The sequence below is a fragment of the Schistocerca nitens genome, chromosome 7, assembly GCF_023898315.1.
Source record: "Schistocerca nitens isolate TAMUIC-IGC-003100 chromosome 7, iqSchNite1.1, whole genome shotgun sequence".
NCBI classification, from domain to species: domain Eukaryota; kingdom Metazoa; phylum Arthropoda; class Insecta; order Orthoptera; family Acrididae; genus Schistocerca; species Schistocerca nitens.
In genome coordinates, this window is record NC_064620.1 from 290,636,972 (window position 1) to 290,925,329 (window position 288,358).

Here is a 288,358-nt window from a genome sequence, read left to right on the forward strand (position 1 = left end):
AATGTCAATATCAACGCAATAAACAATGAACAAGTGTAACTTCCTGGCAGATTAAAACTATGTGCCAGACCGAGACTGGAACTCGGGACCTTTGCCTTTCATAGGCAAGTGCTCTACTGTCTGAACTACCCAAGCACGACTCACGACCTGTCCACACACAGCTTTAATCTGCCAGGAAGTTTCATATCAGCGCACATTCCACAGCAGAGTGGAAATTTTATTCTGGAATAAATAACTGAGTCTGCTTGGAAATGGCTGTTTGTTGTGCTGTTCCGCCCTTGTTCTCGCGTCTGATGCTAAGGTGTAAAGTGTGCTCTAATTGCGTTGCGTGTACAAAGAGTCGTAACGACATGTAGCAATATTTACAAAATAATTTTTAATGTGAATATAAGACTATTTGTTCCATGTCATTACGATTTATCCTGCAAAATGATCCGTGGAACATAAAAGTAATTAACAAGCAGCGCCGATCGAACTCCCACTGACGCCTCTCCCGAAGGTCGTCTCCTGTACCGATTTAGAGAATCGAATTGTCTCTCGACTATTAAGTGAATGTCGATCCATCGATATCTGTCATCCGATCCGAAGCAGACGTTACCGCGTGTGCGAGTGTGATAATGTGATGTGGGATGTAGGAGGTGTTTTTGTGGTTGTGTCCAGCATTGTTTGTATTTGATATCACTTCATCGTGATAATAAAATTGCCGAGCGGATGATAGCTACTGAGAAAGTAAACAAGACTTCCTATTGTGTGATATGGAACAAAGACTAGACGCTAAACATGGGGTAAACAAATGTATCCTGCAATGAAAAACGTCAACCAGAAGAGGAACAATACTCGAAATGATTTTAAAGGTATGTTGTACAAAAATCACATGCAAATTATTCTTGATGCAATACATCTCCGCTGCCGCGGGTTAAATGTAAGAACCACGAAAGCTTTCTTCACAGTTCAGGCTACCGCATGATACCTACACTCCTTCCCAGATTACTGTATTTTTACAAAGACTGTCAGCTGCTGCCACCGAGTTTCCAGCTGGTTTCTTTGTACCAAATTGAACCTAAGAATTTACGTATCAGGTAACAGCCGCAATTTGCTCAAAGCTAGTGATTAACATTTATTATATATATATATATATATATATATATATATATATATATATATATATATATATATATATATATATATATCAGTATATGCATAGACAGAACAAAATTTTTAGTAAGCCCTAATGCCGAAGCACAACATTGCAAATGGAGACATTTGTTTTATTGCTGCGCACGGATTTCGCATAAGTCAGGTATATATACGATTAATTCCACTTAAATTGTGGCGCAGTGGTTAGCACACTGGACTCGCATTCGGGAGGACGACGGTTCAATCCCGTCTCCAGCCATCCTGATTTAGGTTTTCCGTGATTTCCCTAAACCGTTTCAGGCAAATGCCGGGATGGTTCCTTTGAAAGGGCACGGCCGATTTCCTTCCCAATCCTTCCCTAACCCGAGCTTGCGCTCCGTCTCTAATGACCTCGTCGCCGACGGGACGTTAAACACTAACCACCACCACCACCACTTAAATTGTAACTTTATCTACTATAAATAGTCAGGTGCTGAATTGTGCACATTACATTGTAAGCAATGTTTACGACATTTTTATAGTTACATGTGTTTAACATAACAGACACATAAATTTTCTCACACATTATGGACGAGTGAACAGCATTTTTAACCTTTGTAGTCTTGAATGTCATGAGTTTGCTTATAAATTTTTCACTCCCTATGTTATGTGAATAGTTTCAGAAATTTGTAATCATTGAGTTTCTTATGTGAACGTTAAAGTAGCTTAGACAAAATCACGCTGGTGTTGGAAACATGTACCTTCCTTTGACCTAAGAACTAGCTCATCTAGCCAGTGACAGGAAGGTTTTTAGTCCAAGATTAAACCTGCAATTTGACCATTTCATTTAAACATACAGGTAGCGTTCATAGTAGGAAATTAAAAACACACCATCAGGCAGTAACTGTAATTTATTTATTACTTCTTATGTCAATTAATAGTTAAAGCTATGCCATTTACTAATGTGTAAGTCATTGTCCATTGCGTGGATTTCTTTTTGAATATGACTTGTGTCAAATGATGCCCCCTCTGCACAACAACAATGGAAGCTTTCCATTACTCGGTGTAACGTATTCCCTGGGACGTTGCTGACGGCAGTTCTGATGGGATCCTTCAACTCAGGAATGGTGGCACAACATGTTTGGAACACTTCTTGCTTCAGGTAGCTCCAATGGAAAAAGTCTGCACATGAAAGGTCAGGGGAGCGAGGCGGCCACGAAATGTCACAAAAATGGGAAATTACTCCATCTTGTTGAAACCATAATTTTTCCACACCCACATCGACCATACCTAATTGGGGAAGTCTTGCAGCATCTTTAGGTAGCGTTCACTGGTGACAGTTACAGCCACACCACTGTCTTCTTCAAAGAAGTAAGAGCCAATAGTGCCAAAGGAAGCAACTCCACACCACACTGTGACACGAGAACCGTGCAAGGGCTTGATGTGCAGTTCACACGGGCTTACATCACTCCAATAATGCCTATTCTGTTTATTCACTGAACCACATAAGTCGAAATGAGCTCCATCTGACATCAGGATGGTGTGCAACATTTGTGGATTTTGGCAAAGATCACGCGTGATTAAGCAGAATGTTTCGCGTGAAACCCAATCGCAAGGCTTAATTTCCTGAACAATCTGCAGCTTATATGGGTGAAAATGGAGATCTTCGTGCAACATTCGTAAATACAGAAGTGTCCAGTTCCCCCTGTCTGCTTTGACCCATGACATCACAAATATGGCGGAAACGACCATACGCTACGACTCCAATATGGCGCCTATGACGTCAGTATGTAAACATGACCACAAACATGAAAATATATTGAAAAACCAACACACACACATTCCACAAAAAACCTAATGAGACTAACGGGACAAGCGTGGAAAATTGGGGGTTTTTGGGTGGGGACAAAGTAAATATAAGCAAATTTAGACACACGTCACCATACCAAACCACACAAAATGATGAAAAAACCCGACTACACAAAACTACCCACATTCCATTAAACACAATATCCTCTGGAATCGGACACTTCCCTTGATCTATATAGCTCAACAGCAGCTCTCGAACCCACAAATTGGAATCGAACATTTCCCTTGACCTATATAGCTCAACAGCAACTCCCGATACTGGAACACCCACAGCCACAAGTACACATTGGAATCGAACACTTCCCTTGACCTATATAGGTCAACAGAAACTCCCAATACCAAATCATAAAACCCAAAACTGCGCCCACGTCCGCAATCATCATTGCCTCAAAAAACACAATAAACCAACAGAATTGGAATCAAACACTTCATTGACCTGTTAGCCTTACAACATCTCCACATATAGCCATCCCTGGTCGAAGATGCTGGAAATTCAGTAAGCCGCATCTCTTCACGACACACTGAACACTTCACAACTTCATCCAAAAATCCAAATAGTTGAAGAAATTTTATTAGAGACAACGCACTGTCCCCCATCATTGCCGACAACCGAAAACTGTTGACCTTGTCAGTCATATCCATACCTACCAAAGACAAAAAAAAAAAAAGCAATTTACCAACATTCACACACGACGAACAGAAAAAAACTACAGTAATATTGACATAACAAAACCAAAATCGTTAACTCCCTGAAAAATATTCCGCTGAAAGCACAGTCACTGCTGATACCACACACGTGCAATGCTAACACACAGCACACAGACACACCACCAGAGAGCACCACCGATCACATCAAAACGACAGCTACAAACATGCAACTCTCAGAAACGAAATTCCACTCCATTGTGACGTCACACACCACAACAGCCTTACGTCATGGGTCAAAGCTGACGGGTGGGATCGGTTGCTTTGGTCAACCACAATATTCTCCTGAATGAGCGACTGGGCATATGCACAGTTTGCACATGACAACGAGCAGATCTTTTTGGGTTACGCAAGAGTGCAGCACGAGCATTTTCCACGGCTTCTGGTGTTCGCACAGTTCTTTCATTACTTCCCCGTTTGCTATTGCAGACAGAACCTGTTGTTCGCAATGCACGTACCCACTTCACAACGGTCTGTCCATTTGGAACTTTCCCATGACTTCCCAAGTTGAAATGTTGCCGAAATAGACGCTGGGTAGCAATAACAGAGTGGTTATTCCTGAAATAACTTTCAACAGGAAAGGCATGATGCTGTGCACTCCACCACTCCATATCACTGTCACACTTGAAATGGCAGCTCATTAGTACACGAATGCGGCACGAGCTGGCGCGCATTCCTGCAGTACGTCATTGTACTACACAAGTCAAATCACGCTTTGATCACTGCCGCACTGTGTACTAGTGTTGAAAGTCATTTTAGATATTGTATACATTCTGAGTTCAAATGCAGATAGAAGGGATAATAAAACAATGGAAAATCCAGGTTGGAATGTCAACAACATTGTGAGTAGGACAGGCAAGTAGCAATCTATCCTGATCATAATATTGTTGACAGTTCTTTATAAGATATTTTCAGTACTCCAAAGAGCACACCATGTGGCTTTTTTACCACTTAATACCTCACCCAAACTCTTCAACTTCAATGCCCACCTGCATTCAAAATCATATTACAAATAAAATGGATATCATGGGCAGCACCAACTTGAACGTCTGTCTTGTAAAGCACTAACAATCCACAGAAACACTTCTAGCTCCAAACTGTCACTGACATTTGGCCACTGTCAGATGACTAGCAGATATAGTTGAAGTTGGAATGGAAAACTTCTGGCTGACTACTTGTTCTGCACCATCATTCAGTACGAAAAGTACTGAATCAGCAAAAAATATCATATTCCTTCCATCAGAATTGTGACAGTGCTTGACAGATGTTAATTGGAAGAATTGGTCTTCCATCATAGAGCGTCTTGACAGCTACATGTTTGCTTTGTAGTCATATCATCCTGAAGTCAGCACCAAACTGTATCCACTGACTTGGGAAACACAGTAATATATTTCAGTTGCTCTGAATTTAGGAGAGGGTTTTGTCATAATGTGTTGACAACTCATTATTTTTGGCCTATATTATTACATGTCAAAGTCCAGTTTGCACACAGTTGTTGGGTTCTTGTAGTATTTTCATGACACATCTTTGTTCTGTTATTAAAATCAAACAGAGTTCTGCATGGAACTACCATGAAGAATTTTCAGGCCACCAATATTTATTCTTTTTATGTTTTCCAGAAGGCAGAAATGCTACTTCAGAGTCTACTCACTTGATGGAGTAATGGCAGATGTTACAACAGAATTTGTAGGTTGCTACCAGTTCGTATAAATTTTAGCATATGATTCCACTCATTATTTTCGAACAGTGATATCATAATGGAACCAAATATGCAACACACACAAGATTTCAAAATAACATCCCATACTTATAAACATTTCCATTGCACCAAAATGTAATCACAAATTGTAGGATTGTGTGAAATTCTTAATAATAAATATAGAAACTAATGGGAAACTGGGGTTCAGAGTGGGGAGAAAATAACATTTAAGGTAAAAATCTCGGAATCGCAGTAACAGTAAAACTTAGGAAATGCAACAGACAGGAACAAGATGCAGCTAAAAATCGTGAAAAATAATGGAACATGGAATTTACAATTAGATGTGAGCCATATAGCTGAGGTATGCAGAGTGATTCCAACAAAATTAAATCCTAAAAGAAATTGCACTATACATCTAATGGAAAAATTGCAAAAATAATTAAACATGGAATTGACAACTTGAATTGAGCTGTGTAGCTAGAGGAGACAGAACAAGTCCAACAAAATAAATCTTAAAAGAAATCATACCATATTCAACAGAAAAATACAGCCAATACTTGTGAGAACCAAGATTATAAATATGATTGCTACTTGTTCCACTTACACCACTGTAAGCTGTGCTTCTAGGTTGCTGCCTAACCACACCCTCAGAAATTGTAACATTCGGAATAAACAGAATAGTTTACTCCAGTTACTGAGACATCCGAAGATAACATTTAACAACAAGCTGTTTACATCCTTTGCGTCATGTCACACATGACGTTGTGGCTCAGTGCCAAGAATAGGTATTGCACACCATAACTGACTTGCCATTTTTGTCACCATGCCAATTGAAGTGACTCTCTTATATCCAATACAGTCTAGAATCCGCCCTGGAGAACTATCAGTACAGTTTTTTCCGCAGTTACTAATCTGAACAAATCCCACGTAATATGATATTAAACACAGTGCCTGCAGAATTTCAAATCTGCGCCAGCTACCACTGCCACATGTCCAGTTTCTGTCAACTGTTTTTTTTAAATAGGAAACCCCATTTTTTATTACATATTCATGTAGTACATAAAGAAATATGAATGTTTTAGTTGGACCACTTTTTTCACTTTGTAATAGAAGGCACTGTAATAGTCACAAACATATAAGTATCTGGTATCACCTAACATTCTGCCAGTGCGGACGATAGGTATTTGCTTCGTGATACATTACCAGTGTTAAAATGGACCGTTTACCTATTGCGGAAAAGGTCGATATCGTGTTGATGTATGGCTATTGTGATCAAAATGCAGAACGGGCGTGTGCTATGTATGCTGCTCGGTATCCTGGACGACATCATCCAAGTGTCCGGACCGTTCGCCGGATAGTTACGTTATTTAAGGAAACAGGAAGTGTTCAGCCACATGTGAAACGTCAACCTGCAAAGAATGATGATGCCCAAGCAGGTGTTCCAGCTGCTGTCGCGGCTAATCCGCACATCAGTAGCAGACAAATTGTGTGAGAATCGGGAATCTCAAAAACGTCGGTGTTGGGAATGCTACATCAACATCGATTGCACCCATACCATATTTCTATGCACCAGTAATTGCATGGCGACGACTTTGAATGTTGTGTACAGTGCTGCCACTGGGCACAAGAGAAATTACGGGACGATGACAGATTTTTTGCACACATTCTATTAACCGAAGAAGCGTCATTCACCAACAGCGGTAATGTAAACCGGCTTAATATGCACTATTGGGTAACGGAAAATCCACAATGGCTGCGACAAGTGGAACATCAGCGACCTTGGTGGGTTAATGTATGGTGTGGCATTATGGGAGGAAGGATAATTGGCCCCCATTTTATCGATGGCAATCTAAATGGTGCAATGTATGCTGATTTCCTACATAATGTTCTACCAATGTTACTACAAGATGTTTCACTGCATGACAGAATGGCAATGTACTTCCAACATGATGAATGTCTGGCACAAAGCTCACGTGCGGTTGAAGCGGTATTGAATAGCGTATTTCATGACAGGTGGATTGGTCATCGAATGGCCCACACGTTCACCGGATCTGACGGCCCCGGATTTCTTTCTGTGGGGAAAGTTGAACGATATTTGCTATCGTGATCGACCGACAACGCCTGACAACATGCGTCAGCACATTGTCAATGTATGTGCGAACATTATGGAAGGTGAACTACTCGCTGTTGAGAGGAATGTCGTTACACGTATTGCCAAATGCATTGAGGCTGATGGACATGATTTTGAGCATTTATTGCATTAATGTGGTATTTAGAGGTAATCACATTGTAACAGCATGCGTTCTCAGAAATGATAAGTTCACAAATGTACATGTATCACATTGGAACAACCGAAATAAAATGTTCAAACATACCTAAGTTCTGTATTTTAATTTAAAAAACCTACCTGTTACCAACTGTTCGTCTAAAATTGTGAGCCATATGTTTGTGACTATTACAGCGCCATCTATCACAAAACTAAAAAGTGGTCTAACTAAAACATTCACATTTCTACGTACTACACGAATCTGTAATAAAAAATCGGGGTCCCCATTAAAAAAAACCCACTCTCAGTTGATATCCGTTTGACCTATGGCAGCGCCACCTAGCAGGTCAACCATAGCACCATCTGGTTTCCCCCTTCAAGCTAGACAAGTTTTGTTCTTTCTAGTTTTTTGTTTGACGTTTATTTCGTGAGATATTTGGCCCGGTCACGATCAATGGACCACCCTGTGTGTGTGTGTGTGTGTGTGTGTGTGTGTGTGTGTGTAAGAAAGCAATCAAATTATAAGAAGTTCCTTTATTTTCTGACACATCAAAAATAGTAGTTCTGTCAAAAAATATTTTTGGGGCAGAGTTCTTGGTGGATGTCAATTGACGCTCACATGTTTCAGAGATCACCAAGGACCCCCCTTCCAGGAACTGGGTGCTAATCATATGCCGGGTGATTTTGCATTGCAGAGACTAGCTATTGGTCTCTGCCCCACATCGCTACAGTGAATATAAAGTGCTATAGTGTTGTGTGATTTTTCGTTGGAAAACATCAATGACAAACTGAGTTGTACTGTGTCGTGCAGAATTGATGTAAACTTAGGCAGACTTTTGAGATCTATTAATGAATTTGTGAAGAACTTAAATCAGTTGAAAGTGGTACTGTAGATATTTAACATGATTTTATCCAGAATGGCTTATTTTTAAAACTGACTAGTGCAGAAAGATGTGTGAACTAGTTTGCTGCTAACATTGTTGTCAGAAAATTTTGCCACAGACATGACAATTTTAGTGATATAATAATGAGGGTGAACTCGTGCAAGATACGAAGTAATGGATGTCACAGTATACAGTACACTATCATGATTAAAGATTGTTATCAATATTAACTTATAACAAATACTTATTTTGCCACAAGAAAAGCAAGTGCTTCTCTAGCTTGCCTGAAATGGCACAGAGTGGTAAGATGTTTTATATATATATATATATATATATATATATATATATATATATATATATATATATATATAAGCAAAGATGATGTGACTTACCATACGAGAGCGCTGACAGGTCGATAGACACACAAACAAACACAATCATACACACAAAATTCTAGCGGTTGCTTCATCAGGAAAGAGGGAAGGAAAGGGAAAGACGAAAGGATGTGGGTTTTAAGGGAGAGGGTAAGGAGTCATTCCAATCCCGGGAGCGGAAAGACGTACCTTAGGAGGAAAAAAGGACAGGTATACACTCGCACACACACCCATATCCAACCACACATACACAGACACAAGCAGACATTTGTAAAGGCAAAGAGATTCGGCAGAGATGCAAGTCGAGGCAGAAGTACAGAGGCAAAGATGGTGTTGAAAGACAGGTGAGGTATGAGCGGCGGCAACTTGAAATTAGCGGAGGTTGAGGCCTCCGGAGTTCTGACAGGTTGGTGTTTAGATAACCCGGACGGTGTAACACTGTGCCAAGATGTGCTGGCCGTGCACCAAGGCACGTTTAGCCACAGGGTGATCCTCATTACCAACAAACACTGTCTGCCTGTGTCCATTCATGCGAATGGACAGTTTGTTGCTGGTCATTCCCACATAGAAAGCTTCACAGTGTAGGCAGGTCAGTTGGTAAATCACGTGGGTGCTTTCACACGTGGCTCTGCCTTTGAACGTGTACACCTTCCGGGTTACAGGACTGGAGTAGGTGGTGGTGGGAGGGTGCATGGGACAGGTTTTACACCGGGGGCGGTTACAAGGGTAGGAGCCAGAGAGTAGGGAAGGTGGTTTGGGGATTTCGTAGGGATGAACTAAGAGGTTACGAAGGTTAGGTGGACGGTGGAAAGACACTCTTGGCGGAGTGGGGAGGATTTCATGAAGGATGGATATCATTTCAGGGCAGGATTTGAGGAAGTCGTATCCCTGCTGGAGAGCCACATTCAGAGTCTGATTCAGTCCCAATCCGAAACCTCTGTCCTATCCAAAGGCCTCACCTTCAGCCCCACTCCCAGATTCAACCAAACAGCCCTCGTCAAAGATTTACCGTCCTACACTCGTACTCTCTGCTGGAAATATCACTTTGCCACGAAGAAAAATGATCCTAATCCTACTCCTAATGATCCAACTCCCCAAGACACTATCCAAATTGAACCCTGCCTGGAACAGTTCCGTCCTCCGTCACAGCGGGACCCACCTTCTCTTCCTCAAAATCACCCTCTCCCAACCTTCCAGGAATTTCTGACTTCCAGCCTTGCTTCTCAATCCTTCTTAAAAAACCTTAATCCTACTCCCAACATCACCACTGCTGAAGCCCAAGCTATCTGTGATCTGAAGGCTGACCGATCCATCGTCATTCTTCCGGCGGACAAGGGTTCTACGACCTTGGTACTTGATCGTCGGGAGTATGTGGCTGAGGGACTGTGTCAGCTTTCAGACACCACCACATACAAAGTTTGCCAAGGTAATCCCATTCCTGATGTCCAGGCGGAGCTTCAAGGAATCCTCAGAACCTTAGGCCCCCTACAAAACCTTTCACCTGACTCCATCAACCTCCTGACCCCACGGACACCCCGCACCCCTACCTTCTACCTTCTTCCTAAAATTCACAAACCCAAGTATCCCGGCCGCACCATTGTAGCTGGTTACCAAGCCCCCACAGAACGTATCTCTGCATACGTAGATCAACACCTTCAACCCATTACATGCAGTCTCCCATCCTTCATCAAAGACACCAACCACTTTCTCGAACGCCTGGAATCCTTACCCAGTCTGTTACCCCCGGAAACCATCCTGGTAACAATTGATGCCACTTTCTTATACACAAATATTCCGCACGTCCAGGGCCTCACTGCGATGGAGCACTTCCTTTCACGCCGATCACCTGCCACCCTACTTAATACCTCTTTCCTCATTATCTTAGCCAGCCTTATCATGACCCACAACTTCTTCACTTTTGAATGCCAGACATACCAACAATTAAAGGGAACAGCCATGGGTACCAGGATGACCCCTTCGTACGCCAACCTATTCATGGGTCACTTAGAGGAAGCCTTCTTGGTTACCCAGGCCTGCCAACCCAAAGTTTGGTACAGATTTATTGATGACATCTTCATGATCTGGACTCACAGTGAAGAAGAACTCCAGAACTTCCTCTCCAACCTCAACTCCTTTGGTTCCATCAGATTCACCTGGTCCTACTCCAAATCCCATGCCACTTTCCTTGATGTTGACCTCCATCTGTCCAATGGCCAGCTTCACACGTCTGTCCACATCAAACCCACCAACAAGCAACAGTACCTCCATTATGACAGCTGCCACCCATTCCACATCAAACGGTCCCTTCCCTACAGCCTAGGTCTTCGTGGCAAACGAATCTGCTACAGTCCGGACTCCCTGAACCATTGCACCAACAACCTGAAAACAGCTTTCGCATCCCGCAACTACCCTCCCAACGTGGTACAGAAGCAAATAACCAGAGCCACTTCCTCATCCCCCCAAACCCAGAACCTCCCACAGAAGAACCACAAAAGTGCCCCACTTGTGACAGGATACTTTCCGGGACTGGACCAGACTGTGAATGCGGCTCTCCAGCAGGGATACGACTTCCTCAAATCCTGCCCTGAAATGAGATCCATCCTTCATGAAATCCTTCCCACTCCACCAAGAGTGTCTTTCCGCCGTCCACCTAACCTTCGTAACCTGTTAGTTCATCCCTATGAAATCCCCAAACCACCTTCCCTACCCTCTGGCTCCTACCCTTGTAACCGCCCCCGGTGTAAAACCTGTCCCATGCACCCTCCCACCACCACCTACTCCAGTCCTGTAACCCGGAAGGTGTACACGATCAAAGGCAGAGCCACATGTGAAAGCACCCACGTGATTTACCAACTGACCTGCCTACATTGTGATGCATTCTATGTGGGAATGACCAGCAACAAACTGTCCATTCGCATGAATGGACACAGGCAGACAGTGTTTGTTGGTAATGAGGATCACCCTGTGGCTAAACATGCCTTGGTGCACGGCCAGCACGTCTTGGCACAGTGTTACATCGTCCGGGTTATCTGGATACTTCCCACCAACACCAACCTATCCGAACTCCGGAGATGGGAACTTGCCCTTCAATATATCCTCTCTTCCCGTTACCCACCAGGCCTCAATCTCCGCTATTTTCAAGTTGCCGCCACTCATACCTCACCTGTCATTCAACATCATCTTTGCCTCTTCATTTCTTCCTCGACTGACATCTCTGCCCAAACCCTTTGTCTTTAAATATGTCTGCTTATGTCTGTATATGTGTGGATGGATATGTGCGTGTGTGCGAAGTATACCTGTCCTTTTTTCCCCCTAAGGTAAGTCTTTCCGGTCCCGGGATTGGAATGACTCCTTACCCTCTCCCTTAAAACCCACATCCTTTCGCCTTTCCCTCTCCTTCCCCTCTTTCCTGATGAGGCAACAGTTTGTTGCGAAAGCTTGAATTTTGTGTGTATGTTTGTGTTTGTTTGTGTGTCTGTCGACCTGCCAGCACTTTCATTTGGTAAGTCACATCATCTTTGTTTTTAGATATATTTTTCCTATATATATACACTCCTGGAAATTGAAATAAGAACACCGTTAATTCATTGTTCCAGGAAGGGGAAACTTTATTGAAACATTCCTGGGGTCAGATACATCACATGATCACACTGACAGAACCACAGGCACATAGACACAGGCAACAGAGCATGCACAATGTCGGCACTAGTACAGTGTGTATCCACCTTTCGCAGCAATGCAGGCTGCTATTCTCCCATGGAGACGATCGTAGAGATGCTGGATGTAGTCCTGTGGAACGGCTTGCCATGCCATTTCCACCTGGCGCCTCAGTTGGACCAGCGTTCGTGCTGGACGTGCAGACCGCGTGAGACGACGCTTCATCCAGTCTCAAACATGCTCAATGGGGGACAGATCCGGAGATCTTGCTGGCCAGGGTAGTTGACTTACACCTTCTAGAGCACGTTGGGTGGCACGGGATACATGCGGACGTGCATTGTCCTGTTGGAACAGCAAGTTCCCTTGCCGGTCTAGGAATGGTAGAACGATGGGTTCGATGACGGTTTGGATGTACCGTGCACTATTCAGTGTCCCCTCGACGATCACCAGTGGTGTACGGCCAGTGTAGGAGATCGCTCCCCACACCATGATGCCGGGTGTTGGCCCTGTGTGCCTCGGTCGTATGCAGTCCTGATTGTGGCGCTCACCTGCACGGCGCCAAACACGCATACGACCATCATTGGCACCAAGGCAGAAGCGACTCTCATCGCTGAAGACGACACGTCTCCATTCGTCCCTCCATTCACGCCTGTCGCGACACCACTGGAGGCGGGCTGCACGATGTTGGGGCGTGAGCGGAAGACGGCCTAACGGTGTGCGGGACCGTAGCCCAGCTTCATGGAGACGGTTGCGAATGGTCCTCGCCGATACCCCAGGAGTAACAGTGTCCCTAATTTGCTGGGAAGTGGCGGTGCGGTCCCCTACAGCACTGCGTAGGATCCTACGGTCTTGGCGTGCATCCGTGCGTCGCTGCGGTCCGGTCCCAGGTCGACGGGCACGTGCACCTTCCGCCGACCACTGGCGACAACATCGATGTACTGTGGAGACCTCACGCCCCACGTGTTGAGCAATTCGGCGGTACGTCCACCCGGCCTCCCGCATGCCCACTATACGCCCTCGCTCAAAGTCCGTCAACTGCACATACGGTTCACGTCCACGCTGTCGCGGCATGCTACCAGTGTTAAAGACTGCGATGGAGCTCCGTATGCCACGGCAAACTGGCTGACACTGACGGCGGCGGTGCACAAATGCTGCGCAGCTAGCGCCATTCGACGGCCAACACCGCGGTTCCTGGTGTGTCCGCTGTGCCGTGCGTGTGATCATTGCTTGTACAGCCCTCTCGCAGTGTCCGGAGCAAGTATGGTGGGTCTGACACACCGGTGTCAATGTGTTCTTTTTTCCATTTCCAGGAGTGTGTGTCTATATATATATATATATATATATATATATATATATATATATATATACACACACCCCTTACATGAGCCAGTCATGAGTTTCTAGCAGAATCATGGTTATAGATGAAATATAGATACAGTTCTATGTCTGAGCTGAAACAGACATCACCTGAGATTTGTTGTGATGATGTACTATACAGCTATAGATTGCCCCACATTCATTGCATGTGAATTTCTCACTTCAGTGTTTCATCTAGGCATGTGCTATTTGATGACAAGTTTGTACCCTTCTTTTGGAACTGTGAAGAGTATGTGTTTGAAATCTTTCATGTAATTTACATTGCTCGCTCTTGCATGTATCAGCCAGTGTTGATTATTTCTCTTCAGCTCTCCTGGGCAGTTCTTCATTGGAAAACCAATGTGTCCACTTTGTGCTTCACTATCAGTACATCTCGAACTGGAGAAGACCAAAGTGATGGGAATCAGAAAGTGCAGAAGTTCTGTCAAAATATAGTTGGAAGTAAATACATTGAAACAAATAAAAATAGAAAGGTGCTTGGGATGTTTGGTGATAGAAAATGGAAGCTGTTTGGAGGAAATAAGAAGTAAAATAACAATGGATAAAAGGTGTATTGAAAAGGTGAATGGTTTATTGAGAGCAGAAAGGATTTTGATAGAGCTGAGAAAGGAATTCGCTGAGTGTCTTATTATACAGCAAGAAAAGAAGAAATAGTTGTATTGTTTTGGTATATGCTAGTAGAGTGAAATGCTTAAAGTGAAATGTATTGACTAGAATGAGGAGCAAATAAGCACCCCAAAGGCTGCAAGAGGGAAGAATACAAATGGATTTGATAAGAATGAGGATATATATTTTGAGGAAATTGCCTTCTATAAAGAAGCAAAGATTTGCAGGAAAGAGAGGAAGAGGAAGGACACGTGGAATGGCAGATGACATTAAAAATGGACAAAGTTACTAGCAGATTAAGGAAGAGAGAAAGGACTTCGGAAATTGGCTAGTGTCCAGTCAACAACCTGGTTCAAGACTGTTATACCAAAGAAGAAACCTCTCAAATCTTTCCATGTATTTCTTTTTATTTGTATTCACAAAGTTGGTATTTATGAGTCAAAAGGATGTGTTGCTATCATAATACTTAATAATTTACTTCCATAAATCCATACTTTGCCTGCTGGTCAGCAATTGCATCGCCTTCATTGGCACACTATCTGCATTCTTTCTTTTTTTCAGGATTGTTTTTACAAATCATATTACTTAAATGGTTGTTGGGATCTTCATTCTAAGTGCCTATATGATGCAAATACTTGCGGTAGTCTTCCTTACACATTGTTGTGACTTCTGAGTAGTGGAAATTTGTCCTTTTTGTCATAACTATTTGCTATGTCCATAAGGGTGCAACCATTATTTGCAAATTGTTTCCTACCTCATAAGCAACACTAGGTCATTGCCTACACTTATTAGTCTTCACAAATCTCTAGCTCTCCTTTCTAAGGCTTCCTTTGCCGGCCATTCCCCCTGTGGATTAAATGAGATGGGTCAGGTTATTCTTATGTGAAAACTTCTAATCTCTCTGTAATCAAGATACATCTACATTTTCTTTCCCAAATGCAAATTAAAATGAGCCTGTCATTCTTCCAGTATTGCAGTTTTCTCGGACAATTCTCTATAGGTTCTTCATTTTAACACTACTGAATGATTCTTGTACTCAGAAGAGCTAATACCGTTTTTCTCTGAATGTTATAACAGTTCCAGAGGTGATTTTGATCATTCTTGTTACATATGTATTGTCCCACTTGATTGGCTGAAATCAAATTGATGTTTCCCTTGATGCTAATGTAATCGCTAATTCTAATTGCCTTTAGTATGTGAGAAATTGTACAAATTAGATTGATCATTCTGTTGTTAGTACATTTCCTAATATTCTAATTTTTACTGTTGTTCATTCAAAGAACACTTTTGAAGCTTTTCATTATAATTGTGAATTCTTTGGATTACTCTAGGTTGGCTGCAACTTTTAGTTTTTTATTTATTTTTGTATTGTTGTAAAGTTTTGTCCGTAATCCTTTTGTCCTTAACACCATTTTCAAGTGTCATGTTAAGTGTTTTTCATAGAACAATGTTAGATCTTCAAAACATCATTTTTAGATGAAGTTAAAATCAGTGACCTAAGCGAACATAAATTATGCTAGATATAATAACTTACTAGATACAGGAATACAAAGGTGAGGAAACTATCATCCTAGATGAAAGAATACTGCCAAACTGTGGGTATAGGTCAACCAAGCAAATCAGTTGCCAAACGTTATCCGTGTTATAATGTGGTTGATTTAAATAGATTCTTCGTAGCATGTACAAAATGAATTTTCCCTCAAGTCATGCTCTTCTGAACTCTGCATGTGTGAACTCTGCATGCAACATATCCTTTGTTCCCGCAACCTCCCTGACCTCACTCTTTGATGGTTCTTACGTTCATCCAGTCTTCCTCCACCCCATCCTGTTCCCACCCTGTTCTGTCGTCCTCTCAGTCTCCTATTGCTTTTCCACTTTTGTAACATTTTGTTATCTAATTACCTCCATTTTCCTTCTATGGAAACTCCCATCACCCTCCTGCACTTCACTTGCTGTAACCTAGAGCAAATATATACTTTTACTGCTACAGTATGTACTCACCATCAAACATTAATACAATTTAAATTGTTGGATCCTTGTATCTGGGAAAACTTTTTTTCCAGAAAATAAGTGAAGTAAAAGGGACTGTCACTTGAAGCATGAAAAGTTCAGTGTTTGCACTAGAATACTATCAGTGAGATTTGATGATTCCATGAGCAAGTTCAGAGATTTTACGCAATAGACCATGGTACCACAGATATCCTGATGAAATATTTTGCAGTTTGTCTCATGTAGCCAAGCACTGCTAACAGAGTCAGGGACCCATGGCAATACAGCAGCTGAGACAATGAATTTGGCAGAGTATAGTGGAGTCTAGCGATATTTTAAAAAGTCTGGTGGCAGTGGCAGTTAAGAGACTGACATAGTGATGATCTGTTGCCAAAAGAGAGATTGACTTCCACCTGCTCTGTGACCAGTTATATTGCTGTCTTCATAGTTTTAGGCAGTCAACTTGAGTAACCAGCATTCACATGTCACAGTTACTGCCACTTGTGAAAGAGCCACTATACCAACAATATCCGTAGGCTCTGCCATTGGTACATCTTCATCTGTCAATGGCAAAGATATGAAATTCCTGTTGTTTCATTGCTGCTCCTAGCAGTTTTTTCAACTTGCTCCTCCTGGCACCTTATGACACTACCACTGGGAATTAATGTTAATAATGGAGAATAAGTTATGGTTAACCTCTTGATTAGCTACCTTACCTGCTGTATGAGACAATCTGTGGGCAATGTCGCTCACTGTTCATGTAGAGGTAGCCACACATAGTTGTTTTAAATCCTTGGTGTCCATGCTGCAACTTTTTGTGGATTCATGAAACTCCAAACTCTACAGTAGTGCAAGTTCTTGAAAAATTAATTCATGCAACACACTTGGATTTCAATGTAATTGTTTGTTTATTGGGAGTTACCGAATATATCACAAACATGGTCTTATTGTTAATTGAGTGGATGTAATGCATCTTTATTTCTTTCCAAACCAACAAAGCTCCACAATTTTTCATGCAAATAATCATGCTCCCTGATTTGCTCACTTGGTGCAACTTACAGTGGGCTGGCTTGTTACACTATTTTGGGATAGGTCCATAAGTAACCACCAGGTGAAATAAAATGCCTGAAAGCTTGCTGCTCTCCATGAAGGTGACAAGTTGAGTTGGAGACACATGCAATGAAAAGGCAGTTAAAAATTAAGCTTTCTGCCAAAGCTTTCATCAGATCCCCCCTCCCCAATGCCCCTGATGAAGGCTTTATCCGAAAGCTTAATGTTAACATTCTTTTCATAATGCCTATCTTCTGCAGTTCAGTGTGTCATCTTTATGGTGAGTAGCAATCTATGCTCTCCACAACTGTTGATATTCCAACTGGACTTCTGTAATGATTACTCTTTATTCAGTAATAACAGTTACAATTGCATATATTGATGAAGCTTCCATGCTAGTAATTTCAGTATTAAATTCTCTGCCTGAGGATGTGTGTGGATTTTGTATGTCCCTATAATTCCTACCAGTTTCCTTACACTCTATCATGTATTTTAAGTGTTATTTTATTATCTTTGGCATCTTTGGCCATTCAAGCAAGACAGCCTTTGCAAAGCAAATGTGCATTATGGCATTTAAATGGAGTTTTCCAGCACTGAGCATACCACTCGCTTATCCTCTCATGAAACCTACTACTATCATGAATTTGGTTCTTACATTGTACTCTTGTTTGGAAAGAACAGGTGCACAGCAGAGAAATTATCTGTGTGTGGAGAGAAGACCCTTCTTTATCATGGAGAAAAGAGTATGATATTCGGCAGCAGTATTTTAGACTTCTGCAAGAATGTAAGGTAGTTGGGGCGAGTACGTAGACAGTTTGTCAACCTCACTGACAGCTCAGGTGTTTGGTACCTTTGGGACTCACACCTCCAGCCTTGCCCAGAATAAATATAATATCACAATCCTCCCTCTCCCCTCCATTTTGTCCCCACCTCACTCTACGTCACAGCTGTTCGTGTTCCCTACCATCCAGCCTATTCAGATTGATGTGTGTGTGTGTGTGTGTGTGTGTGTGTGTGTGTGTGTGAGAGAGAGAGAGAGAGAGAGAGAGAGAGAGAAGGATTTAATCCGAAAGTAAAGCAATTTTCCATTTCTACACATGTTACTCTTTAACAAATTTATATTTTTCTTTCAGCTCGTGTTCTGAATGACTGTGTGAAATATGTTGAAGAAAGAACTTTTGTCTGTCATCCAGGAAGGACAGACAAAGCACATTTTTATTCTTCTAGGCCTAAACATCATATGCTATTGTGTTCTCCTGTCATGGTGCTCAAGTACTCAGAGCATGGGTATGTACATGTTATGGTACAGCATTCTCATGTGTTCTGTAGATGATTGGTAAATGGGATGAATGAGTCACCTGTAATTCTGCAACTTGGCTGAATAGCTGGGCATATTCATGCACTGTTATAAAGTAGATAAGTAGAGCTGTGAAACTGGCTAAGATGTATTGCATAGTATTAATTGCAGTAAGAAATAATACTGATATTAAAAACTGTAAGTATTAGACATAGACTGTGTTACATCAGTATTATAGAAGAAAAAATGAAAGTCTATGATGATATTGTAGTGTACTCTGTGTGTTGTAGAAAGCATAGAGTGGATTCATGCTGTCGCATCAAAAAATGTGAACTGAAATCTGATTGTGATGTTCCATGGGATTTCATACTTGGACTACTACTTTTCGTAGTATGTATCAATTACTTACATCTGTCTGCGTATATCAATAGCTCCAAAACAGATTGGTTGCATTTCAGACCAAGAATGAAGGGAAAGCTTTTGTGAATGTCACATACCAACCTATGAGCTACTGCAGAATATTTTTAGTACCAAAATGTCGGCCACTATAAGAATCTCTGATACATTTAGCCTGGTTTACTTCGTGTACTTTCATTCTTTGATATGTGCCAGTAATATTTCAGGGCAGCTCACTTCATGCACCTAGAATGGTTTTTAGTCCAAAACTGTTTAACGAATTAAGGATTCTTATAATGTTACAACAATTGTAGCACACCTCATGTCATGAATTTGATGCTGATTGTGTACATTGTGTCCTTATTGGGAAGAAACAGCTGCACAATAAAGAAATTATCTGTTAATAGGGTATAGATTCTTCTGTATTACTGAGATAAGGATATGTTAATCTGCAGTATGTACTTTTAATAGGCTTGTGCAAAAATTTAAGACAGTTAGTGCCAAACTGGAAGGCATTTCTCGTGACAAACTCCACATATTCTCTGCATGGCATGTAAAATGGATTTACTACAATTGTTCAAAATCTGATGTATCATACAAGTGATTAAACTGATAAGCACCCTCTGTGTAATTGGAAGCATTGACTGCTGAATAAGCACACCTCCAGCCTTGCTCATGTTTCCTTCTTAGTGCATTCCTCAATTAAAAAGATGATACAGCAGCTATTCAGTCTGAAAGTAGTTCCTGTCTTATTGTCCTACTATTGCTAAAGGATCCTCTGCAGTGATATTCTAGCAGAAGCTCTCTAATAACTCTATTGAGATCTACAGTGATTCCGTTCCAGAAGTCCACTATTGCTTCCAATACCTATTCAGATCTTGGACACATAATAGAACCTCTTACCAAAATCCAATTCCTTCTTCACTTCTGACATCAACTGTATTGGAAATAACGCAGAATATTGCACAACACATGACAGCACTTGGCAGCATCAACTTAATTTCCAATCCTTCTAACAAGCTACAAACACAAAGGTTCGTCATTTTGTAATCAAAGACTACAGAGATGCTCCTCCACATTCTCTCCACCCTGATAAGTTGCCAAAGATATGACCAGCTGGATGGACTTTGTAACAGTTCTCCTATCTGTGCCCCCCTGCGGGTTCGGGGGTAAGAATAGGCCCGCGGTATTCCTACCTGTCATAAGAGGCGACTAAAAGTAGTCTCATGTGTTTCGGCCCTTATGTGATGGTCCGCTCTTGGGTTTGACCTCCATATTTCAAAATTAATCCGAAGAACGAGCCAATTGGGGAAGGGCGCCTTACTTGGTGCATTGTGTCCATCGGCATTGTGATCTTTAGCTCCCCTTTCTCATCATCACATTGCAGTCCCACCCATTCTGCATGTCTTGGGTGAGAATAAGCTGTGCACTATGCAGTGTCGCTTCCTGCCCTGGTTGTAGCCCCCTAACAACACAGGGATCACTCTGCTGATGCCTACGCCGTTAACTCCCCACATATACCAAGGATTAGATGCCTGTCTCCCTGGGGCATCGGGACTCCCGGCAGTGGCCATCCTGCCAGGTGGCCCTAGCTGTGGCTGGGTGGCACCTGTGGAGAGGGCCCTTGGTCAAAGTGGGTGGCATCAGGGCGGATGACACGCAATGAAGCGTGGCACATCTTCTCTTGCTAGTGGCCAGTCGCCAGCAGTCTCTAAGTGTTTGAGGGCTCACTTAAATGTGCAGAAGTATGACCCCAAATCATTCCCCTCCCTGGCCACACCTTGGGAGGAATATAGGGCTTCAGAGCGACAGGATCCGTATTCTCCACATTATTTAGTTTGCAGCAGAACCGATGGGTACTCCTTTCTGGAAACCAAGCCTCTGTTTTTTGTTGAGCAGCTGGAAGATAAGTTTGGGGAAGTGACAGCACTGTCCAAGATGCGCAATGGGTTGGTTTTGATTCAGGTGGCATCCCCAACCCAGTCTCGAGCTTTATTCACGTGTGACAAGATTAGATTAGATTAGATTAATACTAGTTCCATGCATCATGAATACGATATTTCGTAATGATGTGGAACGAGTCGAATTTTCCAATACATGACATAATTAGGTTAATTTAACAACATACTTAAGTTAATATAACAACTTTATTTTATTGTGTTTTTTTGTTTTTCTTTATTTTTTATTTTTATTTTTATTTTTTTTATTTTTTATTTTTTTTAATATTTTTTGTTTTTTTTCTTAATTTATATCTAAAAATTCCTCTATGGAGTAGAAGAAGTTGTCATTCAGAAATTCTTTTAATTTCTTCTTAAATACTTGTTGGTTATCTGTCAGACTTTTGATACTATTTGGTAAGTGACCAAAGACTTAAGTGCCAGTATAATTCACCCCTTTCTGTGCCAAAGTTAGATTTAATCTTGAATAGTGAAGATCATCCTTTCTCCTAGTATTGTAGTTACGCACACTGCTATTACTTTTGAATTGGGTTTGGTTGTTAATAACAAATTTCATAAGAGAGTATATATACTGAGAAGCTACTGTGAATATCCCTAGATCCTTAAATAAATGTCTGCAGGATGATCTTGGGTGGACTCCAGCTATTATTCTGATTACACGCTTTTGTGCAATAAATACTTTATTCCTCAGTGATGAATTACCCCAAAATATGATGCCATATGAAAGCAATGAGTGAAAATAGGCGTAGTAAGCTAATTTACTAAGATGTTTATCACCAAAATTTGCAATGACCCTTATTGCATAAGTAGCTGAACTCAAACGTTTCAGCAGATCATCAATGTGTTTCTTCCAATTTAATCTCTCATCAATGGACACACCTAAAAATTTGCAATATTCTACCTTAGCTATATGCTTCTGATTAAGGTCTATATTTATTAATGGCGTCATACCATTCACTGTACGGAACTGTACGTACTGTGTCTTATCAAAATTCAGTGAGAGTCCGTTTACAAGGAACCACTTAGTAATTTTCTGAAAGACAGTATTGACAATTTCATCAGTTAATTCTTGTTTGTCAGGTGTGATTACTATACTTGTATCATCAGCAAAGAGAACTAACTTTGCCTCTTCATGAATATAGAATGGCAAGTCATTAATATATAATAAGAACAACAAAGGACCCAAGACTGACCCTTGTGGAACCCCATTCTTGATAGTTCCCCAATTTGAGGAATGTGCTGATCTTTGCATGTTACGAGAACTACTTATTTCAACTTTCTGCACTCTTCCAGTTAGGTACGAATTAAACCATTTGTGCCCTGTCCCACTCATGCCACAATACTTGAGCTTGTTTAGCAGAATTTCATGATTTACACAATCAAAAGCCTTTGAGAGATCACAAAAAATCCCAATGGGTGGTGTTCGGTTATTCAGATCATTCAAAATTTGACTGGTGAAAGCATATATGGCATTTTCTGTTGAAAAACCTTTCTGCAAACCAAACTGACATTTTGTTAGTACTTCATTTTTACAGATATGTGGAGCTACTCTTGAATACATTACTTTTTCAAAGATTTTGGATAAAGCTGTTAGAAGGGAGATTGGACGGTAATTGTTGACATCAGATCTATCCCCCTTTTTATGCAAAGGTATAACAATAGCATATTTCAGTCTATCAGGGAAAATGCCCTGTTCCAGAGAGCTATTACACAGGTGGCTGAGAATCTTACTTATCTGTTGAGAACAAGCTTTTAGTATTTTGCTGGAAATGCCATCAATTCCATGTGAGTTTTTGCTTTTAAGCAAGTTTATTATTTTCCTAATTTCAGAGGGAGAAGTGGGTGAGATTTCAATTGTATCAAATTGCATAGGTATGGCCTCTTCCATTAACAGCCTAGCATCTTCTAATGAACACCTGGATCCTACTATATCCACAACATTTAGAAAATGATTATTAAAAATATTTTCAACTTCTGACTTTTTGTTCGTAAAGTTTTCATTCAATTTGATAGTAATACTGTCTTCCTCTGCTCTTGGTTGACCTGTTTCTCTTTTAATAATATTCCACATTGTTTTAATTTTATTATCAGAGTTGCTGATTTCAGACATGATACACATACTCCTGGATTTTTTAATAACTTTTCTTAATATAACACAGTAGTTTTTATAATTTTTGATAGTTTCTGGGTCACTACTCTTTCTTGCTGTCAGATACATTTCCCTTTTCCGGTTACAAGATATTTTTATACCCTTAGTAAGCCATGGTTTGTTACAAGGTTTCTTACGAGTACATTTAACTATTTTCTTGGGGAAGCAGTTTTCAAATGCATTTACAAAAATGTCATGAAATAAATTATATTTTAAATTGGCATCAGGTTAACGGTACACCTCATCCCAGTCTAACTGCTGTAGGCTTTCCCTGAAATTTGCAATTGTTAAATTGTTGACTGAACGTACTACTTTGGAGGACTGTTTAGTATTGCTGAATGGAGCTATGTCATATATTGTAACTAGCTGTGCACCATGATCAGAAAGACCATTCTCAACAGGCTGAGCATTTATCTGGTTAAACTTATCTTGGTCTATAAAGAAGTTATCTATCAGTGAGCTGCTATCCTTTACCACCCGAGTAGGAAAATCAAGCTGGGTGATATCCCTGTTTCGGTCACTCCCCACAAAAGCCTCAATATTGTCCAGGGCATTATTTTTCATCGTGACCTCCTGTTACAGTCCAATGACGAGTTACATGCTAATTTAGAATGGTGGGGTGTTCATTTCGTCTGGCGCGTTTACAGGGCGCCAAAAGACAATAGGGTTGCTACCGGTGCCTTCATCTTGGCCTTTGAAGGTGATTCATTACCTGAAAAGCTCAAGGTGTTAGTGTACTGCTGTGACATCAAACCCGACGACCCTCCCCCCATGCGGTGCTTTAAATGTTGAAACCCAGATCACGTAAGAAACAGATTGACCGTCCTTACAGCGGAACAGGCAACCGTAAAAATAGTTTTCCCGTCGGTCAACAGATGTTGCAGGTGACGCTAAAGTGCTAACTGACCTGTCCATGTCGCGGAATTGGCAACGCTGTATCTTCGGTGACGTGAATGACGCTGATTTGTGTTCGGCTAGAGCGCTGCGCGCGAATTGCATTCGTCACACAGCTGACTGTAGACCACGATAGGCTATGGTTTTTCCCGTGTTTTCAATTGAAGAATGTAGATTAGCTCCTGTAATTCTACAAACCAAGTTTATTTCTACTGTAGGGATACTTCTCACAATCATATGCGCAATGAAATAAATGGAAAGTAACAGACAAACATTTCTCTGTTTAAATGCAGACTGTATTGCAGTCGCATAGGTTTTACACTCGCCTTCCATGCTGTCTATTTCCTCTTTGTTATACAGCTCTTCTGATACGGATTATGGTGGTAAAAAGGATCTCCACGTGCAGGTTAACACTAGAAAATTTTCAAACTCTTCTCAACGTCTTTGAAATATAATCCGTTAATTTACTGACAAATATTGCACTGAGCAGTGGGTTTCGCGTCCTGACATTACCGACATACATTATTTTCCTACTCCATTTGTTTGCTTTGTCAAAGCCAGCGGGCAAAATAATCTTATCTCAATATCAAAGATTTACATTGTAGCTGTAACTAGAAGTCTGTGCGGACAGGGAAAATGCCGCCGTCCGTATGTGCACCGCATCCACAAGATCATTATCCACATCTGCCAAGTTGCTTATCCGCATTCTGAGATATTAACATTTTGTAAAGCAGTTTAACCCACCACTGCTCTGAAAAGAGATTTGTGCCTGGCCTGAATTTTTGTCTGCTGATGTCCGCAATCAGCTGTGATGCGAATTAAGGTTTGACATATTTCAGTGACAGTCATTTCAAATTTAAATTCTTTTACTTTGCATGTAACTTATCGTAAATGGTATAAGAGTGGCACAAAATGATGAATTTTGGATTGTTGTTGAAAGGGGGCTGCAAACGCGGTAATATACAAATGAAAGCGTGTTTTTCGAGCTTATTTTGGCGGTGTCAACTTTGAAGAGCCACAGACGGCAAAGCATAATTATGTTAAAAATTTACTTTGTACAGTTTAAAGATAACCCGCAAATATTCGCAACAGACGTACGCTTTTATCTGCAACGCAGTTACTACTAGGGATATCCGCACTCGAGCAGACCTGTTACTGTAAGTAGTGTTGTTTTCGAGTGAAGGCTGTGTGAGGATTATTAGCGCACAGATAAAAAAAATTAAAATAGGCAGCGTCTATAGTTTGCATGCTATGCTCGTTCACTTCTATTCTCTTCCCTTCATTCGAGTATAAACGCTTGTTCACACATATAAACGAATGGCAGTGAACATTGGAGAATTATCTATGAATACTTATTTGCAGCAGTGTAAACGAGGTTTTACACTCGTTCACTTCAGTATATACCAGAATTTAGAGGGACCGATGGCCTAGCAGTTAGATGATGGCTATTATTCATTTATTCCACTGTTGCGATTTCAGCTCTAGAGCCATTTTAAAGTACCGAGGGAAAGGTCTTCTAAGGTAATGCTTCTTAAATTGTTTACCAAATGTTACCACACTATGCTTTGCATTTTGTTATCCATATCTTATATTCGTTTCAGTTTTCACATTGCACACAAAAATGCCTCTACAGCCAAAATTACGATAGTGAAGTGAATAAACAGTTTAAAAAAGTCCAATCCGCAGCAAAGATTTCATTTAAAAATTATATGATATGATTCTTGTACAGGAAGGGCTGCCACGTTATATCAGAATACAAGATCGACAAAATTTAGATAGGATCGAATGCTTAGGGCTCTTTATCAATTCTTACTCGTAACTAATTTATTGATTTACCTGAATTTAAAATCCACTCACGTAACCTTTCTTTATCTTTGATGGGAAATCTGAACATTTTTAGTTTCGGATTTGTTCGTCTTCTCCTTCCATAGTTGATATACTCGCAGGCCCTCGGCATGACGATTCGATCCACTACCACCGGTATGTCAGAAACAGCTGTACTTCACAGACGCCAAATAGTGGAAAGCTGCACGCGTTCGGCCGATGTTGCCACATATTTCACAGAACGGAGTACCATCTAGTGGTTGATTCCACAAATTCCACAAGTAAGGGTGTGACGCTGTTGCCGCCTGGTGGCCGTTCCCTGCCAATGGTTGCCTGCTAGACCATGCGATCGGGCAATCTGTTTCTTACGTGATCTGGGGTTGAAAGTTTGGGCACATGTCCTCCCGGTGCCTTTCCAGAGCCAGATGTAGAGATTGCGGACGTTCGCTTCACCCGAATACTTGATGTGCGCCTCCTTCCACCTGTGTGAACTGTGCACAGCATCACTCCCCATGCTCGCCGGACTGCCCGGTACTCCAAAAGGAGCGTAAAATTATGGAGTAAAAGCCCCTGGGCAGGCTATCTTACTGTGAGGCTAAACTAAAATATGAAAAGCTACAGCCTGTTCCCATGGTATCTTCTTATGCCACTGCCATGACAGCGTCGTCATCGATGATGCTGTTACGCCCACCACCTAACGCTGCTCCTGTGGGTCCTCAGGGCCACCCATATTCCTCCCCCCTCCAGATGTCTGGGGGAAAGACAACTCCTGCTCCTCCCAGAGATTCTACTTTGGGAGCGTCGCCCCCCAAAAAGCCAGGGACACTGGTCCCCTCCCTCCCGCCGGAGAAGCAACAGTCTCCTCTGGCTCCTCTCATGCAGAAGGGGTCCCTTGGGACTCTACCTTCCACGATCCCCACCAGTGGCCCAGGGGACACCAGCCAGTGGCTGAAAGAGCCACTGGCTGCTGGTAGAAGGGCTTCAAGGTCTTTGTCTGTCCCTGAAGCTACTTCTAAGAAGCCCTCCCAGCAAGCCCCTAAGGAGCAGCGAGAGGGCAAAACTTCAAAGAAAAAGTCCACTAAGAAACAGGAGCCTCCAGTGTCCTCTGTACCAGCACTCCCCCATGGCTCTGCGTCTGATGACGAGATGGAGATTCTGGCGTCCGCTGAGGACCTAGATCTCGCTGACGTCTCGGATGCAATGGTACTGGATGCCAATACTCAGCAAGTGGCAACGGGTGCTGCTGAGGCCTAATTTGCCTCCTCGGTCACTCCATGCCGCCCCAGACGACAGAAAGCATCATTCTCCAGTGGAACTGCTGCAGTTTTTTCTCCTACCTGGCTGATTACCTCAACTCTTAAGCAGTACCCCTGCCTTTTGCATTGTCCTTTGACAGACCTGGTTTCGTGCCATGCAGACCCCCACCCTTCGTGGCTACCGAGGGTACTACAAAAACCGTCCTGCCTGTGACAGACTGTCGGGTGGCGTATATATTTTCGCCCTTACCTCTGTCTGTAGTGAACCTGTGCCCCTTCAAATACCTTTAGAAGCTGTGGCTGTCAGGGTAAGGACACCACAGGAAATTACCATCTGTAACATCTACCTTCCTCCAGATGGTGAAGCACCACCCCATGTTTTAGCTGCACTCATTTCGCAACTGCCCCCACCATTTCTCCTTCTGGGTTATTTTAATGCCCATAATCCTTTATTGGGTGGAGCCAAGGTTAATGGCCATGGCAAAGTTGTCTCAACCTTTGCCTTCTAAACGCAGGTGCCCCCACACATTTCAGTGTGGCACATGGCACATATTCGGCCATTGATCGGTTTGCAGTCGTGGTCTCCTCCCATCTATCCACTGGAGAGCACATGATGACTTGTGTGGTAGTGACCACTTTCTACTTTTCCTGCCCCTACTGCAGCATCCCTCATCTCGACGCCTGACCAGGTGGGTTCTTCCCAAGGCTGACTGGAACACCTTCACATCCGCTACCAACATAGTATATCCGTCGCATGCCACCATCGATGAAGTGATCCATATCATCACTAATACCATTGTCACTGCACCTGAATCAGCAAGCCCTCAATCCTCCAGTTGCCCCCGGAGGAAATCATTGCCTTGGTAGTCACCTGAAATCGCTGCAGCCATTAGAGACCATAGGCGGGCCCTCCAACGACGTAAGTGTCATCCTTCCCAGGAGAACCTTATCGCCTTCAAACGGCTCCAAGTACAGGCTCGCCTCCTCATCAAACAAAAGAAGTAGGAGTGTTGGGAACATTACGTCTCCACCATTTGAACAGGAATCTCCTGCTCTCAGGTTTGGACCAAGCTCTGCCTACTTTATGGCTACCAGAACCTAGCAGGAGTACCTGGCATTTCCAAAAATGGAGCTGTATCTGCCAATCCCAACGTAATAGCAGAACATCTTGCTGAGCATTATGCTTGCATCTCTGCGTCGGTGAATTACCATCCCACCTTTCGTCTCCTCAAACAGAGGGTGGAGCGACACTGCCTCTCTTTTGCTCCGCGCTGCCCTGAGCCTTACAATGCTCCTTTTAGTGAATGGGAATTCCTTAGTGCTCTTGCTGACTGTCCTGACACATCCCCTGGCCCAGATCACATCCATTCGCAAATGCTGAAACATCTGTCATCGGATTCCCAACACTGCCTCCTGGCTGTCTTCAATCGCATTTGGAGCGATGGCGAATTCCCATCACAGTGGCAGGAGAGTGTCATCATTCCAGTGCTAAAGCCCGGGAAGAACACACTAGATGTTGACAGCTATCGCCCCGTCAGCCTCACCAATGACCTGTGCAAGCTGCTGGAACATACGGTGAGCCAGTGGTTGTGTTGGCTCCTTGAGTCTCCGGACCTCCTGGCTCCGTCCCAGGGCAGTTTTTTGCCAAGGACGCTCCACCATCAACAACGTGGTGTGCCTGGAGTCTGCAGATGACAACACCTCATTGCCGTCTTTTTCGATCTCATGAAGGCCTATGATACTACTTGGCGACACCACATTCTCGCTACTCTGCATGAGTGGGGTCTTCGGGGTCCACTCCCAATTTTTATACAGAACTTTTTATCGTACCGCAATTTCAGAGTTCGCGTTGGTGCTTCCCATAGCACACCCCATACACAAGAGAATGGGGTCCTGCAGGGCTCTGTCCTGAGCGTCCCACTCTTTTTAATTGCCGTCAGTGGTCTTGCACTAGCAGTAGGAATGTCAGTCTCTCCCTTCCTATAAGCTGACGATTTTTGTACTTCTTTCTGCTCCTCTTCTACTGTTGCATCTGAACGCCATCTGCAGGGAGCTATACAGAAGTCACAGTTGTGGGCTCTCTGTCACGGCTTCTGGTTTTCGGCCGCCAAAACTTGTGTGACGCCTGTTGTCGTTGTACCATCCACCCCCATTCAGAACTTAACCTCGATGACCAACTACTAGATGTAGTGGAGACTTACCACTTTCTGGGACTGATCTTCGATGCCCGCTTAAGTTGGCTTCCCCATATTCATCAGCTTAAAGACAAGTGCTGGCGGCATCTTAATCTACTTCGATGCCTGAGCCGCACCGACTGGTGTGCTGATTATCGTACACTACTGCAGCTGTACCAAGTTGTTGTACAGTCCCGTGTGATTAAGTAAGCGTGGTGTATGGTTCAGCCGCCCCTTCTGTACTGAGTCTACTAGACCCTGTCCACCACTGTGGAGTTTGCCTTGCTACGGGAGCATTTTGATCTAGCCCCCTGAACAGCCTCCTTGTAGAAGCTGGCATTCCTCCATTGCGGCTCTGGCGGCAAATATTACTCGAAAACTATACTGCCCACATCCATAGTTCACCTCGCCACCCAAATTACCGTTTTGTTTTTCCCAACACAGTGGTCCATCTCCCGTAACAGCGGCCCAGAACTGGGAATCCCTTCGCTGTCCATGTCTGGTCACTTCTTCATGACCTTGACACTTATCCCCTACCACCTTTCCTGCAGACTCGCTTCCATACACCTCCATGGTCCATACCTCGGCCACAGCTTCGGTTGAACCTTTTGCTTGGCCCCAAAGGCTCAGTCCCACCTGAGGTCCTTTGCCGGAATTTTCTGTCTCTGTTCTTGGCAAATTTGGGGCCTCAGAAATCATCTACACAGATGGACCACTGGTCAACGGTCTTGTTGGCTTTGCTTATGCTCATGTTGACCATACAGAACAACACTCCTTGCTGGTTGGCTGCAGCGTATTCACTGCAGAGCTGGTTGCCATCTATTGTGCTCTTGAACATATCCGCTCCTGCTCTAGTGAGTCCTTCGTCATTTGTATTGACTCCTTAAGCAGCCTACAAGCCCTCCCTGGTGCATCAGGACTCCCAGCGATGGCCATCCTGGCAGGTGGCCCTAGCTGCGGCTGGGTGGCGCCCATTGGGAGGGCTCTTGGTCGGAGTGGGTGGCATCAGGGCGGATGACACACAATTAAGCATGGTACATAATCTCATGCTGGTGGCCAGCCACCAGCAGTCTCTAAGTGTTTGAGGGCTCAATTTAATGCAAAAACGTATGACCCCAAATCTTTACTCTCCCTGGCCACACCATGGGAGGAACGAAAGGCTAAGGTTGGCAGTGAAGCTTATTCGCTCTGGTACCTAGTATGTACGAGAGCTGACATGGAATCTTTCATGACTATGAAGCCTCAGTTCTTTGTCGAGCATTTAGAGGACGAGTTTGGGGAGGTAGAGGGCTTGTCCAAAATGCGCTCTTGGTCAGTCTTAATAAAAACAGCATCCTCTGCCCAGTCATGGGCATTACTCACCTGTGTCTAGTTGGGGATATTTCTGTTACCATCTCGCCATAAGAGTTTAAGTATGGTCCAGGGTATTATATTCCACAGGGACCTTCTTTTGCAGTCTGATGATGAGCTGCGCGCGAATTTGGAGCGGCGAGGTGTTCATTTCGTCCGGTGCATTCATCGGGGTTCGAGGGATAATCAGGTTGCCACCTGTGCCTTCATCTTGGCCTTTGAGGGTGATACATTGCCTGAGAAGGGCAAGATGAAGGTCTACCACTGTGACGTCAAGCCCTATGTCCCTCCCCTGATGTGGTGCTTTAAGTGCTGTAAATCTGGCCATATGTCTTCCCGCTGTACTTCCAGTCCACATGTCGAGATTGCGGACGCCCATCACTTCCCAATACTTCATGTGCCCCACCTCCCATCTGTGTCAACTGCGGAGAACATCATTCACCTTGCTCGCCAGACTGCAGGATTTTACAGAAAGAGTGGAAAATAATGGAATATAAGACCCTGGACCGACTGACCTACACTGAGGCTATGCGGAAGTTTGAATGCCTCCATCCTGTTCATATGATCTTCTCTTCCGTCACTGCTACCACTGTTCTAGCCCCATCAACTCCACCTACAACAGTCACCTCTCAGAGCCAGAAGACTACACCTACCCCCTTGCTTGTGGGGGGCACTACGCTCCCTGTTGCTCCTGTGCCACTTACTTTGGGAGCAACATCCCCCGACCCATAGGGGCCATCCGTCCCCACTTCTAAGCCGGAGAAGCTTCTAACTTCTTTGGCTCCTCTCACTCGCAAGGGGTCCCTTGGGTCCCTCCTTTCCCAGGTTTCCACCAGTGAGAAAGATGACGCCCACCAGTGGTTGAAGTGCCCACAAGCAGCTGGTCCTCGGGCTTCATGATCCTCCTCCATCCTGGAGACTGAATCAGTGAAGCCCTCCCAGCCAGTGAAACCCAAGCAGCGAGGAAAGTCCATGAAGGAGACGTCTAAGACCAAAGAACTTGTGGTGGTACCCACACCACCACTCCCTACAGGCTCTGTGTCTGAGGATGAAGTGGAGATTCTGCCATCTGCTGAGGACCCAGATCTCGCCGGACCCTCAGACACAATGGATGTCAATTGCACACATCCTCAGTTGGTGGCAGCAGGTGACCCAGTGGCGTAATCTGCCTCCTCGGTTCCTTCATGCCTTTTTCGGCCACAGAACATGTCATTCTCCAGTGGATTTGCAGCGGTATTTTCCAACACCTTGCTGAGCTCCGACAACTTCTCAGCCTTCATCCTTTCTTCTGCATTGCTCTCCAGGAAACTTGTTTCCGGCGGTGCGAACCACCGCCCTCCGTGGCTATTGGGGTTATTATAAGAATTGGGCAGCTTATGAGAGGGTGTCTGGTGGCATCTGCATCTATGTCCTTAACTCTCTTTACAGCGAGTATGTACCCCTTCAAAAACCTTTAGAGGCTGTCACTGTTCGGGTGTGGACGCCTCAGGCTGTTACTGTTTGCAGTATCTATCTTCCACTGGATGGTGATGTCCCACAGCATGTATTGGCTGTGCTGATAGACCAACTGCCACTACCTTTTCTGTTACTGGGCAATTTTAATGCCCACAACCCTTTGGTGGCAACAGGCCAAGTCACTGTCATTGAGCAAGTGTTGGCACAGCTCGACCTTTCCCTCTTAAATAATGGTGCCTCCACAAATTTCAGTGTGGTGCATGCCATGTATTCAGCCATCAACCTTTCAGTCTGCAGCCCTAGCTTTCTACCATCTGTCTAATGGAGTGTGCATGGCGACTTGTGCAGTAGTGATCACTTTTCGATCTCTCTGTCACTGCCACAGCGTAACTCTTCTGGGCGCCCCTCCAGATGGACTATGAATAAGGCTGCCTGGAACTTGTTTGCCTCCATTGCCACTATTGAGCCTCTTTCTAATAACGCCATTGATGTGGTGGTTCATACAATCACCAGCGGCATCATTTCTGCCGCAGAATCTGCAATTCCCTGTTCTTCCGGATCTCCCGAGCGGAGGACTGTCCCTTGGTGGACACTCGAGATCACTGGGGCGATTAGAGATCGCAGGCGGGCCCTCCTACATCATAAGTGGCACCCATCAATTGAACACCTCATTGCCTTTAAACGGCCCTGTGCCCGAGCCCGATGCCTTATTCACCGACGCAAGCAGGAGTGCTAGGAAAGGTATGTCTCCACCAGTGGCATCCGTACCTCTCCATCGCAGGTTTGGGCCAAGATCAGGTGGCTCTATGGCTATCGGACCCCCGTCAGCGTACCTGGGCTTTCCCTGACTGTAGCAGTCTGTACTGTCTCCGACACAATTGCAAAACTCTTAGTGGAGCATTATGCTCAGAGTTCCGCTTCTCCGAAATACCCGCTGGCCTTCCGCTCCCTGAAAGTGCAGTTGGAACATTGGAGCCTTTCACTCCACACGCGCCACCCTGAATTGTACAATGTTCCATTCATTGAGTGCGAAATACAAAGTGCCCTAGCCGCTTGTCCTAATATGCCTCCCGGGCCGGATCGCATCCACTATCAGATGCTCAAACACATCTCGGTGAACTGCCAGCGACGCCTCCTAGACATTTTCAACCGTATCTGGGTTGAGAGTGAGTTCCTGTCTCAGTGGCTGGAAACCATTGTCATACCAGTGTTGAAGCCTTACAGGAACCCATTGGAGGTGGACAGCTACTGCCCCATTAGCCTCACCAACGTTCTGTGCAAGTTGCTTGAATGTGTGGAAGCCGGAGGTTGAGTAGGCTACTTGAGTCTTGGGGCCTTCTGGCTCTGTCTCAGGGTGGATTCCGTAAGGGCTGCTCTGCCACCAATATTTTGGTCTGCCTGTAGTCTGCCATCCGTACAGCATTTACCTGTTGTCAACATCTGGTTGCCATCTTTTTTGACATGCGAAAGGCATACAATACCATATGGTGACATCACATCCTCACCACGCTTCGTGGGTGGGGTCTTAGGGACTTGCTCCCGATTTTTATTCAAAATTTTCTGTCGCTTCATTCCTTCCGCGTGCTAGTTGGTTCGTCCCATAGTTCCTCCTGAGTCCAGGAGAATGGGGTCCCGCAAAGCTCTGTCTTGAGTGTGTGCCTCTTTTTACTTGCTATCAATGGGCTAGCTGCAGCTGTGAGAACATCCATATCAGCTTCTTTCTATGCTGATGGCTTTCGCCGGTACTATAGCTCCACTGGAATTGCGGTTGCTGAATGGCAGCTACAGGCCGCTATCTGCAGGGTGCAGTCGTGGGTCATCATGTACGGCTTCCAGTTCCCGGCCGCCAAGACCTGCATCATAAATTTCTGCTGGTGTCACACTATCCATCGAAGCCACGGCTTTATCTTTACAGCGAACCTCTTGCTGTGGTGGAGACACACCTTGTTTTTTTTTGGCTTGCTTTTTGATACCCAGTTGACTTTGCTCCCTCATATTCTTGAACTTAAACAAATGTGCTGGCGGCATCTTAACGCTCTTCATTGCTTGAGTCACACCAGCTGGGGTACCGACCAGTCTACCCTTCTACGACTGTTATCAGGTGTTGATTCAGCCCCGTCTCGATTACGGGAGCCTAGCTTATGGTTCGGCATCACCTTCCGTGTTGAGGTTGCTTGACCTCATACTTCACTGCAGGATCCGACTTGCAACTGGAGCTTTCCGCATAAGCCCTGTAAACAGCATACTTATGGAGGCTGGTGGCCCTCAGTTGTGGAACCGGCACCTATGTCTACTGGCTGCTTATGCTGCATGTGTTTGTAGCTTGCCTGGGTATCCAAATTACCGTCTCCTGTTCGCCAACTCGGTTGTCCATCTTCCAGATCGGCGGCCCAGGTCAGGGTGTACCATCGTGGTTCACGTCCGGGCTCTTTTCTCTGGGCTTGAGTTTTTCCCTCTCCCACCTCTTTTCCGGGCCCATATATGTATACCCCCGTGATGTGTGCCCTGCCCATGCCTTCGGCTGGATTTGGCACAGGCCCGAAGGACTCAGTCCCTCCTGAGGCCCTCTGCCACCGCTTTCATTCCATCCTAGACGCATTTCACAGCTCTGATATGGCCTATACCGACGGTTTGATGGTTACTGGTCGAGTTGGTTATGCTTTTAATCTTGGGGATCATTCTGAACAACGCACATTGCAGACTGGCTGCAGCGGTTTCACTGCAGAGCTTGTTACCATCTCTCACACCCTAGAGTATACCCGCTCCTGCTCAGGTGAGTCCTTCATTATCTGTAGTGACTCCCTGAGTGGTTTACGAGCTATTGATCAGTGTTTCCCTCACTCTCATCTGGTGATGGTTACCCAGAAGTCCCTCTATACTCTTTCCCATTGTGGCTGCTCCGTGGTCTTTGTGTGGAGCCTGGGTCATGTTGGCATCCCAGGTAATGAACTTGTTGACATGCTGGCCAAACAGGCTGTCAGTGCACTGGCCTTGGAGATTGGCCTTTCGAAATGTGATCTCCAATCAGTTTTGCGGCAGAAGGTCCTCGACACGTAGGGTGATAAATGGCGCACTCTGCCTTCACCCAACAAACTTCGGGTCATCAAGGAGACTACAGGTGTGTGGCGCTCCTCCTTGCGAACCTTCCACAAGGACTCAGTTGTTCTCTGCCAGCTACGCATTGGCCACACCTGGCTGATTCATGGTCATCTCTTGCACCGTGAGGACCCACCCCTCTGTCGCTGTGGATCATTGTTGACAGTGGTCCACATCTTGTTGGCCTGTCCACTTTAAACTGTGCTCAGGCAGACGTTTCCGCAGCCTGATATGCTCCCTGCACTTTTAACGGATGATGCTGCAATGGCAGACTTAGTTTTGAGTTTTATTCGTTCAGGGGACTTTTACCGCTCGATCTAAGCGTTTGTCTTTTTTTTTTTTTTTTTTTTTTTTTTTTTTTGAGTCTGATCTTTGGCCTACGGTTTTAGATTGGGTTTTATAGTGTGTTTCTTGGTGGTTGGCTTTTCCTTTTTTGTTTCCATGGTCGGCCAACCACTGTCACACTCTCTGTGCTTTTAATTCCTTTTGTCTGGTCTTTGTCTGTGTCTTTCTTGTTCTGTGTCGTCCCTTGTCATCTCCGTTGCTTTTTTTTTAATCCCTTATGGGTGCTTCATGGTCGTGGAAAAAGGGACCAATGACCTTTGCAGTCTGGTCCCTTCAACCCCCACAAACCAACCAACCAACCAGTTACTCCGCTTGGTGTTGCATTGTGTCCTCCTTAGGGATATCGTGCCAAATTCTGACGAATTGGCATGTTAGATTATCAAAACCCTGAGCTGGTTGGAGGGCCCTGCCCATAATGCTCCAGACATTCTCAGCTGAGGAGATGTCTGACAACCTTGCTGGCCTAGGTAGGATTTGGCTAGCATGCAGACAGCCACCTTGTGTGGGTGGACAGACATTATTGTGCTGAAATGTAAGCCCAAGATGGCTTCCCATGAAGGGTAACAAAACGTGGTGTAGAATATTGTCGATGTGCTGCTGGGCTGGTAAGGGTGCCTTAGATGATTACCAGAGTGTCCTGATATGTCAGGCCGCATGGTAGGGGCAGTCAGGTTGGTATCCCACCATTGTGTGGAGTGTCTCCACACATGTCTTCTATGGTTATTGGGCTCAGTTTGAAGTGGGACTCATCAGTGAAGACAGTTCTACTCCAGTCAACAAGATTACAGGCTGAATGTGCTCGACACCACTGCAAACAGATTTGTTGGTCCACAGAGGTCAATGATAGTTGACTCAAGGGGCACCATAAGCTCAGCACCCTTTCTGTAAACCACCTGTTAATGGTCCTTGTGGTCAGTGAAGCACCAGTTTCACATTGGATCGATGATGATGATGATGAATCTGGGACTCTGAGTGCCTCTCTAATGATTGCTCGATCCTCTGGGCCTGTCGTCTCTCTCTAGATGTAGGATAGTGGCATTGCTCCTATTCAAATGTTGAGCAATTTACCGATTACTCCAACCGGCATCTTTGAGCTTGACAACATGTCCTCTCTCTTATGCTGACATCTGCGTTTAATGTTCATGTGCCTGTCTGCAAGGCATAGTTATTGTCCATCTGAGTATATGAATGAAGTTCACAAACACTTTATGTCCTGGCATCAACATGTCCCCTGTTTACTATCCTTGCCAGCTGTGCAGTGAAATTACATTACAGTGTCACACGTTCATCTATCGGCTGCCAAAGTTTGCAGTTTTTTATTTTCTGTCAGTACCTGTATGTATATCAATTTGTGGCGAGTTTGCATAACTCCTTTGTGGTGCTTCATTTTTTTGTATTACAGTGTATTTACTAACTATGTGTAATTTTTGTTTTAGTTTAAAGGAAACCATTCATCCATAGTGGACCACTGTGTGGAGCAAGAGACATGTAAAATGAAATGGCATTCACACTAGCTTTTGAGCTCGTTCTCTTTTTTTTTTTTTTTTTTTAGCAAAAGTGCACACACAGATACACAAGTGCTGTGTCCACACGAGTATGCATTTGGTTCTCTGTGTGATTGTGTTGGTGAATGTGTGTGTACTTTTGCTAGAAAAAGAGCAAGCGCTCAAAAACGAGTGTGAATCCTGTTTCCTGTTGCATGTCTCTGTACTGTGTCAATCGATCTGCTATTGGCGGTTGGTTGCCTTTCCCATATTTTGGATGTTGCTCCGTCCAGGAATTTCCATTATTGTTTTACCTTTTAATTAACTTATTCTTGTTCCATTTTAATATCTAATACATTTGTCTTTAAATATTCTAATTGGCCTCCTTGCTGTTGCTATCGAACAGCAGGCTCACTGAAACATCTCCTTACTTGATTATCCTACAGATGGCACAGCACTACTTGGCTCATGCTCCATAATATTGTGGACCATTTTGACAATGAAAATAAATTTAAAAAAAATTATCATTTGCTGAATGAAACATAATCATTACAGGTTGTTTTCTTTTCTTCTGCTGAAGCCTAAATTCCTTCATCGTGTCTGTTGCTCTGGAGGGTCTGGGTTTTGCTAGTAGTGTTGTAAGTCTTCATTTGACAAGAAAGTTTGTTGGGGAGAGCAATTGGTTGTCACTGGTATTGAGGGTTGCTTTATTATTGATGGGTGTTGTTTGCATGCTTTTAGCATCCCTACTACAGCATCTGAGTGTTTTTAGTTGTATCATTTCCTGAATCCCACCATCCTCATGCATTAAGCTGAGAGCGATATTGGCAAAGCAGAGAGAACTATTTTTCAGTATCACTCTGGTTGCCATAAGCAGCTTTTTGGGAAGACCTTTATGTTCTTTGGTGGTATCTGTTAACTAAAGTTTTGTGCCATGCTCAGTTCTTTTGATGTATTTGCAAAGAGTTTGAATTTGTGAATTTAATGTGATCTCCAAACACAATGACAGTGATATAAGCATTATTCCATCCACTTCATTGCTTCACATGTGTTAGTCTGCATAACTTTGATGAAGATTCAAGTGTATTGACTCACTGACTGAGGAGTGTCAAAACAGCTGTAATTTTAGGCCATCAATTAAAGCTCCGCTATAAAAGTAAACTGGCTGTCAGCATCTAGTATACAGTGTGTACCTTTGCATTTGCTTCTGATTCCTGTTGCATATATACATGCCATTTGGATTTAAGTGGGACTTGGACTGCCCATGTTGACCATTATGAGATTCATGGAAACACTAAAAGAAGCAAATAATTTCAGGTCGCTGTAAAATAATAAATGATGATTCCTTTTACGGAGGGAGCAGATGGGTCTTTCTTCCCCCATGCAGTGTCTGACAGTGTGGTATTGACTGGGTCTAAGGATATCCTGATTGCATGGTCTCAGGATATCAAGCTGATCAAATGTGTGTGCTATTTTCTTACAGTCCTGTACCTGATGGCTACATTGTTGGCAAAACACACACTATGCCTATGTAGTACAGTGGTGGGGCAAGTGGTGTTGGTATGCAGCCAGTGATCCTTGAGAACATTCTGTATACACCTACAAAACATGAATCACATTGAGCATGTAGCACCCGAGAAGAACTACAATTGGTTGGCAGTTGATCCCTGCCACTGAACTTACTGAAATGCCAAAATTTATTTTAATTGAAAGAGGTATAATGGGCAACTACACTCATGCTCATAAATTAGGGATAATTGCAGAATGTGGTGCCACACAATGTGGTGGCACTAATAGCATAGGCTTACAGGGAACACATACGACACAGATCTGTAAGTCCATGGTATTGGTGATAAGTTGAGAAAACTGTCCCGAAACACATGTGCTACAAAACGCCACTGTTTCCTGCACATGTTCCCCCGACATCAATATGGGATATGATCACCATGCACACATACACAGGCCGCACAACGGGTTGGGATACTCTGGATCAGGTGGTCGAGTGATTCTAAGTGAATCTTGTGTACTATAAGCACTCTGTCTACTACATCTTCCAAGAAGAGCTGCAGAATGTGAATAACTTAATGCCTACAGATATTACAGAAAGCACAAAGTGGTTTTGTTCAAGGACAATGCCAAAGACAAAGATAATCTTGTCCCAAGGATTTCTTGAATCTGTCAGTCGGCTACTATGAGTGTTGTTTTGACCTTCATTAGATACTATCTGTTTCAGGGTTAGCACTTCCAAATCATTTAGAGCAGCTTGAATAATCCAGTTGTGATCTCTGTATCATCCATGTATTCTCTTTGTATCCTCATAAGTTAAGCAGTCACACCAGTGTTATCCATCAGCAACTTAGGTTCTCCTTCAGAATACCTGGAAAGAGGTACTGGTAACATACAATGGAAGGTAATAGTAATTTCAATGTGTTCTGAATGCATAGCAGCTGAAATTGGTGACAAATAAACAATAGCCATGTTACTAATTATTAGTTCAAATAAAACCATTGTAAAGTCAATTTAGGTTATTTCCCAAATAACCATAGAAAATGTGATGAGTATGACCTACAGAATGTACACTCATGCTCATAAATTAAGGATAATGCTGATACATGGTGAAACAATGCTCTGGTGGGCAGTTTGTGGGTTTAAATCACCTCGGGCTATGACCATGGGGTGCCGCTGGTAGCAGTCCACATACACAGAGGTGTGTTGGTGCATGTCAGAGTATGGTGCAGCGAGTAAGTGTGCAGACATTTTCAGATGTGCTAATGGTGACTGTGTGTTGAATATGGCTCAAAGAACACATATTGATGGCATTATGAGGGGTAGAGTACGAGGGTGACTGGAGGCTGGTCAAACAGAGCAGGTCGTAACACAGGCCCACCGTGTGCCACAAAGTGTGATCTCAAGATTATGGCAATGATTCCAGCAGACAGGAAATGTGTCCAGGCACTACAGCACGAGACGTCCACAGTGTACAACACCACAAGAAGACCGATATCTCACCATCAGTGCCTGCAGGCGGCCATGGAGTACTGCAGGTAGCCTTGCTCGGGACCTTACTGCAGCCACTGGAACAGTTGTCTCCAGACACACAGTCAACAGACAACTGAACAGACGTGGTTTATTCGCCCGGAGACCTACAAAGTGCATTCCACTGACCCCTGGTCACAGGAGAGCCCGTAAAGCCTGGTGTCAACAACACAATACATGGTCATTGGAACAATGGTCCCAGGTTATGTTCACGAATGAGTCCAGGTATAGTCTGAAAAGTGATTCTCGTCGGGTTTTCATCTGGCGTGAACCAGGAACCAGATACCAACCCCTTAATGTCCTTGAAAGGGACCTGTATTGAGGTCATGGTTTGATGGTGTGGGGTGGGATTATGATTGGTGCACGTACACCCCTGCATGTCTTTGACAGAGGAACTGTAACAGGTCAGGTGTATCGGGACATCACTTTGCATCAGTATGTCCGCCTTTTCAGGGGTGCAGTGGGTCCCACCTTCCTCCTAATGGATGATAACGTACGGCCCCACTGAGCTGCCATCGTGGAGGAGTACCTTGAAACAGAAGATATCAGGTGAATGGAGTGGCCTGCCTGTTCTCCAGACCTAAACCCCATCAAGCACATTTGTGATACTCTCGGTCGATGTATTGCTGCACGTCTTCAAACCCCTACAACAATACGGGAGCTCCGACAGGCATTTGTGCAAAAATGGGAGGGTATACCCCAGCAGCCACTCGACCACCTGATCCAGAGTATGCCAACCCGATGTGCAGCCTGTGTGCGTGTGCATGGTGATCATATCCCATATTGATGTCGGGGCAACATTCAGGAAACAGTAGCATTTTGTAGCACATGTGTTTCGGGACAGTTTTCTCAACTTATCACCAATACCGTGGACTTTCTAATAATACCACCACTTGCAAAGTAGGTTAGAAATCAGATTAATAATGTTGCTCACGCAGCATATGTTCGCTTTATCGGGCAACAACAAAGTTAGTGACTGTGGATGGTATCGTCAGAATGGAAATAATGAAGTCACTGTAAAAAAAGTCATTAATTTTGGCACTTATCTTGAATGGATTCCCACGTAGATTTCATCGAAGTTGTTATGGCTCATCTTGTTGATTCTAGGGTGATTCCACTTTGACTGCTAGAAGGTCCAGATCTGTATTTTAGCAATATTTGAAGACGTAACAAATGCGTTTTTCAGGAAATTCTTAATGATCAAACAATCCCAGATCAGAACAATGGTATGGTAGAAATAATTTTTGACTTGGTGTTCACGATCCACATTTTTATTAAACTTCTTGTAAATTCACATATACTTCTTAATTGTCACATCATCAAGAAAACAGTTTTGTATCAATCTTCATATATTTAATTTCCACTTTAACCAAACACAAGACTTGACTGTTCTCTTACAAAGCGAAATAGCAACTTAACTTCTGCAAAGTGAAACAAAGACTGCTCTGTTCGCATTCGCGCCAAAACGGTTACAAGTAAGTCAAAGATTGTGACAGTCTTACAGAAATGAATACACACTAGAACCATATCACTGTAATATGTTGATACATCGGAGTACCTATACATTAATAAAACCAAATGTGAATATTGTCACAAAAATATGTCTGTTACTTCGCAGAAAAGTAGTACGATATTACTGGTATCGAGAACTGTAGTTGGAATGCCGTAATGGTCATGTAAATAAAGAACCATTACAACTTACAGATCTGTGTCGTATGTGTTCCCTGTAAACCTATGCTATTAGTGCCAGTTTTGTGTAGTGCCATGTTGTGTGGCACCACGTTCTGCAATTATCCTTAATTTATGAGCATGAGTTTAGTTGCCCATTATACCTCTTAATTTGATATTAAGCTGCTCTGCCTCTTTCTTAACAGGTAAGAAAAAAGTGCATCATATGTAATCTCCAATCATCAATCTCCAAAGTGTAGATAAGTTATTTATTATAGGTTTCATCACAAAATGTTTGAAATAATATAGAATATTGTACAACAAACACATCAGCTGATTCCACATTATCTTTATTTCCATATTTGCCAAACTTGATAGTAGCACCAAGATATTTCACTGAAGCTTTTCTAGATCCTGCACACCAACCTTCCTAATGTGGGCTAAATAAACTGTCCCAAGAACTTTATTGTGCCTTGTTAATGTGCTTCCACTGCAAGAACATACATCTTACATTCTGATAAAAACCATTCGTTTTTTTACATTTGTCACATGGTATTACGGCAGTGCTACATCGGGCACCGTGTGTGCTTCAGTTAAGGCTTGGATTACAGGGAGCAGACTTCCATCACTGGCAAAACACATTTTAGTTCTCTTTGACTGATGACAGTTAAATGGGCCACTGATACTACCCAGTAATGGGTTACACGTGTACACCACAGTACCTGAACTCCGCAAGAGCACTGATGCTTTGTAATGATGCACTAACAGCAACTGACAGTTTGCATACGATGTTGAGAGCTATGGTTTGAGGAGCTAAGTTCCAGGATGAAGTGCCAACTGACAAATAATTTTAATTAGACTGTAGTCCAGCCATTTGCCCACAGTCCAACCTTATGTTCCCCTCTTCTGCAACCTTGTTGTCTCTCCCAGCATCATACAAACCCCAAACTTACTACCTTATTCCATGTAGAGATGACAAACTATGTCCTTTTGAAGGGAACATATTTTTAAAAAGTCTGTCACACAGCCAATGGCACTCTCTCTGTGTATGAGTATACCAACCTGTTTATGGGCCACCTACAGGACTCCTTTACACCTGCACAGAATCAGAAATCCCTCATCTGGTTATCTTTGTGGCCATCATGTGGGGACAAGGGCATGCTGTCCTCGTTCCTCCACAACCTTGGCATCATTTCTTCACCCGGTTCAGTTCACTGGGAAACATTCATGAACAAAACCTTCACCTCTCTGATGGAACCATAAAAAACCTTCATCTGGTTCAAATTCATCAACTGTAACCAGTAACTTTACTTTTATGGGCTGTCACTGCTCCATGCTGAAATTCCCCTCCTGTACAGACTTGCCTTCTGCAGACAATGTCTGTGCTGTGATACACAGTCACATTTAATATAAACCTTCCTAAGACTTTCACAGACACCATCCTCTTCCAAATCTGGTCAATAAGCAGATCTCCCATCCCTGATATTCATAATACTCAACCACAGTAACTAAATCAGTTCCAAAAAGCACATCCTTCACTTGAACTTAAACTACATTTTATTACACCTCGAAATGAGGAATGTCTTCCTCCAAAATCATTTCCATTGTTGTCATGGTCATTGCCCACTGCCAACGTATGAAAATATTCTGGGTCATTTTCATGACACTCCTGCTTCCAACTCCTTGCACACAGGCCATGACCATGTGGTGAACCTATATGGAACTGTCTATTGCATGCATCCAGCACATCCTTTTCCACAAAGGCAGTACAATCTGTGAAAGCAACCATGTCATATACCGACACTTCTGCAGCTACTGCATGGTTTTTATATTGGCAGAGCCATTAACTAAATGTCTACTCGTATAAAACACCGTAGCCAAACTGTAACAAAGAACAGGATTGAACTTCCCGTGCTGGAGCATGCTACAGAGCACAACATGGAAAACATCAGTGACCTGTTTCACAACCCATATCGTCTTAATCTTCCCTTCCAACACAAACTCCTGTGAATTATATGGTTAGTGGGAGGACTGCTTTCCAAACACACCTTTTGGTCCTACAATCCATTGCAAGAATCCTACGTCTACCCATGCCACTGTTACTACCCAAATTTTCTGCCCCCACCCCCCTGTCCCTTGCAGTCAGCACTTACTTGTTACTCGACTCTGGCCCCCTCCCTTCAGTTCAATTATTTATGTTTGTGTACCTTCATCCAACTCTTTCTCTTACTTTTCTCATGATTTCATGTGCAGTGTGAGGAGTAATCTGTCTTGCTGCCTCTGTTGCCCTGATATTTCGTATTCCTGTTAATAAGAATGAAGCCAGCCAGCATTGGATTTAATTTTCCACTGAGTTATTTTTTATTGATGCTACTGTTATACAATAGATGTCTTCATTGACTGTTTAAAAATGAAAATTCTATGTTTAAAAACTTTTTTGAGACAAGATGCAAAATGTTAAGTTATGCTGATAGACACATGTAAAAGTGCAAACACTATTCTCGCTTTTGGAACTAATAGTTCACTCTTTGAGGAAGAGAGAGATATGGATGTTAGAAGGTCAAAAAGGAAGGGCAGATCACTCAGAGAAAGTAGTAAAACATCGCTTGCTAAGTCACTATGTGGGTTAAAACGTGTTGAGTGATTGTGACGAAAAATAAGATTTTGACAGTGGCGTAATTCACTGCAGAACTCAATGCTACATAATTCGCTGCAGAACTCAATGCTGCACACGTAAACTCAGTCAGCAACAGAATGACACGAAGGGAGTTCCATAAGTTGGGAATCGCAGGGCAAGCTGGAATTCCAAAACCACACATCAATGATGCAAATGCCTGTAATAGGGATATGTTGTACTGAATCATTAAATCTGGGTTATGGAGCAATGGAAGAGTGTCATTTGATCGGATGATTTTGTTTACATTGTATCCAACTTCTGCCCGAGTTTACATCCCAAAAGTGAAACATGGTGGTGGTTTGTTGATGATTTGCTCAGCCGTATTGTGATGTTCCATGGTCCCCATGGTTACTCTGCAATGGTGCATTACTACCAAGGATTATGTCCCCATTTTGGCTCATCAGGTCCATCCCATGGTACAGTGTTTTCCCCCATGATGACTCTGTGTTCCAAGATGACAGGCCCCCTGTTCACACACCTCACATCATCCAGGACAGTTTTGTAGCAGAAGGATGTATTGTCACATCTCCCCTGTCCACCACAGTCACCAGATCTCTGTATTATTGAGCTTTTGTGGTCTATTTTGGAGAGAAGGGTGTATGGTCACATCCACCTCTGCCATCATTGCCTGAACGTGCCACTATTTTTCAGGAAGAATGCTATAAGGTTCCCTTGAAAACCACACAGAACCTGTATTTATCCACTTGGAAATGATTAGAAGCTTTTTTGGATGACAGCAGTTTTCCTACAGTGTGTTAGGCATGGTAATGTGTTGTTTTTGTGATGCGTCCATATTTTTGTCCATTCCCTGTATGCCTCTCTCCTCCTAAAAGAAGAAACTATTCGTTCCAGAAGCTGGAATAATATTTATACTTTCATATGTGTATATTGGTAGTATTTAATATTTTTCTCCTAGAGATAAATACTGGCCAGAATTTTGTCTTAAAAATACTTTTCTCAAGTGAATTTTTCTTTTGACAAAGTATTATATTTGCCACATTTGCTGAATTTGGTTGTGAATTAAAATTAGACAATTGTAAAATCTTATTTCTGCTTGTTTTATTTTTCTAGCTTTGTTGGCCTACACTTACACAATGGGATTTAATATATTAAGGTAAGTTTCTTTCCTTCTGTTTCCATTAAATGTTATAGTTAGTGCTTAATTAATGGTCAGTATACATCTTTCTTTGTTAACACAATTTTCTTTTACCATTGGCTTACTATTAAATTAAAGAAACCTTTTGAATAAAGTCTCTCTCTCTCTCTCTCTCTCTCTCACACACACACACTTAGGACTTAATGGCTCTCTATGTATTTCTGTGGTAAATAAGAGTCATGCCTTGTTTGCAACTAGTTCTTTTCTGATGGAGGTATATACATTCAATAATTTCTGGAATGTTCTTTACTGTTCCTTCAACTGACAGTCGTGCATCCACTTATAAATGAAGAAATCCCAAAGAGATTCTAAAGATAAAATATATTGCTTTTTAGGCTTAGGATTGGTTGTGATTACACTGTCTACCATAAGGGAATTGGGTTGATCACAGAGGCTTTTAGGATGAGCTCCATTCCTTGCCTTTGCACTGATGCTGGTGAGCCACCACTTTCCATCTGACGGCAACTACTCTTGGTGCAACAAGTATACAAAATATACTCCATACCCCAAGCATGAGCGTATATCGACGTTACTTATCCTCCTATGTAGCAGTTTTGCACTAATTGTCCTAGTGAATGTTATTTGCCAAGATTAGAGTAAATTCTCACCTTGTCTTCTTAAGAGGGTCAGAATTGTTTGAAATTTGACTAATTTTAGAAAAAAAATTCCAAATGCTATTTTTAGGGATTAGTCTGATAATATGTTGAGTGAGCACCAGATTTTTAAGACTGTGGTTACAGACACATCAAAACAGGAAATTCCTTGGACGCTCAATAGTAATCTGTCATTGTATCTTCAGGATCTGCCTATGAGAGATGTGTTCTGTATACTATGCTGAGTTGTAGGTGCTTCTCAATACACCAAAGCTGATGAGAAGGGGACCAGGGGAAAATGTTTCTCATCTATTCAGTTTCCCTTAGTGCCCTGTAGGCCCCTCAACAAATGTGCTCAACAGGAAAGAAAATATACAGAACATTCATGATTCTCGTCTTTTGCAGCGGCAGCATGGAAAAGTGGTGGCATTCTGCTGGGTACATGTATACACATGAATAAAGGGAAACAACCAAACTGACATAGCAGCCAAGGTGTCCTATGAATGTGCCAAAATTGAAGAATGAATCATTCCCTTACTGGTTTTGAACACACTATTGAACCAGGTGATGCATCATGGGAGTCATGCATCATGAGGGTCATGTATCATGGGTGTCGTGCGTCATTGCATCATGGGAGGACAGGGGGCTGGAATGGCAAACAATGTATTATGGGCTGTAAAACCAACTGTCCATTCATATCATTCCTCCTCTTGATCATGCATGCAGGATGAAGTCCTACTCACCTGTCTCGACATGAGACATAGCTCCCTTTACACACAAATTTTTGCTCCAGTGTGAGGACCCACCCACTTGTATTACCTGTGACACAAACATTTTGGGATGAATTCATGTTGAAATGTTTATGGGTTTCTTTTAACCATGTTTATCTCATAATGATTTTCATAAGGGCAATAAAGACCCCTTTTACCACATGTATCATCAACATCATCATCAATGGACACAGAACATGTATAAACGCTGCACTGTGTAAGGGGTTACTCCTTTTGTACTGCTCCACTCCCGGCAGCAGCTGATATGTTGAAAAGGGCTTGCTTCCTCCACTCACCTCATAAATTAACTAACAAAAAATGGTGTTGAAAAAGATAGAGGGAATTATTGAGCAACAGTTCACTGCAGACAGCACAAGTAATCACTTAACTGCATGTAGAACAGTTCTATTTATTAAGTGGTCCATATTTAGTAATAGAGATTTAATAGGTGAAACTTAATGGCCTAACAAACAGTGAACAATAAGTAGGATTCTTTGCAATATTTTAATAAACTGCATCGTGAGTGGCAACTATTTCACATATAAATGTATGCTTATTCAGTACTTTGTGGCTTCACAACTAAATAGTTATTTTTTGAAGTTAGAACTTTTAATGTTCAAAGGAAAGTTCACTTAAGAAATATAATACAACAGATTCACTGACCATAACTTGCCTTCAGGAGGCAAAATGTGTAATACTACCGATAGACATGTGTAAAAGAGACACAATACCTAGCTTTCAGAATGAATAATTCCTTCCTTGTGGCGGCAAGATGGATAGGTTGTGCAGAGTTAAAAAAATTAAATGGAGGTCACTCAGGATGTGAAAGACCCATCTATAGGGAGAAATACAGGTGTTTCTCTCTCATCCTGGAGCCTAAATGATCTGACCTTCCTTTTTAACATTTCCTGACCTACTGCTCTTGCTTCCCCAATGGAGGTATTTCTAGTACCAAAAACTAGGTAGTGTGTCAGCTATACTTTTTGTGTATGTCTGTCAACAGTATTAGACAATTTGCCTCCTGAAAGATAGGACCGATCAGCGAATCTCATAATTTATTAATTATTGTTGTTGTTGTTTTTGTTGTTATGGTCTTCAGTCCAGAGACTGGTTTGATGCAGCTCTTCATGCTACTCTATCCTCTCCAAGCGTCTTCATCTCCCAGTACCTACTGCAACCTACATCCTTCTGATTCTGCGCTGTGTGTTCATCTCTTGGTCTCCCTCTACGATTTTTACCCTCCACGCTGCCCTCCAATACTAAATTAGTGATCCCTTGATGCCTCAGAACATGTCCTACCAACCAATCCCTTCTTCTAGTCAAGTTGCGCCACAAACTTCTCTTCTCCCCAATCCTATTCAATACCTCCTCATTAGTTATATGATCTACCCAACTAATCTTCAGCATTCTTCTGTAGCACCACATTTCGAAAGCTTCTATTCTCTTCTAGTCCAAAATAATAATCGTCCATGTTTCACTTCCATACATGGCTACACTCCATACAAAAATTTTCAAAAACGACTTCCTGACACCTAAATCTATACTCGATGTTAACAAATTTCTCTTCTTCAGAAACGCTTTCTTTGCCATTGCCAGTCTACATTTCATATCCTCTCTACTTTGACCATCATCAGTTATTTTTCTCCCCAAATATGAAAACTCATCTACTACTTTGAGTGTCTCATTTCCTAATGTAATTCCCTCAGCATCACTATCCTCGTTTTGCTTTTGTTGATGTTCAACTTCTTTCAAGACACTGTCCATTCCATTCAACTGCTCTTCCAGGTATTTGCTGTCTCTGACAGAATAATAATGCCATCGGCAAACCTCAAAGTTCTTCTCCATGGATTTTAATTCCTACTCCGAGTTTTTCTTTTGTTTCCTTTACGGCTTGTTCAATATACAGATTGAATAACATCGGGGATAGCCTACAACCCTATCTTACTCCCTTCCCTACCACTGCTTCCCTTTCATGCCTCTCAACTCTTATAACTGCCATTTGGTTTCTGTACAGATTGTAAATAGCCTTTCGCTCCCTGTGATAGACCCCTGCCACCTCCAGAATTTAAAAGAGAGTATTCCAGTCAACATTGTCAAATGCTTTCTCTAAGTCTGCAAATGCTAGAAAGGTAGGTTTCCTTTTCCTTAATTTGTCTTTTACGATAAGACATAGGGTCAGTATTACCTCACGTGTTCAGACATTTCTACAGAATCCAAACTGATCTTCCCCGAGGTCGGCTTCTACCAGTTTTTCCATTCATCTGTAAAGAATTCATGTTAGTATTTTGCAGCTATGATAGTTTGGTAATTTTCACATCTGTCAACGCCTGCTTTCTTTGGTATTTCTTGAAGTGTGAGGGTATTTCATCTGTCTCATACATCTTGGACACCGGATGGTAGTTTTGTCAGGGCTGGCTCTCCCAAGGCTATCAGTAGTTCTGATGGAATGTTGTCTACTCCCAGGGTCTTGTTTTAACTTCGGTCTTTCAGTGCTCTGTCAAACTCTTCATGCAGTATAATATTTCCCATTTCATCTTCATCTACGTCCTCTTTCATTTCCATAATATTGTCCTCAAGTACATCGCCCTTGTATAGACCTTCTATATACTCCTTCCACCTTTGTGCTTTCCCTTCTTTGATTAGAACTGAGTTTCCATCTGAGTTCTTGATATTCATAAAAGTGGTTCTCTTTTCTCCAAAGGTCTCTTTAATTTTCCTGTAGGCAGTATCTATCTTACCCCAAGTGAGACAAGCCTCTACATCCTTACATTTGTCCTCTAGCAACCCTGCTTAGCCATTTTGCACTTCCCATCAATCTCATTTTTGAGACTTTGTATTCCTTTTTACCTGCTTCATTTATTGCATTTTTATATTTTCTCCTTTCATCAATTAAATTCAATATTTCTTCTGTTACCCAAGGATTTCTACCAGCCCTCGTCATTTTACCGACTTGATCCTCTGCTGCCTTCACTATTTCATCTCTCAAAGCTACTCATTCTTCTTCTACTATATTTCTTTCCCCAGTTCTTGTCAATTGTTCCCTAATGCTCTTTCTGAAACTTTCTACAACCTCTGGTTTAGTCACTTTATCCAGGTCCCATCTCCTTAAATTCCCATCTTTTTGCAGTTTCTTCAGTTTTAATCTACAGTTCGTAACCAATAGATTGTGGTCAGAGTCCACATCTGCCCCTGGAAATGTCTTACAATTTAAAACCTGGTTCCTAAATCTCTGTCTTGCTATTATATAATCTCAGAAACGTTCCAGTGACTCCAGGCCTCTTCCACGTACACAACCTTCTTTCATGATTCTTGAACCAAGTGTTAGCTGTGATTAAGTTATGCTCTGTGCAAAATTCTATATTTTATCAGGTGGCTTCCTCTTTCATTCCTTACCCACATTCCATATTCACCTGCTATGTTTCCTTCTCTTCCTATTCATGCTGTCGAATTCCAGTCAGCAATAACTATTAAATTTTCATCTCCCTTCACTATCTGAATAATTTCTTTTATCTCATCATACATTTCATTAAGCTCTTCGTCATCTGTGGAGCAAGTTGCATATAAACTTGCACTACTGTGGTAGGTGTGGGCTTTGTGTCTATCTTGGCTACAATAATGCTTTCACTCTGCTGATCATAGTAGCTTACTCACAATCCTATTTTTTTTATTCATTATTAAACCTACTCCTGCGTTACCCCTATTTGATTTTGTATTTATAACCCTGTGTTCACCTGACCAGAAGTCTTGTTCCTCCTGCCCCTGAACTTCACTAATTCCCACTATAGCTAACTTTAACCTATCCACTTCCCTTTTTTAATTTTTGGACCTACCTACCTGATTAAGGGATCTGATCTTCCACACTCCAATACATAGAATGACAGTTTTCTTTCTCCTGATAATGATGTCCTCCTGAGTAGTTCCCGCATGGAGATCCAAATGGGGGACTATTTTACCTCCAGAATATTTTACTCAAGAGGATGCCATCATCATTTAACCATACAGTAAAGCTGCATGCCCTTGGGAAAAATTACGGCTGTAGTTTCTGCTTGCTTTCAGCCATTCACAGTACCAGCACAGTAAGGCCATTTTGCTCAATGTTACAAGGCCAGATCAGTCAGTCATCCAGACTGTTGTCCCAGCAACTACTGAAAAGGCTACTTCCCCTCTTCAGGAACCACACGTTTGTCTGGCCTCTGGCCTCTCAACAGATACCCCTCTGTTGTGGTTGCAACTACGGTATGGCTATCTGTATCATTGAGGCACACAAGCCTCCCCATCAATGGCAAGGTCCATGGTTCAGGGTTCATGGGTTATTAATGTTCTGTATTTTTTAACGTCTGTTTTTATATACATTAAAAAAATCTTTGAAACATTCTATGAATTCACTCTGCAGTTACATATTTTCCCTTGCAAGCCACTGTATAGTGTTGTCATGAAAGTTATTTAATCTAAGGTAATGAGAGAAACTGTACGGACAATACAGTTTTCAATCCAATAAACTATCTTTTAGGGTTTCTTTTGGCATTGATTCCAGTAACTTTAAGAAATTATTTGCAATATTAATGTAATTATTCCTGGTAATGTGATAAGTTATCTGTTACATGGAAGGAGGTGGGGATTATTTAGCATTTCTTTCTGCCTCTGTTAGAAAACTTAGTTGGGAACACATCTTTTATGAGAAGAGTGTTCACTGGACAATGAAGCATCCATATTACTTTTTTATTTTCAAACAAATAAATCTACTTCAGTTAATAATGTGTTGGTTTGGTAAATGGCCCAGCACATTTAATGGAACTCAATGGCTGTTGTACATGACTAACAGATTTTCGTCTTGGGCCCTGCTGCTTCCCCTCTGTTACTTTTATATCTGAGATGAAGGGCAGTAACTGCAGTTCATTAGAAACAACAGTATCATTAAAAAAGATTTAGTATTTTCTATACACCAGAACAGTTAAACAGCATACTGAGTGAAAAATGTGAAGTATACATAGTTTGCAAGCAAGATTTCCCACAATTATAGGAAGGTAGCAACTTGCGTACAGGTTTTGTTATGAAAGAAAAAGAACACTCATATATTTGTTTGAGTACTGTTAATTAGTAGAAAGATGCATGATTTTCAAAAAGCACTTTTCATGAGTATGGAAAGGGTTGTAAAACCTCATAATATTTCCACCCAGTATTGGGGGATATTAGTTTGCAGTATATGAAAAAACAAGTTTGACAAAGCTTCACCTATAATTAGTTACCATTGCATTTGTGTAGAGAGGCCAATTGTACAGTTGAAAAACATTTTTCCATTGCAGGGGAAGAAAGATTAATGTGGAAGAAATACAGTAATGTGTCTGGTGAGGGGGACAATGAATCTACATGGGGAAATGCAAAGGCAAGAAAACTAATGAAATTGGCTTTTCTGCTTGGAAAATGCTGCTACTCCATTAATAGTTGGAATAGTAGAGAAGGAATGAATCAGAAAGTCTTTGTAGTGGAGGAACAGGTTGGGAATACAGTTTTTTTATTCAAATGTCTTTGACATCAGAAGAATTGTGAGAAATGACATTGGAAATGACTAGACTCAATAAGTTCAAATTGTCTACATTCTCAGTTAGAGATACTTAAGGTAGGTTCACTTATTCTCAGAAGGTGGTAGTTCGAAAGGGATGTTTCCAGTATGTGGTATTTTGTGCTGTGAATACCACCGAAGGTCCCATAGCACTGTGCATGCATGTTTGTAGAAAGATGCATGATTTCCAAAAAGCACTTGTCTTGAGTATGGAAAGAGTTGTAAAACCTCTTAATATTTCCACAAAATGTTGGAGGATCTTAGTTTGCAGCAGATGAGAAAATGTTTGACAATGTTTCACCTGTTGCTGATGATGAATAATCAATTAATTATTTAATTGAAACATTTCAGGACAAATATGTTTTGTTCCCTAGAAAGGTGAATGTTTCATTGAAGATGTTCATGCGATAGTCTGTATTTCCTGCAGTTTACCCAGCCTCTTATAATTACAGTTAGTTGTTACATACTTCAAAATCCCTTGCTGTCACCCTGTTTTGTGTGAAATTGCATGAAAATAATGTCCATTAGTTGTGGCGTTAGAATAAAATGCTGTAGCTATACGTACATGAATTGTGATAAAGTTTGACAGGTACCCTAATTTTTTGTGTTTGACTAATAACTCATGGTTGATACTGTTGATAAGTCATATTCAGTGCAGCAGCAGATTTGTGAAATGTGCAATTTCGCTCATTTAGGATCGAAGAAACGAAACTCCAAAAACAGTGTTATGAGATAATTCGATTTAAAGGTTTTGTCCAAAAAACTTGAGTACTTTCTAATAGTTTTTCACAAACCTTTCTGTGGTAAATAAAGAGTATACTTCATTGACTGTTGTTTTCTACTAGGTGTTACATATTCTAGTCACTTGGTGGACACTAATGAAATAATTTATGAAATTATGTCTGTCCGAACCTTAAGTTAATGGCTACTGCTGTATAACGTACGAACATCAAAGAAATAATATGCAGCTTTAAGCAATATTATCATATTAAAGATTACTGCAGTTGTGTTAATAATGTCTTTATAAATACAGATTACACGGAATAAGCTATGGGAATGTGTCAAGTTTTATTCAATGAATACTACAAGCAAGAGAATAAAAGTCATTATTATTTGTTTGCAGTAACATTGAACTTAAAAAAATAATTTACAGGTAACAGAAATAATATTCTTGTTTTTTAATCTTCACATAACAAATAATAGGAAAATCATTTTAACGAAACCCAGTGCTCTCTCACACCTGTTTTTCTGTTTGTGGATTATTGTTTCAAAAATAATACAACACAGACATTTAAATGGGCCAAAATCAGTGGTTTGCATGAAATAGCTAAGGTGATGAACTAGCAACAATAATAAAGGAGACAAAAAAAAAAAAACAGAAAATAAGCATGAAGTCTATTCCTGTGATTCTTCCATGTTTTCCTCATTTTCTAAATCGTTAGCAGCATTGAGTCCTTGATATAATGTGTGATACCTGGGAGGTATAATACCCTTATTACATAAATCTATAAGATATTTTTTCTTTTCTTTACTTATGCGGACAGGACTGTCACATGGTGGGCACAGAGTATTGTCTTCAGGTCCTGAATTTGAAGAATTTCGCAGGCCAGGTCTTTTCATAATGTGCAAAACTTGGAAGTCACGATCATCGTAGGAATACTTGAAAAACGACATGTCAGGCTGATCTTTCCTATATTGCACCCAAACAATCTCAAGCCATTTCACAGTTTCTTCATTCTCAACAGTTTTCCTATTCCAAATTACTTTCTTCTGAAACTGGTTGAAATCTAAAATTTGAGTGTTATCCATTTCTTTCACTCTGTATATGCTGGAGGTCATTCTTACAATTGTATAACAGCCAATGGGATAAAAAAAACCTCCATATGTTTACCTTTTCTTTTGATGCTTGCATGCACTGAGTCTACTTCCAATTGTGAATGTTGAGATTCAAAGAAGTCAATTGGTCAATAGTTGGAATGTCCAGTGTATTCACTGCATGCGAACACATAATGCTCATGTTGGCATTCCTGTTCTGGTTCCCATATGCATCAGAAAAGTGCTCATGTTGGCATTCCTGTTCTGGCCCTCATGTACCAGAAAATAAGGTTATCGGTTTTCCTATTGCATGATTTTTCAAAAAATCCCACAGACATGAAGCCACCTGCATGGATCGTCTTTTTGCTGTTGTCTCGTCCCATGTGTGGCAGTTGGTTTTGTTTTCTCTTACATTAAGAACTGTGAAATTGTATATGGAGAGCCTTCTTTTATGGAATACTGCCTTTGCAGTAAAGCACTGCCTGTAAGTCAAATTCAGCTATAGTTCAATTCTTTTATCTTGGCAGCTCGCGCATGCCCACACAGACGTGGGAGATTGCTGCGTTGCCAGTTGCAAACGACGCACGCGCCAAGAGAAGCAGCGCAATAGTGTAGTATAGTTCACAAACTTACGTTTAGGGAGGAGCGCGCAGTTTATGAAGTAAAGCGACCATGGCTGCATTAACCCTTTCACTGCTACAGAGACATGCTCCCTGCATTCCGCACTGTGCACGATTTTGTCATCACTGCACTGCTCACCTGTGCAGACACATGGTGTTCCGACTGCTTTGACACACTTATAATTCAATTTCACAAAAACTATTTGGCCAAAAAATTTCATTTTTACACATCTTCTTGACTGATACCTTCCCCCCATAAATGGCTTAATTTTGTCTCGATGTTCTACGCAGTTATTGTGCAGCATTAAATGTAGTAAACCATGGCAAGAAATTTTGTAGAGTTTGCAGAGGTAAAAGTCCATAGCGTATACTTTCCGTATGGTGGATTTTAGGTGCCACAATGTTGAGAATGAAATGTGGACAAGATACCTAAATTTCGTATAAAATTTACTGTATAACAGTATCTCATTTAATTTAAGTACCAGATAGGTATCGTATGTAATATTGAGAAATATTCCGTCTTTCGCGACTGTAATAAAAGTTTTATTGACACCGGGCGCATTTGGCTTTATTTTAAAGCACTTCAGTAAATCAAAAGGAAGTAGACAAAATACATTAAACAGAACTGTGGATTTACAAAAACATTAGGACTTGAATATACTGTGTATCAGTGAAGTGCTCTGAGCTATGTCAAAAATAATTTTTGTGTGTGGCACACACAAACAGCATTTATTTGCTAAAACACTGATTAGCCGACACAAACGTTGAATATTGCGTTACCGCAGCACAAAACTAAGAAAGGTTACTTGGCAATGGAGGAGACAAAATACTGTCAACTGAAGATGCTTCAAAAGAGAAAAACGTGTCTGGTCTAAATAAGACGCTTATTACAGTTACAGAAGAGGAATATAATTCAAATTCTGCTCTAAATAATACTTTTAATACTGTTGCAAAAGAATATATCTCAATATGAACATTAAAACAGCGACTGCGGAAGAGAGGATATACAAACAAAACAGATAACATGAATATTGTATGTGTGCCTTTTCATTGTTTTTAATTGCTGTGAAAAGAAATATTGGAGGACAAAATTAGAAAAACCGAAAACCTATTATGGTTATAATGAAGAGACAAAGTGCTAGAAATTTCAAAAAATTACATTCAAACGAATAAAATTCATGAAGTAAGACACTTCGATATTGTTTTTAAATAAAGAAAATATTAAACACCAAACAAGGTTTGAACTCAGAACATTTTGCTTAGCAGTCAAACACCTTCACCATCATGCTAGCGCAGCTCGTCATTCAGCAGCACTCCTGGAGGACTCTAAGATATCACGCAATATACATTCCATTGGAACTACTGACGGCCTTGGGAGAGCCAGTCCTGACAAAACTCTACCATCTGGTGAGCAAGACGTATGAAACAGGCGAAATACCCTCAGACTTCAAGAAGAATATAATAATTCCAATCCCAAAGAAAGCAGGTGTTGACAGATGTGAGAATTACCGAACAATCAGTTTAATAAGCCACAGCTGCAAAATACTAACACGAATTCTTTATAGACGAATGGAAAAACTAGTAGAAGCTGACCTCGGGGAAGATCAGTTTGGATTCCGTAGAAATACTGGAACACGTGAGGCAATACTGACCTTACGACTTATCTTAGAAGAAAGACTAAGGAAAGGCAAACCTACGTTTCTAGCATTTGTAGACTTAGAGAAAGCTTTTGACAATGTTGACTGGAATACTCTCTTTCAAATTCTAAAGGTGGCAGGGGTAAAATACAGGGAGCGAAAGGCTATTTACAATTTGTACAGAAACCAGATGGCAGTTATAAGAGTCGAGGGACATGAAAGGGAAGCAGTGGTTGGGAAGGGAGTAAGACAGGGTTGTAGCCTCTCCCCGATGTTATTCAATCTGTATATTGAGCAAGCAGTAAAGGAAACAAAAGAAAAATTTGGAGTAGGTATTAAAATCCATGGAGAAGATATAAAAACTTTGAGGTTCGCCGATGACATTGTAATTCTGTCAGAGACAGCAAAGGACTTGGAAGAGCAGTTGAACGGAATGGATGGTGTCTTGAAGGGAGGATATAAGATGAACATCAACAAAAGCAAAACGAGGATAATGGAATGTAGTCTAATTAAGTCGGGTGATGTTGAGGGTATTAGATTAGGAAATGAGACACTTAAAGTATTAAAGGAGTTTTGCTATTTGGGGAGCAAAATAACTGATGATGGTCGAAGTAGAGAGGATATAAAATGTAGACTGGCAATGGCAAGGAAAGTGTTTCTGAAGAAGAGAAATTTGTTAACATCGAGTATAGATTTAAGTGTCAGGAAGTCATTTCTGAAAGTATTTGTATGGAGTATAGCCATGTATGGAAGTGAAACATGGACGATAAATAGTTTGGACAAGAAGAGAATAGAAGCTTTTGAAATGTGGTGCTACAGAAGAATGCTGAAGATTAGATGGGTAGATCACATAACTAATGAGGAAGTATTGAATAGGATTGGGGAGAAGAGAAGTTTGTGGCACAACTTGACCAGAAGAAGGGATCGGTTGGTAGGACATGTTCTGAGGCATCAAGGGATCACCAATTTAGTATTGGAGGGTAGTGTGGAGGGTAAAAATCGTAGAGGGAGACCAAGAGATGAATACACTAAGCAGATTCAGAAGGATGTAGGTTGCAGTAGTTACAGGGAGATGAAAAAGCTTGCGCAGGATAGAGTAGCATGGAGAGCTGCATCAAACCAGTCTCAGGACTGAAGACCACAACAACAACAACAACTGACAAACACTGTTGGTATGACTATGAATTACTCTCGTTTCATCGAAGTACAATTGGATATAAACAATTACCGCTGTTCTTTATTGTGAAAAAGCGGTTCATGAGAATGATACAAACACCTTCTCTTGCTATCGCCTGAATTAGGAGGCTTATTGCTTGTTTGGTTTACTTAATTAATAGAATATGAAGCAGTTGGCATAAATAATGCTTTTTCCAAACTTTCTATAAAAGAAAGTGTGCTATCAAGACATTGCTTTTGTTCTATTACTTTATTTATGACTGAACATTTCTAAAACTGCAGACACTTGTCCGTGCTCTGCACTGCAGTCGAACTCTGGCAACGCCATTCTCGATTCATTGGCTGACTGTGTTTTGTGACGTCAGATGCGCAGAACGAACCTAAACTCAGCCGCCGTCGTAAATGACTCGCACTTTAGTAAAGATTCACCTTTTCTTGCACTTTCCTTCTTAATGTTCTTAAATTCCCTTGTCATTTCTTTCCTTTACAAATGCTCTTCCTGTTCCCTTTTAAAATATCTGTCTTTCTTTTTCTTGGCCGAAATGTGTGAAAACTTTAAACATTTATCACACGTATCTTTTCGTGGCCTGTGGAATTTCAGATTAAGTATCTTTGTGAATATCACTATACAGTCATAATTTCTGGACTGTCTTTCCATCTTCATAGCATTGTTCCCGATATAACTTATACGTTATCCTAATACTCATATTGGCAGGTAAATAATCTGCAGTACATTTCTTTCCTTTTGTAATGAGAAACAAGGGCAGGAAAACCCTTAATGTGTTTGCTTATAGCCTCTTTACTTTCTTGTGGTCTCTTTATACCTGGTTCACGACATCCTCTTCACTCTTTCTTAATTACATGATGTGGCTCTCTTTTTTTTTAACAGTATTCCTTACAAAGGTTTCAAAAATGTCAAATGTCTTGAAAAAAAATTGCATACACACTTTTAATCTTATCGGATCCCTATATTAGATAGAATTTCTTCGTCCTCTTCCTTCGTGAGTTATGCGATTTTGTCCTCACACTCTGTTTCTCTTTTTCTTCCACTAGCTTACTTAGGTACTGCCTTCGTAGCTCAACTGATCCAAGATCCAAGGAGACTCTATGTCTTGTTCATTAAACTTACTGCTGCACTGTCATTGACATTTAGAGCAATCTTGTGGCTTAATGTTTTGTTGCAGGAACTTTGTAATTCTTTGCAGAAATATATGCCCTTCCATACTGTCTATTGAATTTTCTTTGATTTCTTTTCCATTCCCCTTTAACCACTGCCCTTTTTCGTTTTCTTGTTTTGTTACTATTCTCAATACGAACATTGTCATCTTCAGTTTCCCTGTCCTGATTGTGATGATTTACTTGTGCAGTAGTTGCATCCCCAGCAGTTTTTGTGACACTCTTTACAAGGGACGTTCCATGTCCATACTGCTGTCTGTAACAATAACATGACAGGTATTCAGAGGAAGGGAATAGAAAATTAACTGGAACTGCTATAGAGTCTGGTAATTGCTTGGCTAGTCACCGGAATCTGTAGTGTTGTCCGGTTCATAGGAAAAAGGATCATCATCTGTATCTGAACCAATGTAAGTGCTGAGCATCTCCACACCACGTTCTTCCTCAGCTGTGAATATAAATAATAATAATAATAATAACAACAGCAATAATTATAAATATAATAATAATGACAACAGCAGTAATAGCAATAATAATATTTACTTACTACCGAAATATATACACTAAGAAACAGTTTCTAACACTTACAAGATTCCATTATATTATGTTCCTTCTCCAGGCACATTTCCACCATCCTTGTTCCTCTGGACTCCATATTTTCATTTTTGACGTGGAGCAATGGCGTCAATGCATCTAAAGAGAAGTAGCGGGAAAAGCAACTTCTAACAGTTCTGTTAGGATCAGAGAAACGTAAGAGCTGTTCTGTTTCACAAATTAACGCTGCGTCCTGTGGTCTAAAAACAGATCAGCTCTTCCGTCTATCTGATCCTTACTATTTTTTGTAAAATGTAGATACATTGACTACTAAAATGTAAATCATATAAGATAGAGCTACGCTTGTTTGGTCGTAACATAGGTCTTGATTCTGTGTACCTTATGGTACCAAAAACTCAAAAGTGGCAAAAATGTAGTTCCGTCTGTCTGATCCTAAATGGGCAATTTCAGATAGACTGTTGTGTGGTAGTACGTGGAATAATAAGGCTGTGGTATTATCAGGTGTCGTGTGTAATAAGGTGGTTCCTAGTAATATGCAAATAAGTTACATGTTGAAGCCATTATTTGGGAACAATAATCTGACACACTAGCCAGGCTGAGTGTAATTTACTGTTTTCTGCAGATGTCTCCATAAGTCCTTGCTTGATTCCTAAACAGCCAGATAAAAGTACCACTACAGGGGTGACAGGGTCATAGTATGTATCTAAGGCTGTTTGCAGACTTATCACAATGTCTGTCATGCTGATTACATACATTATCTATGCCATGGGATGTCATTTCAATGATGTTGTTTTGATATCTCAAGAATGTTGCAGGTTTCAAACACAGACACAGCATTATTTCCTCAGTGTCTTCTATAAACAAATTAGCTACCAAGGGCAACAAAAAGAACCATGACAACACCATTAGCCCATTCATAAAATTTGTCATGAAGTGAAATGGAAGTGAAGATAAGGGCATGGTTAAACATAGCCATTTTAAAATATAGGCTCAACACACTTATAAAGCAGAATTACTGAAATTGATATCCTGTAGGTATGAATTTAAAAAAATGCCTTCAGTCACAACTTTTTATGTTTTATTAAGTACATGATGCATTTCGTGACAGGAATATGCATTTCACCTCATTCAAGAGAAAAAAAATAAAGCATGTATTAAGACAAATTACACCTGATGATGGACCCACAGGGTGCAAAATGCATTGTGTACTTAAGAAAACAAAAAAAAGTTGTGACTGAAGGCGTTTTTTTAATTCCTACCTCCACTGTACTGAACGTTTGTGAAATATGGGTAAAATTAAAATGAAATTGATATGTTTTAAAGAAGCAAGCTTTCATCATCAGAACTATGATTTTAACAAGAAGAAGTTGTACCCATCATGGATAAATGTAAAAGCTATAACCATAGAATGTAGGCTGTCACGGCTGGCATTTACATTATTGGTGGTATATGGTCTATGGGCATAAGGCCCGTGGTCCAAGGCATAATTCATTGCCTGACATTTAGTCTTCCAATGCTGGAGACGTCATTGGAGGTTTTAATGACTCAGAAAGGCGTTACATACTCAAAGAAGCCCAGCAAGCCAAACTGTTCATATCCATCCATGCAATGATTGTTTCGTGATGTTATCAGACTGCTGCCTAAGATCACAGAGTCACACTGCCATATGCCGTGGAAAGAGAAGAGTTCATGCTGTCTGTTTTATTTAGTACTATAGCCCACAGCTTATTTTCTGTTGAAATTGTTTTTGTGCTTTTGAATTCTATGGCCTCTTTGTACATCCTACTTGCTTTAGGATTAAAGTAACCCACTCACCAAAAAGCAGAAGCATTGAGTTGCTGATAGGCACATACCGGGTGATCAAAAAGTCAGTATAAATTTGAAAATTTAATAAACCACGGAATAATGTAGATAGAGAGGTAAAAATTTACACACATGCTTGGAATGACATGGGGTTTTATTAGAACCAAAATGCAGGATGGCGCTCCACCCCATATTGCTAGACGCGTGAAAGATCTCTTGCGTGCATCGTTAGGTGATGATCGTGTGCTCAGCCGCCACTTTCGTCATGCTTGGCCTCCCAGGTCCCCAGACCTCAGTCCGTGCGATTATTGGCTTTGGGGTTACCTGACGTCGCAAGTGTGTCTTGATCGACCGACATCTCTAGGTATGCTGAAAGACAACATCCGACGCCAATGCCTCACCATAATTCCGGACATGCTTTACAGTGCTGTTCACAACATTATTCCTTGACTACAGCTATTGTTGAGGAATGATGATGGACTTATTGAGCATTTCCTGTAAAGAACATCATCTTTGCTTTGTCTTACTTTGTTATGCTAATTATTGCTGTTCTGATCAGATAAAGCGCCATCTGTCGGACATTTTTTGAACTTTTGTATTTTTTTTTTTGTTCTAATAAAACCCCATATCATTCCAGGCATGTGTGTCAATTTGTACCTTTCTATATACATTATTCCGTGATTTATTCAGTTTTCAGATTTATACTACTTCTTGATCACCCGGTATAAAACTAAGAAAACATGCTAGCTTTCCGATTTTATCCTTTGACGAGCTAGAGCAAAATAAAGACATATACACTCCCACACATGCCTATGCCCTTACATGATGCCAGCAAGACGACACTGTCAGTGCTCTTTTGTGGCAGGAGGATGGGTAGTTGTGGTGCTAGTGTCAGGTGGTGGGTGGAGGGAGAGGGAGGCAGGGAAAGGGCTGTGGGGTGGGTGGCGGCACCCACTGAAGGTGATGTGACAACTTCAAATGGATGGGAAGGAACTTGAGCCATATGGATCCTTCCTTCCACCACCACCTTCTCTGAACTACACAGATGGGAGTTACCCTGACATTGCACTTTCCGCTCGCATAATCGTCCTGGCCTCAATCTCAGGTAATGGCTTCAATCTGAAGTAACCTTATGTCCTTGCACCCTTCATACAACAGTTTTGTCCAATCCTATCTCCCCCTTCCTGCCTTCAAAATTTCGCGCAATGTTTTGTTTTATTTAACGCAGCATAGTAACTATGGCACATAATGAAAAGAAATTCAGTCAACAAAGATATCAGACTGCAAGATGTGCAAATTTTTTTTTCCGCCTTACAGTTTTCTTAAAGACAGTTGGTAAGTATTTCATAGCAGGCAGTGAGTCTTCACGGATGGAACTGGGAATGTCGCACCTGTCTGTCCTTTTGGATATAAAACCCAATAACTCAAGTACAAAATATCATTCTGCTATCAATTTTAAATAAAATTTTGTTATCTTACCAGTGTTTCATATACTGCAATGTACAAACTAAAATCAACCCTATTCAAAATTTATGCTACCTATTCCTACCTCTGTGAACTCCTTAAAATTTCATGCACTATTTTATTTAATTTGATGCAACATAGTAAGTATGATGAATAATAAAAAGAAATTCGTTTTTTATGGAGCAAAGACATCAGACGGTGCAAAAATCAAATTTTTTTCACCTACTAATTTTTGTATAATAGTATGATAGGTATTTCATATCGGCCGGAATGCTATCCATCAGCACAGGCACCACATTTAGTGAGAAGTACACGCACAATGAAAGCAGCCTCAGCACAGAATCCTAAGAGCTAGTCTGTAGCAGTGAAAGGGTTTGTGTATAGTGTGCTTGATTTTTTTAAAAGAGAGGTTCCCGTACTGTGACCTTCCAGGAGCTGCTTTTGAAATTTAGACTTCTTAAAATGCTATTTTAACATTTTTCTGAGCATTTGAAAAGTGTGAATACAACATTTGTAGTGACAGTAAGTGAAGTTCTGTTGTACCAGATGTCAAAATCTATAATTCCGACTTTTTTTTTTTAATCAGAGGTACAGGTACTGGGAACTGGGGGTATACTGTCACAAATCAAACACTTTGTGTGTGTGTGTGTGTGTGTGTGTGTGTGTGTGTGTGTGTGCGTGCGCACACACTTTACATATTTGGTGACTTAGTTTTCATGTAGTGTGCTATATTAAATAATGTATTACAGGTAGATTGCACAACACCACAATACCATGAACCAAAAAGTTAGCATAATGTAATGTTGAGGAGTCTCTCGTACAATAAATCAACAATTTAACTTGTATAATGTACAAGTTAATTTACTTACAATTATGATCATCACAAACATGAATTTAATTTATTTAGATAGTATGAAACATTTAGACAACTGGTACCTGCCAATATTAATATGTAGCAATGATGTTATCTCTTCAATTGCAGTAGCAAAAATAATAATAATTGCTATTTTTATAAAACTGATTTCTGTTTCTTTCTTCCATTGCAGCTTGATAATATGCATTCTATCAGTTTGGGTAAAGAAACAAAAACCGTCTCCATTGTACAGTTTTGGATATGAGAGATTTGAGGTACTTGCTGTTTTTGGAAGCACTGTTTTGGCACAATTGGCTTCAGTGTTCATCATCAAAGAAAGCATTGAGCGGCTTATCCTTGAACAAACACAGATACATACGTAAGTTTTCAGTTTGGCGTAGCATGTTATTTCACTAAGTTTAATTAATGACATAGGTTTTCTTTTTTAAGATCTTCATTTCATCACATGTGGTGGTAAGAATAAATTTATGAAGATAAGATAATTATGGTATTGCAAAATTCTGGCCTACCAAGAAACAGTGATATTAGCAAAGATAAAACATAACTTTTATTGATTGGTCTTTTGCAAGTTTACAGTGTAACTACCAGCAAAGCATTTTCTAATTTAATCATTGAAACAAAACTGAAGTGTATATATTGACAAATTAATGTGTTAGTGTCCAAGCATATACACAAACACTCTCTAAATGCCTAAGCCTCTCTTCTTCTTTCTTATACATAAGTTTTAGAAGTTGCAAACAAAATTAATAACGAAACTGTATGCTGTATCTTAACTAAACATACTACAGTAAGCTAAATTGTAGAAATAGGTATTTTTAGTATACATCTATGTGACTACTCCGCAGTTCATACTTATGTGCCTCGCAGATGGTTCGTTGAACAACTTTCATATTATTTATCTACAGTTCGACTTTGGAACGGCACATGGGAAAAAGAAACTCTTAAATCTTTCCGTGCATGCTCTGATACACTGTTTGATCAAAAGTATCTTGACACATGGCTGAAAATGACTTACAAGTTCGTGGCAACTTCCATCGGTAATGCTGGAATTCAGTGTGGCGTTGGCTGACCCTTAGCCTTGATGACAGCTTCCACTCTTGCAGGCATATGTTCAATAAGGTGCTGGAAGGTTTCTTGGGGAATGGCAGTCCATTCTTCACGGAGTATTGCACTGAGGAGAGGTATCGATGTCGCTTGGTGAGGCTTGGCACAAAGTTGACATTCCAAAACATCCCAAATATGTTCTATAGGATTCAGGTCAGGACTCTGTGCAGGCCAGTCTATTAGAGGGATGATGTTGTTGTGCAACCACTCCACCACAGGCCGTGCATTATGAACAGATACTCCATTGTGTTGAAAGAAGCAATCGCCATCCCTGAATTGCTCTTCAACAGTGGGAAGCAAGAAGGTGCTTAAAACATCAATATAGTCCCGTGCTGTGATAGGCCAAGGAAAACAACAAAAGGGGTGCAAGCCCCCTCCATGAAAAACACACACACACAATAACACCATCGCCTCCGAATTTTACTGTTGGCACTACACACTCTGGCAGATGATGTTCACCAGTGCCGCCATACCCACACCCTGCCATCGGGTGGCCACATTGTGTACCATGATTCATCACTCCACACAAAGTTTTTCCACTGTTCAATAGTCCAATGTTTACACTCCTTAAACCAAGTGAGGCGTCGTTTGTCATTTACCAGCGTGATGTGTGGCTTATGAGCAGCCGCTCGACAATGAAATCCAAATTTTCTCACCTCCCGCGTAACTGTCATAGTATTTGCAGTGGATCCTGATGCAGTTTGGAATTCCTGTGTGATGGTCTGGATAGATGTCTGCCTATTACACATTACGACCCTCTTCAACTGTTGGCGGTGTCTGTCGCTCAACAGACGAGGTCGGCCTGTATGCTTTTGTGCTGTACTTGTCCCTTTACGTTTCCACTTCACTATCACATTGGAAACAGTGGACCTAGGGATGTTTAGGAGTGTGGAAATCTTGCATACACACATATGACACAAGTGACACCCAATCACCTGACCACGTTTGAGGTTCGTGAGTTCCGCAAAGTGCCCCATCTGCTCTCTCACGATGTCTAATGCTACTGAGGTCACTGATATGGAGTACCTGGCAGTAGGTGGCAGCACAATGCACCTAATATGAAAAACGTATGTTTTTGGGGTTGTCCAGATACTTCTGAGCACATATTGTATATTTTATTATTATGCTCCTTTCTTCCTTCGTAAGTGGGCATCAACATGATATTTTCACATTCGGAGGAGAAAGTTCGAGGTTGAAATTTCATGAAAAGATCTTGCCAGAACAGGAAAAGAACTTATTTTAATTATTACCACTCCAAATCATGTCCCATGCCTGTGACACTCTTGTCCCTATTTTGTGATAGTAGGAAACAAGCTGCCCTTCTTTAAACTTTTCCGATGTCCTCCATCAGTCCTATCTGGTAAGGATCCCATACTGTACAATACTCTAGCGGAGGACAAACAAGAGTAGTGTAGGCAGTCTCATTAGTGGATTTCATATCTCTTCTGTGTGTTCTGGTAGTAAAACACAGTCTTTGGTTCACCTTACTCACAACATTATCTATGTGATAATTCAAATGTGTGTTGTTTATAATTGTAATCTCTTGATATTTAGTTGAATTGATAGCATTTAGATTTGTCTGAGTTAATCATGTAACTAAAATTGAAAAGAGTCCTTTTAGTACCCATGTGGTTGATGTCACACTTTTCATTATTTAGAGTCAATTGCTGTTTTTTGCATCATACTCATGTCTTGTCTAAATCATTTTACAGTTGGTTTTGGTCTTCTGATGTCATTATGAGATGGTAAATGTCAGAATCATCTGCAAGCAATCTAAGAGGTTTGCGCAGATTATCTCCTGAATTATTTATATATGAGATTAATTTGATAAATCTGGTAAATTTCCATGAAAGAATGGAACATTTTTGTTGTGCCTTCATGATTGGTAAGCTTAATTGTTCCAAGGATTGTATAAATAACTTCAAAAAATTGCAGCCTACAGTTTGTTGTTGACAGCCATTTGAATTGGATTGTATGTTGACTGCAATTGAAAATGGAGAAAACTGGGTTTTGTGCTGTTGTTATACCCATGTCAATTTCATGAATTGTACTGCCACACAAATCCAAATAGAGTCAGGTGAAGTTCACATAGAGACTGCATCATCATTGAAGATCATTTACTTTTGAATTAATGAATTTAAACATGATCGAACAAGCACCAAAGACTAAGTACACTCTTGCCATCCAGTTGAGGACACTACAAAGGAAATCGTTGACAAAATCCATGATATGGTAATGCAAGACCGCTGAATAAAAATTCGTGAGATTGACAAGACTGGAGGCATCTTAACTGAGTGAGTGCATAATGTTCTGCTCAGAGAGCTGGCTATGAAAAAGCTACACTATGTGATCAAAAATATCCAGACACCCCCAAAAACATATGTTTTTCATATTAGGTGCATTTTCCTGCCACCTACTGCCAGCTACTCCATATCAGCGACCTCAGTAGTCATTGGAAATCGTGAGAGAGCAGAATGGGGCACTCCATGGAACTCACAGACTTTGAACATGGTCAGGTGATTGGGTGTCACTTGTGTCATATGTCTGAATGTTAGATTTCCACACTCCTAAACATCCCTAGGTCCACTGTTTCTGATGTGATAGTGAAGTGGAAACGTGGAGAGACATGTACAGTACATAAGCGTACAGGCCGACCTCGTCTGTTGACTGACAGAGACCGCTGACAGTTGTAATGTGTAGTAGGCAGACATCTATCCAGACCATCACAATGAATTCGAAACTGCATCAGGATCCACTGCAAGTACTATGACAGTTAGGCGGGAGATGAGAAAACTTGGATTTCATTGTCGAGCGGCTGCTCTTAGCCACACATCATGCCGGTAAATGCCAAACGATGCCTCACTTGGTGTAAGGAGCGTAGACATTGGACGATTGAACAATGGAAAAGCATTGTGTAGAGTGATGAATCACAGCACACAATGTGGTGATCTGATGGCAGGGTGTGGGTATGGCGAGTGCCTGGTGAACGTCATTTGCCAGATGTGTAATGCCAACAGTAAAATTTGGAGGTAGTGGTTTTATGGTGTGGTCACGTTTATCTTGGAGGGGGCTTGCACCCTTTGTTATTTTGCATGGCACTACCACAGCACAGGCCTACATTGATGTTTTAAGCACCTTCTTGCTTCCCACTGTTGAAGAGCAACTCGGGGATTGCATCTTTCAACACGTTCGAGCACCTGTTCGTAATGCACGGCATGTGGCGGAGTGGTTACACAACAATAACATCCCTGTAAGGAATTGGCTTGCACAGAGTCCTGACCTGAATCCTATAGAAAACCTTTGGGATGTTTTGGAACACCGACTTCATGGCAGGCCTCACCAACCAACATCGCTACCTCTCCACAGTGCAGCACTTCGTGAACAATGGGATGCCATTCCCCAAGAAACCTTCCAGCACCTGATCGAAAATATGCCTGCGAGACTGGAAGCTGTCATCAAGGCTAAGGGTGGGCCAAAACCATATTGAATTCCAGCATTACTGATGTAGGGCACCACGAACTTGTAGGTCATTTTGAGCCAGGTGTCCAGATACTTTTGATCACATAGTGTATGTGTGAGGTGGGCGCTGTGATTACTCACAGTCGACCAAACGCGCATCTGGTACAACATTTCAGCACAATGTCTGGTGGTGATTAATCGCAATCTGTAAGACTTTTTGCGCAAATTTGTGACTGTTGATAAAACCTGGATCCATCATTACACGCCAGAGTCAAAACGTCAATGAAAACAGAGAACAGAGCCTGGTGGAAGTGCACTGAAAAAGGCAAAGACCATTTTGTCAGCTGATAAGATGATGACCACTGTTTTTTTGGGCATTCCAAGAAATAATCCTCATAGTAACTGGATCCTATTATGTTTCATTGTTGGAATGTTTGAAACTTATTTGGCTGAAAGAAGGCCAAAGTTGGCACTCAAAAAGAGCTCTTTTGCCAGGATAATGCACCATTCCACATATCAGTGATAACAAAGATGAAAGTATATGAATTGAGCTTTGGACTGTTTCCTCAACCAAACTATTCAGCAGCTTAGCCCCAAGTGACTTCTTCCCGTTCCTTTCCCTAACTTGAAACTTTGGCTTGCTGGGAAGAAATTTTCATCCACTAAGGAAATGATAGTTTCAGTCAATGAGTATTTTACAGAGTCTGACAAAAATTATTTTTCTGATTGAGTGAAAAAGCAGCAGGATCCTTGGACCAAGTGTATATCAAAGGAGACCGTGTCAAAAAATAAGGTGAGTTGTTTACAGAACAAACATTTTTTCTTGCCTTTTTACCAAACTTATCAAATCATCCTCATAGATTAGGAACAGCACAGGCCCTATAACACTCTCTTGGTGAACACTTCTGTTTTACTCGATGAATTTCCATCAGTTATTACTAAATGTGAATTTTCTGAGAGGAAATCACAAATCCAGTTGCACAACTGAAACAATATTCCATAGACACACAATTTGATTAGAAGCTGCTTGTGAGCAATGGTATCAAAAGCCTTCAGAAAATCTAGAAATATGGAATCAGTTTGATATTCCGTTTCAATAGCACTCATTGTTTGTGAGAATGAAGAGCTAGTTATGTTACACAGAAGCTATATTTTCTGAATCAGTGCTGACTGTGTGTCAATAGATTTTTTTGTGTCATAATATTCGAACACAGTAAGTGTTCAAAAATCCTACTGCAAATCAACATCAGTTGTATGGGTCTGGAATTCAGTGGATTACTCCTATTTCCTTTGTTGTTTGTTGTTGTGCAACTTTTCATTGAGCGCAAACAGTTTTATATGATTGTTAAGTATGGAGCTATTGTATTAGCATACTCTGAAGAGGAACTACTGGGTGTAGAGTCTGGACCAGAAGACTTGCCTCTGTTAAGTAATTTGAGTTGCTTCACTACTACTTCCAAGTTACTTGTGTTGGCAGCTATTCTTGATTCAAGTTCTTAAATATTTACTTTATCTTCTGTGGTGAATGAATTTTGGAAAACCATATTTAGTAACATTGCTATTGCTATCGTACAGTGAAGTTATTTATTTTATTGATTGTGTCTTGATGTTGGTGTACTTTATACAGGGTGTTACAAAAAGTTACGGCCAAACTTTCAGGAAACATTCCTCACACACAAAGAAAGAAAATATGTTATGCGGACATGTGTCCGGAAACGCTTACTTTCCATGTTAGAGCTCATATTATTACTTCTCTTCAAATCACATTAATCATAGAATGGAAGCACACAGCAGCAGAACGTACCAGGGTGACTTCAAACACTTTGTTACAGGAAATGTTCAAAATGTCCTCCATTGGTGAGGATACATGCATCCACCCTCCGTCGCATGGAATCCCTGATGCGCTGATGCAGCCCTGGGGAATGGCGTATCATATCACAGGCGTCCACAATACGAGCACGAAGAGTCTCTACATTTGGTACCGGGGCTGCATAGACAAGAGCTTTCAAATGCCCCCATAAATGAAAGTCAAGAGGGTTGAGGTCAGGAGAGCGTGGAGGCCATGGAATTGGTCCACCTCTACCAATCCATCTGTCACCGAATCTGTTGTTGAGAAGCGTATGAACACTTCGACTGAAATGTGCAGGAGCTCCATCGTGCATGAACCACATGTTGTGTCGTACTTGTAAAGGCACATGTTCTAGCAGCACAGGTAGAGTATCCCGTATGAAATCATGATAACATGCTCCATTGAGCGTAGGTGGAAGAACATGGGGCCCAATCAAGACATCACCAACAATGCCTGCCCAAACATTCACAGAAAATCTATGTTGATGACGTGATTGCACAAATGCGTGCGGATTCTCGTCAGCCCACACATGTTGATTGTGAAAATTTACAATTTGATCACGTTGGAATGAAGCCTCATCCGTAAAGGGAACATTTGCACTGAAATGAGGATTGACACATTGTTGGATGAACTATTCGCAGAAGTGTACCCATGGAGGCCAATCAGCTGCTGATAGTGCCTGCACACGCTGTACATGGTACGGAAACAACTGGTTCTCCCGTAGCACTCTCCTTACAGTGACGTGGTCAACGTTACCTTGTACAGCAGCAACTTCTCTGACGCTGACATTAGGGTTATCGTCAACTGCACGAAGAATTGCCTCGTCCATTGCAGGTGTCCTCGTCGTTCTAGGTCTTCCCCAGTCGCGAGTCATAGGCTGGAATGTTCCGTGCTCCCTAAGATGCCGATCAACTGCTTCGAACGTCTTCCTGTCAGGACACCTTCGTTCTGGAAATCTGTCTCGATACAAACATGCCGCGCCACGGCTATTGCCCCGTGCTAATCCATAAATCAAATGGGCATCTGCCAACTCCGCATATGTAAACATTGCACTGACTGCAAAACCACGTTCGTGATGAACACTAACCTGTTGATGCTACGTACTGATGTGCTTGATGCTAGTACAGTAGAGCAATGAGTCGCATGTCAACAGAAGCACCGAAGTCAACATTACCTTCCTTCAATTGGGCCAACTGGCGGTGAATCGAGGAAGTACAGTACATACTGACGAAACTAAAATGAGCTCTAACATGGAAATTAAGCGTTTCTGGACACATGTCCTCATAACATCTTTTCTTTATTTGTGTGTGAGGAATGTTTCCTGGAAGTCTGGCCGTACCTTTTTGTAACACCCTGTATATGGCCAGAATCTCTTTGGAATTTCTGCCCTGTTTTCCTTTCTTCTTCTTCTTCTTCTTCTTCTTCTTCTTCTTCTTCAGTGTACTGACCTGTTTTGTGTGCTGTGGATATCAGTTGCATCTCTTATTAATTTATTTGGTAAAAATCTCTCAGTTGCATTCGATACTTTTTCCTGAAATTCAAGCCACATATGGTCAATGCTTACACAGTTAGTTCAGGAGGAAGAATGGAGACTGTTTCTTAGAAAGACATCAAGTGAATTTTTATCTGATTTTTAAAATAGATAAATTTTACTCCCGCCCCCCTCCTGCCTTTTTTTTGTGGATGTTACGGTGTTCAGTGTTGCTAGAACGTTGTCACTATTGTTGTGTCCATCATGATGCTACCTGTTTGCCAGGATTACTTGTTGCTGACAGGATAAGTATGGTTTCACAACCAATTCCATTTCAAGTCAGCACCTGAACTAATTGCTCAAAGTAATTTTTGGAGAAATCATTTAGTACAATTTTGAACAAAGGTTTAAGCCAACCATCAGCTTTGAACATTTATTTTTGCCAACATATTGAGGGTAAATTGAAGTCACCTCAAGCTATAACTGTATGAGTGGCATCCCTATTTGAGATGATACTCCAGTTTTCTTTAAATCTATCAGCAGCTGAGTTGCAGTCAGTAAAAGAAACCAATTGTTAATTTATTCCAGCTGTCGATACAACCTTGGACAAAACTAACTCACAGGATTTTAATTTCATTTCAAAATAACCTGTTTCTAACAGCAACAAAAATGCCACCAGCAACTATATTTAATCTTTTCTTTCTGAATACCATTAGGTCCTCTGTAAAAATTTCAGCTGAACTTGTCTCCTGCTGTAGCCAGCTTTTAGTACCTGTAATGATTTGAACTTAAGTACTTTCTGTTAGTATTTGGAACTCTGCTTCTTTTCCAACGCAGCTACAACAGTTTGCAGCTATAATACTTGCAGTTACTAGGTCTAGCCTTGTCCTTTGTTTGACCTGAAACCTTCAAGACTGAAAGGCTTTGTGTTCTTTCCCCAAGACTGTCTATCCTAAAAAACTACCCAGTCCACTCCAGAAAGCTGCCCTTATAGCAATCATCTGGGTGTAACGGACCTCTGATGTATTAAGTGGAACTCAATACACTACCACACAATGGCAAAATCCAAAGAATCTGCTGCCAAAATTGTCACATACCTACCTGAGCCTCTCATTCATATCCTCCACACAGCTCCATACCAAAGGTCCACAATAATGCTACAGATGGTGAGCATGTCTTTATCTTGCAAGCTAAACTGGCAGTCTTTACTGATACAGATAGCCGCCACAAACGATTTCGTCTGACCAAAGCGACACACGCCATTAAGACCAACGTGAAGCACCACCTGCAGTTGGCTGCACCCTGTGCTCTTCGTGTCGGTGGAAAGACCTTTTCCACATCTGGAATGACTCCCACCCCCAGCATGCGCACAGAGCCCCATTATGGGCGTAACATAGGAGTTCTCAGCTACTAGTAATCCTGCCCGGATATTGCAGGCCAAGCAGCTTCCTCTGAACCAGGACAAACAATTGCATCTGGCTCCGGATCTGTGTCAGTTACAGACAGTGCCTGGAATCTGTTTGTCAGATGAACCAGCAAGTCTTTCAATTGGCCCATCAGAAAGTCTTTCACTGCATGTCACCTTTGGAAGAACCTCCTACCCGATCATGGGTGCCAGTAGTAACCAGAGCAGCCACAGTAGTGGACCAGTTGAGGAACACTCGGGATGCGCTGGACATTGTTTGGATCCCCATGTCTGGTCCCCCTTAGTGATAGGCATCAGCTCAAACTGCGTGATCAAAGTCAGTATGATCTGCAGCTGTGAGGGGAAGGGTTGCAATCTAGTACAGAACATTTACAAATTTCTTAGAAAATTTTTGTTTTGAATGTCATATGCAGTTGCGTTTTACGTAAATATGACTGTTGTGCAATGCAATACTGGTTCATTTCTGTGTAGCAAGTTTGCCCAGCTGGTTATTTATCATGGAGATGTCAAAACAGAAGACGATGAAATTAAAGTTAAAATACTAATTTTTTCCAAAAATTACTTCATTAAAGATTACAACATAGTTCAAACTTCCATTCATCTTGTGGATGCCAAAATCACAGCTGTAGAAATAAGTCTTTTTATTCCTTGTGGGTGTTGAACACAGTGACTGTGATGAATAAAGGGTTTCGGAAATAAGTGATTGCGAAGATGAAATCAACTGATGTTGCTTAATGGATGGAAGGCCTCTGGACTCAGAGGTATATTTATTAGATTCTGTGTCAAATCTGCTGAAGAACTTATCCTTTTCTAGCAAATATTTATCCTAGATCATTAGAACAACATTGTTTTCGATGTGATTGCAAATTGTTTTCCATGTGATAGCAAAATCATAGTCAATCTAATTTGTAATAATATTCACAAGACAGATGTGCAAAACAACTGATCTATCTCACTGGCTCCAATTGGTTGTAAAATTAATAAACATATTTTTTACTCACATTTGATGACTCTTTTTTAATTGAAAATTCCCTCTGTAGGGATCAAAACAGATTCTCCAATCACCAGTTCTGTGGTACCTAGCTTGCTCTGTTCTTTAATGAAATGCAGAATACTGTAGGTTGTGATACTGTGGTGTTATTTTTTCTCCAGCTTTTCTACAGTACGGCATTGTCACCTAATAAGTGTCTGGCAGAATGTGACTGTTCACAGATGATACTACCATGCCCAGGGAGATAACATTGGTAGAAAATCGATACAATATTATGAAAGACTTATAGATGATGAGTGTATGGCACACATACTGGCAGGTGACCCTCAAGATAAATAAATGTAACATACTGCACGTAAATAGGTGTGTGAAGATGGATTCATAGGAGAGATGAAGTAGATTTAAAGAATAATTGCACAGTTTATCACAACTTTGTTTCTTCAGAGCAAGCATGTCACATAAATTTTCATTGAATTCTTATGGGATATGCTACAAGACAGACACTGTGTATCACAGAAAGTTGTGCTCTCAAAATTTGCATTGTGTCCAGTTTGCAGAGATTAAAGAAATTTGGGTTTATGCATTTGCCATCTGCAAATAGAATATGAAAGGGAGATGAAATTCAGGTATACTATGTACTCTCCTCCACACACAGTGTAGTGACTGTGGTGTGCAAATGTAGATTAGATTAGGTGAACTCTGTTTCCATGGATCCATATTTAGGAGATTCTCGTGAATGTGGAACATGTCTTTTTTTTTTTTTTTTTACTTTGTGTGATATTAATCAAAAATATGTGGCAATAGCCTTGCCGCAGTGGATACACTGGTTCCTGTCAGATCACCGAAGTTAAGTGCTGTCGGGCGTGGCTGGCACTTGGATGAGTGACCATCTGGGCCGCCATGCACTGTTGCCATTTTTTGGGATGCACTCGGCCTCATGATGCCAATTGAGGAGCTATTCGACCTAATAGTAGTGGCTCCAGTCAAAGAAAACCATCATAATGACCAGGAGAGCGGTGTGCTGACCACACGCCCCACCTATCTGCATCCTCAGCTGAGGATGACATGGTGGTCAGATGGTCCCAATGGGCCACTTGTGGCCTGAAGGCAGATTGCTTAATCAAAAATACAGCAATAGTAATAACAGTAATAATGCATGTCAGAGGAGTAGGAGAAGCTAGCTACAAGTAAGTCTTTGAGTTTCCTCCTAAAATAAACTTTATTTATAGCTTAACAATTTATATTTCTGGCAAGTTGTTGAAAATGTATATTTCTGAATAGTGGGCCAATTTTGGACTAAAGTGAGTTTCTTTAAATTTTTATCTAAATTGTTGTTGTTCCCAGTATTGATTTTGTGAACTGAACTGTGTGTTGCCAAAATGGATATACAGTTTACAACAAATGTCATTAAGGAATAAATATACTGAGAAGCAGTAAGTAGTACACCCAGTTCCTTGAACAGGGTTTTGCATTATGTTCATGAATTCACTCCACAAATAGTGCTTATTGCATGCATTTGGTGTCTGAAATCTTTTGTTTGAATTACCCCAAATTATGATACCATATGACATTGTGGATTTATGTAGCTGTAGATTACATTTGTGAACTTAACTCTATTAACAGAATCCATTGTGATCATGTCATTTTCTCATTCAGTTATTCTTCATAGCATTACAGGAAAAGGCATTACACTATTTTTCTAAACTTGGTTCCATGATCAAAACTATCCACACCACGATATTCTCTGCTACACAAAGCATATGGATAATCTTCATTGTATCAGCCTAAATAAGAGTGGAAAAGATATTGTTCTGCGGAGCTTGTCAGATTCACACCTAGTTTGGTCCTAATTAGTTAGTGCAAGAAATGTCAAGACCTTTTATACATAAGCAAGGAATTATTTTCTGTGTAGTATTCAAACAGAAATGTGAACAAGACAGTGTTAAGCAACTGTACTGTTGTCACACTTTGTCCTGTTTAGGCTGCTGAACATTGTCACTTCTTCTACCATCGTAAAGGAAATTAACAGTGTTCCAGGACCAGTTTGCAATGATTGACTCAAGAAAACAGTGAAACACTGGAGAAACATGTTTATGATTGAAACACCATTTATTGTGTTATATTGTGATGAAAAAGTGCAGATTTGGAGAATGTGTGATGTGTGTCATTTGTTCTTCTCATAGCACTCAGAGAGATGTTTAGGATGTGAAGAACTGAAGATGACCCCATCTGTTACAAACAACTAATGTTGCTCTTCACAGATACGTAATTGTAGAGGTGTCAGGGTTGCTGTTAAAACTTACTAGACCAATTTTTACTTTAGAATTGTGTGTATCAGTGTGAAATAAATCTCTTATCCCGGGGTCTGTATGAAGATTTTAACAAGAACTGTGTTCAAGTAAAACTGTACTCTGCTGGTAGCACTAGTTTGTACCTGTTATACATTTATGAGATGTTTTGGGACAATGACTTAAAACAAAGAGCTGCAGTAGACTTCTCCTTCACTGCAGTTCTTGAAAACAATTGAGCTACTATTGCCACCAAAAACTGTTTCCAGGCTGGTTGCGATATCCCTTTGAGAGTGCAAGCTGGCTTTTCTTTTTTATTTGTCTTTTTTATCTATCTTTTCAATTACATGTCCCTTTTTATTTAGCTACATTATTCCCTGCATTACAATGTACAAGGCCTTAATTCATAGAGTTTATCATTAATCCTCTTTTCTGGAGTTAATTCCAACTTTCTGTGAGGGCAATTTGTTTCTATTTTCAACCTCTCATTGATTATAAGCTTCTTTAATGTCACCATATCACATTTCATCATTTAAATTAAAGGTTACAAAGTTCTTCAGAGCTCCACTGTACGTAAGGTTGATTGTGAACTGAGAAACGACAGTGAAAAGATATGCAGGATCTTTATCTTCCAGGAGCTGAATTTTCAAGTGATAATTAGAAATAGAAAGTACAACTTACCTTTCTAGCCTGCTGGAATTTGAATAGTCAAGTAACATTATCTTAGCTAAACAAATATAATGTGTGAGAGGCTATTTCAGAAAAATTTTGAATCCAAATGTTAATGGCATGTTCCATTTTCCAGAGGACGGCTCCTTGTAGGAATGGGACTTGCTTTCCTAATTCATCTTCTGGTGATCTATGGTGTAAGCAATGCTGCTTTAGAACATGTAATCGCTGCCTCATCCTCAAGCTGGTTGCAGGAGCATGTTTCTGACATAAGTCAGAGGTGAGATTATATGAATAAAGTTATGGTTAATATTATCCTTGTTTTAAGTGTTGTGTTTTCATTGTGTGGGTAGGAGGGGGAGAGTGGGTAGGGGTACTTGTTTGTGTTTATTTGATCCCTAACATATGCTACTTATTTGCAAGCACTGCTGTTTGACGGATGTCTCAATAAACAAAATGTAGCCACAATTTTGTTCAAATAGTAAAAGCCAGTTTTAAGGTGATAAATTGTCATAGATAAATGAAATGAGAATGAGACTGCATATCTGCCAATGTGACCAATATTTTTGTGGATTTAATATAAAATTGGAACATTTTGGGTGGAATACAGTTAATGGAATGCTAAAGGCAACAACTCATTCTATTGTTGAGGTACTTAGCAGTTAAGGGGACATTGTATGTCCTATGCCTCCAATGTTAAATTTTCGAATTTTGTGACCCATATCTTGGAAACTTTTTAAGACACCAACTTACAATTTTCCTTAATTATTGAACGCACCTTTCTAGATACACTGAACTAGAATTATTACTAAAATCGTATTGTGGGGCATGTTATCTTTTTTTTTTATTTTCAAACACTCAATTTTTTGACAGAATTTTGTAAGTAAATGAACATAAAAACAAAACAACTCAGGATATTTTAATTATTCTAGTTCCATATGTGTTGAATCTCACACTTGGCATGCTGTGAAAATGTCATGTCTCTACCGTCAGTACTTTTTTAGAAAACGGGTCATTTATTGCAAAAAATGTAGTTCAGAGATATTTAGGTTTAAAACTTTTTTTATCACAAATTCTTATACAGATGTACATTTCTGCATCTTTTATGTACTAGAATTGCCCTAGACCATAGTCTGTGTCTTCTTCAGTGTCACAACAGCCCAGTGCTTGCCTCCTCCTTTTCTTTCTTGCTTCTTTTGTCATTTGCTAGGCAGCTAACTCTGCTTCACATACACAAAACTCATCCAGTTCCCGCAGTCCTTTAGCTGTGTTCTGTCCAAATCTTACCCCTAACTTCTCCAGATCTGTAAGTCTTTCATAGTTCCCACCATTAAAAGTTATTACAGCATCATACACTGCTAACTTTAGAGTCATAAGGCCAACAGATACATTTTTAATCACATGGCGCCACACAACATTATTGAAGGACTCATTCACATTCTGGGTCTTCCCATGTAAACACTTTTTTAGTAGCTCAGGATTTGCCAAATCTCTGTAATAGGTTTGATTGCCTCCATTACTGCCAAAGGAAGAGAATGTTTATGTGTAAATTCATGCAGGGTGCCAGAAAATTCAGCTTGGCTATATTTACACAACTGTTTGGTGGAAGTCGACACAAAGCATGACATGGCTTTTCATTGGTTGATATTTGATGAAAGAAAGTGCTCCACACAGCTCTTTTCATCTTCTCTAAATTGTCACAGTTCTTTTATGCTTAGTCATTTTATTTACGTATAAGAAGAAATAGAAGTTAGCTTACCACAATAAAAGCTGATAATCACACTACTTTCAACAAAAACTAGTATCGGAAACAAATGACTGATTTGTTTATTCGTAATGCCAACTTCTGAGACGTAGCTGTAGGTGCAAAACAAAGCAGTCCACAGCCTTCTAGACTGTGTAGTTCCCAAGATATGACTGCTCAACTGTGGCCGAATATATGTGTAGCTGCGAAATTTGACAGTCACACGTCAACATTCAAAATATTATTTGAAGGTCTCACTATTGTCTGATTGTAATGTATTATATACCAAAATGTTCAGGAAAGTCCAAAGTACATTATGGAGCAGAAAACAGAAAATGTCAAATTTTAACGAATTTCAGGTAGTGTCCCTTTAACAGGCCGTAAATGATACTGAAATTGTCACCAAGCCTCAGATAATATCTGAAAGCTTAGTTAGTATTTCTGTCTTATTTGCATATCTGTCAACTGCTCAGTGCCTCCAACAGTATTGTGATTGGTTACCAGTAATCCCTCCATTATTAATTTTGTGCATTTGTGTGGTAACTTTCGAATTAGCAGTGTCCCTTGTGGTGAGCACAATAACAGGTGTGGTAGACTTTGCTCAGAAACAAACCATGTCTCCTATACCAATGTTCATATACTCACCGGAAGAACCTACTAAAAAGTGTGCTGATGAGACTGAGGTTAAGAAAACCAGCATATGTCATATTTTGGAAACAGAAAGTTTTAAAGTGTACATCCCAAGATTTTTTTTTTCCAATCCTGTAAAACCTATCAGGGAATGCAATGTTTTGAGTGGCTTCAGCGCATGATGCTTTCAGAAATATAATATAATTAAATATATCAAAAATTTACTAACCAAGTGATGGCAGGAGAAAACACATATAAAGGTATTGAAATTTGCAAGCTTATGGAGCCAGTGGCTTCTGCTTATGGCAGAAGGGTTGAAGGGGAAGGAAGAAAGGTGTCCGTTCATCCTAACTGGTGATGTGTGGAAGTTATGCCAATATAAAAGGCCGAAAATGTTTGTCAGACAGACCTATCTAAAATCATGCCCTGAAAAGAGAATCAAGAATTTTGCTTTCAACACAGTGGTGCACTACAAAATTACTACTGAGGCGTGAGAGAGAATTTTTGATGACACTCTGCTAGGATACTGCCTCAGACAAATTTGTATGACTGAATTTCCCCCATTTTTTCAAAATTTGCTGGAATTTCACTTGCAGGCTTATTCTAAGTAATGTATTCTAAGTAAATGAAATATTAAAAACGAAACTATTCAACTACATTGTTAGAAGCACAGAAAATTAATAAAATGTGTCATTGTCACTATAGAGTGAAGCAGTGATTCATAAATGTTAAAGGCTACTTTATTTTGGACTGCAGTACTGCAAGTTAGCCTAATACTGGAATACATAATATATTATATTCATATGTGTGTAACACTAGTTGTGATCATTTTGAGCAACTGTATTAACTGTGAAATATCTTAACCTTTTTTATCATATCAGACAGAACAAGACTCCTACTTTCCGGTTGTAAGAATTGGGAGAACTACACTTGGAACCACATAAATTGAGAAAAATGGCTATTCATGTTTCCATAGCTCCCAGTCTCTTAATTCATGAGAACAGAGACTGATGAGGAACAAAAAACTCTAAAATATGTGAAGGTGATGCATTGAAGGAAATGTTATATAGTGCCTTCATCTTGAGAGACATGCACATCGACTAAAAGCATGGGAAGACATAGAAGTGAGAATACATGCTACGTTTGAAATCCAAACAGGAGAAATAAAGTGAATAGAAGTATGTGTGTTGAGAGGTGGTGGGGGGTTGAGAAATGCAAATGACAAGAGAAAGCAGAAAACAGAATAATTTGAAACAATGGTTAATAACACAAGAAAAGGTTATGTTGAAGTAGCAGTCTTCTTGTTTGATGTTCATAAATTACTAGTTTTGGGAGAAGGAAGTAAAACAAGTCTTCAGGTCTTTGATATTACGTTTGAACCAAAGTACATGAGGGATTGGTAACAAAATCAGCTTTCCTGTTGTCATTCCAATATAAAATTCTGGAAAAAAAATGCTTAGGTTGGATAAGAGATTATAAGTCCACTCATATCATCGCCATTAATTAAAGTCGTGATGACTTACAGGAATGATGGATGAAATCAACTGACCACAAAATATGGATTGGGAGTAAACCAAGAAAGGTTAAAGTACTGCGGTGTAGCAGAAATGAGATAAGCTATAAACTTAATGTCAAAACTGGTAAAATGTCACATAATAAATGAAGCAAGAAAAACATAAGAAATAGACTAGCACAGACCTCGAATTAAGGCCTGAATTTGAGGAAGAAATTTCTGCGAATGTGTGTCTGGATCACAGTATGTAGGGAGGTGAATTATGGATTGGGGGGAAAATAAGAAATTTCAAGGGTCTGAGATGTAGTGTGGATACTGAAAATTAAGATAAGAAATGGAGAGGTCCTCCACAGACTTATTGATGAAAGGATATGTGTAAAACAATGGCTAGAAGAAGGGACAGGATGATAGGGCATGCGTTAAGACTTCATGGATAGCTACCATGGTACCAGAGGGAGCCTTAGAGAGCAAAAACTGTAGGGGGAGATAGAGATTGTAATATGTCCATGAACATTGGGTGTAAGTGCTACTCTGAGCCGATGTTGACACATAAAAGGAAATTGTGGCAGGCTGCATCAAACCAGTCAGAAGGCTGATGACTAAAAAAACCAACTCGTAAGTGTCAAGCCCATTGGTTATGTTTGTTTTGCCTTTGTTGAGACTCAAATAAGAACATACATATGACAAACATCACAGTGCCATCATTATGTGTACAAGGTTCAAGTATAGAAGCAGTCCCCTGATGAATATATTGTGAATCTAGGTTAGACAGAAGGTTAGGTTTTGTGGAAGCTCACAATCTAGTTATCTCAATCAATTTTTTCAAGAAGCGACCCTTGCATCTTTGAACTTCTTCCTTGTGCAAACATTTGATTAAAGGCCTGTTATAGATATGCAAAGGCCATTCCGTATTAAATAATGGTTCCTCAACAACACACACTCGTAGCCCAAATGCGCATCAAAATGACAACTCAAAAGAAAGAAAAACAAAATGGAACTACATGGATAAAATGATGGTTGATCAGAGAAAGAGATAATGTCAAACATCAATTTTCCACCTATTACTGAAATTAAAACAACATGGAATTTACTAAAAGAAATTGAGTTGTTCCAGCAGCTACCCATGAGCAAATAGGCAAATGTAAACCTGGTTGCCCGAAAACAGGTCATCAGATACGGTTGCAGATAGGAGATGTTAAAAACAAAATGAGAGTGAAGAAAGAATAGTATCACGTGTTTCTTACTTCAAAAACATCTGCAAACATGAACACCAATTTTGATGCTAGGCATGATGCAGAGTAGGCAGGTGCAGTAGCAAATCAGCACATTACAGCAAGATCTGTGAAAGACTTGATGTGCCAGATGACGAGTGTGTTATCTATAACCTAACAAAGGAGCGGCTTAGGCATACTGCAGACAGAGAGAAATTCTGGACATCATTGAAAGAGGAGGCAAACTTATCACTGACTGAATGAAGGCAGGAGAGAGCTGGCAGCAGTACTTCAAAGCAGTCCCCAATGAAGAGTTCTCACATTTCTCAGTAAAACAATTGACACCTATTCCAGGTATATCATATCGATCACCAAGTCAGAAGTTCTAGAAGCCACAGGGAAAATGAAACTTGGGAAGGTGATTCGGCCAGATGATTTTCCAGCAGAGCTGTGGAAATCAAGCACTGGGAGGCAGCTGAATGGCCGACAGATTTCCCCAACGATGTCATCGAAGAGAAGAAGGTACAAATTGGGTGGAGTTTGACCAGTTCAGTCCCAGTTTGGGAACAGAAGGGTAGTCTGGCTAAATGTTCCAACTACTGACCTGTACACTTCCTATCGCATACAATCAAGATCTTGGAGTCCATCATAGACAGCAAGATATGCAAGGTTGTCAGTGGTTTTGTTGAAGGCTGTGGGACACTGATGCTATATGTGTAACTTGCTTGCTTATTGAGAAACATTGTGAGAATCTAAACATCTTTACTTACCTGGACATTTTAAAGTCTTTTGACCAAATACCAGGGGATGTCATATGATTTGTCCTCTGAGAACAAGAAGTACCGGAAGAACTAAACTGAATGGGTTCAGCTGCTGTACCATAACCCTAAAGGTTGACAACTTTCTGCTGCTGGGTAACAAATGACTCTCCTGTTTCTGTGGGTGTCTTATCAGGGAGCTGCTCTTGCCCCCACTATTGTTCATCATAATAGTGGACATGGTCAACAGAGATCTTCAGAAATTAGCACATTGGACCCTTCTGTATGTTGATGATGTTTTGCTGGCTACTGAAGAAAAAAATTACCTTCAACGACAAGTTCAAGCATGTAAGAACCACCTTGGACACTCTGGACTATGCCCCAATATACAGAATTACTGGAATTCACCCACTGGAAATTGGTACTGACAAGCCATTCAGTCTCTTTATAATTTTGTTCTTGCGTAATTTATTATTTTTGTGAAGTAGCTAACTTTTTCTGCATCTTCATGAGACATTGTGACACAGTCTTTGGTACTCGCAGATAACTGAAACAGCTCTTCAGCAATTTATTTCTTCAAAAATTTCAAATTTCTATCAGTGCAGCTTAAATACACAAGTAAAGCATTAATAGTCCCTATTTTGATATTAAAGGTGCTGTTCATTTGGTTGTGGTAGTTTTCATTTGCAGTAAAAAATCAATGAAAGTTGTACAAAATTGTTAAACTTTCATGGCCACTTGTTTACATATTGCATTTTGACTTCTGTCTCAGTTTCTTCTGCAAACATTTGTTTGATGATTGTCCTGTTGCCACATTAGCACAAGTGGCTGGCATTGTCAAAGTTTCATGCTTCATTGCAGTTCACCACCAGCAATGGAGGGTGAAGCTTTGACTGACAGCCATTTGTGCTGGTGAGGTGTCAGAAAAATGATGGAATAAATGTCAGCCAAAGAAACTGAAACAGAAGCCAATAAACAATATTTCAATGAAAATTATGTTTGAGTCATTTATCAGATTGCAAATAATGTTTATTTTATGATACAAGTGCTAGCAGCATTGAAACTATTTGTCATGTGTTCATGTCAGATCAAAGTTATAGTAGCATTATCTAGGATTGAAGAAGTGTATTGATAGAATACCCTTGTTTGTTTGTTTTTTAGATCCAATCAATTAGGTCTCCATTATTTTATTGACTCCATTGAACTGATCATACTCTTTTGTTCCCAACAGTGTGTGCTCGTTTATACCAGCTCTAAGCAGTCTGTTGCTGCCTCGAATTAACCCCATGGTACTAATAGCATCTACAGGAGCATTGCTCATATTTTTCACTGACCTGTTAATAGAAATGAGGTAAGATTCAACTGTATTCATTTTTTAAAATCCTTATATTTTTTGTATTTCTGATGTTCTATTTAGACCGTTTGAGACAAGATTATCGACTCTGACTTAGAGTACAAAATAACCTTAATATTCTGCAGTATCACTGTTGGTTTAATCTGGTGTGTATACCCAGACTGGATCAAAGCAAATTCTGCACTATTATAGGTTCCATTGTGTTTTTCTTGCTGATACAGTGTAAACTGCTCAAAAAATATTTTGCACCATTTGTTTATCTGTGAATAAGTGTGGGCTTAGGTTGAAGGTGGAATAATACCTAAGCCTACTGAAAGCAAACACCTTCCAACAGCTATGAGCCCATTTCCCACACCAGTAAAGTTGCAAGGTGATAGAACAAATGGTCACTGGACAGCTGATGTGATAGCTTGAGTCACAGTAACTACTAACAAATATCCCAAGTTGCTTTCATATGCATCACTCCCTGGTTGACATTCTCATTACCATGTTGATCCATATCGTGCATAAGTGTGGGACTCCGGCTGTAGTCTTCTATTTGTAAAAGGCCTATTACACTGGTGGGGGATTGGAATCTTCTTTATAGTGCACAGATGGGGCTTCTGAGGTCACCTGCACCACTTTATTAGGGAACTTTTAAAAGGCTGGATTTGTAATTTAGGTTTCATGCAATATTTCTTGGCTGCTAGCTGCACAGAAGGCATGGTAGGGATGGAACAACGGTAGTGATGGGGGGCCTCTCTTGAGGACAGGTCAATGCGGTAGGGAAGATGTAGTTCTACAGCCTAAGCCTTTGCTTAAATGCCTTCCTTGTAGAACTTGTAAGTTACTGCTAGCAAGTCTGCAAAAGATCATATTAACATATTATGCCCGTATGACAAATAATTCGACAAGTCAACCATTTATTATTAAAAACCCAATGGGTACAGGATTACCCTGAAATTGGATCAGAGAGAGCATTTTATTTTCGCCTGTCTTGTACACCTTTTTTTCTTTATCTTGTTGCCATGTTAAAATTAGCTTCTTTTCTCTAAATACAGCGGTGTTTACACAATTTCACCTCACTAACATGCTAATGCAGCAGCAATTGCAACAGAATCGTGAAAGAGTCTTCTATTAATCAAACAACTGAGGACAAGTGCAGCTTCGCTATGTGGTAAAATACACTCTGCATTACACACTATCATTTGCCAAAAACCGATTTTGGTTACTCAAACAATTTATGAGATTTGAAAGATAATATGAATATTTCACTTCTACTCTCATTTGTGCAGATGATCAGAAGTGAGTCCACTACATATAATCCATTTTCTCAAGGTTGGCAATAGATATGAATCTTGTCTCAAGTTTAAAGAGAAACTCAGTATTTTAGGTCCATTTCATACACAAAAACGTGTGGACTAGCATGTACCAGACACAAGTTCAAACTCAGAGGGACCCCAATTTTTCATTGCAAAGTATTGGAATTGAGCACAGTACATTACTAATTATAGAAATATCACAATAACTATGGCAGGTAGTGATATGATAAGCAGTTCATCATGAAGCTGACAAATGAGGCCATATGATGTGTGAGATTCAGGTTTTTAAGTGAATAGTTTGAGAAAGGTTGCAGTCAACTGGTGTGCACATGCCGCATTGTAGGCGAGATGGGCAGAGAATGTTTTGTTCATTAACAAACAAAGCTCACATCTGTGTAGGCAATAGGCAAGTGTGGTGGCTGCCCCTTTGGAACAGAGACGTGGATTCGCCCAGCGCTGAGAATGAGAATGCTTTCTGTGCACTGGTCAAGGAATCCTGCACGAGCTTTTCACATAGATTTGTCTATTGCAGCTCTTGGTGGACCTGTGAAGTCAAACGGCAACGTCAGCACTGTATCGACGATCTCTGTTCATGGAATATGGACAAAGACTTTTCCTATTCTACTGAAAAAATTGTGTTTATGAATTTATGTCGGCAGAAGGAATTTCTGCCACCATCCTTATATCTTCATCGTGCTTCTCTACGTTCCTCAAAACCAAGAAATTCTTGAAGTTAATGCTCAGTAGATAACTATGCTGGTCTCCCATATATCCTCCTTGGCAGGTCATTGTGTCAGTTCTCTGAAAGCTCTACTTGTTCTAAGAGGCACCTGATGGGGAGAAAACCAGACAGTCCGTCTTTGTTTGCATCAATCCTTGATGCAATTGAAACTGAACTATGAACATATCTTGTGTTCATCTGCATGACCATCTACCTTACATTATCTTAACATGATTTATCACTGCAGAATCTTTTTGGCCAAACAAGATCTCTGTGGCCAATTAGCAGACAGTTTTTTTTTTACTCTGCACTGTATTTACAAGATGTTTCCTTAAACTTTCTTGCTTGTGATTGGTAAATTAACACATTGTTACATGCATGGGGAAAAGCTCTGTTCCAAACGAAACAGTGAAAATGCCACAAACTTCGTTGGTGACATTAGTAAGTTAAATTCCAATGATGGTCTACAATTCCAATTATGGCTTTGTAAGCCAAAAACTGGATAACCTGAATAAATTAAGCCTGTTGAACAGAAACAGTATTGTGCTTTTCATTTAGGTGATTATCTTGTGGCAGCACTGTTCTCATGTTGTATGTAGTTTATGATCACTATTTCATAGTAGAAATTCATCTTTGTTCAGACAAGAACATAAATAACATAAATAAAGACCATTTTAAGTAACTTGGAGAAACTGCCAGAGAATATTTGCCTGCTCTCTCCGGTCATAAAAACTGGATTCACAATCTCTTGGAAGAGAGAATAATGTTTCAATCCACATTAAATATAAATTTAAAGAAGTAGCTTGTGGAAATTTCCAGTGACTTTGTGCTACAGAAACGTTAGTCGTTGTCACCAATAAGTTTCTGGTCAATCTTAAAGGCGAAGTTCCCACTGCTACCAAATAAAGCCATAAAAACTTTGTTACCTGTCTCCATCAACATATTTGTACAAAAAGGCCTTTTCTTCCTACACTTATATAAAAAATAAATGCAGAAACAAACTTCGTGCTGAAAGTATTAGAAGAGTTCGTCAACTTCGGTGGTTCCTGACTTTAAAGTTGTATGTCTTGCAAAGCAGTTGCATCCTTCTCACTGAATTCCAAGAAAGGTTTCAACAAGTTAATTCCAAAACAAAAACTTATAGGTTAACAGAAAAGTGTAAAATACTTGAATGTTGCAAAGTAGGTCTATCCATTGAGGAAAAGTCTTTATCTGTTCTTTTGATGTAATACAACTGAAATGTAAACCCTTAGGGCTATTAAACCATTTACTTATAATTGAGCTGTTCCCATCTTACAGCAAGCATGACTTTTTTATAAGTTGGGAGTTTGCAAATAACAGGTTCCTGTGAAAAGAGGTCAGAAGGCATTGCTCGTACATACGAGGGGAGACCCAAAAGTAACCGGAATCATAATGCTGCACGTCGTGTACTTTTAGTAGCAGGTTGCGCCACCAGAGGGTTGTAGTAGCAGCTTTGCTGAGTCATTCTGCCACATGGCGTCACCCAACAGTGAGAAGTGTGGTTTCTTTGGCAGTTCTTTGAGTGCGCGTACAGTGCAGACATGACACGAGGAAATGGCTAGTTCTTACGAACAACGAGCGGAAGTGAAGTTTTGTTTCTTGCTCGGCAAGAACGCAGCAGAAACTGTTGTGATGATTCAGACAACCGACAAAGACCATGCTCTTAGTAAAACACAAGTGTACAAATGGTTTTCTCGGTTTAAAAAGGGAGAAATGGTGGTTGAAGATCAGCCCCGTTCCAGTCAACCTTCAACTGCTCGAAGCGAAGACAACATCGACAAAATCCGTGATCTCATCAGTGAAGATCAACGCAGGACAATCGACCAAATCGAGAACATGTCCGGGTTGTCCTGGAGCTCAATTCAGCGCATCTTGACCATCGATTTTGGGATGTGAAGAGTGGCAGCAGCAAAATTCGTGCCAAAGCTTCTTACCGGAGATCAAAGGGATCGTCGCGTTCAAACCTGTCTTGAAATGAAGGACGCAACGATGTTGATCTGTTTTTTTGAAATCTAAAGGGATCGTACACTCTCAATTTGTCCCTGAAAACCAGACAGTAAACCAACAATTCTATTTGGAGGTTATGAAATGGCTTCGCAGAAGTTTGTCACGAAAACGTCTGGCTTTGTGGGATTCTGGCGTGTGGTTCCTGCATCACGACAACACTCCCGTGCACACGGCTCACAGCGTTCGCCAGTTTTTGGCCTCAACGAAGATGACTACCTTGACCCACGCGCCATATTCGCTGGATTTAGCACCCTCAGACTTCTTCCTATTCCAGAGGATGGAAAGAGACTTGAGAGGGAAGCGTTTTACAAATGCGGAAGACGTAAAACGCATGAAAGTGCTAGCAGGTATCAAAGAGGATGAATTTAAAAGGTGCTTCGAAAACTGGAATGAACATTTGGACAAGTGTATTAATGCTAATGGGGAATACTTCGAAGGAGATTAAGGTTGTATTTGAAAACAATAAAGTATATGCTTTCTAGAAAGAAATTCCGGCTATTTTAGGGTCTCCCCTCATATGTGCAACACTATCAATGTGACATCACAGTTGTATGATACAGCCACAAAATTGTCTGTTGGATGCAAATATATTTGTTAAAAGTAAAAACTAAGGCGGTGAAAGCACTGAAAGACCTGAGTCAAAACAAGGCCCCGGGAGTAGACAACATTCCATTAGAACTACTGATGGCCTTGGGAGAGCCATTCCTGACAAAACTCTACCATCTGGTGAGCAAAATGTATGAGACAGGCGAAATACCCTCAGACATCAAGAAGAATATAATAATTCCAATCCCAAAGAAAGCAGGTGTTGACAGATGTGAAAATTACCGAACTATCAGTTTAATAAGTCACAGCTGCAAAATACTAATGCGAATTGTATACAGACGAATGGAAAAATTGGTAGAAGCCGACCTCGGGGAAGATCAGTTTGGATTCTGTAGAAATATTGGAACACGTGAGGCAATACTGACCTTACGACTTATCTTAGAAGAAAGATTAGGAAAAGGCAAGCCTACGTTTCTAGCATTTGTAGACTTAGAGAAAGCTTTTGACAATGTTGACTGGAATACTCTCTTTCAAATTCTGAAGGTGGCAGGGGTAAAATACAGGGAGCGAAAGGCTATTTACAATTTCTACAGAAAGCAGATGGCAGTTATAAGGGTCGAGGGACATGAAAGGGAAGCAGTGGTTGGGAAGGGAGTGAGGCAGGGTTGTAGCCTCTCCCCGATGTTATTCAATCTGTATATTGAGCAAGCAGTAAAGGAAACAAAAGAAAAATTCGGAGTAGGTATTAAAATCCATGGAGAAGAAATAAAAACTTGGAGGTTCGCCGATGACATTGTAATTCTATCAGAGACAGCAAAGGACTTGGAAGAGCAGTTGAATGGAATGGACAGTGTCTTGAAAGGAGCATATAAGATGAACATCAACAAAAGCAAAACGAGGATAATGGAATGTAGTTGAATTAAATCGGGTGATGCTGGGGGAATTAGATTAGGAAATGAGGCACTTAAAGTAGTAAAGGAGTTCTGCTATTTGGGGAGCAAAATAACTGATGATGGTCGAAGTAGAGAGGATATAAAATGTAGACTGGCAATGGCAATGAAAGCGTTTCTGAAGAAGAGAAATTTGTTAACATCAAGTACAGATTTAAGTGTCAGGAAGTCATTTCTGAAAGTACATGTATGGAATGTAGCCATGTATGGAAGTGAAACATGGACGATAACTAGTTTGGACAAGAAGAGAATAGAAGCTTTCGAAATGTGGTGCTACAGAAGAATGCTGAAGATTAGATGGGTAGATCACATAGCTGATGATGAAGTATTGAATAGAATTGGGGAGAAGAGGAGGATGTGGCACAACTTGACAAAAAGAAGGGATCGGTTGGTAGGACATGTTCTGAGGCATCAAGGGATCACAAATTTAGCATTGGAGGGTAAAAATCGTAGAGGGAGACCAAGAGATGAATACACTAAGGAGATTCAGAAGGATGTGGGTTGCAGTAAGTACTGGGAGATGAAGAAGCTTGCACAGGATAGGGTAGCATGGAGAGCTGCATCAAACCAGTCTCAGGACTGAAGACCACAACAACAACAACAACAACAACAAGGCAGTGAAGGAACACAAACAGCAAACTAGAAATTAATATGAAGTTTATTGAAAACTTTCTTGCTTCAAGTAAATAAAGAAATATTTCTCTGCTCATATCACTACAATGGCCTTGTGGATGAATTTATTCCTGAAATGAGCTATTAATGAGTTTAGAGATTTATGATAGTGAAAACTGGATGTGGCGGAAATATATGTGAAACTTAGAATGGTATTGTAATGTACCATAATCAGGTCATTCAGATTTTCTGTAGACATTCCATTATGTTTGTCGGCAATGAGAAGCCCAGCTCTACTAAATACCCTCTTGCTAGAGGCAGGTATACATAGATCTTATGAAACTATATGGTTCGACAGACCTTTTTGAGTCTCAAAGATCTATATATACAATGTTGGAGCGGGGAGTGGGGGGGGGGGGGAGTACATCTGGAAAGAAGACATCAGTTTTGATCCAGTGACGGCGTATGTCACTTCATGATAGTAGATATGCTAATAATGGTTGCAGTGTCATCGGCCAAAAGATAGTCTAGTGGCATAGCTACCAGATAGCTATCTGTGTCTACCCTTTAACAGGGGATGCTGACTGGAAGAAGGGTCAGCATGCTGCAGATGTGTGAAGTAAGCAAGCAATCAAGCCATGGGGACACACTCGTGCTTCCTACGGCCAACTGAGTGAGTTTGAAAAATATTCGATTGTGGCCTTCCGAGTGGTGGGATGATCCTTTTGGAGCATTGCCACACAAGTTGCTGCGTAAGCTGTGCAATGATGCTGGTATTAGTGGCCATTTGAACATTCTCACACCTGTAGATGTGGCTCTGGATGTCCGCAAACTAGAGACTCCTGGTAGGATTGTCATATTGTAATGGCAGCAGTTGCAGATCATACAGCTACCACAACACAGATAAAAGAGCTTGTGAGCCCAGACATATCAACATGAGCCCCGTCTTCCATTCACACCTCAGCATCGACATGTACACCTTGACTGACACTGACAGAGCATCACTTGGAAGATTTAATAATGCACCATGGTTTATAGCAATGAAGACAGAGTCTTCGTGCATGCAAGTGTTGGTTGTTTGCATGTATGACATAGATCTGGTGAGTGCTGCCTTGTAGACTGCGTTCATTCTAGACATGGCTAGCACACTGGACTTGCATTCGGGAGGACGACGGTTCAATCCCGCGTCCAGCCATCTTGATTTAGGTTTTCCGTGATGTCCCAAAATTGCTCCAGGCAAATGCCAGGATGGTTCCTTTGAAAGGGCACGGCTGACTTTCTTCCCCATCCTTCCCTAATCCGTGAGACCAATGACCTTGCTGTATGGTCTCTTCCCCCAAACAACCCAACCCATTCTAGACACGCTAACTGCTTCCCAGGCCTTATGGTCTGGGGCGTGATTAGCTGTAAATTTCGTTCACCAATTTTGTTTCTGGAGGGTACTGGTGGGTGCTGTCTTGTATACTGCTTTCATTCTAGACACACTGACTGCATCACAGGCCTTATGGTCTGGGGTGCGATTAGTGTAACTTTCGTTCACCGTTTTTGTTTCTGGAGGGTACACTAACCAGCACTTGGTATATACAGAATGTTGTTAGACCCGTTCTTTTGCCATTCCTGCAACAGGATGGTGATGTGTTGTTCCAGTAGGATAATGCTCACCCACATACTGCCCATGAAACTCAATGTGCATTGCAAGAAGTGCTGCAGCAACTTCCCTGGCCAGTATGATCCCAAGACTTGTCTCTAGTCAAGCAAGAGTGGGATATGATGGTACGAGAAGTGACTCATGCGACTCATCAACCAGCAACTCAACAGAACTATTTGAAAAGGTTGATCAGGCGTTGTGTAATGTATCCCAGTACAATATTCACCATCTGTACGACTGACTGGATACCAGAGCCAGCACATGCATTTCTGCCTGTGGAGGCTACACCACGTACTGATGTGAGTGTTTCAGTATTGGTCAATACGTGGTACCTCAGAACTGCTTGTGCTATTGATCTGTAAGTGTAACCATTTCATATGCAATGTTGCAGCAATTTGTTACTCATTCATTTCAGTAGCAGCAATGTGAATTATAATCATCATTCACAAAATGTCTTAAATTGTTACTGTAAATTCCAATGCTATACAGACTTACCATGAACAAAACTTTTAATGTTTTGAATATAGAAGGAAGTGTGGTCACCATACTACTCTCTCAGTCAGTTTTCATGACTGCAGCCACTACTTCTCAGTCAAGTAGCTCCTCAGTTGTCTTCACAAGGGGTGTATGCACCCCACTGGCCAAAACTGCTTGCCAGACCCAGGCAGTGACCCATCCAAGTGCTAACCAAGCCCGAAAGAGCTTACCTTCAGTGACTTGACAGGAAATGGTATTACCACTGTGGCAGGACTGGTGGCTAGATCTTTAAAAGTTTTTTTTTTTTTTTTTTTCCAGTGTATATAAGGTCTGTTCATAAAATTCTGGAACTTTGTACACAAATTTGTTCTGCACTTACTTTTTAATTATTGTGTGTAGTCTCCTTTGCAATACTCTCCTCCACAGTTGGTACACCACTCCCAATGCTGTTTCCACTTCCAGAAGGCAGTCTGGTATGCCTCTTGATGGATAGCATGAAGTGCTGTCTGTGAATTTTCTTTGTTGTTGTTGTGGTCTTCAGTCCTGAGACTGGTTTGATGCAGCTCTCCATGCTACTCTATCCTGTGCAAGCTTCTTCATCTCCCAGTACCTACTGCAGCCTACATCCTTCTGAATCTGTTTAGTGTATTCATCTCTTGGTCTCCCTCTACAATTTTTACCCTCCACGCTGCCCCCAAAACTAAATCAGTGATCCCTCGATGTCTCAGAACATGTCCTACCAACCGATCCCTTCTTCTAGTCAAGTTGTGCCACAAGCTCCTCTCTCCCCAATTCTATTCAATACCTCCTCATTAGGTATGTGATCTACCCATCTAATCTTCAGCATTCTTCTGTAGCACCACATTTCGAAAGCTTCTATTCTCTTCTTGTCTAAACTATTTATCATCCATGTTTCACTTCCATACATGGCTCCACTCCATACAAATACTTTCAGATATGACTTCCTGACACTTAAATCAGTACTCGATGTTAACAAATTTCTCTTCTTCAGAAACGCTTTCATTGCCATTGCCAGTCTACATTTTATATCCTCTCTACTTCGACCATCATCAGTTATTTTGCTCCCCAAATAGCAGAACTCCTTTACCACTTTAAGCCTCTCATTTCCTAATCTAATTCCCCCAGCATCACCCGACTTAATTCGACTACATTCCATTATCCTCATTTTGCTTTTGTTGATGTTCATCTTATACCCTCTTTTCAAGACACTGTCCATTGCATTCAACTGCTCTTCCAAGTCCTTTGCTGTCTCTGACAGAATTACAATGTCATCAGCGAACTTCAAAGTTTTTATTTCTTCTCCATGAATTTTAATACCTACTCCGAACTTTTCTTTTGTTTCCTTTACTGTTTGCTCAATATACAGATTGAATAGCATCGGGGAGAGGCTACAATCCTGTCTCACTCCCTTCCCAACCACTGCTTCCCTTTCATGTCCCTCGACTGTTATAACTGCCATCTGCTTTCTGTAAAAATTGTAAATAGCCTTTTGCTCCCTGTATTTTACCCCTGCCAGTTTATCCAAATCCCATCTCCTTAAATTCCCACCTTTTTTTCAGTTTTTTCAGTTTTAATCTACAGTTCATAACCAATAGATTGTGATCAGAGTCCACATCTGCCCCTGGAAATGTCTTACAATTTAAAATCTGATTCCTAAATCTCTGTCTTACCATTATATAATCTATCTGAAACTGTCTAGTATCTCCAGGCTTCTTCCATGTATACAACCTTCTTTTATGATTCTTGAACCAAGTGTTAGCTATGATTAAGTTATACTCTGTGCAAAATTCTACCAGGCGGATTCCTCTTTCGTTTCTTAGCCCCAACCCATATTCACCTACTACGTTTCCTTCTCTTCCTTTTCCTACTGTCGAATTCCAGTCACCCATGACTATTAAATTTTCGTCTCCCTTCACTACCTGAATAATTTCTTTTATCTCATCATACATTTCATCAATTTCTTCATCATCTGGAGAGCTAGTTGGCTTATAAACGTGTACTGCTGTAGTAGGCGTGTGCTTCGTGTCTATCTTGGCCACAATAATACGTTCACTATGCTGTTCGTAGTAGCTTACCTGCACTCCTATTTTTTTATTCATTATTAAACCTACTCCTGCATTACCCCTATTTGATTTTGTATTTATAACCCTGTGTTCCTCCTGCCACCGAACTTCACTAATTCCCACTATATCTAACTTCAACCTATCCATTTCCCTTTTCAAATTTTTTAACCTACCTGCCCGATTAAGGGATCTGACATTCCACGCTCCAATCTGTAGAACGCCAGTTTTCTTTCTCCTGATAACGATGTCCTCTTGAGTAGTCCCCACCCAGAGACCCGAATGGGGGACTATTTTACCTCTGAAATATTTTACCCAAGAGGACGCCATCATCATTTAATCATACAGTAAAGCTGCATGCCCTCGGGGAAAAATTACGGCTGTAGTTTCCCCTTGCTTTTAGCCGTTTCTCAGTACCACAACACCAAGGCCGTTTTGGTTAGTGTTATAGGGCCAGATCAGTCAATCATCCAGACTGTTGCCCCTGCAACTACTGAAAAGGCTACTGCCCCTCTTCAGGAACCACAAGTTTGTCTGGCCTCTCAACAGATACCCCTCCGTTGTGGTTGCACCTACAGTACGGCTATCTGTATCGTTGAGGCATGCAAGCCTCCCCACCAACGGCAAGGTCCTTGGCTCATCTCATCTAAAAGGCTACATGGGCCAAGTCTGTAGAGTGCGGAGGATGAAGCAGCACAATGATTTCACAGATGGTCTTTCTGGTCTTGACTCATGAGCCTTGGGATGAACTTGACAGCAACACAATGCATTCCAAGATACTGTGTAAGGATTTCATGACATGATCCAATTGAAATATTATATTCTTCTGCAATCTCTCGGACAGTCACTCTTCGATTGCAGTGCACAATTTCATTGACATTCCTGACATGAGTGTCATCAATAGATGTCTAAGGGCATCCTGAACAAGGGTCATCTTTAACTTCCTTCGAGCCATTTTTAAACCATGTGAACCATTTTTAATACTGAGTACGGCTTAAGCACTGATCACTGTAGGCTTCCTGCATCATTTGGTGTGTGTCTGGGAAGGATTTCTTGAGTTTCACGCAAATCTTGATGCAGACACATTGTTCTTCTAACTGTGCTGTCCCAGAATTCACAAAATGTGCAACACAACATTCTAATCAGTACAGCACTGAACAATCACTAACAGGCATACAACATGAAACTTCCAGCAGTTACTCATTAAATACATTGATGATCAATTGCAACCTGCTCTTCAATGGCAGCCCTCTTGAGATCATGCAGTTTGTTAAGAGTATTCCAACAATGATACACCCCAAGTTTCAGTGGGTCCCATGTATGCTCAACCAGGTTCATTTCAGAATATACTGGTGGCCATGCCATTTGGTTAATACCTGCTACTCAGAGGAGGCATTCATGAGATAGGTGCAGTGTGCGCATGCATTGTGGTCTTTAAAGAGAAACCCACCACTGAAATGTTGATCGCAGAACAGGAGAATAAACTTGAGGACCCTTAACTGATAGTCTACAATCCACAAATTACCCTTTATATCAATGAGAAGCATTCAAAACCTGTATGTGGTACTGGCTCCAAACACAACTGACTCACCTGCATACTGAATCCTGTGAGCCTGTTTGCTTGAAACATGCATGATACTCCCGATCTCCTTGCTGTTCTGCAACAATCAGACATCAGAAAATCTTGCATCCCATGGTGAAAAGAACCTAACACTATTGATCCAGATTCCATCACAAGTGTTCCCTTGCCTACCTTCTCTGTAAACCGTGGTATAAGGGGCTTATACCATTGTTTGTGATGGATGCCTTGATCCCAAAGTGATTGTATAGAGATGGTTGTATACTGTCAGGGTCAACAAAGCATTTCCAGTTTCCTCCAAAAAAGGCAGTGCACAGCTATGTTGCATTCACTTACAGTTCCTATGAGTCATAATTTGTAGTTAGTGTTTGAATGACGTTAGTGTGGTATACATGCTGTGGTGCCCCATCTTGGGTCCCATGTTATCTGTCTGCTACCAGTAGGTAGCACCACTAGTAAGTTCTGCTAGAGTATTGGTTATTCTTCAAATTTTACTATCTGTTATGATTTAGGTTTTCCGTGATTTCCCTAAATCGTTTCAGGCAAATGCTGGGATGGTTCCTTTGAAAGGGCACGGCCGATTTCCTTCCCCATCCTTCCCTAACCCGAGCTTGCGCTCCGTCTCTAATGACCTCGTTGTCGACGGGACGTTAAACACTAACAACCACCACCACCACCACCACCACCACCACCACCACTACCCCCTCTCCTGCTTGCGGGAGGGTTGTTATTTCAGAATTAGTTAACTCTGAGGATAGACTTTGTCCAAATGCATATCAATGATTTAAATCATGCTTCAAATCAGCCATTCAGTATCTCAATTATATGGTGACAGATATGGCACTTGTACTCCTTATATTATTTGTATTCCACACAAGACTTTTCATTATTGTATTTACATATTTTTAAGAACATTCGTGTCAGTATTGCCTAAGGTGTTTCTACATTTCTCTGGAACTCAAATTTATCTTCCTGAAAATCAGCTTCTGTTACTCTTCCACTCTTCTGCAGATAATCTTTGTTTTACAACCACAACACATTAAACTGATGATGGCTCAATAATACTCTCACCTTTCACCTTTCAGCTTTGGTATTCGGATTAATACTTTCTTTTTGAGGGAAGTCTGGGGGTAGTGTGCCAGTCTCCCACATCCTATGTATCAGATGAAACAGTTTTGTTATGGCTGATTCTCCAAAGAACTTTAATAATTCTGAGGGAATTTTATGTACTCCAAGTGTATATTTTTATTTTAACTTACTAGGTCTTTCGTTACTCTGTCAATTTCTTCTGACAGTGTCACATCACACATCTCGTTTCGATCCATTGCCTCTTCCCTTTCCATAATATCGTCTTTTAAGTTTGTTTTCTTAATGTAGTACACCTTCTATATATTCCTTCCACCTTTCAGCCTTCCCTTCTTTGCTTAGTACTGTGTTGCTATCTAAGCTACTGATGGTCATACAGCTGCTTCTCTTTTTCCAAAAAAATTCCTGTAAGTGCTATCTCGCTTTTCTGTAGACACCCATACCTCTACAGCTTCTCATATAATCGTTCTTGTTTTCTCACTTTGCATTTTCTGTTAATCTCTTTGTTTTGGGTGTCCACATTCTGTTCTATCCACTTAATTTGTAAATTTTCTCCTTTCATCAATTAAATTTAAGGTCTTATGTAATATCCAAGGTTTTCTAGTGGGTCTTGTCATTCTGCATAGTTTTTTGTTTGCTTCCTTCACTGTTTCATGTCTCAAAGCTAACTATCATTACCATCAAATGCATTAATCCCATAAAAAGGCAACTACACACTTGCATCTGATTGGGTGCATGGCCCATAGATGTGTGCCACAGCACAGCTATGTGACTAGCATTCAAGCTGCAGGTTTCTCCCCCATTTTAAGCACATGTTCTACCCACTCCCACAACACACACACACACACACACACACACACACACACACACACACACACACACACACACACACGCTTTCATTCCATAGACTCAGACGGAGAGCAGTCTCAGATCACCAGTGCTGTATTAAAAGTATAATGCAGAATTTATTACTGACATATATTTTCTTACTTCATTTATTTTTGAGGGTGATTTTAATATAAAATACATTTGGCAGCATGATTGTGCTTAAATCTGCTTTCTGTGTAACACATTTTCTGCTTTTCGTAGGAACTATCATATGGCAGACACATTTGCTGCCATACTAATAGCAGTCATGATGTGTGCAACTATGTTGCCTATGAGTGTCTATACTGGGAAAGTGCTTTTGCAGGTAATTTTTATCATATTACATATTTTGGTTTCTGTTTGAAGTATCAGTAGCTAGAACTCAACAGTAAATCTGAAGTATATGCTGCGTGACAGAACAATATTTGGAGATTATTAAAATGGTTATAGACTTAATTCTTCTATGTATTATTAGTGCCAATAAGTTTATGCAGAAATGTTAGATCTGTGTGCAAATGTGAAGGTATTATATTATTTAATGAGCGTTTGGTACAAGATGAATCAAATGTGATCGTACCTCAGACTGTGCTATGTAACTGGATAGTACCTCACTGAAATGTTTGCAAAGAATCTGTGATATTCTTATGTCCTTCCCCCTCCCTGCCCCATGCATCCACCTTATCCCACCACTCATGCAGATTGCAGCTCCTGTTGGACATGGTAACAGCCTGCAGTCCGGCCACAGCAGCCAGTGACAGTGGTCATGCGTGTGGGAGTTGTGCTTGTATGAATATGTGTGTGTGTTTTCTATTATGGCCATTTGGCTGAAAGCTCAAATGTATAGTAGTCTTTTCATTGTTGCCTCTCTGTGACTCAGCATCTTCTCTGTTTGGTGAGTAGCAGTCTATTCATTTTGTAATAATGTTGTTAATCCATCCTGGACATTCCATTGTTTAATTAATCACTTGTTTTGGGTGATTTTAGGGTCCTTCAGTTTTTTTACTTAATTCATTCTTCCAAAGTCAGATTTTAGTATTTGAATGTATCCAACATGTTTAGATGAGGAGATGTATAGGTTTATTTTCTTTTTGAATTTTTTCCACGAGATATATTTGAGTCATATTCCATTCATATATATAGAAAAAATGTTAATTTTCTGCTAACACATGTTATTTAGTTTCTTTTTTCCATGTTGATTGTGTCATTAATTTCAATTTATTGACTCTTTTCTTTTTCTTAAAAATTATCCCCCAATATGCATCTAAAGAGTGTAGGTGAAAGTGTGTCTCCTTACTTTGAATTACTCTGTATTCTGAATGATTTAAGAATTTTCCTGAGAAATTTGACTTTAGATTTGTTATTTGTGAGCAATTGTTTTTGAAGTTTATCAGTTTGTTATTTACCATGAATTTGTAGCATGAAGAGCAGGTTTTAGTACACACACTGGGGTGACAAAAGTCATGAAATAATGATATGCACATATACAGATGGCGGTAGTGTCGTATACACAAACTATAAAAGGGCAGTTCATTAGTGGAGTTGTCATTTTATTCAGATGATTCATATGGAAAGGTTTCCACTGCTTATTGTCAAAAGTATGATCATAAGGGGTATCAAGGGAAATTTGTGACTGGATTGAGGACTTTTTGGTAAGAAGGACACAGCCTGTTATCTTGGCTGGAGAGTCGTCAACAGATGCAGAAGCAACTTCGGGTGTGCCCCGGGGAAGTGTGTTGGGTTGGGACCCTTGCTGTTTATATTGTATGTTAATAACATCGCAGACAATATTAATAGTAAAATCTGGCTTTTTGCAGATGATGCAGTTGTCTATAATGAAGTACTGTCTTGAAAAAAGCTGCATAAATATTCAGTCATATCTTGATAAGATTTCAATGTGGTGCAGAGAATAGAAACTTGCTATAAATGTTCAGAAATATAAAATTTGCACTTGACAAAATGAAAAAAATGTATTATCTTATGACCATAATATCAATGACTCACTGTAGGAATCAGTCAACTCGTACAAATACCTGAGTATAAAACTTTGTAGGTATATGAGATCGAATGATCAAATCGTTTCAGTCATGGGTAAAGCAGGTGGTAGAATTTGGTTTATTGGTAGAATACTGGGGAAGTGCAATCAGTCTACAAAGGAGGTGGATTACAAATCATTGCATGACTGGTTCTAGAATATTGCTCATATGTGTGGGATCCATACCAAATAGGACTAACAGGGGATACTGAATGTATACAGAGAAGGGCAACATGAATGGTCACAAGTTAGTTTAATCTATGGGAGAGTGTCACAGCAATACTGAAGGAAGTGAAATGGCAGACTCTTAGAGACAGATGTAAACTGTCCCGAGAAAGTCTATTAACAAAGTTTCAAGAACCAGCTTTATATGATTGCTCTAGGAATATACTAAAACCTCCTACTTATTGCTCACATAGGGATCATGAGGATAAGATTTGAATAATTATTGCATGCACAGAGGCATTCAGACAATTATTCTTCGCACACTCCATACGTGAATGGAACAGGAAGAAACCCTAATAACAGGTACGATGGGACGTATCCTCTGCTAAGCACCACACTACGGTTTGTAGGGTATAGATACCAATGTAGATGGAATTATGGCTGCACAACAGGAATAAATAAATTTTGAATTGGGAATGGTAGCTGGAGCTAGACACATGAGACATTCCACTTCGGGAATCGTTAGGGATTTCAATATTCTGAGTTCCACAGTGTCAGTAGTGTGCGTAGAATACCAAATTTCAGCCATTACCTCTCACCACTGACAATGCAGTCACTGTTGGCCTTTTCTTAATGACCAAGAGTACCTGTGTTTGCATAGAGTTTTTGATACTAAAAGACAAGCCACACTGTGTGAAATAACTGCAAAAACCAATGTGGAATGTATGACGATAATATCTGTTAGGACAGTGCAGTGAAGTTTGGTGTTAATGGACTGTGGCAGAGACAACCAACACGAGTGGCTTTGTTAACAGCACATCATCTTCCTGCAGTGCCCCTTCTGGGCTTGTGACCACAACAGTTGCACTCTATAGATGACTGGAAAACTGTGGTCTGGTCCAATGACTGCCGATTTTAGGTGATAAGAGCTGATGATAGGGTTCCAGTGTGTGCAGACCCCACGAAGCCATAGGCCCAAGTTGTCAACAAGGCACTGTGCAAGCTGGTGGTGGCTCCATAACAGTGTGGGCTGTGTTTACAAAAATGGACTGGACCCTCTGGTTTATGTTCATCTACTTGGAGACAATTTGCAGTCATTTATGGACTTCGTTTCCAAACAATGATATCGTGTCACTGGGCTATAGTTATTCATAAATGGTTTAAAGACTGTTCTGGTAGTTCAAGTGGATGATTTAGCCACCCGGATAACCTGTCATGTATCGCATCAAATATTTGTGGGACATAATCGAGAGGTCATTGATGCACAATGTTCTGCACCAGCAGCACTTTCACAATTGTGGCTGGCAATAGAGGCAGGGTACACGGGACTTCCAATGACTTGTTGAGTCCATGCCACTTCTAGTTGCTGTGCTATGCCTGTCAGAAAGAGGTCTGGCATGATATATTAGGAGGTATCCCATGACTTTTTTTTTTTTTTTTTAAGTATATTAGGTTCTTTAAAAATGTTATAAATGCGGTTTCTGCATAACCTTTCTTTGTAGATTTTATCCTGATATTCCTGTTTTTATCAATATGATTTTCCACTCTGCTTCATATTGCACTAACATGGGATTTTGTGAGTTTTGGAATCAGGGTGACTCCCCTACAATTGTTTGTACTTGTTTTATCTGCCTCTTTAGAAACTGATAAATTTTGATCACCTGAAAAACTGTTAAGTTAGAATTTTAAGGATGATGGGAGACAGGAAAGGGTGGCTACATGAACAGTGTATGTCCTATATTGATATATGATGATGATGGATTATCAAACATATCCAGTCGTCAGTTTTCTATCTCCCTAGTTTGTATGGTTTGCTTCTGAAAGTTTGTTATGTGCCATTTTCTGTAGCTTCTTTGTTTCCTTTTTTAATTTTTAAGTTGCTGGTTCTTCTAAATTAGTTGGGCAGAGTTCACATCTTGTTTGTCAACTGTTTGGAAGATTGGTCTTCTTTTGAATGCTACAAAGTTGAGAAGTTAGCTTGGTAATAAACGTGTAGTGAAAAATTATTTGCATTGTCAAATTCAGGTCCCAAGTTTCTTTTCTCTAAAGATTCTTCAAGAGTGAAAAGAGAAAAGAAATTCTTCAAGAGTGAGGTTTATTTAATATTTTGTAAGACATATTGTGTTATTCCTTTGAAATGCCTCTTCAACTTTCTATGTCTTATTGAATGTTCTGTTGTGGCATTTTAAAAATGTTTTTGCATTTGGTTTTTAACATTTTGTGTTTTTCTTTTTCTTTTATTCTTGTAAAATTTCTGTTATCTAGGAGTTCGTTACACCCTTTATTTCACTAAATGTTATTCATACATATTCTCTGAATTTTTTTCTCCTAACATGTACTGACAATGTTTTTTCACCTATCCCCCTGCCCCTCCTTTAGATTTATTTGCAACTTCCATTGTTGATTTCTTCTAATTATTTTGGATGACTAATTGAAGCTGTATGCTATCAATCTTTATTTTTAATTTTTGGCTACAGTGACAAATGTTTTGAGATGAAAATAATAAATAAAAATTGGCCACATGCAAGTAGGACTCGCGCTCTGAGGATTCTTTAGAAACTTAATTATCTCTATGGACAGTCCATCCATCCCGGGAATCAAGAATCTTGATGATTGTTGCCTGTTGATACTAGTAAGATAACGGCCCCAGGAATTCCGAGACTTGCGAGAGTGTTTTAATTTTAATTTTGATGTTGGATAACAAATGACAAAAAATATTTTTGTATTATATAACCTCAGATTAACCCTTCTCAGATTTTGTTTCTTTACTTGTACTGTTAAATGCTGCTTCTTACCAAATTTCATGATTCTAGGTTAAAGGTAAGTATCCTACAGGTTTTAATGAGAGGGTTTGCGACAACACATGACATAAATGGCTGTGTCTTTTGATTGCTTTGACTTTGAAACTTACATTTATTACATTGTCAAGTTACTTTAGTATGTAACATAAATTTGAGCATAATACGTATACCTGTCCCTGAGAAAAAGGGTTCTTGACATACAGACAGACGGACAGACGGGCAGTCAGAAACAAATGACAACTTTTTTCATGTGAGATAATTACAAATCAACAATTTTCAGATTTTTTTCCCTTTAGTCATCCTGGAAACCTTGCTTCTTGTCCAGTTTCATCATTAGAGATCAATGGGAAGCACCCTACAGGTTTTCAAGATTGAGTTTGTGAGCATCAAATAATGTGACATAAATGGTTGTCCTTTTGGTTGCATCAATTTGTTTCACTGCCAGCTGGCCTTACACGTTAGTATGAGGCATAAATTTCAACTTGATATGTGTACCCGTTCCTGAGGAAAAGGGATTTTAACAGTCTGTTGGGTGGACAGATGGACAACAAAATGATGCTATAAAGATTTCATTTTTACCAAATGAGGTACAGAACCCTGAAAATGAGAAAAGGGGACCACTCACCTCCAACTGAATGATGTGTGGTAGTTAGACACATGTAATAGCATAGAAGAAAGTGGACATTAATTTTAGACTGAAGGATTTACAAAGTTGTATTGGTTGTCAACAGTTTATTTTTCTCATTTTGTAAGTGGCAGACACTCTACCATTATCTGTAATGACACTTTTTTTAAACCAGTTGTCATGATTGTATTACTCCTTTGGATTCTTCCCTTTTTTGTTTGTTGCCACTATTGATTGAGACATGACTGTTGATTCAATGTTTATGTATTCAGATGTCAAAAATGATAGTTATCCAAAAGAGGACAGAGATATCAATCTCACCAGTTCTGAGATTACATGTGTTTCCCATGATCCTTGCGCCAGGTTTCTTTTTGAAGCACTTACAAGTTATCCACATATCTTGTATATCTCCCATAATATTTGTTTCTGGTATTACAAGGATTAGAATGTTTTATTTTTAGAATGTTTTGTTTTTCCAACATGTGGTTTAATTTACTGATCTTTACATGGAATTAATGTTGAGTTTTCCAAAAGTGTTCTATTTCGTTTTTATTTTAGACTTTGATGGTGATCCTGTCTGTTTGTAGTGCTTGTGGTATTAAAAAAATCCTTGAGGACAATTGTGTTCCTTTTTGCAAAGTTTTATTTTCCTTTGTTATTACCACCTGCAGTACTTTTCTTTTTGAAAATTTCCCTCATTCTTTTTTTATTAGTTTCAGTTTAGAAAATCAAAAGAAATGCTCTACTTCAGTAGCACCATTAGAACTGTAAGTCCCAGAGCATATTTAAACAGCTGTTGCTAATGTGGAGAGGTGATGCTGATCAGAGTACCACATAATATTTAAGACACACACATCTCCACACATCTCTTCTCAAGTCCACCATGAAGACTGACACATTTGGCTTGGGCACAAAATGGCCAAATTTTTTAATATCAATATGGCACTGGGAAGTCTCTGGTGGAGTAGAAAAAAATTGGAGGGAGTGAAGGTAACAACTCACTAAATAGTCGAGATATTGAGTTGTTGATAGGCACAAAAACAAGTGTTCAGAGAACATGTGCAAGCACGCACGCACATAAGCGCTACTGGGGTCCAGCTGCGCCGCAGCACGGAGCGTCATTCGCTCTGTGAACGTCGAGGAGAGCGGACGCATAGCTCTGTGTGTCTCGCAGGGCGTTGGCTTGCTACGTTCACTTGTGTTAACGTGCCACAGCAATGCCTCTGCGACGTGCATGGCGATGTCACTGGCGGCGCAGCGTACCTGTGTATCGCAGTTTGAAGGCGATTGATATTGACTTGGCTGGGCAGTTTAATAAACAGCAATTGATTGGAGGTCCAAATGTTTTTCGTGGACTGCATCTGAACTTCACTTGTGATGTTCAGGCTGTGTTTGGAGGTAGTACATGGCTCACACTGGCAGTTGTATGGGGCAACCAAGCAGATTATGGTGGCCTTGAAGCTTTCCCAGATGCTAACATTTTGGCTTGGAAGACGTGGAGTATTGCTGAGACTACAGGACTGTTGGCTAAACAGTCTTATGGTACGCTTGGCTAAACAGCCTTATGGTACTCTTGTTCCAAGCATGCCATTTGTTTTGACTACGAGAAGGAAGAAGAAATTAAATGCTGATGAGTACCTGTTTATATGGGCTAAAGTCGGCAATGGCAATTGTAAAATAAAGATCAACCAACGGTGACTGTATGATTTATTATAGACAATAAAGTGTGTTCTGTCCTTTCCTTATCTCCTTTCCTTATCTCCCGTGTGTGTGTGTGTGTGTGTGTGTGTGTGTGTGTGTGTGTGTGTGTGTGTGTGCGCGCGCGCGCACACGCGTTTCCACATGAGCAGGATTCATCTGAAAGCCGAGCGCAATTCTCAGTCTCGTTAATGTGTCTTTTGGGACTCAATGCCTCAACTATATGATGACTTGTGGGAATCTTTACACCTTGCTAACAAAGCCATACAATATAATGTATTCTAAACACATAAACAAAAAATTGAAGTAGCAAACTTGGTGGATCACTGTTTAAGACACTGGATTCTCATTCAGAAGGAGCAGGGTTCAGTTCCCAATTGAGATGTTTATATTTTCCCACCTCCGCGTTGCAAATGTTTTGAGTGAAATGCCCAGTCGATGCGCTGTTGTTTTCACGTCAATTCTACCAACATTGAGAGTTGTTTAGTTCTCGGGGTTTTGTATAATTCCTGGATTCATGTCTCATCGCTGTGCAGCCTATGAAAAGGATTGCGGAAAACTCCCAAATAAATTCCAGAGTACAGTGCAGTTTTAATACCAATATATTTCCAGGACTCTGGTGTCCGAGCCTGGTGAACTGTACCGGTTACATCACATGTACCTAATGTTGACATCAAACGACACATTGTTCACAACAATCAACAAACGAGTGAGCCTACAATACATTTGCTCGCAACCCTAGCCAAGAAAACGAGTGCCCCAAGGCGTCTGCGTGACCTCTATTTATACTTTTGTTAACAATTACTTACAATGAAATTTACAATTTTATGTAAAATCACAATTAAAAGTTAAACCGAATATGAGATACACATTGCTAAAAATTTACAATCTCAGTGCTGAACAAGGTGAACCTATTTTCAACTTAGTTACGAGTTAATATAACATTTTCTGACCAATTATGTTACAGGTAACAATTACATTTCTAAATTTGTTTATAACAGATCAACTAGTGCCCGAATTTTAGTGCTAATATATATTGGAGATTCAATTAACATGCTTTATTTATATGTTCTATTTAATTTGCTGTATTAATTTTATACTGATAGGTTTACTGGTACATCCTGACCATGTGCTACATTTCTTTCGATTAGTTACAGTATTAATTTCACATTTATATTATGTTTCTCACATAAGAACAATGTTAATCAGCAAAGCATCGTTTTCAAATTATATGTATACTGAAATAGTGGTTATTTTTGTATGTAATTTGGAAACAGGTCACTTTACAATTGGACAATTAGGACTGGTGTTTATCTTTAATGCTCTCCGAGGGGTTCTGATAGGTTGCAATGCGATACAGTAATATTTCACAATCCAGCCCTCCGGAGTTGAGTTTTCTGAAGTTTCCCTCTATAGCTCGAGGCAAATGCAAAGATTGTTCCTGTGAAGACGAACCAATTTCCTTCCCTATCAGGACTCACAACCTTACTAGTTTAGTCCCTTTAAACAACAAACCAACCAACCTTCCTTATCCTGGCCCAGTTCAAACATCTATCCATTTCTAATTACCCGGTCTCTTAATAAACTGGACTCTTCCTTCCCTTAATATGCAGCAATTTTCTGATGGTTCTCAGCAATGTGAAAGGAACTGGGAAGGAGAATAGGTTTATATGTCACTAGCTACCTTGCTTCTTTATGAAGAAGGATGTCGAAAAAAATCTTTTTATCTACCAGAAAAATTTAGTTCCTGAAATTATGAAAAATAATGGTTTAATGGTATCAGTTTGATTAGCACAGCAATGGAAATAGTATATTTTAGAGTGACTGATAGTTTGAACACATTTAATCTCAGTTAACAAAAATAATTTAGAGTGCTAGACTTTGGTTGTCATTGTGTAGAAACTGTTGTATCATTTTAATTTAGTAATCATTGAATATATATCTGTACCTGAGAGGTATAGGAGAAGAAGTCCAGTATCCACTGTTTTAACCTTCTTTCTAATATCCACTCATTGCTTCATTTGTGATCCAGCATTTGCCCAATTTAGGCAGTGCTAAAAGGCTGTATGTCAATTTAACATTTCTTAAATCAGTAATTGGTTGGACCAAAACTCAACAATTGGTTGGACCATAACTCAATCATTGGTTGGAGCATAACTTCGCAGTGTGTGGGAATTAAAAATATGGTGTAAGTTGAAACTGTGGGAATTGGACTTATACCTCTTCACCTCTCAGGCATGGATGTAAGGTTATTATACATAAACACTGAAGTACAACTGCCAAAATTCAGTTTTCTTACACAATTTTATAAGAATTTTTTGATAAACATATTTTGTTGTAACATTTATTTTGTTTGCTTTTAGACAACACCTTCACATGTGATTGGGCAGCTTGACAAATGCCTTAGAGAGTCCTTAACCATCGATGGTGTGCTTGAATTTCGAAATGAACATTTCTGGACACTTTCATTTGGAAAAATGGTAAAATTATTGATATAATTTATGCTGCTTATTATTTCAAAGAACACTATTGTTGAGGTAAATATCTATGCTATGAAAATGTTCCTATGCAGTGATAGTAATTTCATTGGTATGACATTTTATGTGAAGGTGGTTTTTGTGAACCAGTGGCATTGTATTCCCTTTCAGCTCAAAAAATATAATTAATCTGTTCCAGTTAGTGTACTGTATTTGTGCATAAAGTCAGTTGTTCCTGCGCAGGAGTGTAGCATTTGTCCCATTAGGCAGCTTCATACTGTTTAATCTTTTTTGTACAACCAATCAAAAAAAAAAAAAATCTCCATCTTACAGCTTATGTATCAATACGTTTTGCTCAATTCTTTGTACCTGCCATACATGTACGTTGATAAGCGATTCATGATTAATATTCAAGAGACTGATGTCCATGGGATCTTGTCCATTAAAGCAACAATCAATGTCCCATATATAACAAAGTCACACTCAGATTTGAGGCAATAACCAATAAATGTAACAAAGCTGCTGTCTTGCATAGATTTAAAGCTGTAGTGATTTTTCTCTGTCTGAGGGAAAAAAATTGTCTACATACCAGTTACTAGGGACCTGAAAAATAGGAATTTTGTCGTAAATGTGAATATAGATGTGAATTCTCCATCAGAATGCAAAAACATAAAATTACCCAATAAAGGCTGTTTCATAACAGATTTTATCCCAATGAACTATTCAATCGCAGACAGTTTGAAATAGCTTTATTTACTGTGTGTAAACATAAAAAATTTAACACATTTCATTGTACAAGTCATTAGGTTTTGTTCCCGTTCCATTGGTGTATGGAATACGAGAAGAAGATTGTTTAAATGCCTCTGTATGTGCTAGACTTAATCTAATCTTGTCCTCATGATCCCTATGTCAGCAATATGTAGGGTGGTGTGTATACCTAGAGTCATTATTTCAAGCTGGTTCTTGAAAGTTTGTAAGTAAGCTTTCTCAGGGCTCTTCAAGAGTCTGCCAGTTAAGTTTCTTCATCATCTCTGCGACACCCTCCCATGGGTCCAAGAAACCTATGATCATTTGTGTTGCCCTTCTCAGTATATGTTCAGTATCCCCTGTTAGGGGAAGGAGGAAATATAAAAATGCAGTAAATGAAGCAGGCAAAAAGGAATACAAACGTCTCAAAAATGAGATCGACAGGAAGTGCAAAATGGCTAAGCAGGGATGGCTAGAGGTCAAATGTAAGGATGTAGAGGCTTATCTCACTAGGAGTAAGATAGATACTGCCTACAGGAAAATTAGAGAGACCTTTGGAGAAAAGAGAGCCGCTTGTATGAATATCAAGAGCTCAGATGGAAACCCAGTTCTAAGCAAAGAAGGGAAAGCAGAAAGATGGAAGGAGTATATAGAGGGTCTATACAAGGGCAATGTTCTTAAGGACAATATTATGGAAATGGGAGAGGATGTAGATGAATATGAAATGGGAGATATGATACTGCGTGAAGAGTTTGACAGAGCACTGAAAGACGTAAGTCGCAACAAAGCTCTGGGAGTACACAACATTCCATTGGAACTACTGACGGCCTTGGGAGAGCCAGTCCTGACAAAACTCTACCATCTGGTGAGCAAGATGTATGAGACAGGCGAAATACCCTCAGACTTCAAGAAAAATATAATAATTCCAATCCCAAAGAAAGCAGGTGTTGACAGATGTGAAAATTACCAAACTATCAGTTTAATAAGTCACGGCTGCAAAATACTAACACGAATTCTTTACAGACGAATGGAAAAACTAGTAGAAGCCGACCTCGGGGAAGATCAGTTTGGATTCCGTAGAAATATTGGAACACGTGAGGCAATACTGACCCTAAGACTTATCTTAGAAGCTAGATTAAGGAAAGGCAAACCTACGTTCCTAGCATTTGTAGACTTAGAGAAAACTTTTGACAATGTTGACTGGAATACTCTCTTTCAAATTCTGAAGGTGGTAGGGGTAAAATACAGGGAGCGAAAAGCTATTTACAATTTGTACAGAAACCAGACGGAAGTTATAAGAGTCGAGGGACATGAAAGGGAAGCAGTGGTTGGGAAGGGAGTGAGACAGGGTTGTAGCCTATCCCCGATGTTGTTCAATCTTTATATTGAGCAAGCAGTAAAGGAAACAAAAGAAAAATTCGGAGTAGGTATTAAAATCCATGGAGAAGAAATAAAAACTTTAAGGTTCGCCGATGACATTGTAATTCTGTCAGAGACAGCAAAGGGCTTGGAAGAGCAGTTGAACGGAATGGACAGTGTCTTGAAAGGAGGATATAAGATGAACATCAACAAAAGCAAAACAAGGATCATGGAATGTAGTCGAATTGAGTCGGGTGATGCTGAGGGAATTACATTAGGAAATGAGACACTTAAAGTAGTATAGGAGTTTTGCTATTTGGGGAGCAAAATAACTGCCGATGGTCGAAGTAGAGAGGATATAAAATGTAGACTGGCAATGGCAAGAAAAGTGTTTCTGAAGAAGAGAAATTTGTTAACATCGAGTATAGATTTAAGTGTCAGGAAGTCGTTTCTGAAAGTATTTGTATGGAGTGTAGCCATGTATGGAAGTGAAACATGGACGATAAATAGTTTGGACAAGAAGAGAATAGAAGCATTCGAAATGTGGTGCTACAGAAGAATGCTGAAGATTAGATGGGTAGATCACATAACTAATGAGGAAGTATTGAATAGGATTGGGGAGAAGAGAAGTTTGTGGCACAACTTGACAAAAAGAAGGGATCAGTTGGTAGGACATGTTCTGAGGCATCAAGGGATCACCAGTTTACTATTGGAAGGCAGCGTGGAGGGTAAAAATCATAGAGGGAGACCAAGAGATGAATACACTAAGCAGATTCAGAAGGATGTAGGTTGCAGTACGTACTGGGAGATGAAGAAGCTTGCACAGGATAGAGTAGCATGGAGAGCTGCATCAAACCAGTCTCAGGACTAAAGACCACAACAACCCCTGTTAGTGCGAGTTCCATACACTTGAATAATATTCTAGAATGGATTGCGTGACTGATTTGTAAGTGGTCTCTTTTGTAGACTGATTGTACTTCCCCATATTCTATTGTCTGCTTTACCCACAACAGAGTCTATGTGATCTTTCCATTTCATATTCTAAAAAGTGTTATACTCATGTATTTGTTTAAGATGGCCGATTCCAGCTATGACTCATTGATGTTATAGTAATAGGATACTATGTTTTTTCGTTTTGTGAAATGCACAGTTTTACATTTCTAAACTGTTACTGCAAGTTGCCAATCTTTGCATTGCTTTGGAATTTTATCAAGATCTGACTGAACATTTAAGCAGCTTCTTTCAGACAGTACTTAATTGTAGATAAATCCATGATCTGCAAAAAATCTGAGGTTACTGTTAATATTATCCACAAGGTCATAAATATACACCATGAACAGAAAGGGTCCCATCACACTTCCATGGGGCACAACCGAATTTACTTCTACATTTGTCATCAAAACCCCATCCTTGATAACTTGACAGGGAGGATCCCTACCAGAAACTCTCAATCCAATTACAAATTGCACCTGATACTGCATACGATCAAATAGGTGTGTATATGACACTGATTCCAAATGCTTTCTGAAATTGAGAACTACTCCAAAGTGAGAAAAGTGAGGGTTGGGTTTCGCATGATCAGTGTGTTCGAATCCATGCTGGTTAGCATGGAGTAAGTCATTCTGTTCAAGATATATCATCAATTTTGAGCTCAGAATGTGTTCCAAGATTCAGCAACAGATCGAAGTCAAGGGCAGTAGTTTTGTTTGATCACTTCTACCACCCTTCTTGTAAATGGATGTCACCTGTGCTTTCTTCCAACTACTGGGCATGGCTTTTTGTTTCAGATATCTATGATAGATTATACACTGGTCAAAACAATTAGGGGATCAGTTGAGATATCTAGGTTTTGACATATTGTCACTGTCAGAATGAACTAAAATGTTTCAATGTCCTCCTGTCGGTTCTATGGAGTGGAGACAACATTACAGTCACCGAGATAGTGGTAATAACAGAAAGTTGCTGCAGAGAGGGTTGGTGGTGACTTGTATTTACACTACCAAACGAATTACACAAGCATTTGGGTTCAGATACTGTAGTGAGCAGGTAGTGCAATGCAGCAACAATGTGACTTGCCCAAAGATATGGCATGGTGAGCCATAGGACGGTTGGAAGTGGGACAGACACAGAGGGAAGTAGCTGCAGCTATTGGAGTGTCCTAAAGTGTAATTACCAGGACCATGATGCGATTTCAGACACCAGGAACTGTTAAAAGAAGGCAAGGCCAAGTTCATCCATGGATAATATCAGCAAGAGATGACCGTTATCTCTTGTTAACAGCCCATCGAGACAGGAGGTGGAATGCAACTCAGCTGCAACGCGCCCTCCAGGCAGCAACAGGATGCGCAATATCAACACAAACAGTCCGAAATCGCCTTCGGGAATGTGGCCTCTACGCACGGAGGCCTGTGGTGTGTGCCCCTTTAAAATCACGACACTGTTTAGCCCACAGAAACTGCACGGAGGAGCATCAGGACTGGAGTAGTAAGAAAAGGTGCTGGGTGCTGTTCACAGATGAGTCAAGATTTTGTGTTCAGCCAGACAATCATCGTTCCCTCATCTGGAGACAATGTGGAACTCGGAACAATCCTGCTTATGTGCAGGAAACATCACCATATCATGGTGGTGGATGAATGGTGTTGGCAGGAGTTAGTATTGGTGGACGTACGGACATCTGTGCCATTCAGAATAGCGCTTTCACTGCTCAGAGGTATAGAGATCAGATCGTTCGACCTTTTGTTGTGCCCTACGCTAGTGCCATAGAAGATGGGTTCCTTCTGGTGGACAATAACACTTGTCCCCACAGAGCTGCACTGGTGGACAACATGCTTGGAGCTGACTGAATTGAATGAATGGAGTGGCCAGCTTGTTCACTGGATTTAAACCCAATTTAGCATGTTTGGGATGCACTTGGCAGATGCACTGCAGCCAGACCAACACCTCCCGCAGGTCAGCGGTTCCAGAGCCGGATATTGCACTCGTGGAAGAAACTGTACTGGCTGGTGATCACACACCGTATTAGAGGGGAACGAGTATAACTGTTTCACTATTATGGTGCCTCGTTCTACATAAATACCATGTAAATCTCAAGTAAAGATTTCAGATAGCAAAATATTGTACTGTATCTCACACAAATTACAATTGTAATTAATATCTGAATAAAATGGTTTATCATATGTCAATTGTGTATGATATCTCACCTGACCCCCAATTCTTTTGAACACAGTAGCTAGAAGAAGGGCTAACTCACCTGCAAAGACAGTATGGAATCTGACAAGAATTCCATCCAGCCGTGGAGCTATGTTAGTTCTAACAATTGCAGCTGTTTCTCAATTCCAGTGGCCCTAATATCTATTTCACTCTTCTTTCAATAGCTAAAAAAATTAAACTGGGGCAGTTATCCTATGTTTTTGTTTGTAAAGGAGCATTTGAAAATGGAATTAAGCATTTCTGCTTTTGCTTTGTTACTCTCAATTTCAGTCCACGTCTCAGCTGGGAGTGTCTAGGCACTGATGTTGGTGCCACGAACAGCTTTTAATATGACCACAATTTCTTTGGGTTTTGTTAAACATGATTTGATGGTAGTCACTGAAGGCTTCACACATTGCTGTCTTGACAGCTAAATGCGTTTTGTTCAGCACTCTGTAGCCCTATGCTTTGTTTACACCTATTATGCTGTATTGCATATCATCTCAAAGCCCAGTTTGGAAAGAGAATATGCATAAGAACATGTTTGCAAGACAGAAAGTGCACAACCCCAAGTATGTATCATTGCTCTTGTGCAATGTGGATGGTTGTACGGTCTCTGTACATACTATGTAACAGAATGTAGAATTCAGCTGTGGGACCCAGCTTCTTAGAACAAAAAACACATACATCTGTCTACTAGCTAAAATTCAAAATTTGGTGTAATCACTACTTTTACATATGACACAACTTTGAGCAGACAAAAACTGAATTTCATAAACTAATTTTCACTGTCATGTTTACATATTAGGGGCTTAATCAGTTTTGCTAGACTGGTCAAATATCACATCTGGAAATTAGCTTTTCTGGTTTCTGATTCAGTCAGCATAATGGCTGAGTATCTTCAATTACATATTACAGATAGACATCTACATACTCACAAGCAAGTGGTCCAGTCCTACATGCCTACACCTACCCTGAAATTTTCCACATGGGAAGAATACACCAAAAGAAATGCACTGTCAAAATTTTACCTGCTAAGATGCACCGCAAGTACATTGAACGCCTTTTTTTCTACTCAAAAACCACTTACAACTGCAATTTGTACAGATCTTCCCACCTAGCGCACAATTGGCAAATTAGGAGATGCAGCTGTGACATGAGAACAGTTTCATTTATACAGAACTGGAATGGAAAAAGGAATAATTATTGTGCCTGTTGTTCTGCATATTGTGCTGCATACCAGGCATACTTGATCAAATTCATAAAATGTGATGATGCGAATTGACAGTGCAGAAATGACTGAAGTTTAACAATATTGTCCCGCTGAAAAACCTGAAATAACAGAGAGCTATCTATCAGAAATTATATTTTTCTGACAGTTACCTGAAAAATGCTTTTCACTTTGAAAATTTTTTAATCAGGAGTTGAATTGCACTATTAGTTCTGGATCCAAATTATATTAACTGTCTTTTTGTCATTGTCCTAAAGACAGAGGTGTCATTATGTTCAGGCCAAGAGGGATACTGTACTTTCAAGTATTTATGATGACACAGTGTTAAATGTGATTGATAAAATTTTTTACCAAAGCACACAGTAAATATTCTTTGTCCATCCTCTTCTGTAGTATTACTGTGTGTCACAGATATGATAACACACGAGTTGGGATGGCAATTGTTAAAACAAAGGCATTTTTTACTGCTGTGAAAGCTTTCTGCAAAAATTCAATCAACTACTTTCTGCTCCAAATGAAAAAATATTTTGTTGGTACCCACCTGCATAGAGAGAAATGATCATCACAGTAAAATAAGATAAATCAGAGCTTACAAGGAAAGATTTAAATGTTTGTTTCTCTCATACACTGTTCAGGAGTGGAATGGTAGAGAAATTGCTTAAAGGTGGTTTATGAACCTCCTGCCAGGCATTTAATTGTGAACTGTATAGTAGTCATGTAGACGTAGACACAGGCTTAAAGCTAAAGGAAGTGTAACTAAAATATTAATGTACTCCTTGAGAAAGTATAATGGGTGATTAGATTCAAAAGTCTACAAGTCAAATATATGATTTGTATCAGGTGCTGCAGATGATAAAGAGGTATTTACATGGACCATATCTTACAGCAGTAATTGGCTGCAATATCTTTGCTGTCCACATTTCTGCAGTGTGGCTGCAATACAGTCAATTATCTGGTTTGGCTAGACAGTATTGCTGATGTCACAGGCAGCTGCAGGTCATTGCCAAAGCATTTCATTATTTGGCAACACGTAATGAAGTTGTAATATTTCATTGTTAAAAGGACAGTGCCTGAAGAAATAGCTATATCAATTGGGAAAAGAATAATAGTACACCACAAAAAAGGAGAAACATGGTGAACAGTGTGAAAAAGTTCAGAATACAGAATTGTGCTGTGTGTCCGGTAATAAAGTGGTATTGTGGGTTCCAGACCAGATGAGAGGAAACACAGATTACCACAAACCATCCCACTGATGATGCCTTAAAGTAATAAAAAGGTGAAAAGTGTCTGGGTAAAATTAATTTGCAGTAAGAAAATGCAGTTTTATTTACAAAACAAGTATTTCTGCACTTGCTGTGGAGGATGGCCACGCAAACAAACTTGTTATCAATAAAGAGTTTCAGAGTGCAGTCATATTAGCTACAGAGCTGGCTGAAAAGGGCTCTGTGCCACTGCAGTGTGCCATCTCCATCAGAGGTGGAGTGATTTTTTTTTTTTTTTTTTTTTTTACATGTCTGAAGCAGGAACTGAACTCATTGTGCAAACAGTGATATGTGCTGCTCAACAAAAATAAATAAAAACACCAATAATTTGAGGCAAAGGATAGTTTCCACTCACCATAAAGATGACCCATTGAGTTGTGGACAGGCACAACAAAAAGACCATTACATATTATAGCTTTCAGCCAAAGTCGTGGGGGCGAAGCGACCTGTGGGAAATGTGGAAAGGTAGCCCATGAAGCTGGGACTGACTGTCCATCTCCAGCAGTCTGTGTTAACTGCTTTGGAAGCCACATAGTCTGAAGCTGAGATTGCCCTGTTTTTGCAGAGGAACTAAAAGTGACCAAGTGGATCTCCTTCGCAGAAGCCAAAAAGGATACTTGGATACTTGCATGTGTACACGCAAGGCAAAGGGAGTAAGGATTAAGCAACCCAAGCAACTGCCGCAGAAAAGACTAGCAACAGTTCCGTAGTGAGCATCAAGAAGGCACTCGATAAGCAAAATGCCTCTCAACATCCCCTTTCCCCCTCATCCTCAAATGGGTAGGGTGCAGAATCACGATGTTCAGGTCAAAAGCTGCATTGAGTGCCATCAGTGTCATTCTTTCACATCTGACTGCTGAGGAGACATCACAGAGTTAGGTGCCTCAGATCCAGGCAGCCCCTTCAGCCCCCTGCTCTACAAGTTCTTCACCTCCCCAGTACAAAGATAGGGATAAATTAAAACCATGCCAATGAAATGGCTCCCGTACTTCAGTGGAACTTGCAGGGATTCAGGATGCCTATGGAGGAACTGTGTCTACTATCTCAGGGTTGACCACTGTGTCTGTCTCTGCAGGAGACTAATTTTAATCGGTCATACACCTCTGTGGTATGAGACTATGTACTCCACAAAAGGATGACCTTAGTGGAGAGAAAACTAGAGGAGAACTAGGTATTTTCATCTGTACTGACTACCACTCCTCGCCTCTCTCCCATACAGCGAATTTACAAGCTGTTGCATTATCAGTGCATATGCGTCTTCCGTTGACAATATATTCCCTGTATCTGCCTCCACATAAATCGCTCAATGAAGAGGCTCTCGACGACCTTTTTACAGCTCCCCCACCCCATTGTGTGATTTCAATGCACATAATGGTCTTTGGGGCTCTGCAACTACCTGCCCCAGGGGTAGAGCAACTGAGAGGCTTCTCCTGTCATCAAATGCATGTTTGCTAAATATGGAACATAACATGCACTTCTGCACTGGAACTGGCCCATTCTCTGCCATCTATCTCTCACTTTTCTCCTGTCCTTGCTCACCTTGCCCAATGGGAAGTGATCGATGACTTGCATGGAAGTGATCACTTTCTGATCTGGTTTGACCTACCAGATGGGTTGGAACCCAAAAGGAAACCACTGTGATGGGTGCTCAGTAGAGCGGACTGGACACTTTACAATCAGCTAGCCCAGTTTGAACATCATGTGAATGTTCGCAATAGGTGGATCATATTACCAAAATTATCTTCCGCACCGCTGAAGCATCCAGTCCACAGTGCACAGGACAATTGAAGAGGCAGCCTGTTCTTGGTAGAGTGACAAATGCTGCTCTGCAATCAGGACTAGGCATGCAGCCCTGCGTGCAGCCAACTGCCGAGAATCTTGTGGCCTTGTGGGTGGTGAGGGCAAAATTATTTGAGAGAGCAAGAAGAGATCATGGCAACAGTTCCTGAACATCATTAATCATTCCACGAAGAGTTCTGTTGTATGGGAGACCATCAGGAGAATTTCTGGGAGAGCAGGAGGGGTGCCTCATAGCTGCTGTAATGGCGAAAAGCACTCTTCAAACTAGTCCACGAGACATTGCCCAAACTATAGCAGTCTATTTTGCCAAATTTACTGCAACTGCCAGTCAGGATCCAGGAACTGCCAGTCAGGATCCAGGTTGCTACAGAGCAGTTACTGAGAGGAGCAATTTGGACTTCTGGTCCACCACCGATGAAGATTATAGCTGCCCATTTTCCATATGGGAGCTGGATTCTGCAGTGTCTTCATCTCGAGCACATCCCCTGGTCATGACAGAATCAATTACAGTATGCTATGACACCTCACTTGGCGAAATGAAGATATCCTTCTCGCACTTTTAGTGCCATTTGGGCGTCAGATCACTTTCCCGACTCATGGCGTGAGTCAGTTGTAATTCCACTTTTAAAACCTGGGAAATACTGTACCTGCCCAAGTAATTATCATAGTGTTGCCCTCACTAGCTGCATGAAAAAGACCTTGGAGCAGATGGTCAACCACCGCCTTGTCTGGATCTTAGAATTCAGGCAATTTCTTGGTCGTTTTCAGTGTGGGTTCAGGAGGTATCATTCTATTTCTGATAACCTGCCCCCACTGGAGGCAGCTATACAACAGGCTTTCCTGCATCGGCCTCATATTCTGTGATCAGGTCTGGAGAATATGGCGGCCAATTGAGGCCATGCCAGTGGCCTCTGGGTACCCCAGAGCCCTGCTCCTCCAGGACATTACACACTCTCCTGCTTCGATGGCTTCGAGCTCTGTCTTGCATGAACCACACCTTTTCAAAATCAGGGTCAGTCTGGATAAAGGAGATGAAATCATCTTCCAAAAGCTTCGCGTACTATTCGGTAGTCACCGTGCCATCGAGGAATATCGCACCGATTATTTCATGACTGGACATTGCACACCACACAGTCACCCGTTGAGGGTGAAGAGACTTCTTGACCACGAAATGCAGAGTCTCAGTCCCCCAAATGCGCCAATCCAAATGAAAGTGGGCTTTGTCTCTAAACCAAACCATACAGCACACACTATTCACATCAAGCCCCACGGCCAACCATGCAGTTTGAATGTCCTAACGCAAGCCGTTCAGAAGTTACAACAGTTTTATTTCATTTACTTCAATAACTGTCACCCTGTATGACTGCAATTCATATGGCCACTGTATTGCCAGACAGCATTGTTGGAATGTACTGCAGGCAATATGCAATTTTTATGGGGCATGTAAATGTACATTAACTTGTTTCACCAGTGGTTGGAGGCACTCGACCCATTGTTCTCCACTCTGATGTCAAGCCTCATTCGACATGATTTTTCTTAGTACTCTCATGCTCCATTTTTGAATCTGACTATACTAGGCATCCATGCTGCAGAGTCTGGCCATTTAGGGCAGCCTGCTTTAACTCAGTGTTGAAATTGAGCAGTTGTGTTGAGGGAAAGGTTGTAATTATTACTTTCAAGTTACTAGGACAGAATGGCTAGTTCTTCATGCACAATTCTTTCTGAGGATGAGATGGTAGAGATTTTAGAGGAATTTCTAAGTGGAAACGAGGGTGACAAAGATTTTGATGATGACAGTGAGTTATTTGTAAACAATTCAAGTTAAATAACAATGGAAACTGTCCACCCGAAGAGGTTCAAAAAATTTCACACAATCAAAAATTTTGTATTGTAATGCTTATGTAAATAAATTTGAATGAAAGCACACTTGTTTTAATATATACCCTACTTGTTAGTCAGTGGCCTCATTGTTTCCACAGAGGGACTTGGCCAATCCTTTGTGGCGCACTTGCCACTTGGATTGTGTCAATTTCAATAAGAGCACAGAAAGATGTCCTGTGTCCGCATTACAGAGTGCAGAGGGTTAAACTATTGTCTCTATATAATATTATATGGCTCTAATACAGATGCTGTGATTTTGCACTTCATAACGTCGTGCTGAAATAAAAAGAAGTGTGCATGGAGCAGGAAGATTAGGCTATTCACTTATAAACAGCATTTCTCACCTTTCTCACTTGTTGAATAGTCAAGTCTCATGATGACTGCATACAAATTATAACATGTAAGGTAAATAAAAGTATGTTGACTATATAGAGAAACTCCACGTAGACCTGAGTGGCAGTATTGAAGTAAAGGAAAGAATAACCACTGTGGCTACCTGCAAAAGTCTTTAATTTCAATTTTAAAATCTTGTTAATACAAGGGTAAACCAGTAAGTTTCAAATGCCAAAATACTGTCTAGAACTGCATGCAATTGTGCAGTTTCATTGGCCGAGGAACTGTATGCAGAGAATAGTCATCTCTTGCTGTGCTGCTGTCACTACCCTGCTTTGCAAATTATTTATTGACTAACCCTTGTATTTTTCACTGTCATTGATGTAAGAAGACAAAACTTTAATTTCCGTGTATTTTGTTTACAGGCAGGATCTCTTCATGTGCGTGTTCGGCGTGATGCAGATGAACAACTAGTGCTCGCTCACATTGTGGACAAATTATCAAATGTGGTATCGGAATTAACAGTGCAAGTATTTAAGGATGAATGGACCTTAAGAAGAGGTGTGAATAATATTGCTCCATTACTATCCATGCCAAACAGTGTGCCGCAACCATTTCATTTAAATGATGTCAGTTATAGTCGGACTAACTCTGCAGTCAATGGCAAAAATGCACGTGTGCCTCATGGTAACTGGGTAGATGCTACTGCTCTTCCACATTCCGGTAACAATTATTCTGCAAGGTTACTCATCCCTCATGGTGCTACTGCCCAGACCGTTAAGTCATCAGTTCCAGTGGGAAAGATTGACAGTTGGAGTAACATGGGAAATACAACTAATGTGGCTTCAAATTACAATATGAACATTGTCCCAGCTACTCAGGCAGTGCAGCGAACAGAGAGGCAAACAAGTTTCAATACATATGAATCTAATTATGTGAGTCATTCACTTCCATTGACAAATAGTTCATCATTTCAAAGTGTGGATCAAACAAGCAACCCTTTTGGCACGCTAGTTGGAACTACTGTTGAAATAAATCATTCACCACATAAAAACAACCCATTCTTACAAGAGATTCCTGTGTCAATGGTAACAAACCCTCAAAATGTTAGAAACAATAATCTCCTCCTATCAGGAACTAATATGTTAGATTCTGATAAATTTGTGTATCGTCCGCACTGAAAACGTGTTTTATGGCTGTGAATTATTAAGGACTTCAACACTTACTGTTATATTCAAGAAAATGATTACTCGAACATATAATATTTATTTATAACTGTAAGTTTTTCTGCAAGAAATTACAGATGTCAGTTTTAAAAAATCTATTAATATTGTTGAGTGTTTCCTACCAGTATTTTTATGACAAAGTTTAATGCTATCTAGCAGTTTTAATTGAAATTTGTGATTAACTTTGCTGATTCCATGTTTTTTGTAATCATTGTAATGGTGGCATGTTTTTCAACCTATAATAAACTAAATAATAAAGACTGGATTACAATTTATAGTACAATAAATATTGTTTACCATTTTACAGTTGAAGACTTTCAAGCTTAGAAGTAAAGAAGTTTAAAATTATATTTTAGCCATATTTTTCTATTTCTGTTGTAAATGTGATGGCTACTGAATAGAATTTACAAAACTGAAACAAAAACTTTTTTCTCTGTTTTTAAGGCTGCAAGTGTTTAAAGGAAAGGGCAACTGGTACTGTTCTGTGTGTTACCATTCAATTTTCTAGACAGTAGGGATGTAGATGATACGAATTACATTTGTCAGTTAAAAAATTTGGAAGATGTCAGTTGAGAAGAAAGAAAAAGTGAACCTTGTGGCTTGTTGGTCTTTGGTTGCTACATTGTTAATTGATGGTATGAATGAATATGTGCATCACATAGGGATTAAAATATTTCTCTTACCTTTATAATATAATAAAGTAATGTAAAATTCCAGATCAATGTGAAATAAGGAGTAAAAGTGCTATTCATTTGGGTGAGTAGAAGTCTGTGCTCCAGTCCTTTACATGTTTGTGTTTATCATCTGCGACTTATCAAAGAAATATACTGTCCTTTTTAATATTAAAAAATGGAAATTAAAATTATTTTCATATTGCTAGTGTTTTTATTGTGTTGCCTGTAACGTAATTCAGTGAACACTACTGTCCCAGTTTATAATTTCAGAGCTACACAATCACATCGTCATATTGCTTGCAGATAGTATTAATACATTTAGTCTTTTCTGACAAGCAGCTCTTTGTTATCCTAGATCTTCATGCCTCATATGATCATAAAAACAAGTTAATATAACAGAGGTATATTGCATTACAATGTCTTTATTATACACATGAAATAACTTTACAAATAAATGTTATTCAGATTCCTATTGCTTGTCTGGTGGTCAAAGATTGCAAACTTACTTATGAATGTTCCTAATATAAAGCATTTCATTGCTGATGGATCAACATTCTAATTGTCAAACATAAACTTGTATGGTTGTGTAAGAAATAATCTCCTCCTGGAACACAAACCAGTCCATCTTCTCCAGTCTTCAACTATCTTTCTGATGCTGCTTTGTCCTAGTCTTTATCTCTCTTTGTTGTAACAAACAAAATAGAGAACACCAGTAAACAGACAATCACTTTAATATGTAAACGACAATTGTATCTGATACAGAGTCCATGTACAGTCGAAGATCTGCGAGCAGAGTGTAGTTATCAGTCAAATAGAACATTACAAAACAAGGAAGAGTGCACCTCTCTTTGGTGTTAAACAGTGGTCTCCATGTGGTGGCACTGGGCATTTTCCGTGCGCATTGCTCCGGAGTCACAGCTGTCTTGGTAGCTGAGCTTCGCTGCTGCATACTGCCATGGGCAGATCAAAAGACAAATTACTGGCCAGCGCCTCGTATCCGATTGACTTATGATGGACAGCGAGGTGCTGGCACAATTGTATGGTAACTGTGGCTTACTGCAGTGCTCTCCTCTTGTTGGGGTGCTGTGTGCTGTTGTTTGTCACTCCAGCGTCCCTCACCCATTCTATGAGACAGTGCTCAGAGTCCAGAAAGGTGATGTCCATTTCTTCAGAGATACCCCATTGCGAAGGTGCCGCACCACATAGCAAAAAGATTCCTGTCAGCCTGCACTTGAGAATATGACTGGAAGTTGTCTTGACTCTGATGGGGCTGCCCAGGAAGGACGCACACAGTGGGCCAGGGGTGCCAGCTCATGTTGCTGAGTGTCCCAATTTTCAAAATCTGTTGACATGTCCCCATTCACCTCCGATCAGAATTCTGAATGTCCTGATTTTGGGTCAGTTGAAAATTATAAAAGTTCCAAAGCTAAAACAATGGTGTGACACGACATCTCTTTTCGCTGATGCGCAAAACGGCCATTGTTATGCACGCGCTCTGCGCCGCTCCACATTTCGCTCACTCAGGCACGTACATTGTGTTTGTTTTTTATGCCTTCAAGTTCAACTTATGTAGAAATTAATGTAAGTGTACACAAGCAATACTTTTATATGATGTTGTTGCTATGGTCTTCAGTCCTGAGACGGGTTTGATGCAGCTCTCCATGCTACTCTATCCTGTGCAAGCCTCTTCATCTCCCAGTACGTACTGCAACCTACTCCTTCTGAATCTGCTTAGTGTATTCATCTCTTGGTCTCCCTCTATGATTTTTACCCGCCACTCTGCCCTCCAATACTAAATTGGTGATCCCTTGATGCCTCAGAACATGTCCTACCAACCGACCTCTTCTTCTAGTCAAGTTGTGCCACAAACTTCTCTTCTCCCCAATCCTATTCAATACCTCCTCATTAATTATGTGATCTACCCATCTAATCTTCAGCATTCTTCTGTAGCACCACATTTCAAAAGCTTCTATTCTCTTCTTGTCCAAACTATTTATCGTCCATGTTTCACTTCCATACATGGCTACACTCCATACAAATACTTTCAGAAATGACTTCCTGACACTTAAATCTATACTCGATGTTAACAAATTTCTTTTCTTCAGAAACGCTTTCCTTGCCATTGCCAGTCTACATTTTATATCCTCTCTACTTCAACCATCATCAGTTATTTTGCTCCCCAAATAGCAAAACTCCTTTACTACTTTAAGTGTCTCATTTCCTAATCTAATTCCCTCAGCATCACCCAACTTAATTCGACTACATCCCATTATCCTCGTTTTGCTTTTGTTGATGTTTATCTTATATCCTCCTTTCACGACACTGTCCATTCCGTTCAACTGCTCTTCCAAGTCCTTTGCTGTCTCTGACAGAATTACAATGTCATCGGCGAAACTCAAAGTTTTTATTTCTTCTCCATGGATTTTAATACCTGCTCCGAATTTTTCTTTTGTTTCCTTCACTGCTTGCTCAATACACAGATTGAATAACATTGGGGATAGGCTACAACCCTGTCTCACTCCCTTCCCAACCACTGCTTCTCTTTCATGACCCTCAACTCTTACAACTGCCATCCGGTATCTGTACAAATTGTAAATAGCTTTTCGCTCCCTGTATTTTACCCCTGCCACCTTCAGAATTTGAAAGAGAGTATTCCAGTCAACATTGTCAAAAGCTTTCTCTAAGTCTACAAATGCTAGCAACATAGGTTTGCATTTCCTTAATCTAGCTTCTAAGATAAGTCGTAGCATCAGTATTGCCTCATGTGTTCCAATATTTCTACGGAATCCAAACTGATCTTCCCCGAGGTCGGCTTTACTGGTTTTTCCATTTGTCTGTAAAGAATTCGCGTTAAAGTTTTGCAGCCGTGACTTATTAAACTGATAGTTCGGTAATTTTCACATCTGTCAACACCTGCTTTCTTTGGGATTGGAATTATTATATTCTTCTTGAAGTCTGAGGATATTTCGTCAGTCTCATACATTTTGCTCACCAGATGGTAGAGTTTTGTCAGGACTGGCTCTCCCAAGGCTGTCAGTAGTTTTAATGGAATGTTGTCTACTCCCGGGGCCTTGTTTCGACTTTGGTCTTTCAGTGCTCTGTCGAACTCTTCACGCAGTATCATATCTCCTATTTCATCTTCATCTGCATCCTCTTCCATTTCCATAATATTGTCCTCAAGTACATCGCTCTTGTATAGACTCTCTATATACTCCTTCCACCTTTCTGCTTTCCCTTCTTTGCTTAGAACTGGGTTTCCATCTGAGCTCTTGATATTCATACAAGTGGTTCTCTTTTCTCCAAAGGTCTCCCTAATTTTCCTGTAGGCAGTATCTATCTTACCCCTAGTGAGATATGCCTCTACATCCTTACATTTGTCCTCTAGCAACCCTGCTTAGCCATTTTGCACTTCCCATCAATCTCATTTTTGAGACTTTGTATTCCTTTTTACCTGCTTCATTTATTGCATTTTTATATTTTCTCCTTTCATCAATTAAATTCAATATTTCTTCTGTTACCCAAGGATTTCTACCAGCCCTCGTCATTTTACCGACTTGATCCTCTGCTGCCTTCACTATTTCATCTCTCAAAGCTACTCATTCTTCTTCTACTATATTTCTTTCCCCAGTTCTTGTCAATTGTTCCCTAATGCTCTTTCTGAAACTTTCTACAACCTCTGGTTTAGTCACTTTATCCAGGTCCCATCTCCTTAAATTCCCATCTTTTTGCAGTTTCTTCAGTTTTAATCTACAGTTCGTAACCAATAGATTGTGGTCAGAGTCCACATCTGCCCCTGGAAATGTCTTACAATTTAAAACCTGGTTCCTAAATCTCTGTCTTGCTATTATATAATCTCAGAAACGTTCCAGTGACTCCAGGCCTCTTCCACGTACACAACCTTCTTTCATGATTCTTGAACCAAGTGTTAGCTGTGATTAAGTTATGCTCTGTGCAAAATTCTATATTTTATCAGGTGGCTTCCTCTTTCATTCCTTACCCACATTCCATATTCACCTGCTATGTTTCCTTCTCTTCCTATTCATGCTGTCGAATTCCAGTCAGCAATAACTATTAAATTTTCATCTCCCTTCACTATCTGAATAATTTCTTTTATCTCATCATACATTTCATTAAGCTCTTCGTCATCTGTGGAGCAAGTTGCATATAAACTTGCACTACTGTGGTAGGTGTGGGCTTTGTGTCTATCTTGGCTACAATAATGCTTTCACTCTGCTGATCATAGTAGCTTACTCACAATCCTATTTTTTTTATTCATTATTAAACCTACTCCTGCGTTACCCCTATTTGATTTTGTATTTATAACCCTGTGTTCACCTGACCAGAAGTCTTGTTCCTCCTGCCCCTGAACTTCACTAATTCCCACTATAGCTAACTTTAACCTATCCACTTCCCTTTTTTAATTTTTGGACCTACCTACCTGATTAAGGGATCTGATCTTCCACACTCCAATACATAGAATGACAGTTTTCTTTCTCCTGATAATGATGTCCTCCTGAGTAGTTCCCGCATGGAGATCCAAATGGGGGACTATTTTACCTCCAGAATATTTTACTCAAGAGGATGCCATCATCATTTAACCATACAGTAAAGCTGCATGCCCTTGGGAAAAATTACGGCTGTAGTTTCTGCTTGCTTTCAGCCATTCACAGTACCAGCACAGTAAGGCCATTTTGCTCAATGTTACAAGGCCAGATCAGTCAGTCATCCAGACTGTTGTCCCAGCAACTACTGAAAAGGCTACTTCCCCTCTTCAGGAACCACACGTTTGTCTGGCCTCTGGCCTCTCAACAGATACCCCTCTGTTGTGGTTGCAACTACGGTATGGCTATCTGTATCATTGAGGCACACAAGCCTCCCCATCAATGGCAAGGTCCATGGTTCAGGGTTCATGGGTTATTAATGTTCTGTATTTTTTAACGTCTGTTTTTATATACATTAAAAAAATCTTTGAAACATTCTATGAATTCACTCTGCAGTTACATATTTTCCCTTGCAAGCCACTGTATAGTGTTGTCATGAAAGTTATTTAATCTAAGGTAATGAGAGAAACTGTACGGACAATACAGTTTTCAATCCAATAAACTATCTTTTAGGGTTTCTTTTGGCATTGATTCCAGTAACTTTAAGAAATTATTTGCAATATTAATGTAATTATTCCTGGTAATGTGATAAGTTATCTGTTACATGGAAGGAGGTGGGGATTATTTAGCATTTCTTTCTGCCTCTGTTAGAAAACTTAGTTGGGAACACATCTTTTATGAGAAGAGTGTTCACTGGACAATGAAGCATCCATATTACTTTTTTATTTTCAAACAAATAAATCTACTTCAGTTAATAATGTGTTGGTTTGGTAAATGGCCCAGCACATTTAATGGAACTCAATGGCTGTTGTACATGACTAACAGATTTTCGTCTTGGGCCCTGCTGCTTCCCCTCTGTTACTTTTATATCTGAGATGAAGGGCAGTAACTGCAGTTCATTAGAAACAACAGTATCATTAAAAAAGATTTAGTATTTTCTATACACCAGAACAGTTAAACAGCATACTGAGTGAAAAATGTGAAGTATACATAGTTTGCAAGCAAGATTTCCCACAATTATAGGAAGGTAGCAACTTGCGTACAGGTTTTGTTATGAAAGAAAAAGAACACTCATATATGAGTACTGTTAATTAGTAGAAAGATGCATGATTTTCAAAAAGCACTTTTCATGAGTATGGAAAGGGTTGTAAAACCTCATAATATTTCCACCCAGTATTGGGGGATATTAGTTTGCAGTATATGAAAAAACAAGTTTGACAAAGCTTCACCTATAATTAGTTACCATTGCATTTGTGTAGAGAGGCCAATTGTACAGTTGAAAAACATTTTTCCATTGCAGGGGAAGAAAGATTAATGTGGAAGAAATACAGTAATGTGTCTGGTGAGGGGGACAATGAATCTACATGGGGAAATGCAAAGGCAAGAAAACTAATGAAATTGGCTTTTCTGCTTGGAAAATGCTGCTACTCCATTAATAGTTGGAATAGTAGAGAAGGAATGAATCAGAAAGTCTTTGTAGTGGAGGAACAGGTTGGGAATACAGTTTTTTTATTCAAATGTCTTTGACATCAGAAGAATTGTGAGAAATGACATTGGAAATGACTAGACTCAATAAGTTCAAATTGTCTACATTCTCAGTTAGAGATACTTAAGGTAGGTTCACTTATTCTCAGAAGGTGGTAGTTCGAAAGGGATGTTTCCAGTATGTGGTATTTTGTGCTGTGAATACCACCGAAGGTCCCATAGCACTGTGCATGCATGTTTGTAGAAAGATGCATGATTTCCAAAAAGCACTTGTCTTGAGTATGGAAAGAGTTGTAAAACCTCTTAATATTTCCACAAAATGTTGGAGGATCTTAGTTTGCAGCAGATGAGAAAATGTTTGACAATGTTTCACCTGTTGCTGATGATGAATAATCAATTAATTATTTAATTGAAACATTTCAGGACAAATATGTTTTGTTCCCTAGAAAGGTGAATGTTTCATTGAAGATGTTCATGCGATAGTCTGTATTTCCTGCAGTTTACCCAGCCTCTTATAATTACAGTTAGTTGTTACATACTTCAAAATCCCTTGCTGTCACCCTGTTTTGTGTGAAATTGCATGAAAATAATGTCCATTAGTTGTGGCGTTAGAATAAAATGCTGTAGCTATACGTACATGAATTGTGATAAAGTTTGACAGGTACCCTAATTTTTTGTGTTTGACTAATAACTCATGGTTGATACTGTTGATAAGTCATATTCAGTGCAGCAGCAGATTTGTGAAATGTGCAATTTCGCTCATTTAGGATCGAAGAAACGAAACTCCAAAAACAGTGTTATGAGATAATTCGATTTAAAGGTTTTGTCCAAAAAACTTGAGTACTTTCTAATAGTTTTTCACAAACCTTTCTGTGGTAAATAAAGAGTATACTTCATTGACTGTTGTTTTCTACTAGGTGTTACATATTCTAGTCACTTGGTGGACACTAATGAAATAATTTATGAAATTATGTCTGTCCGAACCTTAAGTTAATGGCTACTGCTGTATAACGTACGAACATCAAACAAATAATATGCAGCTTTAAGCAATATTATCATATTAAAGATTACTGCAGTTGTGTTAATAATGTCTTTATAAATACAGATTACACGGAATAAGCTATGGGAATGTGTCAAGTTTTATTCAATGAATACTACAAGCAAGAGAATAAAAGTCATTATTATTTGTTTGCAGTAACATTGAACTTAAAAAAATAATTTACAGGTAACAGAAATAATATTCTTGTTTTTTAATCTTCACATAACAAATAATAGGAAAATCATTTTAACGAAACCCAGTGCTCTCTCACACCTGTTTTTCTGTTTGTGGATTATTGTTTCAAAAATAATACAACACAGACATTTAAATGGGCCAAAATCAGTGGTTTGCATGAAATAGCTAAGGTGATGAACTAGCAACAATAATAAAGGAGACAAAAAAAAAAAAAAACAGAAAATAAGCATGAAGTCTATTCCTGTGATTCTTCCATGTTTTCCTCATTTTCTAAATCGTTAGCAGCATTGAGTCCTTGATATAATGTGTGATACCTGGGAGGTATAATACCCTTATTACATAAATCTATAAGATATTTTTTCTTTTCTTTACTTATGCGGACAGGACTGTCACATGGTGGGCACAGAGTATTGTCTTCAGGTCCTGAATTTGAAGAATTTCGCAGGCCAGGTCTTTTCATAATGTGCAAAACTTGGAAGTCACGATCATCGTAGGAATACTTGAAAAACGACATGTCAGGCTGATCTTTCCTATATTGCACCCAAACAATCTCAAGCCATTTCACAGTTTCTTCATTCTCAACAGTTTTCCTATTCCAAATTACTTTCTTCTGAAACTGGTTGAAATCTAAAATTTGAGTGTTATCCATTTCTTTCACTCTGTACATGCTGGAGGTCATTCTTACAATTGTATAACAGCCAATGGGATAAAAAAAACCTCCATATGTTTACCTTTTCTTTTGATGCTTGCATGCACTGAGTCTACTTCCAATTGTGAATGTTGAGATTCAAAGAAGTCAATTGGTCAATAGTTGGAATGTCCAGCGTATTCACTGCATGCGAACACATAATGCTCATGTTGGCATTCCTGTTCTGGTTCCCATATGCATCAGAAAAGTGCTCATGTTGGCATTCCTGTTCTGGCCCTCATGTACCAGAAAATAAGGTTATCGGTTTTCCTATTGCATGATTTTTCAAAAAATCCCACAGACATGAAGCCACCTGCATGGATCGTCTTTTTGCTGTTGTCTCGTCCCATGTGTGGCAGTTGGTTTTGTTTTCTCTTACATTAAGAACTGTGAAATTGTATATGGAGAGCCTTCTTTTATGGAATACTGCCTTTGCAGTAAAGCACTGCCTGTAAGTCAAATTCAGCTATAGTTCAATTCTTTTATCTTGGCAGCTCGCGCATGCCCACACAGACGTGGGAGATTGCTGCGTTGCCAGTTGCAAACGACGCACGCGCCAAGAGAAGCAGCGCAATAGTGTAGTATAGTTCACAAACTTACGTTTAGGGAGGAGCGCGCAGTTTATGAAGTAAAGCGACCATGGCTGCATTAACCCTTTCACTGCTACAGAGACATGCTCCCTGCATTCCGCACTGTGCACGATTTTGTCATCACTGCACTGCTCACCTGTGCAGACACATGGTGTTCCGACTGCTTTGACACACTTATAATTCAATTTCACAAAAACTATTTGGCCAAAAAATTTCATTTTTACACATCTTCTTGACTGATACCTTCCCCCCATAAATGGCTTAATTTTGTCTCGATGTTCTACGCAGTTATTGTGCAGCATTAAATGTAGTAAACCATGGCAAGAAATTTTGTAGAGTTTGCAGAGGTAAAAGTCCATAGCGTATACTTTCCGTATGGTGGATTTTAGGTGCCACAATGTTGAGAATGAAATGTGGACAAGATACCTAAATTTCGTATAAAATTTACTGTATAACAGTATCTCATTTAATTTAAGTACCAGATAGGTATCGTATGTAATATTGAGAAATATTCCGTCTTTCGCGACTGTAATAAAAGTTTTATTGACACCGGGCGCATTTGGCTTTATTTTAAAGCACTTCAGTAAATCAAAAGGAAGTAGACAAAATACATTAAACAGAACTGTGGATTTACAAAAACATTAGGACTTGAATATACTGTGTATCAGTGAAGTGCTCTGAGCTATGTCAAAAATAATTTTTGTGTGTGGCACACACAAACAGCATTTATTTGCTAAAACACTGATTAGCCGACACAAACGTTGAATATTGCGTTACCGCAGCACAAAACTAAGAAAGGTTACTTGGCAATGGAGGAGACAAAATACTGTCAACTGAAGATGCTTCAAAAGAGAAAAACGTGTCTGGTCTAAATAAGACGCTTATTACAGTTACAGAAGAGGAATATAATTCAAATTCTGCTCTAAATAATACTTTTAATACTGTTGCAAAAGAATATATCTCAATATGAACATTAAAACAGCGACTGCGGAAGAGAGGATATACAAACAAAACAGATAACATGAATATTGTATGTGTGCCTTTTCATTGTTTTTAATTGCTGTGAAAAGAAATATTGGAGGACAAAATTAGAAAAACCGAAAACCTATTATGGTTATAATGAAGAGACAAAGTGCTAGAAATTTCAAAAAATTACATTCAAACGAATAAAATTCATGAAGTAAGACACTTCGATATTGTTTTTAAATAAAGAAAATATTAAACACCAAACAAGGTTTGAACTCAGAACATTTTGCTTAGCAGTCAAACACCTTCACCATCATGCTAGCGCAGCTCGTCATTCAGCAGCACTCCTGGAGGACTCTAAGATATCACGCAATATACATTCCATTGGAACTACTGACGGCCTTGGGAGAGCCAGTCCTGACAAAACTCTACCATCTGGTGAGCAAGACGTATGAAACAGGCGAAATACCCTCAGACTTCAAGAAGAATATAATAATTCCAATCCCAAGGAAAGCAGGTGTTGACAGATGTGAGAATTACCGAACAATCAGTTTAATAAGCCACAGCTGCAAAATACTAACACGAATTCTTTATAGACGAATGGAAAAACTAGTAGAAGCTGACCTCGGGGAAGATCAGTTTGGATTCCGTAGAAATACTGGAACACGTGAGGCAATACTGACCTTACGACTTATCTTAGAAGAAAGACTAAGGAAAGGCAAACCTACGTTTCTAGCATTTGTAGACTTAGAGAAAGCTTTTGACAATGTTGACTGGAATACTCTCTTTCAAATTCTAAAGGTGGCAGGGGTAAAATACAGGGAGCGAAAGGCTATTTACAATTTGTACAGAAACCAGATGGCAGTTATAAGAGTCGAGGGACATGAAAGGGAAGCAGTGGTTGGGAAGGGAGTAAGACAGGGTTGTAGCCTCTCCCCGATGTTATTCAATCTGTATATTGAGCAAGCAGTAAAGTAAACAAAAGAAAAATTTGGAGTAGGTATTAAAATCCATGGAGAAGATATAAAAACTTTGAGGTTCGCCGATGACATTGTAATTCTGTCAGAGACAGCAAAGGACTTGGAAGAGCAGTTGAACGGAATGGATGGTGTCTTGAAGGGAGGATATAAGATGAACATCAACAAAAGCAAAACGAGGATAATGGAATGTAGTCTAATTAAGTCGGGTGATGTTGAGGGTATTAGATTAGGAAATGAGACACTTAAAGTATTAAAGGAGTTTTGCTATTTGGGGAGCAAAATAACTGATGATGGTCGAAGTAGAGAGGATATAAAATGTAGACTGGCAATGGCAAGGAAAGTGTTTCTGAAGAAGAGAAATTTGTTAACATCGAGTATAGATTTAAGTGTCAGGAAGTCATTTCTGAAAGTATTTGTATGGAGTGTAGCCATGTATGGAAGTGAAACATGGACGATAAATAGTTTGGACAAGAAGAGAATAGAAGCTTTCGAAATGTGGTGCTACAGAAGAATGCTGAAGATTAGATGGGTAGATCACATAACTAATGAGGAAGTATTGAATAGGATTGGGGAGAAGAGAAGTTTGTGGCACAACTTGACCAGAAGAAGGGATCGGTTGGTAGGACATGTTCTGAGGCATCAAGGGATCACCAATTTAGTATTGGAGGGTAGTGTGGAGGGTAAAAATCGTAGAGGGAGACCAAGAGATGAATACACTAAGCAGATTCAGAAGGATGTAGGTTGCAGTAGTTACAGGGAGATGAAAAAGCTTGCGCAGGATAGAGTAGCATGGAGAGCTGCATCAAACCAGTCTCAGGACTGAAGACCACAACAACAACAACAACTGACAAACACTGTTGGTATGACTATGAATTACTCTCGTTTCATCGAAGTACAATTGGATATAAACAATTACCGCTGTTCTTTATTGTGAAAAAGCGGTTCATGAGAATGATACAAACACCTTCTCTTGCTATCGCCTGAATTAGGAGGCTTATTGCTTGTTTGGTTTACTTAATTAATAGAATATGAAGCAGTTGGCATAAATAATGCTTTTTCCAAACTTTCTATAAAAGAAAGTGTGCTATCAAGACATTGCTTTTGTTCTATTACTTTATTTATGACTGAACATTTCTAAAACTGCAGACACTTGTCCGTGCTCTGCACTGCAGTCGAACTCTGGCAACGCCATTCTCGATTCATTGGCTGACTGTGTTTTGTGACGTCAGATGCGCAGAACGAACCTAAACTCAGCCGCCGTCGTAAATGACTCGCACTTTAGTAAAGATTCACCTTTTCTTGCACTTTCCTTCTTAATGTTCTTAAATTCCCTTGTCATTTCTTTCCTTTACAAATGCTCTTCCTGTTCCCTTTTAAAATATCTGTCTTTCTTTTTCTTGGCCGAAATGTGTGAAAACTTTAAACATTTATCACACGTATCTTTTCGTGGCCTGTGGAATTTCAGATTAAGTATCTTTGTGAATATCACTATACAGTCATAATTTCTGGACTGTCTTTCCATCTTCATAGCATTGTTCCCGATATAACTTATACGTTATCCTAATACTCATATTGGCAGGTAAATAATCTGCAGTACATTTCTTTCCTTTTGTAATGAGAAACAAGGGCAGGAAAACCCTTAATGTGTTTGCTTATAGCCTCTTTACTTTCTTGTGGTCTCTTTATACCTGGTTCACGACATCCTCTTCACTCTTTCTTAATTACATGATGTGGCTCTCTTTTTTTTTAACAGTATTCCTTACAAAGGTTTCAAAAATGTCAAATGTCTTGAAAAAAAATTGCATACACACTTTTAATCTTATCAGATCCCTATATTAGATAGAATTTCTTCGTCCTCTTCCTTCGTGAGTTATGCGATTTTGTCCTCACACTCTGTTTCTCTTTTTCTTCCACTAGCTTACTTAGGTACTGCCTTCGTAGCTCAACTGATCCAAGATCCAAGGAGACTCTATGTCTTGTTCATTAAACTTACTGCTGCACTGTCATTGACATTTAGAGCAATCTTGTGGCTTAATGTTTTGTTGCAGGAACTTTGTAATTCTTTGCAGAAATATATGCCCTTCCATACTGTCTATTGAATTTTCTTTGATTTCTTTTCCATTCCCCTTTATAGTACAATAAATATTGTTTACCATTTTACAGTTGAAGACTTTCAAGCTTAGAAGTAAAGAAGTTTAAAATTATATTTTAGCCATATTTTTCTATTTCTGTTGTAAATGTGATGGCTATTGAATAGAATTTACAAAACTGAAACAAAAACTTTTTTCTCTGTTTTTAAGGCTGCAAGTGTTTAAAGGAAAGGGCAACTGGTACTGTTCTGTGTGTTACCATTCAATTTTCTAGACAGTAGGGATGTAGATGATACGAATTACATTTGTCAGTTAACAAATTTGGAAGATGTCAGTTGAGAAGAAAGAAAAAGTGAACCTTGTGGCTTGTTGGTCTTTGGTTGCTACATTGTTAATTGATGGTATGAATGAATATGTGCATCACATAGGGATTAAAATATTTCTCTTACCTTTATAATATAATAAAGTAATGTAAAATTCCAGATCAATGTGAAATAAGGAGTAAAAGTGCTATTCATTTGGGTGAGTAGAAGTCTGTGCTCCAGTCCTTTACATGTTTGTGTTTATCATCTGCGACTTATCAAAGAAATATACTGTCCTTTTTAATATTAAAAAATGGAAATTAAAATTATTTTCATATTGCTAGTGTTTTTATTGTGTTGCCTGTAACGTAATTCAGTGAACACTACTGTCCCAGTTTATAATTTCAGAGCTACACAATCACATCGTCATATTGCTTGCAGATAGTATTAATACATTTAGTCTTTTCTGACAAGCAGCTCTTTGTTATCCTAGATCTTCATGCCTCATATGATCATAAAAACAAGTTAATATAACAGAGGTATATTGCATTACAATGTCTTTATTATACACATGAAATAACTTTACAAATAAATGTTATTCAGATTCCTATTGCTTGTCTGGTGGTCAAAGATTGCAAACTTACTTATGAATGTTCCTAATATAAAGCATTTCATTGCTGATGGATCAACATTCTAATTGTCAAACATAAACTTGTATGGTTGTGTAAGAAATAATCTCCTCCTGGAACACAAACCAGTCCATCTTCTCCAGTCTTCAACTATCTTTCTGATGCTGCTTTGTCCTAGTCTTTATCTCTCTTTGTTGTAACAAACAAAATAGAGAACACCAGTAAACAGACAATCACTTTAATATGTAAACGACAATTGTATCTGATACAGAGTCCATGTACAGTCGAAGATCTGCGAGCAGAGTGTAGTTATCAGTCAAATAGAACATTACAAAACAAGGAAGAGTGCACCTCTCTTTGGTGTTAAACAGTGGTCTCCATGTGGTGGCACTGGGCATTTTCCGTGCGCATTGCTCCGGAGTCACAGCTGTCTTGGTAGCTGAGCTTCGCTGCTGCATACTGCCATGGGCAGATCAAAAGACAAATTACTGGCCAGCGCCTCGTATCCGATTGACTTATGATGGACAGCGAGGTGCTGGCACAATTGTATGGTAACTGTGGCTTACTGCAGTGCTCTCCTCTTGTTGGGGTGCTGTGTGCTGTTGTTTGTCACTCCAGCGTCCCTCACCCATTCTATGAGACAGTGCTCAGAGTCCAGAAAGGTGATGTCCATTTCTTCAGAGATACCCCATTGCGAAGGTGCCGCACCACATAGCAAAAAGATTCCTGTCAGCCTGCACTTGAGAATATGACTGGAAGTTGTCTTGACTCTGATGGGGCTGCCCAGGAAGGACGCACACAGTGGGCCAGGGGTGCCAGCTCATGTTGCTGAGTGTCCCAATTTTCAAAATCTGTTGACATGTCCCCATTCACCTCCGATCAGAATTCTGAATGTCCTGATTTTGGGTCAGTTGAAAATTATAAAAGTTCCAAAGCTAAAACAATGGTGTGACACGACATCTCTTTTCGCTGATGCGCAAAACGGCCATTGTTATGCACGCGCTCTGCGCCGCTCCACATTTCGCTCACTCAGGCACGTACATTGTGTTTGTTTTTTATGCCTTCAAGTTCAACTTATGTAGAAATTAATGTAAGTGTACACAAGCAATACTTTTATATGATGTTGTTGCTATGGTCTTCAGTCCTGAGACGGGTTTGATGCAGCTCTCCATGCTACTCTATCCTGTGCAAGCCTCTTCATCTCCCAGTACGTACTGCAACCTACTCCTTCTGAATCTGCTTAGTGTATTCATCTCTTGGTCTCCCTCTATGATTTTTACCCGCCACTCTGCCCTCCAATACTAAATTGGTGATCCCTTGATGCCTCAGAACATGTCCTACCAACCGACCTCTTCTTCTAGTCAAGTTGTGCCACAAACTTCTCTTCTCCCCAATCCTATTCAATACCTCCTCATTAATTATGTGATCTACCCATCTAATCTTCAGCATTCTTCTGTAGCACCACATTTCAAAAGCTTCTATTCTCTTCTTGTCCAAACTATTTATCGTCCATGTTTCACTTCCATACATGGCTACACTCCATACAAATACTTTCAGAAATGACTTCCTGACACTTAAATCTATACTCGATGTTAACAAATTTCTTTTCTTCAGAAACGCTTTCCTTGCCATTGCCAGTCTACATTTTATATCCTCTCTACTTCAACCATCATCAGTTATTTTGCTCCCCAAATAGCAAAACTCCTTTACTACTTTAAGTGTCTCATTTCCTAATCTAATTCCCTCAGCATCACCCAACTTAATTCGACTACATCCCATTATCCTCGTTTTGCTTTTGTTGATGTTTATCTTATATCCTCCTTTCACGACACTGTCCATTCCGTTCAACTGCTCTTCCAAGTCCTTTGCTGTCTCTGACAGAATTACAATGTCATCGGCGAAACTCAAAGTTTTTATTTCTTCTCCATGGATTTTAATACCTGCTCCGAATTTTTCTTTTGTTTCCTTCACTGCTTGCTCAATACACAGATTGAATAACATTGGGGATAGGCTACAACCCTGTCTCACTCCCTTCCCAACCACTGCTTCTCTTTCATGACCCTCAACTCTTACAACTGCCATCCGGTATCTGTACAAATTGTAAATAGCTTTTCGCTCCCTGTATTTTACCCCTGCCACCTTCAGAATTTGAAAGAGAGTATTCCAGTCAACATTGTCAAAAGCTTTCTCTAAGTCTACAAATGCTAGCAACATAGGTTTGCATTTCCTTAATCTAGCTTCTAAGATAAGTCGTAGCATCAGTATTGCCTCATGTGTTCCAATATTTCTACGGAATCCAAACTGATCTTCCCCGAGGTCGGCTTTACTGGTTTTTCCATTTGTCTGTAAAGAATTCGCGTTAAAGTTTTGCAGCCGTGACTTATTAAACTGATAGTTCGGTAATTTTCACATCTGTCAACACCTGCTTTCTTTGGGATTGGAATTATTATATTCTTCTTGAAGTCTGAGGATATTTCGTCAGTCTCATACATTTTGCTCACCAGATGGTAGAGTTTTGTCAGGACTGGCTCTCCCAAGGCTGTCAGTAGTTTTAATGGAATGTTGTCTACTCCCGGGGCCTTGTTTCGACTTTGGTCTTTCAGTGCTCTGTCGAACTCTTCACGCAGTATCATATCTCCTATTTCATCTTCATCTGCATCCTCTTCCATTTCCATAATATTGTCCTCAAGTACATCGCTCTTGTATAGACTCTCTATATACTCCTTCCACCTTTCTGCTTTCCCTTCTTTGCTTAGAACTGGGTTTCCATCTGAGCTCTTGATATTCATACAAGTGGTTCTCTTTTCTCCAAAGGTCTCCCTAATTTTCCTGTAGGCAGTATCTATCTTACCCCTAGTGAGATATGCCTCTACATCCTTACATTTGTCCTCTAGCCATCCCTGCTTAGCCATTTTGCACTTCCTGTCGATCTCATTTTTGAGACATTTGTATTCCTTTTTGCCTGCTTCATTTTTATATTTTCTCCTTTCATCAATTAAATTCAATATTTCTTCTGTTACCCAAGGATTTGTACTAGCCCTCGTCTTTTTACCTACTCGATCTTCTGCTGCCTTCACGACTTCGTCCCTCAAAGCTACCCATTGTTCTTCTACGGCATTTCTTTCCCCCATTCCTGTCAACTGTTCCCTTATGCTCTCCCTGAAATTCTGTACAACCTCTGGTTTAGTCATTTTATCCAGATCCCACCTCCTTAAATTCCCACCTTTTTGCATTTTTTTTTCAGTTTTAATCTACAGTTCATAACCAATAGATTGTGGTCAGAGTCCACATCTGCCCCTGGAAATGTCTTACAATTTAAAACCTGGTTCCTAAATCTCTGTCGTACCATTATATAATCTATCTGAAACCTGTCAGTATCTCCAGGCTTCTTCCATGTATACAACCTTCTTTTATGATTCTTGAACCAAGTGTTAGCTATGGTTAAGTTGTGCTCTGTGCAAAATTCTACCAGACAGCTTCCTCTTTCATTTCTTAGCACCAATCCATATTCACTTACTACGTTTCCTTCTCTCCATTTTCCTAGTGCCGAATTCCAGTCACCCATGACTATCAAATTTTCGTCTTCCTTCACTATCTGGATAATTTCTTTTATTTCATCATACATTTCTTCAATTTCTTCGTCATCTGGAGAGCTAGTTGGCATATAAACTTGTACTACTGTGGTAGGTGTGGCCTTCGTATCTGTCTTGGCCACAATAATGCATTCACTATGCTGTTTGTAGTAGCTTACCCGCATTCCTATTTTCCTATTCATTATTAAACCTACTCCTGCTTTACCCCTATTTGATTTTGTATTTATAACCCTGTATTCACCTGACCAGAAGTCTTGTTCCTCCTGCCACCGAACTTCACTAATTCCCACTATATCTAACTTCAACCTATCCATTTCCTTTTTTAAATTTTCTAACCTACCTGCCCGATTAAGGGATCTGACATTCCACGCTCCGATCCGTAGAACGCCAGTTTTCTTTCTCCTGATAATGACATCTTCTTGAGTAGTCGACGCCCGGAGATCCGAATGGGGGACTATTTTACCCAAGAGGACGCCATCATCATTTAACCATACAGTAAAGCTGCGTGTCCTCAGGAAAAATTACGGCTGTAGTTTCCCCTTGCTTTCAGCCGTTCTCAGTACCACAACAGCAAGGCCGTTTTGGTTAGTGTTACAGGGCCAGATCAGTCAATCATCCAGACTGTTGCTCCTGCAACTACTGAAAAGGCTACTGCCCCTCTTCAGGAACCACACGTTTGTCTGGCCTCTCAACAGATACCCCTCCATTGTGGTTGCACCTACAGTATGGCTATCTGTATCGCTGAGGCACGCAAGCCTCCCCACCAGCGGCAAGGTCCAAGGTCCATGGTTCATATATCTTTTAGTTAACCGTATTAAGTGAAGCGACCAATTTTATGTTAAAAAGAGGAAGGAAAAGTCAAGAGGGGACATTCCATTTGTTGTGTATGGTGATTGAATATAAATGACTGAGGGTGACAGTCATGCTGAAAGGAAAGAAACGTAAGTAACTGAAGTATTCACGTATTTCTGAAGACATACTTCTCATATTATGAGTGGCATTGTTTTTTCTTTTGTTTTGGCTTAGGTATTCAAAAAAGTTTACAAAATTGCTTATGTAAAATTTTACAGAAAGCATTGCTTGTGTTTCAACTTGGAGAAACGATTTTTTTTGTCCTTGTGAAACTAACCAAAATACCCATCAACTAAAATACTCTGTTGGTAGATGTGTTCATCTCTGACAAACAGAGAAGATACTGTACGATGGCTAGCAGTTTTTGCCTGGTATTTGCCATTCATTAAATTTCACGAACATCACTCATCATCCCCACCCATCACTTCGGAAAATCATGCTGCAAGAAGTTTTGAAATGGGTAGATATTGGTAACAAAGAAACTGTAAACAAAGAAATAATACATTAACTGACAACTTAATGCATGCTTACTCCAGAACAAGAACTATACCACCAGTGTTCAAATTTGATGCTGAGGCAACAATATCGAGTTCTGCCTACATGAACGAACCAGCTGCTGCTAATGAAATGTTAGCTATGAGATTTTCTGATTGAAACTAAGTTCTACAAAACCACCAAGCCTATAAAATTGTGTGCTATACACAACTAGTTTTTAAAGAAAATAAAATCATTTCTTTTATGATATGTTTTGAGTGCTTCCACCCAATTTTAATTTCTTTCACGAAAGAAATTGAGAAATCCTTATTCTCATTTCACTTGCTAATATATTTTCATATTACCGGTGGTAACACACTCATGAGTGTGCAAAGAGTGCTGTCTATTGGCTCACTGATGTGTTCCAGCTCTTGTTTCCCTTGACTGTGGCTTGTGTTCCAGCTCTTGTTTCACTTGACTGTGGCTTGTTTCTATTTCTATCTGTTAGGGCTGTTATTAAACTATTGTTTGCTTTCCCCACTGTCTAAAGTAACAGTATTTCAGGGCAACAGAATAGACATTATTGAGTTTCAAAAACAGAAAAGAACATTTTATTTAAAAACTTAACGTTTTTGAAACAAAGAGGAGGCAAGGTGATTGTGGTAGTCTTTTCCAGTCGGTTGTTAATAAAAAATAAAATAACCAGGTATAGGCAGGACAAAAATTAACCAAATAGTCAAACCAAAAGAAAACTTTTTTTTTTGTTTTGTTTTAACCAGTAGGTTTTTACCCCTTCACTAGTTCTAAGGTTATGCCTGATTCAATAAAAGTTAAAATTATACACACCGAAACATACACTTTTACATTACCACAAGCTTGAGAAATTTATGAAATTAGGTGTTTGACAAGTAAGTATCGATTAAATTATATTTCAACAATGCACCACGTTAATTCAGTAGAGTAGTATACTTTATTCTTAATTTGATATGTGTGTGTGCTTCGAATCTGAATAGACTTTACTGATTCTACAAGCTTTGAAGCAACTCATAGTTGCTACATATATCTATACCCAATTTTCCACGCTAAAATAAAACACACACACACACTGGTGTCCAAAATTAAACCAACAAACCGAAATTTTGCGAGGTTTCGTTTATTTTAGCACAAAACTGTATAATCAGGTGATAGTACAGTAGAAACAATATAAAGAATACACAATGTAAACAACTACAACATGCATAACGGTAGACAAAAATATTCTTTTTTTTTTTTTTTTTTTAACTTACTGGTTTTACACACACATTCCAACAACTGATTAATGCACTCATTGTGAGGTGTGATCATCTCTGGCAGCAATACAGGCCTGACAGACAACGGGGCTTGCTGTGAATTATGTCATCAATCTCATGTTGAGGCAATAATGCCCATTCTTCCTGCAGCACCGCTCGCAAGCCTTGTAGAGTGGAGGGTGGATGCAGCCCGCATCCTAGTGCATTTGATGTGCTCTACAGGATTCAAATTGGTAGAGCAAGCAGGCTGCACCATGCATGCAATATCTTCCATTTCGAAGAAAACAACAACCATGCGTCCTCCATGAGGTTCAGCATTTAACTTCCATCAATACAAAGTCTGGGTCCACAGCACGTTGCAACAAACGCACATGAGGTCCCAAGATCTCATCATGATACCTGACAACAGTTAAACCCTGCTGATTTAACCATACAATTTCATGAAGAGGTATTCAAGTGGTCAAGATAATCCCTGTCCACACCATTAAGGATCATCCTCAACATCAGTCTCTTTCCACAATGGCTGCGATTGTGCTTTTACCAGTGAGGGGGATGTCTTAGGGGGTTAGTAGAATTATATATGTTACTAGCTTGGACTGTGGCGTTACGCATAGTTAAACAGCTATTTATAAATAGATGTTAATGCCGAAACTCACTATTCACGCGTATGCACTATCAGAAAACCCATCCCTTGTTATATCTTTAAAAAGTACGTTATAGGTAAAGGTTATTTAAAACATCATCTACATACAGGTATACGAGGGGAATTCAAAAAGTAGAGGTACATTTGTGAAAAGCTGTACTTACTCTGATGACAGAAAACTGAAACATATTAATAGTAAGACTTATTAAAAACTTTCAGTGTTCGGCTCCACAAATTTAAATTATATGTAAAGTTTTACTCCAGTGCGTGGGAAATAAACATCCCAGGTTGGGATGCATAAACTAAAACCAGAGGAGGGGATGGTCTGATGCAGAGGGGGGGGGGGGGGGGGAATCCCCCCCCCTGCAAATCGCACACTGGTACACAGCGATTGTGAATGTGCTATGTAGCAACCTTGGTGAATGTGGGACTACCCGGCAAACTCTATCCCGTTTGATAGGTGCCATGACGTCATCGTTGGCGTGCTTGTCCGTTGACCAGAATGCTACCCTCCGTGCAGAACACGATCGTATGGACATCTGTTGACAGTTTGTATGGTTATATCGTGAAAGGACGGGGAAATTGTGGTTTGTTGATTTAATTTTGGGCGCCAGTGCACTTACTACCTTATTTTCTAACAACTGAGTTAATATTTCACCCTGTTATGAATGTAAAAACTAACGTGTATTACCCGTCTCCTTTACAACTGCCGACGGCAGATTGCGGAAGTAGCGTTGTTTACATCCGAACGAAACGAAACCAGCCAAGCTTACGCTGAATGAAGTCCCCGCGGCTCATGGAGGATTGAGAGGAGCGAGGGGAAAGGTGACGTTGCCACCGCGCGGGGAAAGGACTTGAGACGACAAACGTTTACCACAATACAACCAAATTAGCGTGCGTGGACTGCATACCGATTAGGAGCTATAACAATGTTATAGGGATGGCTGTCTTAAAACCCAATGCTTATTTCTGGCAGAGACTCTGAAATCATATGTAGGCTGTTGTTATGCTATCATAAGATCGTAGAAGCTGCCACAAATAGAAAACGACCGTCAACACGAAATGTCCCGAATCATGCCACTGCAGCTCGAAGCAACCTAGATAAGGCGAAAGACAAAAAAATCACTCTGGAACCCCTGGATTGTACAGTAGCATTAATATTCGTAATGTATTTTACCTCGTACATCTTCATCCCAATTATTTGATCGTCAGACAGCAACCTTATATTTCTACGCGTATTCTGTAGGAGATACTATTATAAATGAATGTAGCTTATGTTTATCTCGTGCACGCTAAACTCTCACTGCGTAGGAAACGTGCGTAATCTGAACGGAGAGCTTCGTTCGAAACAACCACAGAGCACGTAAACAATTCACAGCGCCCACAGCTAAAGGGCAGTTGTAGAGACGTGTCAACTCGAGTTACCAAACCGGCTAACTCGGTTTAAAGGGATTTCGAGTCAACCCGAGTTACATTGTCAACTAACTCGAGTTGTGCTCAGACGGTGCATGGCGGCTGCCGCTACCGATGACAGTCTCGCGCGAGGTCGAAGTACATCCCCGTCGCGCCGACCGAATACGAATTGTGAACCGAGCTGAGTCCATGCCTATAGAACGCGATGTCACTCACTGTGATATTTAAAACGGAATATGCTTATATGATATTTCGTGAAGAGTTTAATTTTTTACTTTTTATTTTATTTATTTATTTATTTATTTATTTTTAGTACAAAGAGACTGAGGGGAAACGATGACGAAGATTTTAAGTTTACACTATTCATGCTCGAGCCGCAGCATTTGGCTACTTTAAGATCGTCCGATGGTCGCCAAAATCCTTAAAGCAACTTTCGGATGTCTCATGAGCGTATTTTTGAATTGCGGACTTTAACACGCCAACCATTCATGCACATGTCGATGCATTTGGATACCTAAAGATCGTCCGATCACTGTCCAAATCTTACAGCAAATTCAAAGTGTCTTATGAGTCTATTTTCAAATTCCAGCTTGTAGTGTGGCATAAATTAGTGCTCGTGATGAGGCAATGGCTGCCTTAAGAACGTCATTGTAGCAAATTCCACATGTATCACCGGCTTCAAAATTTCATGTCAAAAGACTCGAAATTGCGGCCTGATGCGCCTGCTCGTGGCGAGGCATTTGGTTACTAGATCGCCGATTATGAGTTGCCTTAAAGAAATAAATTGTTGCGTTAGAAGATTTATATTGCATTGATTATATAGCTTGAAATAAAAAAATTGCAATCGGTAGAACATACTGCTTTGACATAAGATATTTAGATGTCACACAATAAAAAAAAAGTTCCAGGTTGATCGCCGATTTCACATACGACACAAAATTGCAATCAAACCGTTTCGCAAACCGCGCAGACGCTAACGAGATAAATGAAACTATTAGAATTTTCCTAACAACTCGGTTTTGTTACTTTAGCTTATGAGAAGTACAGCCTGAGCAGACTTGAACGTGCAAACGACGCCGAACGTTAATTTACTTTCCATGCCAACTCGGTTTGAACGAGCTTAGGGTTAACTCGGTTTATGAAACGGGTTAACCTTTTTTGAGATTATTACTAACTCGAGTTTAACGAGTTACATGGCGGCGCTCAGTTACGGTTTGTTTCACGCTAGTTCGGAGACCACCGCCGCTTTCGCATCGACCGAACCCGAAGAGTGAGGTGCAAAAATTGTTCGAACAGATATTCTGGAAATACAATCACATTGATAAAACATATATAAATAAAGCAGCCTAGTGAATATTATTGTCCCTCGGGGTTAGACAGTAATACGTCGGTATCTACAAGTACCGGTAATTGTTTCTCCAACATGGCGTCTCTACCACCAGCGACTTCTCCAGGTATTGATGAATAATGAACAAAACAATTCAAGCAAACTCGTTCGACTGTGCCACGAAAAATTTTGCAGAAATCTAGAGATGGCCGGCCGCGGTGGCCGAGCGGTTCTAGGCTCTTCCGTCCGGAACCGCGCGACTACTATGGTTTATTTATTTATTTATTTATTTACGTCCTGAATCCTTGAGGTACATATACCATACCTTAGATGTTAGACAAAATGACATTACATTAATATACTGTTACATTGATTGTATACATTACATTTATAAATTGTTACATTGTTATATTGCTATATTGTTACATTACATTTTTATATTGTTACAACAGAAATTAACTTATTTTTCAAGATACTGTGTTACTGCGTAAAAACAGTTTTCCAAGAGATATGAAGTTACAGATTTTTTAAAGCTATAGATTTTGTTTATGGCCTTTAAGTTACTTGGCAGCTTATTAAACAAATGTGAACCTGAGTGATATACACCTTTCTTGCACAGTGTGGTATAACAATGATCAATGATGTCTGTGTATGTCACTATTTGCTATTTGGTGTTCATGTACAGATTTATTTTGAATAAATACTTTTTCATTTTTAGCATGCTTTTTTTAGGTACATGACAACTTGTAGTATATAGATATATGGTAGGGGTAGAATCCGGAATGTTGTTATGCTATGAGGAGAATTTCCCCAAAATATGATGCCATATCTCAATAGGGAGTGTATGCAAGCGTAATACAGCGCTCTAACTGTTTCAGGACTTGTATTGTTCCATATAATTCACATCGCATAAGTCATTTACCATAGTTTGGAATTTAATGATGTGATGTAGGAATTTCTTTTAAGATTGTCTTCTAAGTAGATGCCAAGAAATTTTGTTTCAGTGACACTGTTAATTCCTTGCTTTTCCTTGGACCTGTTTGGTTTTAATGGGTTTTTATTTTGTTGGGTATGGAAGTGTAAGATGACAAGATGACTGTTTTTTGAGGGTTTATCAGTAATTTATTCTTCATAAACCACTCTCTGAGATTTTCATTTGTGACTTTAGCATTTAAACTTAGAGCCATTTCGCTGGCCGCAGTGGTCTAGCGGTTCTAGGCGCTCAGTCCGGAACCGCGCGACTGCTACGGTCGCAGGTTCGAATCCTGCCTAGGGCATGGACGTGTGTGATGTCCTTAGGTTAGTTAGGTTTAAGTAGTTCTCAGTTCTAGGGGACTGATGACCACAGATGTTAAGTCCCATAGTACTCAGAGCCATTTTGAACCATTTTTAGAGCCATTTCGTTTTCAGCTTCAATTAATATGCTTGTGTCATCTGCAAATAGCACTGGTTCGGAGTGTTGAACATGTAGGGGGAAGTCGTTTATGAAAATTAAGAAGAGAAAGGGACCTAAAATTGAGCCTTGTGGTACACTGTGGGTTAATGTAGAAAGTTTCGATTGATAAGCTTGGAGTTCGTTTTTTCCCATGTGTTTTACCTCTGTTATCTGAGAGCGATTTTCTAGGTAGGATTTCAGCCACTTGTGTGGCAGGCCTCTTACACCGTCGCAGGTTCGAATCCTGCCTCGGGTGTGGATGTGTGTGATGTCCTTAGGTTAGTTAGGTTTAAGTAGTTCTAAGTTCTAGGGGACTGATGACTTCAGATGTTAAGTCCCATAGTGCTCAGAGCCATTTGAACCATTTGAAATCTAGAGATGATGCCCCCTGATTCATATGCTAGTTATGGATTACTAGCCTGTTCCAAATTGTCGAGAATGAGGGTTTCCACGAATGCAGCAAAATATTAAATGCTGATTACGATCTGCATTCTAGAAGAAAATTGACTCAGTTGTTAGAAGAGAAGTATAATATTGAGTCAGCAGCTTGTAAGGAAAAAAATGCAGAAGGTTGAACATATTACTGTAACATATGATATTTAGACATCAGAAGGTAAAAGATGTTTTGTTGACCAAACATTTTATAGAAGAAACAGAATTACAATGAATAGTAATCTCTACCTCGGAAATACAAGACAATCACACAGCTGAAAAATAGCAAATGTTATTCGGCAGATATTGGAAGATCGACAGATAAGCTCAAAAATAGGTATTATAGCGATGCAGCTTCAATTAAAAAAAGTGTTAGGGCCAGTTGTACAATCTCCGGTCGGCAACCTGTTAATCTCTGTTATCGGAATAGTGCGAGAAACGCGTTTTACGAACCCAGAATAATGCCTAACCGGAGAATAAACTCGAGATAACTTAACCAGCGATTTCTCGCCAGTTAGCGAGCTTAATCGAGGAATAACTCTTCAAGATGGCAGGGATAGTGGCAGATGCTGAAGTGTTCATGAGAACGAGGAAGTGCTGATGACCACGCTGTTTAGCGCCTGAAAACCTCTCAAAATGAGGAAGGAAAAGAAAGAGTGACGACGCCGATTCCGAATTTATATGACTGGACAGGTGGGACTATTTCTTTGTTTTCTTAAATAATACTGTTTATTTGTAGTAATATGCTTCCGATTTCAGTACCTTGTAAATTCCGTCGTGTTATTTATGAAAATCAGGAAAATTAAAACGGCGGTTGGTTGAAAAATGGTCTTGTTTATCTGCTACAATTACAGCAGTTGCTAAAAGGACTGTTTCCTTTTATTTAGCAGGTACTGCCATAATAGGCTTAACCATATCGAAAAACCACATCAATTATACAGGGCTATTACAAATGATTGAAGCGATTTCATAAATTCACTGTAGCTTCATTCATTGACATATGGTCACGACACACTACAGATACGTAGAACAACTCATAAAGTTTTGTTCGGCTGAAGCCGCACTTCAGGTTTCTGCCGCCAGAGCGCTCGAGAGCGCAGTGAGAGAAAATGGCGACAGGAGCCGAGAAAGCCTGTGTCGTGCTTGAAATGCACTCACATCAGTCAGTCATAACAGTGCAACGACACTTCAGGACGTAGTTCAACAAAGATCCACCAACTGCTAACTCCATTCGGCGATGGTATGCGCAGTTTAAAGCTTCTGGATGCCTCTGTAAGGGGAAATCAACGGTCGGCCTGCAGTGAGCGAAGAAACGGTTGAACGCGTGCGGGCAAGTTTCACGCGTAGCCCGCGGAAGTCGACGAATAAAGCAAGCAGGGAGCTAAACGTACCACAGCCTACGGTTTGGAAAATCTTACGGAAAAGGCTAAAGCAGAAGCCTTACCGTTTACAATTGCTACAAGCCCTGACACCCGATGACAAAGTCAAACGCTTTGAATTTTCGGCGCGGTTGCAACAGCTCATGGAAGAGGATGCGTTCAGTGCAAAACTTGTTTTCAGTGATGAAGCAACATTTTTTCTTAATGGTGAAGTGAACAGACACAATGTGCGAATCTGGGCGGTAGAGAATCCTCACGCATTCGTGCAGCAAATTCGCAATTCACCAAAAGTTAACGTGTTTTGTGCAATCTCACAGTTTAAAGTTTACAGCCCCTTTTTCTTCTGCGAAAAAAACGTTACAGGACACGTGTATCTAGACATGCTGGAAAATTGGCTCATGCCACAACTCGAGACCGACAGCGCCGACTTCATCTTTCAACAGGATGGTGCTACACCGCACTTCCATCATGATGTTCGGCATTTCTTAAACAGGAGATTGGAAAACCGATGGATCGGTCGTGGTGCAGATCATGATCAGCAATTCATGTCATGGCCTCCACGCTCTCCCGACTTAACCCCATGCGATTTCTTTCTGTGGGGTTATGTGAAAGATTCAGTGTTTAAACCTCCTCTACCAAGGAACGTGCCAGAACTGCGAGCTCACATCAACGATGCTTTCGAACTCATTGATGGGGACATGCTGCGCCGAGTGTGGGAGGAACTTGATTATCGGCTTGATGTCTGCCGAATCACTAAAGGGGCACATATCGAACATTTGTGAATGCCTAAAAAACTTTTTGAGTTTTTGTATGTGTGTGCAAAGCATTGTGAAAATATCTCAAACAATAAAGTTATTGTAGAGCTGTGAAAACGCTTCAATCATTTGTAATAATCCTGTATGTACAATTTGCATTAACAGCTTTTTTCTGTTTTTGGCGAAACATCGATTTTTCCTGTAGCAAAACGTTTTGACAAAACAGTAGTCTCCCAACCTCATCAATGACAGAAAATATTGTTCCACTTTGGTTGCTATCGGAAATGCCTCCTTTTTGTAAACACCACAGCAGTAACAAAACAACTGTCCCCCTTTTATTGAAAATATTAGGATTACAGGCCCATTAATGTCTCAGAGCTGGAAGATTGCCTCCCACCTACCATTATTTACTGAAGTCAGTGAACTATTTGTTCTTACTCAGGTTAAGTTTTTACACAGTAAGATTAAGAGGAAAGTAAGACCTTTTTCTTTAAAAAATGTGATGCTTCCCAAGCTATAGAATGTAGCTGTTGTTTCTTTGTTATTAGTATTATTGCCATAAGCCAACCCATATTTATCATAAAATAATAGCTGTATTTCTATTCTATAAGAATAGAATAGGAATCTAATTATCTGCATAGTTGTAGCATGTGGAAGGAGTGCCTGGAATGCTATGTTTTTAAAATTCCTTGAATACCAGTATCAAGTTATTTTCAGTGTTCTACTTTATTTCAAATTGTAGCGAGTTAAAGGTAACTTAAATTGAAATACCTTATATTTTACTTGTGTGAAGCACCATTTTTCTGAAGTTGATGGCTTATTGTTATTGTTTAACGTAACAAAAAGTTTGATAGTACACTAATGTCCCTAGTTCACTCAGCCAAATCTATGGTAAAAAATACTGTTCACTCTTGTGTTCCATTGGGACAATAATTTTCCATCTTTCAGTGAATGCTTCACAGCCACAAAATAGTCCACCACCTAGCATTATTCTCATAAACATGTAAATTGTTTGTGTTTACTCAAGTTAAATTTAACACAGTAAAATTAATAGGAAAGTATTTTTTTAAAAGAAGATAGCTATAGCAGATAACTGTTGTATTTCTCAGTTACTGGTATTATCGATATAACTACACACACATTTATCATAAAATAATTATCTCTGTGTGATAAGAACATAGGTACTTTTCATTCAGTTAACAGGAATCTTTAGTTATTGCATCTACATAATCATAACAATGGAAGGACTGGCGGTAAATTATGTTTTTAAATTTCTCTTGAATTGTCTCATGTCATTCTTTTCTTTCTTTCAGAAATGACTCTGTTTTACCAATGAACCAGCTATTACAGACACTCAGATATTTTGCCACTGGCAATTTGTTTCTGTCCATGATTAAAAGGATGTGTGTGACACCAGGAAACATGCACAAGAGACAGCTTTTTAATTATTCCAGTTCTCTGGTGTAATGAAAAGAAAAGAAAAAAACAAATGTGTATGGATTAATATATTTTTATTCTGAAATCATTTGTATTGGTTCAAATGGCTCTGAGCACTATGGGACTCAACTTCTGAGGTCATTAGTCCCTTGAACTTAGAACTAGTTAAACCTAACTAACCTACGGACATCACAAACATCCATGCCCGAGGCAGGATTCGAACCTGCGACCGTAGCGGTCTTGCGGTTCCAGACTGCAAAGCCTTTAACCGCACGGCCACTTCGGCCGGCAAATCATTTGTATTAATTTTTACTTTCTGATCCTAATTTTGAGCTTGATGATGCTTTTTTATCCAATACAGTTTTTTTCTTCCTTCTCTGATACTTGTTAAGGTACTTTTGAAGAAACACCATTTGCAACTCTGATAATTCTTTCACATTTGAGAATAGGTATTTTTATTCTGAAAACAAAATTGGCAGTTCTAAGCTGAGATGACAAGAAAAGAAGGAAGAACACACTTCCCCTAAGACATTACATACAGGTGCTAGAGATGATTACATAACCCAAAATTATGTATGAAACAGTTTCTCAATCATTTATGGTGCCTCCAGTTGGTATGTGCCATAGGTACATTTCCACCCCAATATTATAGAAAAGATAATGGATGCTTATTGTAAATGTTTGCAGCTTATTCTTTATATATACCCTCAATATAATTAATAATCACATCAAAGAACCATCAGTTATATATTCTCAAGAGTTGCGAAAGTGGATGCACAAATAGTGGTCAATAATTTAGCAAGGGTATTTTCTGCATAACACCCATTGCTGCTGTAATGAATGAATCGTACTAAGGCGTAAATACAACAGCAAGACAGCCAGTAGCTCCTTTCAGAATTTTCAATCAAAGCAATCGCCATGATGTCTATGTTGTCACAGTTTCCTGGAGAGGCTATAAAGACCAACTATTTCACAAAGCAGACAGCATTTCACAGTTGCTTCTATTTATGTGCCTACTTGCAATTCAATTCACCATCTACTCTACAGCTACATTTGATAGAATACTACAGTATTCCTACTGACTGTGGCGTTCTTCTGTGACAACTTTATCGAATCGAGTATTTTTGGAACTTACATTCCACATACGGGTCCACCAACCTACAGCCTCTGCTACCTTTTCTGTGCATAATATTGACGTGTTTCTTAGCTTACATAATAACAACAATAATAATTATCGTATGCTTATTGTAGCTGCTCTGTCGATCTATATGAAATTGTTTGTGAATGAGAACTATTGCATTTTTTTCATATACTTTTTTCAGAAATCTAGAAAGCTCTCTTACTGGTCAAATAAGAAATACCTGATAATTCAACTAAATTCAAGACGGGAAGCTATACATATATGTACCCTACCAATTTAGTTAAATGTTTTGCGCTAATATTTTAACTGAATGAGATTGCAACAGTTTTCGTGTTATCTACTCTTGAACTCATTCACAGTATCTACCAGTCTCAAGGTACCCTCAAGTGAAATGTTTTGTGATCTGGAACGTTTATCACTCATTTTTGACACAGTATTTCTGCAGACGAAGACGACGACGACTACGTAAATATGAAATGATCTACGCGAAAATAACCAGAGTGCTGTTCAGTTGTTGGCAACTTAACTCGACATGAACGTTGTTCCGGGAATAACTAACCGCGAATAAAATGGCGACGTACAATGCGCACTCCAAGTTAACCAGTGGTTAGCGTATTCCTCGGTTAGCTAGCCTTGCATTTACCCCGAGATTGTACAATTGGCCCTCAGTGAAATTTTTAATAAGCGCAGTCAGTTCTGTTTCGCTAACACTCTGTCTTGCAGTCAAAGACTTTGTAGAAATAGACAGACTTCATTTAGGGGACGAAACGCCTGACAACAATCAGTTACTGCAAGTATTAATTAAATGCCATTTGACTGTTTCATGTTGTAAACATAGCACAACATCTTCATACGCCTTTGTCTCCAAGTAGAAGCAAATGAATTTGGATGTAATCAGACTAAAGCAAGATGTACATACCCACTGGAACAGTACATTTTACATGCTCGATCGCCTGCTAAAGCTTAAGATTTGACTTTCCGCTGCTTTACCGCCACTGCAATCACCTCCAGCAAATTTGGATTCATGAGAGTGGTTATTGGCTGAAGATATCGTGGCTGTGTTACATCCTTCTGAAAACTGCTATTTCATCTGGGAAAAAATATCCATCACTATCATTTGCTATATCACTTGTAGTCGGCCTACAAAATGCCATAAATAGAAAAATAAAACAATGACAGAGACAGGTAAGTACTTACAAAGAGATCTTGCCAATGTAACAGAAAGCCAACTTGGAGTTTACAGAACTAACAGGATAGCAGCAAAAGCTGCTTCTCTCGCTCTGCGATTAAAAAATAAAATAAAATCAAGCTTTCAGTTTAGAAATAACGTATGCTGTGCACAAATGAGGGTAATAAATGAATTAAAGGACTACTTATCAGTGGTGACGTTGGGTTCACTCGACCAGCCATCAACGTCTCTTGCTTTCGATGCAGACTCTATTTCTAATACTGAAGATAAACTTTGGGGCGTTTTAGACAGCAAAATACCATGAACCATTGAGCAGTCCAGTTCCATTACATTTTCTACAGCAGCCGCAATGACAAAATTGTATAGTGAATTATGTATGTAGATGGGAAACACGATTGACTCCAATTCTGGAGTGAAAAAAAAACTTTATTTCCGGCGCTATTTAAAACAGCACATAAATATCTCTGCATACCGGCGACTTCATTGCCATCTGAAAGACTATTTTCAAAAGCAGGTATTTTGTGTAACATTTGGAGAAACCGACTAGGGCCCAGAAATCTCAAAGAAGTTCTTTTTATCAATGCACTGAATTAAAAATTAGTATTTGATTTACTTTAGAATCAATGTAGTAACTTTTTATTACTTGAAAGAAGTAACTACATTACACCATATATTTCTTGTTCCTGTACTTACTTTGTATTAAATACAGTTCTTGAAGTTTGCACTTTTTAATTATCGATTAATGTACTTCTTTGCACTTACTTGCAATAACGGTACTATATCTTCAATTACACATTGTGTGTAATGCATAATATCTTTTTTACAGCCTATTCTTATTTCTTAAGTATTACATATTATTCGTTGGGAAATGAGAAACATGTACTTGAACCATATGTTGTGAAAGCACAACTCGTGATTTTTAGTTAATTAAAATATATTGTTTTCCAAATTACAGATAATATTTTATTTGCTGCCTAAAGTATGCTTTTAATAATCATTATTGAGCACTAAGTAAAACAAAAATATAGTGCAGGTGAGTGAATACATTGTACAGTTGCGTCACTGAAGCATATCATTTGAGAAAGTACTCATTGTTGGCTATACTTCAGTTGAAGGGTGGTAGCTGTCTTGAACATACACACATTGCCAAGTTCACCTTGCAAATAGTGAATGTAGTCACGGTGTTCATAGGAGGTTATTCTTCAATTAGGAGTAGCATAATAACATATAACTAAGGACAACAATGAACTCGCCACTAACTAAAGTGTGTTAAATCTGAAACCAAGACATTGTTTCAAAATAAGTACTTAGTGTATGTATAAGAATAAGTTTTGAATTTCTACCATAATAATTGCAAATAAAATGTCATATGATAAAGTAAATCTAGAGTAAAAAAGAACAAGTTATCGATAATGGAAGAACAAAAAAATTAATATAAATTTTATAATAAATAAAAGATGAAAATCAAGAAACTAGCAGTTAGTCACATTGTTTCAATGTATCCTTTATACAACTCTATCGGCACACATAAATGCAGCAGAGTTGCGAATTCTAAGGATATATCCCTACAATTACCTAGTAACTTTCGGCTCTTTCTTCACAATCTAGGGACAGGTTTCTCTTCACCGTGAAAATGTTGGGACTTGTCAGTCAAAAAACAGAAAATAGAAACTAATTGAGTCTTATAAATTCTGAATGTTGTCTATATGAAGCACTATTACAAAACAAACCACTATATCTGCTAGCATTCCTGTTTCACATTTCTTTTTCAGTACATATGACACTGCCCGTAAAGAGTGGTCATATGTGGTAGGTTAGGATAAATAACAACAGTTTGTACAGTTATTCAGGTGGTTTAAATCCAAAAAAAGGACAAGAGATTCTCTTTATGTAAAGATGATGATGCCTTCAACTTCGAAAAAGAAAAAGGAAATGAGGGGGCGTTAGTAACAGAAAAAGTAGAAAGTAATTTATGGAAGTGTGGCAAGAAGGACAATTTAAATGATACTACCATTTATCATCACTACTGTAGTTGCAATTCATTTACTTTTTCTTCATCAAACAGGATCTAATAATCCTTTAGGATTAAACAGGGATATTGAAAAAAATCAATTTCATCCATATTTTACATTTAAGGATTCAATTACAGTTGTGTTAACACCATCACTATTAATTATATTATGCTTTAATGACAGCAGACAGACAGTAGGCCTAATAATCGCGCGTTATAAGGCGTTTGACGTTTTTGTGTGTTGGGAGAAGTGAACTTCTAAGCAAGCAGACTGTGACAGATACAAAAATCGAGAGGCGCAAAGCTTCCCTCATTGGTGTGGCAATATTCTACCAATACATCAAATTATAAACATCATTTAAAAGTGCTTATGAGAGATATTTAGTTCATTAGAAAATTCTCTAAATGATGATAATGCGTGAAACCAAAATGTACAGATATTTAAAAAAAAATTTATCACTGAAGTAGAGGCTGATACTTCGAATGGCATACTTCCAAATCAAAGGTTTTTACTGTCTGTATATGTTAGAATATCAAGATATTAGGATTTAATCAGACATGTGCGTTTTCTTTCATGTTTGTGATTTTCACCGATTGTTAAATAAACAATAAGGTTCTTTGAAACTTCCTGGCAGATTAAAACTGTGTGCTGGACCGAGACTCGAACACAGGACTTTTGTCTTTCACAGGCAAGTGCTCTATCAACAGAGCTACCCAAGCACGACTCACGCCATCTCCTCATTGCTTTACTTCTGCCAGCACCTCGTCTTCTAACTTACAAACTTTACAGAAGCTCTCCAGCGAACCTTGCAGAACTAGCACTTCTGAAAGAAAGGATATTGCAGAGACATGGCTTAGCCACAGCCTGGGAGATGTTTGGAAACATTTGTTAGGCATTGTACTCTGGGGGTTTTTACCTAATGTTTGGGCCTTTGCCGGCACTTAACCTATTGTTCTGTTAAGTGGTTTTCCATTTCACCACACTTTAACTATTGTACCATCCTTTAAAAGTGGTTTTCCATGTCACCACACTTCAACTATTGTACCGCCTTTGATACCAAATTAAGTAATCAGTCACCCACTCACGGACTCCCTCCCTTTAGCTACTATACTACTAACACTACCTTGATATAAAAAATTTATGCAAATTAATTAAATCGATATTCTTCTCATGTATGAGGTAGTTTTTCTTAACTCGCAGCATCCCATTGGTCAGTGAAATCGATGGAATATAGTTTAAACAAAAGATTGCTAATACACTACTGGCCATTAAAATTGCTACACCAAGAAGAAATGCAGATGATAAACGGGTATTCATTGGACAAATATATTATACTAGAACTGACATGTGATTACATTTTCACGCAATTTGGGTGCATAGATCCTGAGAAATCAGTACCCAGAACACCACCTCTGGCCATAATAATGGCCTTGATACGCCTGGATATTGAGTCAAACAGAGCTTGGATGGCGTGTACAGGTACAGCTGCCCATGCAGCTTCAATACGATACCACAGTTCATCAAGAGTAGTCACTGGCATATTGTGACGAGCCAGTTGCTGGGCCACCATTGACCAGACGTTTCAAATTGGTGAGAGATCTGGAGAATGTGCTGGCCAGGGCAGCAGTCGAACATTAACTGGATCCAGAAAGGCCCATACAGGACCTGCAACATGCGGTCGTGTATTATCCTGCTGAAATGTAAGGTTTCGCACGGATCAAATGAAGGGTAGAGCCACGGGTCATAACACATCTGAAATGTAACGTCCACTGTTCAAATTGCTATCAATGTGAAGAAGAGGTGACCGAGGTGTGTAACCAATGGCACCCCATACCATCAAGCCAGGTGATAAGCCAGTATGGCGATAACGAAGACACGCTTCCAATATGCGTTCACCGCAATGTCGCCAAACACGGACGCGACTATCATGATGCTGCATACAGAACCTGGATTCATTTGAAAAAAATGACGTTTTGCCATCTGTGCACCCAGGTTTGAAATTGAGTACACCATCGCAGGTGCTCCGGTCCGTGATGCAGCGTCAAGGGTAACCACAGCCTGGTCTCCCAGCTGATAGTCCATGCTGCTGCAAACGCGGTCGCACTGTTTGTGCAGATGGTTGTTGTCTTACAAACGTCCCCATCTATTGACTCAGGGATCGAGACGTGGCTGCATGATCTGTTACAGCCATGTGGATAACATGCCTGTGATCTCGACTGCTAATGATACGAGGCTGTTGGGATCCAGCACAGCATTCCGTATTACCCTTCTCAACACACCTATTCCATATTCTGCTAACAGTCATTGGATCTCGACCAATGCGAGCAGCAATGTCGCGATACGATAAACCGCAATCGCGATAGGCTACAATCCGACCTTTATCAAAGTCGAAAACGAGATGGACGCATTTCTCCTCCTTACACGAGGCATCACAACAACGTTTCACCAGGCAACGCCAGTTAACTGCTGTTTGTGTATAAGAAATCGGTTTGAAACTTTCCTCATGTCAACACGTTGCAGGTGTCGCCACTGGCGCCAGCCTCGTGTGAATGCTCTGGAAAGATAATCAATTGCATATCACAGCATCTTCTTCCTGTCGGTTACATTTCGCGTCTGTAGCACGTCATTTTCGTGGTGTAGTAATTTTAATGGCCAGTAGTTTAAAACACACATCCCACCACTTGACATCCGACGCCACCGCCGCCCCCACCGCAGCCGCCGCCGCCGTCGCAAGCCACTGCCAGAGCCAAGCCAGTGCGAGCCATCGCTATCACACTGCTGCAGGTGAAAGTTGGGTCTATTTTCGTGTATACAGTTAGTATTCTTCGAGAGTTATACTGACGTCACAGAAATCCAAGGCGTGCATACACTGGTCCCATGCGCAATGACGCATAGCTGTGGGACGGTCCAGCACCGAGAGAGATGTTCCAATGCTTCCCAGAGTAGCACAGAGCGCATTGGACCTAGCGCAACATGAGACACATATTTAACCCTGCTTAACTTAACCCCATCTAACAAGGTTCTAAATCTTACACTGATATCACGTGACTATGTAAACAATAACCGCCAAGTCGACCTCTCGAGAATTGTATAGTGTCCCAGAAATAGTTAACACTCGTTTTCTTGATGCTCAGCTTGTATGCACGAAAATTCTTGCCCTAACAGAACATACACTCCTGGAAATGGAAAAAAGAACACATTGACACCGGTGTGTCAGACCCACCATACTTGCTCCGGACACTGCGAGAGGGCTGTACAAGCAATGATCACACGCACGGCACAGCGGACACACCAGGAACCGCGGCGTTGGCCGTCGAATGGCGCTAGCTGCGCAGCATTTGTGCACCGCCGCCGTCAGTGTCAGCCAGTTTGCCGTGGCATACGGAGCTCCATCGCAGTCTTTAACACTGGTAGCATGCCGCGACAGCGTGGACGTGAACCGTATGTGCAGTTGACGGACTTTGAGCGAGGGCGTATAGTGGGCATGCGGGAGGCCGGGTGGACGTACCGCCGAATTGCTCAACACGTGGGGCGTGAGGTCTCCACAGTACATCGATGTTGTCGCCAGTGGTCGGCGGAAGGTACACGTGCCCGTCGACCTGGGACCGGACCGCAGCGACGCACAGATGCACGCCAAGACCGTAGGATCCTACGCAGTGCCGTAGGGGACCGCACCGCCACTTCCCAGCAAATTAGGGACACTGTTGCTCCTGGGGTATCGGCGAGGACCATTCGCAACCGTCTCCATGAAGCTGGGCTACGGTCCCGCACACCGTTAGGCCGTCTTCCGCTCACGCCCCAACATCGTGCAGCCCGCCTCCAGTGGTGTCGCGACAGTCGTGAATGAAGGGACGAATGGAGACGTGTCGTCTTCAGCGATGAGAGTCGCTTCTGCCTTGGTGCCAATGATGGTCGTATGCGTGTTTGGCGCCGTGCAGGTGAGCGCCACAATCAGGACTGCATACGACCGAGGCACACAGGGCCAACACCCGGCATCATGGTGTGGGGAGCGATCTCCTACACTGGCCGTACACCACTGGTGATCGTCGAGGGGACACTGAATAGTGCACGGTACATCCAAACCGTCATCGAACCCATCGTTCTACCATTCCTAGACCGGCAAGGGAACTTGCTGTTCCAACAGGACAATGCACGTCCGCATGTATCCTGTGCCACCCAACGTGCTCTAGAAGGTGTAAGTCAACTACCCTGGCCAGCAAGATCTCCGGATCTGTCCCCCATTGAGCATGTTTGGGACTGGATGAAGCGTCGTCTCACGCGGTCTGCACGTCCAGCACGAACGCTGGTCCAACTGAGGCGCCAGGTGGAAATGGCATGGCAAGCCGTTCCACAGGACTACATCCAGCATCTCTACGATCGTCTCCATGGGAGAATAGCAGCCTGCATTGCTGCGAAAGGTGAATATACACTGTACTAGTGCCGACATTGTGCATGCTCTGTTGCCTGTGTCTATGTGCCTGTGGTTCTGTCAGTGTGATCATGTGATGTATCTGACCCCAGGAATGTGTCAATAAAGTTTCCCCTTCCTGGGACAATGAATTCACGGTGTTCTTATTTCAATTTCCAGGAGTGTATTTACGAATGCAGTCTTCCTCACAGACCTAACGTGGTACCCAGTCCATCACATGTTACCCTTCCTGCTTTCAACACACAAACGTTCTTTCCGCTATGTAGAGGCTCCTATATCCCAGCATAAAGGATATCAATGAATCTACCATAATAACCTGCCGAATTACTGATGCCGCTGGTATCGAAGCACCGTCAGCCGTTTTTTCCTTCTGCAGATGAGACTTTCAGTGGCAATAAACAACTTTACACTGATCACCATATTGCAATAACAACTAAACCTCGCATAGTGCCATACGTATCGTCAAATACAGAAAGACTCTTACTCATTTACACTGCTCTCCCACCGAGGACAGGAGCTAGAATATTAGTCCGCGAAACCGATCTCCAACCCAGCAGTATATCACTGCATACTGTGTCGATGTAGTAAACATACAATCCCAAGAATGAAATTTTCACTCTTTAGTGGAGTGTGCAATGATAGTTAGAGCCTTGGTCCGGCACACAGTTTTAATCTCTGAGAAGCCTCAAACATACAATTCATATCCTCCGCTATACAAAATCATCCCTTTTACATCAGAGCATGTTCAGCGGACCGAAGTTGCACTGAGAACTGTTCTACAAATTCGGGATCGTCACCCCTCGGCACAAACGCGTTAATGTTTCTAATCCGAACCTGCTTCCTTGCTTGCTCGCTTTTGTACACACATCTTCCGATGCGGGGATTACAAGAACACACGAGTTTTCGTATGGTTCGCCATAATAATATTCCATTTTCGCGGTACTCCTCAGTTTCAAGCACTAAGCAGCATCCTACCGATCGCTAGCGCAACATAATTCCCAAGGTATAGACTGGAAATTATTTCTCTACAAACTCCAAACTCTAGCGAGGTGCAGCGTGCTGTAAACCGAGTGTATTCGTCATCGCCATACTGGCGTATCACCTGGCGTGATGGTATGGGGTGCCATTGGTTACACGTCTTGGTCACCTCTTGTTTGCATTGACGGCACTTTGAACAGTCGACATTACATTTCAGATGTGTTACGACACTTGGCTCTACCCTTCATTTGATCCGTGCGAAACCTTACATTTCAGCAGGATAATACACGACCGCATGTTGCAGATCCTGTAAGGGCCTTTCTGGATACAGAAAATTCATTCGACTGCTTACTTGGCCAGCACATTCTCCAGATCTCTCACCAGCTGAAGACGTCTGGTCAATGGTGGCCGAGCAACTGGCTCGTTACAATATGCCAGTGACTACTCTTGATGAACTGTGGAATCGTATTGAAGCTGCATGGGCAGCTGTACCTGTACACGCCATCCAAGCTCTGTTTGACGCAATACCCAGGCGTATCAAGGCTGTTATTACGGCCAGAGGTGGTGTTCTGGGTACTGATTTCTCAGGATCTGTGCACCCAAATTCCGTGAAAATGTAATCACATGTCAGTTCTAGCATAGTATATTTGTCCAATGAATACCCGTTTATCATCTGCATTTCTTCCTGGTGTAGCAATTTTAATGGCCAGTAGTGTACTTTCAATTGAATGTTCCGATCGCCGTCTCAATTGAACAGCATTCGACAATGAGCGAAGTATCGAAAACACACCCTGCTGTCGGCAGTGGCTCTGGAATTAGAAATATGACTAACTTTCTTGTGACTGACATACTCTTCCATTTGCTATCACAGTACTCCAAGTCAAACCATATCTGCCAATCGTGCATATACACAGACATACAGAAAACAGACCAAGCACTCTCCGAATGTGGAGGTGACTAGATACAGTAGAGTACAGTGTTGTATTACGCCTCCCAATCAGTGCATTTGCGCTAGGTGTTGGTAGCTGTGCTAAATTTACAAGCAGATGTTATGTCATGATCGCATCGATAGATCTGATATAAAATCCATAGAATTGCGAAAAATGATGAGGGAATAGTTATAAATTGACCAAATATCCACCCAAATGTTGGGAAATTGAGGAAGTACTTGCTTATTTTCTGGCTCAATAGTGCACATTAGTACAAGTTAGTGCACGTTAGTACACGCTAGTACACGTTTATGTACATTAATGTATGTGGCATTTTGTCTACAGAAATAAAAAAACGCAAACACAAATTTAAAATTGTAAACATATTTATTTATTTGGAGTTGGTATAAATCGACCGAATATACACCCAAATGCGGGGAAATTGAGGAAGTACTTGCGTATCTTCTGGTTCGCGCCAAACAACTTGTACATGGGAACAAGTATGCGGCAACAAGAGGAATCTGGGTAAACGTCGACATCCAAACGAAGGGAATCAGGTAGTCAGTCAATTTTTTTTTCCGTCGAGGCAGTATTATACTGTATGTCTATTGAGGTAGCAGTGATACAAGCGAGATGAGTACTCTATTGATGTTTTTCAGGAGAACAGAGAACCATTCACCCCTAAATTTACTTGCATCTGCGCTAAAGGATAACATAGAGTGGACGGGGTGATCGATTGAGATAGAACTGTAACGAGGTACGATTTAATGCTTGACTGATGCATTCTAGAGAAGGAGAAGTTGCTGCAGGTGAATCTTTTTCCAGTCTTCTGTGTGGATGCATCAGTCGCGTGACTTTCTACTTGTATACAGCAATGTGTTCTGTGTGTGGTTTGAAGCACTGTCTACTGGCGATAGTTATCGGTAAACCTGTTAGTCATCAGAAGACTTCTATCTCATGTGTGATGAAACTTGATACATTCCTCTAAACGATCTTTGATTTATGCAATCCCCCCTGTTGCATCTTGGGTATAAAATCGAGACTTCGGCGTCATAACTAAGTTAGCGATAGGAGCTTGTGAGGCGCTGCAATCACTTTGTATACATTTGCCCGACAGCTGTGCCGTTTACAGAGTTAGTGACGGAATGACTTGTAATTTTCACATGCCGGAGGCTACTGCTATGCGTGAATCTGTTTCCTTGTAGGAGGTATCCCCCGCTACTAACGATCATTAGGTCTGATGCAAGCATCGTATAATTTCTGAACCGTGGTCGGATGTGAACATTGGACACTATACATCTCCGGAAAGCTTGTGTTCGTATCATGCAGAGGAAATGTTTTACGGAAGTAGATTTTTCGTTTTGTGGTTCAATGACATAGTTTATTGTAGAGAAACCAGGAAGAAGGATGTATGTCCTGCCCTTGAAATATATTTCTCACAATTGAATATTAACAACGCTACATTCCATACGACTGATAGGTCGGAAACACAGGCGATCTAACATTATAGCCCATTTTAAGTGCGGAACATTGTAGCCTTAGGAGTGCATGTGTTTATGTTCACTCTTACCAATACCCTCTATGTACTGATCCTATACTCTAGAAAAAACTTTAGAGGCAATAGCTTGGTTGATTTACATAAATATGCGTCGAATTCCAGCCGTCTCTATCTCCATCACACATAAAAATGAGTCGTTCTTTGTTCTTCTTAACTATCTGCTATTACATCAGGACACTTTGAAATATGTTACTATACATCGATATGGAGTGCTAAGTTCCTCGACATGGACGCATCTCGTGATGGGTGAGGACTCAGAAAGATCCATTCATTCACGAGTCGTGGAGTGTAGCTGTCTTCTTATGGTCGGTTGCAGATTAATTAGCTAACAGTGCTGCAGGGTGGGTTGGTCAATGGCAGTGTGAGGAGGGTCTTTCACTCTCTAATTTTACCCTAAGACAGCGAGAATGCTCTGTGACTCCCATACGCAGAGAGATAGATCATAAATTAAACACTATGCTCGAGGTGATAGAAATATGTGGAGCACTGTCTGGTATACTTTGATGATTTTTGTGTTCGTGAAGTAACACTGAATGGATGTACTGCACAGTCATCTATCCATGTTCGCAATGATACTCGCAAAATGGAGACGGGGTGGTTTAGCTATGATACTGCAATTGGCGAAACATGCTGTCAGATCATTGGCCGGTGTTGAAGTTACCTTAAAATTGCTAAAATTGTTCGCGCTATCAACTGTGATGCTCATTATTACAGTACATCAGCGGTGTCTTTTCCATCCCATCCGCGCACTGGCATGCTGATGGTTACCACATAATGATTGACTGACATCGCTTGTTTGAGTTGAGGAAAGAGTTTTGCTGGATGGACAGCACCTTCTGGGGTGGATAGTGTTGCGTTGGCAGAAGAGCCAAAACCGTGTTACAACTGGAGGCCGATATGTACGCGTTTTAGCTCACACAGGCTGGCGTGAGGAGGGAAGAACTATACTGACGTGAGGTCTGGAACGTGACAAGGAATGAGGATTCAGAAAGAGGACATAATTAGTTTGATACTTAACTTTAATCCATTAATGAGGAACGTCGCTCTTGGCGGTACATGATTCACAATATTATCTGTTCAGAAGACATATAGCAACTGAATATGGCGCCTTGCTAGGTCGTAGCAAATGACGTAGCTGAAGGCTATGCTAAACTGTCGTCTCTTAAAATGAGAGCGTAGGTAGCCAGTGAACCATCGCTAGCAAAGTCGGCTGTACAACTGGGACGAGTGCTAGGGAGTCTACACTAGACCTGCCGTGTGGCGGCGCTCGGTCTGCAATCACTGATAGTGGCGACACGCGGGTCCGACGTATACTGACAGACCGCGGCCGATTTAAAGGCTACCACCCCGCAAGTGTGGTGACTGGCGGTGACACCACAGATGGCACCGAAATTGATCGCATTCATGAGTGCAATATGAGAAATCAGTCGAATTGGAACGCAGATCCGTCAGTGTGAGAGACGAGTCTAAATATAAAGCTCGTGAATCACCTTCGGACTGTAGTTTGGAAACCTACGCCAACATCGTGAAACTCTTCCGGTTTCCTTATGTTGTAACTATTATTTAATATCAGCTGATGTGTGCGTGATATGCCATCTGCCGTAAGAACATGCATTACGCTGTGCAACGTCTAGTTTCCTGCGAAATGCCGTGGATTGGAACTTCTTAATGTCAGTTTAGAACCTGGCACAGGCCTCGATGTCGTGGCAGAAAAACGAAATGTTTGGCATTGTACAAAAGCGTGTTAGAAAACAGTGCTTCATACAACTAAACAGGACCAGAGGGAGCGTCTGATGCGTTTTATTATAGTCTGTGGGATACAATCATTCGTGTATACCTTGATTATAGATGATCAAACTTTAAAGTGGCCTCTGCAGTGCCTGTATATTTAATAGGATCATGCCATACAGGCAGCAGCAGTAGCTGCAGCAGTTTGTGATGTCAATTCGGTGAGGGAGTGGGTATACTGTTAGAAATGCTTGGATGGCTGCAAGCTACGCTATTCTGGGGAAGCGTTGTGAAATCTCTTTCTCCACGCTGGACCGCACCGTAGCTATGCGTCATCACACTAACATTGTTCTTCTAAATCGGATGAGATTTTATAGTTCATAATTTTTCTCTGTTGGGGGAGGGGGGGGGGGGTTAGAGAATAACGATGATACCATGTCGAGCTGACTGATTTGAATGGACACGGATCTGCTTCGGGCTGTAGTATCTGTATCTAGTTTGGAAACGTACCACATTGCATACATTTCCACCGAATGGTCAAAACACGATCCTGTTGCAGTAACTCAGGCCGTTCTGTTTCTACATGGTTTGCAGAAGGTGGTGGATATGCGGAAAGCTGTAGAAGTGGGAGCGGTTGCAAGATGCATAGGGGGTGACTAAAACCACATTGGTATTTTAACGTAGTAGCCAGAAATATGATTGACTAGTGGTTGTAATTATTAAAGGAATTGTCAATAGGATCCAATACAGGTATGTGTATGAATGGAACGACCCGATTCCAAATCATGGACATCATTTCTAGCGGACAGCGTAACACGAGAGATCTGAGAAGCTAGTGTACATTCTCTTACGACCCTAATCGGCACATCATCTACTACTACTGTTTGTGTTCCTTCTCAATCAGTCATCACCTATAATTCTGTGGATATATCGCGGAACCTCTGATATGGTCTTGAGACAGAATGCGCTACAAACACTATAGAATTATCTATCTGGGGCGGTGTCAGGGAGTCGCAAATACCGCTTGCATACCACGTTCCTTAGTCACCTTCAAAATACGCTAAATTTATCACGAGGTTGCATCGTGGGCTACGTGATGATCTGATAATACACATTCCTATGATCACCGTCATGGTATTTGTCCGGAAAAAAACTACCACATTCAGAGGTAATGTCATACCTCAATTCATAAAGCGGGTATAGCTTTTAACATAGATACTTGTGTGCACCTGTAGAACCAAGATCGCTTGTGACAGTAACATGCAGTAATAGTTGGGATCGGTTTTTTTTAACATCTGTTTGATTACATCTCTCTTTCTAAGACACAGTGGTAGCACTCACAAGAAAAACCTAAGAGACATGTCCACCCATCGTTGATTTTCGGTCAGTATTATTTCGTATCGTAGGCAAGTATTATACTTAGTAGCGGGGGATACGCAATATGTTTGCATTTGAGCATCAGGTTTATAAAGTATGTGTTTGTGGAAAGGAAATGACTATGTCCAGTCGTAAGGAGGGTATGGAGTACTGTGATAGCAAAGGCAAGAGTATGTCAAGTCATAAGAAAGGTAGTCATATTTCTAATTCCAAGGCCACTGCCGACAGCAGGGTGTATTTCCGATACTTCGCTCTTGTCAAATGCCGTTCAATTGAGACTGCGACCGTAACATTTAATTGTAAGTATAATGATAAAACACATATGTGACCGGTTTTCTAGAATGATTCCGTGTATGCATGGCCTGTGGTGGGAATGATTCACGTTTCCTGTTACCAGCAGCAGCCGTCGAAATGCAGAGGCCTGTTGGAGTATGGGAATGTATCTGAGATAACTTTGCCATCCTCTAGATGACCGAATAGCAAACTAATACTATGTATGTGATGGGTGGCTTTCGTGATAAAGTGGAAATTTGAGAAGATTGTGTATGGAGGTGCGTTTGCGCTGGATCGTTATTCCCCCCCCCCCCCCCCCATGTAAATTGTTCGGTTGACTGCTTCTGCACATTTCACGCCTTTATTTAGTTGAGAGAAGACCGATTGTGGTGTGTGCATCTAGCATGTGGAAGACACGTTTGCCTGTTCTCTAGATATGGCAAAGACACCTGAAAGTGTACCTGTAGAAGTGAGGGCGGGTGGGATTGGGGGATTGGGGGGGGGGAGGGGGTGGGGGGACAATAGGTTAAGTTCAGCAACATGGAAAACCATTTAGCAGAACAATAGGTTAAGTACCTGTCCATCAAAGGAGAACAATAGGTCTGCTCCTGAGTGCTTCAGGAGTGGAAATATCAGTTTCCTCTATTTGTTTCTAGTTACTCAGTGGTTTACAGCACGCTGCACCTCGCTAAAGTTAGGAGTTTGTAGAGAAATAATTTCCAGTCTATACCTTGGGAATTACGTTGCGCTAGCGATCGGTAGGATGCCGCCTAGTGCTTGATATCGAGGAGTACCGCGAAAATGGAATAATATTATGGCGAACAATACGAAAATACCCGTGACTTGTAATCCCCAAGTCTAGAGATGTGTGTACAAAAGCGAGCAAGCAAGGAAGCAGGTTCAGATTAGAAATGTTAACGCGTTTGTGCCGAGGGGTGACGATCTCGAATTTGTAGAACAGTTCTGAGTGCAACTTCGGTCCGCTGAATGAGCTCTGATGTAAAAGGGATGATTTTGTATAGCGGAGGATATGAATTGTATGTTTGAAACTTCTGGGAGATTAAAACTGTGTGCCGGACTGAGGCTTGAACGATCAGCGCATACTCCGCTGCAGAGTGAAAATCTCATTCTGGGAATTGTATGTTTACTACATCGATACAGTATGCGGTGATATATTGCTGGGTTGGAGATCGGTTTCGTGGACTAATATTCAAGCTCCTGTCCTCGGTGGGAGAGCAGTGTAAATGAGTAAGAGTCTTTCTGTATTTGACGATATGCATGCCACTTTGCGATGTTTAGTTATCGTTGCAATATGGTGATCAGTGTAAAGTAGTTTATTGCCACTGTAAGTATCATCTGCAGAAGGAAAAAAAGGCTGACGATGCTTCGATACCGGCGGCATCAGTAATTCAGCAGGTAAATTCGTTAAGAGCCAATTATTATGGTATATTCATTAACATCCTTTGTGCTGGGATATAGGAGCCTCTACATAGCGGAAAGAACGTTTGTGTGTTGAAAGCAGGAAGGGTAACATGTGATGGACTGGGTACCACATTAGGTCCGCGAGGAAGACTGAATTCGTAATATGTTCTGTTACAGCAAGAATTTTCGTGCATACAAGCTGAGCATCAAGAAAGCGAGCGTTAACTATTTCTGGGACACTATACAATTCTCAAGAAGTCGACTTGGCTGTTATTTTTTACATAGTCACGTGACATCAGTATAAGATTGAGAACCTTGATAGATGGGCTTAAGTTAAGCAGGGTTAAATGCGTATCACATGTCGCTCTAGGTCCAATGCGCTCTGTGCTACTCTGGAAAGCATTGGAACATCTCTCTCAGTGCTGGACCATACCACAGCTATGCGTCATTGCGTATGGGACCAGTGTGTGTACGCCTTGGAGTTCTGTGGCGTCAGTATAACACTTGAAGTATTCTAATTGTATACACGAAAATAGACCCAACTTTCACCTGCAGCAGTGTGATAGCGATGGCTCACACTGGCTTGCCTCCGGCAGTGGCTCGCGACGGCGGCGGCGGCGGCGGTGGGGGCGCCGGTGGCGTCGGGTGTCAAGTGGTGGTATGTGTGTTTTATTAGAAATCTTTTGTTTAAACTATATCCCATCGATTCTACCTACCAATGGGATGCTGCGAATTAAGAAAAATTACCTCATACATATGAAGAATATCGATTTAATTAATTTGCATAAATTTTTTATATCAAGGTAGTGTTAGCAGTACAGTAGTTAATGGGAGGGAGTGCGTGAGTGGGTGACATTTAGCAGAAGAGCAGATTATGTGCAGAACACTACATTAATTTGAATAATTTTTATGTAAAACACAGTACAATAGTTTAATGGGGTGGGTGACAAAGAAGAATGCGCCAGAAAAGACGTTGAAAAGCATGTGAAATTCGAAAAGTGTACCAGAAAATGGTGGAAGGTCATAACTGATTACTTAACTTGGTATCAAAGGCGGTACAATAGTTTAAGTGCAATGACATGGAAAACCACTCAACAGAACAATAGTTTAAGTGCCGACAAAGGCCCAAACATTAGGTTAAGACACCCAGAGTACAGTGCCTAACATTAGGTTATGCAACATGTTTTGCCCCATGTAACTGCTTCTTGCAAGACCTACATGCTCTCAAACAGCCGAGATGATGAGTAAGAGAAATCCAACCCTCAAAAACTGATTTTTTATAAATAAACAATATACCATTTCCATATATTCCATACATTGTCTAAATTGTTTAAAAATATTCCAAACAGAGCAACGAAATTCCCTCCAAATGATGGATCAACTGAGTCTTTCTCCTGCCAATTCCTAGAAAGATGTGCCGGCCGGTGTGGCCTTGCGGTTCTAGGTGCTTCAGTTTGGAACCGCGTGACCGCTACGGTCTCAGGTTCGAATCCTGCCTCGGGCATGGATGTGTGTGATGTCCTTAGGTTAGTTAGGTTTAATTAGATCTAAGTTCTAGGCGATTGTGACCTCAGCAGTTAAGTCGCATACTGCTCAGAGCCATTTGAACCATTTTGAACCTAGAAAGAGGTGGCAGTCAGATGACTTAGGTTAGTGGAGGTGCCCTTTTTTCCCATCAAAATTCTAACTTCCAGCCAGGGGGGGGGGGGGGGGTGTAGCACTTGCATCAAGCGCTATGCACATCAGTACATGTTAGCCCACCAACATGGGTTGTTAAGGGGCTGTGGCGATCGGTTGAGGGTTGTATGGAGAATTTAACTATTTCCTTCCAAGTCCAGGTGGGCGTGGCACTCGCGAATTCAAATTTCCTAGGTGTTACAGTAGATGATTTATTATACCCTATAAGTGAGGAGGAAGCCAGTTTCCTGCCAAAATTCAAACTTCCCATGCTAAATGTAGGAAAGGGGGAATAGGTACTTGCCTGTAAATTCCATCCAAAGATCATAATAACCACCAAAGATAACATATATTATCAAATTTTGAATTTCCTAATATCATAATACGATGGTATATACCACCAACATGGGTTAGTAGGGGGACATTACTGTCGGTTGACGATTGTGGTGGTGAGTTAAACTATTTCCTTTCAAGTCCAGGTGGGTACGGCACTCGCTAAAATCTGACAAAATTTGAATTTCCCACTTGGTGGGAGGGGTGGGGGGAGTGGCATGAGGGGTGTGGCACATCCCCACCAGAGAGGTTAACTAATTGATCAATTTAATTAAGTAGTCAATCAAATTGATAACAGTGGGATGGGGTCTATTCCAATAATTCAGACCTGAAAGTATACCTGTAGCAGCGATGGGGGTGGGGGAGGGGGAGGGATTGGGGGGGGACAATAGGTTAAGTGCCTGTCAATCAAAAGGAAATGGGGGTGACATGGAAAAGCACTTAACAGAACTATAGGGTAACTCAGAGCTGAAAGTGTACCTGTAGCAGTGAGGGTGGTGGGATTGGGGGAGGGGAAGGGGGAAGGGGTGGGGGGGGGACAATAGGCTAAGTTCAGCAACATGGAAAATCATTTAGCAGAACAATAGGTTAAGTACCTGTCAATCAAAAGAGAACAATAGGTTTTCCCCTGAGTGCATACCTGCCTCTGATGTAGGCAACATGCACTAACAAAATGGCCCAGAACCCCCTTCCTGAAAGGAGAGGTGGGTTTGGAGGTGGTGGGGGAACACTATGTTAAGTATGATTACATGAAAAACCTCTTAGCAGAACAATAGGTTAGGTACCTGTCAATCAAAAGAGAACAATAGGTTTTCCCCTGAGTGCATACCTGCCTCTGATGTAGGCAACATGCACTAATAAAATGGACTGACGTCCTTGTAGTCCCACTACTCATATAAATAGAGTTAAATGTCAATTTGTCTTACTTTTACATGTATCTGTGATTATATAGATACTGATACAACGCACATCTGGTAATAAATAGAATACGAATTTTAAACTCGCAAAGAAAAGCATCTGGCGTTATTTTAACAAAAGAATGGAAATCAACAGTCATGGAAGAGGCAACGGTGCAACTAATGCAGAAACCAAGATGTAATTTTACCACGCTACAGGCGACCATTTTGAGTCTTTCTGTTTTAAATTTACGAGCCACTAAATACAGACTAGACACTTCAAGGGATTTTGTAAATGTATGGTTTAAAATGTGTAAAAGTAAACGTGAGAAGCAATGACGAACTGAAAACTGTAATCCATTCATCCCCATGATGAGGATACAATAAATTCTGATTGTCTCATGTTATTGCAGCCTATGGCACGATATCCACTCATGCTAGTGTTGTTCCATTTGGCTGTCTGAAGATCGTCTGATGGCTGCTAAAATCTACAAAGGAAGTCTCGGATGGTTCACACAGGTATTTTCAAAATCTCAAAACAGTTGTGGCCTGCAGCGCGGTATGTAGTCATGTTCATGAATAGACATTTAGCTACCTCATGACTGATGGCTGTCACAATTTATACTGCGAATTCCAGATGTGAAATCTATTTTCAAAGTTTCCGATAGCCCTATACCCGTTAAAATCTGTACTGCGTGTTTCATGTTTTACACAAGCCTATCTTCAAAATTTCAATAAAGAAACTGAATGGGAAAGAGCGAAGCTCAGGTTGGTTAACTGAGCTGAATCCTAAGCTGCACAGATGTGAAAGAGAGAAAAACTTTCAATGTTTATTCTTGTTTTTCCGTCTCAACTCTGTTTAACTCGGTTGTATTCAGTTGGAACTCGGTTTATGCAAAATTTTAACTTGGTTAACTCGGTTTGGTGTAAACAAGAATTGGCCCTTCGCTAGGTAATTGTAAAAGAGATGGGTAGTACCGTAAATGCTGCTGAAGTCAATCAGGCATTCTAGAGTCGTGCGTTTACATTCGATTTCAGATTTTCACGTTCTGACATCTATCAGCCGCAGATGGAACTACAAATTCTGTGTAGTTGTTAGTGGGAAGAACAGTGCTTTGATATTATAGCATTTAATAGATCTTCATAAGTATAGCTGTAACAACATTACCTTCTGTATCACCTTTTCAATTAAATTTCAAATAGCTAAAAGCAAACTACAACACATCCAGTTTAAAAATGATAACCTTGTAATATTCATATTTGTAGTTCAAACAAATCCACAACAGTGCTATTGGGTCACCATTTTTAATTTTTAAAAGTTTTCTATAAGTAATTATTTAATTATGAAACTTCCTGGCAGATTAAAACTGCGTGCTGGACCGAGACTCGAACTTGGGACCTTTGCCTTTCGAGGGCAAGTGCTCTACCAACTTTTTTTTTACAGGTATGTTGTTTTTATTTATTTATTTTCCATAAGGACCACTCTGTTAAAAGGAACATGTAGATCATTTCATGGTATAGTATGTGCATTACATATGGAGCGGTGAGAGAAGCGTGAGGTTCATTATCAGCTGTCAAATGTGCACACCGACTGCACCCGGCACATCCCAACTACGTGGGGGGTCGAGGAAGACTGCCTGAAGATAGTTGGCAAAGGTTTTCCGATAGTGTGACCATCTATGAACCTCATTGTGGGCTTGCTGCAAGAAATACCAAAAGTCGAGTCGCGACTTGGCAGCATCCCCATAGAGGTACGCGATCGTCCAACCTTTGACCCAGATGATCGACTGTGATTTAGTCGCCGGAAAGTAGTCACTCTCCAGATGTAAGAAGGAAGCAGGTGTAATATCTTGCGGGGTCACACGGAGGTAGCAAGCCACCATCTGTCTTCCTAGGAGCCATACATCCTCCACCGCGATACAAGTTAAGCGGTGATGGTCGTCATCCACTTGGCGACATTTCGGGCATAGTGGAGTGTCCACTAGTCCAATTGCATGGAGTCATTGGTTGGTGTTGAACTTGCCACACGTGACAGAGAACCACAGTGCCCGAACGAAGATAGGAAGGAATTTTTGGTGCACATGTCTCCAAATCTTCGGCCAATGCAACTTGGGGTGTTTGAGTTCAATGACATTACGACTTATCCGTCGTAGCAGCCAAACATAAAAATCCTTCGCGCATGGCGGTCTCGTGCGCGGAAGCTCGTCTCTGATATAACTAAGTTCCACGATAAATGTTGATACATGCGCAAAATGTGGCGTAATGTTGCCCACCGCCACCGGAGGTGTGAGGGACGCTGGAACTAGGAGATCCAGTAGGCGGGATGTAAGGGTATAGTTGGGCGGTTGTAAGGTCCTGTAGTGGTGCGCTCAGTTTCGCTCGGAGGTAACTAACTTCGAGCAGAAACATCCTGATGTGGTTGGCTTTGTAGTGGGTTTTGTGGTGTCACCGCCAGACACCACACTTGCTAGGTGGTAGCCTTTAAATCGGCCGCGGTCCATTAGTATACGCCGGACCCGCGTGTCGCCACTGTCAGTAATTGCAGACCGAGCGCCACCACACGGCAGGTCTAGAGAGACGTCCTGGCACTCGCCCAGTTGTACAGCCGACGTTCATAGCAATGGTTCACTTACAAATACGCTCTCATTTGCCGAGACGATAATTAGCATAGCCTTCAGCTACATTTGCTACGACCTAGCAAGGCGCCGTATTCAATTGATATTGAGATTCTATTAATGTATCATCAAGAGCGATGTTCTACAAATGTGGATTAAAGTTAAGTATTCCAGAAGCTACGTACTTTTCTTTATAGCATTCATTACGTATCCTGTTTCAGACCTCACGCCAGCCTGCGTGAGTTTAAGCGCGTGCCTTTCGGCTTCCTCTCATTGTGTCTAGGCTGTCTTGTCTAGACACAACAGGTTTCCCCCAGGTTTATCGGTATTGCCATATTAGTAGGTGTATACATCCATAGGGCCATATGGAGCACGCTGTCTGGGTAGACTTGAAACAGCTGAATAGTTCTCCGTATAAGAAGAGCCTTGCATTTAATTTCAACATCTATTAACCCTAGGCACCCTTTCTCTGGTGGGAGAGTAATAACATTAAATCCCACTTTACCAACTGAGCTACCCAAGCACGGATCACACCCCGTCCTCACAGCTTTACTTCTGTCAGTACCTCATCTCCTACTTTCCAAACTTTACAGAAGCTCTCCTGCGAACCTTGCAGAACCAGCACTCCTGAAAGAAAGGATATTGCGGAGACATGGGTTAGCCACAGCTGGGGTACTGCCGGAAGTAAAGCTGTGAGGACGGGGCGTGAGTCGTACTTGGTTAGCTCAGTTGGTAGATCACTTGCCCGCAAAAGGCAAAGGTCCCGAGTTCGAGTCTCGGTCCAGCACACAGTTTTAATCTGCCAGGAAGTTTCATATCAGCGCACACTCCGCTGCAGAGTGAAAATCTCATTCTGGAATTATTTAAGTAATACATTAATTTGTTACTTTGTAGGGTAAAGTCAATCCTGCCGAGAATGACTGAAAAATGAAGTGCCTTGGACATAATAAAATGTATGATAACAAATATTCGCTGTCAGCAGCTGAAGCTGCAAAATTAGGTCGTATGAGTATCATATGTTATGCCATATCCTACACTCAATGACAGAGTTAATAACAGGCATCCTTTAAGTTATAGGCGGCAGACAGTATGATGAGGAAAGACATTTAGTGGAGGGGAGTATGACATTTGCTTAATGAGGATTCCCTATGATAAAGAAAGACATTTGTGATGTAGTTCGAGATTATCTGAATAATGAAGGAAAAACTGAACCCGATTTATAGAGAACAGATGAGGAAAGGAATGGGCAAATAAATTCATGCAGCACAATAAAACATTAACAGCCCGATTATTTGAGAAAGTAAAAAGATCAAGAGATGCCATCACAAGAGAGATAATGAGGAACTATTTTACCAATCTAAAGGAAACCCTCCAAGATGTGCCACCATCCAGTATATTTAACTGGACGGTTTTTTAGGTTCTCGGGAAAACATATGAAGTACTTCAGTCACAAAGGGTGCAGGCTGAACACAGGAAGAATGTAGATACAGGAACCATTGGTATAACAGTTGTAAACTGTTGTAGCTGTGTTGGGAAAGTACCAGAGCTCCAAGCGCTAATAGAAAGCACTGATGCTCAAATCGTTATAGGCACTGAAAGCTGGCTGAAGTTGGATATAAGCTCAGCCGAAATTTTTGCGAAGAACCTAACGGTGTTCCGAAAGGACAGGCCAAACGCGATTGGCGGTGGCGTGTTTGTTGCTGTCAGAAGTAGTTTAACCTGTCGCGAAATTGAAGTCGATACTTCCTGTGAGTTAGTATGGGCGTGGCAACCGGAATAAAATAATATTTGGATCCTTTTACCGACCTCCCAATTCAGATGATACAGTTGCTGAAAGGTTCAAAGAAAACTTGAGTTTGATTTCAAGCACGTACCCGACTCATACGATAATAGTTGGTGGTGACTTTAATTTACCCTCGATATGTTGGCGAAAATACATGTTTAATTCCGGAGGAACGCATAAAATATCATCCGAAATGTGCTAAACGTATTCTCTGAAAAACATTTCGAGCAGTTACTTCATGAGCGCACGCGAATAGTAAACAGTTGTGAATAGACACTTGACCTCATAGCAGCGAAAAATCCGGAGTTAATAACGAGCATCAAAACAGACACAGAGATTAGTGAACACAGGGTTGTCGTAGCGAGATTGAATATTGTAATTTCCAAATCCTCCAAAAATAAGCGAAAAATGTACTTATTCAAAAAAGCAGATAAAAATTCACTTGACGCCTTCCTCCACTCATTCCAAATTAATAATATAAGTGTAGACCAGATGTGGCTTGAATTCAAAGAAACAGTATCGGCAGTAATTGAGAGATTTGTACCAAATAAATTAACAAAAGACAGAGCTGATCCTCCTTGGTACACAAACCGGGTTGCAGAAACAACTAGACAAACATGTCAATTTTATACAGACGCAAAATCCCCGAGATTGGCGATCTTTTATAGAAGCTCGAAATTTGGCGCGGACTTCAGTGCAAGATGTCTATAACAATTTCCACAACGAAACTTTGTCTCGAAACCTGGCAGAAAATCCAATGAGATTCTGGTCGTATGTGTAGTATGTTAGCGGCAAGAAACAATCAATGCCTTCTCTGTGCGATAGTAATGGAGGTAATATCGAAGATAACGCTGCCAAAGCAGAGTTACAAAACACAGCCTTCCGAAATGCCTTTACAAAAGAAGACGAAGTAAATATTCCAGAATTCGAATCGAGAACAGCTGCCAACACGAGCAGCATAGAAGTAAATATCCTTGGAGTAGTGAAGCAACTTAAATGACTTCATAAAAGCAAGTCTTCTGGCCCAGACTGTATACCAGTTAGGTTCCTTTCGAAGTATGCTGATGCATTAGCTCCATACTTAACAATCATATACAACCGCTCGCTCGACAAAAAATCCATACCCATAGACTGGAAGGTTGCACAGGTCACACCAATATTCAAGAAAGGTAGTAGGAGTAATCCACTAAATATAGGCCCATATCGTTAACATCGATATGCAGCAGGATTTTGGAACATATATTGTGTTAAAACATTATGAATTACTTCGAAGAAAACTGTCTATTGACACACAGTCAACATGGGTTTAGAATACATCGTTCTTGTGAAACACAACTAGCTCTTTATTCGCATGAAGTTTTGAGTGGTATTGACAAGGGATTTCAGATCGATTCCGTATTTCTGGTTTTCTGGAAGGCTTTTGACACTGTACTACGCAAGTGGCTTGTAGTGGAATTGCGTGCTTATGGAAAATCGTCTCAGTTACGTGACTGGATTGTGTTTTCCTGTGAGAGAGGTCACAGTTCGTAGTTATTGACGGAAAGTCATCGAGAAAAACAGAAGAGATTTCTGGCGTTCCCTAAGGTAGTGTTATAGGCTCTTTGCTGTTCCTTATCTATATAAACGATTTGGGAGACAATCTGAGCAGCCGTCTTAGGTTGTTTGCAGGTGAGGCTGTCGTTTATCGACTAACAAAGTTATCAGAAGATTAAAACAAATTGCAAAACGATCTAGAAAAGATAACTGAATGGCAGTTGACCCTAAATAACGAAAAGTGTGAGGTCATCCACATGAGTGCTAAAAGGAATTCGTTAAACTTCGGTTACACGATAAATCAGTCTAATCTAAAAGCCGTAAATTCAACTAAATACCTAGGTACTACAATTACGAACAACATAAATTGGAAGAAACACATAGAAAATGTTGTGGGAAAGGCTAATCAAAGACTGCGTTTTATTGGCAGGACACTAAGAGAAAGTAACAGATCTACTAAGGAGACTGCCTACACTACGCTTGTCCGTCCTCTTTTAGAATACTGCTGTGCAGTGTGGGATCCATACCAGATAGGACTGACGGAGTACATCGAAAAAGTTCAAAGAAAGGCAGCACGTTTTGTGTTATCGCGAAATATGGGAGAGAGTGTCACAGAAATGATACAGGATTTGGGCGGACATCATCAAAAGAAAATCGTTTTTCGTTGCGGAGGAATCTTCTCACGAAATTTCAATCACCAACAATCTCCTCAGAACGCGAAAATATTTTGTTGACACCGACCTACATATGAAGAAACGATCATCGTGATAAAATAAGGCAAATCAGAGCTCATACGGGAAGATGTAAGTGTTCGTTCTTTCGGTGCGCTATACAAGATTGAAATAATAGAGAAATGTGAAGGCGGTTCGATGAATCCTCCGCCAGGCACTTAAATGTGATTTGCGGAGTAGCTATGTAGATGTAGATGACACCAATTTTACCGACAAGCCAGGAGTAAGCAACAGTGCGGTAAAAGATGGTGTAAAACAGGTGGAGCAGGCTACTGAAACCTGTAAATCAAGCACAAGGTTGGGATTTGTGCATCGGCTGATGGAGTGGTCCTTCCACCTTATGTAGTGTATAAGGCAAAACAGGTCTACCCAGGATGGTGTGAGACGAGCAGTCCACAACTGCAGTGCTAGAATTTGGTTTGACCTGCCAACTCTTACTGACTGGTTCAGGAAACTTTTGCTTCCACATCTAAAAAATTAACTGGATGTAAAATTGCAATGTAAGATAATATATCCAGTCATTTGTCTTCTTTGGATGGAGTTAAACTTTGTGAAGGTAATGACATATCTTTCGTTTTACTATCTTCAAACTCAACACAGCTCTGTCAGCCTTTGGATGTTACATATATCAGACCTCTGAAGAGAACTTGGAGGAAGGTCTTAAATGAATGGAAGAGCAAGACCAGAGGGCTTCTTCACAAAAGTGCTTTTGCAGCTGTCCTTTGTGAATCCTTCAGGAAGGTTTGTCTCAAGTCTGCAGCAAATGTGAAGACGAGAGTTTATCGCCTCTGAGACACTCTCATTCAGTCCTAAAAAAGTCTGCGAGAAAATCCCAAACAATAGGTCCAGCGAACCATCATAGGCTGATACCATCACCGTCAACAGAGACCTCATGTTGGAGAAACTGTGAAATTGGGAAGGAGAAAGGGAAAAGGAGTGTCATTTACACCTGGGAAAGCTAATTGCATTGAAGATATTTGTTGCATTGAGAACAAAGATGATACTGAGGTAGGAGGGAGGCAATATGTCCCTAATGGAATTAATAACCAGAGGGGCACTTGGAAGAAGATGGCAAAAAAAGAATGTAATTCTCTCAGTGAGGATAAGAGAATGCAAGCAGAAGGAGGAGACATCTCTCACAGGCCTATTGTTGAGAGTGATTCTGCAGAAAGAAATATTTACATTGTAGGAGATATTGTTCTCAAAAATGGTTCAAATGGCTCTGAGCACTATGGGACTTAACATCTGAGGTCATCAGTCCCCTAGAACTTAGAACTACTTAAACCTAGCTAACCTAAAGACATCACACACATCCGTGCCCGAGGCAGGATTCGAACCTGCGACCGTAGCGGTCGCGCGATTCCAGACTGAAGCGGCTAGAACCGCTCGGCCACCACGGCCGGCCGGATCTTGTTCTAGTTGATCTGAAAGACAATAGTGGTAACCATAAATTTCTTACTGGGAAAAATATTCGTATCAATGATGAGGCTGAGGACTTCACACTGTTTCATGAGGAAAAGGATCACTCACAAAAAAGCACATGTTGTCTTTCTTGAAGCTATTGACAAAGCTTTTACAAAGCATGCTGAAATTGTAACAAAAGTAAGAGACCGAGGTATCAGATGAGGTCAAGATGTGTACTATATGATCAAAAGTATCCGGACACCTGGCTGAAAATGTATTACAAGTTCGTGGCACCCTCCATCGGTAATGCTGGGATTCAGTATGATGTTAGCCTTGATAACAGCTTTCACCCTCGCAGGCATACGCTCAAACAGGTGCTGGAAGATTTCTTGGGGAATGGCATGCCATTCTTCTCAGAGTGCTGCACTGAGGAGAGGTAACGACGTCAGTCGGTGAGGCCTGGCATGAAGTCGGTGTACCAGAACATCCCACAGGTTTTCTATAGGATTCAGGTCAGGACTCCGTGCACGGCAGTCCATTACAGGGACGTTATTGTCGTGTAACCACTCCATCACAGGCCGTGCATTATGAACAGGTGCTCGAACGTGTTGAAAGATGCAATCGACATCCTGAAACGTCCCCTTTGAAAAATTTTACAAGACTGTGCTTAACCTGACACAGACACCCAATGCGAAATCCTGGCAGGGTCGCCATATGAAACGTCCCCTTTGAAAAATTTTACAAGACTGTGCTTAACCTGACACACAATATTTTTTTAGCGCAACGCAATCTGACTTTCAACACACAATATTTTGTTAGCGCAACGCAATCTGACTTTCAAAATTCTCTACAAGAGAATGGCCCTGACTAACATTAAACTATACCTTTCACAAAGCACTTACCTCACAAAAATCTTCGCTGCTCAAGCTACTGCAATACAGCGAGCGCCACTACTGCCAGCTAAATAAAAGATTCAAACTATGGAAGGCACTAACTACTGATAGGGATAGTTACCAAATGAAAGATATTAATAGAGAACAAACAATGTATTTACCTTGATATCATGACAAATTACAAAACTCCGCCATCTCTCTCCCCACATCCACCACTGCTGGCGGCTCACCTCCAACTGCCCAACGCTACGCGCTGTTCACAGCCAGCTGCCTAACACTACAATGGTTGAGTATTACAACAATGCAAAGCAGCCACAGACTGCACACGGCACAGCCGGTGATTTTCATACTGAGGTGGCGTTATCAATAAAAAAACCTAAACAGCCTACTTACAATCCCCGAATTGCTCTTCAACACTGGGAAGCAAGAAGGTGCTTAAAACATCAATGTATGCCAGTGCTGTCATAGTGCCATTCAAAATAACAAGGGGTGCAAGCCCCCTCCAAGACAAACGCGACCACACCATAAAACCACCACCTCCGAATTTTCCTGTTGGCACTGCACACGCTGTCACATGACGTTCACAGGGGATTCGCCATACCCACACCCTGCCATCGGATCGCCACATTGTGTAACGTGATTCATCACTCCACACAACAAAACTCCACTGTTCAATCGTCCAATGTTATACACTCCTTACACCAAGCGTGGCGTTGTCTGACATTTACCGGCATGATGTATAGCTTATAAGCAGCCGCTCGACCATGAAATCCAAGTTTTCTCACCTCCCACCTAACTGTCATAGTACTTGCAGTGGATTCTGATGCAGTTTGGAATTCCTGTGTGATGATCTGGATAGATGTCTGCCTATTACACATTACGACCCTCTTTAACTGTTGGCGGTGTCTGTCAGTCAAAGACAAGGTCAGCCTGTATGCTTTTGTGCTGTACGTGTCCCTTCATGTTTCCACTTCACTATCACGTCGGAAACAGTACACCTAGGAGTGTTTAGGAGTGTGGAAATCTCGCATACAGACATATGACGCAAGTGACACCCAATCACCTTACCATGTTCGAAGTCCATGAGTTCTGTGGAGCGCCCCATTCTGCTCTCTCTACTACTGAGGTCACTGATATAGAGTACCTGGCAGTAGGTGGCAGCACAATGCACCTGATATGAAAAAGTATGTTTTTGGGGGTGTCCAGATACTTTTGATCACATAGTGTATTAACGCCAGATATTATACACGTTATTTAATATACTGACATTTTTATAGTGATGAAACATTATTTGTTTCCGACAGGCAATGTCTTGTTAAGGAACATTATTCCCACGGACATTAAATAAGTCTGAAGAGATTTGAATATTTCTTACAATTTGTAATTCATAAATGATGTACTAATTAATAAGTACAATATGTTAATGAAGGTTTATAGATGATTTTATGTTATATTTGTCCCATCATCTTTTTCTTTAAATGTAAAATTGAGATCAACTTTCCCGTCACCACCTTTACATGTGACACATTGCATTACATTACAATACACTAATACTTTTTTACATAGATCATGAATTCACATTTTGTAATGATGTGGAATATGTCAGTTTAACATAGGTTTTCTTTACATAATATAATTAATTTTTTTTAGAGTTTCTCCTTCATAGCTAAAAATGCGTCTATTGAGTAGAAGGAATTGCCATTCACAAATTCTTTTAATTTGTTTTTAAATGATGTTTGGCTATCTGTCAGACTTTTAATGCTGCTTGGCAAATGGGCAAAGATTTTTGTGGCAGCATAATTCAACCCAGAATAATGGAGATCATCCTTTATCCTAATGTTGTGGCTATGCAATTCACTTTTATTTTTGAACTGGGATCGGTTGCCAATAACCAATTTCATGAGTGAATACATGTATTGCAAAGGCACTGTGAATACTCTGAGCTCCTTAAATAAATGTCTGCAAGGTGACTTTGTGTGGACTCCAGCTATTATTCTGATTAAACGCTGCTGTGCAATGTATACTTTTTCCCTTAATGATGAATTACTTCAAAATATGATGCCATATGAAAGCAGTGGATGAAAATAGGTATGTTTATCAGCCATATTGTAATAATCGTAATAGCATCAGTAGCTGAACCTAACTGTTCCAGCAGATCATCAATGTGTTGCTTCTAAATCAATTTCTCATCAGTGCACGCAACCAGAAATTTTGAATATTCTGTCTTAGCGACACACTTCTGTTCAAAGTCTATATTTATCAGTGGTGTTTGCCATTTACTGTATAGAAATGTATGTACTGTGTTTTCTCAAAATTTAATGAGAGTCCATTTTCAGAGAATCACTTAATGATTTGCTGAAAGACACTATTTACAATTTCGTAAGCTGATTGTTGTTTGTTGGATGTGATTACTAAACTTGTATCATCAGAAAAAAGAACTAGCTTTGCATCTTCATGAATATAGAGTGGCAAATCATTAATATATATCAATAAGAACAATAAGGGACCCAAGACTTAACCCTGTGGGACACCATTCTTGATACCTCCCCAGTTAGAGGACTCTGCTGATTTTCATAGAATATCTGTACTATTAATTTCAGCCTTCTGCATTCTTACAGATAAATATGAATTAAACCATTTGTGTACTGTTCCACTCATGCCACAATAATTAAGCTTATCTAGAGGAATTACATTGTTCACACAATCAAAAGCTTTTGAGACGTCACAAGATATCCCAATGGGTGATGTTAGATTATTCAGATCAATAAAAATATACATAGCATTTCCTGTTGAAAAGCCATTCTGAAAACCAAATTGACATTTTGATAGTACTTCATTTTTATACATATGTGACACTAGTCTTGAATACATTACTTTTTCAAGAATTTTCGATAAAGCTGTCAGGAGTGTGATTGGGCGGTAGCTGTTTGCATCAGACCTACTCCCTTTTTTCTGCAATGGTTTAACATTAGCAGATATCACTCTATCTGGAAAAATGCCCTGCTTCAGTGAGCCACTACATATGTGGCTGAGAACCCTGCTTATCTGTTGGGCACAAGCTTTTAGTAGTCTGTTGGAAATGCCACCAGTTCCTTGTGAGCTTTTAATTTTGAGTGAATTTGAAGACTAGACAGAAAGAAGGGGTTACGTCATTAAAATGACTTAGTGGTATCATTATGAAGTTCATCATATGTGCTTTCAGTTCGGTGAACTTAATGAATGTGATGGATATAGTCATGGAGATGTAGCCAGATTAAAATATAGATACACGGAGAACATGGGTCAAGTCTGTCCAATACACAGGCAGAAAAGGTGAAGTCCAGCAGGTGCGGATTTCTAAGATGTATTTATTTTTTGTCTGCTTTTATGGAATTCTCATTGTTGACATAGTTAAATGCAATGTCATTGTTGATCTTTCTTATGTATTGTCGAAGCTAATACAGAGCAGATTGGCATTAGCTTCTTTGCTTTGTGCTGTGGTGAAACTGAATTTCGTGCGGTGATTTGTGCTAACACAGAGCAGCCTTGACAATCACTTCAGCGCTTTGTGGTGTGGTAGACAGAATTGAATTTCGTGTAAAATCCAACTGAGGTCGGTGTTTCAACTGGTGATGGAATATCCAGAGTCAAGCTGCAGTGGCAAGTCTAGAAAAAGACAGAACTACGGTAATCAGAAGTATCCAAAAACCTAAGAACAATGTCACATGAAATAGGAGATCATTATAACTTCAAGAAGAATTGTACTACATTAATATCTAATTTCAGTTTGCTGAAGGACTGGAATGAGCAAAGTTGTCACCTGACAGGACTGATTGCAGTTGACAATGTACAACGCCAAAGGCCTTACAGAGATGAGACAGTATCTACTTTGCATCATTATACATTTCATTATAAGATCAGAATAATGAGAGACAATACTGTGACAGAATTGTCTGTTTGTCAAAAGGCCTTTATATCACTGCATGGTATTTCAAAGAAAAGATTAGAAACTATGAGGAATTCCTTAAAAATGAAGGCATGGCGCCAGTTGATAAACGAGGGAAACATGGAAACCAAGTTCAAATACTTTCAACAGAAACAGAGCAAAATATTTGCACTTGCATCAAGTCATTTAAAGGACGATCCAGTCATTACAGCATAAATAAAACACAAAAACTGTATTTGCCTAAAGAACTCACAATCAAGAAGATGTTTAAGGTGTTTCAAGAAGAGACATATTCTACTTGTTCATACTATATGAAACTTATCGTTAAATATTTAATACAAAATTTAATATCTCATTCGGTTTCCCTCGAAGTAATACATGCTGTACTTGTGATAAGTTTTCTGTAACATTCAAAGCTCTAGAGGCACAACTCACATATGCAACGGATGGAAATGAAAGATCAGACATTCAAAATAATATTAAGAGAGAGAAAGAAGATTGAATACAAACTGCACCACCACAAAGCTGATGCATTCTATCAGCATAAAAGACAGTCTCGACAGACAAGCAGAAAGTTTATAAACACAGAATCGATATGTATGGTTTCCCAACAAAACCTTCCTTGTCCAAACATCAGCCCCAACATTGTCTATTATAAGCAACAGCTTTCTCTGTATCTATTTAACATACATCAACTCTCAGACAGTAATGCAGTGTTTTATGATTATCCTGAAACTATATGGAAGAAAAGCTCAAATGAAGTAGTTTCTTTCCTACATCGTTTCTGCATCCTGAGGTTAAAAATTTGGAAATCTTCTATTACTCATGTGGTGGTCAAAACCAAAACTACACCCTTTTCAGGTTCATCTATTATCTCGTCCATCATGCAAAGCGTTTTGAATCAATTCGTGTGACATTCCCAATAAGACATTCATGCCTATAAAATGACAAAGACGTGGGCCTCATCAGATGTAAAACAAAAGCTGAGCTCCCAAAGGACTGGGCAGACATAATTAAAGATGCCCATGAGAAACCGACTCTTTTTAGGTTGTTGCTCAATGATACATGATAGGACTGAAAAAATTTAGTTACAAATAAAGATCAGTTTAAAAGGAGCCTGAAAGACTTACTAGTGGCCAACTCCTTCTACTCCATTGACGAATTTTTTAATAGAAACAAATGATGTAATGTATATATTCATACTATTAGTATTGTTATTTCAGCTTAAAAAAATTTTTGACATGTTCCACATCCACGAGGATCTCCTCAGCACGGATCTATGGAACGAAAACTAATCTAATCTAATCTAATCTCTTGCAACCAAAATAGCGACTAAAATGTCCATTCCAATGACGAATTATTAAGGAAATGAAGACAGAACGTCATACATTGTGACACAACGACTATTGGCTCACATCAGCCGTTGCTGCTCCTGTGGGCAAATGAAAGAGGAACTAGAACTTGCAGAAGGAGAGTTTTTGTTCACTTCGCCCTGTTACGAAAGTAGGCTGGTAAAGACTTTAGTCAGAGTAAGTAAATGAAACTAGATCATATCAGTGTGTGAAATAACAGGTCCTGCTTTATTATGACAAACATATTGAGATACCATGCTAATAAGAGATCGCATGTCCAATGTTTCAGGACTGCTACCTGTCACCAAGGAAAAGTATCATGATCTGCAAGAACTGAAGGTGTTCTGTGACACAGGGGCCCAAGGCTACTACACAAATGTTCGTTTCTGGCAGTGAATTTACAAACACGTTTTGTGTTGTTTGTTTGTAATAAGTAAAGAGTGAGAAATAAAGACTGTGGGTTATAAAAATTGTGATTTATGCTGATAATTGAAATGACATCCTGTTAACAATATTTTTAATGTATGAGTTGTAACCATTTATTGAATAACTATTGACAGTTGCATACCAGGTAATTTAAAGATACAAAAGTTGAGACATGGGCTTATTAATCATTATAATTTACATGATTTCATTGAAAATAGAAACAGAATATTGATAAACAGTATTGTTGCTAAAACCTGAATAGTCATAAACATCCTGTACAGTAATGATGACTCAAAGATGAACAGATCTTTGTCAGTGGAGTTGCGGGCAAGTCTTATAGTGAAGTATCATCCCAATATCACATTAAATTCTGACTACTACAATCTAATTGGTGCATTATATAAACAAATTTAAATATAGACATTCGGATAAAACGACATACAGGGTCCAATTTTTTAATATTTTTTCCACTTTTAAGGAATCCTAACGAAAAGGTCGTTGAATGTACTGTAAATTATGAAAGCATATTTTAATAACCAATGAAAGCGTAACGTTTTAATCTTTAAAATTGCTCTCCTGAAAAATCTATAAAATGGACTTAACCCCCTCTTTCCATGTGTTCATTTATTATTTTCCAATTTCAGTAGGAGAAGTGTACTGAATTTCAGTTTTAGCAAATTGCATAGGTATTTGTCCCTTACACATACTGCCTTGCATTTTCTAATGAATACCAGGATCGCATTTTCTCTAAAACACTTGAAAAATTATTATTAAAAATGTTTTCTACTTTAAACTTTTTGTTAACAAAGTGTTAATTGAGTTTCCCTTTTAACAATATTCCAAATTGTTTTAATTACATTATCAGAGGTGCTAATCTCAGACATAATGCACATACTTCTACACTTTTTACTAATTTTTCCAAATACAGTGCAGCGGTTTTATAAAGTTTCACTGTTTCTGGATCATTACTCCTTCTAGCTATAAGATACATTTCCCTTTCTGTTCACATCATATTTTTATCCCTTCAGTAAGCTATGACATTTTAGTTGGTTTCTTACAATTGTGTTTCACTGTTTTCTTCGGGAAACTGTTTTCAAATATATTCACAAAAGTATCATGAAATACGTTAAATTTGAAATTAGCATCAGGTTCCATGTGCTCTCATCCCAACCTAGCTGTTCCAAACTTCCACTAAAATTTGCAGTTGTTGTATTGTTAACTGAACACACTGTTTTGGAGGACTGTTTCGCATTTCTGTATGCAGCTGTGTTATATACTGTAACTAGCTCTGCATCATGATCACACAGACCATTCTTAACAGTTTTCATGTGATTAAATGTATCTTTGTCTATAAAAACATTATTTATCAGTGTGCTGCTTTCCTGTACCACTCGAGTAGAAAATCAATAACTGCCGTCAAATTGAAATAACCCAAGTAACACTTCAAGGTCAGGTTTTCTATCAGAATCTTTCAGAAAATCTACAATGAAATCACCACAAACAATTCGCTACCCTCTGTCTGACGGACAGCACATCAAAGTATCCAAGCTTTTCAGAGATTGCTGAAAATTTCCCAACGGGGATGTATACATAGCTACAATTACAAAAGTAGCGTTATTTATTTTAAGCTTTCATGCATGTGCTTCTATATGATGCGCTACACAAAATTCATCAGTTTCAGTTTTTCACACTTTCATAAATTTTGACACATAGAACAACTCCTCCTCTCTCCATAGTCTCTCTCCTTACATGAGCTGAAAGCTTATATGCACCTATATTTACCTTTTCCATAACTATGACTATATGATGTTCACCTTCCAAAAGACGAAAACCGAATTTTGCGAAAGCGTTTTTTGATGTCATGTTTAGATATTTAAGTTCCGAAGCAGGCTTGGTAATCCAGTTAAATACGACGTCTGAGAAATAGCTGATACAATTTCTGATTCAGTCAACACAAACGTTATTTCTCTTCACTTAAGGATTAATGGTAGACAGCTTCATGCTCAGTCTCACATTTCTGCTTCTACTTCGCAGCACTATAAGTTCGTATTGACCGAATATTCTGAAAACAAGTCGTAACTTGACAACGCAAGCACATTTCAAAACTGGTTGCGTTTACATGGGAAGCGGAGATCGATTGCGGAATTGGAAAACCTATAACTAGAAGAGGATTTTCATAATAGATTTTGAAGTTTTAAATGACTACCAGAAAACGGTATTTGGTAATCGGTAGGAGCCGTATGTAAACGAAGTGTGTTAGAAACCTCTGAGGTCGGTTTCTGTGTTGTTTCAATGGTGATCGACTTTAGCAGCCTCCTATCCTAAAGTCGATCACTGTTGTATCGGTTAACGCGTATCGATTATTACAGAAGTGCACTAAATTTTTAATGTTTTACGAAATAAGATGGATAGAAGATTCTAAATTATAGTTTCCACATGTTAATTAATTGCTACAAGAACAATAATTTAAAGACCGACTTTAGCAGCATTTACAATCAATATTCCTGTCCATTTGCTGTATGTTTTGGGCTTGCAATTACCAACTTTTTCTTTTCTGCACTGGGTTACAAGGAGTAATCACGAAACAGATTTTGACACCAAAAAACCTGGCGTCAACGAGTTTCGTTACACAAAAAGTGATGTATGTGCTATTTGCAAGATGTTTTGTCAAAAAAAATATTCGTTATGGTACCAGCCCATAATAATAAAGAGGTAGCCCACTGCACGTTGTGTCCAAAGGATTTCAGTATATTCTCATGTTGGCCAAAGTGACACAGAAAGGCACAGAAGTATCACTGATCATACGAAGAAAGAAGTGCAAAAATGACGAGATACTTAAATGTATTTCTGATTACTCATCAAATAAGCACTCTAGAAGAAAACGTACAGCTGTCTAAGTAATTAAAATTGCGTTAAGCACACACTGTGATATAATTCTCTCGACTGGGAAGCTAAGCTTGATAATATCTTATATAGTGATTCAATAATTACACAAAAACGTAAACTTGGAGGAACAAAGGCCAGCGCAATTGCACATAATGTTTTAGGTCCAGTGTCTGTTTAGGAAGCGATAGAGGTCCTTCAAAGTGGCACTTTTTTGTTAGTGTTGTTACAGACGCTTCTAATCACGAACCAACAAAACTATTTCCGTTGCTGGTAAGATTTTATAGCCCAAATACAAATTTAAAAACATGGGTGCTTGACTTTTAAAGAAGCACATGAAGCTGCATTAGTAATTTGGTTGATGGGTTTGTGAGATTGAAGGGACCAGACTGCTAGGGCCATCGGTCCCTTTTTCCAAAAACTTCAAACACCCACAAAGAAATAAAAACGAACAATGGAGACGACAAGAGACGACACAGGACAAGAAAGACGCAGACAGAGACCAGACAGAAGGAATTAAAATCACACAGAGTGTAACAGTGGTTGGCCGACCATAGAGACAAAAAAGGAAAAGCCAACCACCTAGCAACACACGAAAAAACCCAGTCTACAATCGTAGGCCAAAGGCCAGACTCAACACAAAAAAATGACAAACACTTAGATCAAGTTAGAAAAGCCCTCTTCCCGAATAAAACGCAAAACTAAGCCTGCCTTGGCAGTGTCATCTGTTAAAAGGGCAGGGAGCGTATCAGGCATCGCAAACGTCTGCCTGAGCACAGTTAAAAGGGGACAGGCCAACAAAATGTGGACCACCGTCAAAGCCGACCCGCAGCGACATAGAGGCGGGTCCTCACGGCACAGTAAATAGCTGTGTGTCATCCGGGTGTGGCCAATGCGGAGCCGACAACGGACAATTGATTCCCTGCGTGTGGCTCGCATGGATGACCGCCACACATTCGTCGTCTACTTGATAGCATGGAGTTTGTTTGGTGTGGTCAAGTTGCGCCATTCAGTGTCCCAAATCGCGAAAACTTTGCGGCGGAAGATTGCTCGCAAATCGGTCTCTGGGAGGCCAATGTCCAGAGATGGTTTACTGTTGGCCTGTTTGGCCAGGCGGTTAACATGTTCATTGCCCGGTATCCCAACATGGCCTGGCGTCCAAATGAAGGTCACTGAGTGTCCACTCCTGTAGAGGGCATGAAGAGTCCTGGATTAACAATACCAAAGGATGCCTAGGGAAGTACTGGTCGAGGGCTTGTAGGCTGCTTAAGGAGTCACTACAAATGATGCAGGACTCACCAGAGGAGGAGCAGACATGTTCCAGAGCGCGATAGATGCCAACCAGCTCTGCAGTGATTACACTGCAGCCAACCAGCAAGGAGCGTTGTTCTGTATGGTCAACAGGAACGTAAGCAAAGTCAACAAGACCGTCGACCAGTGATCCATCAGTGTAGATGATGTCTGAGCCCCCAAACTCGCCAAGAACAGAGAGAAAATTCCGACGGAGGACCTCAGGTGGGACTGAGCCTTTGGGGCCAAGCAATAGGTCCAGCTGAAGCTGCAGCCGGGGTATTGACCATGGACGGGTACGGAAACGAGACTGCAGGAAAGGTGGTAGGGGGGAAGGTCACGAAGAAGTGACTGGACACGGACAGTGAAGGGATTCCCAATTCTGGGCCGCCATTGCAGGAGATGGACTGCCGTGTTGGGGAAAAGAAGACGGTAATGTGGGTGGCGAGGTGAACTATGGATGTGTGCAGTATAGTCTGTGAGCAATAGTTGCCGCTGGAGCCGCAATGGAGGAACGCCTGCTTCTACAAGGAGGCTGTTCACGGGGCTAGATCGAAAGGCTCCCGTAGTGAGGCGAACTCCACAGTGGTGGACAGGGTCTAGTAGATGCAGTACAGAAGGGGTGGCTGAACCATACACCATGCTTCTGTAATCAACACGGGACTGGACAATAGCTTGGTACAGCTGCAGTAGTGTACAACGATCAGCACTCCAGTCGGTGTGACTCAGGCATCGAAGTAGATTGACATGCCGCCAGCACTTGTCTTTAAGTTGACGAATATGGGGAAGCCAACTTAAGCGGGCATCGAAGACCAATCCCAGGAAGCGGTAAGTCTCCACTACATCTAGTAGTTGGTCATTGAGGTAAAGTTCAGGATGAGGGTGGGCGATACAATGTCGACAGAAGTGCATCACTCAAGTTTTGGCAGCCGAAAACCGGAAGCTGTGATTGAGAGCTCATGACTGTGCCTTCCGTACAGCTCCCTGCAGATGGCGTTCAGCTACAACAGCAGAACAGGAGCAGAAAGAAAGACAAAAATCATCGGCATAGAGGAGGGGAGAGACTGACGCTCCTACAGCAAGCACAAGACCATTGATGGCAATTAGAAAGAGTGGGACGCTCAGGACAGAGCCCTGCAGGATCCCATTCTCTTGTGGATGGGGTGTGCTATGAGAAGCACCAATGCGAACTCGGAAAGTGCGGGAGGATAAAAAGTTCTGAATAAAAATCGGGAGTGGTCCCTGAAGACCCGATTCATGCAGAGTAGCGAGAATGTGGTGTCGCCAAGAAGTATCGTAGGCCTTCATGAGATCGAAAAAGATGGCGATGAGGTGTTGTCACCGGGAAAAGGCTGACCAAATGGCAGACTCCAGGTACACCAAGTTGCTGATGGAGGAGCGTCCTTGGCGAAAACCGCCCTGGGACGGAGCCAGGAGGTCCCGAGACTCAAGGAGCCAAATCAGTCGCTGGCTCACCATGCGTACAAGCAACTTGCAAAGAACGTTGGTGAGGCTAATGGGGGGTAGCTGTCCACCTCCAGTGGGTTCTTGCCAGGTTTCAGAACAGGGATTATGATGCTTTCCCACCACTGCGACGGGAACTCACCCTCAATGCAGATACAGTTGTAAAGGTCTAGGAGGCGCTGCTGGCAGTCCACCGAGAGGCGTTTGAGCATCTGACAGTGGATGCGATCTGGCCCGGGAACCATATCAGTATAAGCAACTAGGGCACTTTGGAATTCTCTCACTGAATGGAGCATTGTACGATTCAGGGTGGCGCGTGTGAAATGAAATGCTCTGACGTTCCAACTGCTCTTTCAGGGAGCAGAAGGACAGTGAGTAATTTGCAGAAGCAGAACACTGAGCAAAATGCTCTGCTAAGTGATTTGCAATGGTGTTGGATTCAGTACAGACTGCTCCATTCAGTGAAATCGCAGGGACGCTAACAGGGGTCCGATAGCCATAGATTCACCTAATCTTGGCCCAAACCTGTGATGGAGAGGTATGGAGGCCAATGGTGGAGACATACCTTTCCCAGCACTCCTGCTTGTGTTGGCGAATGATGCGGTGGGCCAATGCACAGAGCCATTTAAAGGCAATGAGGTGTTCGAATGAGAGATACCGCTTGTGACGCTGGTGTGCCCACTTGCGATCTTTAATCGTCTCAGCGATCTCAGGCGACCACCAAGGCACAGTTCTCCACCGAGGGGACCCAGAAGAACGGGGAATGGCAGATTCTGTGGTGACTGGGGGACTGGCTCTGGCAGAACCAGTGGTGGGCTGGAAATGAGAACATAGGACTGTGAAGAAGGTACATTCACATATGGGGCCAGGCACAGTGGGTGGGCCTCTGGAGACGGAGGAGAGGAAAGAATTCCATTAACTGAAGGAGTGGATGATCCAGGGGAGGAAGAGGACTGGACTACACATGGGGTCAAGGTTAATTCTATTGTCCATCTGTAGTGTGTACATGCAATGACCACGCTGACTGTGTATGACCACTCTAATCCAATGCTCATGCTGACTGAAGGTTCAGACCCAGACCAGTATCCCAGGTGCATAGCTTGCCACTGGAGGGCGCTGGAAGGCCTCAGTGCGAGGAACAGAAGATTCAGCACTGTTTGTGGCTGGTGGCCTCGCAGGAGATCTGCTGGGCTCTTCTGTTCAATGGGCACAGACCTGCAGGAACTCAAAAATCTGTGAGGGCATTGTCTAACAGGGCGTGACCAATATACCTCTTCATCTGCATCTTAAATGTGCATCTTAAATGTGCCTTCCCATTCGACTGAAGATGGAACGGGGGTACACACATGCGATTTATACCACGGTTAGCATGGAAATCATGAAAAGTGTGCGAGAGGAATTGAGGACCATTGTCCATTACCTCGGTGCGGGGCATTCCGTTGATTGAGAACAACCTCATGAGGGTCCATAGCATTGCCTTTTCTGTAGTGGAACAGCAGCTGATGATGTTCCGGTATCTGGAGTACACACTAATAACCAACCATGAAGAATAACATTGCTGGGAGTGGCTTGATGGCCTGCACATTTAGAGTATACGACAATGAAATGTTCAATCTCCCAGTCTACGCTGGGTCAATACACATGGCAGTAAACCAACATCTTCATGATTAAAATGAGAAATTTAGTGAAAAATATTGTTTATTTCAACATTTTTGATTAATTCTTAACTCTAATTGAAATATCACATTATCAAATTTAATATTTTGTCAATTTTGTGGAAATTAATAAGATTTTGTAAAAATAGCCACCATGTTAACATAGTTAATGAAACAAAGAATACAAAAAAGTTGCTGTGATATTACATAAAAGATGTGTAAACTTACAAAAACTGCTATGTAAAAATGATGCACTTGGAACATCTTACTTAGGCTCCAACACTGCAGTTTGTTATATTTCGGTTTGTGAATATTGTTGTTTTCCTCAGTCGAAAGAGCAGTTTGATGCAACTCTTGGCGCTAATCTATCCTGTACAAGCCTCTTAACCTCTGCATGGCTACTGCAACTCTCATCCATTTGAGCCTCCTCACTGTATTCATGCCTAGGTGTGTCTATAGTTTTTACTCCTCCCCACAACACTTCCCACCATTACCAAATGTATGACTCCTTGGTGTCTCAATGTGTCTTATCAACTAATCCCTTCATTTAGTCAATTTGTGCCATAAGTTTCTTTTTTCACAACTTTGATTTAGTGCCTCTTCATTAGTTATTTCAACTACCCATTTTATCTTCAACATTCTTCCGTGACGTCACATTTCAAAAGCTTTTGTTCTCTTCTTGTCTAAACTCCAGACGTATTCCTTCATAAAAGACTACCAAAGAATTATTTGATGTTAACAAATTTCTCTTTTTCATATATGCTTTTCTTTTTACTGCCTGTCACCATTTTATATCCTCTCTATTCTGGCCATTGTCGGTTATTTTTCTGCCCAAATAGCAAAACTCATATGCTACTTTTAGTGTCTTATTTTGTAATCTAATTCCTTCAGCTTAATCTAATTTAATTTGACTATATTCTAAAAACTTCACTTTACTTTTGCTGATATTCATCTTATAACCTTTTTTCAAGATACTACCCATTCCAGTCAACTGATCTCTAGGTGTTCTGACAGCTCTTGACAGCTAGAGTAGAGTTGTTGCTAATGAGTAAACAATTTGGTAAGAACATTACTGATGATTTGGTAATCACTTCACAAATGCTCGATCATTTCTCAGTTCGAATATAATAAATTTTATTAAGACCAAGAAGCTTATGTCCACAAATCAGCATGTTTTTAGAAAGAATCGCTCCTGTGAAACTCAGCTTGCCCTTTTCTCACATGATAAAAGTGAACTATGGATGAAGGGCAACAGGCAGATTCCATATTTCTAGATTTCTGGGAAGCATGTGACATGGTGCCCCATTGCAGGATGTTAAAAAAGGTACGAGCATGTGGAATAGAGTCAAATGTGTGTGAATTCCTAAGGGACCAAACTGCTGAGGTCATCAGTCCCTAGACTTACACACTACTTAAACTAAAGTAAGCTAACTTATGCTAAGAACAACACACACACCCATGCCCGAGAGAGGACTCGAACCTCTGGTGGGAGGTGAAATAGGTTCACAGATATGTGAGTGGCTCAAAGACTTCTTAAGTTATAAAACCCAGTAAGTTGTCCTCAAAAGCGAGTGTTCATCTAAATGATTTGGAAGACAGGGTAGGCACTAATCTGTGGCTATTTGCTGATGATGCTGTGGTGTATGGTAAGGTGTCAAAGCTGAGTGGCTGTAGGAGGATACATGATGATCTAGACAATATTTCTAGTTAGTGCGATGAATGGCAACTAGCTGTAAAGGTAAAAGAATGTAAGTTAATGCAGATAAACAGGGAAAACAAACCCCTAATGTTTGGATACAGCATTCCAGATTTACACTGCCAAATCACTCAAATATCTGGATGTAATGCTGCAAAGTGATATGAAATGGAACGGGCATATGAGGATTGTGGTAGAAAAGGTGAATAACTGACTTTGATTTATTTGGAGATTTTAGGGAAAGTGTGGTTCATCTGCAAGGGAGAGCACATATAGGATGCTAGTGTGATATATTCTTGAGTAATGCTCGAGTGTTTGAGATCTGCACGAGATTGGATTAAAAGAATACGTCAAAGCAAGTCAGCTGTGCACTCCTAGATGTGTTGCTAGTATGTTCAACCAACATGCAGGTATCATGGATATGCTTTGGGACCTCAGTAAGGGAATCCCTGGAGGGAAATGTGATGTTCTTTTTGAAGTACACTATTGAGAAAATTTATTAGAGAACTGGCATTTGAAGCCGACTGCAGAAGACCAAAACATTGTGCATAAGGACCACAATGATAAGATATGGGAAATTAGGGCTCATATGGAGGCATACAGATATGGTAGTCGTTTTTCCCTCACTTTGTTTGCAAGTGAAACAGGAAAGGAAATGACTGGTAGTGGTATGGGGTACCCTCTGCCACACTCCTTAAGGTGGATTGCAGAGTATCAATGTAGATGTACATGTATTGCACAGATGACCTAAAATACACATATGCATAGATCTGGTAACTGGTGAAACATGTTTAACAGCTGTAAGATAATGTGCATAATATTCTATATTTCAAACAAATTGGTAAACACTCCATCATCGTTTTTCCTTTGAGCTGCTTGTATAATCATCACCTGTAGTTATTTTATCTGTAGTGTCATTTTGATATAAAACAAAAATTAAATCCATGAACAAATAAAGTACAATATTTAGTTACATCCTTTGGTAAACCATATGTTTCATCAGCTCTGCTACCTTATCACTTCACTTTTTGCCAGCTGATGTGTTGTTTTTGTTGTTGTTACTTTCTTTTCTCTTTCTCTCTGAAGTGCAAGCGCTCATGTGTGTTATATTAAAAGTATTCAGCTGACAAAATACATAAATATGGATTGTAGAACTGCTTTATACAGCTTTATCATAAACATAATTGAAGATAATGACTTCCAGTATATCTCAGCATATGGCAACAGAATCCATTCAGAAAAATACCTTGCTAAAGCATTGCTCTGAGATATGGAATGTTGAGAACAAGCTCACAGCTTCTCTGACCCTATATTTTGTTACCGTAGTAGCTAGATACACAAGGAAAATGAGAAGAAATTGAAGAGAGGAAATAATTCATTTGAAAGTGGAAAAATAAAGACTAGGATTTAATTAAACATCAAAAATGAGGTCACTACAGACTGTTAAAGGCTGGGTTTTGTAAGTGAGCCATTTACAGGCTCAAAGTTATCACTTTTCACTTTTGTCATTGGAGTTATAGAATCATTGCTAGTGGGCATAACGACAGGCACTGTCACTAAACAACGTAGACCAGAAATATTATCCATACATGCAATGGGCCAGCAGACCGTGGAATGAAAAATTGATTACTAAGGGTACCCACAGTACTGTAAAACAGCAAATAGATGAAAGTGTGCAAGAATATGCTCTAAAATTAAATGTGAAAAAAAGGAGAGACCTGCTATTTTTCAACCTTCTTGGATCAGCTTACCCAATGAATTCCACATTTTAGAAATTGCCTTGCCGACAATGTTATCTCTTGTCGGGGCACCCAGATGGCTGACAGTTACTGGCTTTGCAGTGCTCCAATGGCCATCTAAAGTGAAGGAATTCCAAGCATTCTTACACAAGATCACGTACTACCACAAATTCCTTGTGCAAGTGGCTTTGGTTTCCAACCCTCTAACACAGCTACTGAAAAAAGTGAAACATCTTGCCTGAGACCACGCATTCAAGACTTTGAAAGATGGTTTATGTTCTGTTCTGTGTTTGGCCATCTATCAACCAGGGCTCCAACTTGTGGTTGTGATGGACGCATTGTTGTATGGTGTGAGGGCAATGTTGTCTCAGTGTCGCACCAATAGCTCAGAACAGCCCATCGCCTTCACATCAAAGATGCTTAACAGTGTAAAAATGAATTACTCTGAAACCAAGGAGGCGGCTCTCACCATTATCTATGCTATTAAGAAGTTTCATGTTTCTATATTGTGTTAAGTTTCATTTGATAACTGATCACAAGCTGTTAGTCTCTCTTCACGACCTGTTAGTGTCTCTTTTTGGTTCTGTGGCAAATTCGTCAGACAAGACAGCATTTAGACTTTTCCCTGATTAGATACAATTACGCATTTATTTCTGACCCACAGCACAACATTCAAATACTGATGTTCTTTCATGTTTGCCGATGGACCCCGTCCCTAGTTGTGATCGAGATAAAGCGCTTTATTTTTATCTTGATGAGGAAGCTCACCATATGATAGACTGATTTCCGATTACAAGTTCTTGAATCGCTCAAGCCATTGCTGCTAACCCCGTTCTTTGACAAGTGTGCCGATATGTTCAGTAAGGATGGCCCGAGCGACCTCCGGCATATGCATTGGATCCCGTCTGCAGCTATTTTTTGTTGCAACACACACTCACTTTTGTCAGTGGTGTTCTTTTAGTGTCTACAAAAATGACGCTCCCCAAATGGTTTTCCTGCAACTCTTCAGTGCAGCAATCCTCGCTTCTGCACCAGGATCATTGGGGCATCTCACACAATTTCTTAATAAACCTACCTGTTTCTTAACAATACTAAATGTTAGTTACATTTATAATTCTACAATACTCTATCCCCTACAAAACCTATTACTCTTTTGTATACGCATAGCTGTGATACCATTATTGTTGGCACAAAATATTTCTATAAGTGGCAGTCAAATGAAAAGAAAACAGATGGAAAAAGTACATGAAATGTCTATTATCTCAAAAGTAATTGACAGAATTGTTAATACATTTATCCCATTGTGAGACAAGATGGTCAGTACTTCTTTTGAAAAATGTTTGCTGTTGTCTATGGAACCATGATTGTACCCAGGCATGTGCCTCTTCGTCTGAAGCTAATTAACAGCCACAAATGTCTTTCTTCAGGGCTCCAAAAATATGGAAATTAAGTGGGAGAGATTGGGGCTCTATGGAGGATTTGTAAGGGCTTCCCAGAAAAATTTCTGCTGTGTACTCAAAAAATCCTTGGCAACTTGTGGGCCTGCTCACATTTTATTCCTTATTTTTGAAGCATTGAAGAAAGACACTTGTGGCTATCACTTTGCTTCAGATGAAGAGGTGCAGTAACATGTATTAATAGTTATGATAATTACTTTTGTAATAATAAGCCACAAATGTCTTTCTTCAGGGCTCCAAAAATATGGAAATTACGTGGGAGAGATTGGGGCTCTATGGAGGGCTTCCCAGCAAAATTTCTGCTGTGTACTCAAAAAAACCTTGGCAACTTGTGGGCCTGCTCACATTTTATTCCTTATTTTTGAAGTATTGAAGAAAGACACTTTTCTTTCATCTGTCATGTTATCATTAGACTGTCCCTTACATATTAGCCAATGCTGGTTTGACTAAAAGCCCAGAGAGCTGACCCAGCAAGAGGAAACAAAACTCAATGTGTGAAAAATCTTTTTGGGTCGGGGGGGGGGGGGGGGGGGGGGGGAGGGAGCAGAGAATCTGACCCTGGACAGATGCAAGCATGGAGCAAACAATGCGACTAGCATGAGTGATATGTAACGAAGCTAGTGTAAAACAGAGCCAATATGAAGCAAAGACCAGATCAGATCCAAGATAGTGAATGTCCACAGAGGCACTACTGCTTCTGTCAGCACTGTAAAAATTTGAGATCCATGGTGAGCACAATTTTAGATTGCAAAGAAGAAAAGCATCACAGGTGTAAGAACGTCCTATGTTGCATTTTTGTATCTGCGAGGCATGACAACACTGCAACTCCATCACTGTCCGCACAAAATATAACTATACCAGCGAATGGTTGCCTGATTACAAGTGCTGAGAGCTGGCCCAGGAAGACTGAATCAAACTCTGTGTATGAGTCATTCTAGAGAGTCTAAACACCATGCAGAGATGACACACAAATAACACATGGCCAGTGCAAGTGACTATAATTAAGCATTTGGAAAACAGTGCACAGTATGAGGCAAAGGCCACATCTGAGATAGTTGATGTCTGTGTAAGAACTGCCGGGCCAGTTCTATTGCCACCAGCTGGTAAACACCTGGGTCAGTGGCTCTGTCCATCCAACACCTCACAAACGCCCTCAGTGGCAGCATTCTGTACTATTTTGCTGTGATACCCATGCCATCTCATTTACATCTGTCTCAATATCCACTGGCAGTAATTCTAACAGGGAATTTCAGTTTTATTTTAATATAGTTCCACAATATTATATATGAGTAAAGGTCATGGAATTTTATTTTATGAAAAATTTTGTTTTACCTAACTGAACATTATGAATAAGCTTTATTACAATAATGAAATTATCTGCTATTATATAATGGTAAGACAATTACATTACACTGTATAGATCCAGTTTGCTCAGCTGAGCACCTATTTTGGGTGTTTCCTTTTGGAGCCTTTTCTGTTTGGGAAGTGTAACCAGATTGGTAGTGATTGCTTGAACAAAGATGGGTTCAAATTTCCAAATTAGTCATATCTGTGAGGGCATACAATAAAAAGAAAACATGTGCCCTCTGACAGAATGAGAGTTTCTGAATTAACCATCTTGAGAGTCTCTCTGTCAAGTGCTCTGAATGCTCATTTTGCCTCACCACTGGAGATTTTCCCAGTTGCTTTCAGATACTGATATTTCCACTCCTCGACATGTTCCTGACATTCCTTGCTCCACACAGTATGGTCACCGTGACAATTGACACGCTTCAGAGCAGATGTGCATGGGGATTCCACTTCATGTACAGCTGATCCACATCTACTGCAGGTACATATTGAAGATAATCACTTCACTGAAACTAGTTGTCAATAAATAAATACACATTACAGCATCTTTTTGGTGGTTTCTTGATGTCATTCTGTACGTACATTAAAGGTGTGCAACAATGTTTGCAGAAAACAAGCAACATTAGTGTGCCATAATCTCTGGCATTTCAGTCACCCCATTGGATTCTTGATAATTTTCTTCATGCAAGAGACCATGGCCGTACAGTGTGGGCCAACAATCACTACCCATCATAACCTAATTGAATGTACAAACTCTCTTTCTCTATTAGAAAACTTCACAAAAAGTTAGAATCAACAATGAACAATGTCTTTTATGTAGCAGTGCACTCTGGTGTCTGTATTTGTCATTATCACATACAAACAAGATTCCATTAATGTCTTCAATGAGTTACAATATCTAGTGACTTTTGGCCCAGCCCATATATTTATTGAAAAAAAATTGTAAAGATTTGACTTCAGTTGCTGCTTATATGTATTTAGTTTGTTGAAACTCTCACAACTGGGCAATTTCAGCCTTACAGACCAATTTCAAGTGTTTTACATGCCAACATGTCATAATTTTATCTGATTATTTAACAGCGCATAGCAGTTTTGAAAATGAACTATAAAGTGCAGGTGTCAAATTTAAAAATAGAGTTTTTACCAAATGCATTAATAGCCATCATCAAAACTATTGTCATGTTATAAGTCATTGTATGCGCTGGCTTTCGTTGATTTTTAATAACGAAGCCGAAATGTCAAGTGACATAACAATAGTTTCAAGGATGACTATTTCAACATTCACTAAACATTCTGTTTTCAAATTTGACTTCGGCAACATATATTGATGGTGCACCAGCATGGCTTCTGTCATCTGGCCACTTTATATTAGGTGATTGTCTCAATCTTTACTAATCTCTTGAACTCCAACAAAGAACTTCCTAGGTTTATCTATCATCCTTTTGCCTCATTACATGCTCACGCAACTCCAATTAATTTCTGTTACATTCATAATTGTGTTTTCCAGCCTAGCCTGTTTCCCCAATCAATATGCTTTATTTCCTGTCTCTCTTAGTAACTCCCAACATGCATCTCTCCATTTCTTGCTGAGCAGCACTTTCATTGTGAAGTCTTTTTTTTTTTTTTTGTCCCCTACTGAAGAGAAAAATTTGTGTATGTTTCTGCTAATTTGATAAAATCTGAACATTTCTCACCTGGGCCTCAATTTTGACAATTGTGTGAGCTTCCCGATTTTTTTTTCCTGCAAAACTCACTTGGATATCCCATTTAATATACAGTGTGATTCAGGAGGAATGTCACATACTTTGTGAGGTGATTCTACACGTGAAAATAAACTGAAAAAGTCCAATGAACATGTGTCGGATTTTTTTATCAATACAGAACTGGACTGGGCCAAAGACTACACACATCAATGAATGAATATGAAGACAAGTGTGAATATTGCTACCTGAAATGGTGTTTAGGTGCTGTGGTTGACAGAATAATGGTGAGACAGATGACTGATCCATCTTCCAAGCTGTGTGGGGGCTCTCCAACAGATGGTGGCATTGTGACATCACACTGAGGCAAAAGCTGCAAGCATACCCAGTGTGCAATCGTGGGTCAGATCAATGAGTAGTTGTGAGGCCATGTGCATGTCATGCTTGAGTGTTGTTCAGTTGAGCAAGTCCATTGTGTCTGTGAATACCAACATGCCACATACGTTCAACCATCCAGATTACACAGACATGTTTGTGTACAGACACTGTAATGGCAGTGTGCATGTGGCTGTGACAGAATATCATAGATGTTTCCTGATCTTATGCTTTTTCTAACATTATGTGAATTCAGAGCACTATCCAATGTAAACGTAACACCAGAACTTGCAGTAAAGCAATTTCAGGAAAGGGAAGACATGACTGCAACGGTACAATGGAGTTCCACCAATAGTATATGGTGCATTATCCGTCAGCTCGGTATTCCACAAAAGTGTGGTGTATGTTACATTCTGAGGGCTCGTACCCATTCCGTGTGCAACCTACGCAACATCTGCATCCGGGATCAGTCATCTGTCCCACCATTATTCTGTCTGCCATAGCATGTACGCAGCTATTTGGATGGGTGATGTGTGTAGTCAGTCCATAAACTAACAAGCTGTGGCTATAAACTGAAATTATTTATTTTCTCTGACTCACTGAGGATTATTTCATGTTATTCAGGGAATGCGGCCTGCATATGAGCTTGTCCAGAACTGTCAGGGCACACTTTACTCCCTATAAAAGTGGGGTAAACATATATTATACTGCTGCTTATGGTAGCATATATGGCTATGCCCCCCCCCCCCACCATGTCCGGAACACCATACATTAAAATCTTGTGTAAGTCTGCTGCAATGAATCAACAAGTGTTAGTCTGTTTGGACATTCCCACACTCACATAGTGGCTCCTCAATGGGCAAGGTTATACTTGCAATTTCAGACTGTAGTTCTGTTGAGAGCCTTCCAGGTGGTGAGTGATTTGTTACTTCCGGCCCCAAGTTCTTCCTTCAGTTTCAGGATAGGATTTGGTGTTGCCTCCTTCCATAACTGAAGTCTCCTCTCTTCGATGATGATGTTGATTGGCTATGACATTCAAAGGAAGCTCTTTCTTGAGCAAAGTTGCTTGGGCTGTTCTTGGTGCACTTTTGGAGGGTGACGATTATTTGTCATCTGTTTCTTCCTCTGCACCTCAGCAGCTACTTGCCACCGTATACTGGGAGGACCTATCTCTGTGAGAGCGTAGATTTTTTATGCCAGTTTGGGCTTCAAACATCCTGGTATAATGCAAGATGACTCATTTTTGGCCACATTGTGTTTCACATGGGCCAAATTCTTCCACACAGGCATGGCATATTTAGCTGCCTACAACTAAGTGCAATGGCTCCTGTTCGAAGCACTTGTGGGTCAGCACCCCAATTTGTGTTGGTCAGCTTACGAATGATATTATTTCTAGCACTGACCTTTTGCTTAGTGTCCAAACAGTACAGTCCAACTTCACACCTAAGTACTTTGGAGTGTAGCAGTGCTCCAGCTCTTGCTCTTTCCAACTCACATGGAGTTTTCTTTTAGCTTCCTTATTCCTCATGTGGAAACTAGCGGCTTTGTTGGGTTTGGTTCGGGTGGTTTTGGTGATCGTAGTCCCCCAGTATTTAAAGGTCGCTAGTTAATTCCTCTGCCATTCCCTTGAAGGTGCTCCCTCAACAGCCACAGCCATGTCATCAGCATAAATAAACTGTCTGTCATTGGGATGTATTGGCTGGTAATTGGTATATATATTGAATAGCAAAGGTGATAGAATAATCCCCTGAGTGAGACGAATTTTTTGGTTTTTCCAGCTATTATCTTTTCCCTGCATGATAACATACAAGAACTTATTCTGTAGTACGCATTGCACAAATCTTGAAAATCCAAACTCCTTAGTTACTTTGTGAACCTTATATGTCAGTCTACTGTGGTTAATAGTATCATAGGCTGCCCTCAGATCAATGAAAGCCACACCTGTCACCTGCTTTCTTTGATATTTATCTTCAGTGTGCTGGATTAAATTCAAACTCTGCCCAGCGCATGAGTGTCCTGGACTAAAGCCAGCTCATTCAGGTCTTAAGGACCTCAACTACGGGTTTGGATGTTCTATTAGCACCATTCTCTTGGGGCCTTAAACAGGTGGCACAGCAGAGATACTGGATGGAAGTTGTTAGCATCTATTGGATCCTTGGCTGGTTTTAACAGGGCTGCCATTCCTGATTTTCTCCAGACTTGGGGATCTGCATGGTATTGGTGCAGTTGTTCATTAAGTCTGTTAGCCATCTAAGAGTTTTTGGTCCAAAGTGTTTAATTTGTTTGATCCTTAAATCGTCCTGGCTGACTGCCTCATTATTTTTCATTTTATCCATTACTGTCCATAGCTCCTCAACTGTGAAAGGCACCTCAAGTGAATGGTGTTCATTTTCCAGGTCTCTTATGATAGAAAGCTGGGGCAGTCATAGGTGATTTTCCCATTGAGTAGAAGCTGATGGGTGATTTGGTTTAGCAAAACACGAATGTGAAGTGTTTTGGGGCTTGTTGAGTCAGTCTTGAAGTCCCTGAGTAGACTCCAGGCTTGTCTGCTGTTTTGTTTCATATCCAGTGATATGACTAAGTCACACAACTTCTCCCTTCTATTAATGGTTAAGGCCCAGAGCAGCCTCTCCAGCCTCCAAGGCTTCTTCAGAGAATGGATAGGAATTTTAGAGCTGTTTATATTTTTATAGGGTTATTTATATGTTGTCATCAAGCCCACCTAGGTATTCCTTCCAAATGCCTCTAGGGATGTGTTTCTGAGATATTCATTTGGTGAGCTGTATAAATGTGTCATAGGAGCTAGTGATTGGAGGTATCTCATCAATGTTGGCATCCAGTTATTCTGTGAAAAATCTCCAACATACCTTCTTGAAGATGAACTGCCTTTTAAAAGGTATGGTATATGGGCACACTAAAGCTCTTATGGTCAGTGCGATGGTTTTATGTTGAGTCCGTGGTAGTGTGTCTTCTAGCAACTTAACTGATTGCTAAGATATCCAACATGTTACAGATATGTTGTCAGGGCTGTATCCATGTTCCTATTGTCCACTGTTAAAAGAGGCTGATAATTTGGGATTGTGTATAAGCTTAAGTCCAAATCTCTTTGCCCATTTTTTGACTTCTTCCCCATTGGACTCTCTCTCTTGGTAGTCCCATGTTGTTCTGTGACTATTAAAAACTCCAGTTTTGAACTTCATTGACTGGTTTTGAAAGTTAACTGGTTCTCTGAACCTGAAATCTGCCCCAGGTGGCTTGTAGGGTGGAAGTCACTGCGCATGTCTTCAATTCAATTTTTAGAATTTCTGTATTATCTATATGCATCATCATCACTGATCAAAACACAAGGCAGGGCTTTGTGAATATTGCAGTCCCACATTGTCCATGGAGGTTTCCTGAAGCTAATGTCATGCCTCTGATTTCTGGTCTGGTTCTCTGAGGGTTTCCTGGAAGATTGAAATATCACATTTGCATTTGCTGCAGATGTCAGAAAGTAAAAGTTCTTTATTTGCAGATAAAATTTCATGGTAAACTGAAGTTATTTTTAAGGCTAATTCTGAAAAGGACCTTTTGCTCTCCTTGGGGTACTGGTTTTAGAAGGATTAACCAACTGCATACCGTTTCCAGTGATTTATTCAATCTTCTATGAGGCTCCTTCTCTTTCTCCACGGATATGGTAGAAAGAGGGCATCAAGTGGCTTCTTGAAACTTCTTGTCAGATTACAGCTGTCTGCCAGACCTGGAGTCAAACCCAGAACCTTGCCTATCATGGGTAATGCTCATACTGACTGAGCTATCTGTGCACTACTCACGAGCCACACCCACAGCTTTACTTCCACCAGCACTTCTCTCCTACCTTCTAAACATCACTGGAGTTGTTTTGCATACTTGTGGGAACAGTATCTTTGGAAAAAAATATATTCTGGAGACATGGAATAGCCAGAGTCTAAGGGATTATTTTCAGAATGAATCTTTCACTCTGCAGCAGGAAGTGCACTATTTTAAAACTTTCTGGCAGCTTAAAACTGTGCACCCGATTGAGACTTGAACGTTCCAGGTTTGAGTCCTGGTCTGGCACAAGCCCAAAATAGCATGCACCCTGCTGGAGAAAGATTCAGTCTGCAGAAAGAATGAACTGCTTAAATGCCCCAGTGTGTGCCGCAACTAATCTAATGTTGTCATCACAGTCCTTAAGGAAGCTATATGTAGGGCACTGAGGAATCTCTACATTCTTCACTTAATACTGGTTCTTCAAACTTTGTAAGTTAGCATTTGTGAGATAATTGGTATTTCTCCCCATTCAGGATTTTCTGTGGGTCAGACAAACCTGTGGCCATTCATGTCACCATTCTTTGCATATATTCAGCATCTCCCATTAGTCATATTTAAAGGGGGTGAGGGGGGTTGAGACGCACACACTTGAGCAATATTCTAAGATGGACACACAAGTGATTTGTAAGTAGTCTCCTTGGTAGACTGAATTCATTTTCCCAGTGCCAATGAACAGAAGTCTGCCACCTGCCTTACCTACGATTAAGCCTAAGTGATCATTCCAGTGCAAATCCCTTCAAACTGTTACAACCAGATATTTGCGTGGGTTGGTTGATTCCAATTGTGACTCAATGATGTTGTAGTCATATGATATTACCTTAGTGCATTTTGTGAAGTGCACAGTTTTACATTTCTGGACATCTAAAACAAGTGTCATTTGAAATACGACCCCTGGAGTCACTTGTCATTTCACAGAAAGCATTCCAGGTGGTTAACTTTCACCCTCCACTTAGTACATTAATTATATCTTTGCCACAACTCATTCTAATGTGTAAAATTGTGTTTTCTAATAAGGTAACTTGAACATATTAAATATCTTAAAATTCTACTGCCACTCTGTGAAAATCAATAACAAAAGTATGTCCACAAAGTGCTCTATTCAACATATCTTCACATCCTTCAAAACTGATAAGTCACTCAAAGAAGGGACAAGTTGGTTTGCATGGCCATCGTCTGCAGCAAGTATATAAATATTTTGTTTTATAAATTCTAACACCTTTTTCTTGCTACAATCTATTTTATTTGTTCCAGACATGTTTCATTTTTTATATTAAGGCATCTTCAGGGGATTTAACCTGCGATCACTTTCTTCAGCTTGTGGACACTGTTAAATGAAGAGTACATGATGTTCTTGTCTGATGCAGCCACTTTTTTGCGTGGGACCATGTTCCGCATAGACTGAGTTGGTCAGGCACTCCACAATTCTGGCGTTCACACTGCTCTTTCTACCATATGTATTCAAAAACATGCCCACAGCCAAATACATCATGTATTCCTCATTTAAAAGTGCCCACAAGCTGAGGAAAGCAAACACCAGAGTAAATATACTAAAGCTGCCTTAATGTAAAAGGCAAAACACAACTGTAACACACAAAATACAACTGCATGAAGAAATATGTGTTTAAAAAATTCAAACAAGTAACTATGTAATCTGTTTGAAACAGACTGACTGCCATCAACCTCTTTAATTGTGTATTGGAGAAAATCAAGTATGTAGGAAAAGCCATAGGGGTATACGGAATATTGTGACATACGTCTAATGGAAAAGTTGGAAAACTCAAATGAAATTCTTATGTTTCACAGACATTCACACTCTATTACCTCAAAGAAGGAATGTAAAAATTAACGGATAATCTGCAGGAAAATGCTGCGGAAAAGGGCAGAATACATTATGTATGAGACTAATTTTGAAAAAGTAATGCCAAATTAGGCTGCTCCTTTTAAAAAGTTTATTTTCACATTCTCTCAAAAGTTTATGCACCTATGGTTCCTCAAACCACTTAGGGGTGAATTAAAATTCATTATTTAGTTCAGTCAGACTTGTAAGATGACACGGGTGTTCACAGTCATTTCCACCTATTTAATGGCTGAAGCTAGTCATAATCACCTGTATCATTTTGAAACCGTGACTGACATAAATTATCTGATTTCAAATTATTAATATTTACCGTATGATGGAGTTTTTCCAGGTAATTATTTCATAAAGTTTTGAGATTGCAATTTTACACTAAACCTTACCGGAAGATGGATGGATGGTTGTCAGCCAAAATATTGTAGGAAGAAGTCAGTATCACTGGGCTGCAATACCACAATCTTTTGGAACTAGTTACCATATTTCTTCAGTGTAATACGCATCCCCTTAAAACACTTTTTGATAACTACATGCTATATTTATGTGTGAAGATTGTTCAACAACATTTTGTAGGCAGATTGGCAACATCTGGATTCTCACAGATATTTCGTTCATTTCTAAAACCACCCATCGTACAGTGATGGTGAAGCTTTTAATGCAAGACTGCTCAAGGAATGTTTGTGTCTTGGTAGCCAGCTTCTGGACCTGAAAACTGTCTTATAATGACATGTTACATCATAATAATCTGCACTTATTGTCCTAGCTTTGTGTGTGACTGCACCTGTAACAAAGAAAGTAAACATCATTCTACTGCACATACTTCGCTCTTATCAGTTTTGTTAGATGGCCATCATCAAGAGGACCCAGACACAATTGTTCCGTTTCTTCAGTACATTGGTACAGCCTGTCTCCTCCACCTCACCCCCTTCATTTTATGGCATTGAATACCAATTAGGATTTGACTAGAATTAAATATATCAAGCATCTGCTCACAAAACTTTCAACTTTGTAGTTCTTACTCTGCAGCTATTGACCGTGACATCCCTAATCTGAGTCTTGGATCTAAGAAATCGCCTTTAATTTATTCCTAAGACCACAGTTTGTTTCTGTACTGGTAGGTGTACCAGACAAGGTGGCACAATGGACTTGGAAACAGAAGGAGTGTGATACAAATCTCTGTAGAGCCAAAAAGGTTTAGGTTTCCCCAATTTCTCCAAATTAGTTAGAATATGAGGAATGGTGGTTTCAGAAAGCACACAATTAACTTTCTGTCTCTTTTTTTCCCATCTGAGTGTTTGCCCTGTTACACACATACACTGTGTGTGTGTGTGTGCGTGTGTGTGTGTGAAACGCTTTCCTATTGACACCTTTTGCTTCCTATCAAAGAGATGCAATTTGAACTATTTAGTGGCATTTTCTGTTATACCATACTATTCTAATTTACTTAAAAGGTATTGTGATTTGCACGGCCTGTAATTTGTCTAATATTCCAGTGAAAAATGTTTACACGGTTAACTTAATATGTTACTAAACTCAGAAGAAAATTCTGGTATTTTATCACAATCACTAGATTTTTTTTTAGCAGATTTTATGGTGAATACTACTTTTCCAGATACTGTAAGAGTAATATTCATATTGCTGAAGTTATTTATAATGATTGACCTGAGATATTCCCTGGCAGTATGTAATGAATCTGATAACCCAATCTTTTCGATATGTTAAGAAATTCTCAGTAAAACAGTTTTGCAACAGAGGACACTACTGTTAGCAATGTATCATTTACTTTTGAAGCTACCTGTTCTTCCTCGTCTGTGTCCCCTCCTTCACTCTAACCCATGTCTTTATTTTGTTAACCTAATGTGGCTATTTTTTTCATAATGCATTACGTTTTCTCTCTCTACTTCTATCTTCAGTAATTTGCAGTGTGCCTTGTAATGAGCTACAGCATTGACATCAGAGATGTTTCTGACTGACAAATACAGTTTTCTTTTTGTCCTACAAGATCTCTCTCTTTCTTCAGTAAATACAAGTTTTTTTATAGACTTTGGTCTAATCTGTATTAGTTCTGGGAGAAAACGGTTTTTAAATAAGGTAAGGTCTTAGATGTAAGATCTTGACAGTAATTAATTTATATACTGGTATTTTTGACAATGTTAATTACATAGTTACTGAACTACCAAACATAACTGTAACAAATCATAGATGTGATAATAATACGAGAATCTGTACATCTCTAGTCATACCACAAAACAGATTAGCAAAAACTAAAAATGACCATATGTATAGCAATCAGTGTGTAACTTATAATAAATTTTCTAAATAAACATAAAACATGCCTACAAAATTGTTTAATAAAATGTGGCATTGCTTCTTATTAGCAAAAGCATTTTATCTGTCACAAAAATGCTTACAAATGTCTAACACATGCATATCTTTCTAAAAACATATTTATGTAAAATTTTGCATTAAGAAGAATGGTATTAATAAGGTAAGTATACTGATGAAGTACTGAATGTACTTATGTCAAATGGCTAAACTCTTGCACACTGAACAAACCTTGAATCTGTTTGCACTTTATGGTATGCACAGTTTCATAGTGTGATGTAGTTTGGCAACATATCCATATTAGATTAGAAATTTTCAATACTTGTTTTGTATGTGTGTGAGTGGGAAATGAAAGTGTAATAACACTGAGTAAATATTACTGCCTGTACTTATATAAAATCATTGTTAGATTTATGTTTTCTAAGTTTTCATTAAATCACCTATAACTATGATTAATCAAATAATGTAAAGCACCTTTTTAGGAGATATACAACAACTTTTAGTATAACTGAGGAGGGAATCGCATTTTTCATCGCAGCAGCTATTTTTTTAATTAACTTGATTAAAGTTTCCTGGCATAAACGTGAATAGCATTTGGTTTATTCGTGTTAACACATTATAAAGATGGATTCTCTATTACTTGCTTGTTTTATGGATCTTTTTCATAATAAATCGTGATGATGTGGAACGAGTTATATACATTCACGAGTCATATACATTCACAAAATTTGATGTATACCCGGCTCCTTCCACATCTCTGCTGATTCTCTTTAGAGAGGCTTACTGAACACGATGAAGCAACGAATGGTGAACTGCAATTCAGGAATCAATAGAAACTAAATAGATGTGTAGCATCAAAAGGTAATGGAAATTTGTTATCGCTCGACAAATGCACATTCTGAAAATATTTTTGCATCCTTTGCTAGAGATAGCTGTACGATATACTTGTGTAAGTGTTTCGTTACAATACGCACAAAGAGTTTGCATCACACATAATCGCTGAAACGTTTTATAAACGACTAGTTATTCTCTCTGAATGAACTCAACACAATGTTTGCAAACTGCCACATTATTTACAAACATCAAGATCGCACTACCATCCGCTAACGCCCACTAATAAGATCTCTGACTTTCTTGGGCATGCGCAGAGTCGCGTCTGCAGACGGCAGTTGCAGCACGCTCTGGCGTTAGGTGGGCGAAGCACGGCTGAATGATATTAGTTCGCTGCCGACAGTCCTGCTGTGTAGTGCGGTGTCTGCGGACTGTGGAGGTTCACGTTAGGTTGTGACAATTTTCCGCCGGTCAATCATGAGACGCAACGTGAAACTGTTGTTACTCTTCTCCGTCGCCTGGATGTTCGTCATCGTCTACTACGTTCAGGTCTCCAGGGAAGAAAAGGTCAGTCTTCAGACGATATTTTGCTGCCCGGCGTATATATGTACCAGTGTTGTTTACATAAACTATACCGGCTTTGATATAGGAAGATTTTTTTAAATTTATGTTTTTGGGTGAATGTATATAGATCGAGCGAAATAGTGCGCCTGTATAGATTAACGCACGTCCAGGAATTTTAAAAAAATAGGATGGTTACTGTAATATTTTGGGTCTGGCTTTTGTCATTGTTAGCTTGACAACGTTGAGATATTTGTTTATTTATTTACTTTTTGCAGGAAAAGGCAAGTTTTTCTTTTGATTACAGTCTGATTGTTCTTTCACTGTGAATTCCTTAGTTCCCGTCGTCAGTACAGTAAATGACAATATAGTAAAAATCCGGATAATTAAATAATATCATTGCTGATGAAAATGTTTGAAAAAACGTATTAACTGCTTCGGTAATTTTTGAATGTTCCTATTTCCAACACCTACCCGACACCTGTTTTGGCATGTCTTCCTTTAGACCACCAGGTAGTTTTGTTGGAGTCGCTCAAAGATACTGATGTTGGACTTAAAATTTCCGTCGATCTATTGTCTGTACTCGATTGCTTTGAGTTACGCATAGGCTTGCGCACTGTGCAGTGACGAATTGTTATTTATGCATTCATTCCACGTTGCTTTCGATATAAGCCCTTTTCACCAGTATGCGCCTAGGCGAACATCATCTCAGGCAGCAGAAACTTGGAAAAGTACTCATATGTATTTGAAGTGCAGCTGCAAAGTTCCTGATAAATAACTTTAGGCTGTAGAGAATCTGAGTATGTTGTTGCATAATGTCTTACCAAATGTTATATACCTGTAATTATGCTGTTACTGAAACCCATTGCTGGATTAACACAAGTCATCTTAAGAAATTATTCTTGACCTTCAAGGCCTCTGGAATAGTGGTCCAGTATATCTTTCGTTGTTATTATCATCTTGAAGCTTCAGCGTTGTAAGAGAAGGGTGTAAATTTTTTCCGCTATCGTAGGCGCCCTCGGGATTACAAAGCCCGCTGAGCGAGCGCGATGTGAGAAGCAAGTTTACACTGACAGTGGGGACAGCGATGTGGAGTGAGGCGGTATCCTACAAAAATAAGAGAGAAAATTCACCTTTCACACTGCTGTCAGAAAGCATTTCTTACATTGAAACCTTGGCAAGATTTCATATTTCCCATTTCAAAGAAAATATGAAGACGATTTCCGCGACGTTCTGCATAAGATTGTAGACATTAGCAGCGAAACAGAACGGCTGAAACTCTGTGATATTCGGAGTCTTTTGTATTAGGACTGTTCACATAAAAAGTCTACGAAGACATTAATAACATTTTGCTCACTAAATTGTGTACGCATAGATAATGTTGGTGTAACTACCGTGGAAAATAGTATGCGACACCTCCCGTAGGAGGTTCGAGTCCTCCCTCGGGCATGGGTGTATGTGTGTGTTGTTCTTAGCATAAGCTATTTTCAGTAGTGTGTAAGTCAGGGGATCGATGACCTCAGCAGTTTGGTCCCTTAGGGATTCACACACAATTGTACATTTTTTTGAAAACAGTAGCACTAATACTCAATTTCATGGCAAGTTAAAACTGCTCTAGGATTTCGAAATTTTTGCATACATTTTGCCGGCAGTGCTCTTACTTTCGAGCTAGCCGACCTAGTCTAGAGGATCTATTTATTCTAAGCAACAGCTTGTTACTGGATCCTCTCAGTTTCTTCCGCACTCTGCATGGAGCCGTAAAGTCGGCCAAGTGAGGTGTAATGAACTGACTCAGTGGGAAGACAGCTGTCGGGAGATAGTCTTGGTTTCAACTTGTCACGCATGATTAACCCAGCGTACACTCTACCGACAGTAAATGAATCTTGGTGTCAGTACCTGAGATTATTTTTTTATGGCAGTCGCTCCTTGAAACATTTTCCCAAATCCATATTCCTTTACGGATTACACTGCTCTCATTGGCGTTAATGTTGGCCTTCCAACTTCCGTCTTCTTAGTAATTTCTCAATTAGTCTCGTGCAGCTGAGTGCTCTTGGTTTCAGTGATTCATGAGATCGACAAGTTGATTGTTCTTGGTACTTCACTCTCCTTAGTTTACTCTCAAAGATGACATCGCAGTGTATTTAGCAATGCGGCATGAGCTCCTTGGTTGGATGCATAACAGTTTTCAGCCTCCGTCCGGTGCGTCGCTTTTTTTAACATCTTTGACTCTGATCATTAAAATTAGTACACATGACGCTTGTGCTCCCTGCTGAGAGACGATTTAAGTCCTTGGACCGTGGACAATTTCAGAATTGCTCGGAAGACTCTTGCAAGTGCCTACAGTTAAAACGAAGGTTGGGATTTAAAATCCCGAAAATTACAACAAAGATTGGGTTAAAATTCCCTCGACATCGCCTGAAAAGATTTTTGGAAAACAATAGATAACATTATTCTGGATGACCGGACGGGGATTTCAAATCCGCGTCTCCTGATTACGTACCCGGCGCCTTAACCATTGTGCGAACTTCGGTGTCACAGAAAGTGCGGGTCACTCGACGAGGGAACTCGCTGTAATTATTCGATGGCTCGATCAAAATCTCACCGATCATGTGGTATTTGTAACTAACTATGGATCAACAAAGGGACGATGTCCTCCGCTCGGATTAGATGTGGTACTTTTCGTCCCAGTAGAGACTTTAGTGAGGAGATTCACCAGGATGTAGAATATGCCAGAAAATAAGAATACACAGTAAATATTTACAAAGAAGTAGTTTGCTAATGTACATATCACTGACACCAAGTGAAATCGTCATCATGGATGTGGAGTAAGTGAAAAAAATCGTAACGTGTTTTCACTTAAAAGATAATAGCACACTTGCTGCAAAACATGTAAATATCCAAATCACTGCTGTGAATAAATGATAATTATTAGATTATTTTAGCCATGCAACAATCATTTAAAACTGTTTATTTACAATGATCGCATAACTGCACTGAATTCGTCTAGAAGCCAGTTTGTACGTTATATTTGCATTGTTTGATATTATTAGTAACATACACACAATCTGATATTACTAATAAATTCGCAAATAGAGTGGAAGTTAGTCAAGTATAAATCCTTTAAGCTTCCCTTAAACTGAAGTTTATTGGTAGTTACATATGTTATGGTTGCTATCAAGGTATTAAAAGTGTTCCTGGATAATGGACACGTTTTTGGACAACAGTAAGTTAAGCCTTTGTGAAGATTTTTGAAAGACATTATATTCGCCGTTAGCTGTAGAAATCATTTATTTCACAATTGCAGTTTCTGCCTTTGGGCCATTTTCAAGTGGTACCGGTAATGCAAAAGATTTTGCTTCAGCACGTGTCAGGCTTTAAAATCCTCCGACATGTTTGTCTGTCATCGTCAAAATTAAGTCTCTTTACTGTAGAAGTACAGTTTGACAATTACATGCCTATGTGTCGGAGGGTTTAAAACATGACATGTGCCGAAGCAAAATCTTTTGCCATACCACTTGAAAATGGCCCAAGACTGAAATTGCACTTAAAAAATACCTAGGTAATTTGTACAGTCAATAGCGAATATGATGTCCTTTAAACAATTCGACATGATGTGAATCCCGACAATGAGAAGTTAATCATTTGTGAAGATTATTCTTATTTCTAGTAGTTACTGATTTCATGAACTGGGCTTGAGTTCACACCACAAATAATTCTTATTACACGTTTTTGAACTCGGGAAAACTCAAGCTTGGCTTGATGAGCTAGCCGCCGCCCTCCTCCCCCTAAAAAAATCCCGTGTGACATTGTGGAATGAAAGCAAGCGTAGTATGCTAGCTTTTTTATTTTCTTGTCATCTGTGTCTGGCAACAAAGTTTAGTGGGAAAGAATGGCTAGGAATCATTTGTTATTGTCCATGAAATTTTCATTAGCCAATCTTTGCACGATCATACTTGATTTGCAATCTATTGCAATGTTTGTATCAGTTCCAAACAAAACAAACTTTGCATCAGGTAATGTCTCAGATGAAAGATTATTGATATACACAATAAAAGTAAGGGACCTAAGTGGAGCCTTGTGGGACACTACATGTGATTAGTTCTCAGTTCGTTATGACTGATAGCTTAGTGCTCATCTCTTCCCTATTGACTCCCTTTGTCAGAAATGTAGGATTTGAACCATTTTGCAACATTTTCTGTTACATGGTAATATTCCAATTTGCTTAATAGGATATTGTGATTTACACAGTCAAATGCCTTTAACAGATCACAAAATATACTAAGAATGTGTAATAAGTTGTCTAATAAATTAAATACATTGTCCCTGTTTGTATAGACAGCCTTCCACTTATCAGAAGCCTTTAGAAATCCGAACTGTTACGTTGACAATATATTATTTTTTATCAGATGCTTGAGAAGCCGTTTGTATGTTACTTTTTCTAAAATTTTCGATGAAGCAAGAAAAAGTGAAACTGGATGGAAATTCGATGGTATTTCTGTATCTCCTTTCTTGCACAAAGGAGTAACTTCAACGCATTTCAACAATTCAGGAAATGTTCTTTGGATAAATGACTGGTTACGCAGATAATTTTACTAAACTCAGAAGCACACTATTTTAGTTTGGATATTTTATCATAACCATTAGATTGTCTTTAATTTTAAAGATTCTATGATGGACATTATTTTTAAAGCTGTTGTATGGCCCATATACATATTACTGAAGTCATTTGTAGTGACTGGTCTGAGATATTCCATGTCAGTATCCACTGAACATGACAAAGTTTTACAACTCTTCTCATCTCTGTCACCAATGTATGTTCATGTCTTCGAGAAATATCCTAAAATAATCAGTGTTTGGGTAACTGACTACCCTCTTGAACACAGATTTAGTATATTTACATCCTGTCCAATATTAGCATTTAACAAAAGAAATTGCATGTCATGGTCTGAGAGGCCACTGACCATTGGTTTTGTAATGTAATTACGTGTACAGCCATGTACGATAAAGAGGCTTGCCAATGACATGCTTTGCTTACCAGCCTCAATACTGTACAGTATGTTAACTGTAAGGTGAGTGATTGTTTCGGGGAGCGGAGAAGCAAGCTCGGCTCCACTTTGTGTAAGGAGAGGTGCGGGAGGAACACGCCCTGCTTTTCTCCCGTAGTCTAGGGTGCTTCAGGCTCCCGCGAAAGTAGATGTCACGCACGGAAGTAAAAATGGGTTAAGTGCTGGCCGCAACTGAAACTGAAATCATCTTATGTATTGATATATTTAATAAAGATCGAACTGCAACAATTACATGCACTTATCACAAGAAAAGGAGACAGTACGAAATAGCGTGAAGTACGACACAGTAGCAAAGCAGACAACACAGGATTCCTAACATAGTACTGTCAGCTAGCTAAGGTTGGCTGCAACCGAAGATAAATGACTACCGGCCGAAGCTTTCCGACTTCTAGGGATTCACTACTACAGAGCTAATTGGCCAACTTTATAGTTAACACGTTGTATCATGTTGTCAGTTGTACGGAATTTCGCCGTCATTCATCCACGTTCGTTACAGGGTAATTAACAGCTCACGTTCTTTGCGCGAGTGTAGTTGTTTCCACGACGCCATTCCTAGGCAATGGATCATCGCCCTCTATCCTGTGTAAGTCGGGTAAATCAGCAACTGTGGTCAATCCCTGCCGAACAGCTCTCTGTGTCCCCAGGAGCTGTTATAGCTTTTGCAACAAGCCGCTCAGATGACTTGCGCACGCGCATTCTCGCGATAGGGCAGTGTCCGTAATCGTGGGTGATCGACTTCGAGTAACAATCGTCTTTTGGATATTATACCTATTTCTACTTTCTGTAATTGCAAAAAACAAATTGTGGAGTATTTCTGACTTATGCAAGCCAAAAGTCATTCTCTTTGGAGAGGATCAATATGGATTCAGAAGCAGAAAAGAGATACGAGATGCCATTAGACTTCTAAGGTTCAAATGGCTCTGAGCACTATGGGACTCAACTGCTGAGGTCATTAGTCCCCTAGAACTTAGAACTAGTTAAACCTAACTAACCTAAGGACATCACAAACATCCATGCCCGAGGCAGGATTCGAACCTGCGACCGTAGCGGTCTTGCGGTTCCAGACTGCAGCGTCTTTAACCGCACGGCCACTTCGGCCGGCTAGACTTCTAAGGAATATAGGCGAAAGATACATAGAAAAGGCCAATGAAGTATTTACGGCATTCATAGGCCTCGAAAAGATCTTTGACACAGTGTCGTGGGATATACTGGTGGATATCTTGAAGATAAAGGGAGTAAAGAGGAAGGGGAGAAAATTGCAAATTTGTACTTGAAACAGAGGGCAAGGTGCGAATAGGAAATGATATCTCGGCAGTTAGCAAGATCGGGAGAGGGGTCAGACAGGGTGTTCTCTCTCGCCAATCCTATTTAATATCTATTTGGAATAAATAGTGAAGAGTTGGTTGGATGGGAAAAGAGTTGTCAGGATAGGTGGACGGAAAACAGAATGCATAACATTCGCAGATGACATGGTGACGCTTGCAGAAAATGAAGAGACACTCCGTCTTCAGGCCACGAGTGGCCTACCGGGACCATCCGATCGCCGTGTCATCCTCAGTGGAGGATGCGGATAGGAGGGGCGTGGGGTCAGCACACCGCTCTCCCGGTCGTTATGATGGTATTCTTGACCGAAGCCGCTACTATTCGGTCGAGTAGCTCCCCAGTTGGCATCAAGAGGCTAAATGCATCCCGAAAAATGGCAACAGCGCATGGCGGCCTGGATGGTCACCCATCCAAGTGCCGACCACGCCCGACAGTGCTTAACTTCGGTGATCTCACGGGAACCGGTGAGGAAATAGAGAGACACAGATTCAAATGCTAAATGACTTGAATGAAGCCTGTGTAGCATACGGCATGAAAATAAACAAAAATAAAACGGAAGGCTTGGGTTTAGGCTTAAAGAAAAGAAGAGCAAACTTAGGCCAGAAACGAGAGAACGGGTGAGAGCAGTCACGTATTTGGGAAGTCGGAGTACGGAAGATATTCATTGTGAATAGGTCATCAAAGTCAGAGTGACTCTGGCGAAAGAGGTATTTCAAAAGCAGAAAAGACTCTTGGCTAGTGGTTTGAACACAGAATTTAGATAGCTGCTAGTGAAATGCCTGATATGGAGGGGGGCCTTCTACGAGGCGGAAACGAGGAGATTCAGGAAGCAGGACGAGAGGAGAATTGAAGCTTGTGAAATGTGGGTATGGTGCAGAATGGAGAATATCAGCTGGACTGATAAAATCTGGAATGAGGAGGTACTGAGAAAAGTTGGAGAAGATCAGAGGATGTTATGACAGTGAATAATGAAAGTTAAACTGGGTAGGTCATATTTAGAAACGAGATCGCCTTCTAGAAACCACAGGCTTTATTTCCGGAAAGAGAGAGAAGTCTAGAAGAAAGTGCCAGATGCTGGACATCAGTAGATCGTAAAGAGGGTGCAAAGGATGAAGAGGAAACTAGAGGACAGAGGAGCTTAGGGGACTACGTAGTCTTAAACTTACCGCATGGCAGGTAACCAGATGTTGATGACACATGTATGTTATTTTCCCCACGGTTATTCTGCCTCACCGGTGTTTTATTTTTTTGCGGTGGTAGTGTCGTAGGTAACATAGTTTATACTGCTTGTGGCTTCTGGCGGTGTCATCATGTTCACCATTGTAATGGATGTGTTAAGACACTTTCATAATTCACTACCGCTGATTTAGTAACTGCACACACATTGTATCACGAGGGTGGCGCGCGACAGCAGAAATTTCGAGTATGGTATCGGTACTCTCTTGGTCGACACTGGCCGCCCAGCTGCTTCCAAAACGGCAGTGCATAGTTTTGCTGCACTCTCATCAAAGTATCTGCCAGCCATACTTTGTAATAAGCAGTGCTCAGATGGTGTTATTGACCGTGGCCAGCCACTACGAGGTAGATCTTCAACGTTTTATGCCTCACAGTAGCGGACGAACTTTCAAATTACGTCACTGAGATGGATGCCAACTTCCGTCGTTCACAATCTTTCTTGTCAATGGGCATACGATCTTAGCTTAAAATTGCCCTTCCAGCCATATTGTCGGACTTAACAGCTTAGACGAGCCTCTTTGTTGCGTTCACAACTGGGGTCAAGCGAAATTCGTGACTGGGTTAAGGATTTCTCGGTGTGGAGAACACAGCAGTGATTTTGTGTGGAGAATCGTCGAAAGGCTTAGAAGTAACTTAGGGGTGCCCCAGGGAAGTGTGTTGTGCAATCCTTGCTGTTAATATTAATAGTAAAGTTACAGTATCTGCAGATGATGCAGAGATTTGAAAGTGATGCAAAGGTTGGCAGCTAATAGCTTTAAAAGTACGGGAATTTAAAACCTTGCAGTTCACAAAACGCGGAAATGTCCTGTTACATGATTAACAAAACGTGACCACCACCTGTGGTCGACTTCGAGTGAAGTAACCACTCACAGACGGCAGGTAGCAGCACTAGCAGCGGAGGGTATGTAGCGTTTCGGGAGGGACGCGGAAAACAGTGCAATCATTGTCTTAAAGCGGAAAAGTGGCGCTTTATGTAACGTTCAAATGGGCATGATCATTGGCTTTTGGGCCACGAGTGAAAGCGTTTCCGAAACGGTTAAGTTTGTAGTCGGTTGGCATGTCATCGTGATTAATGTACACCGTACATGCCAAAATCCAAAACCGGCTCCAAGGCAGCTGTGATGCACCACGGGCCATCGATGACAGGGGTGAACAACGGCAGCGGAGATGTGTAGCGGCGAATAGAAGAGCAACAGTTCAGCAACTGACTGCCCAGATGAATCAGTGCGTTACCAACAGTGTCTCCTCAACGAACATTCAGCGAATGTTGCTGCGTATTGGCCTCCGCAGCAGGCGCCTGATTCCTGCACCCACTGCCGATTTCTGTTCACCTGGGACGAAAGCTGGAGTTTGCACGCCAGTACTGCAAGTGGACGTCCACGGAGTGGCGATAGGTGGGCTTTTCAGATGAATCAATTTTATGCTCCATCTGACAGATGGCCATTGTCGTCTACGGCGTGAATCGTCCTAAAAGCAAACATGCTTAACAATCATCGGAAGGTCCAGGTCGCAGGATGGAACGTTGTAGTCTGGGGAATGTTTTTGTGGCTTTCCCTGGATGGTGTCGTGGCTTTCCCTGGATGGTGTCGTGGCTTTCCCTGGATGGTGTCGTGGCTTTCCCTGGATGGTGTCGTGGCTTTCCCTGGATGGTGTCGTGGCTTTCCCTGGATGGTGTCGTGGCTTTCCCTGTCGTGGCTCTGCCTGGAAGGGGTCGCGGCTCTGCCTGGACGATAACGCTATTGTGGAAGGCACATTGAATCATAAATGTGAATCTATCCCTGAGGACCATGTCCATCCCAACACGCAGTTTGGTTTTCTTCGGCCAGTGACATCTACCAGCACGACAATGCAACGTTTCACACAGCTCGCAACTCACGTGCATGGTTCCAATAGCACCAGGATGAGTTTACCGTACACCCCTGGCCACCAAACTCCTTCGCTCGGGTTGTACGCGCCATGGATCCTCAACCGGGAAACCTAGTGCATCTGGCCATGGCACTGGAGTCAGCATAGCTCCACATCCCTGCCGGTACCTTCCAGAACCTCGTCGACTCTTCCTGCACGCCTCGCAGCAGCCCACACTGCAATAGATGGGTGTCCAGGTTTACGTTAATGTGATTGGACAGTGTAATAGAGGCGTTGTGCGTCACAGTGTGAGTTACTGTCGAAATTCCGAGAGCGTCCGTATCTACAACAGCCAACCAACATTTTGCTTACTCCTGTGTATATCTCATTAAAAGACCATAAAGAAAAAATTATAGAGATTTGAGCTTACACGGGGGTTTACCAACAATCTTTCTTCTCGTGCGCTATGACTGGAACAAGTGTGGAGGAGAATGATGATAATACACAAAATACCCTCCACCGCAGAGCATAGATGCTGATGTAAATGTAGGCATGTGCTATTGTACATTTTTGTTAAGTCAATCAGTTAAGCGTCAACCAGATGTCTGGTGCGGCTCGTTTCTAATTAATTTTCCTATTATTCAGTTCGGAGGCACTCGACGTACGATATCGTTCTGAAAAATAATGCCTCCGATCATTTTATTCTCTTATGAATATCGGTTGAGGTATTACATGTCACGAATATTACTCGGTCGACTTTCCCGCTTCGCTGACGGAAGTTGCCAACTCCTCTCGCTAGAGGGTACCGAATTGTAGCGTGTAACACGGCAGTGTGTAATGGAACTCTTGTCGGTGCGTGAGAAACCCCCAGAAAACTGAAATCACGAATTCGAAGAGTTCGTTCACTCATGGATCGCCTTCTCTTCAGCATGACAATCCCAGAACGACACGAGCGCAGCGACATCTGCAACAATACGACGCCTTGGGTTCGCTGTTATCGGTCACCTCCATACGGTTCCCGACTTGGCCCCATCCGATTTCCATTGGTTTCTAAAACTTAAAGAACACCTTCGAGGACTTCACTTTTATGGTGATGAAGTCCAGCAAGCAGAGGTCAACAAAGTAAATGGTTCCATAGTGGCGGTATTAACAAATTGGTCTCTCTTTGGAAGAAATGTGTTCGTGCCACAGCGACCATGCTGAGAAATAAATATGAAGTATAAAGGTATAGAATGTTAGTAAGGTTTGTTCTATTTAAAAAGCTGCAAGAGTTTTCACATTAAATATTCGGAGGCATTACTTCTCAGCACGTCCTCGTACATCGTTAAGTCATGCTCAAATTTCATTGCCTTCTGTGGCTTTGCTTTCATTACTGCTACAGTACTCTTTCATTACTACTACAGTACTCTTACAGTAGAGTAGTGAAGCAGATTATTTTTTTAAATAATTTACTCTTGGCTAAACCATAACGACATCCCTGTCGTTCTTATCCTCCAGAAATTTAAATTGACTCCGCAAGGTGTAATGGCCTCAGCTTGGGATCTACAGATCTGCACGCCTACAGCGAATACCACACTCTGTCCACCTTGACCTCTAGAAACTTCAGTCAAGCATTTTTGTACAGCAGATGGGCTGTGTTAATCTGATGAACTGTTTAATGTGTATCACTCTGACTCGGCTAATGAAACGTGATGCGAATAGCTCGACGAAGAACATCTCTCTTTACCCTCGTCGATAGCACTGCGTAATTATCTTGGAGCATATAAAATAAGAGAGAAAGTAAGTACTGATGATACGAAGGTATTTGAGGGACTGTGGTTCAGTAGGAGAATTACGAGAGGTGCAACAGCCTTTCCTTCGAGTTGGTCTGTTTCAATACATTATCGAAATTCAGATGCCTCGCCTGCTTGGGATCACGCGATGTGAAGGATTGGCGAAGCTAAGAGTAAAGTTACAGTTTGTAGCAGACACTCGTACAAGTAGCCGTCGGCCAGGCTCATCACCAGACAAATAATAATTTTTATTTCTTCTGCAGTAAGTACTTTCTGTAATGTGTTTCTTGTAGCGCTATGTTTCTGAAAGTAGACATTTTAAGACTAGACCTGGATAATAGTATAAAAAACTATATTCCCATCAACTACTCGTTCTTCATTGTGCAAGAAGAGACTAGAGTGTTTCCAACTTCTTCCTCGCATTGCATACATAGTGTTATTCAGACATTTATATGATAACAGCTCTTCCCATTATTAGAAATGTCTTACCGACAACAAATAGCAATAAGACAGTGCGGGAACCTGTAAACAGCAGTATGTAACAATTGCGATCTTGTTGATGAGGTTTTGGAACATGGAAATGTATCATATGAAGCCTTTACAGTGAAGTGTATGTGGCCTCCAGCAGTTTCTGAAACACGGCTAGCATGCTGCGGTCATTGGAATGGTTCAGCTGTCGTTACGCTGGAATCATGATAACTGGTAGAGACGACCGGGCAGAGAATGTCTGCTGTTGCCTTTCGTTACTTTTCAAAAGCTGTCCAGCGTGGAATATTTTCTGCTTCCTCTGTCAAGAAGGCGCAGTTCATTTCAATGCAGGCGGCTGTTTGGCTTTATTGAACAGCTTCTGCAGTAACGTATGACAGACGGAGTATACTTGTGTAATTCTTGCGTGATACGCAAGAACCCAGGGCGGGATCCTGATGGCTTAGTGTCTTATCCTTTCGCGCGGCGCAGTGGATGCACACATCGCAGGTTACGTTGAACGGTCGGGTAATATGTGGCACTGGCTGTTTATACGGTTTCTGTTTGGAGTGAACACATCTGGCTTGCCCTGCTCTGTTTACTGTGTCGCGTTATCTGTGTTGTCTCGTTGTTACTCTGAATTTCCACTTGCTGCGACACCCAACGCTTGTGAAAGTACGACTCTATAGTAACACACTGGGTTGTATATAAATCAGTGAAAAATTACAGAAAAGATATTACTCGTGTTCCTCGGATTAACACTGTTGTCGTTTTTGACGACGATTTGTCTTCAGTCGGAATACTGCCATGATGCATTTCTCCGCGCTAGTCTGCCCTGTGCAAACCTCATCTTCTCTGCGTAACTACTGTATCCTCCATCCATTTTAAACTACCTGCTACATTCGATACTCAATGCCCCTCTGCAATTTTACTTCCCACAGTTTCCTCCCAAATAGATAATTTCTTGCTGCCTCACGATATGTCCTATCAATCTATCCTTTCTTTTAGGCAAATTGTGGTATAAATTTATTTTTTTCCCCAGTTCGGCTCAGTACCTCTTCGTTAGTTATTCGATCTACACCTCTAATTTTCGACATTCTTCTCTAGCATCAGATTTCAAAATCTCCTATTTACATCCTGTCTGAACTGTTTAATCCCACGTTTCACTTCTATAGAACGCTATACGTATGACCCCCTCAGATAAAGACTTCCTAACACTTAAATCTATATTCGATGTTAACAAGTTTCTGATGTTCAGTAGCGCTGCTCAAAACTTCCACATACAAATCAGTTCACTTGCATCATCTCTTCATACCAGATAATAACTTCTGAACATGGTCAATGTCCTCTTATGGCTGTCGACAAATTTCATTTTCTGCAGTTGCGTTTTCGACTGACTGTCATAATCAAGCATCTGGAAGCAAAACCGTAGTGTTAAGAGAAACTGCGGTTGTTTAGTTACACCATATATTTTTCTTCGTGGTAATTAAATGAGAACTGCGTTTATAAATTCAACTGAACTGAGTCTTTTGAGGCTATGGTTATTGAGGACGTAATGCAAACACCTTATGAACTCGGCACAAGCACTTGTGTACTCTGTCGCCGAATGCTGTTTTCCTGTTTGGAGTAGAAGTAGCCATGTAAACAAAACAGATACCCATCTAAATGATGCAATGAGAATCGTGATGGGAACTCTTAAATGCACACCTTCACAATGGCTGTTAATACTACTCGCCTATATTGGCCCTCCAAATCTCCGACGACGACAACAAGCAGTAACACATGACTAGATGGAACTCAAAAGTTTCAGAGACTTACCTATTCACGAAACACTGAACAACTTACCACGCATTCCATTAAAATCTAGCGAACCAATCTGGGTAAGGCCCAGAAGGCTATAATATAAGAGATGAATGAAGAAATGTATGTCCTTCCATGGTCATAAGAAGTTAAGCAACATAGATCCGACCGTCCAACTCCCGGGTGCGTTCCAACCAAGAGGAATATGGACCTCCCTGAACCGTATCAGAACTGGCCACGCCAATTAAGGAGTTAGCGATGATTATCATGGCTAATGCGGAACATTGGAGAACTCTCTGGAGCACCTTTTGCACGATTAGCCAAAAAGAAAATTCATGGGTACCTGTAAAAGACTTTGTAAACGCAACAATTGCAGCAAAAAGCAGATAAAAATTCACTTGGCGTCTTCCTGAGAGACAATCTCCACTCATTTCAAATTAATCATATAAGTGTGGACCAGATGTGGCTTAAATTCAAAGAAATAGTATCGGCAGCGATTGGGAGATTTATATTAAATAAATTAACAAACGACCGAGCTGATCCTCTTTGGTACACAAAACGGGTTAGAACACTGTTGCAGAAACAACGAAACCAACATGCCAAATTTAAACAGACGCAAAATCCCCAAGGTTGGCGATCTTTTACAGAAGCTCGAAATTTGGCGCGGACTTCAGTGCGAGATGCCTATAACAGTTTCCACAACGAAACTTTGTCCCGAAACCTGGCAGAAAATCCAAAGAGATTCTGGTCGTATGTGAAGTATGTTAGCGGCAAGAAACAATCAATGCCTTCTCTGCACAATAGCAGTGGAGATACTATCGAAGACAGTGCTGCCAAAGCAGAGTTACTAAACACAGACTTCCGAAATGCCTTCACAAAGAAGACGAAGTAAATATTCCAGAATTCCAATCGAGAACAGCTGCCATCATGAGTAACGTAGAAGTAAATATCCTCGGAGTAATGAAGCAACTTAAATCACTTAATAAAAGCAAGTCTTCTGGTCCAGACTGTATACCAATTAGGTTCCTTTCGGAGTATGCTGATGCATTAGCTCCATACTTAACAATCATATACAACCGTTCGCTGGACGAAAGATCCATACCCAAAGACTGGAAGGTTGCACAGGTCACACCAATATTCAAGAAAGGTAGTAGGAGTAATCCACTAAATTACAGGCGCATATCGTTAACGTCGATATGCAGGAGGATTTTAGAACATATATTATGTTCGAAAATTATGAATGACCTCGAAGAAAACTGTCTATTTACACACAGTCAACATGGGTTTAGAAAACATCGTTCTTGTGAAACACAACTAGCTGTTTATTCACATGAAGTGTTGAGTGGTATTGACAAGGGATTTCAGATCGATTCCGTATTTCTGGTTTTCTGGAAGGCTTTTGACACTGTACTACGCAAGTGGCTCGTATTGAAATTGCGTGCTTACGGAATATCGTCTCAGTTATGTGACTGGATCTGTGATTTCCTATCGGAGAGGTCACAGTTCGTAGTAACTGACGGAAAGTTATCGAGTAAAACGTAAGTGATTTCTGGCGTTCCCCAAGGTAGTGTTACAGGCCCTTTGCTGTTCCTTATTTGTATAAACGATTTGGGAGACAATCTGAGCAGCCGTCTTCGTTTGTTTGCAGGTGACGCTGTCGTTCATCGACTAATAAAGTCATCAGAAGATCAAAACAAACTGCAAAACGGTTTGGAAGAAATATCAGAATGGTGCAAAAAGTGGCAACTGACCCTAAATAACGAAAAGTATGAGGTCATCCTCATGAGTGCTAAAAGGAACTCGTTAATCTTCGGTTACACGATAAATCAGTCTAATCTAAAAGCCGTATATTCAACTAAATACCTAGGTATTACAATTACGAAGAACTTAAATAGGAACTGCTCTCATTAATAAACGGTCACAACGCCCATATTGTACTAGGGACAGAAAGTTGGCTGAAACCAGACGTAAACAGTAATGAAATCCTAAACTCAGATTGGAATGTATACCGCAGAGACACGCTGGACAGTGAAGGGGGAGGCGTGTTTATAGCGATAAGAAGTGCAATAGTATCGAAGGAAATTGACGGAGATCCGAAATGTGAAATGATTTGGGTAAAGGTTACGGTTAAAGCAGGCTCAGACATGGTAATTGGATGTCTCTATAGGCCCCCTGGCTCAGCAGCTGTTGTGGCTGAGCACCTGAAGGATAATTTGGAAAATATTTCGAGTAGATTTCCCCACCATGTTATAGTTCTGGGTGGAGATTTTAATTTGCCGGATATAGACTGGGAGACTCAAACGTTCATAACGGGTGGCAGGGACAAAGAATACAGTGAAATTTTTTAAAGTGCTTTATCTGAGAACTACCTTGAGCAGTTAAACAGAGAACCGACTCGTGGCGATAACATATTAGACCTTCTGGTGACAAACAGACCCGAACTATTTGAAACAGTTAAAGCAGAACAGGGAATCAGCGATCATAAAGCGGTTATGGCATCGATGACTTCAGCCGTAAATAGAAATATTAATAAAGGTAGGAAGATTTTTCTGTTTAGCAAAAGTGACAAAAAGCAGATTACAGAGTACCTGACGGCTCAACACAAAAGTTTTGTCTCAAGTACAGATAGTGTTGAGGATCAGTGGACAAAATTCAAAACCATCGTACAATATGCGTTAGATGAGTATGTGCCAAGCAAGATCGTAAGAGATGGAAAAGAGCCATCGTGGTACAACAGCCGAGTTAGAAAACTGCTGCGGAAGCAAAGGGAACTTCACAGCAAACATAAACATAGCCAAAGCCTTGCAGACAAACAAAAATTACGCGAAGCGAAATGTAGTGTGAGGAGGGCTATGCGAGAGGCGTTCAATGAATTCGAAAGTAAAGTTCTATGTACTGACTTGGCAGAAAATCCTAAGAAATTTTGGTCTTATGTCAAAGCGGTAGGTGGATCAAAACAAAATGTCCAGACACTCTGTGACCAAAATGGTACTGAAACAGAGGATGACAGACTAAAGGCCGAAATACTAAATGTCTTTTTCCAAAGCTGTTTCACAGAGGAAGACTGCACTGTAGTTCCTTCTCTAGATAGTCGCACAGATGACAAAATGGTAGATATCGAAATAGACGACAGGGGGATAGAGAAACAATTAAAATCGCTCAAAAGATGAAAGGCCGCTGGACCTGATGGGATACCAGTTCGATTTTACACAGAGTACGCGAAGGAACTTGCCCCCCCCCCCCCCCCCCCTTCTTGCAGCGGTGTACCGTAGGTCTCTAGAAGAGCGTAGCGTTCCAAAGGATTGGAAAAGGGCACAGGTCATCCCCGTTTTCAAGAAGGGACGTCGAACAGATGTGCAGAACTACAGACCTATATCTCTAACGTCGATCAGTTGTAGAATTTTGGAATACGTATTATGTTCGAGTATAATGACTTTTCTGGAGACTAGAAATCTACTCTGTAGGAATCAGCATGGGTTTCGAAAAAGACGGTCGTGTGAAACCCAGCTCGCGATATTCGTCCACGAGACTCAGAGGGCCATAGACACCGGTTCACAGGTAGATCCCGTGTTTCTTGACTTCCGCAAAGCGTTCGATACAGTTCCCCACAGTCGTTTAATGAACAAAGTAAGAGCATATAGACTATCAGACCAACTGTGTGATTGAAGAGTTCCTAGATAACAGAACGCAGCATGTCATTCTCAATGGAGAGAAGTCTTCGGAAGTAAGAGTGATTTCAGGTGTGCCGCAGGGGAGTGTCGTAGGACCGTTGCTACTCACAATATACATAAATGACCTTGTGGATGACATCGAAAGTTCACTGAGGCTTTTGAGGATGATGCTGTGGTATATCGAGAGGTTGTAACAATGGAAAATTGTACTGAAATGCAGGAGGATCTGCAGCGAATTGACGCATGGTGCAGGGAATGGCAATTGAATCTCAATGCAGACAAGTGTAATGTGCTGCGAATACATAGAAAGATAGATCCCTTATCATTTAGCTACAAAATAGCAGGTCAGCAACTGGAAGCAGTTAATTCCATAAATTATCTGGGAGTACGCATTAGGAGTGATTTAAAATGGAATGATCATATAAAGTTGATCGTCGGTAAAGCAGATGCCAGACTGAGATTCATTGGAAGAATCCTAAGGAAGTGCAATCCGAAAACAAAGGAAGTAGGTTACAGTACGCTTGTTCGCCCACTGCTTAAATACTGCTCACCGGTGTGGGATCCGTACCAGATAGGGTTGATAGAAGAGATAGAGAAGATCCAACGGAGAGCAGCGCGCTACATTACAGGATCATTTAGTAATCACGAAAGCGTTACGGAGATGATAGATAAACGCCAGTGGAAGACTCTGCAGGAGAGACGCTCAGTAGCTCGGTACGAGCTTTTGTTAAAGTTTCGAGAACATACCTTCACTTAAGAGTCAAGCAGTATATTGCTCCCTCCTACGTATATCTCGCGAAGAGACCATGAGGATAAAATCCGAGACATTAGAGCCCACACAGATGCGTACCGACAATCGTTCTTTCCACGAACAATACGAGACTGGAATAGAAGGGAGAACCGATAGAGGTACTCAGGGTACCCTCCGCCACACACCGTCAGGTGGCTTGCGGAGTATGGATGTAGATGTAGATGAAAGAACACACAGAAAATGTTGTGGAGAAGGCTAACCAAAGACTGCGTTTTATTGGCAGGACACTTAGAAAATGTAGCAGACCTACTAAGGAGACTGCCTACACTACGCTTGTCCGTCCTCTTTTAGAATATTGATTGTTACGCGGTGTGGGATCCTTACCAGATAGAACTGACGGAGTACATCGAAAAAGTTCAAAGAAAGGCAGCACATTTTGGTATTATCGCGAAATATGGAAGAGAGGATTTGGGCTGGACATCATTAAAAGAAAGGCGTTTTTCGTTGCGACGGAATCTTCTCACGAAATTCCAATCACCAACTTTCTCCTCCGAATGCGAAAATATTTTGTTGACAACGACCTACCTAGGGAGAAACGATCACCACGATAAAATAAGGGAAATCAGAGCTCGTACGGAAAGATATAGCTGTTCCGTCATTCCGCGCGCTATACGAGATGGGAATAATAGAGAATTGTGAAGGTGGTTCGATGAAACCTCTGCCAGTCACTTGATTTGCTGAGTATCCATGTTGATGTAGATGTAGAATTAACTGGATGGAGTCTTTGGATACCAACCTACGTTGAAAAATAGATCTCTCAACTTCTTTTGTCTACTGCTGTTTCTCCAGCTTTCGTTACTACTTACACAAACGTATATACACTGAAGCGCCAGAGAAACTGGTATAGACATGTGTGTTCAAATGCAGAGATATGTAAACAGGCATAGACGGCGCTGTGGTCGGCAAGTCCTATATAAGACAATAAGTGTTTGGTGCAGTCGTTACATCGGTTACTGCTGATACAGTGGTGGATTTTCGAGATAGTCGGCGCACGAGCGATGAGACACAGCATCTTCGAGGTACCGATGAAGTGGTGATTTTCCCGTACGACTGTTTCACGAGTGTGCCATGAATATCAGGAACCCGGTAAAACATAAAATCTCCGACATCACTGCGGCCGGAAAAGAGCCTGCAATAACGGGACCAACGACGACTAAACAGAATCGTTCAACGCGACGGACGTGCAACGCTTCCGCAGATTGTTGCAGATTTCAATGCTGGGCCATCAACAAGTGTCAGTGTGCGAACTACTCAAGGGAACGTCATCCATATGGGTTTTCGGAGCCAAAGGCACACTCGTGTACCCTTGTTGACTCCCCGACACAAAGCCATACGCCTTGCCTGGGCCCGTCAACATCGACATTGGACTGTTGATGACTGGAAACATGTTGCTTCGTCGGACGATTCTCGTTTCAAATTGTATCCAGCGGATGGATGTGTACTGGTATGGAGACAACCTCATGAATACGTGGACCTCGCATATCAGCAGGGGACTATTCAAGCTGGTGCAGGCTCTGTAATGGTGCGGGGCGTCTGCAGTTAGTGATATGGGACCCCTGATACGTCTAGATACGGCTCTGACAGGTGTCACGTACGTAAGCATCCTATCCTATCACCTGCATCCATTCATGTCCGACCGACTTGGGCAATTCCAGCAGGACAATGCGACACCCTACACGCCCAGAGTTGTACAGAGTGGCTCCAGGGACACACTTCTGAGTTTAAACACTTCCGCTGGCCACCGAACTCCCCAGACATGAACGTTGAGATGCCTTGCAAAGTGCTGTTCAGAAGAGATCTCCACCCTCTCGTATTCTTACTGATTTATGGACAGCGCTGCAGGTTTCATGGAATTCCCTCCAGCACTACTTCAGACATTAGTCGAGGCCATGCCACGTCGTGTTGCGGCACTCCTGCGTGCTCGCGGCGGCCCTACACGATATTAGGCACGTGTACCAGTTTCTTTGGCACTTCAGTGTATATAGATGTATCTGCTTGTACTGGTTCATATTATCTTGTATCAACTTAATTGTATACACTTTCAAAATGTAATTCTGGAAACCAAACGCTCAATAAATAAACTTAGTATCTTGAGAATAATTGATTGCAGCTAAAAAAGATAAAATATTCTAGGTTGCTACGCCGCGACATGTTATTCCTGAAATTTGCTTTTGTATACTCGACGCTTCGACTCGTTACTGGGCTCTTCCTCAGGATCTACAGGTGTCCCCGGTTAGCTGAACATTGCAGAAGATCAGTGTTGTGTTCATGTTCAAAATAGTTTTCCCACGCTTGTTCTGAAGAAGTTGGGATATTGGGTGAAATTCTTCTGGGTACTATTGGTTATCCATCGTCATTCGACCGGTAGCGCTAACTGGTAGAGGGAGAAGGGGGAGAGAGAGAGAGAGAGAGAGAGAGAGAGAGAGAGAGAGAGAGAGAGATGGCGGGGGAAGGGGCGGTATGTTTACCAAAATAAAATTTAACTTCCTGGCAGATTAAAACTGTGCGCCGGACTGAGACTCGAACTTGGGACCTTTGGCTTTCGAGGGCAAGTGCTCCACTCACGACCCGTCCCCACAGCCTCAATTCTGCCAATACTTCGTCTCCTACCTTCCGAACTTCACAGAAGCTCTTCTGCGAATCTTGTAGTACTAGCACTCCTGGAAGAAAAGATATTACGGAGACATGGCTTAGCTACAACCTGGAGAATGTTGCCAGAATGAAATTTTCACTCTGCAGCGGAGTGTGCACTATCATGATACTACCTGGCAGATGAAAATTGTCTGCTGGACTGAGACTCGATCTCCGGACCTTTGCCTTTCTCTGGCAAGTGCTTTACCAACTGAGCTACCCAAGCACCACCCAAGACCCATGCCCACAGCTTCAATTCTGCCAGTACCTCGTCTCCTACCTTTCAAACTTCACAGGAGCTCTTCTGCGATCCTTGCAGAACTAGCATTCCTAGAAGAAAGGATATTGCGGAGACATGGCTTGGCCACAATATGGGGAATGTTTCCAGGATGAAATTTTCACTCTGCAGCGGAGTGTGCACTGATATGAATCTGTGGTTAAGCCATGTCTCCGCAGTATCCTTTCTTCCAGGAGTGCTAGTTCTGCAAGTTTTGCAGAAGAGGTTCTGTGAAGTTTGAAAGGTAGGAGATGGGGTACAGGCAGAATGAAGCCGTGGGGACGAGTCGTGAGTTGTTCTTGGGTAGCTCAGTTGGTAGAACACTTGCCCGAGACTCAGTCCGGCACGCAGTTTTAATCTGCCAAGAAGTTTCATATCAGACACTCCGCTGCAGAGTGAAAATCTCATTCAAAATATTATTGTCGTGGCCCGAGGTGACTTCCCTTTTTTATGGTAGTCCTTTGTATTCCTTTGCGCACCGTGGCTGCCTATTTACGTCCTTAATGGCAGAAAGCCACTAAGCTGGAAGCGTATAGCCGTAATCTGGATTAAAATTACTTTCTATCTTGGATATCGCAACCGCTTCTCGAAATTTCCTTCCATAAATGATGGATTATTTGGAGAGCGCGGGTATGTTCTTGAAATCTGTATCCTAACCGCAGTTCTCGTGATATCCCGCTACCGGGTTTCACATTTCCTTTTAAATACGCGCGGCGTTCGTGCTCTTCAATCCATTCTTTTATTGTCCTCCCAGTTTCGCCTGCATACACTTTGCCACACCTACAGGTAACTTCATAGACTCTCGCAGTGTGGAGATGTTGAAATGCGTCCATTTTGCGTCGGAAAAGGTCTTATTCTGTAATTACAAAAATATGTAAGTTTTACGCCATTCTTCCGAAAAATGTTGCTTATGCGGTCAGTAACTCTAACGGTAACCTGTCGAGTGAGAAGGCGGTTGCTCATGCTTATTAGCATAACATATTGTTTCAGTTCACTGAGCCAAATGTTCCAATGTATTAAACGGCATGTCTGGCTGTATGTAAAATAAGTGACTATACTTTCTTTAAACTGCAATTTGCTGCGTACTCTCTGAGCTCGAGAAGTGGTATGGCAATTACTTGGCGTGTTATTAAATAGAGGTTCTGACTTCAGTGGGATAGTTGTACTTATTCTCCTCCCTGAGTAAGATTACTGTGATCGAAACACGGAACGCCTTGCAGAGGGAACTTTGAACAAAGTCGATAAATTAAATTGAAGCACCCACTCGGCTTACATCGCTAAACTAGATTGTAGGAACCTACCTACCAGCCGTCTTTTTCGCTCTAAAGTGGCGTCACAGCACGCTGCATGCCCTTAACGAAATGTTATGCAGTTTTGGAAATTCACTTAACTGAAACTCAGCAGATACTGCTTGAGATTTTCAGTTATTTTTTATCTGAGGTACTGAGGACTGTCCTCTACTTGTGATGCGAATGCATGGTTTCGCGGCGATATATACTGATAAAATTCTCTCTGTCTTCCAGCTCGTCATGTCTTTAAAACCTAGAGCTTTCGGCCGAGTTCTCAAGCTCTGACTATCGCGTGATTGCTGCTGCTGCTGTCGAATAAGGAAGCAGCACAAATTTGACAACTCATGAGGTCTGTGAAAGGCGTTGTACGCCTCAGAACGCCAACAGTGTATAAAATATCGTGTGGGTATGGACAGTTTTTTGTTGGAAGGACTGTGTGTGCTATTGAACAGCGCCGTGTAGAACACGAGAGGTGTTTCCGCCTACGCTATCCTGAGAAATGAGCGGTAGCAGAGCATGCTCTGGAAAATGGACGCTGAATCGCGTTCAACCATACCTCCGTTATTAATCGGTTTAACGGTTTCCGGGATAGCGTCATAAAAGAAGCGACCGAGATAAAAATTTGTGAGAGCACCCTCAATAAAGAATACGGCCTGCAGCTAAGCAGCCACGTCTATACTCCGCAAGCGACCGGTGTGTGGCGGAGGGTACTGTGTGCACCACTGTCACTTTCCCCCATTTCCTATTACAGTCGCGAATAGTTCGCGGGAAGAACGATTGCCGGTCTTTTTGCTAGATATACGTAGGAGGAAGCAATATACGAGGCGTGTTTTTTTAAGTAAGTACCGTTTTGAAATAAAAAAAAGACGTGCTAAGATATCTCAATAATTTTATTTTTACATGAAAGCCTCTACCTTAATCTAGTTTTCTACATAATTTCCGTCAATATTGAATCACTTCTCATAACGTTGTCCCAGTTTTTGAATACCCTCTTCATAGGAGTCTGCCGCCTGACTTGTTAACCACTGCATCACCACTGTTTTGATTTCGTCATCGTCTTGAAGACGCTGACCGCCCAAGTGTTTCTTCAAGTGCAGGAACAGATGGTAGTCACTGGGCGCAAGATCGGGGCTTTACGGAGGATGATCTAGAGTTTCCCATCGAAAAGATGTGATGAAATCTTTGGTCTTATTCGCCACATGCGGACGGGCATTGTCTCGCAGCAAAACGATGCCCTTGCTCAACTTCCATGGACTGTTGCTTTGATTCTCGTGTGACGTAGGCCGCCCGTAACAATTTGGCTTAAGAAATAATCACCGTCGTTTTGGTACCGTTCAAGAAAAGTCAATGCACTGTCTAAACGTTTGGTTTTGCGCACATCCGTCAACATTTTCGGTACCCAACGTGCGCACAATTTTCGGTAATTCAAGTGCTCGGTCACAATGCCATGCAAAACACTACGAGAAACATTAGGAAAATTATCCCGCAAGGAGGAAATCGTAAAGCGCCTGTTTTCTCTCACCTTATTGTCCACTTCCTGCACCAAACTTTCATTAACGACCGAAGGACGCCCACTCCGTTGTTCATCATGCACATTTGTGCGGCCATCTTTAAATGCTCTCACCCACTTTCTTACCATTCCATCACTCATAATGTTTTCTCCGTAAACTGCGCAGATCTCGCGATGAATATCGATCGCTTTTAGGCCTTTAGCACTAAGAAATCTTATAACAGCCGTACTTCACAGTCGGCGGGACTCACGATTATCGGAGGCATCTTAAACGCTCAGTACACAACGTAAACAAGTAAGAATCAGACTGTAATGGCGTCAGTGCGTAGATTTAGGTACAGGCTTTCATGTAAAAATAAAATTATTGAGATATCTTAGCAAGTCTTTTTTTGATTTCAAAACGGTACTTACTTAAAAAACACTCCTCGTATTTGTTGACTCGTCTAGGAACATACGCTCTCGGAACTGTAGCAATAAATCATGCGTGATGCAGAACGCCTCTCTTCTGGTGTCTGCAACTGGAGCTGGTTGATCGTGTCTGTGACGCTTTCCAACCTGTAACGAAACGCTCTGCTCTGCTTTGGACCTTCGCTTTTTCCTCTACCAATCCTGTCTGGTACGGACACCTTACTGACGAGCAATATTCAAGCATTGGTCGAACGATAGCTTTATATATATATATATATATAAAAAAACCTCCGTAGTTGACCAACTACATTTCCCGAGGATTCTTCCAATGAATCTCAGTCTGGCGTCTGCCTGTCCTGCGATTAGTTTTGTGTTGTTTCGCTTCATATCGATCCAGAAGCATATCCCTAGATATTTTGTGGAAGTCATTGCTTCCAATGATTGTTCTGCAACCTTGTAGTCATACTGTGATGGGTCTTTCTGTCTACGTAAACGCAATGCGTGTCCGCAGCTCGTGGTCTTACGGTAGCGTTCTCGCTTCCCGCGCACGGGGTCCTGGGTTCGATTCCCGGCGGGAATCGTGATGACTGGGTGTTGTGTGTTCTTCATCATCATTGACTCGCAAGTCGCCGAAGTGGCGTCAACTTTAAATGACTTGCAATACGGCGGCCGAACTTCCCCGCATGGGGCCTCCCGGCCAACAGTGCCATACAATCATTTTATTTCAACGCAATACGTTATACTGTAATTTTTTGTGAGAGGGTTAATCGTCACTCCATGCACCAAGCGCCGATTCTCTGCAAGTTTTCCTGAATTTCGTTACAATTTTCTAGAGTTGCGACTTCTGTGAATACAACAGCATCATCTGCCAACAGCTTAATGGAACTTCCGATGTTGTCTACTACGTCATTCATACATATTGTGAAAAGTAATGGACGTGTAACACTCCCTTGGGGCACGACCGACGTTACTTTTACATTAGAAGGCTTCTCTCAATTGACAATGACATTGCCGGCCGGAGTGGCCGTGCGGTTCTAGGCGCTTCAATCTGGAGCCGAGCGACCGCTACGCTCGCAGGTTCGAATCCTGCCTCGGGCATGGATGTGTGTGATGTCCTTAGGTTAGTTAGGTTTAATTAGTTCTAAGTTCTAGGCGACTGATGACCTCAGAAGTTAAGTCGCATAGTGCTCAGAGCCATTTTTGACAATGACATTCTTGTCCTGTTTGCTCGAAAGTCTTCAATCCAGTCACATAGTTACATTAAATGTATTTGCAGTTGCGAAGCGAGGTGGCGCAGTGGTTAGACACTGGACTCGCATTCGGAAGGACGGCGGTTCAATCCCGCGTCCGGCCATCCTGATTTAGGTTTTCCGTGATTTCCCTAAATCACTTCAGGCAAATGCCGGGATGGTTCCTTCCCCATCCTTCCCTAATCCTGTGAGACCGATGACCTCGCTGTCTGGGCTCCTTCCTCAAACAACCCCCCCCCCCCCTCCTCCGGGGACTCGAACTCCGATTTCCCGCTTATCGCGAGCGGTTCCCTTAGCATTTGGCTATCCGTGCACGACTCACGGCAAGACCCAATCTACGACCTGGACTCGTACATCCAATATGTATACGCCCGTACAGGTCAGACGTCGTACTTGAAAGTCGCTTTCCCGGTATCAGCAGAGAAATATCGATATTTCAGTGTCTATCTTCTTCTAATTACGATGAAAAGTTCCTTCGGACATGCATGCATGTCCAAAGGAACAGGCATGCCGCGAATACAGCCGTTATGAAATACATTAAATGTATTCGCAACTGTGAATAATGACAACATCAGCTGTAGAATGGAATGACGACAATGAAAATTTGTGTCGAACTGGGACTCGAACCCGGATGCATGTATGTCCAAAGGAACTTTGCATCGTAATCAGAATAACACAGGCACTGCTATATCGTATTCACACAGCTAATCTGATATTCCGTACGTACTCAGGTATTCTGTTCATTAGGCCGCAGTGCAGAAATGTATAGAAAGCCTTGAAAGTCAAGTAATTTAGCATCTATTTGGGCGCCGATATATACCGTCCTCTAGACCTCACGGACGAACAGAACAAGCTGCATTTCAAACGGTCGTTGTTTGCGGGACCCACGTTCATTCCTACAGTGGATACGTTGGGTCTCCAGAAATGTCCCGGCCATTGGAAGGTCGAAGCGGCCGCGGCGGGCACGCGACGAGAACATTACCATATGTGGCACTCGAGTGAACACCATTGACGTCGCAGAAGGAAGAGGGACGGCACGGCAGTTACCATTTGACAATTGGCGAGGAGTACTCGACCGAAAACTTTCAGATTCTTTCCATCTTATTCTCCTTATATCTTTGGTTTCCAATATGTACTTAATCTCTAAACATGCCACCAGTATTCTTCCTGGGTTGTTTCTGAAAATGTGTTCTTAAATTGTACCTAAATGTAATACGCCGAGTGAGGTGGCACTATGGTTAAGACAGTGGACTCGCATTTCGGAGGATGGTGGTTCAAATCCTCATCCCGTCATTCAGATGGTATTTAATGGTGTTCTTAAATCTGAAATGCTGGGACGGTTTCTTTGAAAAGGACACGGTCCATTTCCTTACCCTCTACGATCTTGTGCACAGTCTCTAATGACCTCCTCATCAACGAGATGTCAAGCCCTGGCCGTGTTTACTAAGAAGGCTGTAAAGAATTAAGAAGCCTATATGAGAATTACCTTTTTTAGGTTTTGAAGCGTTTAATCGCCGTAGGTATTTATCAAACCGTTGTTTTTCGTTTTGTGAATAAGACTGTCTAGATCGCTTATTAAAATTTCTATATTCATTACGTTGTTGCGACTACTGCCAGCATAAGATATATGCAGTTAAGATGAGAGGAACATAAGAAGAGACAGGGATTTGTTACATAACAAAAAGCAAAGAAATAATAAATTGAAAGATTGAAAAATATTTTTAAAGGTGCGCTCACCAAACAGCTTAGAACGTATGAAAGAAGATCCTTGTGTCAGTACTAAAATCTATGCCCAGTCGTTTAAATATTTTACAAAGATGTAAATTTTAGCCGACAGTTGGCGCTAGTGTTCAGGACCTTGCCTTCAAATTTAATTTTATAATTGATATATTTTTTATGCTTCTTCATACTTATAAAAAGACAGATCGTCTTCTAAACTTGTTTTATGTTTTAAAAACGATCCGTCTTTTTTTAAGTGTGAAGAGGCATAAAATATGTAAATAATAAAATAAATAAAATTCGAGGGCAACGTCCCCAACACTGGCGCCATCTGTCAGCTAAAACTTACATCTTTGTAAAATATTTAAACCAAGCTGTTTTTGACGCCTCGATGAGGCATAGTTCTTAGTACTGACACAGAAAGTTCTTTTATAAGTTCTTTTTTGGGGTGTTTACTTACAATATTTTTTAAAATTTTTAGTTTATTGTCTTTTGTTATCTTGTAGTTGTATAGCAAACGCCTCTCTCTCTCTCTCTCTCTCTCTCTCTCTCTGTCTTCCTTTCATCTTAATTGCAGATATCAGATGACGCCAGTATTTTAATAAGCGATCTAGATAGTGTTAGTCACAAAATATTCACAATGATCGCGGGCCAGTACAGGAAATCCATTTCCTGTATTAATAACCTTGTTTTTCTTTCTTAAGAAGGAATAAAATATAAGACGGCAAAAAATTCATCCAAATACACTAGACTGTATCATTTACATGAATGGCGATAGAAGTTTTGGGCAAATTATACGAGGGGCGTTAAGTAAGTACTGCAACACATATTTTCCTGAAATCAGTTTGTTTAATTCAGGATTTGAATACCCCACTGTTGTGCCCCAAGCCCTAGTTTTCGACATAACATCCGTTCAATGCGATGGCTTTAGGCTACCTTACTGGGAGGGACTGTAAGCCCATATGGTACCACCCTAGTGGTCACCTTCGTAGCTAAAGTTTTGCTGGTTCTGTAACCTCTCCATGATCCACGTGCTACGTCCCGCGGAGTGCATCCTTCATTGGACCAAACAGATAGAGGTCAGAAGGTGCGATATGAGCTGTAGGGTGGATGAGGAAGAACAGGCCAATGAATTTTTGTGAGCTGCTCTCGGGTGCGCAGACTTGGATGTCGCCTTGCGTTCTCAGGAGAAGAGGAGGAGAAAAAGAAGTAGTTCATTTGCACAGGGGTTACTGAATTGCATGTGTTGACATGGAGAACGTAGAGCGCCTTTTGTTGCTGTGTTATCGCTGCCTCGAACCGACGCACATTGGGTGACGAAGGAGCGGGTGAGCTAGTTAGAGAGCCTGTATTGGGAGAGAGTGGCCAACCGGACGATACGGCGGCCATTTTTTTACCAAACTGCGGGCGGGACTTTTGAATGGCCAGTAGTGGAGTATACACTCACCGAATCAAAAGCACAAGACAATATGGCGAAATCATTCGTTAAATGCCTTTGTTTATAAGAATAATGTGTTATAATAATTTTCACACGGCCAATTTACATGTCTGTTTTCAAATTTAACTATGTATATTGCAACTTTTACATGTAGTAAAAAGCAAAAACGACTTACTTCGCATAGATAAGAGTACTTGGCTGGTTTCCACAAGGCTTCTGTTTGATTTATGTCAGCCCTGTTGACTGTGACTGCCCACTGCTTTCGTCTTTCTTCACTGTGTGGAAATGCTAACATGCGAAATCCACCTTCGCCTCTATTGGAACAACCAAATGCAGCACAACCTGGCATCGTTTACGAACGTCTGCAGAACGAATTACAGATGTCAAAAACAATACTGTACAATTACTAACGTGTTCACTTCAAACATGTAGGCCTACCGACTTCATCACAAAACGCTTCATTATTTTAACTCGTATTTAAGATCGCAAACGCTAATTACGTACTAAAAACGATATACAACTAAATCGAACATGCATGCACAACGCATAACAAGTCTCTCAATAATTCAAATACCTTTTAATCGTTTCAACTCAAAAGCACGGCGAACATAGGAAGCGCGAGAGATGTTTGGCGCCATTTTTCTGTCAGGGCTAATCAACCAATCACGGGCAACTTCACCTATGGCCACTCTCTCCCTATACAGGCTCTCTAGAGCTAGCTGCATCACGGAGACACCTACCGGCAACGTCATGAACAGGAACTTACAACTGAAGGCAAGCTTAACTTTTTGTTCGATGCGTAAGTTAAAATTCACCCCAAGTTTCTATCCTAATTCATACAGCAGACATAGGCTTCTGAAATCGGAAGAATAGGTTTCAAATACGCTGTATTACTCTCTTTCTCTGCAGTTTATACCTTGAAATGTAAGAGTTAGTAATAAAAGAGTTGACCGCCGGCATTGGGGATAGGGGAAACCTTCGGTCTCAGGTTATTTCCCAACTTTCGGCTGCCACTGTACGTAGAGGATGTACCGTGCTGCGGGGAGCAGAAAGAGGAACTATCTGCAGATCAGCACCGGGGGTCCTACTGCGTTGCACGCAACTCTCGTGTTGGGGAAGCTGGTAACTTCAAGTACGTCCGGGTATTTCCTTGCGTAACACCGCTTCGCGCCAGTTGCAGAATCATGTTAGTCCCGCTGACCAGTGCTAGCGCACGCATGGAGGAGCATCTGCATCTACATCTAAATGGACACTCTGCAAATCACACTTAAGTGCCTGGCACAGGGTTCATCGATCCACTTTCACAATAATTCTCTGTTATTCCACTCTCGAATAGTACGCGAGAAAACGAACATCTACATCTTTCCATGCGAGTCCTGATTTCCCTTATCTTATTATGATGATCGTTTTTCCCTGTGTAGGTCGGCGTCACCAAAATATGTTCGCATTCAGGGGAGAAACTTGGTGCTTGAAATTTCACGAGAAGACTCCGCCGCAGCGAGAAACGCCTTTGTTTCAATTATGTCCACCCGAAATCCTGTATCATGTCCGTGACACACTATTCCTACTTCTCGATAATACAAAATTTCCCGCTCGTCTTTGAACTTTCTCAATGTAGCCCGTTAATCCTATCCGGTAAGGATCCCACACAGCGCAGCAGTACTCCAAAAGATGGCAGACAAGCGTAGTGTAGGCAGTATCTTCTAAGTGTTCCACGAATAAATCGTAGTCTTCGGCTCGCCTTCTCCACGTTTTCTGTGTGTTCTTTCCAATTTAAGTTTTTCGTAATCGTAATTCCTAGGTATTTAGTTGAATTTACGGCCTTTTGATTTGATCGATTTATCGTGTAACCGAAGCTTAACGGATTCCTTTTAGCACCCATGTGGATGACCTCACACTTTTCATTATTTAGCTTAATTGCCAATTTTCACACCATACAGGTATCTTTTCAATCTTTTGCACTTTGTTTTGATCTTCTGTCGACTTTACTAGACGATAAACGATAGCATCATCTGCAAACAACCTAATACGGCTGCTCAGTTTATCTTCTTAATCGTTTATCTATATAAGGAATTGCAGAGGGCCTATAACAATACCTTGGGGAACGCCAGAAATCACTTCAGATTTTACTCGATGACTTTCCGTTAATTGCTACGAAACTCTTTGACAGAATATCACGAATCCAGTCGCATAACTTAAGACGATATTCCGTAGGCACACAATTTGATTACGGGCCACTTGTGAGGTACAGTGTCAAAAGCCTTCCGGAAATTGGAAATACGGAATCAGTTTTAATTCCACTTTCAATATCGTTCATTACTTTGGGTGAATAAAGAGCTAGTTGTATTTCACAAGAACAATCTTTTCTAAATCCGTGTTGACTGAGTGTCAGTAGACCCATGTCTTTGAGGTAATTCATAATGTTCGAACACAATGTATGTTCCAGAATCGTGCTGCATATCGACGTTAATAATGTGGGCCTGTAATCTAGTAAATTGCTCCTACTGCCTTTCTTGAATACTGGTGCGATCTTTGGGTACGGATCTTTCTTCGAGCGAACTGTTGTATATAACTGTTACGTATGAGGCTATTGCATCAGCATACTCTGAAAGGAACCTAATTGATATACAGTCTGGACCATAGTTGCTTCACTACTCTGAGTATATCCACCTCAAAGTTATTTTAGCAGCTATTCTTGATTCGAATTCTGGAATATTTACTTCGTCTGTTTGGTGAAGGAATTTCGAAACACTGTGTTCAGTAATCCGCTTTAGCAGCACTGTCATCGATTAGTATTTCCATTGCTATCGCACAGAGAAAGCATCCACTGCGTCTTGACGCTAGCATTATTGAATAGCAGTGTTAAAGAATATGATTCACAAGCACTGCGATCAAAATCAGCTACTAGCGGAGTGGAAACTATATATACAACTCGTCTGGGGAATCTTCGCTGCCGACCACGGAGAGCGCAGGCAGCGTTTGCGTGATAATGACTGGGCCGTTGAGGGAGTGCGCAAATACAATGGGTAGTCACAAAGTTTTATTTGCCACCTCGAGAAACCAAGCTGCATGCTTGAATATCGGTGGTGCCGTTAGTCCTTCTCTGTATTTCTTTCATCTCTCTCTTTTTCTTTTTTTTTTTCGCGTCTACGTGAAGTCGGCACAGTATATTTTGAATTTTGCATGGTTAGTTTAATGGATGGCGTGATACCCATCCAGTCACGACCCAGCTACCCACCAGGAGGAATATTTATGCTCCAACTGTCTGCGTATGGTGTTATCCATATGAAAGTGTGCGAACGTTTTCTAAAAATGGTTGCGAATCACGTACCTGAGGCGGGACAGCCCGGTATTCACCTAGTCGGAGGTGGGAAACTGCCTAAAAACAACATTCAGGTTGGCCAGCACTCCGGACTACGTCGCTAGCCCCATGCCGTACCATTTGGTTCTGCGAAATCCGTGGCCAAGCCTTTGGAGAAGATATGTGCGAAACAGCGTGATGCGCGAGAGAGTCGCAATGGAAGCCGACATGGGGATATCTATTAAGTAGCTAAATGTTTATTTGTTTTGCGTGATACCGAAACGAAATTTTAATTGGAAAATGGTAAATATGTTACAAAAATGTTTGATACAAAACTGAATGCAGTATATCTTCAGGTTTTATTTCTGCCTAACAGTGTTGGTTCCCGACGATCTCGCTAGATGGCATGCGCAAATCAGTTACTCCAAAGTCATCATGGATGCCACTCTCCACAGCTGTGATATAGTGAATCTCATGATCAACAGTAAGGAAAAGTTTGCTTTCTATTTTACACGGGGAACCCGTACGAGACCCAGACGGTGCGGCAACTAAAATCTCATGATCCGCAGTAACGTTCTGAATTTGCTGTTCTGTTTATGTCAGTCACACGACCACACTGCCGCCTGAGATCGATCTGCCGGATGCGATTCTCTCGATAAACGGAGCAGAAGAACGACTGTGCGAGCCAAAGATTACACAGCCAGTCGCAGTACTTATGCTCGCCGCGAGGCGCCGCTATGCCACTTTATGTGTAGCAGGAGTGCAGTGCAGTCGTGCCAATCTAACAGTTCGTAGCCGCGCTCAGTGGTCAGCCAGCGCCGATATTAGTCAGTCATCGTCTGCAGCTCAGTCATTGCTGCCATCAAGTCTTTGTAGACCAGTGCCAAGTTAGTCTTCAAATTCACCGGATTGGACATTCAAGATTACGAGAGATTAATTCGTCACTGCAAGATTTATGACTTGAAAATTATGTCATTCTACAGACGCTTAGTCTAGTTGCGTCTTCTATAATTGTCAACCAACAGATCATGGACTACAACAAAGTTAAGTAGTAAATACTTTCTTATTTTGAACTCCTGCTAATTAATTGTGTTTTTCTGTTGAAGCTACCAGGCAGTCTTAGCATAGTGGAACCCACCTTTCCACCTCCTTGGCTACCTCATACTTGCTACCTCATGTTGATGGACTCGGTTATGGTGGAAGATCGAGAGCCATCAGATCGAAGTTGAGGACGCATGGCCGGTCTGGTTTCTGTGGAGTGACGAGGCACATTTTACGCTATAGGGTGTACTTAATACTCAGAATTGCCGAATTTAGGATACTGTTAAACTGCCTGTTGTGTATGAAGAGCTATTGCACTCGCCGTATGTCACTGTGTGGCGTCGATTCACAAGCACCTTTATCCTCGGTCTTTTCTTCTTTGAAGAGAATAAATCCAAAGGGCCTGTCATGTGTACTGTGACATTTGGACGTCATCGAGACCTCCTTTCACAACATGTGATTTCTGCTTTGGAAGAGCGCAACTGCGTGGAAACTACTGTTTTCTTGCAAGATTGGGCAACACGTTATGTCGTTCCCCCAGAGAACGATCTGCTTGATGCAGCCTTCCATGAATATATTATCTTCAGAAGTTTTCCAGATGCGTGGCCTGCAGGATCGCCTGATCTAAATCCACGTGGCGTTTGGCTCTGGGGATATCTACACGTTTGGTCTCTCCCCATTCTGAAGGGCAGTATACAGGAATACATTGCTCCGATTCCAGCAGAACTGCTGTTCTCAACTAATGATAGTCGTTTTACGGATGCATCATCTCATCGACGCCTCCGGTGCTGGTACTGAACAAATTTTGTACGCGGCGGTGAATAATAAAATCAACATTACACCCATCTCACAGCGCCAGATTTGCACCAGGTGACCAAAATTGGAACTAATTTCTTTCCATCTTAAATCGCTTCTGCAATAGCATATGTACCAAGTTCCGCTGACTTGCGATAATGACAGCCCATACTGGATCTCCGTGAGTAGCTACACTTTAATTACAACTACCCGATATGTTCCTGTGACGGTTTCACCAGTTAAGAACATAATCTGTTAGCACCACACCGTGGCAACCGAAAAGAACCGCATCACCTTGCATGATGATGGTCGGGTCGGTCACCTTCTTCGGCAGTCGTGAATCCACACGTGTATATTGCTTCCTTTGCCCTTTTGTCTCTGAGTCGTAGTAAGAGAATCAGCATTTGCTTCTGGTAAACATGTGGAAAAAGAGGTCATATCGATTGGCCTCGCACAACTTCAACGTTTCCTCTGCTGCATCGGTTCGTCCAGCATGTGTTGCGGAACGAAATGGAAATATATGAAAACTGATCCAGGACTGATTTTTCACTTTTTCCACTTCCGTCTCGATGATGGTGCGCCGGTCTTCGTGCACCATAGCGTCCTCTTCTCTTGAATTTCTGGTCCTTGACAGAGACATGATCTGCCTTTGATTAATTGGCAGCGCTAGAAGTGTCCTCGCCACCTAAGCATCATGTTGTATGGTGGTACATGGTTGCGTACACTTCGAGCAGCTCAGCGTGGATTGTTGCAGTACCGTTCCCTTTTAAATGCAGAGAATGAAATCCCGCACAACACTCTTCTTCATATAATTGGCAGCGCTATTTTGTTTCGGCTCCCCTACCGGCGTGCTACGGTATTTTGTCGCGAGAGTTTCATATGTGTATCAGTAAACTGACAAAAAATTATGTAACTTTTTATGTTGTGATATTATAATTAAAACTTGGTGACTGCCCCTCGTATTTTGAAAATAGTGTTGGCGGAAAAAAAAGTCTTCTTTATTTTATATTGAAAAGCGAACAATCATCACAACGGGATACTGGAATGGTTCCAGTCAAAAGTAATCACCACTCGCGCTACGATATTTATCCCACTGGAGACGAGACGATCAATTCCTGTTCCATAGAACGTAATTGGCCGCTGACGGATCCACGTGTTGTGATTACTTTTGAATGGAACCATTACATGGTCTCTTTGTGGCGGGTGTTAAGTTTCCATTTGACTGCCCCTCATAATTCCGAAGTTTACACTGCTGACTCGGAAACGCGTCTGCGACGTATTGTGCGGAAAACTGCATACTGGTTTATTACATCAGAGACTAATTTGTCTGTACCCACTGATGCAGTTCGACTGGAACAGTCTACGAGCTGCTTTGATCTTTCACACCACTTTATGAAGAAAACTAGCAAATCAGGTCAATATTCTTGTTTCTATTATGCAACAACTTTTTAGCTACAGAAGTTTTCCCCTGCCTCGGGCTTGGATGTGTGTGATGTTCTTAGGTTAGTTAGGTTTAAGTAGTTCTAAGTTCTAGGGGACTGATGACCTCAGCAGTTAAGTCCCATAGTGCTCAGAGCCATTTGAACCAACAGAAGTTTTCACGAGGGAAAGATTCACCGTTAAACACAAAAGTCAAATGACGTAAATCTGACTGGTTTCCAGGGCCGGTAGAGTTCCTCTGGGATCAAAAGGGACAAGAAACATCTTCCCAGCATCTTTTGTCAGTATCATTACGTTCTTCCTCCCTCTTGTTGTTTGGTTATTTTTTTAGTTTTTGCTGTCTATGAGGGGAATGGGAGAATAATCGAAGGGAGGGCGGGAGGTGCCGAAGAAGCACAGGAAATGAGGTTACGCCGAGCTTATCTGCTCTGACAGTCCAGATTAGCCCTTTAACGAGAACCGAAAGACGCCGGCTTTTGCTTTGACGTGAGGTGAAAAGAAAACTTTATAAAACGAAGTATAAAACTGCATGGAAATTTCGTGGCGTGAATTCGGAAATTAGACTAAAGACACACTATTAAAAACCGCGTAACGCAGAGCAAAAAGATGGCTCTGAGATGACCAGTCACTGCTAATATATTTCGTTGGAATTTTTGTTCGTTTGTGACTTACTTATGCAGCTGCTTGGTGGACACAGTTTGAAGATGACGTAAAACTCAAGACGCTGTGCTTCAGTCCCCAGATGGGGAATGTGTGTCCAGACGTGTTGAAGCACTTAGTAAACTTTACGAAAAAAAGCCTATAAATGAGCGGCAATTCTGTAGAAAAGGGAAGATGGCTTGTAGGAAACTAAAACCTTTTCCTACTCAAAACATATTTTTATATGTAAATGCCATTACTTTTCAAAAATGCTCCGTATCTAGAGTCAGATGACGGACTGTACAGTCTAAGCGTCCAGTGTTTACTTGTCTGAGTGACATATCTACAGGGAAAAAGAGTAAAACAATGCTTGATAAAATATTGCTGAACCAGTATCAAAACAAAATGGTGATAAGACACTTAAAATTTCATAAAGCACTTCGAATAGTAATCAAAACCAACAATAAGTACCTACGTCCCACGGTATATCGAAAAACACAGGCATTGACCGTCGAATTTTTTTTTGCGAGTAACATCGTACATTCATATGTCGACACAAAAGAAACTTACACAACTTGCGAAACGAAAGAACTGTTGGTTGTGGGTATTAGTGCTCAACGCTATTTTCTCTCTCTTCGGCCTTAGCTGTGTACTTAAGAAAGGTTTGAACAAAGGCGGTCCACAAAGTGGCAATAGCCAATTATTTTATTGCAAATATGTTGTAAAGCATCTCCCACTCCACCTCCCGACTGGTACAGTAACCGTATAAAATTATTCTTAGTGGTAGCGAAACAATTTCTTTAATGATGCGTTTTGCCTTTGCAGGTTATTGTCAGCTTATCATGGTTTGAGAGAAACTCGTAGAACTGTTATGCTGTGGAGTAAGCATACGACCAGATCGAGCAAATCGGGGAGTGTGCTTTCGATACAGTCATGGCGGCAGTGCAGTGGTGTAGCGATAGGAACACACTTACAGAATTGCGCAAGCAAATCGCCTTTATAACGGACTGAACTCCGTTGGTGGCACTGTCAGTGAGGTGTCTGGATGTCTGTGGAGGAATGATAGCCCATTCTTCCTCAAGAGTCGAAACCAGAGAAGGTAGTGATGCTGGACGCTGGAACGAAGACGACGTAATTCATCTCGAAGGTGTTTCGTTGGGTTTATGTCCGAACTCTGGGCTGACCAGACCATCTGAGGAGTATTGTTGTCGGTAAACCATTGTCTCATAGTTGCTGCTTTATGGCAAGTTGCGTTCTCGTACTGATACAATCATCGCCTACGAACTGTTCCTCTACTGAACACAATGGTGTAAAATGTATTCACACCCTTCTGCGTTTAGAGTTTTTTTTTTTTTCAAGTGCAACAAATGTCCACAACCTAACCATGAAAAGCCCTCCCATAACGCAACACTCGCTTCTCTGAACTTCACTGTTGGCTCTACACATGATGGCAGGCAACATTCTCTTGGAATTCACCAAACCCAAAACGCTTACGTCGGACTTCTATAGGGTATAGCGTGATTCATCACTCAAAATTACTCGTTTCCGTCATCCACTGTTCAGTGCCGTCGCTCTTTACGGCCCTCCAGCGTCTCTTTTCACTGACGAGAGAAATGTGTGGATTATGAGTAGCCGGCCGATGTGGCCGAGCGGTTCTAGGCGCTTCAGTCTAGCGGTCGCAGGTTCGAATACTGCCTAGAGCATGGATGTGTGTGATGTCCTTAGGTTAGTTAGGTTTAAGTAGTTAAAAGTTCTAGGGGACTGATGACCTTAGAAGTTAAGTCCCATAGTGCTCAGAGCCATTTGAACCTTTTATCTACCAGCAAGTGCCAACAGGCCGTGAAGAATAGTCAACAGCATCAGAAACACTTGCGCTGACATTCCCGCAGTTATGCTTCTGTCCTATGCAAGATCATTTGAAAAGCGGACCACTGAATGTATTGAAGTTGGCGGTACTACGTTTGAACACTTACACTAATTGTAAAAGTAGAGTAGCGTTCACCTCGAGCCATGGTCAGAGTGGCACGTCGAGAAGTCCGATACATCGGAAGATTCCAACATTGCAAATGGGTTTCCAATTAGAAGTTATGCTGGCCTGTCTACCCTCGCATCATGGAGGTGGGATCCCATGTACTACTGGATATTCAAAGGCCATTGAGTAGCATGTCGTAAATTATGATTGCACACCCATTTCTATTCCTCCGACAACAGCACCACCTATGGCGAAACGAAGAAAATGCATAAGATAAAACGTATGTAGATTTTGCCGTAGAATCGAATTTGCAATAAAAAACAATGGTTCCCGTTGAAGATTTCAAACTTACCCAAGTGGGGTGGGGTATCGAGTATTGTATCATTGGATGTCCACTCCAATACAGACAAATTGGAATTTAAACATTTTTTGATCCGATTTATAGTTTTCGAGAGATTTAAATGTCTTCAGTCAAAATGAACACCCTATATTCCGGCCGGTCCCCGCAATTGTCTTGCGGAGGCGATTTCCACAACCTGCGACGAGTCTGAAACTTGCTGTACACCGACGTATATCTCAATGGCAAGGGCATACCAAGTGCTGGGACCAGGGAGCGTTAGAATTTTCTGATCATAGGTCGAGCGTTTACTTGGTATATACTGGCGATAACTGCACTTTCCTCTGAAAGCAACTGACAAACGCTGTGTAATTCTTGTTGCAGTTCGCCTAGAACTGTTCAAATATTTCCCTAGTAAGTGCAATTTTATTTTCTTTTTCCCTCTTGCCTGCCCTGAATGTCATCATACCGATTGCATCTGAACAGGAACAAACTCATCTTAGTCTGAAATATTTAAATCCCCCCCCCCCCCAAAAAAAATTGTTCTCTACAGACCCTTTGGGTTCATTTATCCAGGGCGGTGAAAACAGACCAGAATAAGTAATCGAACAAAAGCCTTAATTATTGCTACGTCTGTCTCTTTAGCTTTTCGTGCCCGGGGAGAATTCCCCGAAATGATTGTTATGTGCACATTAGTATATCCACATATGTTTTCCAACATACCTTCATCAGAAAAGAAAAGGAAGCCCTCTAAGATCGATTTCGCAGTTCTGGCTGCACTTCTCACACATGCTAGACGAACAATAGCACTCGCAGGACGTTCGTTAGATTTCTTGTTGGAGGATCCTTCATCCATTTCGTTGATTCGTCTTTTCCTGCAGCTGAAGTTAGTTTCGAAACTTATTTCATTATCGCCATTATCCGTCTCTGAATCAGTTCATGGTCCAGTTCTTTGTACTCATCAGATTATCACACATTTTCTCAGCTTCAACTTCTTCAGCTAATCTAGGTATTCTTTCCTTTCCTTCATAGCTGCCCATACTGTAGCAGTTGTTTTGGTTCGTAATCATGTTCAACATGTGCAGTAGTTGTTTATATGAGTCTAGAATGCCTTGTGATGTTACTGGACCCACGATGTTAAAAGTTAGGCTTCAGGAACAATGAAAAGGCAAATTAACTCCCTATCGTGAAAATGGAATAGGTTTCTCAAATTGATCTATCACTTCCGTCTTCGTCGCACCGACAGCCGTTGTTCTGGTATGCTTTTGACACACAAGTCCCGCAACATAACGACCAACATTCCGTCGTATTTCATAGATGTGTAGTGAAGGTCTTCCTGTTTGGTTCGGCGAATCCTTTGCTGCCCTCGGGAAAACAGTGAAAGTAAGTATCAAGGTTCGTCTGGCTATTATAAACAAGAAGGAAAATTCTCTGAGACAGAAGCCATAATCAGTAAAGAAACAGAGCATTCTGTCAAAAAGTATAGTAGACAAAATTGTTTTTAAGCGGTTCTAGGCGCTTCAGTCAAGAACCGCGCGACCGCTACGGTCGCAGGTTCGAATCCTGCCTCTGGCATGGATATGTGTGATGTCATTAGGTTAGTTAGGTTTAAGTAGTTCTAAGTTCTAGGGGACTGATGACCTCAGATGTTAAGTCCCATAGTGCTCAGAGCCAAAATTGTTTTTTGTGAACATTAAAGGTTTTCAAGACTAACACTCCTGGAAGAAAGGATACTGCAGAGACATGGCTTAGCCACAGCCTTTCCTCCAGGAGTGCTAGTCCTGCAAGTTTCACGGAATTACTTCTGTGAAGTTTGGAAGGTAGGACAAGAGGTACTGGCGGAAGTAAAGTTGTGAGGAAGCGACGTGTGAGGAAGCGACGTGTGAGGAAGCGACGTGTGTATTGCTTTGGTAGCTCAGTTGGTGCAGCCCCTGCCTGTGAGAGGCGAAGGTCCCGAGTTTGAGTCTCGATTTGGCACACAGTTTTAATCTCCCAGGAAGTTTCATATCAGCTCACACTCCGATGCAGACTGAAAATTTCATCCTGGAAAAAAAAAACAAAAAAAAACCATCGGTCACTTATTCAAGCCTTCCACAGCGTATGGGGTTATCAGGAACTCAGTCATATGGTTAACTAGGGGAAAAGAAATTGCCTCTGACTGAAATTGAATGGTCTTCATTTTGTCAGACCATGACCGGTTTCGAGGTGTCTAACATCATCGTCAGATGTACGTATATACTGAATCAATGTGCGTTATGTACATAATAAGATCATTTATTACTGATATCAACTGTCTTTCAATGACATCCACTGTCAAACGAACCCCCCCCCCCCTCTCCCCAACGGTTCGTTGCGGGACAATTGATTTCGCTGAGGCATGGTCCTAAGTGAATGTAATTCACATCGATTTTATGTACGAGGGGCCGCGAGTAAGTAATGCAACAAATTTTTTTCTCGGCCAGTTTCCATTTAAAAAATGTGGAATTTGTTGGGGGACATTGTCGAATATTCCCGCTGTAGCCCTTGTAGTTTCATGAAGTTCCGATAGGTGGCGTGCTATACGTACCTTCAAAATGCCATCTGTTACGGAGGTGCGTTATAAGCAGAGAGCTGTAACTGAGTTTCTTTTGGCAGATAACCGGGGCATCACAAATATTCATAGGTGCTTGCGGAATCTCTACGGAGATCTGGCAGTGAACAAAAGCACGGTGAGTCGTTGAGTGAGGCGTCTGTCATGGCAGGGCGCTTGTGCAAATCTGTCCGATCTCCCGCATGCCGGCTGGCCGCACACAGTTGTGACTCCTGCATTGTTGGAACGTGCAGACACTCTTGCTCGAGATGATCGACATATCACAATCAAACACCTCGCTGCACAATTGGACGTATCAGTTGGTAGTGCTGACGGACTTGTCCACCAGTTGGGGTACTCAAAAATGTGTGCCCGCTGGGTTCCTAGCCGCATAATAAGACCGTAAAGAGCAGCCAAGGACCATCTGTGCGGAATTGCTTGAGCGTTACAGGGTGATAGTGATAATTTGTCGTCGAACATTGTCACGAAACTTCATTGGACTGTTCGTCCTCATCCACCCTACAGACTGGATTTCGCACATTCGACTTCCATCTATTTGGCCCAGTGAAGGATACAGTCTGCGGGGGCCAGTATGTGGATGATGGGGAGGTTATTGATGCTGCAAGACGTTGTCTCCGACGTCGACCAGTAGAGTGGTACCATGTGGGCATAAAGGACACCCCCCCCCCCCCAGTAAGGTGGCATAAGGTCGTCATATTCCGCGAGATTATGTTGAGCAAAAGGATTTTGCAGTCAAAAGAGTGGGGAATCATATGGTGTACTGGAAGCCTGAGTAACAGCAACCTGCTTACAGAAAAAAAAAATGAGTTTCATTACTTACTGAATGCCCTTCGTATATACGAGGGTTGTCCAGAAAGCCGATCGGTCGCGAAATGGAAATCACAGTGAATATCAGAAACGTTTTATTTGCAACAGTTAGATACACTTTCCACCTACTTCTCTACATAGTCGCCGCTCCAACTGCGAGTGTCGTCGTAGTGTTGTATTAACTTTCCAAAATCCTTATCATAGAAAGCAGCCGCCTCTGCTTTCGGCCAGTTATCTGCAGTGGTCTGCAGCTCGTTTCTCCGTGGAAAAATTCTGTCTTCATAGCCAGCGGTTCTTGTGAGCAGAGATGAGACTCATGGGGAGCCAATTACGGACTGTATTGTGGATGATCAAACACTTCTCATCGAAAACATTGCAGGAGTGTCTTCATTGCCCCTGCAGTGTGCGGCCGAAAATTGGCATGAAGAAGGAACTGCTCGACAATTGTGTTACGTGGGCTGCATGACACAGGCGAAATCTCTAACCAGGCCCTCATACTTGGCGGTAGACGCTATTCCCTACGCGTCTTTACGTGCTCACTGTTCACTCAAAACTGAAAAGGGCGACGCGACACGATCGACGGGCATACTAGAGACACTGCCCAACACATCTGTGCAAAGATTTATCGGATTTTCCCAGTGGTTCCGTTTCGCGACCGATCGGAACTTACTTTCTGGACAACCTTCGAATGTCAAGTATATCTTAAGATGATGTTAGAAACATCGAAATCGATCATGATATAATGAAATGAAGGCTATTTAATTTCAGTCTGAGGCAGTTATCTTTTTTTCCTACTCAGTCACTTAACTTCCACGGGCAATATGTAAATTTTCCTAACAGAGTTGACTATACCAGATTGTTTATATTTTATGTACAGTCCCGACAGGTAGATAACTGAAGTGCCAAAGATGACTCTACCATTCGCAAATATTGTCATGCGAAGAGACAATGGTGAAAAGGAAAGAGGGGATGTACGGTGGAGGGCGTCGGTCTCTCTGGAAATTATACTTTCAAAATGTGATGCTAAATTGTTTCTACGATCGAGCAATCAGAGTGTCCACACAACTTACGATCTGGTATTTCGTTGCTTGTACTCTGCCGCATTCGAGACTGCCGGATCTGGTAGCTGCAGCTTACCGAGTGTTGGCGCCACCGGCAGTTGTGGGGCAAAAGGCCGCCTGCTGGAACGAAGTCATCTCCGGGCACGACCCTCGGCTTCCTTCCCCTAATCTCGCTGGTGTGCCGTCACTGCCCTCATTTTCCGCAGATTGTCGGCAGGTTCAGGGGGCGGCGGCGTCGGCGGCTGTTGCCAGTGGCGACGCCATATAATCAGCGTTCCTGTGGGACGTCCATCCGAGCTCAGATGCTCGTGTTTCATGACCCCCAATCGCAGTTTAAAGCTCCGCCCAGGGAGCAGTTTTTGTTGCTTGCTTAAGCCACCACCCTATGTGCAGGGTAAACCCGAAACCCACCGACAAAATTTCGGACGTTTTTCACAGATATTCCTTGAGAACTTTGGTGTAAGCGACCCGTAGTCTCCGTTGACTCTTTGCAAAAAATGTTATTTTGATTTATTCGGTGTGCTACCCCATTTATCTTCGCCTTCTCTGAAAATAACTTCACAAGAGTGAAATGCCTGCAATTAACAAAAACGTACAACGCAAAGCGGAGTAATGGAAATGAAATTATCGAATGGAGTAATTGGCCAGGATATTCCATCTGGGGTTATGCAGCCTCCTGCTGCAAGGCTTTGTTTTTCATGCCATTTCAGTACCTTGAGCGTCGACGTAGATGATGTCAAGTGTAACGTAAGTAGAGAGGTAAAAATTGACACTCATACTTGAAATGACTTAGGGTTTTATTGAAAACAAAAAAGTGCATTAAAAGACTATTAGACGGCGCTTCATACGCTACAAAAGGAATAATTAGCATAATAAGTGAGTTTTAGTAAATCCTATTTTCGTTATAACAAATGCTCGACATGTCCGCCGTCATTCATCAACAATTCCTGTAGCGTAGTGGAAATGTTGTGAATAGCTCTGTACAGCATATAAGTATAACGAGGTCGGACGATCGCGGTAGACTTGCAAATTCAGGTAATCCAAAGCAATAATCACACTGGTTGAGGTTTGGGGACGTTGGAGACCAAGCATAATGGAAGTGGCGGCTCAGCACGTTATCCCCACCAAACTCAAGATATACAAAAAAAAAGTTCAGATGTATGTGAATTCCTATGGGACCGAACTGCTGTGGTCATCAGTCCGTCGTAGAGTTACACACTACTTAAACTAACTTATGCTAAGGACAACACACACACCCATGCCTGAGGGAGGACTTGAACCTCCGGCGGGAGGGGCCGCACAATCGGTAACATGGCGCCTGAAACCGCGCGGCCACTCCGCGCGGCAGTAAGACATCTTTCACGCGTGTAGCAATATGAGGTGGAGCGCCATAGTACATAAAAGTCGTTCTTTCCATCAGGTGTTTATCAGCGAGGCTAGGGATGATGCGATTCTGTAACATATCGGCGTATCTCGCACCCGTCACGCTGACAATTGAAAAGCAGCACTCTGCATTTCCTTGAAGAAAAAGGATTTGATCACGATTGATGGAAATCCACATCATACTGTGACTTTCTCATCGTGTAATGGGGTATCTACAACGGTTCTAGGATTTTCGGTAAACCAAATTCTGCAATTGCGCGTATTGACACATCGTCAGAGTGTGAAATAGGCTTCGTCGGTCCAAAACACGTTAGACAACCAGTCACATTCGTTTTTTAATTTCAGTAAAACCCCGTGTCATGACAGGCATGTGTGTCAAGTTTCACCTCTCTACCTGCATAATTCCGTGAATTATTGCATTTTCAAATGTTAATAGACTTTTTGGTTACCATCTAGATGAGGTAAAATGATAAGGAAAACACAAATAGCCAGTCCCTGGCCGGTAATCGAACCCAGGACCCCGTGATCTACAGCCGCGTCGGTAACCACTTTTTCTTTTTTTCATTCTATTTATCTGTTTTTTAGTCACTTGGCCTGTGTGGATGTCGCATGATACCTCTTCAAGTTCATCGATGAATTATTCGCTCTTTCTTCGATTTTGATCGACCCCCTTGACCGGATACGTTGGACTACCGCGCCGGCTTTATGAGAGACCAGTGTACGCTCCTGTTGCGGTAATGATGTAAAATCCCCAGTCACGACTCATCTACCCAGAGGTATCCGATGTGACATCACATGCCACCGGACCTCCATTCTACCCAATAGCTGCGGCCAGAGTAATGCAGCAACAATCAAATGCAAAATTACTATGATGTGCGCAAAGCTTGATAACAAATTATAAAGAGGGCATTACTGTTGCCATGTGGTCGATAAACCGTGCCCCGAGTGCACAGAACAAGTACTGGGAGGTTACAATTAAAGCGCAGCTACTCACATAAGTTCAGTGTGGGCTGCATTTATGCTATGACAGCGAAACTTGGTAGATATTCTAATGCGTTTAAGCGGAACCGATTGACGCTGGAAAGAAATTAGTTCCAATTTTGGCCACCATGTATATCTGGCGCTGTGATTGCAAGATATATGTATGGAAGCGTTTCCATATGTAATGTATTAGAAACAGGAAGTGGGCAGAAAAGAGTCGAGTGAGAAAGACAGAATGTTGATTTTTATTATTAACTACCTCTTACATAACTTGTTCAGTATGAGCACCGGAGACCACGAGATGCTGTACAGCGCCAGATTTGCACCTGGTGATAAAAATTGGAACTAATTTTTCCATCGTAAGTCGGCTCCGCATTAACGCATTTGCTTGTCTACCAAGTTTCATTGCCATACGATAATTATATGCCGCACTGGACCTCGGAGAATAGCAGCACTTTAATTATAACCACCTGGTATGTATGTAAGTAAGGCACATAGGGGATACCGCCGACATGTGCAGATAGTTCCAGTGCAATATAGCGGCAAAGATAAATGAGGGTAAGAAACCAAACGAAACTAAGTTACTCTGTAACGTGGCACTGGAGAATATGGGTCCCTTAAACCAAAATACTCTGAAAATATCCCTGAACCACCTGTCGGTGGGTCACATTCAACCAGAATATTATTTCCTATTCGCTTACGCAATTCTTCGATCAATTCCTAATAAAGTAGGTGTTATTGCATTATTTCTATCAATTAGAATCTTAATAATCCTACCATTTTATAATAAAACACCATTTCGAGGTATTCACCTTATATGCTGTTAAAAATATCTAGGCTCGAGTTTAATACGCCTGTGTTACCCCCCCCCCCCCCCCCCCCTTCCTCACCAAAAAAATTCGCTGTTCGTAGCGGCACGTACACGACACTGGTTGTAAAAATATTGACAATTTTGTATTTTCGTAGCCCTTCACCACAAACTTCTTGTGGTCAAATAGTTCTTAATGATATTCTCTCAGTGGAATCGATGTTGGTACCTTGCCGCGTTTTCTCGTAATTATTCGTTGTTAGTAAGCTTTCGAAGGACCTGTCATGGGCAAAGTAGCATTGCAGCACTTAATTTTTGAAAATTAAAATTTGCCTTATTAATATGAGGGAGTGCTGAAAAGTGATGTTTCCGAATTATTGCGTGAAAGTCTTAAAGCTTTTTAAATAAAACAAACTTTATTGACATTATTCTTCTTTTGCTTGCGCCTTTGTCCCACAGTTTTCGCAGGATCAGCGTGGTTACAATCGGATTTGGCATGGTTAATTTGAAGGGAAGGCCGGATGCCCTTCCTGCCGCCACCCCGTAACCCCCTTCCCCCTCGTTCGTAGGTTGTAACCAGCTTTTGGAATATGTATTTCCTGGATTTTAAATTTGATCAGTTCTGCTTGCGACTTTCCGTGATCTTTTGACACATTTGTAGTGCGTTGCATCTATTTCTGTTTTGTCGGTGCAGCCCAACAGGTTTTTACTGGAGACCTTCATAGTAATTTGTCCCACTGTGAGTGTGTGTGTTTTTGGCTATTTTGTAGGTCTGTAGAGTTGCCAGCTGCCTGTGCTCTTACATCTTACTTTATTTGTTATGTGATGCCAGTGAAAAAAAAAATGTTTGCGGCTAACGTTTAAAACGTATTTATTCCAAAGACAGATTTCGCTTAAAGGGAAAATCGCAATTGTATTTTGGAAGCTATTGAAGGGACAGCAGACAAAAAAAGTGTTCTGTTAAATAGAGAGGGAGGGGGCTCATGAATGGCAAGTTTAAGTTATCTGATCAGTAAATTTTGAACTCAGTCTGATAATTGCCTTCAGCAGCAGACGGTGGGACACTTGCCAGAAGCCACAGCAACGCCGTTCAATTACTTCCTGTTATTGTAGTAGCGACAGCTCTGTGTGCCATTGAGGCGTCCCTCTATGCGGCTCTGGAAGTGTACCACGGATTGTCTCATTTCCGAGCAAGTAAAGTAGTTTGGCTTCTTTCCACAAGAAATAGATAATCATAATATTATCTAGCATATGGCGTAAACGTACCAACTAAAGATCCAAAAGAAGCCCTTTTGGCTCGCTCCGGTTGTGCTACGATCAATGTGCCATTTACAGGCATGGTTGACAACGGAACATGTAAACTCTCTCATTCCGTAGTTCAGAATTTAAAACAAATTGTGGATTTGAATCCCTTCTGCATGCTCTCCGTATGTTTCTTACATCTTCCCTCTTAGATGCTCCATTCACCATTGGCCATATCAGCATCTATGGTTGTTTTGAAAGAGAGACCGGGCGGTGTTTAGGACAAGCGATCTAAATGAAACAGGAGGCACATCCTTCCATAGTTCCAGGTCTGCGAAATTAGGTTTCAGCAGTTTCCCTAAATAACCACGAACTGATCCTTTCAGGATCCTGGAATTGAAAAAAATTAAGATTTATGCCTGCTGTTAGAACGATTTTCGATCTTAATCATAGGTATTAGACACCAATATACATACTCAACAAGCCATTGTTTAACGCATGGCGGAGGTTAATTAGTCCAAGACTTAGGTTCTCCGATGCCCATTACAGAACAAAAGAAATATGATGGTCTATCTGCTTCTCTGCGCTTCCCAATCCATCTTATTTTGTCGTTAATAATCACTACCTTCGGATAGCATGCTCATTAAATTCATAAAACAATTTGGCTTTCGGATCGTAAGTGATAGCAACACGATCGCTTTTGTTTTATATGATTTAGGTAAGTAAAAATAAATAAATCAAATGAGGGAATAGTCTCCACTCTGCTGCTTCCGTAGTGTCCATTGTCGACAGTGAAGTACACTAACAAAACATGGCATAAAGTGCTGAGTGTTACGCGAAACGCGCAACCAAACCACACCGAGCTCGTTGCAATAAGGGATCTTTCAGAATCGGTCTACATATTTCATGGTCCATCGTAACAAATTTCATATTTCTTCAGGATCGCTTCTGAAATACGTTTCCTCTCAACTGCATTCAACAAAATATCTTTGCTCTCGTACACAGGCCTCGGTTACAGTGATTCATCTTAGATTTTCAAAAATGGCTCTGAGCACTATGCGACTTAACTTCTGAGGTCATCAGTCGCCTAGAACTTAGAACTAATTAAACCTAACTAACCTAAGGATATCACACACATCCATGCCCGAGGCAGGATTCGAACCTGCGACCGTAGTGGTCACGCGGTTCCAGACTGAAGCGCCTTTAACCGCACGGCCACAACGGCCGGCTTAGATTTTCACAATGGACAGAGCGAGGTGGCGGAGTGGTGAGACACTGGGCTCTTATGCGGGAGAACGGCGGTTCGACTCCTTGTCCAGCCGTCTTGACTTAAGGTGTGATTTCCCTAAATCTCTAAAGCTGAATGCCTCGATTACTTATTTGGAAGGTCACGTCCTATTTACTTCCTAATGTCCCGTCAGTGTTACAAATCCATATCAGTAACGTCGATTTGCAGTAGCATTTTGTACTGTGTTCGAACGTTATGAAGTACCTCGAAGGTTACTATTTATTGACAAATAGCCAACACGGATTCAGAAAATATTGTTCTTGTGAAAAGACAACTAGCTCTTTATTCTTACGAATCAATTAGAACTATCGAAAGGCGATGTCAGATTCTTCCCATATTTTTAGATTTACAGAAGGTTTTTGACGCCGTTCGTCACAAGCGACATCAAATCAAATTACGTGCCTACCGGGTATCGTCTCAGTTGTGCGACTGGATTCGTGATTTTCTGTCAGAAAGATAACAACAGTTCGCAGTAACTTACGGAAAGTTATCGAGTAAAACAGAAGTGGTTATCTGACGTTCCCCAAAGAAGTGTTATAAGTCCTTTGCTGTCCTAGTTCTAATTAACGGTTTAGGAGACAATGTGATGAGCCCTCGTAAATTGCTTTCAGATGATGCTGTCATTTACTGCCTTGTAAAGTCATTTCATGATCGAAACCAATTGTAAAATTATTCAAAATGGTTCAAATGGCTCTGAGCACTATGGGACTTAAAATCTGTGGTCATCAGTCCCCTAGAACTTAGAACTATTTAAACCTAACCAACCGACATCACACACATCCATGCTCGAGGCAGGATTCGAACCTGCGACCGTAGCGGTCACGCGGTTCCGGACTGAAGCGCCTGGAACCGCACGGCCACACCCGCCGGCGTAAAATTATTCAGGCAAGATACCCGTACTGTGCGATAAGTAGCAATTAACTCTAAATAATGACAAGTGTAAAGTGATTCACATGAGTACTAAAAGGTATCCGCTAAATTTCATTTACACGATAAATCACAAAAAGCTAAAGGCTGTAATTCAACTAATTACTTACGGACTAAAATTACGAATACTTAAACTGGGACAATTACACAGATAATGTTGCGCGAACGGCACACCAAAGACTGCGATTTATTGGCAGAACACTTAGAAAATCCAACAGATCTGCTACAGAGACTGCCTAGACTAGGCTTGTCTGTCCTCTTCTGGAGTATTGCTACGTGATGTGGTATTCGCATCAGACAGGACTGGCGAAGGATATCGAAAAAGTTCAGAGAAGGGCTGCTCGTGCTGTATTATCGCGAGATAGGGGAGAGGGTGCCGCGGATTTGATACACGATTTGGGGTGGGTATCATTAAAACAAATGCGGCAGGATCTCCTCATGAAATTTCAACCACCAACTTTCTCCTCTGACTGCGAATATATTTCATAGGCGCGCACCTACATAGGAAAAATTGTCATCATCATAATAAAATAAGAGATCAGAGCTCGCAAACATTTGAGTGTTCGTTTTCGCCGCGCGCCGTTCGAGAATGGAACGGCAGCTTCAAGGTGGTTCGATAAACCACCTGCCGAGCACTTAATTGTGAATTGCGGAGTAATCATGTAGGTGTAGATGCAGATGCTCCTTTTCTTATGATCTCGTCCTATACGGGACTTTAAAATCTGATGTTGTTTGCTTCCTTTTTTAAAATGTACTACCAGTTTAACCTTGGCGGAATTATCTAGTCATTTCTAACCCGCTTCACTAACTGGCCTTGACGGGTTATTCAGTACCGACCGTCTCTACACATACTCCTGATCATATCTGACGCAAAAAGTTTTATAAAACTGAGAATCTTTATACTTGTCACTCGCTTAAGAATAATTGTGATACAAAAAAAAAAGCCAGTACCAAGAAAGACTTGTGCGAGATAAACGAAAGTTGGTAGGCGACTCTTTTCAGGTTTCGCGCCAGTCGCATGAGAGTGGCGCTAGTAACGCCACTACGAGGATGCAAATCAGGTTTGCTTTAAATACGGGCTGTAACGGTTTTGAGCGTTAGTTACCTTTGAGATGGCCGTAGTGAGTTAATGTCAATCGAGAGTGACTTTAAGACGACGAAGAAGCCATTACGAACAGCTCACTGACTTTTGAACGAGGTCATGTAATAGGGCTACAAGTCGCTGGATGTTCCTTCCGCGATACTGGAGAAAGACTTGACAGCAATGTAGCCACTGTACATGATCGCTGGCAGCGGTGGTCCAAGAAAAGTAAGGTCGCAAGAAGACCGGACTCCGGATGGCCACGTGTTCGGCATATGACTGTGGCGCATCGTACACTACTCGCCATTAAAATTGCTACACCAAGAAGAAATGCAGATGATAAACGGGTATTCATTGGACAAATATATTATACTAGAACTGACATGTGATAACATTTTCACGCAATTTGGGTGCATAGATCCTGAGAAATCAGTACCCAGAACAACCACCTCTGGCCGTAATAACGGCCTTGATACGCCTGGGCATTGAGTCAAACAGAGCTTGGATGGCGTGTACAGGCACAGATGCCCATGCAGCTTCAATACGATACCACAGTTCATCAAGAGTAGTGACTGGCGTATTGTGACGAGCCAGTTGCTCGGCCACCGTTGACCAGACGTTTTCAATTGGTGAGAGATCTGGAGAATGTGCTGGCTAGGGAAGCAGTCGAACATTTTCTGTTTCCAGAAAGGCCCGTACTGGACCTGTAACATGCGGTCGTGCGTTATCCTCCTGAAATGTAGGGTTTCGCAGGGATCGAATGAAGGGTAGAGCCACGGGTCGTAACACATCTGAAATATAACGCCCACTGTTCAAAGTGCCGTCAATGTGAACAAGAGGTGACCGAGACGTGTAACCAATGGCACCCCATCCATCACGCCGGGTGATACGCCAGTATGGCGATGACGAATACACGCTTCCAATGTGCGTTCACCGGGATGTCGCCAAATACGGATGCTACCATCATGATGCTGTAAACAGAACCTGGATTCATACGAAAAAATGACGTTTTGCCATTCGTGCACCCAGGTTCGTCGTTGAGTACACCATCGCTGGTCCTCCTGTCTATGATGCAGCGTCAAGGGTAACCGCAGCCATGGTCTCCGAGCTGATAGCTCATGCTGCTGCAAACGTCGTCGAACTGTTCGCGCAGATGGTTATTGTCTTGCAAACGTCCCCATCTGTTGACTCAGCGATCGAGACGTGGCTGCACGATCCGTTACAGCCATGCGGGTAAGATGCCTGTCATCTCGACTGGTAGTGATACGAGGCCGTTGGGATCCAGCACGGCGTTCCGTATTACCCTCCTGAACCCACCGATTCCATATTCTGCTAACATTGGATCTCGACCAACGCGAGCAGCAATCTCGCGATACGATAAACCGCAATGGCGATAGGCCACAATCCGACCTTTATCAAAGTCGGAAACGTGATGAGACGCATTTTTCCTCCTTACACGAGGCATCACAACGTTTCACCAGGCAACGCCGGTCAACTGCTGTTTGTGTATGAGAAATCGGTTGGAAACTTGCCTCATGTCAGCACGTTGTAGGTGTCGCCACCGGCGCCAACCTTGTGTGAATGCTCTGAAAAGCTAATCATTTGCATATCACAGCATCTTGTTGCTGTCGGTTAAATTTCGCGTCTGTAGCAGGTCATCTTCGTGGTGTAGCAATTTCAATGGCCAGTAGTGTAGTTCCTGTCTGCCTGCTTAGCTGAGTAGTAACTTGCTTTCCTACCATGCAGTGGGCCCGGCTTCGATTCCCGGCCGCGTTGGAGATTTTCTCCTCTCGTAGACTGGTAGTCGTGTTGTCATCATCTCATCATCACCGATACGCAAGTCGCCCAATGTGGCGTCACTTGAAATAAGAGTTGCAACCCGGCGGCCAAACTTCCGTGGATGGGGCCTCCCGGCCATCAGTGGCACACGATCATTTTTTTCATCGTAATTCCGTATTCCACATTCACATGACCGTGTGGAATCCCAATGAACGCGAACAATAATACGTGGAACAATTAACCACGATCGTCCCACTCCTCCTTACACGAAGTATAGCACGAATTTCTCACAGATAACCGACATTTAAATTCTATTTTCGATTGAGAAATCCGTTACGTAATCTCTCTTTTTATTTGGAATGTTCAAGGTTCGTCTATACAGTGTGTCCCAGGAATATTCAGGGATATGACGGGAATGATCATCCGAAACAAAAGTACCTAGGAAACACGGGCTCTAAAATGCATCTCTTAAAAACTACGAGCACTTAATCTTCGATACTATGAAACAAATCTGTCCTACTGCAAGCTCTATGCTTTCCGTACTCTGGGAGGCGGTAGTATGGACCAAAACAAGAAAAAAAGTTCAGTAAACATGGACTCTTAAAGTGTATCCCATTAAGAGCTGTGGGCACTTCTTCATTTTTGCTAATGCGGAACACATATCTTCTATTGAACAAGTGCGCATAGCTATTAAAATATCATTTAGACTCGATGTTTGTCAGAAATTTTTTTTTCTTTTTTGTCCATTTTACATTCTCCCAAAATATAGGAAGCAAAGAGCTTGCTGTGGAAGAGATTTGTTGTATATCATCGAAGATGGACTAGTGTTCTTAGGTCTTAAGGTAAGCATTTTAGAGCTCCTGTGTACTGGACTTTTTTCTTGGAACGTTCTGTCGTATCCTTGAATACTTAAAATTGCTTCTGGGACGCCCTGTATACTACGTGTGGTTGCACAGAAATCGTACTCTAAAATAATTCTCTTTTCTTTTTTTCAGTCTCAGTTGCACATTTTTAGTTACAGGACATGCTTCACTCACTCTTTATCATCTTCAGATCTAAGTTGTACCTGTCTTGTCTGTTCAGAACGTCATATCAGACTAAACTGATATAAGGTTCTGAACAGGCAACAGAACCTCATACCAGAGTAAACTGATACGAGGTTCTGAGCGGACAAGACGAATTGCTGGCCCAATCGACTTAATTCTGAAGATGATCCAGAGTGACTCAAACATGTGATGTAATTAAAAATGTACAACTGAGGCTGAAAAATAAATGAGAATTATTTTAAATATCTCGCAGGACGAATATGGCGGCTATAGTGGAAATAATAATCATATGTACAGTCAATCATTTGGTACGTTCCACCCCAATTTGACGTTCGCTGCTAACTGCCTTCATGTTGCTGCAGCTTTATTCGCCAGTTCTCCAACTCGTCTAGTTTTCTTACAGCGGTAGCAGTCTCTGCTGCTCGACAAATCAGTGGCCCAAGTCGTACACCGGGCTCCAAGGAAGCGCCCGGGTTTTTGTCTCACTCAGCCGGCGGCATGCTACACAGCGCTCTTTCCTGGATTGTTACTTCCGTTTTAGGTACGCGGAACACAGCAGCACTGAGAAGTTCTATGGACCTACAGCCGGGGCAGCCCCACCGAGATTTTCGGATCCGTCCTCGCGCGTGCTTGCTTGCGTCGTCCTTTGTAACCAGCCAGCGCTTCTTGGAGGAACGGATGGAATGGTTCGAGCGCTGCACGTCGACAGATAAGAGCGCGCGGTCCGCGGCCGAATAGAGCGCGATTCAGTTCTCGCATCCGCCGAAATTCCTGCCCAGTTTTCCTTCCGCCTCTGTGCTTCTCTCTACTTTTTCCACGTTCTGTGTATGGAAAAAAAAGGACCGGAGGCCCCGAGCGAGATTGGTCCTGCGTCCCGCTTGTATTGTGTTTTCCGACCGCGGTACGCCTCGTCGGGGCTCATCCAGGCTCGGCGAATCAAATTACAATATCATTTTTTGCTCTCTCTCTCTCTCTCTCTCTCTCTCTCTCTCTCTCTCTCTCATTCACTCCCTCTCTTTTTAAGAGATCTATATTGACGAATATGTAGAACCTTTTTTCAGAAACCTGTGTGCATTGTTACTGATAATCCTATAGAAAACCTATTATGTCCGGTCGCATCTGCTTTAATATTCCTCTTTCGAGAGATGTGCCGGGGCGTAATCCGAGGATGTTTCCATTTTTCATTAATTTTTTTTTACAAGTCCTTTTTTGCGCAACATAATATGTTACTATGATTGTAATATACAGCAAGTACAGTCACACAAAAAAGCTCTGTTTGGTTAGATGAGTACACCTGTGATACCCTGCTCGGGTGTGCAGCCTCTTCATGTCGAGTTGACACAGTATTTCGACGGTCCGTCTGCCCATCACCATCAGGTGGACCGTCGAAATTTTTGTGTCAGTCTGACTTGAAGATGCGTCTGAAGACCCGAGAAGAGTATCACAATTCATGTAATTCGGCCGGAATGCTTACGAATTCACATCGAGTACACCTCTGCTAGTTTCCTCGTGAACGCTTGTCAGGCTGTTCTAGCGTAGTTTGTTTTCAAATCTTAAGTCTGAAAGTGTTTTACCACGAAATGACAGAAGAATCCATAAATATGCCTTTAGCCTGGATTGAGTCAAACTTTTCAAATTAATAAATCTATACTGCTGTATCTACACTAATATATAAAGGGAAAACGTTGTTACCAAAAATCTCGAAAAGTTTTCGATAGATTTATTTCAAAGGTTTACACGATACTCTAATAAATATTCGGACGGATATAGGCTATGCTTTTTAACAACATTGTACAGGTTTTGTATTAAAACCGACTGAGAGACAAGTGCAGATTCATTTTATTTCTTGCGGTCTGTTTGAAGTACGATAGCTTAAACTGAATCGGTAAATCGACTGGGAACATCCATATGATATGGTGGGCAGAGGGGATGGGATCGGTGGGTTCGAGGGTTGGGTGGCGGGGGCAGGTGGGGGTGGGGAGACGGGGAATGTGTCTGAATGAAATAGAATTTTCTCTGATCACGTTCAAAATAATGAAAACTAAGTATTTAGTTTTCGTAGATGTTTCGTTAAACCACAAACTAACGAGTCAGTGGGACAATTGGCACAGCTTATTTCTAAGATTTTTTGTAGAATGATGAAGGAATTCTCAGTGCATGCAAGTGTTACCTGAAACTCTCTCAGAAAAGAATGCTAACTAGTGTAATTGAGTCAGTGAGTGTAGAAACTTGTTGCAAAACACGCTTTCTCTGTACCACTTTTCTCTCTAGCAACACTTGCTTCACCCACACTCTGCACCACAATTTAAAATCAACCAAAATAAAATTGGCCACTGTACTGGCTGGCTCTGAGTACTATGGGACTTAACTTCTGACGTCATCAGTCCCCTAGAACTTAGAACTACTTAAATCTAACTAACCTAAGGACATCACACACATCCATGCTCGAGGCAGGATTCTAACCTGCGATCGTAGCGATCTCGCGGTCCCAGACTGTAGCGCCTAGAACCGCTCGGCCACTCCGGCCGGCTGCCACTGTACTTACTACCACTGTACTCAGTATTTGTAAGTCACTTGACTGCTGGACCCCCCCCCCCCCCACTTCTAAACTGGCAGAAATTGGAAGACTTTAGGCTGCCAATGCTTTGTGCCTGTCCCCTGCCACAATAATAATAATACAGCAGCGTAGGCCATACTGCAGTGTAGTAGACATTACATAGTTACTGTTGTGAGTAGACGTTACATAGTTACTGTTGTGCTGTGCTGTCAAATAGTTTGTTTACTGTTGCGACGTTAATAATAAAACATTTTCTGTTCAATTTTGGAAACTATGTACAACTTGGAGAAGGCATTTTCATGAGATATTTAAGCATGTGTGATGTGTGTGTCTCAATTTTACTGTAGTAGATGCACAGAACAAAGTACGTGTGTAGTGGGTGCACTATGCGAGGAATATTTTCATGCACTTGTGCACTTGTGACACCAGTAGTAACCCCCCCCCCCCCCGGCTTGTTTGGAAAAATAGTTAATTATTGTTAATTTATGTAATCAGTATTACAGTCTTATGAAATACTTACAATAGTAATGATCTTTTAAAAATAATTTCATTTCGTGATCATAACACAATTGAAGGCTTTTGTTTTTATCCCTCATAAAATCACATTTTACCCCTCTTGCGGTAATTATCCTCCAGTCGGGAGCCACTGGTGTGGGACGAGAGAGGGGTGCCTGTAGCGCTACCGGATCTGTGGATACTAGCTACAATGATATTATTTCGCCTACTTTTTATTCTGCAAGTGTTGCATTACAAAGTTTTGGACGATTCAGATTGCGTTATAGTATTCTAATCAACAGTCGTCAATAGCCGATAAGACATAAATGCAACTTTCTTTATACACGGCTCCCTGTTAAGACCCTAGTGGGAGAAAGAAAACAATGCATCACTTCGTTGCGTATACAATTTTTGTCGGAGGAGCGGTATATATGGGTAGATCAATTGTTCTAATGTTGTAACTATCATAGTCAAAACAGACTTCGAGAAAGAAAACGAAACAGCAATTTTCACAGCACAGTACTGTCTTTACCACAGTCTCTTTTAACGAAAATCCTTTCATTGTTTCATATTCTGTTTGATTTATTAAATTTCGAGTTCAGCATTCAGAGTGGGCGAAGGAGGAAGGAAATAGTATGTCATGCAGTTTGGTCATGAGGGTCCAACTTTCTGTTATCGTCTCACATTTTCTTTTACTGTGTTTGGTACTCGACAGCTAGTCTCAGGAAAGGATGCTTTTGTGTTTCTAGAGTGGGTTGTTGCAACCGCTTTTTACGTCCCAGTTTATCATCCAAACCAAATGTCGTTCATTGTATTTTACTCATGGCAGGTGTAGGAACCCACGATTATATATATCTAACGCATATTCCGAATAGCTCCCGAAACAGGCTACGATAAATCAAATATTTATACCAAAGAATATAGTGGACTGCTCTTTCAGTTCTGCAGAACAGTTCCTCGCACTATTTTGTAAAGTATTATTCATTTGTAAACTCTCTCATTAGTCTTTGTATATTTAACTAATTCTTTATTTAGCAAGTTTTCTTATCAGCATTCTGTGAACTATGTACTGATTAGTTCTGTAACCAAATAACTTCGGCTTGCATTGTACTACGGAATGTAAATATTTTTCGGTGCGTGTCTTCCTCCAGCATCAGCTTAATCTTAGTGTTGTCGGCTGGTTCCAGAAATGACAGTTATGTATCCATTTCAGGACCACATGAGCCAAATCATTTCAAAATCTAAACCGCCGACTCTCAAAATAAAGACCGAGGACAGTCGACGAAGAACGTTTTGCGCTTTCAAACATCTCAGCGTCTTGAACAGCTTGTTGCATATTCTGAAATATTATCTGCCTGGAAAAAAGAAACACGATTTGCCCGTCTGGCGCGACACATTGGTTTGGAGTCCCCCTTTTCAGGAAGTTTGTTGTCACTGTGTATTACTTTCTTCACTTTCTGTTTTGTCTATACCGAAGCGAACACAGAAGACTGACGAAACGATCAAATGAAGCAAAACAAGTGCACAGTGTCTGCTGTAAGCTAACTTCTTTAACTTCCAAATGAGACTAGTTTTTTAACTTTTCACCCAGGCTCTGTGTGTGCTGCATAACTACTTCCCACTATCCTCCAGGTAAGAAAAAAATTAAACATGCTTCGGACACAGATTTACATCTACATCTACATGGATACTCTGCAAATCACATTTAAGTGCCTCGCAGAGGGTTCATCGAACCACCTTCACAATTCTCTATTATTCCAATCTCGTATAGCGCGCGCGGAAAGAACGAACACCTGTATCTTTCCGTACGAGCTCTGATTTCCCTTATTTTATCATGCTGATCTTTTCTCCCAATGTTTCCAGTGTCAACAAAATATTTTCGCATTCTAAGGACAAAATTGGTGATTGGAATTTCGTGAGAAGATACCGTCGCAACGAAAAGCGCCTTCGTTTTAATGCTGTCCACCCCAAATCTTAGTATCGTTTCATTGACACCCTCTCCCCTATTTCGCGATAATACAAAACGTGCTGCCCTTCTTTGAACTTTTGCGATGTACTACGTCAATACTATCTGGTAAGGATCGCACTCCGCGCAGCAGTATTCTAAAAGAGGACTAACAAGCGTAGTGTAGGCGGTCTTCTTAGCAGATCTGTTACTTTTTCTAAGTGTCCTGCCGATACAGCGCAGTCTTCGGTTAGCCTTCCCCACAACATTTTCTGTGTGTTCCTTCCGATTTACGTTGTTCGTAATTGTAATTCCTAGGTATTTAGTTAAGTTTACGACCTTTAGATTTGACTGATTTATCGTCTAACCAAAGTTTAACGGATTCCTTTTAGCACGCATATGGAGGATTATCTCGTTACACCAAATTTTATGCAAGAGTATAGCATCGGTCGTAAATAGTAGTGTCTCCACACACATAGGTAGCTGAAGCCAAGCGAACGGGTGGCGTTCTGAACCGATGGGGGAGGAAAACGTTTGAAGTTTAACTTTACGCTACCGGACCCTCAAAAGCCAACAGATTGTTTACCTTGCGCTTCTAGTTACACAACGGCCGCGCCCACGTGTTTGCGCTCTGGGTTGCCTAGCTACAGGGGCAGTGCTGTTTGGTTCGCGACTTGCCGATGATTCATATTTGTCGCGTACACGCTGCAGACGATGTGGCTCACAGAAGTTATAGTCTTCTGCCACGGTTGGTGGTACGTATTTCGTCACAGAACTCCACCGGACTTGCTTTTTCGAAAATGACACGCTGCAATATTCTTTTACACGTGCTTTACACTGGTGTCAATTGGGGTTGCGATTTCTTACACTGTAAGACATTTAGTGACAGCTACGCGAGGGTTATTATGCAACTGTGATACCTGAAGAAACGATAATATTTCCTAGACAAGAAGAGCAGCAAATTTGGGGTGTTTTGGGATTTGCCCCTCTTGTTGGCGTATGTGGGGATTCAGAGCTGTAATATTCGGTCACAGACCAGAAGTCAGTTTGAACAAGGAATTAAATAAGAAACTGTAGATATCCTCTCTAAGGTGTTGTACCGAGTAACGAGGAATTTCACTGAAAGAAAAGACGAATGCGCAGAAGAGAAAATCTGCAGAATTTAATTTTCAGGTACTAATAACTTGGATTACTTTCTTTTAAATGTGCAGGTTTTTTAATCATGTCCTGACAAAAAACACTTTCGTAGCATTTAGACTACTTTGTGTTTTTTAAAACCCTTTCTTTGTGTTGCAGTGTGTACATGGTGTTGGACTGTTATAGGTACGGACGAGTACAGGACAACGAACCACGCAAATAATCTTCACAAACCTAGGTGCGGAAACAAATGGTTTTCCCCATACGACGTGTTACGACTGAATACATAAACATCGTAGAGCAGAGTCCCCGAGGATCCACACTGTAGATATGCATTTCAGGACAAGCTCGTTACTGCCTTGTGAGATCTTAGTTTCTCCCAGCGTATACAATGTTCAAATAATTGTCTACCGCATTCCTTGTGCCATGTCCTATTTTGGTCAGACTACCAGGACTGTGGAGGACCGGTGTACTGAGCATAAGCGGCACACACGCTTACAACAACCGAGTAAATTCGCCATTGCGGGACATTGTCTTGGCACCGGTCATCCTATAGAATATAACAACACGGAGATTCTGGCATGCACTTCCAGCTATTGGGGTAGTGTTATTAAGGAAGCTGTTGAAATCAAAGTAGCACGGTGGTTTTTCTTTAACTTCTGAATGGAATCCTGCTCTCTAACTTGCCAAAAACAGAAAGACACCGTTTATGCTACCTCACCTGTTGTTTATTAATTTCACTCTCGAAAACTTCTGACATCGGCTAGTATATATATATATATATATATATATATATATATATATATATATATCTGTGTGTGTGTGTGTGTGTGTGTGTGTGTGTGTGTGTGTGTGTGTGTGTGTTATCTTTAAGGAGTTCCTCTGAAAACCGAGTTTCTAAATTGACTTGCACAACGCTTACTTGCTGCAGTTTTGCCTTGAAAATGGCAGGGTGTACTCTTCGTCGAAGTCCGTAGACTTTTCGATATCCCAGAAGTGTTGCGAATGCACTGACAACCATCCACAATGCGTTCCCGAGTTCATCGACACAAACAACGGGTCTGAAATACACCAACATTTTCAAATACCACCACACACAGGGATCCAACGGGTTCGAGTCGGGGGACCTGGGATGCAATCGTATTGACTAGCCACGACCAATACAGTTTTCGAAGATATTCGTACTACGTATCACCGAACAGCCACGTGAAAGAGTGCCATGCACAGTGATGCATTTACGATACACGCATCCTTTCACCAAAATAAACGTCGTCCAAATCGTCGATTATGTTGTGCTGCAGAAAGCGAAGGCACAGACTACCAGTAAGTCGACCAGGTCGGAGAAGTGACCCTGTGGACCGATCACTAACGACAGCTACCCAGACGTTAACGGAAAATCCCCTATAATGAACCGTCTCTGTCATGGCACGTCGGTTCCTATAAGAGCAAACCTGTGTGTTATGGATCTTCATGGCATGCGTCATCTGTAAATAACATGTAAACGAGGAACTGTGGATGATTTCCACATTTTGTAAGGGTCTGTTGGCAGAATGCGACACGGGCTGAGAAGACAGGTGCAGCTAAGGCTTGCAGACTTTGTACTTAATATGAATACAACTGTCCCTTACGTAATGTCTATACCACGTGGCGTAGGGCGAAACACGTTCTGCTGCAGAAACCTTTCCGGCACTTGTGCCCGGCATTCCTTGCACTTCTAATACACGCTCTTCCATTGATGGTATCGACTTTATTCTTGGTCTACGCGCATGTTACATGCTGGGTTTAAATGAAATGATCTCGAGCGGGCACTAATTTTACCCAGCGAACACTCTGCCGTTTGGCTGTCTTCTATGAGGATACGCTTCGTGATTCAATCGTGCTTCCCCCCCATGCATTGTCATTAATATACCCGCACATGAAGTGGACGTCAGCTGTCCCTTCTTCTGAAAATATATGTGGAGTCATGACAAAGGCTTCAGACGCTACACGTGCACATACCGTTCGCTGTTCACTGTAGGAATTAGTACCTGGAATGTAAGGCCGTGTTTATGCTGTAGCTTAGATGCTCGCACATCTCGTCGGCACGGCGCGAAACTCAAGCTGTGATTGAGAGCTTCAAGGTCATTCATCTCCTCACACTGATGAAAGTAACGTACCCACCCAACCAACCAACAGCAATGTACCAGCAATGAAGCCATAGCATAAACGTTGCCTTAACCATCAACAGTGTTACATGGACTCGTGCATACCTCTTACCGGGAAAACATGTGGTTTTCCGACTTACGTTTATTAGGATTATTTGTTTGTTTCACTGTCCGCTCCTCGCTCCTTTCGTTCGTACGCGTACCTATAATAGGTAAACATCCACCATTCACTATTGACACTACCCGTCGGATTAAAATTCAATGTCGGAAAGGGACTCTAAACCGAAATCTTAACCTCGCCTATCCGGGCAATGCTCTTAGGGAACAAGCTATCCAGCAACGACTAACGACCCTCCTTCACACTTCTGCATCTATATCCTTACTTTTTTAAACCACTGTGAAGTGCATGGCAGAGGGAACGTCGCACTGTACCAGTTATTAGGGCTTTTTCCCGTTCCATTCACGTGTGGAGCATTGTTTAAATGCCTCTGTGTGTGCTGAGATCAGTGTACTCTTGTCATCACGGCCCCTACATGAGCGATACGTAGAGGGTTATAGTGCATTTCTAGAGTCATCATTTAATGGCGCTTCTTGAAACTTTGTACGTAGGCTTTCTCGGAATAGTTTACTTTTATCTTCTAAACTCTCCAGTTCAGTTCTTTCAGCGTCTCTCTGACACTCTCCCGCAGGTCAAACAAACCTGTGACAATTATTGCTTCCCTTCTGTGTATAAGTTCAATATCCCTCCTACTACGAGTCACGCGAGTGACTTGTACGCAATCTCCTTTATAGAAAGACTGCATTTCCCTAGTATTCTACGAATCAACTAAAGTTTTCTGCCTCCTTTACCCACGACTGAGCCTAAGTGATAGTTCCATTTCGTGTCCCTAGAAAGTGTTGCACCCAGGTATTTCTGTGAATTTACCGATTGTAGTTGTGACTCACTTATATTATAGTCACAGGGTACTACGATTTCCGTTTTGTAAAGTGCACAATTTTACATTTCTGGACATATAAAGCAAGTTTGCAATCTTTGAACCACTTTAAAATCTTATCAACATCTGACTGAATATTCGCGCAATTTCTTTCAGGCTGTACTTCATTATCAACTGCGTCATCTGCGAAGAGCCTGAGGTTACTATTAATATTGTACGCAAGGTCATTAATATATAACACGAATACAAGGGAGCCAACACACTTCCCTGGGGTGCACCCGAAGTTAGATCTAAATCTGTCGATGACTCTCCATCCAACTTGCTGCGTCCTTCCTTCCAAGAATTCCTGAATCCAGTCATAAATTTCGCTCGATACTCCATTCGATCGTATTTTTGATAATAAACGTTGGTTTTCGGAAATCGAGAAATACTAAACCTACCTGACTGCCTTGGTCAATGGCTTCAGGATGCCATGTAAAAAAAGTGATTTGGGTTTCACATGATCAGTCTTTCCGAAATCCATGTTGCTTGGCATGGAAGAGGTCATTCGATTCATGATTGAACTCAGAAATTGTTCTAAGATTGTACAACAAACTAATGTCAAGGACATTGTGAGATGGTTCTGTCGATCACTTCACACTTGACGCAGTCGTAATCTGCCGGGAAGTTTCAAAACAATGCACCATTGCTGCAGAGTGGAAGACAAGTGCTATGTAATATATATTTATCAAAATCGCTTCAAAATATCGTAAGGGGATTCCGGTAATACCACTTGGTAGCATAGTCCATGTATCTGCAAAACAATAAATAGAATGGGCTAAAACATCTGTTAAAATAATTATTTCAGACATTCTTGAAATATCTGCAAAATTGCGTCACAAGTACACAGTTAAAAGGGTCCGTCGTCAGTAGAGAGAGCTCTGTTTGCTTGTGTCGGAAACAATATTTTACGCGCCAATTCGCCTGCAGTCGGGTTTACTCAATTTATTTGCGCCTGCACTCCCGCGGATACAAAAAATAGCCGCAGCCAGAATTGTCACCGGGCACTAATTGATCTCGCAGCTTGTCGCACACGCAAGCGTTAAATTACGTCGCGGACACCAATAATCAAAACACCACTGCACCGCGCTATTGGTGCGATTAGTCACAATTCGGGTAATGGGGAGACCTTTTACAAAATACTAAGTAATCACAAGTGTACAGGGTGTTACAAAAAGGTACGGACAAACTTTCAGGAAACATTACTCACACACAAATAAAGAAAAGATGTTATGTGGACATGTGTCCGGAAGCGCTTAATTTCCATGTTAGAGCTCATTTTATTCACCGCCAGTTGGCCCAATTGAAGGAAGGTAATGTTGACTTCGGTGCTTGTGTTGACATGCGACTCATTGCTCAAGCACATCAGTACGTAGCATCAACAGCATAGTGTTAATCACGAACGTGGTTTTGCAGTCAGTGCAATGTTTACAAATGCGGAGTTGGCAGACGCCCATTTGATGTATGGATTAGCACGTGGCAATAGCCGTGTCGCGGTACGTTTGTATCGAGACAGATTTCCAGAACGAAGGTGTCCCGACAGGAAGACGTTCGAAGCAATTGATCGACGTCTTAGGGAGCACGGAACATTCCATCCTATGACTCGCGACTGGGGAAGACCTACTAGAACGACGAGGACACCTGCAATGGACGAGGCAATTCTTCGTGCAGTTGACGACAACCCTAATGTCAGCGTCAGAGAAGTTGCTGCTGTACAAGGTAACGTTGACCACGTCACTGTATGGAGAGTGCTACGGGAGAACCAGTTGTTTCCGTACCATGTACAGCGTGTGCAGGCACTATCAGCAGCTGATTGGCCTCCACGGGTACACTTCTGCGAATGGTTCATCCAACAATGTGTCAATCCTCATTTCAGTGCAAATGTTCTCTTTACGGGTGAGGCTTCATTCCAACGTGATCAAATTGTAAATTTTCACAATCAACATGTGTGGGCTGACGAGATTCCGCACGCAATTGTGCAATCGCGTCATCAGCACAGATTTCCGTGATCGTTTGGGCAGGCATTGTTGGTGATGTCTTGATTAGGCCATGTTCTTCCACCTACGCTCAATGGAGCACGTTATCATGATTTCATACGGGATACTCTACCTGTGCTGCTAGAACATGTGCCTTTACAAGTACGACACAACATGTGGTTCGTGCACGATGGAGCTCCTGCACATTTCAGTCGAAGTGTTCGTACGCTTCTCAACAACAGTGACCGATGGATTGTTAGAGGTGGACCAATTCCATGGCCTCCACGCTCTTCTGACCTCAGCCCTCTTGACTTTCATTTATGGGGTCATTTGAAAGCTGTTGTCTACGCAACGCCGGTACCAAATGTAGAGACTCTTCGTGCTCGTATTGTGGACGGCTGTGATACAATACGCCATTCTCCAGGGCTGCATCAGCGCATCAGGGATTCCATGCGACGGAGGGTGGATGCATGTATCCTCGCTAACGGAGGACATTTTGAACATTTCCTGTAACAAAGTGTTTGAAGTCACGCTGGTACGTTCTGTTGCTGTGTGTTTCCATTCCATGATTAATGTGATTTGAAGAGAAGTAATAAAATGAGCTCTAACATGGAAAGTAAGCGTTTCCGGACACATGTCCACATAACATATTTTCTTTCTTTGTGTGTGAGGAATGTTTCCTGAATGTTTGGCCGTACCTTTTTGTAACAGCCTGTATATAATCTTGTTTGTGTCCTTCATTTTCATTTTAATTTATTACTTGATCTTATCTGCTACACTGAACGCACTCACTAATCAGTGCCACAGAATTTATCTTATGTCATCCATTAGAGGTCTACGTCATTCCGAATTAAATAGTTCTTGGGTATTTCAGCACGTGTCAAACTAACGTGTTCCTGTACCTGTAATACACTGAAGGGCCAAAGAAACTGATACACCTGCCTAATATCGTGTAGGGCCCCCGCGAGCATGCAGAAGTGCCGCAACACGACGTGGCATGCACTCGACTAATTTCTGTAGTGCTGGAGGGAATTGACACCATGAATCCTGCAGAGCTGTCCGTAAATGCGTTAGAATACGAGGGGTGGGGATCTCTCCTGAGCATCATTTGCAAGGAATTCCAAATATGCTCAATAATGCTCAGGTATGGGGAGTTTGAAGGCCAGCGGAAGTGTTTAAACTCAGAAAAGTATCCCTGGATCCTCTCTGTAGCAATTCTGGATGTGTGGGGTGTCGCACCATCCTGCTGGAATTGCGCAAGTCCGTCGGAATGCACAATGCACATGAATGTATGGAGGTGATCAAACAGGATGCGTACGTACTTGCCACCTGTCAGTCGTATCTAGACGTATCAGCGATCTCATATCACTCCAGCTGCACACATCCCACACCATTGCAGAGTTACCACCAGCTTGAAGAGTCCCCTGATGGCACGCTGGGTCCATGGTTCAAAAATGGCTCTGAGCACTATGGGACTTAACTGCTGAGGTCATCAGTCCCCTAGAACTTAGAACTACTTAAACCTAACTAACCTAAGGACATCACATACATCCATGCCCGAGGCAGGATTCGAACCTGCGACCGTAGCGGTCGCGCGGTTCCAGACTGTAGCGCCTAGAACCGCTCGGCCACTCAAGCCGGCTGCAGGGTCCATGGATTCATGAGGTTATCTCCATACCTGTATATGTCCATCCGCTCGATACAATTTGAAACGAGACTTGTCCGACTAGGCAACATATTTCCAATCATCAACAGTCCGATGTCAGTATTGATGGGTCCAGGTTAGGCACAAAGCTGTGTGACTTGCAGTCATCAAGGGTACACGAATGGGCCTGCAGCTCCGAAAGCCCATATCGACGATGTTTCATTGACTGGCTGGCACGCTGACACTTGTTGATGGCCCAGCACTGACATCCGACACGTTGAACGATTCTCTTCTGTCGTCGTTGGTGCAGTTCTTGCAGGATCTTTTCCCGGCCGCAGCGATGTTTTGCCGGATATTCCTGATTTTCAAGGTATACTCGAGAAATGGTCGTACGGGAAAATTCCCGCTTCGTCGCTGCCTCGGAGATGCTGTGTCCCATCGCTCGTTAGTCGACTGTAACACCACGTTCAAATTCACTTAAATTTTGATAACCTACGTTTGTAAGCAGCAGTAACCGACCTAACAACTTCACCTGACACTTATCGTGTTACATGGCGTTGCCGACCGCAGCGCCATATTCTGCATGTCAACATATCTCTGTATTTGAATACACATGCCTACACCAGTTTCTTTGGCGCTTCAGTGTAATTCCCTTAGCACCACGTGATTTAATTGGACTACATTCCATCATCGTTGTCTTGCTTTTGTTGATGTTGATCATATATTCTCCTTTGACGACACTATCCATTCCGTTGAGCTGTTTCTCCGAGTTCAAGTAACAATGATTATTTCGTACAGTCTTCGTGCGGTTAAGCTCCCGGAATGCTGGCAGCGCTAGGAAACTTACGGGAGGCAGAGGTGCCGACAGACGCCCAATTACTGGAGAGAGGGCGCTTTGGAAGGTTAAACGCCGTTCGCCGTCGGACTAGGTGGGCCAATAATTAGAGGCCGGGGGGCGGGTGTTTGGGGATGCAGCGAGCGTATTGATCGGCGGCTGCTGGCCTAAATGCCGACAAGCCCGCGTGTTAACGCTTGTAGCGCAGGTACCGGGGCCGTTCCCGCCGCTACGCTACGCGGCCCGCGCGCGCAGTTGTTCGGCATTAACTGCTGCGCCGCGTCGTGTAGTAACAAACAAGCTGGGGTTTGCGGAGCCGGCTCTACGGTGACGGGCGGCCGACCGGTGAGCGCGCTATCACCTGCCGGATGTCTCACGCACTCTGCGGTTTCCGCTAAGGCGCCGTCTACCGCTTGTTGTTGGCGGCCAGATGCAGTATCACTCGCGGTTTCTGTGGGCGGCTGCGTCTACGAACGCTCCAGTGGTTTGACAGTTGCGTTAGCATTTGTTTCGCAATCTGCGCTATGTCTTCTCATAACTGTCCACTTACTCTAAGGGAGCAATTTTCCTTCCGTTCAAAATTAGCGAATGAACATTTTTTCAGTACTCGGTGTTTTAGACCTGCCCACGTGGCCGGGAGGTCAGCGACCATAAGCATTGTCTTGAACCATTCTACACTGAGGCGACGAAAGTAATTGGATAACAATATGCACACAGATGGCGATAGTATCACGTCCACCAGGTACTGAAGGGCAGTGCATTGGCGAAGCTGTCATTTGTGCTCAGATGAGTTACGTGAAAAGGTTTCCGACATGATTATGACAACACGATGGGAACTAACATTGAACGCGGAACGGCAGATAGAGCCAGACACATGGGACAGCCGGCCGGAGTGGCCGTGCGGTTCTAGGCGCTACAGTCTGGAACCGAGCGACCACTACGGTCGCAGGTTCGAATCCTGCCTCGGGCATGGATGTGTGTGATGTCCTTAGGTTAGTTAGGTTTAATTAGTTCTAAGTTCTAGGCGACTGATGACCTGAGCAGTTAAGTCGCATAGTGCTCAGAGCCATTTGAACATTTTTGAACACATGGGACATTCTGTTTCGGTAATCATAAGGAAATTCAGTATTCCGGGAACCGTCAAGAGTGTACCTAAAAAAACCAAATTTCAGGCATTCCTCTCACAACGGACAACGCAGTGGTCGACGGCCTTCATTTTAGGGCCGACAGCAGCAGAATTTGCGTAGAGTTGTCAGTGCTAACAGAGAAGCAACACTGCGTGAAATAACCGCAAAAATCAATGGGGGACGTATGATGAACGTATCCTTTACGACTGTGTAGCGTAATTTGGCGTTAATGGGCTGTGGCAGCAGACGACCAAGCGCGACGTCGCCTGCAGCGCCTCTCCTGGGCTCTTGACCGTGTATCAGGGACGACTGGAAAACCATGACCTGGTCGGATGAGGCCCGGTTTCAATGAGTAAGAGCTGTTGGTGGGGTTCGAGTGTGGTGCAGACCCCACGAAGTCACGGATCCAGATTGTCAACAAGGCAGTGTGCGAGCTGTGGACTGACGAGGGCTGTGTTTACCTGGAGTGGACTTGGTCCTCTGATCTAACTGAATAAACTGAGACCGCTTGCAGCCATTCGTGTTCCCAAAAAAACGATACCACTTTTATGGATGATAATGCGCCATGTCGCCGTGCCACAGTTGTTCGCGACTGATTTGAAGATCATTGTAGACATTTCGAGCGAATCATATGGCTACCCAGATCGCCCGACACGAATCCCATCGAACATCTACTGGGCGTAATGGACAGGTCAGTTCTTGCGCTGAATCCTGCACCGGCAACTCTTTCGCAATTACGGACGGCTATAGAGGCAGCTTGTCTCCATAGTTGTGCAGGATACTTTCAACGACTTGAGTCCATGCCACGTCGAGTTACTGCACTAAACCGGGCAAAGGAGCTCCAATACGATATTAGGTCCTATCCCATGACCTATGCCACCTCAGTGTAATTTTCTATGAACAGTGCTTAAAAGGATTTTACTTTCAGAATGACTTAGTATATCTTTCCAAATATCTTCCTCTTCTGTGTTACCACAGATTAGTTGTAGATCCGCTGTCCTCAAGCTTTAATGAACTGTTAGCGAGGAACTGATGCTGCTTAAATAATTGAGCCTTTCACTTTTTCGGGATACCCATCGTATTTTTCCTAGAAGAACACGAGAAACGACGAATTACAATCGTTATCAACTGTCTACTTAACAATCCATACGTCATTAATAATTTCACACTGATCACACATTTACTTATTCTTTAGACTGTTCTAGAGTTAATATTTCTTTATAGAACTCAAATGCAACGCATCGCACCAGACGAGTCTGTGCCTCGAGACTGCTCGGAGTGATCACGCTTCGCAAACCACTTCGCTTGGGCGCACAGTTTTGGGGCGGGACCCGGAGACTCCCTAAGAGCTTCGTCTGCCTTTTCGTTTTTGTTCCTAGTTTTGCTTACTTTTATGACTTTTTAAGTAAGTGGCCGATAGTATGCTACTTAGAAATGCCCATGTTTCAATGTCAAGGAAATATAATGCATAGTTTTTTTTAATACGAAGTGCTTTCGATAATGAATGTAACGCATTTCTTTTCTCAGCCTATTTCTGTTAGAAAAAATGCGGAATTTGTTGTGAGATATCGTGAAATATTCTCACTTCAGACTTTTTAGTTTCATGAAGTTCCGATAGGTGGCGGCGCTACTCGTAGCTTTCAAAGTGGCGCGTTCCGAGCAGAGAGCTGTCATTGAATTTCTTTTGGTTGAAAACCAGAGCATCGCAGATATTTCTAAGCGCTCGCAGTATGTCTACGGAGATCTGATGTGAACAAAAGTATGGTGAGTCGTTGAGCAAGGCGTCACGCTAACCTGTTCGACCTCCCTCATGCCGGCCTCCTGCACACAGCTGCGACTCCTGCAGTGTTGGAAAGTGTGGACAGTCGTTCGAGCTGGTCGACAGATCACAAACGCCTTATTGCTCAACAGGACGTCTCTGTTGGTAACAGGACGTTTGTCGAACGTCGTCCCAGGCGATGAAACATGGGTTCATCGCTACGAACCGGGAATAAAACCCAATCCATGGAGTAGCGCCAGACCACCTCTCCTCTGAAAAGAAGTTCAGAGCCGCACCCTCAGCCGTTAAAGTCATGGCGACGGTCTTCTGGGACTGTGGTGCAATGGTCAGTTCTGAAGTGTAATATGCTACCTTCAGGAAACTGAAAAAACTAGTTCAGCTTTTTCGTTGCCACAAAAATGTGAACGAATTTCTCCTTCGTGACAACGCAAGGCTTCACATGAGCCTGCGCGACCGAGATGAGCTCACAAACCTTTACTGGCCTGTTCTCCCTCATCTACGCTACTGACCGGATCTCGCACCTTCCGAATTCCATCTATTTCGCATCCGCCGGGAGCAGTACGCGGATGATGGTAGGTTATTGATACATCAAGACGTTGGTTCCGACCTCGAGTGGTAGAGTAGTAGCATGCGGGCATGCAAGCCCTCCCAGTAAAGTGGCGTGAGGCCGTAGTAGGAAACGTGGATTATGTTGAAAATAGGGTTTTGTAGCCAGGAGAGTGGGGAATAATATGGTGCATTGGTATCCTGAATAAAACCAACCTGCTTTAAGAAAGATGTAATGCATTACTTATTGAACATCCCTCGTATTAATGATAGAAAATTAGCGTTTTGCCGCTGTGCCTCCGAACACAGCAGGCGATCACATTGGCGATTCAGGCGGTCTTTCCCATAAAGGGGTACCGGTCGTATCGTCTGCTACTGCTACTTCACACTGATTATTACGGCGTCTGCTTAATTCCACAGTCTTAACTGTTCTGAGATGAGAACATTGGAGCTAGATGTGATGACTGCTAGAGCCAGAAATATTACATACTGAACAGCTACAATGCGTTTAAAAAACAGCACCACGGAACCACTAAAAGCTGCTGTACTGTGTATGTATTCATGGACAACTAGTGTCATCCAAGTACGCCTTCGTATTGTAGCGATTGATGAATGATGCAGGTGTCGGCAGTTGACCCTGAACATAAATAAATATAAGACATTTCATATACACCCGAAAACAGACCCACTACTGCATAACTATACCATTGACGATAAACTGCCGTAAGCAGTAACTGCCGTAAAATATGTAGGAGTAACCATCCGGAGCGACCTTAATTGGAATGACCACATAAAACAAATAGTAGTAAAAGTAGATGCTAGGCACATTCTTAGGAAGACTCTTCAAAAATGGTTCAAATGGCTCTGAGCGCTATGGGACTTAACTGCTGTGGTCATCAGTCCCCTAGAACTTAGAACCACTTAAACCTAACTAACCTAAGGACATCACACACATCCATGTCCGAGGCAGGATTGGAACCTGCGACCGTAGCGGTCGCGCGGTTCCAGACTGTAGCGCCTAGAACCGCACGACCACATCGGCTGGCACGAAAGAAGTAGCGTACAGAAACGACCGATTCTTGGGTACCTATTAGTAGGACTAATAGATTGAAATTCCCAGAAAGTACACTTCGAAAGAGTCGGAAAACATATTATTTCGTCCCACATACGTCTCGCGAAATGACCACAACGACAAAATCTGAGAAATTCGAGCTGATGCAGAGGCTTACCGACGGACATTCTTTGCGCGCCATTCGCGAATACAACAGGGAACGGAGGGATCAAGTAGTAGTATCTGAAGTAGCCTCCGCCACCCGCCCTCAGGTGCCATTCGTTGATACTGATGTCGATACTATAAAACAGTCACTATAGAATCGTATCCAGAGAAATGAGATGAACTATTTGAGGTAAATATAAAGAGAAATGTGGTTAGTTATGAAACATATCGGATACGCACGCAAACTGGAGCAGCACGGCAATTCGTATCACATCACTGAATGCGTAAGACTGGCAGCACGTGGCACTAGCTGTGTATTGGCGAAATGAAGACGGGTGAAATACCCATAGGCATAGTATCGCCACGTGAATATACACCAGACTGCTTACAAGGTGATGGAAGTTACAGTAGTTCATCTCAAATAAATATAGCGGCAACTACTGCGGTAATATCTGTAAGTGATCCTTCTTAGGTCTGCAACGGAATGGAGGACTCAGTCATGTCCACAAAAGAATGGGGCTCAGAGAGTCTATCTCCGTGCATCTATGGACTCGGACACAACAGTCTGCAGCTCGTGGTCTCGCGGACGCGTTCTCGCTTCCCGAGCACGGGGTCCCGGGTTCGATTCCCGGCGGGGTCAGGGATTTTCACCTGCCTCGAGATGACTGGGTGTTTGTGTTGTCCTCCTCATTTCATCATCATTCATGAAAGTGGCGAGTTTGGACTGAGCAAAGGTTGGGAATTCGTACGGGCGCTGATAACCGCGCAGTTGAGCGCCCCCACAAACCCATCATCATCACCATCATCATCATCATCGGACAGAGAACAATAGTGTGCCTACTCTGAGAGAATGTACACTGGCGCTAAAACCTATAGAACACTGAAGAGGGGGGGGGGGTTATGTTACATTGTTACACTAAATCATCGTAAATTGTACTGCCCCATATTAATTCAAAGGAAGTCAAAATTTATAGATAATGCGTTAGTAAATTATGGTCATTAGATCTTCAGTGCTATATTACATCCAAAATTAAGTATAAAATGTCCTGTTTTATACCCTATTGCAGTCATAAATTTTAAGACGGTTACGGGTGAAAGTAACTTTCGCGTAATATGTTACTGCCAAGTAACATAGCTCGATGAGACTTGGACCATACATTGAAAGAACTGTTAAATGAAGTATAGAAGTTAAGTGACAGAAATACGCAGTGAGTTGTTGTTGTGGTCTTCAGGCCAGAGACTGGTTTGATGCAGCTCTCCATGATACTCTATCCTGTGCAAGCTTCTTCATCTCCCAGTACCTACTGCAACCTACATCCGTGTCAATCTGTTTAGTGTATTCATCTCTTGGTCTCCCTCTACGATTTTTACCCTCCACGCTGCCCTCCAATACTAAATTGGTGATCCCTTGATGCCTCAGAATATGTCCTACCAACGGATCCCTTCTTCTAGTCAAGATGCGCCACAAATTTGTCTTCTCCCCAATTCTATTCAATACCTCCTCATTAGTTATGTGATCTACCCATCTAATCTTCAGCATTTCTGTAGCACCACATTTCGAAAGCTTCTATTTTCATCTTGTCTAAACTATTTATCCACGTTTCACTTCCATACATGGCTACACTCCATACACGCAGCGAGACGAACATAAATGACAATTATTGAAATATTTACACTACAGTCATTCGTGAATCATGAAGGTCCCCTGAACATGGCCAAAGTCGCGTCACGATTCTTAGCAGGGTGTATGATTTAGTGGTACTGCTTTCCATTCCTCCACCAGCGCGGCTGACAAGTGGTGGATGGTCGTTGAGGCGTGTGGACGTGCTGCGATAAATCTCCCCAATGCCTCCCACACGTCCTGTATAGGATTTAAGTCGGAGGAACGGGCCGGCTAGTTCATTCGCCGAATATCCACTCGTTGCAAGAGCTCTTACACGTGCGCTGTTCGATGCGTTCGCTTATTGGTCCATAAAAATTAAGTCAGGCCCGAAAGCACCCCTCAAAAGACGCACATAGGAATAGTGTCACAATAGCGTTCACCAGCGAGTGTACCATGGTCAACGATTTGGAGGTCAGTATGCCGATGCAACATTATGCCTGCCCACACCATAATACCTGGACCGCCAATGCGGCCATGTTTGACAATGTTCTCGGGTGCGTTACGTGTAACCTCCGCTCGCTATATGAGGATACGTCCAGCATGGTCGTTCTGGTGGTGCAAGTGGTATGGTGTGGGGAGGTTTAACATTGCATGGGGCGTACTGACCTCCAAATGTCTGAACACCGTACCAGTACACGGAGCGGTTAACGTCACTGTGACACTGTACGGCTTCCCCATGTGCAGGGATACATTCATTTTTCTGGAAGATAATGCGCGATAGCATCGGAGAGCTTAGGTCGAGGATCTCTTGGAACGATAGGATATTCGGCATGCCTGTTCCTCGTACTTAAATCCTATCGAGCACGCGTGGGATTCGTTCGGGAGGCTTACTGCAGCGCGTCCACATCCACCAACGACCAGACAGAAGATGTCAATCGCGCTGGTGCAGGAACGGACCGCTCTGCAGCAAGAACTCCTTACCAACCTTGTGGCCAACATGGGAACACGTTGCGGAGCATACTTAGCCGTCCGACTTGGTCACACGTCCGAATGAGACCCATATCTCGCCGTTTGTAATGTCGAGGACATCGTGAACCGCGGTGTCTTCAATGAAATTATGGTCTTTCAAAAAAGGGTAGTTTCTATCCGTCTCATTGTGTATTTTTTTTTTCGATTACGTCCTGTACTCTACTACAGCAGTTCTATCAATTTTCCAATTTTAATAGAGCTGTGTTACTTGGCAGTGACACACCGTGCAAAAGTTAGTTTCACATTTTTGTTCGCTGGTGTACTAGAGATAAAAATTTGTTACACCACCGGTATTCGAACCGACTACCAACAAGTTTATCGAGAGCCACTATACAGGGTGGTCCATTGATCGTGACCGGGCCAAATATCTCACGAAATAAGCGTCAAACGAAAAAACTACAAAGAACGAAACTTGTCTAGCTTGAAGGGGGAAACCAGATGGCGCTATGGTTGGCCCGCTAGATGGCGCTGCCATAAGTCAAACGCATATCAAATTTTTAAATAGCAACCCCAATTTTTTATTACATATTCGTGTAGTACGTAAAGAAATATGAATGTTTACTTGGACCACTTTTTTCGCTTTGTGATAGATGGCGTTGTAATAGTCACAAACATATGACTCAAAATTTTAGACGAACAGTTGGTAACAGGTAGGTTTTTAAATTAAAACACAGAACGTAGGTACATTTGAACATTTTATTTCGGTTGTTCCAATGTGATACATGTACCTTTGTGAACTTACCGTTTCTGAGAACGCATGCTGTTACAGCGTGATTACCTGTAAATACCCCATTAATGCAATAAATCCTCAAAATGATGTCTGTGAACCTCAATGCATTTGGCAATACGTGTAAAGACATTCCTCTCAACAGCGAGTAGTTCGCCTTCCGTAATGTTCGCACATGGATTGACAATCCGCTAACGCATGTTGTCAGGCGTTGTCGGTGGATCACGATAGCAAATATTCTTCAACTTTCCCCACAGAAAGAAATCCGGGGACGTCAGATCCGGTGAACATGCTTCGACGACCAATCCACCTGTCATGAATTATGCTGTTAAATACCGCTTCAACCGCACGCGAGCTATGTGCCGTACATCCATCATGTTGGGAGTACATCGCCATTCTGTCATGCAGTGAAACATCTTGTAGTAACATCGGTAGAACATTACGTAGGAAATCAGCATACATTGCACATTTAGATTGCCATCGATAAAATTGGGGCCTGTTATCCTTCCTCTCATAATGCCGCACCATATATTAACCCGCCAAGGTCGCTGATGTTCCACTTGTCGCAGCCATCGTGGATTTTCCATTGCCCAATAGTGCATATTATGCCAGTTTACGTTACCGCTGTTGATGAATGACGCTTCGTCGCTAAATAGAACGCATGCAAAAAAATCTGTCATCGTCCCGTAATTTCTCTTGTGCCCAGTGGCAGAACTGTACACGACGTTCGAAGTCGTCGCCATGCAATTCCTGGTGCATAGAAATATGGTACAGGTGCAATTGATGTTGATGTAGCATTCTCAACACCGACATTTTTGAGATTCCCGATTCTCGCGCAATTTGTCTGCTACTGATGTGCGGATTAGCCGCGACAGCAGCTAAAATACCTACTTGGCATCATCATTTGTTGCAGGTCGTGGTTGACGTTTCACATGTGGCTGAACACTTCCTGTTTCCTTAAGTAGCGTCACTATTCGGCGAACGGTCCGGATACCGTCCGGGATACCGAGCAGCATACATAGCACACGCCCGTTGGGCATTTTGATCACAATAGCCATACATCAACACGATACTGACCTTTTCTGCAATTGGTAAACAGTCCATTTTAACACGGGTAATGTATCACGAAGCAAATACCGTCCGCACTGGCGGAATGTTACGTGATACGTTTATGACTATTACAGCGCCATCTGTCGCAAAGCGAAAAAAGTGTTCCAACTAAAACATTCATATTTCTTTGCGTACTACACGAATATGTAATAAAAATGGGGTTTCCTATTTAAAAAAAACGCAGCGCCATCTAGTGGGCCAGAAAATGACACCCGTGTTACTTCGTATCATATGTGTCTACTTCTTGTTCCTTCCTTATCTCTTTCCTTGATGTTATCACGCTGTACTATCAAGGCCCGCTGAGGCTCATTCCAGCAGGGGACAGAAAGTGGCGTGCCGGAGCGCGGTCAGGCGACCGAGCCGACCAGGACTAACGGTCGCGTGGCGCTCTTGCTCGCAGATTGCCACGATAGAGGGTTTCGCTGCGACCCGCCCGTCTTCAGGACTGTAAGGCTGCGAGGAAATTGACCGGTCACGGTGGCGTGGGCCGTGCCGGCTTCTTTGTGACTCTTGGTCACGCACGCTCTGCTGCCGGCGCGGGCGACTTTGCCACTCGGGTATTCATTTGCAAGCAATTTACTTATCGTGTAAACGGCAAGGCACGTGCCCGATAAGCGGCGTAGCACGAGTTACAGCGGCAATAAAGGGTCTGATGAGAAATTACTTAGGCTTAGGGTGGCGATAATGCTGTTATTTTAAGATGTGACCAGCTACATTGCACAGTAATACCACACTGGAATCCACTGCAGAACGTGTGTGCAAAAGACAGTGGTCAAATTTTTCCCAACTTTTATGTTTTGAAATTTTATGCCGAGTAATGATGAGCGTCATTTAAGATTTTTTACTACTTTTAAGTGGTGACAATGACTATGTAGCCTCACAAAAAGAGTTTCAAGCTTTGACACACTTGGTAAGAGGCTCACCTTCCAAGTACAAATAGTTCAGCATGCATACATTTGTTAATCTCGGTTAAAATATATTAAAGCCTTTTTAAACTAACAAAAGATCAGATCATACGCAAGACTTGTGAATGAAACCAAGCTACATCTCATATCCAGCGAATTTCCACTCTGCAGCGGAACCAAGCGACGTGGCGTACTGGTTTGCACACTTGGCTTACAATGTTGGCTGGAACACACTCTTTAAACATCTGAAGTTTTCAGAAATCTGCCAGCTGGAGCATGGACACTAACGAATACGTCTCCAGGACCAGACACATGAGTTAACAGCGCTAGAAATCGTAACACCGAACGATAAATTCACTATACGAAATTTGTGCTACAAAAGTTGGTTCAAATGGTTCAAATGGCTCTGAGCACTATGGGACTCAACTGCTGAGGTCATTAGTCCCCTAGAACTTAGAACTAGTTAAACCTAACTAACCTAAGGACATCACAAACATCCAAGCCCGAGGCAGGATTCGAACCTGCGACCGTAGCGGTCTTGCGGTTCCAGACTGCAGCGCCTTTAACCGCACGGCCACTTCGGCCGGCTACAAAAGTTGATTCTAACCTAAAAATTAAGAGCAAAATACGACAAAATGTAACATAGCAGCATATTATATCTACTACATAATACGTTTATTATATGTATAAAAGGAAACGTGTATGAAAGGCCACTGAAGATGTTTCCCAGACAAAAGAAGCGAAACGCGTATGGTAATAAATAAACTGCCTTCAGTTAGTTACATAGACGGAACATGCCTCCACCAGATTTGTATCCTGTCACATTCGGTTACCATTTTCTGAGATATGATTCATGTGTATTTGTCAGCTGTAGTTGGATATAATATTTGCAGCTCTGGTTCCTGAGACTGAAAAAAATCTGCCACGTAAATGGTAAAGAATTAAGGTGCGCAGATAAGCACTCCGATGTTCATTATTATTTCAGAGTGGTTTCGGGAGAAAACGTACGAACAGCATCCGCCGATTACTGTGTTCTGTGGCGTGGTACAAATTTGTTACTGAGGTAAACACGTCCGGTAGAAGGGCAAGAACAAAAGCGCGTGTTTACTCGAGTCTCAATATGGAGCAATTTCACCGCAAGCGTGAAACAGAGCACTATGAACCAGGCAGAGCTAACAACGGTACTGTTTGTTATTGACTTCCAATGACCAGCAGAGAAACAGTCTTTGTAATTAAACTGTTACTCGTTTTTCTGTTCACCTCACGTTCATCACATACTGGAACAGCGTGTTACTCGAAAAACGACAGCTCAGACCCTCCTGGAAAAAGACTTCCGATATTGGTCGTATTTCATTTAAACGCTCGGACAGAGAAATATTGTCTGGGAATCAACAGCGTGTTTACACTCATGTGAAATAACTTTTAAAACGGCGCTATCACATTCGGATTCTGGCTTCACTCTCCAATTTTGCTGTATGGAACACGGTATGAACATAACTTTTCCCCTGAAGGTAAATTCTTCTAGGTTGTTAGGCCGCGTGCAGTTGCTCGTCAGATTTCTCCTTCACGGACAGACGTTTCGGCCACTCTGCTGATCAATATCTTCCGGTGTCCTCGGTTAGCTGAACACTGTCGAAGACCACTGTTGCGTTTGTATATGG

At 41.3% G+C, this 288,358-nt stretch overlaps 1 protein-coding gene across 2 annotated transcripts; it reads left to right on the forward strand.

Annotated features, from left to right (window-relative positions):
• Nucleotides 1-586: 586 nt before the first annotated feature.
• Nucleotides 587-121,909, forward strand: LOC126195082 (zinc transporter 6-A-like). Of its 2 annotated transcripts, XM_049933542.1 has the most exons (9): nt 587-854; nt 18,726-18,879; nt 45,723-45,765; nt 64,020-64,205; nt 77,241-77,384; nt 84,192-84,311; nt 98,433-98,535; nt 107,895-108,011; nt 120,236-121,909. In XM_049933542.1, exons 2-9 carry the CDS (start codon nt 18,753-18,755, stop codon nt 120,989-120,991), a joined length of 1,596 nt encoding a protein of 531 aa, XP_049789499.1. In that variant the 5' UTR covers nt 587-854; nt 18,726-18,752; the 3' UTR covers nt 120,992-121,909. The 2 variants fall into 2 exon arrangements, with proteins under 2 accessions (XP_049789499.1, XP_049789500.1); XM_049933543.1 differs by lacking the exon at nt 18,726-18,879.
• The last annotated feature ends 166,449 nt before the right edge of the window (nt 121,910-288,358 follow it).

What these genes read in the sequence shown, in the direction of transcription:
- LOC126195082 (XM_049933542.1), top strand. Translation starts at nt 18,753, where the DNA reads ATGTTGAAGAAAGAACTTTTGTCTGTCATCCAGGAAGGACAGACAAAG. An exon ending in CTCAAGTACTCAGAGCATGG is followed by an intron (nt 18,880 to 45,722) that starts GTATGTACATGT and finishes TTATTTTTCTAG; the next exon opens with CTTTGTTGGCCTACACTTAC. An exon ending in CACTTTCATTTGGAAAAATG is followed by an intron (nt 108,012 to 120,235) that starts GTAAAATTATTG and finishes TTTTGTTTACAG; the next exon opens with GCAGGATCTCTTCATGTGCG.